The 251,418-nt window shown below is 42.2% G+C and overlaps 4 long non-coding RNA genes across 5 annotated transcripts; 2 read left to right on the top strand and 2 right to left on the bottom strand.

Moving 5' to 3' along the window:
• Positions 1-53,124: 53,124 nt before the first annotated feature.
• Positions 53,125-102,769, top strand: LOC129135683 (uncharacterized). Its single transcript, XR_008536678.2, has 5 exons — positions 53,125-53,265; positions 67,796-67,890; positions 71,816-71,953; positions 95,365-95,748; positions 101,429-102,769. It is a non-coding gene; the product is annotated as an uncharacterized LOC129135683 (long non-coding RNA).
• Positions 102,770-119,238: 16,469 nt separating this feature from the next.
• On the bottom strand, positions 119,239-169,381 carry LOC745398 (uncharacterized). Of its 2 annotated transcripts, none has more exons than XR_008536676.1 (4): positions 169,111-169,381; positions 127,271-127,386; positions 125,841-126,627; positions 119,239-120,893 (listed from the first exon to the last, which is right to left on the bottom strand). It is a non-coding gene; the product is annotated as an uncharacterized LOC745398 (long non-coding RNA). The 2 variants fall into 2 exon arrangements; XR_008536677.1 differs by having other exon boundaries at positions 126,340-126,627.
• Positions 169,382-182,061: 12,680 nt separating this feature from the next.
• On the top strand, positions 182,062-249,605 carry LOC104007559 (uncharacterized). Its single transcript, XR_681808.4, has 6 exons — positions 182,062-182,224; positions 197,027-197,296; positions 198,433-198,587; positions 243,821-244,098; positions 245,505-245,599; positions 249,083-249,605. It is a non-coding gene; the product is annotated as an uncharacterized LOC104007559 (long non-coding RNA).
• LOC107976276 (uncharacterized) lies at positions 183,871-185,556 on the bottom strand. Its single transcript, XR_001720122.3, has 3 exons — positions 185,286-185,556; positions 184,315-184,390; positions 183,871-184,213 (listed from the first exon to the last, which is right to left on the bottom strand). It is a non-coding gene; the product is annotated as an uncharacterized LOC107976276 (long non-coding RNA).
• Positions 249,606-251,418: the final 1,813 nt, after the last annotated feature.

Here is a 251,418-nt window from a genome sequence, read left to right as displayed (position 1 = left end):
TCTTTTTGATGTGCGGTTGCATTCAATTTGTTAGTATTTTGTTGAAAATTTTTGTGTCTATATTCATTAGAAATATTGGTCTATAGTTTTCTTTTTTTGTTGTGTCCTTATCTGGTTTTGGTATCAGGGCAATACTGTCTTCATAGAATAAGTTAGGTGAATTCCCTCCTCTTCAATTTTTTGAATAATTTCAAGGGGATTGGTATTAATTCTTTGTATGCTTGGTTGATTTTGGCTGTGAATCCATCTCATCCTGGGCCTTTTGGTTGTTGTTGTTGGGAGTTTTTTTTTTTATTATTACCAATTCAATCTTGCTGCTCATTATTTGTCTGTTCAGGGGTTTTATTTCTTCCTGGTTCAATCTCAGGAGGTTGTATGTTTCCGGGAATTTATCCATTTCATCTAGATTTTCTAGTTTGTGAGTGTATTGTTGTTCATAATAATCTCTGATAATATTTTGTATTTCTGTGGTATGTACATTTCTGTGGTATGTTGTAATGTCTCCTTTTTCATTTCTGATTGTGTTGAGATTTTTTCTTTTCTTGGTTAGTCTAGCTAGTGGTTTATCAATTTTGTTTATCTTTTTGAAGAATCAACTTTTGTTTCCTTGATTCTTTGTATTGTCTTTTGGTGTCTATTTAGTTCTGGTCTGATCTTTTTTTTTTTTTTTTTAACTTTGGGTTTGTTTTGTTTTTGTTTTCTAGTTCCTTGAGGTATGATATTAGATTGTTAATTTATAATATTTCTACTTTTATGATGTAGGTGTTAGTGCTATATATTTTTCTGTTAGCACTGCTTTTGCTGTATCTCAGAGGTTTAGGTATGTTGTGTTTTCATTTTCATTCATTTCAAAACATTTTAAAATTTTCATGTTAATTTCTTCACTGACCTAATGATCATTCAGGAGCATCCTCTTTAATTTCTGTGTATTTGTATAGTTTCCAAAGTTTCGGCTGTGAGTGGTGGCTCATGCCTGTAATCCCAGCACTTTGGGAGACCGAGGCAAGAGGATAGCCTGAGCTCAGGAATTCAAGACCAACCTGGGCAGCATGGCAAGACCCTGTCCCTATTAAAAAAAATTAGCTGAGCATGGTGGTGAGCATCTGTAGCCCCAGCTGCTACTTGGGAGGCTGAGTTGGGAGGATCATTTGATCCTGGGAGGTTAAGGCTGCAGTGAGCCATGATTGTGTCACTGCACTCCAGCCTAGGTGACAGAGTGAGAGCCTGTCTCATAAAAATGGTTCCTATTAGTATTGATTTATAGCTTTATTCCACTGTAGTCTGAGAAGATGCTTAATATGATTTTGATTTTATTTAATTAATTAATTTATTATTTAATTTTTGTTTTTCTTTATTTCTTCTAAAAATAAAATGGGATACATGTGCAGAATATGCAGGTTTGTTACATAGGTATACGTGTGTCATGTTACATAGGTATACATGTGTCATGTTACATAGGTATACATAGGTATATGTGTGCCATGGTGGTTTGCTGCACCTCTTGACCTGTCTTCTAAGGTCCCTTCCCTCACCCCCTACCCCCAACAGGCCCTGGTGTGTTGTTCCCCTCTCTGTGTCCATGTGTTTTCTTTGTTCAACTTCCATTTGTGAGTGAGAACATGCAGTGTTTGGTTTTTCTGTTCCTGTGTTAGTTTGCTGAGGATGATGGCTCCCAGCTTCATCCACGTTCCTGCAAAGGACATGATCTCATTCATTTTTATGGCTGCATAGTATTCCATGGTATATATGTACCACATTTTCTTTATCCAGTCTATCATTGATGGGCATTTGGGTTGGTTCCATGTCTTTGTTATTGTAAATAGTGCTGCAGTAAATATATGTGTGCATGTGTCTTTATAGTGGAATGATTTATACTCCTTTGGGTATATACCCAGTAATGGGATTGCTGGATCAAATGGTATTTCTGGTTCTAGATCCTTGAGGAATCACCATACTGTCTTCCACAATGGTTGAACTAATTTACATTCCCACCAGCAGTGTAAAAGCATTCTTATTTCTCTACAGCCTTGACAGCATCTATTGCTTTCTGACTTTTTAATAATCACTATTCTGACTGGTGTGAGATGGTATCTAATTGTGGTTTTGATTTGCATTTCTCTGATGATCAATGATGTTGAGCTTTCTTCATGTTTGTTGGCTGCATGAATGTTTTCTTTGAGAAGTGTCTGTTCATATTTTTTACCCACTTTTTGATGGAGTTTTTTTTTTTTCTTGTAAACTTGTTTAAGTTCCTTGTAAATTCTGGATATTAGACCTTTGTCAGATGGATAGATTGCAAAAATTTTCTCCCATTCCATAGGTTGCCTGTTCACTCTGATGATAGTTTCTTTTGCTGTGCAGAAGCTCTTTAGTTTAATTAGATCCCATTTGTCAATTTTGGCTTTTGTTGCAATTGCTTTCAACATTTTTGTCATGAAGTCTTTGCCCATGCCTATGTTCTGAATGGTATTGCCTCGGTTTTCTTTTAGGGTTTTTATGATTTTGGGTTTTACATTTAAATCTTTAATCCATCTTGAGTTAATTTTTGTATAGGGTGTGGGAAGGAGTCCAGTTTCAGTTTTCTGCATATGGCTAGCTAGTTTTCTCAGCAGCATTTACTGAATAGGAGATCGTTTCACCATTGCTTGTTTTTGTCAAGTTTGTCAAAGATTAGTTGGTTATAGATGTGTGGTGTTATTTCTGAGGTCTCTTTCTGTTCCATTGGTCTATATATCTGTTTTGGTACTAATACCATTCTGTCGTAGTATAGTTTGAAGTCAGGTAGTGTGATGCCTCCAGCTTTGTTCTTTTTGCTTAGGATTGTCTTGGCTCTATGGGGTCTTCTTTGATTCCATATGAAACTTAAAATCATTTTTCCAAATTCTGTGAAGCTTGTCAATGGTAATTTTATGAGAATAGCATTGAATCTATAAATTACTTTGGGCAGTATGGCCATTTTCATGATATTGATTCTTCCTATCCATGAGGATGGAATGTTTTTCCATTTGTTTGTATCCTCTCTTATTTCCTTGAGCAGTGGTTTGTAGTTCTCCTTGAAGAGGTCTTTCACATCTCTTCTTACCTGTGTTGCTAGGTATTTTATTCTCTTTGTAGCAATGGCAAATGGGAGTTTATTCATGATTTGGCTCTCTGCTTGTTTATTGTTGGAGTAAAGGAGTACTTGTGATTTTTGCACATTGCTTTTGCATCCTTAGACTTTATTGAAGTTGCTTATCAGTTTAAGGAGTTTGGGCTGAGATGATGGGGTTTTCTAGATATAGAACCATGTCATCTGCAAACAAAGACAATTTGACTTCATCTCTTCCTAATTAAATACTCTTCATTTCTTTCTCTTGCCTGATTGCCCTGGCCAGAACTTCCAATACTATATTGAACAGTCGTGTTGAGAGAGGGCCTCCTTGTCTTGTTCTAGTTTTCAAAGGGAATGTTTCCAGCTCTTGCCCATTCAATATGATATTGGCTGTGGGTTTGTCATGAATAGCTCTTATTATTTTGAGATGTGTTCCATAAATACCTAGTTTATTGAGAGTTTTTAACATTAAGGGATGTTGAATTTTATCCAAGGCCTTTTCTGTATCTCTTGAGATAATCATGTGGTTTTTGTCATTGGTTTTGTTTATGTGATGGATTACATTTATTGAATTGCATATGTTGAACCAGCCTTGCATCCCATGGATGAAGCCAACTTGATCACGGTGGATAAGTTTTTTGATGTGCTACTGGATACGGTTTGCCAGTATTTTATTGAGGATTTTTGCGTTGATGTTCATCAGGGATATTGGCCTGAAGATTTCTTTTTTTGTAGTGTCTCTTCCCAGTTTTGGTATCAGAATGATGTTGGCTTCATAAAATGAGTTGGGATGGAGTCTCTCCTTTTCAATTTTTTGGAATGGTTTCAGAAGGAATGGTACCAGCTCCTCTTTGTACTTCTGGTAGCATTCAGCTGTGAATCCATTTGGTCCTGGGCTTTTTTTGGTTGATAGGCTATTAATTACTGCCTCAATTTCAGAGCTTGTTATATGTCTATTCAGGGATTTGACTTCTTCCCAGTTTAGTCTTGGGAGTGTGTATGTGTTCAGGAATTTATCTATTTCTTCTAGATTTTCTAGTTTATTTGTGTTGAGGTGTTTGTAGTATTCTCTGATAGTAGGTTGTATTTCTATGGGGTCAGTAGTGATGTCTCCTTTATAATTTTTTATTGTGTCTTTTTGATTCTTCTTTCTTTTCTTCTTTATAAGTCTAGCTAGTGGTCTATCTATTTTGTTATTTTTTTCCCAAAAAAGCGGCTCCTGGGTTCATGGATTTTTTTGGGGGGCTTTTCATGTCTTTATCTCCTTCAATTCTTCTCTGATCTTAGTTATTTCTTGTCTTCTGCTAGCTTTTGGATTAGTTTGCTCTTGCCTCTCCAGCTCTTTTCATTGTGATGTTAGGGTGTCGATTTGAGATCTTTCTAGCTTTCTGATGTGGGCATTTAGTGCTATAAATTTCACTCTTAACATTGCTTTATCTGTGTCCCAGAGATTCTGGTACATTGTCTCTTTGTTCTCATTGGTTACAAAGAACTTCTTGATTTCTGCCTTAATTTCCGTATTTACCCAAGAGTCATTCAGGAGCAGGTTGTTCATTTCTATGTTATTGTGTGGTTTTGAGTGAGTTTCTTAATCCTGAGTTCTAATTTGATTGCACTGTGGTCTGAGAGACTGTTTGCTATGATTTCTCCCATAACCGAAGTTCTGTTGTGTTGCCATTTGATTCCTTTCTCTTCCTCCCTTGTGTGATTGCTTTATAAAAACTGTGAGTTTTATATCTCTATATGTTTTTGTGATGGTGAATATCAACCTTTTGTTTCCATGCTTAAGACACCTTTGAACATTTCCTGTAGGGCTGGTCTAGTAGTAAAAAATTCCCTCAGCATTTGTTTGTCTGGGAAATAGTTTATTTCTTCTTCGTTGGTGAAACTTACCTTGATAGGATATAAAATTCTTGGCCGACAGTTTTTTTTTTTCTTCCAGCATTTTGAAAATGCCATCTCATTCTCTTCTGTTCTGTAAGATTTCTGCTGAAAAGGTCTGCTGCCAATGTGATGGGGTTTACTTTATAGATTACTAGAAGCTTTTCTCTTGGCTAATTTTAAAATCTTTCTTTCATGTTGACTTTAGATAGTCTGAATATAATATATAGTGCTGAAGTCCTTTTTGCAATGTATCTGTCTGGAATTAGCTGGGGCTCCTAGATCTGAATGTCTGACTCTTTTGCTAGACTTGGGAAGTTTTCATTGATTATTTTCTTAAATGGGTTTTCTAAACTTTTTGTTTTATCTTCCCCCTTGGGAATACAATAATTTATAAGTTTGGTTGGCTTAGGTAGTCCCAGACATCTCAAAGGCTTTGTTGATTCTTTTATTTTTTTTTCCTTATTTTTGTCCGACTGTTTGATATCAAAAAACCTGTCTTTAAGTTCTAAGATTCTTTCTTCTGCTTGGTCTAGTCTGTTATTGAAGTTTTTGAATGTATTTTGTATTTTCTTCACTGGATTTTTTAGTTCCAAAAAATGTTTTTAAAGATATCTTCTTGGTAAATTTCTCATTATATCCTGAATTGGTTTTCTGGTTTCTTTGTATTGTATTGTATTTTCAGATTTCTATTGCATCTCACTTAGCTTCTTAATAATCAATATTTTAAATTCTTTATCTGGATTTTTGAGGAATTATTTTTTATTGGAATTTGTTGCTGAAAAGCTGTTGTGATCCTTTGTTGGTATCAGATTTCCCTGCTTTTTCATGTTTTCTGTGTCCTTTCATTGGTATCTGCACATCTAATGTAGGAGTTCCTTGTTCCAGTTTTTTGAAGTTGTTTTTGTAGGGGAGAATTTCTCCTAAAGATGTATGTGTGCTGTTGGTTGAGTAGGATATTTTGGCTTTGATTTTGGGTACCTACAATAGTGTGATTTTTAAAACTGACTTCTTTGGCAGTGCATAGGGTGAGTGATATCTGTTATTTCCTTGGTGGCTTAGGATATAGTTATCAGCTTAGGTTGTGGCGAAGTTTCGTTGGAACCTTAGATGCTAACTGAACCAGTCTTTAGGCCCCAGTGGTTGCAGCAGTGGAGTGAATGTTCCTGTTTTAAGCTCCAGAGCAGCATAAACTGGCTTTGTTGTTAGTGGATCTTGAAGGGCTAATCCTTGGGCCTCTATGTGGCTTGCTTAGAAGCTAGTAGTGGGAGTGGTGTTTCATGTGTGTGGGTGAATTCTCAGGCCCCTGGGCATCTGGTACAGTATGGGTGATGGCAGTAGTGGTGGTGGAGCAACCCACTGGTACTCAAGTAGTCCATGTTGGTGTTCCTACCAGCTGTGATGGGTGGGGTGGGCTAGTTCCTGGTTCCACAGCCACTCATAGTAGGGTGGTGTGTATTGTGCTAAGTGTGTTTAGGAAAGCTTGGTCTTCTCTGTCCTTCCCATGGCTGGGTGTTGGCTGCAGCCACATCTCCTTGAACTCAGCCTGAAGGTGCGTCACAACCCACAGTTAAACCCTCAAAATTATGCCAGTTCTGGGCTTGTGACCAGAGAGGGTGGGGCCCTCAGCCCTCCCTCAGGTAACCAGTATAGAAAAGAAGCTGTGGGGAGTGTGGTCCACTTAGTCTTAATCTCACAGCAGTGTGTAGCAGGATGGTGAGTATTGTCCTATGTATGCATGCATAGGATAGCCTTTTCCCCTGTTCATTCTTGGCTAGTTGGCAGCTGCAGTGATTCAGCCTGAATTCAGCCTGAACTCAGCCTGAGGTCAGGGCACAGCCCAGTGTTAAACTCTCAAAATGGTGCCTTGGGGCTGAGACCAGAAAGGGCAAGCTCCCTTCAAGCAAGCAGCATGGGCAAGAAGCTGTGGGGAGTGCAATCCACTCACGTCTCAGTCTCAACAGCAGCCTGCAGCAGGGCAGTAGGGACCTTTCCAGGGGTGCATGGAAGTGCCTGGTCTCCCCTGTCTCTCCTTGGAGCAATGCAATGGCAGCAGCCATGTCTGTAGATCTCTGGTATCTAGGTCTCAAAATGGCACCAAGCTGAGGCTGTGTGGATGCCTGTGAGATTCCATGTGGGTTCCCTTTATGGAGCAACATCTCTGTGCAATTGTTAGGCAGCTCTATATGTCAAACACAAGGGCTTAGTGGGTCAAGGGTTTTCTCCATAGCCAAGATTGTAAAAGCCAAGACCTGGGAGTTTCCCTTTTACTGTTTCCCTGAATCCAGGAGCCTCTCCTGACTCTCAATCAGTCCCCAGTTGGGAAAGGTGTCTCAAACCCTCTCCTTACTTACTTCTGGTGCTTCTTGTCTCTTCTCTGGTGAACCCTAGATGATCTCTTCGAAATGTCAGTATCTTCTGGTTCCTCTCCATGGAAGAGGCACATGCTACCTGTTAATAGTGAGCCATTTGGATATCTCTCTCTACTTCACCTTGCTGAGACTTGTAACAGGGAGAAAAATAATAAGGGCTACCTGAACAAAACATGTAAAACAAATAGCAAAGTAAATCCTCTCTGGGTTAATGCCATGGAAAACTGGGAAAATATTTCAGACTCTCTCCACTACATCTCAAAGCCTGTAGGCATTATTGGGCAGCACTGAAAAAACAGAATGAGAAATTTCATTTAGTAAGAAACCAGTGTGCCCTTCCTAGAGTGCTGGTGGGATGGTCTCCTATGGAGGCCACTGGCAGCTTTCCCTCAGCTTTAAGAACTGTGAGAAGCTAGGTAAATGAACACCTTGAATAGAAAGCAGGCAGGCATCTTGCATATTGTTTTAATTTGCCATTCAACAATGTTCCTGGACAGAATTGTTTGTTCCCTTCTGGATTCAGGGGTGGGTGTTTGATTTCACTGTGTCTGTGTTTCATGACAGATTCTGAGTCCCCAGAACCAGCATCTAAACTGGACTCTGGACTCTGCAGACTTTGGATCTGCTGGCCTCCACAACTGTGTGATCCAATTCCTTAAAATCAATCTTTCTTTCTTTCTTCCTTCCTTCCTTCCTTTCTTTCTTCCTTTCTTTCTTTCTTTTTCTTTCTTTCTTTCTCTCTCTCTTTTCTTTTCCTTGCTTCCTTCCTTCCTTCCTTCCTGTCTCTCTCTCTCCCTCCCTCCCTTCTCTCTCTTCCCTCTCTCTCTTTCTTTTCTTTCTTTTCTTTTCTTTCTTTCTTTTTCTTTCTGTCTTTTCCTTCTTTTTCTTTCTGTCTTTTCCTTCTTTCCTTCCTTCCTTCTTTCCTTCCCGAAGCAGGAGAATTGCTTGAACCCAGGAGGCAGAGGTTGCAGTGAGCCGAGGTTGCGTCACTGTACTCCAGCCTGGCAACAGAGCGAGACTCCGTCTCAAAAAACAAAACAAAACAAAACAAAACAAAAACTTCAGAATTAACTTTCCAGAGACAGGATTGTAGTAGAAAGAGGGCATATGTAAGTGGTAAAAATCTTGATGGCTTTTATGATGGTGATAATAATTGTATTACTTAGGCAAAAAAAGTAAGAATTTTGGGATGTACCATGCTTTAATAAGAGTCTTTGAGACAGACCTACGTGAATCTTTCTGAGCAAAGAATTACAATAAAATAAAACAAACATCCCTATTTTCTGAGTGAAAGGAAAAGAGAAAAGGCTGAATTAGCTTCTCATTCCATCCAAGTACCCCTTAAGCAGTTTTTGTCAAGCATCTGCAAGTTGACATAAGGTTGATCCGTTCAATCTGGTTCTAAATTGTTCTGTTAAATGCTAGACAACTTTTGTCACAGAAGCTGCCCCCACCTCCTTCAGGATGATTGTCTATAATTAAGGAGGAAACCAGAAAATAATGATAGGGTTCTCTTTTGCCTTTCTAATGGCTTTCTTATTAAGCATGTCTGAAAAAGCTACTGAGATGTTGATTTCCTACATAACCAAAAGAAGTCAGCCATTATATAATTACTTCTTTTTAGAAACTACAAAGGGAAATGTGTCACAAATGCTTTCAATGGGCTAAAGACACCATGAAGCACAATGAAAAAAAATTCTCCCCAAGAACAAAAAAGCAGTGAATAAATTAGTCATTAAAGAAATGTTTTTGGGAACTCTTCTGAGGTGCCAGTTGCATATCACCCATGGGGTGATCTTTGAGATTTGATTGTGGCAGGAAAAGCAAAACAGGAAGCAGGGAATGTGGAAGAGGGCAGTGGGGCTGTGGGTGGTATAATGCTATTTGTGCCTTTTAATGGTAAAAATAGTCCTCACATTTTCTTTATTGGAGGAGATCAAGTTGCTCATATACTGAGACTTGATGTGGATCCCTGGTGTCATTGCTTGGAAAGTGGCAAGGTCCATGTTCCCAGTGCCCCTTGACTACCAGCTTAATTCCTACACTGAGCGCTCAAGGGACAGTGACAAATACCTGGTAGGAGGGATTCTCTTCTCCCTTTGCTGCCTTCTTTGCTCTCCCTTTTTCTTCCCCCCAGACAGAATAAAGAGAGCGACTGTTAGGATAATTACCCATCAAAGTCGCTCAGTGAAAGCGGGCCAATATTAGAAGAACATGGTTTGTCTGTCTTATGGAAGTTTATTCTGTAGGGTGGAGAGGCCTATAGAATCCACAGGTTATTTTAGGCCAACGCCACACACTATAAATGGCTGGGGATTCATTTCCAAATTCTGCTGTAATTTCCTCTCTGGTGACCTGGGCTTCTCTTCAAGTCTTCTTTCTCTAGAATCCCACTGAGTGCTTTCAGGTTGGGGCTGACTCCATGCTAAGTAAAGGAGAGGTGATCAAGAACAGCTTTTGTGCTGACACAATATACACATCACCCTTTTATATAGCAGCTCCATTTTGTTCTTGGAGTTCGTTTTATGCTTTACTTGTAATGAGCTGCTCCTCTTTGAAGGTGGGCTGATGAACAGGGTGGAAATAAGCTTGGAATGGTATCAAGAAGTGAGAGTGTGTGGCTAGTGATTGTCTTGAAACATCTTGTTAGCATCTCAGATCACACTGTCTTGGAAAGAGCCTGGACTGAGAGACCTGGATTTTAGTCCTAGGACAAGCCATTAAACCCCCTCGAATCTCAATTTCTTCATCCATAAAACGAGAGGGGGGAGGATTAAATTTTTTAATATTTTAAATTTCTTGCAATTAAAAGTAGTTTGCATGAATTACCTGTGTCAATTTTATAATAATAGGATATTAGAATCAGAGGAACATGTAGAGGTCACTAGAGATCCTAATGTCCTGTGCAATAAAGTTATTTTCTTTGCAATATTCCTAATAGGTGATCATCCAACATTAATTTGAATATTCCTGATACAAGGAGCACATTGCCTCAGAAGTGAGCCATTTCAATTTTTTAAACAACCCAATTATATGGCAAAATATGCATCCTTGTCATATTTAGTCATTGGTCTAATTCTTGCTGTTCTAGGGGCCCTGTTTGTGATGGTTAATTTTATGTATGAACTTGACTAGGCCAGGTACCCAGATATTTGGTCAAACACCACTCTAGATGTTGCTGTGAAGGTATTTTTAGAAGAGATCAACACTTACATCAGTAGATTTTGAGTAATGCAGGTTACCCCCTCATAATGTGGGTGGGCCTCATCCAATCAGTTGAAGGCCTTAGGAAAATACAGACAGATCCCTCAAGGAACAGGGAACTCTGCCTTAAGACAGTCCTCAGACTCTAGCTGTAAAATTAACTCTTCCCTGGGTCTCCAGCTCACTGGCCTACCCTGAAAACTTTTGACTTTTGGCCTCTATAATTGTGTGATTCAATTCCTGAAAAATAAATCTGTATGTATGTATGTATGTATGTATCTATCTCTCTATAACTATCATCTCCTATTGGCTGTGTTTCTCTGGAAAACCCTGATTAAAGCACCTACTACAATACTACAATACTACCTACTGCAATACAATACTATGATACATCAGGCCTTCAAATATTTGAAGAAAGTATTCATATCAGCCCATGTGAAGTTGGGTCCTGAGAATAGGTGGTTTAATGGAGCTTTTTCTAGGCAAAGAAAAGCAAACTTACCTCTGGATTCGTGGGTCGTGGGGATACGGGCAACAACAAAATGCCAAGAGATAAATGAGAAAATAAAGAATGCAAGGTGCTGAAGGTGTTAGCAGAAAGCTTTGCACCTACCAGATCCTCATTTAATGAGAGCTGTTACAATGAATAAAGACATGCCAAGGCCAGGACAGAAAAACAGTCATCCCCACCAGTGTCCTCTAACATTTATAGAGTTTGTTGGGCTATCACAATATTTGCTTTCACGCTTGGGAGATAATTGGCACTTAGCTGTTACAGCAGCAGCAGTAGGGGGAAAAAACACACACACACATGGGGAAGGGGGTAGGTCTGGTTTTCATCTGCTGGATCCGGCACATGCCTATGTGAATGAAAAATAACAGCTATGGATGGCTCAGTGCCTGGACATCTGTCGTCACCCTGTCTGGTAGCTGCGCTTTCTTCCTTAACCATGAATGAGGTGACTGGGGGGGGAATGGAAAATCTTTGCAATGTGGGAGCCAAGGACAGTGTTCCTGAGGCAGCGCTGAAATTTGCTGCAGTCTGATTCTTTGCGTGGGAGCTTACTGTTGAATGCTTGTACTAGGAAGGGGAGCTGTGGCTGCTTTTCCTCGGGCTCCCGTGATGGGCTTCTCTGGCCCCAGTTGAATCTGCGGTACCAACACTCTGAGAATCTTACAGAAACAAAATGGAAATAAACATCTTACAGGCCCACCACCCAAGCATAACTGTTTTTAGTTTTTTCTTTTTTCAGTTTTCACCCACCTGCCAACATCCTTCAGCGTAATTATAATCAGTGTGTGAATAGAATTTTGTATAATATATATTGTTTTCACTTAAAATTTTATGATAAACATGTTCTTACATTGTTTCTCTTCATCAGCACTATTTTATAGTTGTGGTATTATTTCAGAGCGGATGTACTGTGGTTAAGTTCACCCTCCCTCATTGTTAAACATTTCCAATACTTGTTATAAAAAACCCAACAATGAATAACTTTTTGGGTATAGCTTCTTTCCTCTTTTGAATAACTTCCTTCAGCATTTCCAGAGAATGAGTCAAGGGATGTGAGTATTTTTATGTCTTGATATAGATCACTGTATTGTTTCCCAAAAGGGTTTATATTGGTATTAATTACCAAAAACAAGGTGCAAATAAGTCACTCTGCCAGAATGTTCCCAGATTGGGTATTAATTATAGTGAATATAAAATGATATGATAGTGTAGTTTTATTTTCATTTTTAAAAAAATTAACAAGGGTAATCTTTTTTTGTGTATTACTTCCCAATTACATTTCTTCTTGTGTGTATTGTTTGTGCCTGCTATGGTCTATTGGGGTACTGATTTTTACAAATTAATTTGAATGAGCTCTTCCCATGTTAGAATCAATAGAAATATTTTTCAAATCTATTATTTTAATTTTTAGTTTTATTATTTCTTTTTGTGTAAAGGGTGAATTTTTTATCTTAATGGGCTTTCCAATTGTTTTCATTGTCTTACTAAGAAAAACCCTTTAATCAACCCTGTGTTATCTTGTTTTTTGTTTTCATCTGTGACTTGAACTTGGTAGAATATTGCCTAATTTCTGAGAACATTTTGATATTCAAGTTTAGTTCTGGTTCAAAATGGTTCTGGTTCCTCCAAACACAGTCAACCAACAACAAAAAATTCAAAAATAAGCTTTGGCTCATTTTATTATTCAGAATATGCAATTAATAGTTCCATTTCTGCATGGAAGTATGGTTCATTCCTATTTTTTGTTAAAGTCCTTGAACAGCTTTAGTATCTTTCATATGTGCTCCATATGTATTCTCTACTAGGGGGAAAAAGCCTTTGAAGGCAGGGTTTATGTACTCAATTTACTTGGTGTGGTGCCCTCTCCTCAGTCGGAGTAATTTTTAGCTTGTATGTCTTCCTGGCTGTGTTGCCTGGGATGCCCTTTACCCTGGTTACCATCTGGATCAAGGCCTGTCATGAGCAACCATTGGTGTAAGGCTTATATTCTGACCAGTTGGTTTGTGGCTTGCCTGCCTCCCTCCCACATAGCAGCTGTGAGGTTGGACAGGAACTCTGTCGTCATTTGGTGGGCTTGCATATGGCTCTCCTCTGCTCTCTCTTCTGGGTTAAGGCCAAGACCCTGCCATTCATAGGAGAGGCTGTGGTTAATTTGCAAGTGGGATCCAGAACGGGAGGCTGAGAAACACTCTCCTATGGTGAATTGGCTCACCATAGCTCTTTAATAAGTGGTGTTTGATCATTTATTGACAATCTGGAGATTCTTTTATGGCTTAGCCTGGAGGCTGCCTGAGAATGGAAGCCATCCTCATGGGGTTAACAGGAATTCTGGACAGACATAGAATTATAATTAAGCATTAATTAGTCTGCATTTTGACCCACTTCCTTGTAACCAAAAGTCACTAGATACTGACTGTTTGCATCCCCATTGTTCCTATAGATAGGATTGCTGATGTTAGCATCATAAGACTTTGGTTTAAGAATTGATTAAGATGTTTCTCAGTTCTTGAATTCCAGGGAGACAACTGATGTCAATCAATTTGAAGACCACCACAGGGGAACGAATGGAATCAGCATGAGAATACAGTTTCTTCTTTTCTCTGTCTTGACTTCACCATGCACTCTTTGACCAATCAATGATCTCCATGCTTCAGCCCACTCCAGACCCCTTATAAACCCTAGCCCAAAACTCCTCAGGGAGATGAATTTGAGGTTCCCTGCCATATCCTCATTTGGTGGTCCTGTGAGTAAACCTTTTCCTCTGCTGTCCCAGTGTCTCAACGTATTGACTTGCTGCAGACATTGGGCAACAGACATCTTAGCGTAACAGAACCCAGCAGTACAAGGATAGAGCAAGGCAGAAGGAGCTGTAGCTCAGACTGAGAACAGGTTCCCCAGATAGTTCAGCAGGTCAGGTTAAAGTGTCCAGAGACTGTAGCCAGCAAGGGCCCAGCCCAGGCTGGAGGTTGTACCCAACACCTGGTGGGTGAAGACAAAGTCTCTGGGTTCTTTGGTGTAAAATTACATCTTTGACAGATAAGTTACTGACTTATGGTTCTTGGCTCTGGGAAATGAGGACAAAGAACATCTAGATGGAGGATGATTCAAGGTACTGTAATCGTCTGACAGGGTTGATTTTCTCATGGAGTATCTTAATGGTGTTCTCTGTATTTCCTGCATTTCCATGTTGGCCTGTCTTGCTAGGTTGGGGAAGTTCTCCTGGATAATATCCTGAAGTGTGTTTTCCATCTTATTTCCACTTTTCCCGTCGCCTTCTACTCCAATCAATCATAGGTTCGGTCTTTTTATGAAGTCCTGTATTTCTTGGAGGCTTTGTTTATTCCTTTTCATTCTTTTTTTCTCTATTCTTGTCCGCATGTCTTATTTCAGTAAGGTGGTCTTCAGACTCTGATATCCTTCTGCTTGGTCGATTTGGCTGTTGATACTTGTGTATGCAAGTTCTTGTGCTGTGTTTTTCAGCTCCATCAGGTCATTTATATTCCTCTCTAAACCGGCTACTGTAGTTAGCAATTCCTCTAATCTTTTATCAAGGTTCGTAGCTTCTTTGCATTGGGTTAGAACATGCTCCTTTAGCTCATCGTAGTTTTTTTATTACCCATCTTCTGAAGCCTACCTCTGTCAGTTCATCCATCTGATCCTCTGTCCAGTCCTGTAACCTTGATGGAGAGACGTTGTGATCATTTGGAGGAGAAGAGGCACACTAGCCTTTTGGGTTTTCAGCATTTTTTCACTGATTCTTTCTCATCTTCGTGAGTTGGTCTAGTTTGGGTCTTTGAGGCTGCTGACCTTTGGATGGGGTTTTTGTGGGGGCTTTGTTGTTGTTGTTGATGCTGTTGTTGTCACTTTCTGATTGTTTTTCTTTCAATAGTCAGGTCCCTCTTCTGTAGGGATGCTGCAGTTTGCTGGGGCTTTACTTCAGGCCCTATTCATCTGTTTCGCTCTCATGCCTTGAGATGTCATTTAAGGAGTCACCTCCCTTGGCTGTGGGGAGGGGCTTCCCCTTCCCTGCGTGGCTCTCAGGTGGGCCACCGCACCACACTGTTCTTCCTTCTGGGTCATGCCAGCCTTCTAGTCAATTTTGATGACAGAACCTGGATAACTTGGTTGCTGGTGAATGATTTACACACTTATTGTGGTTTTTTGATGGGAACCTCCAATCACTGCTGCTTCTTGTTGGCCATCTTGGTCTCGCCCCCTACAGTATTTGTTTTATAGTAGCAGGAACAGAATGAGATGGGGTCTTGCCCTGCTTCTCTGCCATGGAGTCTGTCTTGCTCATCTGCTCAGTAGAACTTTTTTTTTTTTTTAGCAGAGACTGTGACTCACTCCTGGGGAAACATTTCAGCTCTGGGCTTCCTAGAGGAGGCTTCAAGACCTGCTCTTTTTCTTAGACTGGATTTTATGTACCTTCTATTACTCACACAATATTCTGCATATTTTTTGCTTTCTTTCTTTCTTTTTTTTTTTGTTTTTAGACAGAGTCCTGCTATGTCACTCATGCTGGGGTGCAGGGGCACAGTCTTGGCTCACTGCAACCTTTGCCTCCCAGGCTCAAGCGATTCTCCCACCTCAACCTCTTGAGTAGCTGGGACCACAGATGTGTGCCACCATGTCTGGCTAATGTTTTTGTATTTTTGGTAGAGATGAGGTTTCACCATGTTGTCCAGGTTGGTCTCGAACTCCTGAGCACAAGTGATCCACCTGCCTCAGCCTCCCAAAGTGCTGGGATTACAGGTGTGAGCCACTATGCCCAGCCCTTTGCAGATTTCTAACATCATTCTTAACACAGTTCTTATCATCATCATGATCATCATCATGATCTAGTTTTCAGAGCAATGTTTATATACTATTTCTAATATACAAGAAAAGCAGAAAAATAATATATCATATACCAATGTACTTGCCATTTAGATTTTCCAAATGTTACTATTCTTTTTATTCGGATTTATAAAGGAATAAAACATTACGAATACAGCTGAAGTCCCGCCTTTCCATCACATTCTCCTCCCTCTGTCTTTGGGCAGAAGTAAGCTAATAATAATTCAGGATGTTAATCTCTGGAGTGTATGTTCTTGGAGTGCAGCACTATATCTTATTCATCTGGAATTTTTAGCTAATAGCAGTGCCTGACCCTAGAAGAGATAAATAAATATTCAAACAATTAAAGAATAAATGAATGAAAGGGATTGTTTTTATAATAATAATAAAATTTTTTATCCTTTGCCATATCTAATAGGGGCTCTGTAAATGTTTGATGAGTTTGGGAATTAATAAAAAAGTTTTGGTCTCTTACTGAGAATAATTTGCCCTTAGCTCTTAAAAAAAACTCATGTTTTGGCATCTTTAGACTTTGTGTACAATGTGATTTTTAGGCTTCATATGCAAAATATGCAATGTAGAAACATGATCTACCTTAAGAAACTTACAATGCATGTAGAATTAATTTCAGACGCAAGAAAGAAAAGATGTGTGATTGCATGAGATGTATTAAGAAAGAAGTCAACTAAATTAATGTCACTAGAAACTCTTCACATTTGATTTGGGTGGAAAATATTCTAGATCACCAGTTCACAGAAGCTGTTGTCAAGAAATGCCAGCCCCAATAACCTGATGCACATGGAGGTAACAAACACACAGACACACACACACACACATACCCTCTGTTCATTTGTGTCTCTTCTTCATTGTGCAGGTCCATGAAATCTCCTGGGGACTGTGAAGAACTGGGATGGCTAGTGTGAAAAACAGCAGTCCCCAACAATTTTGGTACCAGGGACTGGTTTCATGGAAGACAATTTTTCCATGGACCTAGGCAGGGGGTGGGGGTGTGGGGATGGATTGGGGATGATTCAAGCGCATTACATTTATTGTGCACTTTATTTCTATTATTGCATTGTAATATATGATGAAATAATTATACAACTCACCATAATGTAGAATCAGTGGAAGCCCTGAGCTTGTTTTCCTGCAACTAGACGGTCCCATCTGAGGGTGATGAGAGATAGTGATAGATTATCAGGCATTAGATTCTCATAAGGAGTGCACAGTCTAGATCCCTCACATACACAGTTCACAATAGGGTTTGTGCTCCTATGAGAATTTAATGCAACCATTGATCTGACAGGAGGTAGAGCTCAGGTGATAAAGCAAGTGATGGGAGCAGCTGTAAATACAGATAAAGTTTTGCTCCCTTTCCTGCCATTCACCTCCTGCTGTGCTGCCTAGTTCCTAACAGGCCACAGACTGGTACTGGTTTGTGGCCTGGGGGTTGCAGACCCCTGGTGTAGAAGAACTAGAATTTTAGCTCTTGTTATAAGAAGCTTCTCATGGTAAGTTAATACAACCAACTACCCAGCAGGCACATTTTTTTTTTTTCCTGTGGGACACTAGCAATCTCTTCCATGTTTCCATGTCTTCTTAACCACCTGTTTCCTTGATGGAAGGATATTGATGTTTCCACACAGATTTGGAGTAAAAAGCTTGGTTTTATTCATTTTCCCCTCTGAATTAGGGAAGCTTTTCAAAATGAACATACTGAACAGCAAATTATCATCCCATTAAGCGCTTAAAATTATAGGCAGCTGAGCCAAACCTGCTACCAGCCCCCGCCACCCCTTCCCTGGATACAGTCTAACAAGCCAGCTACAAATTCCAGATGATCAATTTGCTTAGCTGTGATGGTAATTTAGAAACCCAGTGTTTTGCTTCAAAGTCATTGAGAGGCAATCTCGAATGATAGGCTGTGCTTCATGCACTCTTTGGCAAGAAATTTACTTGGGCTCTCGTGTGTTTCTTGGTTGGGTGTCCAGCGGTTCTGGGCATCAGAAAGGAGCTCTGCACCATTGGTTACTGCTGCACCATGGAATGACTTTCTGGTTCTCCTGCTGCTTGCACCACCACCACATTTTCCCTAGATATAGTTTCTCCATATGAACTGCAATTGTTTTCCAGTACTTTTTTCCACAAGTCAAGTGGCCCTGACAAGTAGGGTACGTGCTCATATCTGTTAACTCCTTAATTTAATTAATCCATTCAACGTTTACTGAGCACCTTCTATGTTTTGGGCATTGTGCTGAGTGCTGAGGATTAAAAGTTGAGTCACAAACAGTCACTGCCCGCATGGAGCCCACAGTCTAGCAAGAAAGAGAGACATATAATGAAAGGATGGCAATGCACTGGCCTATCCTGGAAACAGAGACAAGGTGCCACCATGAGATCTGTATTGATCAAGTATGTTCTAAAGAACATAAGGCACTTTTCCAAGAGTCATATTTCTTCTATCCTCCCCAGTTGGTAGGGCTGTGTAATTGTTGTCTGCAAAGGTTAAATGAAAGCCCATTGATATAGTTTCGCTGTGTCCCCACCCAAATCTCATCTTGAATTGTAGTTCCCACAATTCCCACATGCCATGGGAGGGACCTAGTGGGAGGTAATTGAATCATGGGAGCAGGTCTTTCCCATGCTGTTCTCATGATGGTGAATAAGTCTCATAGATCTGATGGTTTTATAAAGGGGAGTTCCCCTGCACAAGCTGTCTCTTGCCTGCTGCCATGTAAGACATGCCTTTTGCCTTCCACCATGATTGTGAGACCTTCCCAGCCACGTGGAACTATGATTCCATTAAACCTTTTATTCTTTATAAATTACCCAGTCTCAGTTATGTCTTTATCAGCAGCGTGAGAATGGACTAATACAGCCATTCATGATAGAATGAGTCTCCAGAAATTCCAATTTCCCAGTATTCTCTATATGCTCCCCTACATAGTAGACTCCAAATGAATTGGATTCACTCACCATCCCCCAAAGACACATTGCCCTGCCTTTCTTCTGTTCATGCTCTTGTCTCTGCCTGGAATGCCTCCTTCCTGTTGCTGTGTTTAGAAATCTTGGCAGTACTTCAAGGCCAGGCCCACTTTGCTCCAAGTTCCTGGAGTACTTGGTGCTATTTAGAGTAAGGAGCATGGTGCACGTGGCCGTGCCTGAGTGCTTTAGGTTCAGCTGAGTCCCCGTTGTGGACTGTGAACATCACAGGGGCTCACAGTCCCTTGGAGAACATAAAGTGCCCCCATACAATTTTCAGTAACCAGTTGTTCACTGAATAGGAACGTTTCAATACCAAGGATAGAAAACTCAGCTTTGATTTTCCTGGCTGAGCTGTTACCAGGAAATTCCCTAGACTAACAGTTTGAATCTCATCACCCCTAAAGTGAGGAGTATTTACAAGCCTAATGACAGAGTTTCATTATCTGGAGACAAGACCTGGAGGGAGATAAAAAAGCTTTGTTTCTATGTTCTGTTTTCTTAGGGTAGAAACCTTCCAAATAATTTTATGCCAGGCCAGAAAAGAAAGCTTTGTATTAAATATGGAGGACCTGCCTCCAAACAGAGGTGTTGACTCTGATCTAAAGTCACAGACATTGCTGTGGAAATTTTCTTGTTACCAGCTTTGTGCAGCCGTGGTTGGAGGGTCATTCTATCAGCCCAAGGGGGTTCCAGTCCCGCAGCTTGTCAGGAGATGCTGGTGAGTGGAAACAGAATCCTTCATCCTACAAATCACAGATGTGATCTTGACGGTCATGTTGGTTGGAGTCTTGAGATGCAGGTCCTTAATACCTATTAACCTCACCAGGATATGGTAACCTTTGTCTTCTTTGTCATTTTCATAGTTAACATGGTAACAATGTTTGATAAATGACAATGAGGAGTTAATTCCATTGTGGCATTGAAAGGGAATACACATGGTTTTTAGCTTGAGAGTCCTACAACTTAACAGAAAAAGACAAGAAAAGCCCACATTCCAAAGGCATGAAGACAAAGAACAGACACCCCTAATTCCATATGGTTTGGATGCTCTGCATTTTGCTCCTGACTATGCCAGGTAGTCACTCAGGTTGGTGGGGTCTCGGTGCCTGGGACACCCACCAATAACCATTTCTGTCTGGTCCTATGATGGTGTTAGATTCTGCAGATAGTCCTGGTTCTGAGAATACCAAAGGGATCAAAACACAGTAAGTAGTCCAAGCCAGTATTGTTGATTCCAAGAAATCACTTGGTTAATTGTATTGGCATTTATAGGACATATCGAAGAGCTGGAAGTAATGTAAGTGACGTGGATATCTGGGTGATGGCAAGTATGATGGGTGGGGATATTGACTATGTTAGGTTGGATGATCTCATAGCCTGATTTTAGGATGATGGTCCTGGTTCATGTGGAAGATATATGAAAGGTTAGAGCAAAAGTCTACTGAAGGCCAGGGGCAGTAGCTCATGCCTGTAATCCCAGCACTTTGGGAGGCCGAGGTGGGTGGATCACCTGAGGTCAGGATTTCGAGACCAGCCTGGCCAACATGGTGAAACCCATCTCTACTAAAAATACAAAAATTGGCCAGGCATGGTGGTTGGCGCCTGTAATCCCAGCTACTCAGGAGGCTGAGGCAGGAGAGTCGCTTGAACTCGGGAGGCAGAGGTTGCAGTGAGCAGAGATCATGCCATTGCACTCCACCCTGGGCAATAGAGCAAAACTCCATCTCAAAAAAAAAAAAAAAAAAAAAAGTCCTCTGATGTGAGGCTCAAAGCATGAGGTCCAGGATTCTAGGCAAGGAGGTTAGGAGTCAGCTTCTGGGTCGATGACTAGAGAGATTCTTCTCAGGTTTCACTGAGACAGTGAACTTCAGCAGGGTTTTGGAAGAGAAAGGAGCACTTCTTTATTGAGAAGATGAATGTATGTGAAACAAGGGAAGATGGTGAATGATTTCTATCTGCTAACTGAGCAGACTGGTCCAGGACGCTACTCTGTCCTTCTGGGGAAAATCTGAAACATCACCCTTGGTGTCTTACAAACCCTGGAGAAGTCAATGTGTGGGGTGGCACTGTCAACCTAAGAAATGGGCACTTGCCTCTCATTTTAAAACCACCATCAGGATTATTTATTTGGCTTCCTTGGCAGTCAGAGAGAGTTGGCAGCTAACTCCCTTGGCATGGCAGAGTCATGAGGCAGTCTTGAAAATCTGTTGCATTTTAAAAATTGTATTGGAAATTCTGAGATATTTTAATCAGTTTAGAATCAATCCACCTCAGAAAAAGAGGATGCAAGTTTGAAAACCATGCCAGTGTAGCTTTTTAATAGCTAATTATGCTATAGGCAGGGAAATGGTCAGGCAGTGACTCTTAGAATGAATAATGACATTAGATGAAATACAAAACAAATCCATACAGGTTTTATTGGATTGGAAATAAGAGACAGAGAGAGGCTGAAAATTTACCCAAATCTGATTAGGGAAATAAAACCTCAGACAGAAAAATGATGGATGGTGTGAGCTGTTTAACTTGAGTCCCTTAGAGAGGTAATGTCCTCAGAGAATGCACCACAGAATTTCAGAGCTGAAGGGAGTTCAGGCATTTAATCCAGATGCTCATTTTTACAGAAGAGAAAACTGAGGCTTAAAGGAACAAACAATGTGACCAAGGTCTTACCAGCTGATAAGGGACAGAGTTTAATTTTTTTTCTTTTTCTTTTTTTGAGACAGGGTTACACTCTGTCACCCAGGCTGGAGTGCAGTGGTGCCATCTCGGCTCACTACAACCTCTGCCTCCCGGTTTCAAGTGATTCTCATGCCTCAGCCTCCCGAGCAGCTGGGATTACAGGTGCCTGTCACCAAACCCGGCTAATTTTTGTATTTTTAGTGGAGACAGCGTTTCACCGTGTTGGTCAGGCTGGTCTTGAATTCCTGACCTCAAATGATCCACCCACGTCAGCCTCCCAAAGTGCTGGGATTATGGGTGTGAGCCACCATGCTTGGCCAGAGTTTAAATTTGAATCCAGATCTTTTTTTTTTGAGACAGGCTCTCACTCTGAGGCTCAGGCTAGAGTACAGTGGCATGATCATTGCTTACTGCAGCCTCGACCTCTTAGGCTCAAGTGATCCTCCCCCCTCAGCCTCCTGAGTAGTTGGGAGAATAAGCATGCACCACCATGCCTGGATAATGTTTTTTATCTTTTATTTTTTTTTAGAGAGAGGGTCTCACTATGTTGCCCAGGCTGACCTTGAACTCCTGGGCTCAAGCGATCCTCCCACCTTGGTCTCCCAAAGTGCTAGGATTACAGGTGTGAGCCGCTGCTCCCGGCTGAATCTAGATCTTCTGACTATTGAAAAGTTTGAGGCCATTTGATGAATCACAGTGCTCAGCCCATTGACAGACCTACCGGTGAAACATGCTCAATAAATATTTATCAGGGTCCATGAGTCAGTTTTCTTTGTCATCCAAGCCCCTGTGTCACCTGTCAGGCACTCAGGGATCCCAGTAGCCGAGTAGCTAATACCATGCAATGTACCATCTTGTGTCTTTTAGTCTTTTCAGTGGACAGCAGGACGCTGGTCTGGATCCTGGTTCCCTTGGTTCTCAGATGAGGCTCTCAATGTCTAGGTTGACTGATTTGACTCTGTTCCACGTGCGTCTCCCTTGCAGACCCCTTAGCGCACCCGAAATGCTGTCAGCTCAGCTCCACCGATCAGCGTCATCACTTTCCCACAGCCACAAGCCAGAGAGCCTGCAGAAATGTTTGTCTTCCTGTGCCCTTTATTTCGAACATGGAATCAGTCCTAAATTCAGGCTCGTCTTAAACTGTGCATTCAGCGTTGTCTTTACTATTTTTGAGGTCACGGTCATAGACCAGGAATTCATTGTTTTTCCAGCTACCTCTTTTACACTCTTTTTTCTCTGCTATGGATCTGACCAGAGCATATTTTTTCATTAGGTCTGAATGTGAGTTTCCATTCCCTTTTGGATCAAGTCTAAGATTTCATTGTGCACCTTTTCTTATCTTTTCATCTTTTATATTGTATTTCAATATCTTTCCACCTCAAAGAATAATAGTCTATGGAGGCATCTTGGATACCCAGGGAGTAAAATGTGGTGTGTTTATATACAAACTGGTCCTACCACAGTGACTGGCAGATTTCTTGTCTAGTTCAAGAGACAATCATATATCTTTCCTGACATTTCTCAAAGGGGACCTTTAGAAAATGACAAGCAGTTAACCTTCCATTTATGGTACTTTATCGTCTTTGTTTTGATAAAAATGACTTATTTTAAAAAGGTTCAAAGTAGCATTCTATTTTCCATGCAGTCTGTTTTTGTGGTTGAAGATGGTTTTAGATTTTTGAAAGCTTTTAAGTCCTCATAAAGGTATGTTGGAATGTAACATGGCCATAGTTTTCCCAAGATGCCACTCCTTTAATCATAATGATCAAACAAGAATTCTGAGGTCTTGGCTTCTGGTTGAAGAACAAGGAATGGATGAAGATCTGTTAGAAGTTGGGCATGTAGAAGGTGGGCAGTGACTGGAGGTGAGGAAACCCACAATACTGTGTATGACATGCTCAGGGGAGATCTGGGATGCCACAAAGCCCTGACCTGAATTTTGCTTTCCCTTCTCAAATCGCTCAAATGCTTTGTCATTATTTAATTAGGACAATATTGATTAAGGATTAACTGAATTTCAGGTGCTATATTAGGTGCTAGGGATTCAAACTTGAATAACATCCTATTTATATTGCAAGCACAAATCAATTCCAGATGGATTTCAACTTTAATTATAAAAGGTAAATGAATAAAACTTTTAGAATATAGGTGACCATTTTATGAACTTGGAATAGGCAAATATTTTTTATTTTAAAAAAGCAGGACCTGGCTGGGCATGGTGGCTCACCCTTGTAATCCCAGATTTTTGGGAAGCTGAGGTGGACAGATCACTTGAAGACAGGAGTTTGAGACCAGCCTGGCCAACTGAGCGAAACCTGTCTCTAATAAAAACACAAAAAATTAGCCAGGTGTGATGTCACGCACCTGTAATCCCAGCTACTTGGGAGGCTGAGGCAGGAGAAATGCGTGAACCCAGGAGGCAGAGGTTGCGGTGAGCTGAGATTGCCCACTGCACTCCAGCCTGGATGACAGAGTGAGACTCTGACTCAAAAAAAAAAAAAAAAAAAAGAATTAAAAATTTTTTAAAAGAGCAGGATCTAAAAAGGAATGGATAAAGGAAAAAAATTGACTACATTAAATTTAAGTTTTTTGTTTATCAAAAGATATCATAGAGAGTGAAGATACAGGTGAAGAAAACAGGAAAAGATTTGCCATACGTATGAATCCTTTCCACAAAGCACTCATGTTCAGAACATATAAAGAACTCTTACAAATCAATAAGAAAAAGAAACACAATAGAAAAATGGGCAAAATACTTGAATAGGCACTTCTCAAAAGCACTTATCTAAGTGGCCAATAAATGTGAAAATTTGCTCAACTTCGTACTCAGGGAAATGCCAATTAAAACCACAGTGAAATGCTAGTACCTATACACCAGAAGTGCTAAAAGGAAACAGACCAAAAATACCAAAGTTTGGTGAGGATGCAGAGCAACTAGTTCTCTCATGCAGTGTTCATGGGATTATACATTTGTAATTTGGAAACCACTTTGGAAAACTGTTTGGCCTTATATACTAAAGTGGAAAAAATGCTGAATTCTGACCAATAAATGTCAGTCCTAGGCAGATATACATGCCCAAGTAGAAGTGTACATATGATCCATTGCAGTGGGTTGAATGGAGAGTAACTAGGGAGAAAAGAAATAGAGACACAAGGTATGCATTATTCTTTTGAGACATTTGGCTGTCCAGGGTGGGAGAGATGGGGATGCAAGAGGGAAACTCTAGGTTGAAGGAGGGCTTTTGTAAGAGAGATATGCTCAAAAGATAAAGGTTCAAAATATAGGAGAGGCCAGGTGTGGTGGCTCACACCTGTAATCCCAGCACTTTGGGAGGCTGAGGCTGGCAGATCACTTGAGCTCAGGAGTTCAAGACCAGCCTGGGTAACATGGTGAAACCCTGTCTCTACTAAAAATACAAAAATTAGCTGGTCGTGATGGTGCATACTTGTAATCCCAGCTACTCAGGAGGCTGAGGTAGGAGGAAGCCCTGAGCCTGGGAGGTTGCAATGAGCCAAGATCGCGTCATTGTACTCCAGCCTGAGTGATGGGAGTGAAACCCTGTCTCAAAAAAAAAAAAAAAAAAACAAAAAAAAGGAGGGACTAGAATTGACTTATGGGATAAATTCCCAGATGAGAAGAGGTTCTAAGTTAAAAAACAAAGGTGTTTAAGTGAATTGATGGAAGAACATGTCACCCGGCAGATTAGGAAGAAAGGAGAATTAATATAGGTATGCAAACGTTCTATGTGTAGAGGGAATTTTCTGTGGATAGCATCTATTTTGGTGAAGTAAGATGTCAGCTGATTTGCAAAGTGAAATAGATAAATATTATGTTAGGGACTGGAAAAAGTGGTGATGTTTTGGAATAGCCATTATGTGAGAATGGGAGAGATAAGTGATCTAGGAAGGTAAGATAGTTGAGTGTCCTACAGGATACAGTTGCGGTGGGAGAGCCTGTGTTTGCAGTGGCACCAACTTAGACTCTGACATGCTTTCCTTTAGGAAACATGCCAAGAACATGCTGAAGCACTGCACTGCCAACTGTGGGGGATCCACAGAAGGTGGAAAGTTGTGTCGGTCCAAGGTTAAGGGTTTGTAGTGAGGGTGCTACAGAAGGTCGGGGGGAGTTCATGTGAGTTGAATATTTTGGGAAAAGAAAGAGATGCTTTTGGTAATTGGGTTGGATAAGAAAGGATCCAGTGAACAGGCAACCTACAGGGTGGGAGAAAATTTTTGCAATTTATCCATTTGACAAAGGTCTAATATCCAGGTCTATAAGGAACTTAAAACAAATTTACAAGAAAAAGAAAAACCATTAAAAAGTGGGCAAAGGGACATGAACAGACACTTCTCAAAAGAAGACATTTGTGCAGCCAACAAACATACAAAAAAAAAGCTCAACATCACTGATCATTAGAGAAATGCAAATCAAAACCACAATGAGATACCATCTCATACCAGTCAGAAAGGTGATTATTGAAAAGTAAAGAAAAAACAGATGCTGGTGAAGTTGCAGAGAAATAGGAATGTTTTACACTGTTGGTGGGAATGTAAATCAGTTCAATCATTGTGGAAGATGGTGGGGCAATTCCTCAAAGACCTAGAACCAGAAATACCATTTGACCTAGCAATCCCATTACTGGGTATATACCCAAAGGAATATAAATCATTCTATTACAAAGATACATGTATATGTATGTTCATTTCAGCGCTATTCACAATAGCAAAGACATGAATTCAACCCAAATGCCCATCAGTGATAGACTGGATAAAGAAAATGAAGTAAAATTCCACATTGGAAAAAATTCCACATTGGAAAAAAAAAATTCCACATATACCATGGAATACTATGCAGCCATAAAAAGGAAAACAATCATGTCCTTTACAGTAACATGGATGGAGCTGGAAGCTATTATCCTCAGCAAACTAACACAGGAACAGAAAGCCAAACACCACATGTTCTCACTTATAAGTGGGAACTGAACAATGAGAACACATGGGCACAGGGAGGGGAACAACACACACTAGGGCCTGTTGGGGGATTGGGGACCTAATGCAGGGAGAGCATTAGGAAGGATAGCTAATGCATGCTGGGCCTAGTACCTAGGTGATGGGTTGATAGGTGCAGCAAACCACCATGGCACATGTTTACCTATGTAACAAACCTGCACATCCTGCACATGTACCCTGGAACTTAAAATGAAAATAAAAATAAATAATAAAAAAAAGATTCATAGTAATGCAAAAGACGATGAATAAATGGCAAAGAGACCAGCTGTAAAACTGAAGGTTTGATGGGATGTCATGACAAGAAAGTAGACTGGACCTGAGGGAATGAGCTGATCAGAAGGAATAGGGGCTTTGGTCAGAAGTGGGCATTTTGGCCTTTGCTTTCACATGATAATAAGGTCCAGGGTATGGCTGTGAGAACGGGTGAGAGTGGTGATTCTCCTTGAGCTCAAGAGGTTAAGGAGCTTTGCAGCCACTGTTGGCCAGGTCATCTTTTGGACACGGAGGCTGGCAGGATGATGACGGGAGCAGGACAGGAGAGAAAGACCAGGAGAACGAGACTGAACTTCTCAGTTGAGTTAGGGGCAGTGACCAGGTGCTCGGTGACAAGAGTGCAAGGAAAATCAAAAGTGACAGGACTGGGACGCGGGAGTTTCAGAGGAAGGAGTGTTTTCACCTGCAGGTACCAGGGGCGAGGGCTTGAAGAGCTGTAGGCAAGAGGAGTGATGTACGGCCTAATGCCAGATCATGTGGAATGAAGGGGTTCAGAAGAAAGGAGAGTTTCTGAACTTAAGAGGGTCCTTGTGCCCAGGATTTCTCCAAGGCTAGTCCATAATCATGCTGACATTCAGCACAAGAAGAAGGCATGTGACTTCTGAGAACAGGTGACTGCTGTGCAGTTCACACAGCAGTAGGCAAGAAAAAAAGTATTCCAGAGAAGAATCACACTTGGGGTAAGATCCTGGAACATCACCACTTTTTTCAGTCCCCAACCTAATCTTTGTCCATTTCACTTTGCAAATCAACTGACATCTTACTTCACCAAAATAGATGCTATTTTCCACATATAGAATGTATGCATATCTGCATTAATTCTCATTTCTTCCTAAATCTGCCAGGGTGACATGTTCTTCCATCAATTCAGTCAAACATCTCTGTTTTTTTGTTTTGTTTTTTGTTTGTTTGTTTGTTTTTGACGGAATCTCACTGTGTCGCACAGGCTGGAGTGCAATGGTGTAACCCCGGCTCACTGCAACCTCCGCCTCCCAGGTTCAAGTGATTATCCTGCCTCAGCCTCCCGAGTAGCTGGGATTACAGGTGCCCGCCACCACACCTGGCTGATTTTTATATTTTTAGTAGAGACAGAGTTACACCGTGTTGGCCAGGCTGGCCTTGAACTCCTGACCTCAAGCGATCTTCCTGCCTTGTCCTCCCAAAGTGGTGGGATTACAGGCATGAGCCACTGTGCCTGGCTCGTCTCTGTTTTTTAGCTTAGAATTTCTTCTCATCTTGTGCCTTAGCTGCTGTGCTCTACTGCAGCGCTTAGCACCCACCATTCTTCCAAAGGCCTTCTTCTCCTTCTTATTCTAATGAAATGTACTGTATGTACAGTACAGTAATGTAATGTATGTACAGGGTGCACATCAACGTGTGTGTGTGCATCTGTGTGTATGTATATACATATGTGTGTATACATGCATGTATTTTCACACATGTATTGGTATTATATATGTATGTATATATACACATATATATGATCTCATTGAGTTTCTTAACATAACATAAGTCAACCAAGTATTGTACCCACTTTAGAGGTATGGAAGATGAGGCTTAACTAGGTATCTTGTATGAGAGTGGAGTGGGTGATGGGGCCAGGGTTTGCACCTGGGCCTTCTGGTTCATCCGGGCTAAGTCACTAAAAAACATTAAATGCATGTATGTTGCTTCAGTGGGTTATATTTTATGTGAAACAGAGCCTTGATTGTTATGACCATGCACTGCAATATATGTTAAAGTAGTCCTAAAATGAAAAGAACAAACCAACACAAAACCAAATCCATTGGCCCATGTCTTTTTCTCTTTCTGGTATCTCTGGATATCTGCACTTGACTGGGAGGAAGCGAGAGAAATCAGTTTTCCCTCTGATCAGCAATAATTTATTGACCTGAAGATGCAGTGAACTGGTGTGAACACTTAATCCATACTATGCATCATTACACATTAATAGGGCCAACTTTGCCACTTTCTGACATGCAAAAGTGGCTCGATTTGAATGAATTACAGTGATTTTAAAAGCAAAGGTTCTGCAGGGTGGCCTCTTTTGAACGTATCCTACATAAATGGCTTCGGTTTTAAGGGAAATAAAATCCAGCTTGAGAACCTGGAGTAGTATGGTCGTTCAGTTCTGAATATATTGTGAAATGGTTTACAAGCTGACGGAGCAGGGATACCTGGAGCTGTGTTCACTTACATTCCAATTCAATCCCTTTCCTGAATCTGCTGGAGATTTTATTACCACTTAGAAACCCTGACATTCTGCAAATTGCATGGTGGACCCTTAATGATTTCTCAAACAAGAGTGAGGTAATCTTCACAGTAATTTTAAATATTTCAGACGTCAAGGGGGGCATTTATGGTTTCCTTTATCATGGAGCAAAATGACTTTTTCAGTCAATCATTTAAGCCACGAGTTATGTACACTATGCATATTATCACATAGGAATCTGCTCTTTGTGCTCCTTTTTGTAGGTGCTTTGGGTATTTGTCAGGAAGACAGGAAAGTCAGACCAGATGGCATGGGTTATTATTGGAAACAGATCTACTGATTCATGTGTGCCTTTCTTCTTTTTTCCTTCCTCCACTCTGTTTTTGGTTCTATCTGTGAAAACAGTAATTGGCTATCTGGAAAAAAAAAAAAAAGGAGGAAATTGATTCTCTTGGAATGGCTGACTGAGTAAATGAAAAGGTGCTTCTCCTCTGTGAGATGACCAGATGTGCGCTTTGTTCTAGGTTCATATTGAACGTATTAGCTTTTGTGCATATTGTGATGGGGTGCTGATACCGAGAAGGGAAATTTGAATGCACTTTGGTGACTTAGAATTTCCATGTAAGTGTCTCCAAGGGGGAGGCTTAGAGAGATTAGGTGTCTTCTTTTTTCCCTTTTTCCTTTTTTTGGAAAACCTCTTTATGAATAGAAAGTGTTCATTAGGTCATTTTGTAAAATTTTGGAAAGCACAAGTAAGGTACATGTTTGTACCTTACTCATCCAGTGCCTCCATGTGATAAGATGCTTTTGGATAATAATGATATTGATAAAACAATCATTTGTAGCACCTTTTGAGCACTAATATGATTGTGAGAGGGGCTTGGATTCTTCAGATCATTGTCAAGACAAGAAAGTGGCGTTGCTCCATGAGGCAGAATTCCATTGTCCACCTACGCCAGATGGTGGCTGAATTTGTAGCTTTAGGAGTTGCTCTCAGAATCCTATCTCCACACACTTCCAACATCTTTATTTACAATAGTCATAAGGGGAGGGTCAGAGCAAGGCCAGCAAAGTTGGGGACCTGAGCTTGCCTGCAGTTACAAAAGCTACTACCTTAGGGTATTTCTTGCCAAGGTTTTTTGGCCAGAGCCAGGAAGGAGGAGTGTGGTGGGATGGCTTCTTAATGCCATCTAAACATTTCCTAAATACTTTCTCTGCCAGGAAACATTCAAGAAATCAGACCCCCATTTCCCTGGGGTCTGAATATAATTTGAATAAGAGAGGAGAGGGAATTGAGGTAGCGTAGTTGGGGGAGGACAATATTGTAGAAAAATACCTCTGCAATTGTTTTATCTCTGTCTATCTTAACAGAAAGCTGACCTGTGAGGGCTTCTTTAGGGTCCTCTCTGATTTGGATCCCATCTCCCCTCCCCAGCCCCAGGTTCTTTTTGAACTTTGAACCATCTATGTGTATACAAGCTACTGTGTCATCTTGAGTCAGTGGTGGCAAACCAAGCTTCCCTGCCTTCAATCAGAAGACACTTCCTATTTGAACAACTCCGCAGGATCTCACGCTATTTTCCTCCCTGGGTGGTACCATTTGCTATAATGGGGGCAGGCACACAATGGATCTCGGCCACTCTCAGTAGAATCGGGCAACTCCCCGTATTAGAATGAGGTTTTATCTCCCTGGAGAATCTGCCTATGTTGAGGCAGCCATATGTGTGTTTTTGAATCGAGGAGACCTGAGCCACTCATTCACATTTGTTTAATCCAAATGCAGGCCTCTCTGAGTAGGCGGTGGCTGCGGGGGAGATATTTGCATTTCTGACCTGCTGCATGCCTTTGCTGAATGAAATTCATATAATTACTACACACCATGACTTCCTCTAGAGTTGTATCCGTTCTGGTTGGCTTTTTTTCTTCCTCCACTTCATCATCATCCAATTAATTAACAGTTGCCAAGGTGACTGTTGCCATGGCAGCATACAATTCTCCCAAAGGGCTTCTCATTCATATTCTAATGAAATACATGCACATGGCTGGGTGGCTGGAAAAAGTGGTCAGGAGAATTCAAGAAGAATGGAAGAAGAAATAAAAGAGGGTTGCTTTGTTCTTTTGCCCTGCCCTATCTAGCTTTGTCTTTAGCCTACTTTATCTTAGGAAGAGGATGCTTTTCTTTATTGTTTTTCATATAGAAATGCCTGGCTGTTCTCAGGGTGCGTCATATTTTTAGTAAAGTAGTCTTTTTCTGCCTTAGGGCCGTGCTCTTCTCTCATTTTTTTTTCTTCCTTCATAAGGTGAGGGGCATATTGATTTTCCTCTGCTGTTCAGTCTGACAGGCTTGCTGGTGAGATTTCTAATGGATTCTCTGTAGGCCAAGTAAAGGAACCAAAGCTTTGTCATTTACAACAATTGGCAGCTTCCACCTCTCAAAGGAAGATCATATCTGTCACCTGTCCACATGTAACTTCCCAGGAAGCAATGGTTCTAATAAGATTCTTAACTACCCTTACAAATCTGTTCATGGATTGTGTTATAGAGCCGAACCAGGTGTCCACTCACCCGGTGCAGCAAGGCCAAACACTGACATCGGGATTGCAGTAAGAAAAAGTGAAGCATTTAGTTGCCAGTTGCCAAGCAAGGAGGACCAGGCAGCTAATGCCTAAGTCCTGACCTCGTTGATAGCTTGCAGATAAGGGATTTTAAAGGCAGGGCTAAATTTCAGAAAAGCAGAAGTTACAGGCAAAGTCATGAATCAATACACGGAGGTTATATATTGGTTTTGGCCTAAAAGGGCCGGATATCTTAAGCAGGAGAGCTTATAGATCATAGATAGATTTCAAAGATTCTGATTTGATTGAGGAAGAGAAGATTTGTTTAAAAATTTGGGGTCAGCAGAAAAGAATGTTAGCTCTGGCTCCTGGGTGTGACTTTCTCCAGGACCCTCAGGAAGAAATTTTGAACCAAGAACTGTGGTCAAAGTTTACTTTTTAGTTCCCCATTATCTGAGGTCTACTTGCCAGCAGATCTCCTTGCTGGGGGTCCGGGTTTCCGAAAAACAATTCAGGGATATATATTAAGATGTTATCTTTAGTTTCCATAGAGAATCAAACCTCCCGTGATTCTAGCTTCCTTGGGTATTGTTTTAAGCTACTATTACCTTCTTGCTTATCAAGCTGCTTATTTAGTTCTCAAGGCCAGCTAGGTGCCTGGAATTTCCCTTGAAGGAACTCAAGATTTTCTTTTATTTTCATGCTTGGAGGCCCAGCAGGCCCCTAAGAAGGGGTACTGGTTTTGTCTCAATTACTTATGCATGTGAGACAGCCAAGTGGAAAGGGGTCCCCAGGGAATCTCCAGCCGGCCCGCGCACTGCGGTGGAGTCGCAGAAGTTTGCGCCATTTGCAGTGGGGAGGAGCTTGGCCCTCGCTCTTCCTGGGTGGAACCTGGAATTTAATCTGTGAGGCAGGAAGCACACTATCAGGACTCTGGCTTTGTGGAGAGTCCCTGTTTTCCCCCTTTTTTTTTTCTCCTTTTTGTCCAATAAGTACCATTTTTATCACCCTTCAAAGTATCTGTGAGCCTAATATTTCATGGCCATGCGACAAAGACCTCATCCTTAGCTGAACTAAGGGAAAAGTCCTACAACACTTGTTTAATGTCTTGCCATACTCATTCGCTTTCTCAGTTCCTCCAGAAAGAATGAAAAATTTCCAGGACTCTTCTTGCATCCACATATCCCTGGCATGTGGACCTGACTAAGGTGACCTTAGCCCAGGACCGCTGTTAGATTGGAATGCCTTCATTTTGGCCCGCCTCCCCGCTTCGACTCTCTGCTGCAGTTCCGTTCTGGTCTGCTTCCCTCTGCTTCTCTGCCTGCCTCCAGGCCCTACCCCTGTGCAGGCATCTTCCACAAAGCTGACAGAAGTTGACAATTCAACATGAGATTTGGGTGGGGACAAACATCCAAACTATATCAGCTTCTTTCCAAAAGAAATGCAATTGTCTTAAATGCCCTCCTTAGATAGCTCATCAAATAACCAGGAAAGATCAACCACCAAAAAAGAGAAGAGACTGGGAGTTGTCCTGTCCACGGACAGAATTTTTATCTATTCTTCTGAGGGCGACTCCAGGAGATTGTTTGGGGGACTTTATTTGCATCATAACACAACTTTTGTTCCTGTGTAGCTCTGCCCTTCCTCTGCTGGCTGCCTCTTGCCTCTTGGACCTATGCACCTCTCCCCTGAAGAGAGTTGTAAGCATCAACCATCTGGCCCCTCTCTGAGTTCATGTTTTCTATGACTCTCTATTTTTTCTCCTATTAATCTGGCTTTTGTCATTTGATTTTCAGTGAACCTTCAGAGGGCAAAAGGAAAGTTTTCTCCCTCAGTCCCTATGTAGATAATCCAGGGGCTCCATTTTGGGAAATACTGGCTCAAAAGGAAGCCCAAATTCTTAGCATGGTCTGCAAAGTCCATTACAATCTGATTCCAATCTGTTTTTGCCTTTTTAACTTCTAGTAATGATTCCTCCTCAGATTTTTCACCTCAGTGCCTGCCTTGTGTTCTAATTCTACCAAATTTTTCATTATTCCTCTCACCATACTGCACACAACTCAAACTCCAAGCCTTTGCTCAAACTCTTCTTTTGTCTGAATGACCCCACTCTCTCTGATCCTGGTCAGACTTCTCAGTTCAATGCCACCTCCTTCCTGAAGCCTCCCAATCTTTCTCAGGTAGGACCATTCCTTCCCTGTGTCCCATAGCACTTTTAAGGCCGATGCTTGTCCTTACCACATTTTATTTCAATTCTCTCTTTTAGGATCTGTATTCCTTGCCCTTTGAAGATTCAGGGCTGGGGAAAGAAAAGTAGCAATTATTTAGCACCTACTAAGTGTTGTTTATGGTGACAATGAACTGTTCTCCTCATCATAAACTTCTTTTTTATTAACAGCAACAATAATGACAACAAAATAACTGAAATGAGTCCTTTATTCCAGGTAGTGTGCCAAGAAATTTACATGCATATTCTCAATATTCATAGCAATCTTATAAAACTGCCATTATAATATACCTTTCCTTACAGAAAATGAAGGAGCTTAATGTACTCAAAGTTGATACTTAGTAAATGGTGCAGTTGGAATTTATCCAAAATTGTCTGACTCTAGAGCCTGCTTGGGTGATCCTGCCTCTCATTGTTACTGAATTTTAAGGTGGAGAAACTTGCTTGAGGGTACCCAGCAACAGACAGCTAGGGCTGCTGGATTCCCAGGCCTGGGGAAAGATACTCTTCAAACTTAGAACCTGCAGCTCCTCCTGTAATTCCTGACATATGGTTCATTGAATTGAAGTAGACCTGTTGAGTATTAACATGACTCTCATTTTGATTCAGAGAAGTGACTTATCCAAGGTAATGTAGTTAGAAAGAGTCTTGGTTGAGACTCCAACACAGATGTTTTTACGATCAAGTAAAATTCTCACCTTGTCAAAGATGCCTCCTCAATGCTATGGACAATTGGATATGTATTTGGGATTCTGGCCACCATTTACAGCATTGTTTCAAGGGAAAAAATGTATCCTGAAGTAGTTTTCAAGACTGTTAGAGTCAACCCTTAGAACTTGGGCTAAGTCAGAGACTGTGAAGTAGGCATGCCATAGCTCTGTTCTCACCAGCAGTAGCATTTGTATCCAGATCCACGTAGGTATCTGCAAAATATTTATGGTCTTAGAATGGAGTCTCAGTTACATGTTTGGTACTTTGTCCAAAAGACAATATTTGGAAGTGGATTCTATAGCACCAGGCAGCTGATGAAGGAAGGAGATATTTTCTCATCTAATTTTCACAAATGGTTTCTGGAACCTCACCTTCAAACCCCTTGACAAACACAGTTCTGCCTGCACTCTCAGAGGACCTGAAAAAAAAAATCATGCAATTAACCCCATATGTTCAGCTTTGGAGAGCACCTGGGTAACAGCTCCTAGCCAGAGCTTAGTATGCCAGGCACTCTCTGATGAGGGGTCTGACCATTTTCTTTTCCTAGGAATTGAATAAGTCGGTGATCCATCTGTCTATCAAGTGTCTGAAGTCAGCAGAACCCCTGATAGTTAGTGCCCAAGCCTTCTTTTTACCCTCTGTCCCATTGCAAAGCAACTAACCCCATCCTGGGATAGCTGTGAGCTGTGGCTGCAGCTTTGCTGTGTCTGGTCTTCTGGGGGATGAATGGCTGGTGGCTCTGTCCCAGGGTGAAGCTTGTGCTGGGGGCGGGTCACAGGGTGCTGAGGAGAGAGAAACCCCCTGTGTGTATAGTGGAGTTCCATTGATTTCCACCTCATCCATCACTCCAGTGCGCCTGCCACTGGCTGCAACGTGAAAGTGTACCCTGCTCAGGTGCGAGGGGACAGTGTTGTGAAAAATTCATCTCTCGGGTTATGCATTGGACCCCTGCTTGCTGATCCACTCCTGCACTCCTCACCCCACACGTTTATCGGCAGGAATATCAAGGTATCAGGTTTTAAAGAGGTGGAAGTCAGAGAGCAAAATTATTAACCTCCATGTCAATTCTAATTAATGCAGCAAGCCACCTGGATATTTAGGGACTGGAAATGAAATCAATTTGAGTTTTCAAATTTAATTTACATACAGCTGGTATGATAAATCAGTAACACATTGCTAGGTAATTCACTTCTCTGTAGTTCAGGGGAAGGATTTCTGTCCTCATTGCTATCTGGGTATTTTACAAATCCTGACATTAATCCAGAGCTTTGGCCTTCCAAGGAAGGGCATGCTGGTTGTAACAGCTTTGAAAAATTTAACTTCTGCTGCAGCTTGGCCACAAAGAGAAAATGTCATTTCTATATTTTTTTAATTGCCATTTTAGTTTAATTTATGATTTCCCATTCCCATCCCCACCCCCACCCCTACCACCAGTGAAAAGAAAAAGCTAAATTTCTAGTTTGGTTTGAGTGAATGTCTGACCTGATCATTTAGACGGGGTCTTCGAGGGATGCTCAGTCTTTTTAGGAAAAAATGGTTTCACTCTTAGATTACCTGCACCCTGTGACTGCTTCTTTTCATAAAATGGCATCTAGAGTATGGAGACAACTGGTTTGGAAGGGAGTGAGGGCTGTGGCTCCTGGACTTCATGTGGAGGGGAGGAGTGTCCTCTCGTGTGGGGACCGTGGCTTCAGGTCCATGTCTCTTTGTACTGGTTCCTGCCCCAAGACCGTGGCTGGTGTCACTTGGGCCTGGTCAGGGGCTTCTCCTCTGGCTGACCTCCAGACCCTATGGCCACTGCCCATCCCAGCAGGCCCCTGGCTCTCACCATCAGTGCCCAGCAGTCAGAAGGTGGCTTTGGCAAAGTGAAACCTCAGAGCCTCCCTCTGTCCCTCCTGCTGCCTTGCCAACTCGATGCGGCCTGGCTCTAGGCTGGTGTAAGGCAGTCAGAGAGAGTTCTTTTTGCAGAAGTCCATGCAGGGAGCAGAGGCTGTGCCTCCTCCTACTCTCTTAGGTTCACTTATTCCATGCCAAACACAGACAGGGGACATGGGGACATGCCTCGAAGAGCCTTGCTCTCCTCTCTTCAGCTCTTCCACCATCCTTCAGGCTGGAAAACGATGGGTCTTTCTTTTACCCTCCTGTGTAATAGTGTCCTTCTTCTACAGGAGTGGCAAACATTCTGGCCTTCCTGCCCTGGTGGAGAGTGCATATATTCTAAGTGGCAGTGGTATTTTTATGCATTAGTGTCATCTAGCCTTGGTCCTTAATGATCTAAAGCAGGGTGGGTGTGTCTTGAGGGAGTGAAGGTAGAAGTGGGAAAAACTGTTTTCAGGACAATACCCTGGCTTCAGGGTGAATGCTTTGCTGTTTAAGCCAGTTTCTGAATGCAGTAAATTGAAAATTACTCTTGCTGTTCTTTCTGCATTCTTTTGGTAAAAATCCTCCTTTTCTAACAGATGGGAGTTTCTGGGTGCCTTTAGCAATCTGGGGTGATGGCGACATACTCAGAAATCCAGAAGAAAAACACATGAACAATTCTCAATACAATTTTACCTTCATTAAATCAATAATGTGTGAGGCTTTGCCACACGTTCTCTGTCCAGACACACCTGGCTGTAGTTCACAGGATGTGATCCCTTAGTCAACAACTTATTTTTTATTTTTTTTTTAAGATGGAGTTTCACTCTTGTTGCCCAGGCTGGAGTGCAATGGCGCGATCTCAGCTCGCTGCAACCTCCGCCTCCTGGGTTCAAGCGATTCTCCTGCCTCAAGTAGCTGGGATTACAGGCATGCACCACCACACCCGGCTAATTTTTGCATTTTTAGTAGAGATGGGGTTTCACCATGTTGGCCAGGCTGGATGGTCTAGAACTCCTGACCTCGAGTGATCCACCTACCTCGGCCTCCCAAAGTGCCGTGATTACAGGCATGAGTCACTGGGCCTGGCCTAGTCAACTTTTAAGAAGTGACAGTAGCAACTTGCGCGTGTGCGTGTGTATTTGTGTGTGTGTGTGTGTCTGAGGGAGAGGGAGAAAGAGAGGGAATGGAGTGTGTTAGATTATGGGCTGAGTAGTGTGGAGAAGGATATCAAAGGTGTGAAAAATTTGGGATTAAACCTGTAGCTTGAACCCAAAAATTAGAATGTTTGAAGGCCACAAATTAGTGAGTGCAACTAATATAGCCCCAACTTACTACAGGATTTCTGAGGGACCACAGAACAAAGAAGTGATTATAATTAGACATTTTTAACCAGAAAAGACTTCCTAAAAGAGGTGATTTTGGGATTAGACTTGCAGGCAAGATTATTTGTACCTATACAAATCAAAAGGAACAGGAGCAGATGGATTAGCTGACAGGAGCTGAGGCTGGCTGTGAAGGAAATAGGGTTGGCGAGATAGGAGGGGACCACCGTGAGTAACGGGCATGGTTTTGTGGGACTGGTTTTTGCTTAGAAATCAAGAGATGCTCTAAGCTGTTACTGGTGAGCTATGTGACCTGGTAAGCCCCCTGGCCTCAGGTTCCTCATTGGTTAGAAGAGGGATGAGGAGGTCTCTCAGGCCCCTTCCAGTTGCAGCCAGCTCTGATTCAATGGCAAGAGGAATCCTGGTCAAGGTTTTGAGAGTGGAGGGGTGTGGTGAAAATGACATGGACATGGGATTCTTCCAGCCATGCTATAGTATAAATTGGAGCCCAGGAGAGCAGAGGCACAGGCATGAAATGATGCAGGGATAATGTCCTGGGGGTGAATAGTGGCCTCCAAAATGATATGTATAAGTTCTAATCCTTGGAACCGATGAATGGTACTTTAAATGGCAAAAGGGGACTTTGCAGATATGATTAAGTTAAGGGTTCTGAGATGAAGAGATTATCCTCGATTATCTGGGTTGGCCCTAAATGCCATCACAAGTATCCCTCTAAAAGACAGACAGAAGGAGTTTTGAGACAGACAAGGGGGAGACAGTGTGGTCACAGAGATTGGAGTGAGGTGGCCACAAGCTAAGGGATGCCTGGAGCCCCCAGAAGCTGGAAGAGGCAAGGAAGGAGGCTAGTGCCTCCCGAGGGAGTGTGACCCTGCTGATACCTTGATTTTGAACTTTCCATCCCCAGAACTGTGAGGAAATAAATTTCTGTTATCTGAAGTGCCCGGTTTGTGGTAATTTGTTACAGCAGTCACAAGAAATTAATACAATTATAGCTGAAATAGGGAAAGAAAGTGAAGGTTTATGAGATACTGGTCTTTCTCTCAGTTACCTTCTCAGGGAGCAACTGTGGGAGAGAAGGAAAGCAATTAAAAATGGCTCTAACATGAGCCATGAGACTGTGGTGTTCCTAAGAATGCATATTTTTGACAGGGATTGCTTTGTAGACATATTCTCCTTTCATCACCTATGTGGCACATCTTTTTGTCTCCAATTTTAAAAGTAAATAATGTGTCTCAAAGTCACACACACATATGGAGGAAAACAGTCATAGAATTAAAAAGCTTAGGATGAAAAACTTCAGTTCCCTCCCCTCCCCTTCCAGCCTCCAGTTTCACTTCAGAGACAGTGGCTTTCATCTCTGGGACTTGTTTTTCTTGGCATTTACCTTCATCTATGATGATTTCTTGATTTATCAATCTTAGACCATGTCTATTAATTTCCTCTTCTGACCATTATAGATTTCCTTCTCTTCTGACCTCTCCTCTGTTGGCTTCCCCTCCCTCCAGCCTTCAGTATAGTTTAGGTGATGGAATGTTACCTTCGATGTTTGGATCAAGTCACCATGATGTAGTAGCCTTTCAAAGGAAATGACTGAACACTGGATAGTTGATTCTGAAGCCCATAAAAAGACAGAATAAAAAGGACAGAAAGTTGAGAGTGTGAAGATGATATGGTTTGTCTCTGTGTCCCCACCCAAATCTCATGTTGAATTGTGATCTTCAGTGTTGGAGGAGGGGCCTCGTGAGAGGTGATTTGATCATGGAAGTGAATTTCCCCCTTGCTGTTCTCATGGTAGTTGAGTTCTCATGAGATCTGGTTGTTTAAAGTATGTAGCACCTCCCCCTTCACTCTTTCTTTCCTGTCACCATGTGAATATGTGCCTGCTTCCCCTTCGCCTTCTGCCATAATTGTAAGTTTCCTAAGTCCTTCCCAGCCATGCTTCTGGGCAGCCTGCAGAATTGTGAGTTGATTAAACCTCTTTTCTTCATAAATTACCCAGTCTCAGGTAGTTCTTTATAGCTGTGTGAGAATGGACTAATACAGAGAACATCTTGTGAGGAGATTTGCTTCAGGGAAAGCTGTGCTGAGTCCCTGTCAGGGCTGTCTACCCGTCACTTCAAGCCTGTGAGGGTTTCTGCCAGGATTACAAGGAAGGCATACCCTTCAATGAGGACCTGTTGTGACTTCCCCAGGATATCGGAAGGGTGAGAAACAGGCTCACTGCTTTGGTGGTAGAGGCAGGAGGACTGCTTCTGTTTGGGAGGGGCCTGCCCCCTTGGAGTCTGCCAGGAACAAAGACAAACAGTGTCATCTCGCCGGTCATGGGAGCAGCTGTCTGAAGGGCCCAGTAGGGAGGTCTCCGAAGAACATATGAAAACACCATTGAGAAAGAGGAGGAACCTTCAGAAAATCATCCCATCAAGTGTGAACTTTCTGCATTTTTTTTCCCCTGTCCTTTTTCCCATTTGCAAAGAGGAGGAGGTGAGTGAAAGGTGTGGCTGAACACACCTCCCACCTGAGTGTAAAGTGGCCGTCGTCAACTGGCCCTACCTGAGGAAAGAGAGAATATTCAGCTCTAAATTAGTTTTGGAGACTTGATTGTTATTAATACATAGGAATGGGCATTCTAATGATTAAATCGAGGCTCTGTCTCCTGAAATAATGACTCTAGGACTAAAGCGGGAAAATCTTGGGACCTACCAGGGTTTTAATCTAGCCAAAAGGTGAACATTTCCTCATTGAATACATTTTTCAAACTTAAAAAAAATCAAAACTTTTATTTCAAGATAATCATAGATTTCCATGCAATTGTAAGAAATCATATAGGGAGACCCTGTGTGTTTCCCCAAGAGTAATATCTTGCAAAATGATGGCATGTTATCACTACCAGGATGTCCACATCAATACAGTCAAGATGCAGAACACTCCATTAACACAAGGGTCCCTCCTGCTGACCTTTTTAACCATAGCCCCCCACCTCCCTCCTTAACCATTGGCAACCACTAATCTCCTCTCCATTTCTATAATGTTGCCTTCTTAATAATTCTATATAAATGGAAGTATATGTATGGTATATAATTTTGGAGGATTAACCTTTTTCTTTCTACTCAGCCTAATTCTGGAGATTCATCCAAGTTGTTGTGTGTATTAATAGTTTTTTGTATGTTTGTTTGTTTGTTTGTTTGAGACAGAGTCTCCTTTTGTCACCCAGTGGTGTGCAGTGACATGATCATGGCTGACTGCAGCCTTGATCTCCTGGGCTCAAGCAATCCTCCAACCTCAGCCTCCGGGTAGTTGGACTTACAGGCACATACCACCATGCCTGCTAAATTTTGGTTTTTGTAGTAGTCGGGGTTTCTTACGTTGCCCAGGCTGGTCTCGAACTCCTGGGCTCAAGCAATCCTCCTGCCTTGGCTTGCCAAAGTGCTGGGATTACAGGCATGAGCCACAGTAGCTGGTCCATTTTCTTTTTTATTATTCAGTAGTATTCCATGGTATGGATAAGCCAGTTTGTTTAACCATTCACCCATTTAAGGACTGGGCTATTTCCTTTTTTTTTTTTTTTTTTGCTATTATGAGTAAAGCAGCTGTGAATGTTTGTGTTCATGTTTTTGTGTGAGCTCATCTACATTTCTCTGGGAATAAATGCCCAGGGGGCGTGTAATGGCTAAGAGGTATAATAGTTGTAAGTTTATTTTTTTAAGATGCTGCCAAGCTTTTCCCAGAGTGGCTGTACCATTTTACACTTGCATCAACAATATACCAGTGATCCAGTTTCTCTATGAATGTATTTTAAAGGCATCATCGGAGATAAAAATAAAGTTACAGATGACATCCCCTAGGTGGTACCACTCTGGCCTCTGTAAATAGCAAGTTTGATCTGCCTGACCCATTCAAAAGTGGCAGGGTCTGCAGAGCTGGGAGCGGGCCTGGCTTGGTCTCTGGGCAGTGGTGCAGTACCGGGAACTGTCCAGAGAGGCACCCTAAGGCTTGACAACCGCTTACTGAGAGGCCTTTTAGTTAGCCCTGTCAGGGCTCTTCCACATTCATTGGTCAGGGCTATGGCAGCGTCCTTGGATTGGAGCTACTTTTCCCGTTACGGAAACAACAATCTTTTTCATCAGAGCACAGTAGTTACTATTAAAAGCTGCAGTCGCATGGCAGGCTGGAAGTGGCGATTTAGAGAAACTTTTGTCTTCCCACTTCCCAGAGTGGTGCCAGATGGAGGGGTTTTGCTGGGACTGGAGAGGGAAGAGTGGGGCTAGGATCAAAGCCAGAAAGGGGAATGCTTCCTAAAGAAAGCCGCATGCAGAGGCCAGTGTAACTCCTCAGTTGCAGAGGGGGCTGTGGTGCCTTCTCTCAGAGCTCAGAGGCTACTAAAAGCTCAGCTCTGAGTCTGAAAGGCTTATATGATCCGGCTCTGGAGCTAAATGCCTCCAGAAATCCCAGCTCGATCACTTACTGCCTGTGTAGCGACAGTCAAGTTATTTTAACCTCTTTAAGTCTCAGATGTCTGATCCATAATATAAGGATATGAATAGCACCTCTTGGGTTTATTATGAGGACTATATGGGACAATATTTATATAAAGTCCATAGGACAGTCATTTCAACTTGACTGCACATTAGAATTACCCAGAGATCTTTAAGGAACACTGATGACTGGGTCCCATTGCCAGATTCTGGGATCATTACAACTGTCCTGGCGTGTGAGTTCTAAAAACTCCTTAAGTGGGCCAGGCGCGGTGGTTCACGCCTGTAATCCCAGCACTTTGGGAAGCTGAGGCGGTTGGATTACCTGAGGTTGGGAGTTCGAGACCAGCCTGACCAACATGGAGAAACCCCATCTCTACTAAAAATACAAAAATTAGCTGGGCGTGGTGGAGCATGCCTGTAATCCTAGCTATGCGGGAGGCTGAGACAGGAAAATTGCTTGAACTCGGGAGGCAGAGGTTGTGGTGAGCCGAGATCATGCCATTGCACTTTAGCCTGGGCAACAAGAGCAAAACTCCATCTAAATAAATAAATAAATAAATAAAAACTCCTTAAATGATGTGCTATGTTTAATTGCCCCCACTGTGATCTCCCCCACCAAGTTCATGTCCTTTCTGGAACTTCAGAATGTGGTTTTATTTGGAAATAGATTCATTGTGGGTGTAGTTAGTTAAGATGAGGTCTTATTGGAATAGGGTGGGCCTTTAATCCGATAGGACCGGTGTCCCTATTAGGAGAGGAGAAGAGACACAAAACAGACAGGTACAGAGACAAAACAATGTGAAGAGACACAAGGAGAATGCTGTGCAACAGAGGAGGCAAAGATTGGAACGATGCATCTATAAGCCAAGGAATGCCAGAAATGACCAACAACTCCCAGGAGCTAGGAGAGAGGCAGGGAATGAGCTTTCCTGCAGAACCTTTCAGAAGGACACCTTGATTTTGGACTTCAGGCCTCCAGAGCTGTGAGAAAATACATTTCTCTTGTTTTTAGCCACCCAGTTCCTGGTATTTTGTGACAGCAGCCCTAGAAAGCTAGTGTGGATTATCATAACATACAGCCAACGTTGTCAGTCACAGCCATAGATGGTAGAATGTGGCAGAACATGGCTCAGAGAGCATCAGCTATTTTCATTATCTCAAAGAAGATAGCTTTAGCCATATTTAAGTGTCTACTGAGTCTCAGAAAAGCATATTGGATAGTAGTTGGTGCTGTTTGAGAGGAAAGAGTCCTAAGGAGCCCTGTTCTCTGAGGATGGGCCACCCTAGTCAATCACGGGGAAGCAGTAGGTGTGATCACTGTCACGGGAATCCAGCCCATTCATAATAGTCTGAGAAAGCAGGTGCTCCATGTCAGTCTGGGTCTCAGAAGTTTGGGACACGCTGCATTCCATATTCCCTCTGTATTAGTCCGTTCTCATGCTGCTATGAAGAAATATCCAAGACTAGGTAATTTATAAAGGAAAGAGGTTTAATTGACTCACAGTTCTGCATGGCTAGGAAGGCCTCAGGAAACTTACAATCATGGTGGAAGGCTCCTCTTCACAAGGTGGCAGGGAAGACAATGACTGCCGAGCAAAGGAGGAAGCCCCTTATAAAACCATCAGATCTCATGAGAACTCACTCACTATCATGAGAACAGCATTGGGAAAACTGCCACCATGGTTCAGTTATCTCTACCTGGTCCCACCCTTGATACCTGGGGATTATTACAATTCAAGGTGAGATTTGGGTGGGGTCACAGAGCCAAACCATATCACCCTTCTTTGAAGAAAACAGCATACGTTAGCATGTTTAAGGTTCTCCTGGAGTAAAGAAACCCCTTTGATTTTACTTATACCAGAATTTCCCAAGCCAGTCTGACTATGTCAAGCTCAACTTTTTCCATAACATGTATTATCCCAGCAGAACCAGTGCTCTGGAACCTGAATTAGGAAATCCTGACTAAAGTCACACCACCACAGGTGGGTACACACCTATCCAGAGGGAAAACTTAAAGGAAAAGGCTGGGCACGGTGGGTCACACCTGTAATCCCAGCACTTTGGGAGGCTGAGGCGGGTGGATCACTTGAGGTCAAGAGTTCAAGACCAGCCTGGCCAACATGGCGAAATCCTGTCTCTACTAAAGAATACAAAAATTAGCCGGGCGTGGTAGCATGCACCTGTAATCCCAGCTACTCAGGAGGCTGGGGCAGGAGAATTGCTTGAACCCGGGAGGCGGAGGTTGCAGTGAACTGAGATCATGCCACTGCACTCCAGCCTGGGCAACAGAGATAGATGCTATCTAAACAACAACAACAAAAACAACAACAACAAAAACAACAACAACGAAAGACCAAAAAACCAAAAAACAAAACCTTAAAGGAAAGTGATTCCCTTGTTTTGTCATCAGGAGGAGCTCAGCATGGGCAGCACTGAGAGATTTGGAAACTCAAAGATGTTTTCCAGTTGAACAGCACAGAGCAGGTTGCACATGGAAGTTAGCTATGTACACTGCATAGATTCTCTAGAATAAAAAAAAAAGCTTCCTGGACATGAAAATGTTCTGGGTCAAGTTTTAGAGCAGGGATGCCAGTGTCCATTGAGTTTGTCACCCTTGAATGCACTGGACAAATGCAAGCTTGGTGGTGAAGGGTGGTTTTTAAAGAGCAGCATTGTTTGGTCTTCAGAAGTTTGAGGGAAGATGTAACAGCTGTTGGAGGGTGTAGGGGGTCATAACAGCTGTTCTTCCTCTTCATGGAGAGTGGAATGAGAGAAAATGAAGCAGAGAAGTCTTATGAGCTGTGAGAGAGCATTTCCCAATAATTCACAAAACTTTAGAGTGATAGAGTCAGAACTCAAAGCCAAGTCTCAGATTCTGAATCCTGTGTTTTTTTCACACCAAGGAATGCTGCGTAGAGGGTGAATCTGAGTTTATAGACTCACTTATGCAAAGAATGAAACTGTCTTTCTCTATAACGTAACAACTGTTTCAGACCTCCATTGTGACAGAGTGGCAGAAACGTAATTTTAGTCAATTACTTTTGGGGTTGCTATTACCTTTGGGATGGTACCCAGTTCCAGGGGCTTACTCTCATATGGGGACCATATGAGAGGGAGTGGGTAGTGCTGTGGTCCCTGATGTCTTGCCTCTGCAGGTGTCCTCTGGAGTATCCACTTCTTGTCTGGTTCTTGGCCATCTGTTCATGAAGACTGTCTCTGTCTCTGTCACCACAGCTACTTTGGTTCTGGTGGCTCTACTTGTGAGCCAGGTTAAGGCATGGAGGGCTCCGACAGGCTGTCTGTGCTCTTGTTGGTCTAGGTAACCTATATAGTCATTTTCTCTCTGGCATCTGGCTGCCCCCCTGAGACTCAGCACGAGTCAGGGTACAGGGCTTTGCTTTCTTTTTCCTCTGAGGCATCAGCTTTTTGAAAAACAAATGAGGAAGATCACTTTACTTCCTTGTGTTCCATTCAATCATATCATCTCCTCTTCAAATGAAACAGAAGAACCAGGGGAGGATGATGATGAGAAAAAACCACAAGACCCTCAGAACTTCTGAACTACTGAAAAGAAAAAAAAAAACTGTCACCTAATGTAATACTTCAGTAGTAGTATTATTCCAGAAACTTCTCCCATTGCAGTGGGCCCTGGAGGAAGGGTGTAGTCTTTTCTTCCCCTGACTCATGTAGATGGATAAGTTCTGGGCTCTGAGGCTCTACAGTATGTATGTATTGGGGCTGGCCTGTTGCCTAATATCTTGACCTCCAGCTCTTAGTGTGACAGAACCAGCCCAAGCTAGGAAGATCAATGTTCCGGGTTTGCCTGAGTCTAAGAGGTTTCACAGGACGTGTGACTTTCATTGCTAAAACTGGTACAGCCCAAGGCAAACTGGATGGATTGGTCACTTGGTGAAGATCCTTTGACTGTTTTCCTCTGGGGCTAACTTTCTGAGCCTCTGTGTAGACTCACCCCCAAACTTCTCCAGTCCTGCATGTGTCTTCTCTTCGCTGGGTTAAAGGAGTAGAGACTCATGCATGCATCAAGAGCCTGCTAACAGTCAGGCATTTTATTTTCCAGATGAATCTCCAAGGATTATTCACCTTGGAGGGTGAGTATCATGGTTCTCGAGCCTGTCTGCTGAGAGCCTTGGAGGTCCCCGCTTTATCATGGCTCCATCTGACCAGCTTGCTATCAGCACCTCATTTGCTTTTTCTCAGATAATTATGAATTTCTGCATCTTATACTCATGCTAGTGGATGCCTTTTCAATTAACCACTGACGATGGGAAAGAGACAGATTTCTGTATCCATGAATTAACTGTCAGTACTGACAGGTAGCGGGGAACTTGTGAAGAGTACAGTGTGAGTGTGTGTGCGCGCTCACAAGCAAGTGCACAATTGGATAGGTGGGCGGTGAGTGTAGGAAAGAGAGAAAGGAAGGTGGGAGTGCAGCAGAGAAGACCATCTGTTCTTTGCAGCCAATTTTAACTCTTTCCCCCCTTCTCCTAGTCTTTCGCTACTTCCCTAGTTACCATTATCTGAAGACAAACTTTCAGTGCTAGATATTTTTGATTTACTGAGCTATCAGAAATGAAAGGTGACTTCTGTTCCCAGTCCTTCACTCTTCAAGATACCCAAGCAACAGCTGGAACAGTAGAAGCCCCATCATTGAAGGAAATCTGGATTCTGTTTCATCTTTACACTAATTTCCTATGCTCCATTCCCATTGATTTGCTCCCTAGCTTTGAGAAAATCAGTTAACCTCTCTGGTCATCTCTTGCTTTGTAATAAAATGAAAGTGAAGGCTCAGAGTCCCAGATATAGTGACATATTTTTAAAATGTGATATTGGTGATGCTGACTGTGGAATCTTTTTATTATACCGTTTCTCTGCCCAAAGGCCTAAAACATGGGCTAAGAAAGCCCCACAGCCTATAGAATAAAATCTAAACTCCTAAATATGCCAGTCCTTGACCTCCACAATCTGGATTCCAAAAGCTTGAGCTGTTAATCATCTGTTGCTTCATTTGGCCCTCAAGCATATATTAAAGTGTACTTTAGTTACTTTTAATAATTATCTGTCTTATTTTTAAATTTATTTAAAAGTTCCTTGACAAGCAGACTGCTTTTTATCCTTTAAAAAAAATCCCCAACACCTCACAGCTGTTTTGCACCTAGTAAGTGCACAATAAATGTTATTCAATTCAATTAATAAATTAATAAATTAATGAAACTTTTTTGGGTGGGATACACAGATCCTTTTTAAAACACAAGCAGCTTATGAATCTTTAAATTTATTCTGTACTTATTCCCAACCGTAAAAGGAACATTCAATATTTAATCAGTAACTATGATTTTGGCTGTGAGTTTTTCATAGATGCCCTTGATCAGAATAAGAAAGTTCCTCCTACTCTCAGTTTGCTGACAGTCTTTATTGGGAATGAATATTGGATTTTATCAAGTGCTTTTTCTGGACTGATTGAGATAATCATATAATTTCCTCCTTTATTCTGTTAATGTAGTGAATTAACTACATTGATTTTCGATTGTTGAACCAGTCTTGCATTTCTAGGATTGTATTTTATCATTTTTCTATTATCCTTAGGTATATACATTTCTATGGATAATGAATGGGATTCGCCTGTAAATTTTCTTTTCTGTAATGTCCTTTTCAGGTTTTGGGATTAGGCTTATCCTAGCTTCATACAATGAATTGGAAAGGATAGCTTTAGATTTATATGAAAGTTGCAAGGATGTAACAGAGAATACCCGTATACTCTTGTACCCAGTTTCCTCTATTGTAAAGAACTTACTTTCCTATGGTACCTTTGTCACAACTAATGAATCAATATATGTACATTATTATTTATTTGTTTATTTTTGAGACATAGTTTCACTCTTGTTACCCAGGCTGGAGTGCAGTGGCGCGATCTCAGCTCACAGCAACCTCCGCCACCCAGGTTCAAGAAATTCTCCTGCCTCAGCCTCCCAAGTAGCTGGGATTATAGGCATATGCCACCGTGCCCAGCTAATTTTGTATTTTTAGTATAGACGAGGGTTCTTCACGTTGGTCAGGCTGGTCTCGATCTCCTGACCTCAGGTGATCCACCTGCCTTGGCCTCCTAAAGTGCTGGGATTACAGGCATGAGCCACTGTGACCGGCTGTGTATGTTATTATTTTTAACTAATGTCCATACTTTATTCACATTTGCTAGTATATAAGAAAGCAATAGACTTTTGCATATTAACTTTGTGTCTTGCAACTTTGCTGTAATCACTTATTAGTTCCATGAGTTTTTTTGGTTTGGAGATTTTCTATATAGATGATCATGTCATCTGTGAACAAAGATGGTCTTATTTCTTACTTCCCAATATGTCATATATTGGGAAGTAAATGTCTTTTATTTATTTTCCTAGTCTTCTTGAATTAGCTAGGATTTTTTTTTTTTTTTTTTTGCGCAGAAGATAGGCTCTTAATCTATCACTCAGGCTGGAGTGCAGTGGCATGATCATAGTTCACTGTAACCTCAGCATCCCGGGTTCAGGCGATCCTCTTGCCAGCCTCCTAAGTAGCTAAGATTGCAGGCATGCACCACCATGCCTGGCTAATTTTTAAAATTTTTTGTGGAGATGAGGTCTTGCTATGTTGCCCAGGCTGGTCTTGAAGTCCTGGCCTCAAGCAATCCTCCTGCTTCAGCCTTCCAAAGTGCTGGGATTACAGGTGTGAGCCACTGCACCCAGTCTTTATTTTGATATTGACTAGGTGAGAGTGGACATTCTTGCCTTGTTCTTGATCTTAGAAAAGCATCTATTTCTCGCCATTAAGTATGATGTTATTTGTAGTTTTCTTATGGATGTTCTTTATCAAGTTGAGGGAGTTTTTATCTACTTCTAGTTTGTTGAGAGTTTTTATGATGAATGGGAGTTGGATATTGTCAAATGCTTTTTCTGCATGTATTTATATGATTATGTGATTATTGTTCTTCAGACTAATGATGTGACAGTTTGCATCAATTGACTTTGGAATGAGGAGCCAGCCTTGCATATCTGAAATAAATCCCACTTGGTCATTGTATGTAATTATTTGTATACATTGTTGGATTCAATATGCTAAAATTTTGTTGAGGATTTTTGCATTTATGCTCATAAGAGATATTGGTTTATAGTTTTTCTTTCTTGTAATGTCTTCAGTTTTGGTATTAGGCGTAGTACTAACCTCATAGAATGAATTAGCAAGTATTTCCTCTGCTTCTATGTTCTGGAGGTGATTGTAGAGAATTGATATAATTTCTTCCTTAATTATTATCATTAAATGTTTGATAAAATTCACCAGGGAACTCATCTGGGTCTTGTAATTTCTGTTTTGAAGGATTATTAGTTATTAATTCTACTTTTTAATAGATATGTGCCTATTCAGATTATCTACTTATCATTGTGTGAGTTTTGGTAGATTTGGCTTTTAAGGTTCACCTCACTGAGGTTACTAAATCTGTCAGCATAGAGTTGTTAAAAATATTTATTGTCTTTCTTAGTGTCCAGGAGATCTGTAGTGATGGCTCCTCTTTCAACTTTGAAATTAGTTATTTGTGCCTGCTCTTTTTTTTTCTTAGTAAACCTGGCTAGAAGCTTATCAATATAATTGATACATTCAAGGAAAGTGTTTTGGTTTTGGTGATTTTCTCTAATGACTTATTGTTTTCAATTTCATAGACTTCTGCTCTAATTTTTATTTTTTTCTTGCTTACTTTGAATTTAATAGGCTCTTTTTTCTAGTTTCTTTTTTGCATTTATATTCTTTATTATTTTATGAAGTACATTTACTTGCTTTTCCAGTTTCGTAAGGTGGAAGTTTAGATGATTGATTTTAGATGTTTTAAATCTTTCTTTTTTAATATATGCATTTGATGCTATACATTTCTCTAAGCCATGCTTTCACTGCGTTTGCCCTAATTTTGATAAGTTGTATTTTCATTTTTATTTACTTCAAAATATTTTCAAATTTATTTTGATACTCCCCTTTGGTGCATGTGTTATTTGGAAGTATATTGTTTCATTACCAAGTGCTTTGGGATTTTCCAAAGTTTGTGGTCTGAGGGCATTCTTTGCGTAATTTTTATTCTTTTAAATTTGTGAGAGTGTGTTTTATGGCTCAGAATGTGGCTTTCCTTGATGACTGTTTTTTGTGAGCTTCAGAAGAAGGTGTATTCTGTTGTTAGATGAAGTTTTGTGTAGGTGTCAATCATATTTAGTTGATTGATGATGCTACTGAGTTCAGTTATGTCCTTACTGATTTTCTGCCTGCTGAATCTATAAATTTCCAATAATGGGGTGTTGAAGTCCAACTAGAATAGTGGTTTCATCTATTTCTCCTTGCAGTTCTATGGGTTTTTGCCTCACACATTTTGATTCTCTGTTCTTAGGTGCATGCATTGAAGATTATTATGTTTTCTTGGATAATTGACCATTTTATCATTAATATAATGCCTCTCTTTATCTCTGATAATTTCCCTTGCTCTGAAGTCTTCTCTATCTGAAATTAATATAGTAAGTACTCCATCCTTCTTTTGAATACTATTAGCATGCTATGCCTTTCTCCGTTTCTTTACCTTTGATCGGTGTCTTTACATTTAAAGTGAGTTTCTCATAGACCACATAAATATTTGGGTCTTGTTTTGTGTTTCACTCTGGCAACTTCTGTCTTTTAATTGGTTTATCCAGATCATTGACGTTTAAAGTGATTATTGATATAGTTTGATTAATATATATCATGTCTGTTGTTGTTTTCTAGTTATTTCTCTTGACATTTTTGTTAAATCTTCTCCTTTTCTGTCTTCCCTCATTTTTATTAAACATTTCATGTGATTCTATTTCTCTTCTCTTCCAATTATATTTTGTTTTGAATATGAAAAAAATCTAGGGGTAGTTTTTTTTTTTTTTTTTTTTTTTTCTATTTATACTGCTTGTTCTCCGAGTTCATGGATCTGTGGTCGGGTGTCTATCATTAATTTTAAGAAATTCTTGGTCATTATTGCTTCAAATATTTCTTCTATTTCTTTCTTTTTTCCCCCCTGGCATTTAAAATATGCATATATTACATCTCTTGTAATTGTCCCACAATTCTTGGATATTTTGTATTTTGTTCTGTTCTTTTCAGTTTTTTAATTTTTGCATTTCAGTTTTGGAAGTTTCTATTGACATTTCTTCCAGCTCACTGTTTCTTTCCTCGGTTGTGTCCAGTCTATTGATGAGCCTTACAAAGGCCTTCTTCATTTCTTTTAGTGTCTTTGATTGCTAGCATTTTCTTTTGATTCTTTCTTAGATTTTCAGTTTCTGTGCTTATATTATTCACTCATGCTTGCATGTTGTCCACTTTTTCCATTAGAACCTTTAGAATATTAATCATAGTAGTTTTAAATTCACAATCATAATTCTAACATCTCCTGTTTTATCTGAGTCTGGATCCTGATGTTTGCATTTTCTCTTCTTTCTATGTTTTTTGCTTTTAGTATGTCCTGTAATTTTTTCTTGATAGCCAGATCTGATATATTGGGTAAAATGAATGGAAGCAAATAGGCTTTTATGCAAGTTTTTATGTTTTTCTGGCTAGAAGTTAGGCTGTATTTACTGTCTGCCACAGCTGTAGGTGTCAGAGGCTAAAGTTCTTGTTTTCGCTCTCCCTTTGTCTTTGTTTGCCCTGGAAACTTCTTAAATAAGGTCTGAGTTGTGCAGTTTAGTTATATTCTCCTGTTACTATACAGGAGCCCTATTGATGTTGTGCTAAGGAGTCAGGAGGGAGGAAGCATTCCATATTCCTATGATTAGGTTTTAATTTTTCAGTGAGCATGTGCCCCTGAGCTGTAACCTTCACAGGTGCTTCTTAGTTTTGTGGCCTTTCCTTTAGGTGAGGCAGGAAGGCTAAAGTGAGCTAGAGTTGGGTATTTCTCTTCTACCTCATGGAAGTCTAGAGCTGGCTGAAGTTGGGTATTTTTCCCCCCATTGGTTGGTTAGGTTTCAGCGGAACTTCTGTTGGCTAGGCTCTGGTAAAATAATTTTTGTTGAGGGCAGGCCTTATTAAGAATAACAGAGTGCCCTGAGCATATTTCAGTAAAAGGGGGCTACTTTCCCCCCTACCCTCTGCCAAAAACATGAAGGGATTGAATTTTTCTCTAATGTTCATTGTGAGATCCTAGTAGGGCTCCAGGAGATAAAATGCACACAAGTGCAGTGACCCCCACTAAGACTGTCTGCACCTACCTCCCAGAGTTTTTAACTCTCAGATTTGTCCACACTGAGCCTCCAGCAATTTGTCAATTACATTTTAGAATTTCTTTCTTCAGTACTGGTTCCCATGGAGACTTCTGTTTCCTGGCTTCTGCTTCATTGAGTTCTGATTCTATGTATCTACCTGTCTGTCTTTTCAATTTTGCGGGGAATCAGTGACTTCAGTTTCCTGGTGGATATGGAAAGAGTTGTTGATTTACAGTTTGGTCAGACTTTTTCTTGTGTGAGAATGGGAGTGATAACTTCTGAGCTCCTTACATGCTGGACAAGACTTCAAACAGCAATCTTTTGAAACAAAATTTTGCCTCAGAGTTTCTAATTGTTTTTGGTACAATGATTAGTTGATTCAAGGTATTACATCATTACCAGTAACAAATTGCTTTCAGTATTATTTTTTAATGATAGAATTTCATCATAATGTTCCATTAGTTATTTTAATCAGTGTCTTGTTATTGAACATTCTGGTTGGCTCCATTTTTACTGTTATAAATACTGCTTAATATCTTTATATATAATGTTTAATTTAACAAATCGTTTCTTAGGATAAATTCCTGAAAGAGGAATTGCTAGGCTAAATAATAGATATATTTTAAGGCTTCTGGAATGTTGCAAATGAGACAGAGCATGGACCCCTCCTAGGGATCTGTTGGACAACCCCCACAAACATGGAAATAAAGGAAAATCTTGAGTTCCTTAAAGGGAAATTACAGCTAGCCCTGAGAAGTAAAGGAACAACTTGATAAGCAAGAAGGTAATAGTAGCTTAAAGCAATAGCCAAGGAAGTTAGAGTCACAAGATGTTTGGTTTTCTATGTAAACTAAAGACAACGTCTTAACATATATCCCTGAATTGTTTTTTAAAAAACCCAGACCCCCATCAAATGGGTTTGCTGGCACATAGACCATAGATAAGGGGGAACCAGGAGTGATCTCTGACTGCCCACTATTCTTTATCTAAATTTGTTCATAAGGGGTCTGGAGGAGGTCATGCCCATGAGCCAGAGCTAACATTCTTTTTTTTTTTTTTTTTTTTTTTTTTTTAATAGACAGAGTCTCACTCTGTTGCCCAGGCTGGAGTGCAGTGGTGTGATCTTGGCTCACTGCAACCTCCGTCTCCCAGATTCAAGTGATTCCTGTGCCTCAGCCACTGGAGTAGCAAGGATTACAGGCACACACCACCATGCCTGGCTAATTTTTTTTGTATTAATATTTTGTAGTACAGATGGGATTTCAGCATGTTAGCTAGGTTGGTCTCAAACTCCTGTCCTCAAGTGATCTGCCCGCTTCAGCCTCCCAAAGTGCTGGGATTACAGGCGTGAGTTGCTGTGCCTGGCTGAGCTAACATTCTTTTCTGCTGATCTCAAATTTTTAGACAAAGCTTTGCTTTCTTAACCAGTTGCAAATCAGAAAATCTTTAAATTCACCTATGACCTGTAAGCCCCCACTTCAAGATGTCCCAGCTTTTTAGATCAAACCAATGTATAGCCTCCATGAATTGATTTATAACTTCTGCCTTTAAAAACCCTTACCTATAAGCCATGGGGACTCAGGTGTTAAGCATGAGCTACCTGATTCTCCTTGCTGGTGCCCTGCAATAAGTGCCTCACTTTCTCTCACTGCAATCCCAATGTCAGTGCTTGCTTTGCTGCACTGGGTGGGTGGACCCAAATTCAGTTTGGTAACACTAATTCTCTTCCCAAAAGCTTATACCAACTTACATTCCCAAAAGCAGTAAATGAAAATGCCTACTTTCCCATACTTTGGCCAATAGTAGATTTTTTTAAATATTTGATAGTTAAGAAAATACCATATCATATGTGCATTCCTTGATTACTATTGAGGGTAAATATATGTATCTATATTTGGTGTGTGTGTAACTTTTCCTTTTTTTAATTTAAGATCATTTGTTGAAATGTACACTTTGCTTGTTTCTTCACTAAGTTGTTCAATTGAAATTATTTTAACTAAAAATTCAAATCTAATTAATTGGGTTTTATCTGAAGACTTCTTACTTAGGCTAGGGAGAAAAAGATATGCAACAATGCAGTTTGGATGCAGACCTGTAGGCTGCTTTGCCTGGTGGGTAGTTAATTAATCTCTGCTGGATCTCATGCAGTTTGACTTTGGAAACTCATGCTCCATGAAGAGTAGCGATGGAATATAAAATTTTGGCTGAAGTGTTGCTTCTCCTGAGCCAAATAATCAGGCTATGAAGTTCCTTCAAGTTCTCTGCATCCTTCCTGTGATAAGATTAACACTTCAGATCTTCTGCGAAGGAAGAATCTGGAATATTCACTTCCAAACAACCCCTTTTGTTGTGTCAGCCTGAGGCCCATCACTTGCCCTTTTCAGCAAAGCGTTTAAATATTTTAATGAATTCCAGGGCGGTTAACTTTGTAAGACTGTGGCAGGAAACCTACCTATGGGGTGAGCATAATTTTGGGGATAGTCCTGGCAACATAAGGATTGTTACCCCTCAGATTTATTTTCGGTGCACTACAAGGAACAAATTCACCTGGCTCAGTCAATCTTAGATGTTGACACTGATAAATGACAGTGAGAAATGTCTCATCCTCAAAGATGAATTTAAAAGATGCTTCTTCCAGAAAATGCACTGAAGCTTGCTGCCTTGTTTGAGTGACTGTGAACGAGGAAGGACTCATCACTCCCTCTAGGGTAGAAGGAGGTATAATCCTGAGAAACAAGCAAACAGGAAGAAGTTACAGATTAAAGGTTCTACGGGCAGGGAAAGCTTAAGAACAAAAAATATGAGTGACGCTGGCATATGCATGGGGATCTCCAGAGAAATCTTCCTTTTTGGTTGAACTTCCCACATTGGTACAAATATGTAACTCAAGAGTTGTGATCAATGTAGGGAGACTTTGTACGCCCACATGTTCTTCAGATCAGTCCTCCCTCCCAACTTCCCCTTCCGCATCCCAGGCCCCATGCCCAAATGATTCCCCCAGAAACCTTTCTGTGGAGTTCCTGGGTCAGGCCTCATTGTCAGGGAGAAGCCTGTGACCCACCCTAGGTTTCGAAGTTCTTCTTACCCCAATAGGTTACTGAGAACTCTTAAGACCAGTTCCCATCTCAGGTTAATAAATGTAATCTCAGACTCCCAGGAGGTCAAAGGCAAGCCAGCTGAGGTGGCCTGAATTAACAGTATTCCAAGGTGGATATAAATCATTTTGGCATCATGATTCATTTGACATTTTAAGGCTGAGTCAATTCTGTTTGGCTTTGCCCTGAAGCTACTATGATGGAGAGGGAGGCTGCTGGTTGATCAGTCATTTACCTTCAAAGATGGTAAAGGATGTGCAGGGAACTCTAGACTTGATGAGTTATAAATGAAGGTGAAGACATGATACCTTCTCCTTAGTCGTTTATAATCCACTGGATGAGTAGGACAAAGATAAATAATAACAGCAAAAATAAAACCAACAACAGTATTAGCTGACCTTTACTGTATGTATACTTGCTATGAAGCAGTCATTCTATTTAGGTGTCTTTTCTTTATTATGGTAGATGCCTTGCCATAGATTAAACCGTGGGTCCCACTTCTTTAGTGAAAGAGATGCCAAAGAGTCACCTTTTTCACCCAAAGTTCTGGGCCTGAGACAGAAGGCAGAGAAAGAACACACACAGAGTCTGGTCTATAGGTTGCTAGTGTTCAAAGCATCCTCATCCCATGGGCCTAGCAGTCTGTGGTCTGAAGCAGTGCTGCCCAATAGAAATAGAATGCACAGAACTAGAACATGAGCTGCAAATATAAGCCAAGTATATGCTTTAAAATATTCGTGTAGCCACATCAAGTAAAGGAAAAATAAGCGGGTACAATTAATTTTAATAAAATATTTTATTTAACCCATGTATCTAAAATATTATTTCAAAACATAATATAAAAATTATTTATGAGATATTTTACATTCCTTTCTTTCAGCTAAGACTAAATCTGGTGTATATATGTATTTTTTTTTTTTTTTGTATTTTTAGTAGAGACAGGGTTTCACCGTGTTAGCCAGGATGGTCTTGATCTCCTGACCTCGTGATCCACCTGCCTCGGCCTCCCAAAGTGCTGGGATTACAGGCAATCTGGTGTATATTTTACACTTACAGCACAATCCAATTTGGACTGGCACCATTTTATTTTTTTCTTTTTTTCTTTTCTAAGTTCTGCCTCAGGATCTAAAGGACTGGCACCATTTTAAGTGCTTGAGAGCCATATGTGACCACTGGCTACCAAATTGGATGGCAGACCTAGAAAGTGTTTGTGCCTATTCATTTGCATATCTATGCATATTCATTTGACATCCATTTCACAGATGTTTATTCGGCGACTACTTTGCCAACTACTGTTCTAGGTATTTGGATACATTGGTTCAATCCCAGAATTTATATTTTACTGGGGGAGTGAGAGAGACAAAAATCATAAACAAATAAGATATCAAAGAGTGATAATGATACAAAGAGAATAAAGCAGGGTAAGAGGAAGTCAGTGATGGGATGGGAAGGCTGCTATTCCAGATGGAGTGGTCATAGTGGACTTCTTGGAAGAGGTGACATTTGGGGTGAGAACTGAATATCATGAAGAAGTGTGTCATGCAGCAATGGAGGGCAATACACTCTAAGCTGATGGGAGAGTATATGGACATATACTATAGTATATATATGTGTATATATGTACATTTATACACATGCATACATCCAGGGGATGGAGATGAGCTCAGCATTTCAAGGACAAGAATGAAGACCAGTGAGATGGGAGAGGAGAAAAGTGCAGGGCCTGACTTGGGTAAGGTCTTCTAGGCCACAATACAGAGCTTGGATTTTATTCTAAGAGCCTCCAGTGGACCGGCAAAGATTTCTTCTTTTTTTTCTTGTTGTGCAATGGCCTGATCTCGGCTCACCACAATCTCTGCCTTCCAGGTTCAAGCGATTCTCCTGCCTCAGCCTCCCGAGTAGCTGGGATTACAGGCATGCGCCATCAGGCAAAGATTTTAAGCAGGCAAAGACATGACTTGATGAGTCAGTTCCCCCAAAACTGGGAGAATGGTCAGGAGGTGACTGCTGCAGTGCAAAGAGATTCCTTGCAGGGACAGGGCAGCAGAGGTGGAAGTGGTGAGAATCTGTTAGTCCTGCAGGGACAACAGAACCAGGACTGTAAATGGGCTGTGGGGGAAAGGGAAGAATCAGGGACGGCTCCAGTGCTGGGAACTGAGCATCTGGATGAATGAAGCCATCACCTGAGACAGGGAAGAAAGTGTATCCTGGTTTTAGGGGGAACATCAGAAGTGGGAGTGATCAGGGTGAGAATTGCTGAGAAAGACACCAACCAGGGGTTAAATGAAAAAGAGAGTAGAAACCAGCACAGAAGTTCAGGCCAGGACTTGTTTTTGGCCAGGCCTCTCCCAGGTAGAGTTGCCACATGAAATACAGGATGCTCAGTTACATTTGAATGTCAGATAAACAGTGAATCATTTTTTAGTATATATCCCATGCAATATTTGGGGCATACTTCACACTAAAAATTACTTATCTGAAATTTAGATGTAACTAGGCATCCTGTATTTCTACTTGCTAAATCTGGTAACTCTACTCCCAGGCCTGTTTTGCTAAATGCTTTGGAGTCTGGGGTGTGGTGAGAGTAGGCACCTTTTGTACTGGGGCATATCTGTGCACCATGAGCTGAGGACAGTGGGAGAGACCAATCCTGTGTGTCTCTTTTGTACAGAACTTACAGTTTAAAAAGTGCTTTTATTTTCACCACCTCTTTTGATCCTTCTGTGGGCAGACATCACTCTACTTTTTAAATTTCAATGCAAAAGTCAAAGGGGTCAAATGACTTGCTCAAGATCATGTAACTAGCAAGGTACAGAGCCAGGACTAGCACGCTGGAAACTTTATGTACCCAATGTTCATGATACAATTTCTCTTTCCTATCAGAACCTTAGCTTAGCGAGCTCTACTCATGAACTACTCTCAGCTCAAAAGGAGAAAAGTGAGAAGTCTAAGCCAATCTCATAAGGTATTGCCCTGGTGACTGTTACTGGTCAAGGTGGACTCGTGACCTAAATCAGCTCAGTCAGCCTGAAAGGAAGGATGTAGCCCATCGTCAGTGGAGACATTTCCCTGTTGTACTCTCCATCCAGACCTAAGTGAGGACATATGTAAAACTCATTTGGACTGGTAACTATTACAATCAATCAAGAAACCAGCCTAGGGTGAAGTTGACTCTGAGGAAAGCTCAGCAGAGAAATGAAAAGAATTTGGGTCCATGATAATCTCTTTGTTTTTTTTTTTTTTTTTTTTTTTTGAGACAGAGTCTCGCTCTGTCACCCAGGCTGGAGTGCAGTGGCGCGATCTTGGGTTGCTGCAACCTCCGCCTCCTGGGTTAAAGTGATTCGCCTGCCTCAGCCTCCTGCCTGAGTGGCTTGGATTATAGGTGCACATGGCACCATCACGCATGGCTAAATTTTTGCATTTTTAGTGAAGATGGGGTTTCAACATGTTGACCAGGCTGGTCTTGAACTCCTGACCTTAGGTGATCAGCCAGCCACCTCTGCCTCTCAAAGTGCTGGGATTACAGGCATGAGCCACTGCGCCTAGCCCATGATAATATCTTAAAATTTTTATTTTATTTTATTTTATTTTTTAAAGGTAACAGAGTCTTACTCTGTTACCTAGGCTGGAATGTAGTGGGGCAGTCATAGCTCACTGCAGCCTTGAACTCCTGGGCTCAAACAATCCTCTTGCCTCAGCCTCCCAAGTAGCTAGGACTACAGACACATACCACCATACCCAGTTAATTATTATATTTTGTTTTTGTAGAGACAGGGTCTTGCCATATTGCCCAGGCTGGTCTTGAACCCCTGACCTCAAGTGAGGCTCCTGCTTCGGCCTCCCAAGGAACTGGGATTACAGGCATGGGTCACTGTGCCTGGCTTCCATGATGACATCTTGAGCAGCTGATTTTTACCTGGCTTGCCGCCACTCACTTCTGAGCTCCCGGTTGTGTGAGCTAATACATTGCTTAGTGGTTAAGCCATTTTGACCCAGAATTTTCTGTTCTTTGCCGCCCAAATCATCTTGACTGCTGCAATGAACACCTAGCTCTCTTGCCTCCAGGATTTTCCCCATTGTAGTCCATGGCCACTATACCCAGAGACAAAGGCTGAGGTTTTGCCACAGAGCTATTCAGAACAGGTTTCAAATACCAGCACCCTTTAAAGAAGAGTTTTTGAGGTAGGAGGAGACAGTGGCAATATGTGGGCTGATGAGCCTTTGTAGCTGCTCACAGGCAACAGCCAGGAGTGGCAGGAGGGTGACATTCATGTGATTGCACAGCCTCCTGCTTAGGAGTTGAAATTGACTTGAGGCCACCAGGGAACCTGGAGAAAAGATGTGATAGGATAGAAAAAAGGTGCAGGAAATGATCCTGGCTCATATATTTCAGGAAGAGCAAACTTGCTTTATCCTTTCAGATGTGTATGAATGAAGCTTTTGAAAAGCAAATAGAGAGTGGGTGTTCTTGAGATCATTCCTTTTTTTTTTTTTTTTTTTTTTTTTTTTTAGTGAGACAGAGTCTCACTCTGTCACCCAGGCTGGAGAGCAGTGGTGTGATCATAGCTCATTGTGGCCTCAACCTCCTGGGCTCAAGCTCTCCTCCCACCTCAGCCTCCCAAGTATCTAGGACTATAGGCACACGCCACCACACCCAGCTAATTACTGTTTTTTGTTTTCTGTTGAAATGGAGTCTTGCTGTGTTGCTCAGGTCGGTTTCGAACTCTTGGCCTCAAGTGACCCTCCCACCTTGGTCTCCCAAAGTGTTGGGATTGCAGGTATGAGCCACCGTACCCAACCTTGAGATCATTACTTAATAGTTGGTGTTTGCTCAAGTGATTGCCTGGAAGGAATCAGTCCTCTCTCAATTTGCAGTGAGCTATGCTCTGCGGCTCTCCCCGTTTGTGCAGAGGAATGGTTTGATTATGTCAAACATCCATGCAGACTCTTTGTCTCTTTCAGGGGCCCTTGAACTTTTGCTCAGCCTACAATTTGGGCTGATCTCTCTCAGAAAAGCCAATGGTTTTTGTTTGTTGGGTTTCACTTGCTCATGGGGAAGGTAAGGCAGATGAGGCTGAGGTCTAAGGCCTTGACCCTATTCCTTTCTAAAGCTACTGTGGTCCTGATGTCATGGTATGGGATCGTATAGTTTATCATTATAAGCAACAGAGCTGGATTTCAAGGCTCTCATATTGATTTTCTAGGGCTACTGTAACAAATTACCGTAAAGTTGGTGGCTTGAAATTACAGAAAAGCATTCTCTCACAGTCCTGGAGGCCAGAAGTGTGAAATCAAGGTGTTGGCAGGGCCGTGCTCCCTCTGAAGGCTCTGGGAGATTCTGTCTGTCTTGCCTCTTCCAGCTTCTGGTGGCTCCAGGTGTCCCTTGACTTATGGCCACATCACTCTAGTCTCTGCCTCCTTCTTCACACAGCCTTTTCTTTTGTCTGCATAATCTCCCTCTGCCTCACTCTTATAAGGGCCTCATCACTGGATTTAGGGCCCACCTGCATAACTCAGAATGCTCTCACCATGAGATCCTTAATTTAATTACATCTGCAAAGACACGTCTTCCAAAAAAAGCCACATTCACAGGTTCTGAGACAGGGACGTATGTATTTTGGGAGACCACCATTTACTCACTACACAGCTCTCTTTTGCAACTATCAAGTTATGCCATTGAAACTGTTTGAGTCTCACTGCTGTCATCTACATTTTCATGGGTATATAGCAACTGACTTTCTAATTTCACAGCTTGTGGAGATCCACACCTTCCCCTAAGTGGCTGAAGAGGCATGGGAGGGTGGGGAGGGCTGGAGCTGGGGAGTGGTCTCTGTTATTTGGGTAGGCATGTGGGGAGGCAAGAGGCGTGGGGGAAGGGAGAATGTGCTGTGTACTCTGCCCCACTGAGGGAAGGGAAACCATGGAAGAAGTAGCTGAAGCAGGAAGTGTGGGTGGATGTGAGCAGCCCCCACATAGACACACACTACATGTGTTTGCCTGGGTCCTCAACTGGGAACACCAGCCCTGTTCATTTCAAAGCAGATGAAAAATCAAGAAAAACTGATGAGTCAGGGAGGAGGGCAAGGAGGATGAGAAAGGGAAAACAAGAAATAAAATACTGTTAGGTTCTGTCTTAGTCCATTTGTGTTGCTATAAAGGAATACCTAAGGCTGGGTAATTTATAAAGAAAAGAGGTTTATTTGGTTCACAGTTCTGCAGGCTATAGGAAGCATGGTGCTGACATCTGTATCTGGTTAAGGCTTCAGGCTGCTTCCACTCATGGTGGAAGGTGGAGGGAGCTGGCATATGCAGAGATCACATAGAGAGAGTAAGCAAGAGAGAGATGGTGGGGAGGGGCCAGGCTCTTTTTAACAACCAGCTCTCACTGGAACTAATTGAGCGAGAACTCACTTATGACCATAGGACATCACCAAGCTATTCATGAGGAATCTGCTTCCATGACCCAAACACCCCCATCAGGCCTTACCTCCAACATTGGGGATCAGAATTCACTATGAGGTTTGGAGACATCAAATACTCAAACCATAGCAAGTCTTTCTCTGGTTATGTGTGAAGATAAAACAGAAAACCTCTGTTCTTCTTTAGAATTGTTTTTTTTAAACCCACAAGAAGAAAAAGAGGAGCCAGGACCCTGAGAGCTGCAGTGATCTGAGAGGAGAGTGTTCAGGGACACTCAGATGTCCTGGGCAGGAGGAGCCTCAGCAAGGAGTCCTTGGATAGGATGCTCTGCAGTTTAAAGTGTAGAAGGATTGCACCAGGGACAAAGTCCGGGGGAGCCCAAATTCTGGGTTCTTCTGAGATTTCCCTTCTGGTGTGGTTTGGCTGTGTTTCCACCCAAATTTCATCTTGAATTGTACTTCCCATAATCCCCATGTGTCGTGGGAGGGACCTGGTGGGAGGTCATTGAACCATCGGGGCAGTTACCCTCATGCTGTTCTCGTGATAGTGAGTGAGTTCTCACAAGATCTGACGGTTTTATAAAGGGCTTTTCCCCCTTTTGCTTGGCACTTCTTCCTGCCGTCAAAGGATATGTTTGCTTCCCCTTCTGCCATGATTGTAAGCTTCCTGAGGCCTCCCGAGCCATGCGGAACTGTGAGTCAATTAAACCTCTTTCCTTTATAAATCATCCAGTCTTGGGCAGTCCTTTATAGCAGCATGAGAACAGGCTAATACACTTTCCCTCAGTGGGGCAGAGCACACTGCACATTTTCCCTTTCCCCCAAGCTTCTTGCCTCCCCCCATGCCTATGCAAATAACAGTGACCACTCCCTCACCCTAGTCCATTTGAATTCCAAGAAAGAAGGGAAAGCACTGTTGATGAATTGTTCACCCTGTGTGAGGACATGTGATCTTGCCTTGTGATGACCCCAGAAAAGGATTATTTAAATAGATGAGGAAACTTCGGCTCAGAGAAATCCAGTGATTTGCCTGAGGTCACGCGGAGAAATTGATCTGCTTCAGGATTGAAACTCTAGTCTGTCTGGCTTCAAAGTTTCTGTTCTGTCTGCTCTCACTGGCTGCCCTTGAGGCTTCAAAGGAAGTAGCCCCCAACTGGTGCTTACATACGGCAGTTCTTTACTTCTGGTCTCAACTTTTGTTATTTCTCATTTAAAAAGCAAGTGGTTATCATTTGTGTTTCATAAAAGTATGTTATTTAATTGTAATCCTGTATTTCATTGCAAAAGGGTGACTGGTGCACTGTGTGTGCTCACATTCATATTACGACAAGTGTGTAAAATCACTGTGGGTGGCTTCCCAGACATGGTGCCTTTGGGGTTATGTAGCTTGATGGAAGAGCACGCCTTGAAGATTCAACTCCATTACACATTTGCAAATCTCATAACTAGGGAAACTCTAGCCTAGTTTTCTATCTCTTTGAAATTTTGTCATTGAGGGTAGGGCCAAGATCAAAACACACAATTTTGCATCAAGGATGAATAGTAGCACTGTAGAAACACTGCTGCCAAATAGAGATGTCAAGAATGATTTTCTTCAAACCCACTTTTCCACACCAGTGACGTGTTTCAAGGAAGTGAGTTATCTACCTGAGGGAAGGACAAAAATGTCTTTTCCTTCAGGCCCAGGAAGATCAGATGGCTGAGTCACACTGACAGACAGTCTGTCAAAGTGCAGGCCCTTAAGTGGTTTCACATTTTAATCTTCTCATTGGAATTTCAAAGGTTTAGTTCTTTCAGAACCTCAGCCTCCCTGCTCTTTAAGTTTGTATCAGAGCAAAGGGAGGAGTTCTGCAATTAGGCGCAAGTAACACATCTGGAATTTGAATGGATAGGTCCTGATTCCAGCCTCCGAAAGGTTTGAGATGAGAGCAAAGTAAGCCAATGAGGAGAGATCCCCCAGGGATGAGGTTATGCCCCTGCCATTAACATTTACCGAACTGGAGAAGAAAAATAGCAATAGCAGCAGTAATGGTGACAGATTCCATGTTTGTTGAGGTGCCAGGCTGTGGCATATCCTGTATGTGAGTCACCTCAGTCCTTTCCTAAAACTCAACATTCAGGTGATATGGGACCTGAAGGGGTTAGGAGCAGCCCCAGGAGACAGACTGCTGGGCTCAAACCCAAGCTTGGAAGAAGAGGGTACGTAGGGTCACGTATGTGAAGCACTTATAGGGCGTCTGGTACATTCTAAGTCCTGTACAAGTATTGGTTCTTATTATCCTCCTTCCTGTTTCTGAGGCTGGTGGAGCCTTAATGACCTCTCCAGGTTGAGAACTGACAGGAACTTTCCCACAGGGTTCCATCTCTCCACCTACAGTTTCTCCTGGCCACGGGCAATTCTTCATTTTGAGGAAGTGACCAGAGAAGGAAGGTTCTGGGAAAACAACTTGATTTTTATTCAGTGGTCTCAGAGGAGGACATTTATTCTGCCTACTAAATATGACACGATTCTGAGCTAGTCTCTCCCAGGCCCTCAGGCTTTTCTGGCCTGAACAGCCCTTGCAGTTGCCCAGCAAGAGTTGAGCTGCCCACCTGAGATCAGGCCCTTCTCTGGCTCACAGAAGCCAAAGTCTCTTAATTAATTCACTCATTCTCCCTGAGTCTCTTCAGGAACTCTGTGATGTTTAACTACATCATCAATAAGCTCCCTTGTAGCTCTAAAATGCCGTAATTCTAATACCAATTAATATTTGGATGAACTCTGGGACTCCATATAAATCGCCAGCATTTTACTTCTGCTGGGACTCTGTCAAGCTCAGCAAAGTACTTGTCTCTGAGGTTCCTGCCTTATTGGTTAAGTGTGAGTGAGGCCTGGGGCTTGTGTGTTTGTCTGGTGGGGGCACCATTCTGATGAGTCCAGAGCAGAGGGATCCGTCTCTGCTGTTAATGGTCACAGACTTAACTTCTAACACTGCAGAGAAAGTGTTACAAACAGAACAGGGAGAGAGTGTGGACAGATTAGAGAGAACCCCGTCCAATTGATTCATGAATCACTCAGAGAGTTGTGGGCAGTCAGGCCATTTCCTATTTTAAGCATGAATTAATTTACACTTCTGACTAGTAATGAGAATGTTGGAGGCAAAAAAAGCCATAGCCTTTTACATCTGGATGTGAACTCGACTAAAAACAAACATGGTCTTACTGAAGAACCCCAGGATTTTTTGGATTGCATTTTGTTTAAGGGATAAGTAAAGATGAAACAGGCCTGGATGTTTGTGTAGCAGTGACAGTGACCTAGAGGCAGACATCAATGTGGTCACGGACTCCCTGCAACATCATGAAGGAAGTCTCTAGAAGAAATATTATCCAGAACTTGCCCTGTTCCTTTGAAATGCATACCTACCAAGATACAGGGTTAACCATGGGCTGTTGCTTTGTCAGATGTTATTTCCAAACTCTATGCCAAAATCCTTCTTGATAAATTGGATAGGACAAAATGTTATGGTTATTTATATGTTACCTTGGCTTTTTTTTTTTTCATTCCCAGCTAATTTTTAAATTATTTTTAAAGAGATAAGGTCTTGCTGTACGGCCAAGGCTGGTCTCAAACTCCTGGCCTCAAATAATCCTCCTGTCTCAGCCTCCTGAGTAGCTGATATTATAGGCATTATAGGCATGAGGCACTGTACTTAGCAAGTTTCTGCTTCTCGAAATGAGCAGATCCTGCAACTGGGATCTTTGTTATGTGAGTCTGGACAAGGAGTTATGTGAGTTTGTAGGATGCAATTGAAAAAAAGCGTGAGATAGGAGGCCCAGAAGAGGATTTTTGGAGCTGAAACACTGGAATCTTGAGGATGAGAGCTGCAAGAGAAAATGAGAGACCCCTTGATGAAAGGCTGGGGAGAAATCAAATATTACATGAAGATTCAGAGCATTCACTGTGGTATACGTGATGGAAAAAAAAAGTTTCTCTAACTTTCTTATGAAATTTTCATCGATGTAAGTTGACTATTGTTTAGATGGGAATAGATTCTTTCCAGAAAGTGGGAAGTTTTGCTGAGCCTTGCATTAAGGCAGGCAGAGAAAGCCAATGTGGGAATTATGGGTAGATCCCTGTGGGTCACAATTGCTACTCAACCTGGTGGATCTTCTTCAGTGTGCATGTACACACACACACATATACACACACACACAGAGCTACATACTACAGGGTGTAGTGTGAGTGCATTTGGGATACTAACCTCAGTTAATGCACATACACAATTGCGTGGGCCCCTACGGTCATGTGTTTGCTGTGCTCACTTTGCTCTCTGGCCTTGTCCCATAGTGTTTACCTTTATTGTGCTCTCTTCCCTATTTTATTATTTATCTGGAAGTTCTTATTATTTATCTGGAAGTTCTTATTATTTATCTGGAAGTTCACAGTGCATTTTAGAACCTGTCTCTAATCTTATTTGGATGGAGCTTGCATAACTAAGTGCATACTATTCAATTTCAATCATATTCTGCAGATGCAAGAACCAATGTCATCGTGGACGATTACCCTGTCAACATGGTTACTCAGACTGCTAAAATCACTCTCCTTTCAGCTTTATTGTAATTGGGAAAAGAGGGGGATTAAAAATACACATTAGCCAAAGGACTGTGATAATGACCATGTCCTGACGTCCTGGCTGCATGATGCTGGATGCCCCTTTATGTCTATGTTCCGCTGTCATGAGGGGTGTTCCCCATGGGCAATGCTGTCTGTGGTCTTAAGCATCCTGAAGCCAGGGCCTCCCTAATTTCCTTTAATTGCAACTCAGGCACCTTGATCAGAGAAAAGCTATTTTTTGCCCCAGCTCTACTGAGCTAGATTCCATCTCAGATTATATTAAGGGAACTGCCTTTATCTGTGGTTGCTAAGGAATAGCTTTTCCTCTCCAATTAATTGTTTTTCCTTCAAGAAGCCCCAACCTACACAACACTTGGTAGTAATTTAAAATGAGCCAAAGAGCTGCAGCTTCTATTAGAGGCATAAAGGAACCCGCTAAGAGTTATTAGGGGTCACCAGGGCATGTCTTTTAACTAAACACCGAATTGCTATTTTAGAACAAAGGAGACTTCTCTTTGGAAAACACTGATCTACTGCTTGATTTTTCCAATTATAGGCTGAACTCCCCCCTGCCCACGAGCCTGCTAGTCAGACTTTCATTAATCTTGCTATCTCATGCGCAGGGCTCCTGGCTGAATGCAGGCGTCACAGAGAGAGGAGGGCATGCTTTCAGTGGAAGTCCGCTTCCCACCCTGATCTATGAGTCAAGAATTAGATTGCGCTGCTCACCTGCTGTGGAACAAAATGCATTAAGCACCTGCCCCTCCAGATCTGGGGTGTGTGTGTGTGTGTGTGTGTGTGTGTGTGTGTGTGCGCGTGCGCGCAGCGTTCCCAGACCTAGATGGGCAGGTCTGTGGCAGGAAGCTGGGTTGCAGAACCAGTGTGGAGCAGGTAACCCGGGCTGCAAATGCTGCTCTCACACTGGCTGTCAGTGGGTTGTTCCTGCCCTACTTCTCCCAGGAAGGCTGGATTCCACACCTACGGCTGTCATCATCTTGTGTGGTTCTGGGGATCAGAGTGGGGCTAGTTTTGGTACAAATCTAATTCACAAAATTCTAGTGTCACTAAAAGAGCTTGTTAAATGTGAGCTGGGATTTAGGAAGTGGCATGTTGGTAGACATGCATCTCTTTTTGGTAGGGCACATTGCCTGGTACTTAATGATCAGGCACTAACGAAACTTTTTCTGATCTCTCCATTTTGTATAGGCTCCTCCTGTCCTGTCTGTTGTCTTAGCAAGCTCTGCTTCCCTTGTTCACAGCATCCCCATCACAATGGTGGTCACTGGACCCCTATGGTCTGGGTAAGTTTTCAGGAGCAAAGGTCAGATCTCAATCATCTCCACATCCCCTGGCTCTCAGGAAGGAGTTACCCAAGCTTTGCTGGATGTTTGGTGAAGACGGGGAGAGAATGAAAGATGTCAAAACTAATATTCCAATTAAGCTATTGAGACAAGTTTATTCAAATATTTACGTACTTTCTGATGTTTTATTTCTCCCATAAATAACCTAGTTCTTTCTTCACGGACTCCAGGACTTTCTTCTTCTTTGTCCAGAACCCTGGGAGGAGCCCTGGGGTTCCCTACCCTGTCCCCTCCAAAGCTCACTCTTGCTCCCAGGGCTCTGGGCACGTATAGGGAAAGTCCAGCTTCCATAGATGGGGCATCAGGACCCTGGTGGGGGGGAGGGGCTGGGAGATGTGCTAAGGTATCTCAAACTGGAAATGGGATTCCAACTGGAGGGAGCTCTTCCGTGGAGCTACCTACAAATGGTGCCTAGCAGGTTGCATGACTAAGTTACATATATATATTTTTAACTGAGTCAGTTTTGATTCAAAACACATATTTTTAATCAATTCTTTTCTCCTATATCGTATAAGAAACTGGCATTTGCCAAAGAATTAAAACATAGGAAACATCTCGAGAGTGCTTCAACTTGCGGAAAATACTAGATCCTTCCAGTTATTTTCCAAAGACCAGCTAAGCTGGAGTTTTTACAAAAATAAAAATAAAAATAAGAGATTTTCTTTACAGTATCCTGAACATTATAGTGGCACATTATATTGACTAACTTCAGCTGACGCAAGGAAAGAAAGAAAAAAAGAAGTGGTGATGGGTGACTCATCGGCTCTCAGCAGAGCAATTACGCAGGGCACAAAGCGTGCGAGAACAGCCCTGCCACCGAGGAGGGAGTGAAAGGATGGAAACAAAGAACAGGACGCTTCAGTGCAGAGGGTTTGTGTCTATGTGGCCAAATGGCCCTGCATAGGACACTCATCGTGAAAGAATGGAAACAAAGAACAGGACGCTTCAGTGCAGAGGGTTTGTGTCTATGTGGCCAAATGGCCCTGCATAGGACACTCATCGTGAAAGCTCGGCTGATGGAAACCTGAGTCCTTTGCAGTTTCTTTTTTTTAGAAGTGATTTCAGTGATAGAGCAGCTCCTATTTTAACAGTGTCCTTGGTGCAACCAGCTCTAAGATTTTGAAATCCTGATAAGTAGGAACTAGAAAAATGGTTTAAAAGCTGCTAGCCATTTTTGTGAATGCATCAATTTACTTTTGGGGGAGACATCATTGTTTTCTAAAAGCCTCTGGGTGGGCTCTTGGATTAAACCTGTGTGGAGGCAGGTAGCCCGGGTCTGAGGGTCGAACTGGGAGGCAATTTAACTTGGAGGCAGATGTCTTAGACTGAGACATGGTGATCTGCTGGGTGATGTTTATTTTGGGTTAGGATTGAGGGACATCTGGGTCTCTGAGTGTGGCTTTTTGGTAGGGGATGAAGGGAGAGGAAGCATAGCTCACCCTCTGTCTTTGGGGGACCATAGAAGACTGGAAACTGAGCAGGAAGGCTGGTCTGACCCCCTCTCGTTGCAGTTGTATTCCAAGTGTCTATGTTATATTTCTCTCCTGTTAGCCCCAATAGCATCAGTCAAGTCTTGTCCACAATTTCAAAATCTGGTCTCAGCAATTGCTGCAGGGAGTTAAGGGAAGGGTCTTGGTCCATTTACAAGACAGTGAGTGAAGGGAGGAGCTTAGCTGCTATAGGATGAGGTGACCTGCAGCAGAAGGCTGGTGTCCCAGGGCCAGAGAGGAGGTGGCTTCTGAAGCTGGGCAGCCCACCTTGGGGACCAGCCACACCAAGACTCATTGGCAGGCTATCTGAGAACTCTTGCTGGAGATGGAGGGTGTTCCAGAAACATGTGGGAAGGGAAGCCTGAGTGGATTTTGGGACCCAGTGAAGGGTGTGGTATCCACAGCTCAATTGACCATGACCGTCCCAAGGATTCTGGGGCCCAAGATTGGTTAACTAAGACCATCACAGTCACAGAGCGAGGTAACTCCATTCTTTTCTCACCTTTTGAACTTGCTCTGAGTCTGCTAGCCTTGGGCTTTGCATCAGGATTTGGTCTGGCTGTCTTGATGTATGGAAGCATTTCTCCTAGGTCTATTCAAACCAGTGACTGACAGAATAGAGTGTGACCACTGCATGGCATGGCAATTCTTTAGCTCAGTGGCACATGATGTATTCTATGCCTCCTACCCCTAAGAAGCTCCGCACAGGCTTAGCATTACAACGTGACTGTTTTGGTCCCTGAGTCATCCTGGAGAGCGAAGTTCCTAACCATGGAGACTCATTCCCAGCCATTGCCTCTGCCAAAATCACCACATCAGAGTGGGAAGGTGGACTGTTACAGATGCTATATAACCACCTAATATAAAATCATCCTGTGAAAAACAGCACATGTATATTGAACTACTTCAGGGTGGGATTTGGGCCAAGCAACTTAAAAAGCTTGCTCTCGCTTAGTCCTTACGAAACTCCTATTGGATTGAGACTATGTTATCATGGAAAAACAATGAGGCTAAGGAGATTTGGGTACTTTTGCTCAAGATCACATAGGTCATAGGTGGCAGAGCTGGGACTCAAGCCTGGGGTTGCTGAATGCTGGACTTGAGAATAATGGGAGGTCCTTGTGTCTTGCCAGTGGCAAGTGGGAAGGACGTAGCATTGGCTCAGCATCTGGGAAGTCAGCAGAGGATGTTAGAAATCACACAGCCACCCTGGAAGCTGGAGAGGCGGCCAACGGCAGCAGCACAATTAGAAAGACTACAAAGGAAGAGACACAGAACTTGCTAAAATACAGGTCTGAGTCAGCCACTGCATTTCTGCCATGTTCAGATGGAATTACAGTCTGATCCACACCTCGCAAGCACAGGATGTGACAAAGTTGGAACATGACACAAGTTCACAAATTTCACTGTTTTTGGCTGGTTGCTTCCTTTCAATGAGCCCCTCACCTTTTTCAAATCCAACAGTTCAGGGTCTCCATGTCCTCATTGTGAATCCCAGGAGTCTCTTTTCCATTCTACCTTGGCCTCTGCCCCATTTTCCAGTAGAAGGTACCTACCTGCAGCACTTCTCAGGAACGAGGTGCACCCCCAAGGGACTTGGTGAGGAGGAGGGATTCAGAAGTTCAGGACCACTATCCAGGTTCTTAGAGTGAGGGGGAGAGGAACATTCCAGGATGAGCAAAACATTCTCCATCCAAGGCCAAGGCCCCCCGTCATGTACTGGCAAGTTCAGGGACCTGAGACTGAAGCATCTCACGTCATTGCTTTGTATTTTCCCAGAAAGGGGTAGAAGATGAATATTATATATCAACCATATGGGAAGGTACAAATGACTCTGCAACATGTTGTTTGTTAAAAAATATTAATGTTTAGCACCCAAATACTTACTGCAGGAGTCCCAGAGAAGAAAGTGACAGAGAAGTGTGATATAAGTGTAAACAACAAAAGCATTAACTTCTTAGCATTCTGTTGGGTTATGGGACACTAGATTTTTTAGGGCTCTCAGGGACTGGAAAAATGAAGTGTAAAAACCAGACCCGGGATGGAAATTACTCATATTGATTACACGTACACACTTGTGTGCACACGCATATGCACACTTATACATCTCAATTTAATTCTTGGGGAGTATATTGATAATGAATGATACTTGTAACTGTAACTGCAATGTTTGGGACTCATGGGCTGATTTAATTTTACCCATCATCATTGGTCCTGTAGAGTCCTCCTGGGATGTTCTCTCAAAAGCCACAGGAACTGGAGGGTTGAAAATTTCTTACCTTCAGAGACCAGGGCCCTACAGAGTCTGATAGGAAGTCAGTTTTAAAAGTCTGTGGTTTCAGAGACGTCTAGTGACATTCATATTTACCTTCCAGGGCTGTAGTGGCACCTGCTATATGAGGCTGAGAGGAGAGGCTGCTCAGACGCAGAGAGCCCAGTTGAAATCTACCCACACTTGCTATTAAATCACAAGCCGTCCACACAAAGAACAAAATCCAACCAAGAGCTACGGGGTAAGTAGAAAAGTTAAATGATCAGTACTTTGATCAATTCAAAGTAGCAGGAGATTCACACATCCCAATGTGGCCTGATCAAAAGGATCAACGAGTGATTCTTGTTTCCTCACCTGCTTTTGAAAATATTTTCAATTTTTTAAAAGTATTTTCAGCCTACATCGTGTTTCGATCCTCTCCTGCTTTCGCGGTTGTCGTTGGCCCTAGCCAGCTTTGTGTCACTCTCAGCTTGTGCTGGACCTCATGGTTGACAGGTTTTGTTTTGTTTTGTTTTGTTTTGTTTTTAGGTCTATTCTCATTTCAGAAAGAAAAATGCCCTCTGTGATTAGCTTCACCCCCACGTTCACTAGGAAACCTTTTTGGCCTTTTGGGCAATCAGTGCTGTCCTCTCAGAAGTCTCCCTTATGGGGAGTTTTCATTATTTAGCTCTGAGTCTCCCTCAATCTCTCCTGGACTGTGGGCTCCTCAAGGGCAAGGCTAAGTTTCACCTTTGAATCCCCAGCACACAGCACTTGATCTGGAACATAAGAGCCTTTTAGGAAACATTTCTGGAAAAAATAATGGGTAATAATGAATAATGAATATCTCTGCCTCTGTTAAAATTATACAAAACTAACAGGCTTTTGAAAGGGTTCTATTTTGGGCCAGGTGTGATGGCTCACACCTGTAATCCCAGCACTTTCAGAGGCCAAGGCGGGAAGACTGCTTCAGCCCAGGAGTTCAAGACCAGCCTTGGCAACATAGTGAGACCCTGACTCTACAAAATAAAAAATTTTTTTAATGTAAAAAAATTTTTAAAAAGAAAGTGCTATATTTCTTTTATTCTGAACCTGCTACATTCTATCTGTCTAAAGACACCACAAATATTTAGCAGGTATGTTCTGCTACAGAGTCATTTCCAGAATCAGCCTTAGGCCCTGTTCAGTTAGAATGGATGTGACCTTCCTCTGAGACAGAAACAACTGAATTTATTTCAACTGGTGTGGGAGTAGGAAGAGGAGAATGAATCTATGCAGTGTAAACCAATGAATTAAAATAAAAGATGGATTTACACCTACTCTTACGGCCCTTTAGAAGAAAGTTTCAATGCTGATTCAAGTTGCTTTTGGCATTAACTAAAAAGCACTGAAATTGACCTTTGTAAGCTTGAGTTGTCACTTTGTTCTCTGTCAGCAGCATCCTTTGGAACATCCTTCGATTATAGATTCACTTTACAGACCTCAGTTTAACGAACCACCTGAGATAATTGGTCTGAAACCAAATCTTTAGACTCCTTCCTTAAATTTTACTTAGTGGGAAACAAAACCCAAGACAAAAAAAGAATAAACACTTAGGGATTCTCAGTGAGAGAAAAACATCGAGTCAGAATTTACAATGACAGAGGTTAGAAATACCTCACGTCTAAACTGTCAGGATCTAGCTAACAAGTTTAGAAATAATCCCTGCTTCGTGCTTCACTTTTTCATATTCACAGAGGAGGGAAAGGAGACATAGATGTACCCGGATGGTTTATGTTTGTTTTCAACCTCTGCCTGCTCACACCCTACATGGAGACTCTGCACTCCTTGAGCTGCATATTTGCAGATCTCATCCCTTCACGTGGGCAGAGCTAGAAGCAGTATGCAACCCCTCAGCTTGATGTCTGGAGGAAGCTATGGGTGGCTGCCCCTATCCTCCTATTGGATTCCTGCCCTGGTTCCTGGCATCTCAGTCTTGCCTTAATTGTGGAGTCACGCCGGGCACAGTGGCTCACGCCTGTAATCCCAGCACTTTGGGAGGCTAAGGCAGGTGGATCACCTGAGGTCAGGAGTTCAAGACAAGCCTGACCAACGTGGAGAAACCCCGTCTCTACTAAAAACACAAAAAATTAGCTGGGCGTGGTGGCGCATGCCTGTAATCCCAGCTACTCAGGAGGCTGAGGCAGGAGAATCACTTGAACCCAGGAGACGGAGGTTGTGGTGAGCCAAGGTCGTGCCATTGCACTCCAGCCTGTGCAACAAGAGCAACACTCTGTCTCAAAATAAAAAAATTGTGGAGTCAAGTGTAATGCACTTGCCAAGACCTTGCCATTCTGCTCATCCTAGAGGTCTAGACCTGACTCTGTACCTCTTTCCACTGCTTGGGGTCCTGCCTCAAAAGGGATGGACCCCCAACTTGGTACCCAGAACTTGCTGTCAATTTGGCAGCAAGATCTTTTTCTTTTTTTTTTTTTTGAGGGGGGACAGAGCTTGCTCTGTCACCCAGGCTACAGTGTAGTGGTGCTATCTTGGCTTACTGCAACCTCTACCTCCCAGGTACAAGCGGTTCTCATGCCTCAGCCTCCCAAGTAGCTGGGATTACAGGTGTGAGCCACCACGCCTGGCTAATTTTGGTAGTTTTAGTAGAGACAGGGTTTCACCATGTTGGCCAGGCTGGTCTCGAACTCCTTACCTCAAGTGATCCGCCCACCTTGGCCTCCCAAAGTGCTGGAATTATAGGTGTGAGCCACCACACCCAACCAATTTGGCAGCAAGTTCTGTGTACCAAGCTTAGACACCAAGCTCTGGGTACCCAAGAAGAGAGTTTGGGTAGTAGCACTGCCCAGAATCTCCAATCACAGGGAGAATTTCTATTTGCCTGGATGATATCCAAGTTGTCCCATTACCTTGAATGTTGTAACTAGGTTTGAGGGGGAGGATCACCCTTCTCAGGGGTCAGCCACAACTTTGGGTCAGACCCTTATGCAAGCCCACACAATTGTGTTTCTTCTGGGTCTGTTTTCCCAGTGGGCCCTGAAGTCATGTCAGTGTGTGTCATGATAATTGTTCTCTGAGTTGGGAGAAACTAGCGATTAAATGAGATATTTTGATTATGTACTTAGTGAGCTATACCCTTTACATCTCATTTTTCTTGTCAGTATGGAGAACTTTTGTTGTTGTTGTTAATTGTTTTGCTCAAGATGCTGCAAAGAAGGGCAAAGGAATCTGCTGTTCTGCTCTCAAATTGCCTGGAACGTGAAATCAAAGTCAAGTTTGCTGGTCTTTTCTTGGTAAAGTTTAATTCTTGTGCTTTTGTCATGGCCCCAAACAAAGGATCCACCTGAAACAAAGAACGGCTGGAAGTCCAGGACGCAGGAGGGGAGTGGGGGATGGAGGTCAAACGTGTTGCCAATACTAGACTTAATTTGCCCCACAGGAGAGCCGTGGCTGTGGGTGATGTGGGTTGGATGATTTTTTAAAAGGAAGCAAACAATTGGAGCCACACAATTTGGGAGATTGAATTGTGTTTTGTTTGTTTTGTGTGCAAAATGAGATTGTGGGGGAAACAGAGACATTATGCATGAAGAATGTTCAGGCAATTTCTATTGCTTCCTTCCATCAATTACCTTCTGTGAACTCGGGGTGGAATTGAATTCCATTGAGTTACAGTCTATGCACTGCCAGTCTCCGTAGGGATAACTCTCTGGAGTAATTTCATAACCTGAACTGATGAAGATATAATTCATACTGTGCTGCCTTTTATAGGGGCCTTAAAAAAATCATGTACCATTTCACAGTTGTGGTTGTATTTTTTAAAAGTTTGATGAAAAAAAAAAAAAAGGAAACATACTTTTTTTCTTCTTACTAAATTGTAAAACCAATAGACTTAAGGGGAAAAGGCAAAATCAGGCATCCTAGTCTTGCAGAAAAAAATCTTGAACCATGGATATCATAGTTTTCTCATCTGGAAAATGGCAGGACTGAACTCAATCATTTCCAAGTTCCATTTCCACATCCGGAAAGTCTCAGAATCTCTGGCTCTAGGTTTTTTTTTTTTTTTCCTAGAAATGTGACTGTTGAAGGAAAATAAAGTTCCTCCAGAGGCTTTTCTTTAGATGAGAATTCCTCCATTGAGGATGGCTTCCATTGTGCCTGGCTGGCTGACTTCCTCTGTGTGGCTGGCAGGAGAGAGGGAGGTGAGGTTGAAGGAAAGGTACCACTGAAGGAAGGCTTGGGCTTAGCAAAGGACTCCCCTGGCAGCAGGGAGGAGGCGAGAAGGTCAAGAGTCAGAGAAGAGCTAACAGTTTTACGTGACTGACAGCTGAGGCCAGAGTGCGGGCATCAGTGAGATCAAACAACAGGAAAACATCCCCAAATAATAGAGAGGTGGAAGGGTCAGCCTAGCTGGCAGAAATCAGATCCTATGGGCAAGGAGGCCGACAGGGCAGGCTGGGCCCAGACACTGAACTGCCTGGAAATAACGTTGATAAGGGAGGCAGCATGCTGGTCGGCCTTGGCTGCACCAAGTCTGCATGACACAACCAACGGCCAACCAGGAGGTTGTGCATGAAATTGGTTACTTGTTTAGTTTACAATTGGCCATGATTTCTCGGTAATCAGCTGGCAGACTTGGGAATTCTTATGCAGTGAGATAATTAAATCTAACACACAAATTATTTTCAGAGGTCATAACACGTTATGGATTATAAATGTAATAATAAAGGAAATTGAGATAGTGTTATTTTACTTAATATTTACCAATTTGTTTTCTAAAGAAATAGTATTTCTTTAGTATTCTGGGGTCAATTTTTTTTTGCAGGCTGCAGAGCTTATCAATGTTCTTTACCCGAAGCCCTCCAGGAACACATCTGTATTTAAAGTAGTTGGATTTATTACTTGTTTCAGCAAGGGATAATATATACCATGGAAACCATGGGGCATCTCAGTAAGAGGGTGTGATAGAAGACCTGTCATGGCGTTTGGGCTTGTGTTGGGTGTCAGGTGATTTGAGAGAGAGTTTGGAGAAGTGAGGCTTTGCTCTGGATTGGATGCTGTCAGGAAGTGATTAGGTATCTCCACAAACCTTATCTGGAAAGAGAGTATACTAATGGAGGCTAAACCTGTGATTGATAAAGCAGCCCTCTTCACTGACTTTAGTGAGAATAAGGGGTGGTGGGCGTGTTTGGTATGTTTCAGCTTGGACAAGTTCATGCTTTGTTTGTGTTTTGCCATGATTACCAAGGGGTCTTGTCTTGATCCAATGTTGTTACGCAATGGACAATATCTGAAGTTGGTTTTCTGTGAAATTGTGTTCAGCAAGAGAACACCAAGGCTTAGCTGATAGCACCAGGCCGGCTCCTGGATGTCAAGGGTGCATTTTTCTTTTTCAAGTGAAAAACTTTTTGCAGATCTCAAGTGTTTCTGTGGGTCTCTGGAAAGTTTCTAGGCTATAGGAATTGAGCTCTTCATGTCTATGGAATAAAACAACTTTGTCTCCAGCACAGCTTTAAGAAGGCCCTTCCTGTTGAAGCCATCCGTCACTCATGCCTCCCGTCACCCTTTGCGCGGGTGAGGAGGATACAGATCCAGTGGGGAGAAGTGGGAGGCCCAGGGATGCCCTGCTTTGGCTCACCCAGAAGCGGGCAGGAAGAAGTAAGAGTTGATGGTATTTTGCGTGCAGAGGGAGAGGTGTGGGCCCGGTACATCTGGTGGCAGTAGGAGGTAGTTTAATGAAAGCTAGGATACAGCTAAGCTCTTTATAACACCAGGACAAACTTTTTCCCGTGTAACTCTCTTTTATTTTTAAAGAGCGCGAAGTGCACCACAAAGCAAGGCAAGAACAGCATTAAAAGCCTGATCTCCAGTTCTCAGTTTTCATTCATTTCCCCCCCACTTAAGAACTCCTAGAAACTTTATTGTTTACACTTTTTCTCATTTTTTTCTCCTCTCCTTTGCTGTTTATTTGGAAACTTTTTAAGCCTCCAGAATGGTTGAAAGAATGAACCCAGCATACTCTTCACCCAGATTTCATCAAGTGCTAACGTTTTGCTACCTTCTCTTTCTCTCTGTCAAATCATTTGAAGTAAATTTTAGACATCATATTTTGCCCCTAAATACTTCAGCATGTAATCTCCCAAGAGCACAGTTATATTTTCCTACATAATCATAATACTATGTATGTAGGGGTGTGTGTGTGTGTGTGTGTGTATGTGTGTACAGTACAAAGACATTTCTTCTGAGCCACTTGAAAATAAGTTGTCAACATGATGCCCTACACACCTGTAATCCTCGCACTTTGGGAGGCCGAGGCGGGTGGATTGCCTGAAGTCAGGAGTTGGAGACCAGCCTGAGCAACATGGTGAAACCCCATCTCTACTAAAATAGAAAAAAACTAGCCAGGCATGGTGGTGTGCGCATGTAGTCCCAGCTACTCAGGAGGCTGAGGCAGGGGAATTGCTTGAACCTAAGAGGTGGAGGTTACAATGAACCAAGATCACACCACTGCACTCCAGCCTGGGCGACAGAGCGAGATTCTGTCTTAAAAACAAACAAACAAAAAACATGATGTCCTATACTCCTGGATATTTTAGTGTGAATTTCCTACAGATAAGTGTCTACTACAGAACCACAATTCAATCAAGATGAGGAAATTAACAGTGATGTATTGCTACCATCTGATATTCAGATTTCCTTCAAATTTTGCTAGTTGTCCCAAGTATGTGCTTATAGTAAAATGACCTAGTCTAGAACTACCTTTACATTCAGTTTTCACATATTTTCAGTTTCTTTCAATGTGCAAAAGTTCCTTATGCTTTCCTTCACTTTCATAACTTTGACACATTGAAGATTACAGGCAGGTAATTTCATAGAATGTCCCTCAATGGGATTGTCTGCTGTTCCCTCACAATAAGATTTGGGTTATGTCTTTGGCAGTAACATCACAGAGGTGATGTAGGACTTGTCTCATTGGATGCTGTGAGATGGGGCATCATTTCAATTTATTTCATTACTGATGACATTTACTTTGATCATTTGATTAGATGAGTGTTTGCCAGGCTTCTCAAATTAGGTGTACTATTTTCTTCTTTGTAATATTTCTCTCTCTATATATATTTGTAGGGAGATACGAGATACTTTGAGGCCATTTAAATATCCTATTCTTTATCAAAATTTCCATTTCTTCACTTCTTTATTTGTTCATTTTTATCAGTATGAACTTATGGATTCTTATTTTGTTGAATAGGATATAATCCGTTGCTATTCTCACTTATTTGATGCACAAATTGCCCAATATGTGGCCAGTGGATGCCCCTTAAAGCTGTTTTCTGGACCTTTTTGAAGTGTCCCAATCATTCTTTCAGCCCTTCTTGTCACTCTGGCACAGCAAGCTGTCCATGTGCTACATTACCTGCCCTAGCCCTGGAATCAGCCATTTTTTCCCAGAGCCCTTGCTGCTTTTTGGCAAATAATGGCATTTAGAAATCACAATCTGGGTGCTCTGTGTGCTAAATGCTCTTGGTAAGTCCCTGCTTCTAGGCCCTCTCAGTGGGCAGAGCTGGGAATACAACTATGCATGTATAATGTATAAAAATACACACATTCATATTACTGTATTTCTATATCTACATGTATATATATGTGTGTGTGTATATATGTGTATATACAGTGTGTGTATGTATACAGAAATATATACATGCACACATATATATTTAAATCATACATATACATATAATACATAAATATACATATATTTATATATAAATACATATACATATATTTATATATAAATACATATATGTATGTGTATATGTGTGCATATGTATATACACACATATCTACACATACACACACACATATATTTAAAAAACACAAATTCACACAGTTATCTCACTCAACCCAAAACCACATGATTCATTCTTGTTTTCTTTTTTACCGTAATTGTAAGTCTCTTTACTGACCATGAGAAACTTGCTCTAATTAAAAAACAAAAGTTTCCTATTTTATGCAGCCACATTGTAACTAATCTGCTATACTGCTATTGCCATTTGCCCCTTTTGGGATGCCCTCTTCACCCAGATTAGGCTCTGGCACCTCGTGTTGAGCTGCTCTACCACTGGGATGCCTCTTCCCTTTGCTTGTGGACCATGCAGAAGCCATGATGTGCCCGTTCCTATGTGGATGACCTCACCCTGCCCAGACCGTCTCCCTGCACTGGGCTGTCCCTAGCCTCAGATGCCCTTCTCACCTTGCTTGGGTGCAGATACCTTGTGCCAGAATATCCTCCCCACCTTCCTTGGGCTCCTGCATCAAGTCTTACCCACACCTCTTGGATGCCTTCCTCATTCTGCTTGGCTTCTGAACCCTGCACCAGGCTTCCCTCTGCAAAAATGCCTTCCTCCTCATACTTAGACTCCAGCACCTCCTGCCTGACTCCCTGTTCACTCTGATTAGGCTCCAACACCCTGCTCTGTGCCGCCCTCCCACTGGTAATCTCTCCTTACCCTTTTTGGTCTCCCATCCCCTGGCCTGGGATACTCCCTTCACCCTACTTGGGGTCTGCCCATGCTGGGCAGCTGGAGGTATAGTCTCTTGATAGTTTCTTCCTGCACAGACAAAGTCAATCCACCAAGACCACAGCATTGTAGTAAAGTAAATTGACATGAGGTTGGCCACGCAGGACACAGAATTATTACTCAGATCAGTCTCCCAAGGCTTGGAGATAAGGATTTTTATGGAAATTTGGTGGGCAGGGGCCTAGGGAATGAGTGCTGCTGACTGATTGAGGATGAAATCGTAGGGTGTGGAAACCAGTCCTTGTAGGCTGAATCCACCTCTGGGTGGGGCCACAGAACCAGTTGAATCAGGAGTCAGGAGACTGGGTCGGGTCAGTTGGAAAAAACCTCAAAAAACCAATCTTAGGTTCTACAGTAGTGCTGTTATCTATAGGAGCAATTGGGAAAGTCACAGATCTTGTGACCTCTGGCCACATAACTGCTGAGTAGTAAGGGGTTATAGAAGGCATGCTTATGTTGTAGCAGAACTCAAGCCACTCCCCATAATCCTAATCTTGTGGCCTTTCATTCATCTTACAAAGGCAGTTTCAGCCCCCAAACAAGGAGGGAGCAGTTTTAAGGAGGGACTATTATTATCCTTGCTTCGAAGTTAAACTATAAACTAAATTCTTCCCATGTTTAGCTTGACCTATGGTGAGGAATGATCAGAGAGAGCCAGCCTGTGAGGCTAGAGGCAGGATGGAGTCAGCCATGCAAGACTTCTCTCACTGTCATAATCTTTGCAAAGGCAGCTTCAGAGGGAGTAGAGGGGAGACACACTATGGCACAGCATATTAATGGGCTGAAGTCAATGCGATTAAAAAAAAAATCAGTGACTGGATACTGTCCAACACACTAATGGTACAGCCCAGAATTTGTAGTGAAAACTGAACAGGACAGCAGTAATGGGGCGCAGTGACACTCTGCATCTTCTGATATGATGCCATGGGAAGTGCCCAGCATCACCTGGTGGTACTCATGCCAAAAAAGCGCTAACCCAGACTGAATCATGGGGAAACAATCAGAAAAACCCAGGTTATGGACTTTATACCTGACTACTGGTTTCTACTTTTAAAAAATGTTAAGGTCATGAATGACAAAGGCAGGGAAGGGGACTGTCCTAGTCTAAAGGAGGCTGAAGAGCTATGACTACCAACTCAATGTGGGGTTCTTGATTGGATCTTGGATTGGAAAAACAAAAACAAAACAGCTAAGCAAGACATTTTGAGGATAATTGGGGAATTTCAAATATGAGTGGAATATTTAGGTAATATTATGGTATTGTAAGCTATAATTGCTTTCTTGGTGTGAAAATTGTATTGTGTTATGTTTTCTCATTTCCTTCTTGAACAGCTCAGTCCAAAAGCCACTGGGTGGGGCCTGGGAAGTTAGCATCCCAGATAGGGGAGCCATGTGACTCAGAGTGAGGTGATGGGCCCTGGGCTAAGTGAAGAGGACACACGTGTAGCGGAACAGCCCAGCCTGGCACAGGGGATGGTGTGGGGAAGAGGGCAGGTAGGTCTGGGTTATTAGGGCCTGAGAAGAGTGAGGATAATGTCTATGTGGGGGGCAAGCTGACATGGGGTGTGCTCTTCCAGGTTTGAGAAATAAGGGTCATTGCCTGGCCCTGGGGTGTTGGGGAGCCTGGTTGTGCCTTCTTGGCTGGAGTGGGAGAGGGTGGCTAAACTGCATTCCATTGAAAGTCAAAAGACCTTCCAAATCTGGCCCCCATCTCCCTCTACTGTAACATGGCTCTCTCCCCTCTTTTCAGCCAACTCCTGCCCAGTTTACATCTCATGTTCTTGAACAATCTACTGGCTGCCTAGATTAGGGATCATCCAACTGTAGCCTAGATTGCAGTGTTGTCCCCTGGTTTTGTAAATAAAGGTTCATTGGAACATAGCCATGCCTATTGTTAATTGTCTATGGCTGTTTCTGCATTGCAACAGCAGAATTGAGCGGCTACAACAGAGAAGAAGTGGTCTGCAAAGCCTGAAATATTTATTTGTTGGCCCTTTATAGAAAAAGTTTATGCGCACCTGGCATAGATGAAAGGTTATGCCTTCTTAATCTGTGCTGTTCTCATTGTAGCCTGTTGCCTATTGTAACAATGCATCTGCCCTCATTACAGTATAGGCTCCGTGAGGCAGTGGACACCAGTGTTGCAACCCTGGTGCCCAGAAATGCACCTGACATATGGTAGGTACTCAAAAAATATTTATTTAATGAATGGGACTTCTGCCTTATGCCCACTAGGGGATTTTGGTGAGGAACTCATGACAGTGACCTCTGGAAGGCATTCCAAGGAGGCCACTAAGCACAGGGGTCAGGGGTATGTCACCTCCTCATGTTGAGGCCTTGGGAAGCTAGCTGTTCCCTTGGTTTTACTTAAATCCTCTTTTCAGAAATGAATCATCAATCATCTGCTGCTCAGTCAGCTATTAAGAGTAGAAGATTTTTTTTTTAAACTATAAGGTAAGAATAATTCCAGATCATAGAATTATTCCAGCACTATTCACAATAGCAAAGACCTGAAACCAACCCAAATGCCCATCAATGATAGATTGGATAAAGAAAATGTGGTACATATATACTGTGGAATACTATGCAGCCATAAAAATGAATATCATGTCCTTTGCAGGGACATGGATGGAGCTGGAAGCCACGATCCTCAGCAAACTAACACAGGAATACAAAACAAAACACCACATGTTCTCATAAGTGGGAGCTGAATAATAAGAACACATGGACACAGGGAGGGGAACAACACACAGGGGAACAGGGCCTGTTGAGGGGGTGGGAAGAGGGAGAGCATCAGGACAAATAGCTAATGCGCACAGGGCTTAATACCTAGGTGATGGATTGATAGGTGCAGCAAACCACCATGGCACACGTTTACCTATGTACAAACCTGCACGTTCTGTACACGTATTCCAGAACCTAAAACAAAATTAAATAAAAAAAAAAGAATTAGAATTGGAAGGAAACAAAGTTCATCTAAAACAACCTCTTAGTTTATCAACTAAGAAATTGAAGCTTGGAATAGCGGAAAGCAATTGTGTGCTGGTAAATGTATAGCAATTAGCTCTTCAGGAAAAACATAAATTTTATTGATGTAACGGCTATATAGCACACAACTTAACAAATCAAAATAAAATATGTAATACACTTTATTTGAAATTCCTTACAGCTATTGATTTTCGTAGAACACTTTTGTTGATTTTTACCAAATTCCTGTGTTCATACCTAACTTCTGGTTGCAAATGATGAACTAGTAGAGTTCCAACATGAAGATATTTTTGTTTACATTAGGAGTAAACAAAAGTGAAACAAGCAAGACCTCTATGGGACCTTGTTCATTAATGATGCAAGTGACTTATTGGCTGTATCAGATAATAGTTTTTAAATACTAGAAGAATGCTTTGTCATTTTTTGGTGCTGTTCATGATGTAATGGTTATAGATCTTTTTGTACAAGCTTTTAAGTTTTATCTGCAGTATTAATATTTTTTTCCATCTTATCTTGATTTATGGTCTTTGCTGATTTCCATGGTCTAAATATATTCACTTCAAGTCACCAGTATGACTTGCGAACATGTCATTAGAAAGGGATGCCTGGTAGTTAGATGCCTAAATACACTATATAAGTGTTTCCATCATCCAGACACGATAGATGTAAATAGCTTCAAGAGTGTAGGCAGTGGTAAGATGTAGTAAAATAATTTAATTATAATAAAATAATAAAATAAGTTGACAGTACCAAGTTTTGAGCACTTACTAAATTTGTTTGAATATAACTAATTTAATTGCTAGTTTATATGATTCAATTTTTCAAAATGGCTATGTTTAACATCCAGCTCATGACATTCCTGGAAATTTAACAACAGGCTCTCATAAGCCAAGTCTAGCCCACCACTGGTACAAAATTAACCAACCATCAAATCATGGGAAATGGCTGAGGCAGAGTGCCTAGAGCTGAGTTATTTCATGGGAGGTTTCAGTACAAAGTGATCCCAGGGCAAATTGAGAAAGCAGACAGACAAAGGGAGCAGGGAGGAAACACCCAAGAGTTAGGAGTTGTGGGATCCATCCAGTTCCCCATTTTGTGCCCAAGGATGCTGACCTCATTGTTTACTGTAAGGGCTGCATTAGTGTGTGCTTGAATTAGGCTGAAGTTCCTTGAAGTCTTGCTAGCATCTTAGTGCATAAATAAATATCACAGCCCCCTAAATATGTAATATTATAGAACAGCGAAGAGGCTCCTTTGATGAAATTTTGTTCTTCAGAGGCTTATGGACTGGAGAGTAAAAACACACATGTATTAGCCATGTGTTTTTAATGCTGTGGCATCTGCTGACCCTGGAGAAACTGCCCCTGCTTGCTGGTCAATTCCTAGAGGTAGTGAAGGACTGGCCTGTGGCGTGCATTTCATATGCAAACCAGCCAACCCAAAGACCACACCCCACCACCTCCTCTACAGGCTTTCACACTTAGGGCAAGGATTCCCTTGCTCTAATCACCCAGGACCAGGTAACAGGCAACCAGGGACAGTTTGTATTCCCTAAAACCTGCTAAAGTTACTCAAACTAGCCGATTCTAAGCCTGCTTGCCTTGCCTTTCCCATTCTTTCCAGTGGAAACCACAATAAAGGGTGTTGCCTGCATTTTCCTCATCATTCCCTCTGCCTCCTGACTGACCCTGGTGCGTGACCAGTGGAAACCCCCACTCCTGGCACTTTATGCCGCCCCAGTCTTGGGAACTGTGAGTAACAAACTCTCATCAATGGCATTACCTTCTCATCTGTTGACCTCACCATACCTGAATAATAAAACCTGCATTTTAAAACAACATGCCCTCCATCAAACCCATGAAGGAAATGATATGAAAAAGAAATACATCTATAAACAGATATTCATTTAAATTGGGTATTTCAGCAATTTCAGAAAACTGTCCTAACTGGTTGCTATACAACAATTTTGTTTTTAGTTTTGTTTTGTTTTAAATGAGAATATTCATCAACTTTGACAAGCATGCATGCAAATAAATGAACATTTATATCTTGCCTGACTCACTTGTTGATGGGACTGTTGAGCTCACATACTACTGTGGTGGGCTGACTCCTATGACACTTTCTCTGAAACAGGTATCATCTGTCATGGTGTTATTTCATTAATAAGCAATGAAACACATAAATGTCTCTGTTGTTTGACATGGTACCATGACTGACCTACATTTATCACTCTGTGAAACTTATACCAAGATTGGAAATTCAGATAAAAGGGGAATATAGAAAAGTAGACATATAGAAGAGAGATTTTACAATGAATTTAGCTAAGCAATTGCTAAAATTCTATGTATAGCCTGTGATTCCTTGTCTAAGCCAGCCTGGGATAAGCCCAAGATTACAATAATCACCAGCAAACAGGCTTTCTTTGACTTTGCTCACTCCTATTCTACCTGAAAGATTCCCTCAAGGTCCTACTCCTTTTTTCTGGCATTTCATGAGGCTTGGAGGACCTAGTTACCCATAGCATCTGCCATCTTCTCTGTCTTTGCTCTGCTTGGAGATTTCTCCTGCATCTGCTGTGAACTGCAAGGGTCCTACCTCTGGGGATCCTGACACCTGAGGATTTCATCTCATGTCAATGTTAAAGTTGCTGCGAAAGTTGTTGGCAATAGTGATGCTGTTCCCTTGTACTCTTGAAGTCTGAGAGAGATGGTAGCATGAGAAAGATTTCACTTTGCTCCTCTTTTACTGTAGTTCCCTTCTCTTGAGGGCTGCCCAGGAAGACAATCTGTGGGACAGACACTGGGAATGCTGGATCATCTTTTCCTTCTGAGGCTGCTCCACTGTCCTTGAATCAAACTCTGGGGTCAAACTCTTTATTCCCTTGGATGAGTTGTTTCCAAGAGCTCATTTTTAGGTAATGTGGAAGTAAATGAAGATCAATCAAATGAAAACAAGCACAGACTATTTATTTAGAGCTTACTATATCAAGAGAATCAACCATCATCATTTGCTTTTGACAGAGACTCAAAGGCAGGCCACAGAGTGGGAAATCATTTATAGTGGATAAAAGGCAAGGCTTCAGGTGTGCCCTGATTGGAGGCTGTTAGCATGGAAAAGCTGTGGACAGGCCATCTCATAGTGTGACAATCTATGTAATTGGTTAGGGGAGCATACTGGGCTCTCTGGTTGGTCCTGAGTTGGAAGTGGGGACAATTATTAGGGAAGCTGTCAGATATAAACCAAGTCTTGGCTGTTTGGGGCCAGTTGTTACAGTCTGGCTTCCTGGGATGGTTTCTAGAGATAGTGGTCTAATCTGTTACAATCTGACTTATAGATAGCAAGCTGTCTTCCTGGGCTGGTTATTGTAGATAATGGATTAGGTTTCTGGAATAGTTGCTGTAGACTGGGTTAGGGTTCTATTTTGATATATAGTCTGGCTGTTGTCTATTTGTATATTCAGTTTCTCAGCAAATTGACAGCCAGTGAGTCTATCATTCACTCTCCCTCTGCCTCCATATTAGGGCTCTCCAAGAAACAGAACCAATAGGAAATTGGTTCTGTTATATGTGTAGAAAGAGATTTATTATAAGGAATTGGATCACATGATTATGGAGGCTGGCAAGTCCAAATTCTGCTGGGTGCAGATATAGGAGAGCCAACATTCCAGTTCCAGTCTGAAGGCAGTCTACTATAGAATCAGGAAGAACTCATATTGCAGATGGAGTCTGAAGGCAGTCTGCTGGAAAATTCCCTCTTGCTTGGGGACACTAGTGTTTTTGTTCTATTCAGGCATTCAGCTGATTGGATGAGGCCCACCCACAACTGCTTTACTCAAAGTCCACCAATTTACATGGGAATCTCATCTAAAATACCCTCACAGAAACACCCACTGTAATGTTTGACCTGACATCTGGGCACCACCTGGCCCAGCAAGTTGATCCATAAAATTAACTATCACATCCCCAAACCCTCACTCATGAATCTCAAGGTGAGCCAGTGACTTTTACTTCCTCTCAAGTTGGACCCTTGCTCCATGGTTACACATCAAGGTGGTAGAAAGTCTCTATTCTCCTTAGCATCTCTAGAAGCTAATGCAGAGCCATCTCTGTGTTTATGGCAGGACTTGTGAGTAGAAATGCCTTCTGGAGCACCCTCATTCCAATTGGATGTGAGAAGAGGAAAACTCATTCAGGCATACAGAAGGACAAAGCTCTCAAATTGAAGGGGCTGTGGCATTCCACATGCCACCCCTTGAAAAGAGTTTTAGTATGGTCTTCCAAACCACTCTATTGCCTCATTTCATCTCTCCAGGAGGTTCTGGGCCCATCTTGACAGTAGTGAGGTAGGTGTTTGGAAACGTGTCAGGATCCCTCAGATTCCTTCAATAGGGGAGTCTCCCAGCACCCCGAGGGATCAAAGTGGTGAGCAAAATTGCACAGTTCTTTTCTATCCTGCTTCACTGGAACAGACAAGCAAAGGACTGAGAATCTTCAAGCAGGCAGGCAGCTAAGGTTGCAGGGTAGCATATTATCTACAACAAGATCATCTCGTTTTAAATTCGTTCTTTGACTCTTTTACCAGGTTTTTAAATTTTTCTTGTCAGTAAAGCCCATAAAATGTAGAGTCTTATCAATAGTATTCAAAGCAGATTTAAAATGTAATTACCCTTTTCTCCCTGCTAGTACAACCCAGCCTGAATCATCTCATCTGATTTAAGAAATAATCTTGTTGACTTGAAAAATGAAACTCTCCCAGTTTTTTCCTCCTCCCTTCGTCCCTTTTTTCATTTTTCCTTCCCTTTTCTATTTATTCACTCTGAGCTCTCTATCCAAAAGGCATTTGTTAAGCACTATGCCAATAATTGGTGGTATAAAGATGAATGAGAACCATCCTTGCTTTTGAGATGATCACTGTCTAGTGGGGGAGGTAGAAATAAAAACAAATCTTTATAAAGCATCATGGTAAAAATGGATTCAAACTAAATAGTTCTGGGGAAATTGAGGCAGGGATCTCAAGAAAGGTCACATTCTGCAGGTTCTTGAAAGATGAGTTGGAGTCTTCTAAGCATACACAGGGCTCTAGGTGGGGAAAGTGTCCAGGGAGTGAGACAACATGAGGATGATAAGAATAGGACTTCGAGGTGAATCCAAGACAATGTCTACCCAGGTCCATACTGTTGGACTCCTTTATTGCATCCATTTCCTGCACAATCAAGCAAGAATTTTTATTCTCTTTTTCTATATTCTCAGAAATCCACCCCCACTGCCTTCCATTGCTTGCCCAACACTTGGGCTGATGTCTTTGTCCTCTGAAGCATCTTTCCGATGCACGGCAGCCTCTCTCCTTGGGCATGGCTGACCTTGGCCTCATCCAGCTCTCCATCCTAGCTCGGGGCTGAGGGCCATGAGCAATTCTCTGATGAATTCGTATGACCCAGAAAGAGCTGCAGCAGGAGCCAGCTCTGTGTCTGAGGTTTAAGTGAAATATCGAGCTGTGATTCACCATTACTCAGAACCTTGTCAGTTCATAAATTTAAAGCAACTCCATTTCCTTTGCTTTTGAACAATCCAAACTGGATGGTGGATATACATTGGAACAATCAGGTAGGATAGTAAGCTTAGACCTGGGCAGGTTTGTTTCCCATTAGGCTGATAAAGGAAAGCTTATGCTTTTGTATACCTATGTAAAATAGGCATGCTGACATCCTTTGGGAGAAGTAGGAGTGAAAATGTGACTGCACTGCCAATAATATGGGAGGAGGATGAAAATAGCAGATGTAAATTGTGATTATGGCCAACAGAAATAGGAAACTGCAGCTAGGTCATCTGCCTGTTAACCAGGACTGGCCTATTAGCTGTCATTAGCCCTTCTCCAGGAAACAATTTGCATCCTTTGAAATCCTTTTAAAATTGGATTTCTGCCCACAGCCCTATCACGCTGCTTTTTCTCATGGATTAAAGAGAGAGTGGCCTGTGAACTAGTTCTCTTTGTGGGCAGAGAGTGCTATGGCCTGGGTGACAATGAGCAGGGTCACTTGTCCTAGCAACAGTATGGCAATGGGCTCATATTATCACAGGGTTGAAGTCTCAAGAGGGCATCCTGTCCTGTATGCCCCGCAGCAGATTTCACCATCCCTCAAAGCCGTAGACTTCCTACCAGAATTAGACAATCTCCCAAAGAATTCCTTTCCAGGGACGGAGTAATCTTCAAGTGTAGAATTTCTTTGTATGATTCCTTTGATTGTTTTCAGTCTTGAAGATGGCTCTGAGGCATATATAATTGGACATCCTGAGGACTAAGCTTCAAGACCTGAGCCTCCTAGCCAAGGAGTACTAGCCATTAGAGGCAGGTCACCATGCTGGGTGTCCCTGTCCTAAAGCCCCTGGCTTCTGTCTGCTGGGTCACTCTGAATCCACTTCCTTCTGCTCAGATTGTGTGAATTTATTTATTTATTTATTTTAGAGACAGGTTCTTACTCTGTCACCCGGGTTAGATTGCAGTGGCGCAATCATAGCTCCCTGCAGCCTTGAATTCCTAGGTTCAAGTGATCCTCCTGCCTCAGCCTCCTGAATAGCTGGGGCTACAGGTGTGCACCACCTTGCCCAGCTAATTCTTATTTTTATTTTTTGTAGGGACAGGCGTCTTGCTTTATTTCCTAGGCTGGTCTCAAGCTTTTGGCCTCAAGCGATCTTCCTGCCTTGGCCTCTCAAAGTGTGGGATTACAAGTGTGAGCTACCAAGCCCAGCTTGAATTTTGATTTTTTCCTTTTTCAAGAGTAGTCAGGCCCATTGCAAGAAACACAAGATCTGAGGCCAGAATGCCTGAGTCAGGGCTGTGCTCTTAGGGAAGGTGTGCCCAGGCCAGCTTCCCTAACATCTCTGAGCTCCAGGTTCTCTCTCCTTTCTTCCCTTCCTTATGGGGTTATTATGAACCTATAAAAACAATGTTATAAGGAATGCTGAGAACTTTTACAAGTGGACCATGAAAGACATTTAAAGAGCTTTACTTGACCTTCTGCAGTAAGGGTTAAAACTCAAGAAGGTGTCTCTTTTCTTCAACTCTGTCTGACATAGGAATCTCCAGATGCCTTCATTTAAACATTTCAGACAAAATCTTTATGATGATTTACCACCTTCCCCTTCCACCACTGCATTTCTGCTCAGCTTTTAAGGTCGACTCCCTCAAATAAGGCCTGCCTTTCATGTTGAACCTGCAGAAATCTTTCTCCTTCCTGATCAACACTACTAGAATGCCATCATCCTTAGCACATATTTTAGGACCTGGTTGTTTCTGCTTGTGTTACTCAATAGTTCTCTCAGATTTTTAGTTTTCTCTCCTCTATCAGAGAGTGCAGCACCAGAGTTCACCTTTACAAAAGCACTTATGCTGTGATGGGGAACTATCATATTTGGGCTCTATTTCCTCACTAGCATACAGGTGCCTTGAGGGAAGGCATGGATAGGTCATATTCATTTTTGTGTTTCTGGTGCCTGGTACACAGTAGGTGCCAACAAATATTTGTTGAAATTAACTTGTAAACTTCATTTTGATCTTGCAAATTACTTTACAACCCTGAAGACAGATGTGAGAATGATTTCATTGCAAGATATCCTGTTGCCTTTGCATTGTGTAAATGAGCTGGGGTGGGCAGTTTGGATGAAAATTCACGAACTAGCACAGCCATAGAAAACACTGCCCCAAATGCCATATATTTTGGTAGCATCCAGATTAAGAGTCAGCCAGCTGGGAGTGCAGGAATGCATTACCCAGGAAGACAATCTGTATACAGGTGGTAGAAGCTAAATGTGTATGTTGATTTAAATAAAATTATGCACAAGCCTGATAAGGTGGCCCATGCCTGTTATCCAACCACTTTGGGAGGCTGAGATAGGAGGACCACTTGAGCCCAGGAGTTTGAGGCTGCAGGGAGCTATGATCACACCACTGCATTTCAGCCTGAGCAACAGAGTGAGACCCTGTCTCTGCAAAAACATTAGGCACATTCTCTTTTGAACTTTGAATTATCTTGCACATGCAAGTGTGGCAGTTGCAGTCACTGTCCCTGGAGACTCCTACAGTGTCTGCTTCTGCTGTGATTCTCATGTCCCCTGCCCCACCCTCACCCATGATCTCATAGACTCAGAATGGTACAACTGAGAAGGTCTGTGGCCAACAATCCTAGGTGGCCCCAGTATTCAATCTCTTCTTCTTATTTGGTAATAGAGTTTTTATCTGGTCACATAGTCTCCCAGACACCTGGGAGGCAATTGTGGCCATGTGTCCAAGTTCCGAGGCACTAGTATAATTTCCCTAAAAAGACAGAGTGTGGCTTCTGCTTCCTTTTTCCCCATTCCAGAGGACAAGACCAAACCTCTTGGTCTCGGATGACAATTCCCCACTCCAGAGGACAAGACCAAACCTCTAGGATGACAGAGCAAAATAACAGGTGCCTGATACCTGAGCCCCACCGAGACATCATGGAGCAGAGCCATTAAACCCAGCTTCAGCTTTTGTGTGTGAGACAATGGTCAAGCATTGTCGTCTTGGGTCTATTTCAGCAGCCAGACTTATTTTTAACCTAATGCAGGGGCCATGGAGATGGTTTAGGCTTATCTGTTGCTTTAAAGATGAAGAACTGAGATCCTAAGTGGCCAGCCTGTTTTCACAGTGCGGTGGGGGGGTACCTGAGACTAAAAGTCCAGGTCCAGGGTCCAATCATAGCTGTGAGCAGCTCACACTCAGGTGTGAACCACACGGTTTCTCCACCAGTGAGGATAAGGGAAGAAGGGGCTCTAAGATTTTGCAAAGTACTTTACAACCCCAAAGACAGATGTAAGAATGATTTCATTGCACGATATCCTGTTGCCTTTGCATTGTGTAAATGAGCTGGGGTAGGCAGTTTGGATGGAAATCCAGGAACTCGTATAGCCATAGAAAACACAGCCCCAAATGCTATGTATTTTGATAGGGTCCAGATTAAAAGCCAGCCAGCTGGGAGTGCAGGAATGCATTACCCAGGAAGACAATCTGTATACAGGCCAAACATTCTTAGAGAGAAGGGAAATAGATAATACGTCTTCTCCTAAGAGGAAAATAGGATTTTGAATGGCATTTAAGTTTGGGAGGTAATTTAGCACAGAGGCCACATGGGCCAGAGTTTTTGCTATTAAAGAGAGGGTGGTGGAGAGGGTAAGAGAGAAGGAATCTACTTAGGATGAGGTCTAGCACCCGGGTGAGGCCAGGCCCACCAGTAGCTCCATCCTACAAAGACTCTTCTCCTGTTATACAATTGTTATACAATTATGCCAGAGGTGAGTGTTTTCACAAGAGTATGTTTCTATGGAGGATCTTGTAATTAGGCTGTTTTGTAAATTACAGATTCTGTATACGAGCTAGAGAGATGTCCCATCACAAAATTATGTAATGATAGCAGGCTCCGTGTTAATAAGACTGAAAATACTTGAGGTGAGCCAACCAGGTGGGCAGAAAAAAGGCAATGTGGTCTATGGGAGAAGCTGTGATATCTGAATCAGTTTGAGGACTCAGCTGAGGTCACACGACCTCTCTGTGCCTGGAACCTTCTCTGTGGCTCTTGCCTTGCCCTGACACTGTTTGTTGTGCCTGCTGCGCACCTGAAACAGAGGGGCTTCCACAACAGGGAAAATCTAGGATTTGCTTTGACCATATAAAAAGCTCCTAGAACTGCAAAGAACCTAATCACTCACCAATTCAAATCCCACTTCCTTCTTTTTTTTTTTTTTTTTTTAACACGGAAGAATTTCAGGCTTAGAGAAATAATACATTCAATTCCCAAAGCAGGTCAGTAGAAAATCAAGAAAGTCAAGGGCTCCTGATGCCAAAGGTGGTTTTCATATAACCCTAAATTCAAATAAGGACTTGGCCATCACCAACACAGTTTAGAGTTTAATTCTCTTTAAAAGAAGCAAACATATATGGTAATCTAGATTGGGACTGAAACAAAGGGGGTAAGATTCACTTACACACATGGAGAATACTCCCTTAAAGGGTTATGATAATACACTGGCTGGATGTAAACCTTGTAGAATTGAAACCAGGTTGTCTTGGGCCATGGTCCTGAGCAAAGTGATGTAGTGAAGAGCAGCTATACAAAAGTGTATGTCAAAGGATAGTAGCTTTGCTTTATTGGGATAATGAACTATGTGGGCTGGGGTGAGCGCTCTCTGTCTCTCTCTCTCTCTCTCTCTCACACACACACACACACACACACACATACACTGTGACTTGGCTCATTAATGAACTATGGCAGTTCCTCTATGTGTAGGCCAATGGCTTTGGAAATGAGAACATAGTAGTCTAAAGAGGAAGGTAAATGTCTATATGGGAGGCTGAATATTAGTCAAAAAAAAAAAAAAAAAAAAACCACAAGGGTTTCAGTCTTAGAAACCCAGGGATCGAAATGTTCTCGGGAAGCCACTCATGCTGGACTAGGGATTGAGGCAGATTAGAAACAGGTAAACGGTGTGGGGCCTAAGTAGGGTGTACTAAAGAGAAAAGGAGGCTCAGTTTCCTAGAAAAGAAGTTTTGAATCAGGGAAGGAAAGCTTACTCTGGGCGTTGGTTAGATTTGAGGACTAGGATGGAAGAATAAACACCATCATCTCAGTAGGATTTTTCCCTACAGCTGGTTGAGATGGGACTCTGTCTCTCTCTCTGGAGACATGTACTTGGTAACCTGTATGTACTGTATGTCCTCAGTCTATACACATTGGCTACTTATAATAAAATGGGCTGAATATACCCAGGTGACGTCTAGAATTCTGCTGCCGCCACAATGGATTTTTTAAACACGCATTTTTTATTGTGGTAAAATAAACATAACATAAAATTTACCACTTTAACCTGTTTTAAGTGCACAATTCAGTGGCATTAAGTACATTCACAATGTTGTACAACCCTTACCACTATATTTCTCCAAAACTTTTTCATCATCTCAAATAGAAACTCTGTCCCCAGTAAAAACACTCTATTCTCCCCTCCCCCAGACCCTAGTACCGTTTAATCTACTTCTTGTCTCTATGAATTTGCCTATTCTGGATATTTCATGTAAGTGGAATCATATAATATTTTCCCCTTTGTGTCTGGTTTCTCTCACTCAACATAATGTCTTCAAGGTTCACCCATGTTGCAGCATGTATCAGAATTCCATTCCTTTTAATGGCTGAATAAAGTCCTCTGTATGTACGTGCAACATTTTATTTATCTATTTATCTGTGGAAGGACACTTGGGTTGTTTCCACCTATTGTGAATGGTACTGCTGTGAACATTGGCATACAAGTATTCGTTTGAGTTCCTGCTTTTAATTCTTTGGGGTATATACCTATAAGTGGAATGTTGGATCATATGGTAAATCTATGTTTAACTTTTTCAGGAATCATCAAAGTGTTTTTCACAGTGGCTGTGCCATTTTACATTCCCACCATCAGTGTACAAGGGTATGGTAGCTTATTTTTATGACTTATGTAGGTATCAGACAGGATTTGGTGAGGAACACAGAAGCCACTGTATGTTCTGCACGTAAAGGGTTTAAAAGTCAAGCAGGAGCTTATACACAAGTTAGAAGACTTAGGAGACTGCAGATGAGAGAAGCTGCTGCCAGCATTTGGGGAATTGTCCCTGAAAGTCAAAGGAGTTACCCTGAAATCTCAGCCTGCAGCCCCAAAGCAGCTGGTTTTCAAAAGCTTGCCTAGAATTCTTGAGATTCCCGAGGAGCCCCCAACACCAATCGTCTCAGCCTGCAATGATGAGGGGCTTGCCAGGAAGCCGCGGGGAATCTCTCATCTGTCCACACATCCAGCTGCAACCATCTCTGAAGACTGATGGCTTCCACTTCCTTTCAGCCTTCCAAATATCATACAAGTTCCTCTCTTAAAAAAAAAAACAAACATATACAGAAGGGGGTCTTGGGAAGTACAGTTCCCATTCTTAGAAGGGAGAGGTAGTGGTGCCTGCTGACAACAGCACACATTATACTCTTCTTTATTCTAGAAGGCATTCCAGGGATCTTATAATGATGCATCAAATTTGACCAACAGAAATTTGACAGCATACATTATACTCTTCTTTATTCCAGAAAGCATTCCAGACAGCTTATTACGATGCATAACATTTGACCAACATAAATTCAAAGTCGAGCAAATGAAGGCAAAAAGGCAGAAGGGAAGAGTGAAAGTGGACCCAGAAATAGGGCGAAGCATGTCTGCCACACTCATCTACCTGCTGACCATGGTGAACCTCATGGTGAGCTGTTGACCACAGGATTCACCACAGAATTCACTCTCCAGAAGACAAAAACTGCTGTGGAGATTGGAAAATTTATCTTAAAATATTAAGGTCAGACAAGAACCTCTGTCAAGGAACAGGAAGTCATGCCCTGAAGAGACAAGTAGAGGCTGTAGCCATGGGTGGCTTTGGGGTAGTAGCTGTTGGCTGTGCCTAGAAGGACATCATGAAAGTTGTAAGTGCTGCTAATTGACGTCCCCCAATTCATATGCGGAAGCCCTGGCCCCTAGTACCTCAAGATGTGCTTGGTTTTGGAGCTGGGGTCTTTAAAGAGGTAATTCAGTTAAAACGTGGTAGTTATTATGGGCCCCAATCCAATATGACTGTTGTTTTTATAAGAAGAGCTGATTAGGACACAGACATGTAGAGGAAAGACCATGGGAAGATTCAGGGAGAAGGTGGCCATCTTCCAACCAAGGAGAGAGGTGCCCGAAGAGCCCAGCCCTGCTGACACCTCGATCTTGGACTTCCCGGCCTTCAGAACTGTGAGGAAATAAATTTCTGTTGTTTAAGCTACCCAGCCTGTAGTACTACATCATGGCAGCCCTAGCAAACTAATGTCCCTCCCACATCTAAAATTGGCATCATTTATGGAGATGGAGTTGAGCCCAGATTTCTCTTGGGGGAACATTGTCTTTGGTTTCTAATTTGACAAATGTTTACTGAGTGTAGAACTATGCAGGCCTCTGCAAGGCTCACAAGGAATACAAACAGGAGAAAGTCCAGGTCCCAGCCCTCAGGGAGCTTATAGCCATCTCAGATATTCTCAGGAGAATAGCAAGCTTAGGTATAAAGGAAGTGTTATAGGAGCGAAGGTGAGGAAGAGACTTACGGCACTGAGAGGGACAGGCAAGGCTGCAGAGGAGCAGCAAGCATCTGACTCGGGTCTTGAAGGAGAATGAAAAGAAGGCCTTTCTTCTGTGAGTGTGTGTGTGCATGTGTGTGGAGTGTGATGTGAGTGGTGTGTGGTGTGTGTATCTCTGTGTATGAAGTGTGTGTGGGGGGATGTGGTATGTAGTATTGTGGCATGTGTGTTGTGTGTGTGTAGGATGTATGGTGTGTATGGTACGTGTGGTGTGTATGGTACATGTGGTGTGTTGTGCATAATGTGTGTGTGGTGTGTGTATTGTGTGTTTTGTGTGTGTGGTATGTGGTGTTGTGTATAATATGTGTGTGGTATGTGTATGGTGTGTTTTGTGTGTGTGGTATGTGCTGTGTGTGGTGTATGTGTGGTATGTTTGGTGTGTATGTGGTGTGTTTTGTGTTTGTGGTGTGTTTTATGTATGGTTTGTGTGTAGTGTGTATGTGGTGTGTTTTGTGTGTGTGGTATGTGTGGTATATATAGTGTGTGTGGTACATGTGTAATGTGTGGTGTTTGTGGTATGGTGTATGTGGTACGTGTAGTGTGCATATGTGGTATGTGGTGGGTATGGTGTGTGTGGTTGTGTGGTGTGTGGTATGTATGTAATGTGTAGTGTGTGGTGTGTGTGTGGTATGTGGTGTGGAGTGTGTAAGTGGTGGTGTGGTGTGTGTGCTGTGCTGTGTGTATGTGGTATGGTGTGCATGTGTGTGATATGGGTGCGTGGTGTGTTGTGTGGGTGGTGTGGGTGATATGTGTCGTGTTTGTGGTGTGTGTGTGTGGTGTGGTGTGTGTGGTGGTGTGGTGTGTGTGGTGTGTTGTGTGTATGTGGTGTATGCGTGTGATGTGGGTGTGTGTTGTGTGTGGTATGTGTGTGTGTTGTGTGTGGTGAGTGGTGCAGTGTGTGTGTAGTTGTGATGTAGGTGTTGGTGTGTGGTTGTGTGTGATGTAGGTGTGTGGTGTGTGGTTGTGTGCTGTGTGTGGTGTGTGGTACAATTAGTGTATGTAGTGTATGTGTGTGTTGTGTGTGGTGCAGTGTCTATATGTGGTGTAAGTGTATGATGTGGTGTGTAGTGTGTTTGTTGTGTGGGTGGTGTGGGTAGTGTGTGTTGTGTGTGCATGGTGTGCAGTATATGTAGTGTGTGTGGTGCGTGTGGTGTGTTGTGGGGTATGTGTATGTGGTGTATATGTGTGATATGGGTGTGTGGTGTGTTGTGTGGGTGGTGTGGATGGTATGCGTTGTGTGTGCATGGTGTGTGTGCAGTGTGTGTGTTTGTGTGGTGTGGGTGTGTGGAGTGTGTAAGTGGTGGTGAGGTGGGAGGATTTCCAGGACCTTATTCTCTGTGGTTGCACTCCCAGAGCCAACTGGCAGGACCTGAGGCTGCAGCCCTGGCACAGCAGGAGAGAGCGGAGCACAGCCTGGGTGTGGGTGGAGGGCTGCCCAACCCAGATCAGCTCAGCATGCCATGCTCTGATGAGCGCTTTCAGCCCTGGCATTTACAGTGCCGAGTTTCTCAGGAGCTACCAACAGCCTTTGGACATGCACAGCCCCTTGCCCACCATCCTGGCGTGGTATGAGGAGAAGAACACAGGCCACTGGAAGAGGGGGAGGGCAGAGAGGGCACAGGGTGAAGGAGGGACCTCTATGGGGCCCACAGGGGCTGGGGGAGCTGCTCACGGCCCTGCACCCAGGACGAGTCAAAAGATGTTGGTTTAGGCCATCACTGCTGGTCAGGCAGACTAGCCTTGGCTCTGATGACCTTTTAGGGACCTCATGCTTCTTTTGGGATGGTGCATACGTGTCCCTGCCTGATGGAACCCTCCAGCACCACAGGCATGTGTGAGAGTTGTCAGAGGGGGCAGCAGGCTGATGGATGGCCACACCAGCTGCTCACACAGCGGTAGCGCTGACTTCCTGCCCCTGGGGTAGGCCAGAATTCAATGAGGCTTGGAGAGAAAATCTGCCAGAATGGCTTCCCTTGCCCTTTTGTGGGATGATGAGGCCAGGTAAGATTCAGCCGTCTCTCCAGGTGTCTGGTGAAGGGTCTGCTCGGTCTCTTGATTTTAGTAGAAATAGCTGCTGTGTTTCTTACTCTGGGCACAAAGACATGATGACCAGTCTTTGGCTGGGCTGACAAAGGATTTTGTGTGTGCGTGTGCACACATGTTGGGGTACAGTGAGTGTCTGTGTGGGATTAAACCTCTTAATTTCTAGAGGATCCCTCTCCAAACAGATGCTGCAGGCAGGTAGTGTGGAGGGTTTGGCTGGAGTGTAAATGCTCTGGCTGGGTGAGAGTGAGTTGAAGATCAGAAATATGTACTTGTTTCAAGTTTAATTTTAAAATGCGGTCTTGCTTTGGGTGACAGGATGATGTCCTCTATGTCTTGAAACAGGGGTGGTAGAGGAGACAGAGAAACTGGCAGGAGAAATTTCCAAAATATTTAGTCATGTACCTCCTTCTGGAAGCCTCCCTCTGCTCCTCAGTGACTGTTGGAATTCCATTTGGCCTCTCTTGCCAAGACCAAGTGATGAACAGAGGCGTCTGGTTGGGAGTTTATGGGCAAAGCTGGGATAGTCAGATGCACAAGCATGGTAATTGAGAGCTTCTTTGAGCATTTCAAAAGGCTGTTGGGTAATTTGAGCCCCAGCACACAGCTGTGTGGGCCCTGAGCTGGGGCTGGCCCCCCGACCAGGCTAGCCACTTTGCTTGCAGGTCAGACCAAGGCAGTGAGCGGGCACAGGGATCTGGAGGCCAGGTGTCCAGCCCTCCCGTCAGTCTCCTGAACAGGGCCTCCTGGAAGTCCCCACCTCCCTGCATCTCACCACAGGGATGGGCACCAATTCACCCCATGACTAGGTGACTCTCGTGAACCAACAACATTTTAGAAACTAGTGAAAGAGAGATGGCTGAAGACACAATGGATTTAGGTGTTGACTATAGTGCCTTTGGGGGCAAAAGAAAGCACAGATAAGTTCAAATGTATCCCCAAGTATTTTTTTGTTTGTTTGTTTTTGAGATGGACTCTTGCTGTCACCCAGGCTGGAGTGCAGTGACATGATCTCGGCTCACTGCAACCTCCACCTTGTCAGTTCAAGCGATTCTCCTGCCTCAGCCTCTCAAGTAGCTGGGACTACAAGCATGTGCTACCATGCCTGGCTAATTTTTGTATTTTTAGTAGAGATGGAGTTTCATCATGTTGGCCAGGCTGGTCTTAAACTCTGACCTCAGGTAATCCACCTGCTTCGGCCTCCCAAAGTGCTGGGATTACAGGCATGAGCCACTGCGCCTGACCATTTACAGGGGGAAAAAGCATCTCAAGCAAAGCATCTCAAGCCCTAGGAAAAGCAGCAGTTAAGGACTGACAGGTGCAGCAGTGACCCAGGGGTGGGTTGTCACCATTGAGCTGCAGGACGGCCGGAGAGTCTGGCCTCAGGAGGAGGCTGGGCTTGTAACTCACCTCCACCCCCCACACCTGTGCAGCTTTGGGCAGGTTTCTCCACCTCTCCAGATTAATCTGAGAAAGGAAATGAGACCTTTCCCTCCTGAGGACAAAGGGCTGGGTAGTGTCTCTGATGCACCTCCCAGCTCTGAGGAATTTGTGTCGGTGAATTGTACTCACTTTTCTTCTGAGCAACTGACTCTTGTTTCACTCCTGTTTGGCTCCTGAGGGTTGGGGATTATTCAGAACCATGAGAGGTGCCATGCTTTCCTTATGGAAAATGGAAACAAATTTGTTTCAGTCTGTTTGGACTGCTGTAACAGAATGCCACAGACTGGGTACCTTATAAAGAGCAGAAATGGATTTCTCACAGCTCTGGAGGCTGGGAAGTCCAAGACTGAGGCAGATTCAGTGTCTGGGGAAAGCCCACTTTTTGGTTCATGGATGGCACCTTTTTGCTGTGTCCTCAACATGGTAGAAGGGCAAGAGCTCTCTTTCAGGCTTCTTTTATAAGGGCACTAATCCTATTTATGAGGGCTCTATCCATGACCTGATCATTCCCCCGGAAGACTCCGCCTCCCAGTGTCATCACATTGGGGATTAGGCTTTTAACCTATGCATTTTGGTGGGATGCAAATATTCAGACTACAGCAGAATCTAAGGGTATGCCACATGACCAGGCAGGGGGGAGGAGAGAGGAGGGGGTGAGGAGAATTTAGGTGATAGGTGAGAATGAGAAGGGAGAGGAGAGGAAAGAAAGAAGAGGGAAAGAGGAGGGGGAGGAGGAAAGAGAGAGGAAGCATCCAGCATCCCTAACAGGGTTTGTTTGGATTGGGTAGTTTGATTGATGGAGTCCTGGGCTGATCAGTATTGGCATCTTATTCAATCTCTACCAATTGCTGATTTTTCTCTGATCAGAGAAAACTATTTGCAGATATGCACAATAGATCCCAAGGAGACACCAAGGAGAAAGCTCAGATGACTCTATATGAATTCATATCTAGCACCAGAGAAGCAGCTCAAAGTGTGTCTCTGCATAGTCCTGAATCAGCAGCATGATCTTAATACTAGTGATAGCTTCTATTTAATTGAACACACATAATGCATGATATTCTCTGCAGCCCCTTAGCTAGCATTACCTCATTTAATCCTCACAACAACCCTATGAGGTAGGTATACTTATTGTCCCCATTTTAGATCTGGCTTGTGTGAGTAACATATCCAAAGTCACTTAGCCAATAAGTAGCGACACCTGGATACACGTTTGTCTAACTCCAGAGCCCAAACTATTATTTATGACACACTATGGGCTCCCTAAGCAAGGATCGTTGTCTCCCCAAGGCCAAGCCCAGGCCTGACATAGCGTAAATGCTTATTGAATGAATGAATGAATTATGAAAGGGCAATGAGGTCAACGATTGTAAGGCTGGTAAGAAAATTTATATCCTGTCCCAGGAATCAAATTGCTTCAATAGATTTCCAAGGCAAGCCCTGAAAACAGAGGGGGTTTGTTTTTCAGCAATGTCCATGCATAAATGCAATTTTTTATTTTTAGTTTTCCAACCACAAAGGGCCCAGAGTTTCCCTTGTGAATGAGCTCAGCATCCTCACGTTTCCAAGAGGAATCAACACCGCAATTCCTCGGACCACGGTGGCTCTCTTCCCAGCACACCCTTGCTGTGACCTGCACCCCTGCATTGTCCTCAAAGACACACTAAGAAAACACAGTTCAGAAGGAAGGACGTAACGGAGCTCATGATCCAGTTCTGCATTTGGCGTGGCCCCAAAGACACTGTGTGCAGAGTCAGAAATATGCTCCCCAGTTGGACTCCATGGGATACTGTTTCAAAAGAGCTATCATTCTTGTCTGTTTACCACATATCTTGTTGTAATAGGCTCTTCTTTTCCAGAATTTTTAATTTTCCCTGGCATTTTGTGTTTTGGTAATTGCCTACAAGAATAGTTCTATAACATAAATCAACAATGAAAACCAAATTACCCCTGCCCACATCCTTTCATTCCTTTTTCATCTCTAATGATATTTTCTGTATGATGACTAACCCAGACTGACGTAATTTATCAATTGATCTTGACGATGTACATTAGAAAATACATTCTGCAGGCCCCAGCAGGCCATCCTCCATGTGCGCCACGTAGCTTTAGAAAACCTATTAGTGCAACAGAAATATCTAAAGCCCAGCCTTTTTGCTAAGAATATTAGAACTGGTGCTAATTACTTTATTAATCATAAAGTGAAACAGCCGTGCTATGTCACCACAGCCGTAAAATAAGTGGTTTTATGGCAAAAGTAGTTAAAGAGAAAGGACAGATTGGATTTATAATACTCAGCTGGTTAAAAAAAAGAAATTATGCATACCAGCAATTTTCTTTCTTTGGTTAAATGTTCATTAAATGTGTACCACTAAAAACCATTTGTAACTAATTCCCTAGTGGGTCCATGCCTTAAAATAATTTATTTTAAAATACAAATTAAGGCTTAAATTTGCCTTTTTATTAAAAATAGGTATAATGAGTCAACATATCTCCTAAGAGAAAGGAGCGTTGCAGACATGCTGATGAGAGGAATCTTGTCGCCAAAACCTGGAGGCCATGCTGGTGTTGGGGACTTAGGCTATCCTGCAGGTGCCTGTCACCATTAAGGGCGGCAGAATTCAGAGGCTTTGGTCCAGGTTAAAGCACAGAGGCGGCCACTGTCTGAAGACAGGGACACCACAATGACCATCATTGAGGGCAATGTTTATGCTTCCATTGTTAGTTTAGATATTTTGTTTTCTTTAAAGTCAGTATTGTCTCTGAGTAAATAAAACAATCTCCAGTTTCTACAAGTATGCTTGGCTTTCACACACTTTGCAATTAAAAAAAACTAGGATTCATCAACATTTCACTTTCTGTTACTGATTAAAGCCACTTGTGTCTGTGTGTATGTGTGTGTGTGTGTGCGTGGGCATGTGTGCATGTGATTAGATGGAAGAGAGAGCATTAATGTTTGTTAAGTGCTAATACATTTCAGACACTTTATACATTAATCTATTAATGGCTATCTCATTTAATATTCAAAACAGATGTGTTATAGGTGGCCTATCTCCTGTTTACAGAAAACCAAGGTGCAATAATCTCTCTCTGAAGGTAACTCTGTTGTGGCAGATATGGAATCCTGACTCAAGACTGCCAGATCCCAAAATCCATGCTCTTTATCCTGTACCAGGGCATTTCCAATTAAAATGCAAGACAAAATTACTAAATGCTGAGTGCAGGCCAATTTCACAAATCAAAATGATGAAGTAGATAATATTGTCTCCATTTTAGCACTGGACACTAAAAAGAGGGTAAGTTGTCAGGGTCACATAGTTAGTGAGTGAATTCCAACCCAAATCCATTTATGGGAGTCTAGGACCCCTTGTCTATGGTCTCAGTATCCTCTTCCATCAGATAATTTCCAGCCCTAGGAATTTTCTTCTTGTATTAAATATCTCCTGGCTCAAAGTTAAATTCATTTTCTTTTGCTTTGCCTTTTATTTATTTATTTATTTATTTATTTGAGACAAAAATCTCTGTTGCCCAGGCTGGAGTGCAGTGGCACAATCTCAGCTCACTGAAACCCCCACCTTCTGGGTTCAAGTGATTCCCCTACCTCAGTCTCCCAAGTAGCTGGGATTACAGGCATGTGCCATCATACCCAGCTAATTTTTGTATTTTTAGTAAAGACAGGGTTTCACCATACTGGCCATGCTGGTCTTGAACTCCTGACCTCAGATGGTCCACCCACCTCAGCCTCCCAAAGTGCTGGGATTACAGGCATGAGCCGCCATGCTCAGCCTGCTTTGCCTTTTGTGATCAAAAGAAAAAATACCACCATCCTTCAGGTAATCCTATCCACATAGTGTAAACTCTTCAAATTACCCTTCAATGGGTTAAACAATCCCAAATTACTAAGTTTTCTCTTGGTGAAGACAGTATTCCTAGTTACTTCTGACCACACAGAATCAATACAAAGAAACCAGACCAAAAAAACTGCCTCTTAAAATAGAACATGCCATCTTTTTATGTCACAGCTGGGACTAGTATTGTTTCAAACGAACAGAGTGTGGAATTGAGGACTCAACTTAGATGAAGCTCTGCTACGGAGTAGGCACCTATCAGACGTTGGCTCTTTCCTCTCTCCTTGATGGGCCCACTGGCCGAGGATATGAGGCCTGAGAGATTCCTATAGGAGGAGAGGATGAATATTTTGGCAAGCAGGTAACTTTAGAAAGATGTAGGTAGCAGATCTTAGGGATTGGTGTTCTAGAACAGGGGTCTCCAGCCTTTTTGGCACTAGGGACCCATTTCGTGGAAGACAATTTTTCCATGGATGGGAGCAGGGATGGTTTCGTGATGAAACTGTTCCACCTCGGGTCATAAGGCATTAGTCAGATTCTCACAAGGAGTGCTCAACCTAGATCCCTCGCAGGCACAGTTCACAATAGGGTTCATGCTCCTATGAGAATCTATAGCTGATGCTGATCTGACAGGAGGCGGAGCTCAGGTGGTAATGCTCACTCGCCCGCTACTCACCTCCTGCTCTGTGACCCGGTTCCTAGCAGACCACGGACCAGCATGGTTCCATGGCCCAGAGGATGGGGACCCCTGTTCTAGAGCAAAACTCCAATTGGAAAGTAAGGCAAAGAGACCAAGACATGAATGTAGCAATAACTCTGGAGTACAAGGTAGGGCAGAAATTAAAGTACACATTCAAGCAAGGATTACTTTCTTATTCCATGCATTACCAAGTCATTTGGATCCTTAACGTCCTATATGGATGTGATAGGTCCCAGGGCCTGGGTTAAGCTTGAGGCAGGACCAGCTGCTTAATTTGTGGGGTGTAGTGCAAAATGAAATTGCAGGCTCCTTATTCAAAAGCTAGACAAAAGTGCTGTTAAAGGTTCCAAAATATTAAACTCTTTCTTTTCTTTCTGGTTTCTTTCCCTATTATGCTTTTAAAATTTTTGCTATTTGATACTGCACTCCCTCAGGCATGGGGATATTTGCAAGGGCCAGTATGGACTGTCACAAGTGCCTGGGGACCCCTATTTGTGACTTTGCAGTGTTACCCACTAGCTTCCAGGACAGGACATTCTCTGTCAGCCCCCAGATTGATGTTCTCTGCCCAGCCAGGTTATGGGAGTCAGCCCTAACTCACAGAGGACTGGAGACTCTCAAGGGATCGCAACCTCAACACTGAGAAGTGGTTGGGACCTGGGTTGGGTAGGCAGAGGCTCACACCTGCCTGGATGTGTACTGAACAGCCATGGTACTGCCAGCTGGAGATGAGGACAGCTGCCAGCCAGGGATGGGGACAGTGACCACCATGCCCTGCCCTGAGACACCCCTGAACCTTCCAGCATCCTTGTCTGTGCACAGGTTCTCATTGGAGGCAGAGAGTGATGAGAGAATGACAGCTTGCACCCCGCCCCATCCCCAGCCTAAGTGATCTCACTGATGCCCCAGGCAGTGGGCAGGATCCACTGCGGGGTGGGGTGGGGGAGGTGGGGCAAGGGCAGGGCACCAGGACCGGGAGGCAGTGAAGAACTCTTCCCAGGGAACAGGGAGATTGTGGTGGTGGGGCCTGAGTGTGAAACAAGCCTCCCACATCCTAGTGCATTCTTCACTTTCCCGTCAGAACTAGGAATTCCAAGATAAAATTAAGAATTTCAGGATGGTGATCTTAGGAGCATCCCTTGCCAAGCCGGGAGTTCTGGACACCTGCACTGATTTGTGACCTCAGCCAGCCTTGATTTGAGGTGCAGCCTCAGTGGCTCTGGCATAGATATTGGAAAACCACTGAGCTGGAACACCAGGCAGGTCACAGGGGTTTGAATTTGTAATTCAACATTTCTATTTATACGTGCCTTTTATAAATGCTCCATGGCCTTTTAATAACTTGGTTTGTTATCTTGCCCAGAGTTTTCGTTCACTATTAATACTGATTCTGTCACTGTTGAGATATCTGACTCTGGACAGACTCTGCTCCTTGGCTTCCTCTTCTCTTTTAGTTCTTATTCTTTGTGATTCTGCAAACTTAGTTTTAAAGCCTCATATTGGATATTAAGACAAACGACATCATACAGGGTAGTTCACCCTATCCATTGATCTGTCTGGCTTCTGTGTTTAAACAAAAGGGGCTGGCAGTCTTGCCAAATCCCTCACTCACCCTATGTTGTATTTTAGATCATGTTTCAAGAAAGGGAGGCCCCTGTGTCCAGTTATTGATTAGCTGGGGAGGAAAAAAATGGCTTTGCCTCATTTCTTGTTAGGTAGCAATCCACGTATCTTTCCAGTAAGCAGCATGACACTTCAGGGGGCTCTGGAAGACATTTGACACTCTGGCGTCAGAGAGCCAAGGCCTGGGAGGTGTGTCCAGCAGTGTGTGTACCCAGGAAGCAGCAGAGGAACACAGCATCTGACAGTTCTGTCACTCCTGGCTGTGTGACTGCAGGCTAGTCACTTTCTGTCTCTGGGCTTCAGTTTTTCCATCTTAAAATAAAGAGATTGGACTAGGTCATCTCCAGGGTTTCATCTGGCTCCAAAATCTAAGATTTTATGACTGTGAATCAACAACTTCCATCTTCTCAGGGGCCTCCAGTCAAGTCATTCTGGGGATCACAGTCTTTCATAATCTCTGAAGCTTCATTTCTCAAAACAGCTCAGAGCGGGCCTGGCATGGTGGCTCACGCCTATAATCCCAGCACTTTGGAAGGGTGAGGTGGGTGGATCACCTGAGGTCAGGAGTTAGAGACCAGCCTGGCCACCATGGTGAAACCCCATCTCTACTACAAATACAAAAAATTATCTGGGTGTGGTGGCGGGCGCCTGTAATCCCAGCTACTTGGGAGGCTGAGGCAGGAGAATCACTTGAACCCTGGGAGGCAGAGGTTGCAGTGAACTGAGATGGCGCCGTTGCACTCCAGCCTGGAAAACGAGCAAAACTCTGTCTCAAAACAAACAACAAAACAGCTTACAGCACAGTTCCCAGCCTGTTAGAAAGAGGAGAGGCATTGAGGTACATGTCAGGCTCCATCGTAAATGCATGTGAATGGGAAATGGACCCAGTGACTCAGAGCTCGCCAAAGACCCCAGCCCATAAGCAGTCTTCCGACAAGACTGGCATTGCTATTCTTGCCCCTTCAGGCAAGGGTGTTCTGCAGCTCATTGCTGAGTTCATTACTGGAACAATACAAAGAAGCCAACAGTTAATTATACACTGAAGAAGCTCCTTCACATCAGCCTCTACTCAGCTCTCTTTTTCATGCCCTCTGAAAAGACGTAATCATCCATTATAGTCATCACCAGCTTTGTTACTTTGTGTGCCTCTAATTGGCACTTTTCTTTTAGACAGTGAGGTATAGTGGAAAATATGCTCATCGAAGAGACAGCAGCCTGGGGTTGTGATTCTGGGCCTATTAATACTCCATTGTGTAACCCTGAGTGAGTTCCCTTCACCTTTTCGGGTCTTGGCCGTCCAATCAAAAGGAGGGGGTTGGAGCAGATCTAGCTAAGCTTTGCTTCTGCCAGACATTCTGTTACTGTCTCCCCAGATGTGCCCAGTAGCATGCCAGTTATCATGGGAGACATGGAAAAGTAAACATGTGCTCTAGTCCTGGCCCTCAGAAAGTGCTCAACACTGGGGACCAGGTGGAAACAGAGAAGTGTATCATTGTGCAACTCTTCAAGGGCTACAGGAGTTTCCAGCAGGAAAATTTAATTTGCTAGCTGGAACAAGAGGGAAGAGGCCATCCTGGCTCCACTGGAGAGTCTCATGTTGGGAACAGGGGTGGTAATGCTGAAAGGAAGGGAGAAGTCAGACTAACAATAAAGGCAAACAAGTTTGGACTTCATCAGCAATAAGGCACCAGTGTCAACATTTGACTAGTGGAGTTACAGCATGAGATAGACTCCTTAGAAAATGTGTCAGTTAGGAATGCATTTGGCTGCACCAACCTCTGTGGTCTAAACACACCTGGGTAGATTTTTTTCTTGTCTATAACAAGACATCAGTAGGTGGCAGGTACTGGTGTTGGCTTAGCAGTCGGGGTTACTGTGACATTAGAATGCAGACATACTGGTGCCAGGGTTATTTCTGCAATTTCCTTAGCCTTTTACTCATGGTTGCAAGACAGCTGCTATGGTGCCTGCTCACATCTCTATGTAAGCCAAAAAGAGAAAAGATAGAAAAAAAAAAAAAAAAAAAGAGTGACTGCAAGGGGGGGTTTACAGCAGTTAAGTCATTCCTTTTAAATCACAAAAAACTTTCAAAGAAGCCCCCAATCCCAGACCCCCTAAAGCAAAACTAAATTTCTGACTTTGTCTTAAGGGCCATAGCTTGGCTACATGGCTATCTTTGATGCAAAGAGGATTTCCAGCCTCTTACAGAAGTCATTCCCAAGCCTGCTTTCCCTCACAGCCTCCTATTACACATCGTGCATTGATTGAAAAAAAAAAATTTTTTTTTGTGCTAGTTAACTGTGAGCATCTTAAGAAACTTCCCACCTTTGTGTCTGGAGCATTAGACGCAATGCTGGGTTCACAGTGATCCTTCATGCACGACTGTGGGTGTGAATGCAGTGAAGACAGCTCGGATGGGGAACTCCCTGCCTCTATTACTTCTCTTAAATAACCAAACGTCTGAAGTGTTGGCCAGAATGTGTGTTAATATTCTGGCCCTATTCCAGCATATTTCATAGCAGCCATTAAAGAATATATTCTTAGGTTTGCACTTATAAAACTTTATTGGCTTAATCCATTTATTATCATACATTTGCAGTTGAAGTCTTGAAGAGTAGCTTAGCTACATAGCTGCACCTACCCATTGGTACAAGCCACAGCATGCAAGTTGGTGAGCTTCTGGCAACAGTTTTTGTTTGTTTGTTTGTTTGTTTGTTGAGATGGAGTCTCGCTCTATCGCCCAGGCTGATACAATCAAGGCGAAACTGTAACTTTCGCCTCCTGGGTTCAAATGATTCTTATGCCTCAGCCTCCAGAGTAGCTGGGACTATAGGCATGCACCAACAAGCTCAGCTAATTTTTGTATTTTCGTAGAGGTGGAGTTTCACCATGCTGGCGAGGCTGGTCTCAAACTCCTGACCTTGGGTGATCTGCCCACCTCAGCCTCCTAAAATGCTGGCATTACAGACATGAGCCACCGTGCCTGGTGACTGGTGACAGATTTAATTAATTTACCAGCTCTGAACAACCTCTATCCATGGTAGATAACTGTAGTGGTTTTTGCTCTTTCCTGAATGACTATTAAAAAAAATTTCTTAGTTTGATCAAATAATTTGCCTTGCTTCATCCATAATTCCACTTCATCTCAATTGAGCTTATTTTATTAAAGGGCAGGAAGTCCTCTGAATTTCTATTTCTGGACAGGTTTCTGTGGGAGTCTTTTTAATGTTTTTCCTGCTGCCTTTTCTCCTTTATCTTTACAAGTTCCTGTTCTATAAAACCGGTCATTTTTACTGACCATTACTGCAGGCTGAATTTTTCCCTATAAACCCTAATTTTGTAATCTGGGAGCAATATACATTGCTAATATGATTTTTATTCCCTTCTCTCCTTCTGAGTCTGGAAGAGTAGCCTTTCTTTTGTAGATTTATGGTGAGGTCTTGTACTCAGCACTCTCACAATGCAGATGAGTTTTCTGACTATAATGGACCATTTTACAGCCTTATGGTTTGCCTATTTCTCAATGAATTTAATATTTTCTTCAATTTGTGAGCTAAATGTTAACTCCTGGGTTTTTTTTATTGATCCAGTACTATTATAAAATGCATGTTTCTTTATGTCTAGAGCCTATGACTGCAATTACTGCGTGTGAAGATTATGTACAGATTCTAATATGCATATTAATCTCACTATGCTATGGAACTGGCCCTTGCAGAGTTGTGCCTCGTGAAGGGACACTGTAACCTCAAATGCTTTCTAAATGGATGGCCCCAAAACAGCAATGTCTCCCCTACACATACCCTCCCCTACTGGTGGCTGTCTTCATGGTAGAAGGGGAAGACAGCAAACATCCTACAGTTGTAGATTTTGGAAGTGGAGCATGAAAAAAATAAAACTGACCCTTGTGAGATTCATTTGTTTACAGAACAGGATTTTGTGGTCCAAACCATGCCTCTGGATGCCCTGGGGGGCGGCAGTAAATGGAAGCCTCTTGCTGGAGGGAGAAGCGTAGCTGCCCAGCTACTCACATATTCATATATTCTCTCTCGCTTGAGGCTGAATATATTTCTACCTAGCAAGGAAGCCGTGCTGACACACAGCCCGAGCACAGAATTCCACATTCCTTTGTGTTCAGGGAACAATGATTTAGGTTAGCTGGGATTAACCCACAGTTGAACCTCGGCGAGATGGGTTCCGAGTCTCTCAATGAATTCAGCCGTCACTGACAGCTTCGTGAATGGGATTCGCTGCCTGATGCGTGAGCTGAGTTGTCACAGGCAGGGCGGGGAAGGGCAGGCTGGAAAATCCCCATGCCTGGCTGCCTCCCGATGTGTTCCCCAAGATTGTGCTCTGGGGGTTTCTGTGAAGGGGAGCCCTCCCATTGCCAGCCTGCTCAGATCACACAGGCACGCACAGCCCTGCCTCACGGAAGCATCTGACAATTTTTAAAAAGTCCTTTCTGCAGAGAGCCCAGAGCCTGCATGTTTTAACCCCCAAGTGGTAGCAGGCTTGTTTTGATAGTTGGAGCCAGACATTCATATCTGTATAAAATAATACTGGACAATGAGGAATATGCATGAGATCACGAAAATAAGCAGTAAAGGCAGATTTTGATAGCCTCTCTCTAGAATTGTTAAGCCTTTCTTTTTTTTTCTTTTGAAAAGGGGATAGAAGGAAGAGCTGCACATCTGATATAATCAGTCCTTTTTGGAGAAATGTGTGAATGGGCTACTGTCAGTCCAAACAGGTGTCATTTAGTGTCCATCCATCTTATTTCTCTCACTAACATACCAGTCTCCCTTGTCTTCCACTCACATCATTCAAGGTGAAAAACACTGAATAGGTTCTTGTTGTTCTTTGTATTTTTTTCATTGTTCTAGGGCTGTGCTGATGCCGACACATCAAGTCTATGATTTGGAGGAAAAAGGAGGTAAGGAGGAGAGAACCAACATGCATTGAGCACCTGTCATGTGCTAGGCTTCATACCCATCATCTTATTTAATCTGCCCACATTTAAGATGTGGTGATGTCATCCCCACTTCCTGACTGAAGACACCACAGTTGAGACAGCTCCAGAAAGGGTCCCCACGTCTTGCAGAGGTTAGAGACAGAGGTTAGAGTCTGCCTCAACACACCCCTGAAAACCCCATGTGGCCTAAAAAGCAAAGCATTTAAAGTAGTATTCATAGTTATCTGTTTCATTTGTATATGCTGACTTACATATGTCAATTGCTATATCTTAGACAATGACATTTTATTTCAGTAGTTTATAAGCCTCATCCTTCAAATACTGAAAAAGAAAAAAAGAAATGCTCAAACAAGCTTTGAAAGTGTATTCATGGTCTTTAGCTTCCTAGATCTTTCTGTGACTTCTAGCTCACTCCATTTCTTAATGTGGCAGGGAGCTTCCACATTTGGGTGGAAACAGGGTCACCATGGGCCCTATTGATTTCAGGTCACACAAACGTGTCCCTACTTCCTCAGAGGATAGGCTTAAGAACAAAACACTTCCCTGGGTTTACCTAGATGGTGGCATTCAGGGAAGGGGAGAGGGGATGGCAGTAGAATGCCCAGGCTCTTTTGGGACAAAACTACCATGCTAGAGAGGATGGATAAGGTGGCACATGTGCTCGTCTTCAGGTTCCCTCCCCAAACTCATGACTGTCTCAGATGCTTGGGCTCCATCTGCTTCTCTATCTGGTGCATGTGCCCATTCACTCGGGCTTACCCCTACCCACTCTCCAGCACATAAGTAGATTATCTCTAGATCAAATGACATCCTTGACTCTCAGCTGCCATCAGTTGATGCAATCGGTGATTAATTAGGCATCAACAGTCTGGTGAATGACAACAGTGGGTTAACATTTAGAACAGACCTTTCTTCTGTCCTGTTTTGGTCCTTAATTGCCTGTTTTGGTTCATCTTAGCAAGCACCAAGCCGAGGCTGGGCGTGGTGGCTCAGGCCTGTAATCTTAGCACTTTGGGAGGCTGAGGCAGGTAGATCACCTGAGGTCAGGGGTTCAAGACCAGCCTGGCCAACATGGTGAAACCCCGTCTCTACTAAAATACAAAAATTAGCCGGGCATGGTGGCATGTGCCTGTAATCCCAGCTACTTGGGAGACTGAGGCAGGAGAATTGCTTGAACCTGGGAGGCGGAGGCTGCAGTGAGCTGATATCATGCCACTGCACTCCAGCCTGGGCAACAGAGTGAGACTGTCTCAAAACAAACAAACAAACACCAGTTAAAAAAAAAAAAAAGCACCAAGCCCAGACAAAGCTGTAACACATCTAGCTTCATCCATAGACACGTGTAAGTATTCTCAATGGAGTACAGTGGATGGGCACACCCATAGGACAGCTCTGGGTGCAGCTGAGTTTGACTGCCAGAGAAGTGTGGGGTAAATACTATTAAGATGAGCTTGATGCTGCTTGATGGAGCTGAGTGAGTGGTGCCATATGGCAAGGCTGTCATCACGAATAGCAGCAGCTGGGCTAGGAATAAAAAGGTGTCTCTGTGTGCAGCAGCACAGGGGAGGGGAATTCGAAAGACATCACAAAATCCTCTGGGGAAAAGAAACAGAAATGGAGTCAAAATGTGGCTGACCCTTTTCTTTCTCACCCTTGGCCCTGCTGGGAGCAGAAACAGAGTCCTTGAGGTCAAAACACAGCTGGCTTTGTCTTTCCCTTACGATTGTGGCCACACTGCTCTTCCAAAAACAGGTGTAGACTCCAACACCTGTGGTTTGCATGTCAGCTTTGGTGGGTGACATAGATTGGAGGGCAGGTTGCCATGAGGAGGTCCTCAGGCTGTAATATGGTCGATGAATCGGGAAGGTCTGAACACGCGGCTATGAAGGAAGGCAGGGGAGCAGAGGGGAGGCTGCAATGCAAGAGTTGAAGTGCTGGGTATCTCTGAGTTTCGAAGAACAGGGGCTTGAGGTGGGCTTGTCTCTAAGGGATAGGTCAAAGCTCAGAGAAAATCACACTGTGGGCTCTTCCATGCTCTCAGAATATTGCAACCTAGCTGGCATCTGGATAAAATAAGCCGCCTTCTGCAGGAGGAGTAGCTGAAGCAAAGCTGTCTTAAAAAGCCACATGTAGCCAGGGCAAATGTGTGTAGAGGGAGGAGGTGGGGATTTTCCTGCCTGAGAGCCGGCTCCGGGCCCACCTGCATTGCCTTGGCAACGGTGATGGGGGAGGAATTTATAGGCTCATTCCTACGTGAGTACCTTAGGTCTTTTTAAATTCCTGCTGGCTTCTCTAGCCACCCACCGCTTCTGTGAATCACTGCATGGGGCTCTGGGAGATGCTCTGTCACAGTCTGAGGCTTGACACAGCTCAGGGGATGCGGAGAGGTTCCGAGGGACTCGGGGAGCAGCTTTTCAACATTTTGCTTTGGTCTCTGGAATGTCAGTTCAAGGGCCTAGATGGAAAAAGCAACTTTGAAGTGTGATTGCTCAAATCCATTCATTCACCCAAAATGTGAAGGGCCTTCTAAACAGCTCAGTGAGGTGTAAAGCAATCAGAAGGTCGGAGTTTCTGCTGTGAACTGTTTATCGGTGCCACCTTGGGTGAGCTGCAGGTCAGATTCCTATCCGTAGTCTGGTCTCCTCTTTAAACATGAGTACTGGACGACCTGGCCACAGTGGGCCTATATACTCCAGCATTTTGTGCACCCTGATTGGACTTCTCTTTGATTAACCACAGCTGGCTTAAGAGCGCAGCACCTTTCCTGATTACCGTCGCCAAGAACTTACGAAACCAAGCCAAGCTAGTTGCCTTGTCAGCACCAGCCAACAGGAGTCGAGAGTCAGGGCTCAAAAACCGAATTTGGTGCCAAAAATCCAAATACACCGAACCAAGTGCTCACCTCCCAAATTGCATTAAAAAAAAAAAAACCCAACACCCCCAGTGCTTGTCCTAAATGCAGGTGATGCTTGTGTCATCCCCACTAGAATGAACCCGGAGACAGGCAAAGCTGGGTCTGAATGTTCACTGCTGCATCTCAGGGCCTAGCATGGAGTGTGGCAGACAGGAGGTGCTCTCTGAGGATCTGGGCTCTAGAAAGCTCCGTCATGAGGTTGTTATATGGAGAGGCATGGAGTCTGTTGTCACTGGCCCATTTTAAAGATGGTAACATTCCATGGTTAATAAGAATAGCTCATGTTTATTGACCTCTAAATTGTGTATAGCATCATCATAGGTGCATAATTTTAAAAAAGATTTTTCTTCTATCAAAGTTACACATGCACATAATTTAAAAAATCAGATTGTAAAAACTCCAGTCCCTACTCTCCTCAAAGTTTCTGTTCCCCAGAGGCAGCCATTTTTAACTCTTTCAGTGCATTTTTTTGGCATTAACTTTCATATCTTTATATAATGTGCTTGTCTTGCTATTAGGATTTCTTGCTCTGTAAAGTGAGGATCTAGTTCCCTTTTACTTCTTTGCCACCAAGACACAGACATATGCACACACAACACACTCCTCACAAACTCCACAAACACACCCCATGAATACACCCCCTAGCACACACCATGAAAACACACACAGCCCCCCCACACACCCCAAACACACTACACACACACCAAACATACATACACACCCGCACACTTTCTGGACCTCCCATTATTGCAATATGGTTATATTGTAATTTTGGATACAATAGTCATTGTTTGCATTTTACAGATATGTAGATGTTCTATACACTGACATGTAGTAAACTATGATTACTTTCTTTTGCTGCATAATTTCTCTGTTTCTCTTGAGTTAATTATTACCTTGGGTGTTTCATCTGTGCTTGTGTGTTTATGCTTCCTACTCTCTGATTTATCACTAAGTTCACTTCAGACTCTCCTCCAGTTGCAAATCTCTCAATATTTTTCAAGCAATTAGATATTCCGGTAAATTTCACCATTAAAAAGTATTCAATCTCCTTTCTTGGTTTCATTTTGTAAGGTGGGGAATAAGAACAATTTTAGCTTTTATCTAAGCATCCCACGAGGACAAATCAATTTGTAAGGTCCCCAGACCTGTAATTCTGAATGAGAGTTGGTCTACGTTCACATATTATTCTGTTTAATGTTGAAATTTTTTTTGTCCACCTGCCTCTAACACCTCCTAGAACTTTCTACTGTAAGACCTAGCTGCAAAAATACTTATGTCTTACAAGCTATAAGTATAAAAGCATATGTATCCTGCCCACTTCATCCTCCTATCAGCCCACATATACTGTGTCTTTTCAGTCTAAATAAGTCGGAGCTAAATTGAAAATTCCAATCTGGCTGGGCATAGTGGCTCACGCCTGGAATCCTAGCATTTTGGGAGGCCAAGGTGGGAAGATCACTTGAGCCCAGGAGGTTGAGACCAGACTGGGGAACACAGTAAGGACCCTGTCTCAATAAAAATAAAATAATTTTTTAAAAGAAAATAAAATCTTTAATATACATATCACATTTGAGGTACTTGCTACCACTGTCAAGGACTGACATTCTGGCATGGGGTTTGATTCTAGAATGTAAAATGGCTTGTGCTCTACCTTAAATGCTATTGGCTATCTAAAATGTATAAGATCACCCTTGGAACCATAGGATTTAGTACCTTTCCCACAATCCTCTCAAAGGTAAGAATTAAACGCACTTTGGATTAGGACATCAGAAGGCAGGGCAGCATTCTGGATGAGACTTAACCCAGTGGCATCCTAAAGGCTAGAACCCTGGCTGGAGAGAATACAAGAAGGAATACAAGACAACTGTATTCCTTCAAATACAAGTTTTGACAGCCTCCAGTCAAAGTCTGTCTGTCTTTGACATTCAGGTCCTTCTCTTTATTCTCAAACCACCCATGCCGATAGGGGGCCAGATATGTACTTCTTACTTTCAAATTAGCCAGATCATTGCCTCGCTAAGACAAGCAATTTAGATTTCAAGACGGGATTCTGGCTTTATTTTCACCCTACCCCAATTTTTCCCTCCCTATTTCCTTTCCTTTTCTTCTTCCTTTCTCTTTCCCCATTTCTGCCTCCTCTGCCTCCTCTGCCTCCCCTCCCTCCCTTCATCCCTCCCTCCCTTCCCTCCCTCCCTCCCTCCTTTTTTCTTCTTCTTCTTCCTCTCCTCTACCTCCTCCTCCTCCTCCTCCTCTTCCTTTCTCTCTTTCACCTACGAGGGCATGGATGTGAGAGTAAGATCATACTCTTGGGCTAAAATCTGTGTTTGGTTGGCTGTATGACCTTGAGAAGTCTACACAGGCTTGCTAAGCATTTCTTCATCTATAATATGGGGCTAATAAGACAAACTGTCAACTATGAGAATTCAACAAAGTTACACATGATAAGTACCGGGTACAGGGCTTGCTATATACTAATTGCAGAATAAATGGCTTCATAATAATATCTTAAAACATTCACCTCCAAATTCAATGCTGCTTGAAAGCAATATCCCCATTCTAGGAAATTTTGGCAGTGTTTACCATATGACTCCATCTTTCAGCTCTTTGGAATATTTGAATAGAACAAAATGTTGGTTTGGTTCAGAGAATATATTTTGGTCCATTTTATTCTGGCTTAATTATTTTAATAAATCTATAGATGTTGCTTGGGTTCATATTATGAAAATGTAAAATTGGGGCTGGGTTTGAGGCTTTTTCTTCTGGTGTTTTAGATATTAAAATCTTGGATTCATAGGATGTCATGGGACTCCTACCCTTCTACTGAAGCCCAGAAAAGAACATCCAGGGACTTGTGAAATAACAGACCTCTCGCTGCTGGAACAAGATACTGCCCAGGCTAAGTGGCATAGAAAGGATTTGATGAGTCTGTTACCTAATCGCACAATGTCATAGTTATCTGGAACAAACAATTCATGGGCCCATTGCCAAAGAGCCTCTTAATGTGGCTTCTCTTTGGCAGAATTGCATCTAGTGCTCACCTGTCAGTGGGAATGGCTGCGGTAGCTGACAGGAAAGGTGATGGAAAGGAAGTGTTTCAGGACTTTTATCTACAGCAGCACATCCCAGGTTAGCCTCTCAGCTGCTGTGCGTCATCAGAGGTCCTGAGTCTGGGTGCTCTGCGGGCTTTTATCTCAATGAAGCACTTGAGGCTGTTCAGGGTGCTTGACGAGAGAGAGGTGAATGGTTGTCAAGGCAACCTTCTTTGGATTCATTCACAGAATGGAAGTTGGAGTATGTAAGAAAGCCCCAGGAATAACGGTCACATTGGAACTACCCACATCTAGCCAGTTCAGGAAATCTGGGCATTTAAAAGGAGAAAATAAGATGAGAATATACACAACCAGGCTTACCTGGTATCTGCATTTTTCTTCTGTGGGTTTGATTTGAAGAAATTGTTTGGCTCAGAGAATAATGTCCCACTTCACTCCATGATGTCACAAATGGCTGCTGTTGTTATGACAGTTTGCAGAAAACACTTTGTGTAAGTCTCTTTTCTGAGTAAAATCCTAAAGATGTGATAGCTGACTTTCCCCGGAATATTTTAATGGCCTCTGCTGGGTGCAGTACCCAGTGTGTTCTGTGCCTGCATTTTAGTTACTTATTCATCCAGCCATTTATTCAACAAATACTGGCTGAGTATCTACTATGTGCCAAACTTTGTGCCCACATGAAGCTTATGTTGAACAAATATTTGTTGTTGAATATGGTGCTGGTATCATGTGCTGTGAACACAGGCAGGAAGGATGCCTGGGTACTTGGGGAGCCCTAGAGAATGCATGTCAGGGAGGCAGCTTCCCAGGCACCTTCATTCCGATAGCCCAACAGAAATGAAGCCCTGTTATTCTTCCATGAAACACTCTCACGCCACCCATTCTCTCAATCCAGGGCTTCTGTCCTGGGCAGAGTTGTTATCAATTTATGGGAAGATTGTTGAAAGAAGTTCCGAATGGTTCTTCCTGACTCCCATCACTAACCCATGTAATTCATCCTCTGCTGTCCTGACCAACACATTTTCCTTAGACACAATTTCCCTGAGAACCATCTTGATGGACCATCAAGGCTCATTATCTGTCTGACTCCAGTGAACATCTCTGGTTTTATTCCTTACTTCAGCTTCCATTTCTGATATGTTCATTTCTTCTCTGTGCCTAGGATGGACCTCCCATTTCTTTATCATGTAGTCCAGCCTGCTTGGGATGCCCTCTGTTCCCCTCCTGACCCCCAAATCACTGGCTCTGTGCCACTACCCCTACTCCCACCCATTGCTCAAGGCTCAGCTGAGCCTCATGTATATGGCCAAGATTGCTGGTTATTCTCCAATATTCATTCTGTCTTCTTTCACGGTGATAGAATTTTAGCTGGGAATATGATTGGCCAGAACAAAGACCACAAGTCCCAGTTTCTCTAGTAACAAAACAAGATCATTCATGAGCAAGTTTGTGCAACTTCTGGATCATATTCTTAAAGGGAGGGGCATCCTCTTTCCTTGCCGCTTTCTGGGATGGGAATGTGGACAGGGTGTGGACTCACTGAACTATGTGGATGCACATCTGTACACTAGGAAGGCAGAGAACCACAGGAAGGGATGGAGTCTCCAACAGCATGGAGCTGCCCTAGAAGGTCCACACTGTATCATCCCTAGGTGCTTACTCTTAGACACATGGGACGAATCACTTCTGTTGTGTTTAAGCTTTTTAGAATTTGGGTTTCTGCTACAGCAGCAGAATTTCACATCTCCTCCAGGAAGCCTTCCTGGCTCTTCCCTTCTTGAAACTCTCTACCATGACCATAAAATCTGGTGTGTATTCATTTTCACTTTATTGCTTCCTTACTCATCTTAAAATCTTTTCACTTTATTGCTTCCTAATTCATCTTCTTTTACCAGCTAGGCTTTAGGAGATGGACCGAAAATTATACCATGTAATTTATAAGTGCCAATAAATACACTTTGGTGATGATCTGACAGGAGGGGTAGCTCAGTCTGTAATGTGAGCAATGGGAAGCGTCTGTAAATACAGATGAAGCTTTGCTTGCTTGCCCTCTGCTCAACTCATGCTGTGTGGCCTGGTTCCTAATAGGTCATGGACCCATAACGCTCTATGGCCTGGGGGCTGGGGACCCCTCTTGTGGAGCACCCTACATAGCTACACAGATATATGCAGGGAAGAAGAGTGGGTTTACAGAGAACACACACGTGTGCATGTTTATCTACCATTTATTAAGTATCTTAATCATATCTCCTCCACAGAGAAGCAAACATCCCCCTATTCAAGGTTAAAAGAAGCGTTCGTCTTTGAAGCCCCACTAGAGCAGTTATCTCTAGTGAACTAGGGTTTTTAATGGCCTTTCACAATAATTACAAATTTAATTAACCTCTCTGCTTTGATCAGTCAGGGCTGTTTCTCATTACCTTCCCCAATGCCTGTTTCTGAGTCAAGAGCTATTCCTGGGCCTTCCCTTTCCAGCTATAAAGTACTGTTTAGGTTTAATTTAGTCTGGCACAGCTGTAAAGAAAGCAACTCTCCTGCTCAACAGCCTCCAATGACTCCCCGTTGACCACTGAATTAAGTACAAACTCCTTAGCCCGGCATTTGGGCCTTCCACAGTCTGGCCCCAGACCCTCTTCTAATCTCATCCCAACTCTTCCTGCACTTGCACTTTGTAGCTCGTGTTTCTCAGCAGGCCCTTGTCTTCCTGACTTGGGGTCTTACTTCTGCAGCTCCTTCTGCCCAGTCACTTGGCCACCCACATCCTACACCTGCCCCTTGTTGAACTCTCATCTTCCAGGAAGCCTTCCCTGCCAGCTCCCTCTCCAGTTGAATCCAGACCCCCACCCCCTGCCAATCACCTGGGATCATATTACTCCCTGTTCTGATTTTTCACAGAAATTCACACCTCATAATCCTGTTCTGAATGATAGTTATTGTGCATTCATCTTGTTCTCTCTCATTAGACTGTAGATTTTAACAGAAGGAATATCTTACCCATCTTTGTGCTCATCAGCACTTAAAACATCACCTTAACGGCACTACCATAACCATTTCAGAGGTCCTATTTTGGTCCAAGCACTTTGCTAGACACTTTAAATAAACTGTTTTTCTTATCTTCGCCAGGCCAGATTAGGAAGTGGAACCTCAGGCAGGTCAAGTGACTTTCCCAAGTTTGCAGCAAGGAAGCACCTACTGGGTTGTGTTGGGGGAAGGGCTGGGGACAGTGACATTGTGCTTGGCAAGCACAATTGCTTTCTGTTGCTACTACTGACCACACTTTTCAGAATGTGGGCCAACATCTCCAGGGAGAACGATGATAAGTTTGCTTCTGAACCTCTGGCAGGGTGTAAGCACCGATCTTCAGTAATAAACCATAGCCTGTGATGTTAGTATCAGGTCTTCTGCTTTGATGATGGTTTGCCAGGCAGTCCTCTATCGCCCTGGAGTTGGAACTTTCTCAGCTACTAGAGTGTCCCAGAGTATTTGAGCTCTGTCCCTATCATTGGTCATTTCCCAGGTTCTCCAGCAGCTCATGAAGCTTCTTTAGCGGTTAATGCTGGAAGTTTGAGACCTCTCTCTGGAGCTCCCTTCAACCTCTGAGATGAGGTCTTCATCCTCTACTCTGGGTAGGAGAGAAGATGCTTACCATCCTGAGTGAGTCACACCTGGAAATGGCCAGGAACCAAAACTGCCTGGAGGCAAAGGAGATGTGAAAGGGATCCCAGCAGAGCAGAAGGCAGACTTCACACCTCTTCTTCTTCTTCCCTGATGCTTCCTGTGGGAGCAGCTGGGCATTCTCCAGATTCTGTTTCCTGAAGCTTACCATCCTGGTCCAGCATCCCATGGTCATGACCGCCTAAAACTTACCAGAAATGGGGAGGAAGAGGGCTGGGCTCAGCTCAGGGCTACTTGCTCAGGGAGTGTCTATGTGAAAGCTAGTGTGTGGGGGGAGCTAATGAAGGGAACTGTGGCGCACACAGTCCAGGTGCGGTGCCCCAGTGGGCAGAGGAAGGTCGGGGATTGTGTTGGGGCATAGAGGTGTGGAAGCAGGGAATGATGCATCAAGCTTGCTTGACTGACAGTCACATTCGCTTGCTCCATACCACCTGCCTTTACTAGGTAAAAATGTGCTTTTTTGGCACGGAGGGAAACAGAAAAAATGAGATGGCTATTTGGGGGTGTCCTATGTTTCCCCACTCTTATGCCCCAGCTTTATCATTTACACTCCCCACCCACCCATTTATTTACTCCCCTCACCTCTGTTAACAGGAGTGGATCACAATGGGCTTTGGTGCTGCAAAGTGACCTGTAAGCCTCTGGCATCTCTGCATTTTTGTTCTCGTTTTTGTAAAACTTCTATTTTAAATTCAGTGGTGCACGTGCAATGTATTGTATATTTCAAAATAGAAGAGAGGACTTGAAATGTTCCCACATAGAAGTGATAAATACTGAAGATGATGGACACGCAGATACCCTGACTTGATCATGACACATTCTATGCATAATTGATACATAATACTTTTACGTATTGATGGGGTACATGTGATACTTTGTACCTCATAAATATGTAAAAGTATTATGTATCGATCAAAAAAGTAAAAAACATAAGAAATTTCTAAAAATCCACCATGATTCATGTCATGATCCTTCTATTATTGACTGATAAGATTTTTTTCTAAATTTGTGTTATTATGAATAACATTGTAAGAAACTTTTTGATATGTAATTTCTTGCCTCCAACGCTGATTTCTTCTTTGGGAAGGATTTCTAGAAGGGAAATTAGTGGACCAATGATGTAAAGGTATAAAGATGTAAAGGCATTTGATTGCTTTCCCAAGAGGATGAATCTCTACATATCTCCACCCACAGTCTGTGAGATTACCCGTGCCAGACAAAGAGAATTACTGCCATCATGAGTATTATAATTCTTTAAAACATTTGCCAATTTGAAAGGAGATGGAATACCTCTCTGTAACATTAATTCCTAATTCTTTGATTACAAACAAGAGCACCTATATTTCTTTTTCTAACCATTGATTTTTTATGAAATGTCATTTGTGTATTGTTTTTATTTATTAAAGAAAAATGTAATATTTTATTAAATAATTTAGGAATTATTTATAAATTTTTATGTTGAGATTTTTAATTTGTTCCTTTATCCCTTTGTTCATTTATGAATAATCAACAGGTGCCTACCATGTGCCAGACACTGCTCTGACTAGACCCTGGGAATACTGCTGTGAATAAAATAAAGTCCCTGTCCTGTAGTGGGGTGGTGGGAAGAGAATGGATAAATGATGATTGGTGCTAAATAGAAAAGTAAATCAAAGAAGGGGCTACTGAGTACTGGGAAATGCAGTTTACAGTCAGATGGTTAGATAACTTCTCACTGAGATGACTTTCTTAAAGAAAGGGAAATCACAGGGAAATTAACAAATAAGCCATGCAGGAATTTGGAGGAAGTGTTCTATGCAGGAGAAACAGCAAGTGCAAAGTCCCAAGGCAGAAACACATCTGGCATGTTAGAGGAGGAAGAAGGAGGATGGTGTATTTGGAGCAGAGTAAGAAGGGAAAAAAGTAGTTGAAGATGAAGTCAGAGAGGTAAATGGAGCCAGAATATCAGGATTCTTTTGAATCACTCTGAAAACTTTGACTTTCTACTCAGAATGAGCTGAAAGACATTGGAAGTGTATTAGTCAACTATTATTGCCTAATGCTGCATAACAAGCAATCCCAATTTTCAATGGTTTACAAGAACCAACTTTATTTTTCACTTATGGTTCTGTGGGTCAATTGTGGAGGCTCTGCTTCAAGCTGAAGATTGGGTTCCTGATGGCTTCAACTGCCTCTGCATTCTGAGATGGAAGCTGCCAGAGCATGCTCTGCTAATGGCAGATAGCAGAAAGACAAGAGGGAAAGCCGCCAAACCAGCAAGCACGCTGAAAACCTCTGCTCACATCCGTTGGTCTAAGCAAGTCATTTGACCAAGCCCAATATCCATGGGGCAAAGATGTCATACAATCTTCCACAGAAGGTAGCGGAGTAGAGAGGTGAACTGATTTTTATGTTAAAAAATTACTTCTAGACCCACAAACCATCACTAGTCTAAACCATGTTTAGTCGATAGTCTTTTTCAGATGCAATATCCCACATTCTTAAATATTTTAAAAATTGTTAATGAGGTAGAAATAGCATAAGTCCTATCACAATTAATATCCTCTCCCACTACTCCCTATCTATAAAAGCAGAACCCTGGAAGCAGGAAGAGAGAATCATTGCAAGCACAAGTTTTCACCTAGCAGAAGTGCTGTGCTGTGGAGATAAATAATGCTTTCCCACTAAAAACCACATTAAAAAATTAGGGATCCCAGCATCCCACTTGGATATTTATGCAGTAGGTTTGCTGATTTGCCCCTTCTGCTAATTTGGGGAGTAGAAAAATTTAACAATTGGCATTATGTTTGGCCAAAAGTAACAAAATCTCAACTATAAAGGGCTTAAACAATAAAGTATCTATTCGTCTCAGGCAAAACATATCTAAATAGGCAGTCCAGAGTTCACAATGTCATCCATATCCCAGCCTCTTTCTCTCTTTGCACTCTGCTATCCTTGGCTTGTGGCTTTCATCCTCAGAGTCACAAGACGGACATTACATCCACATTCTAGGCAAGATGAATGGAGAAAGGGCAACAGGCTAAAGGGGGTCTACCAGTTCAGTCTGTGGCCTTTAAAAACATTCCCCAAATCCCTTCCCAATAGCCCTTATTAAAGCAAGCGGGAAGGGGTTATGAGTAGCTCTTGGGTAGCCAATCCAAAGTGTTTTCAACAGAACAGAGGATAAGTGGAGCGAGATGATAGAACAGGGGGCCATGCATGAAACAACCAGCACTCCTACTATTGGGCATGGCAAAGATTATCAAATCTCTAGGGATCGATTGGCACCAGAGCTAGTGATCTGGCTTGAAACTTCCTGCCTAGGGAAGGGCATAGGGCTGGTCTTGCTACCTGTGCCATAGTCAGGAATGATCCAATTTCATTTCCTTTTTTAAAACCAATTTAATTTAAAAATATTTTAATGGACTTTAATTTTTAGAGAAGTTTTAGATCCATAGCAGAATTGAGCAGAAAATACAGAGTTCTGTTCTGTTATCCTGACCGCACACCTGCAGAGTCTCCTTCACTATTGACATTCTGCACCAGAGTGGGACATTTGTTACAATTGATGACCCTACATTGACATGTCATTCTCACCCAAAATCCATAGTTTACATTACAGCTCACTCTGGGTGTTACACTGACAAAGACTCCTGATCCTTGACCAAGCTGTTGTTATGCTCCTCTGAGTCCTCTTCTTGACTAGGCCTCGACCTGGGCCTCCGGCCTGTCCTTGCTGGGCTTGCATCACTCAGTAAGTATCTTGTGGCTGGGCGCGGTGGCTCACGCCTGTAATCCCAGCATTTTGGGAGGCCAAGGCAGGAGGATTGCCTGAGCTCAGGAGTTTGCAACCACCCTGGGCCACATGGTGAAACCCCATCTCTACTAAAATACAAAAAAATTAGCCAGGCATGGTGGTGCATACCTGTAATCCCAGCTATTTGAAGGCTGAGGAAGGACAGTCGCTTGAACCCGGGAGGCAGAGGTTGCAGTGAGCTGAGATCACACCACTGCACTTCCACCTGGGTGACAGAGGGAGACTCTGTCTAAAAAAAATCTTGCTCAGTCAGTTTAGTGAGAAATGCTACACCTTTGAAATCTGATCACTCTGGATGTATGATCAATTTCTGCTTCCCCCACTCTTGATATCTGGTCACCCTGGCTTGCCTTTAGCAAGAACCCTAAGTTGGTTTAACAAGAATCTCTCTGCTCTTGATTTCTCCTCTTAGGAATTTTCCACCCACTGATTCCCTCATTCTATTCATGGGCTATGAGTCCTCAGCTGTCTTTGTTATATTGGAATTGAGCCTGAATTCTCTAGCCTGTTGTAGTAAGTTTCGACACCCATCGTAATAGTCCTGAATAAAATCTTCATTATTGTTTTAACAAGTGGCAGAATAATTTCTTCTTTAACAATATAATCTATGGGTTTGGACTATGTAAAATGTCATATAGTCACCGTTATAGTATCATACAGGGTAGTTTCACTGCCCTAAAATTCCTCTATGCTCTGCTTATTCATCCCTCCCTCCCCACTAACCTCTGGCGACCACTGACTATAATAAAGACGTCCCAGATACTTGCAGATTTCCTGATCTCGGGTGTTCTATGGGAGTTATGGAGGCCTGTGACCACACTTTGACGTAAGAAGCTCATGGGAGGGTGGAGTTTTCCTTGCCCAAGAGTGATGCTGGCAGTAGAGGGTAATGGTGCCCATGGGAGCTGTGATCTCAGGAAGATTGGGGGCTGCAGAGACAATGGTGGGAGACCAGGATGGAGAGGACCAGAGCTTCCTGAGCTCTGATGTCATATAGCTGGGAAGCTCAGAGAGCTGAGGGACACTTGGGGTGGGTGAGTGTCTCAGAGCAACTGGGTAAGAGCTGACCCAGTTTATGAAAAGTTAATCAATTGCACCAAAACCATTTTTTAAGCAATCCTATCTTTCCTTACCATCTTTCAAATTTATTAAATTCTTACATACATCAAGACTTACTTCTAACTTGTCTATTCTCTTCAGTTGAACTGTCAGTTTCAGTGCCAGTCCCATGCTGTTTTACATATTATAACTTTATAATATATTTTAATGCCTGGTGAGGCTAATGCTAGTATCTCCTCATTACTTTTATTTTGCCAAAATATTTGTCAATATACTTACCCATTTATTTTTTTCAGATGAACTTTAGATCTCCTTTGTTATGTTTCAAAAGAATATCTCTTGATATCTTAGTTATGATTGGGGAAGAACTGGCATCTTCCTTTGTACAAACCCCTGGACTATATGAATGAAATGAAGATGAGTAATCTGCCAGGAAGATTTGGAGATCAAATCCTAGACTTCTAACTCTTGGAGGTCTACGTGACAAGGAAGGTAAACAAATGGAAAACTTTAGTAGGAATATTTTTCTCCTCACTCTTTTTCTTACATGTCACTGATCTCTAAGACTTCATGACTTGCCTTTTCTTGATGCTTCCCGCACAGCTGTTTTCTTTTTCCTCACCACCAGACCCCGAGCACGCACAGTGGAGGAATGAGAGAAGCTTACATAAAAATAACTCTTGTTAATTAAAAAATATCACTGAGTTCCATTAGGCAAGTGAGGGATGCCACACTTAATTTGTCATGGTTTGCAGCACTAGGTCCCCCAGACTGATACCTTTCTTTGAAAGAAGAAGCTTGTCATCAAGCTGGTGGGTCTCTTAGGTCTGTTGTGGTTGTGATTCCAGATGTCAAGTCTCATCCCATTGTTGGTGGAAGTCTGGGATGCAGCCCTGCCTTCCAGCTGCTCTGGCTGTTGTTCTGTTATGGAAAATGGAAGCTGTGCTCCTGTGTTGGAAGATGGGAATTATCGCTGGCGCATCTGTCAGCATCCAGCTCTTTGATGGGGATTTTGCACCTTTCGCTTTTGCATTGTTTCACATTATGCATTTTGTAGGTCACTCCCCTGCAAGGCAGAGGGAAAAGGCCATTATTGGAGTACTTCTTTTTTTTTGAAGATTTACACTTTTTGCTTTTATTACAAAGTATTGTGAAATCTTCTGCTCCATCAGTTGTGAGAGTAGGAAATTTAAGTCAATCACTTCAGTAATATTTTGGCTCTTAGTTTAGGGTTCATCCTTTCCCTAGGGACTGCATTGAGATAAGTTAGATTGAGTGAAAGGTAAAGACTAACACTTTGAACTGATGTCATTTCCATGGTGAAGAACTAACTGCTAAGAGCAAGTTAACAGGCAGCAGTTTTGAGAGACAGAAAAGTCATCCAGACAGGAAGATTGGGAACTTCCTCAATGAGTTTGTCTTCCTCATTTATTACACTCAGTTTGTCAACAATCTTGTTAAATATACGTTTTAAAGGCAATTTTTTCACAAGCTCTAGGACACATTCAAAATATTACATGCAAGTGTATGTTATAAATAATCCTAAAGTAAACATACATGTAACTACCACCATCTGGACATTTCACATCAAGTTATAAAACGCTTTCATCATCTGGATGACTTCTTGCTTCCCCCCTCGCCCCTCTCTCTCGGCTGTTTCCCCTCCTCCAGCCCCTAAGGACTGGTGTCTTTTATTTCCCCAGACTTACTCAAAGCCTTGACTTGGTTTTATGCTTTGCTCTTTATTGCACAGATCTGAACAAGGACGGCAGCTGGGGTGACATTTCATTTATCCAGAGATGCAAGGGTGCTGAAGCTTGACATCCTTATTTGCCATCATGAAAAGCATTTGAAAGGGGGAAAGAAGAAAATTGATTGCAGAAAACCTTAGATTGATGAGCATGAGTAAGGGCTGCAGGGGGCACTGGAAAATTCAGGTGCTGTCTCTTTTCTATGAATTCTGCCTTTCCTCCCTGATCTTGAAGACTCTTCAGTAAATAGAACACATCCACTTTACATATTAAGTGACAGAAAAACAATTTTCCATGACATGAGGACCTCCAGTCTATATTTTATTTATTGTGGTAAAATATACATAACTTTATCATTTTAAACACTTTTAAGTGTACAGTTCAATGACATTGAGTACATTTACATTTTTGTGCAAACATCATAGTCATCTATCTCCAGAACTTTTAATCATCCCAAACAGAAACTCTGCACCTATTGAACATTAACCCCCATTCCTTCCTCCCTCCAGCCCCTGGTAACCTCTATTCTACCCTCTGTCTATATGGATTCGCCCGTTCTAGGTACCTCATGTAAGTAGATTCATATAATATTTGTCCTTTTATATCTGGCTTATTTCACTTAGCATAATGTTTGTGGTTCATTCATGTAGTAGCGTGTCAGAACTTTATTCCTTTTTAGGCTTGAATAATATTCCATTCTATGTATATACCATATTCTGTTTATTCAGTCATCTGTTGGTGGACATCTGAGTTGTTTCCACATTTTGGCTATGGTGAATAATACTGCTATGAATATTGGCGTCTGTTTGATTCTCTCTCTTCAGTTCTTTTGGATATATACCTACGAGTGAGACTGCTGGATCATATAGTAATTCTGTTTAATTTTTTGAGGAACTACCAAAGTGTTTTCACAGTGACTGCACCATTTTACCTTCCCATCAGAAATGTACAAAGCTTCCAATGTCTTTACATCCTTACCAATATGTTTTTTTTTTAATTTTTTGTTTTTTGATAATGGCAATCCTATAAGTGTGAAATCGTATCTTGTTGTGGTTTTGATTTGCATGTCCCTAGTGGCTAGTGACATTGCACATCTTTTGGTACTTATTAGCCATTTGTATATCTTCTTTGGAGAAATGTCTATTCAGAGCCTTTGACCAGGTTTGCATTGGGCTGCTCATTTGTTTTAATTATAGGACCTCTTTATATATCCTAGATATTAATTCCTTACCAGATAAATTTATTTGCAAATACTTTCTCCCATTCTTTGGGTTGCCTTTTCATTCTCTTGCAAGGGTCCTTTAGGGCACAAAGTCTTCAATTTCAGTGAAGTTCAGTTTATCTATTTTTTCTTTTGTTGCTTGTGCTTTTGGTGTCATATCCAAGAAATCATTGACAAATGCAATGTTATAAAGCTCTTGCCCTATGTTTTCTTCTAGGAGCTTTATAGTTTTATGTCTTTATTCCATTTGAATTGATTTGTACATATAGTATAAGGTAAGGTAAGATAGGGTAAGGACCCAGTTGGTTCTTTAGCAGGTAGATATCCAGTTTTCTCAGCACCATTCATTGAAGATGCTGTCCGTTCCCCATTGATGGTCTTGGCACCGTTACTGAAAATCAATCGACATTATACGTAAGGATTTTCATTCTACTGACCACAAGCTGGTTCGGAGAAATTGGTCTCAGATAGTGCTAAAAAAAAGTTATTACTGAACCACAGCAACAAGTACATTTTCTTGGGTAAATACTATTGTTTTTCAGTCTACATAATACATTGAATTAGAATATCTTGAACATGCTTTTATCCATTTGTTATTGATGTTTACTTGTTGATGATGCTATCATTTTTCTAAATATGACAGTCTCAATCCTTTCTCATCCTGCAAGGTGAACAGTGATTTCTTCACTAAATAGTCCTGAAATTCTCAGAGGATCACTTAGAGGGGGATAGGGTTTTTGGAATGCTGTGACCTTGGTCTGTGGAGAAGGAGGCACCTAGGAGTTGGCACCAAATGACTGCTGGAAGTGTAATTTACATGATATTGGCATTATTGTGACTCTATGTGCCTTTTTTCCTTGAGACATCTTTCGGGCATTTGAAAGCCCATGTTTACGGCATCCTAATGTTTTCAGATTGTTTTCTTAAATGCTGTCCTATATGGTTCTCATGACCTCTCTGTGAAGTAACCCAGTTAGATATATATTTTATTAGTTAAAGACCTGAGACTCACAGAAGTTGAGTGGCCATGTCCAAAGCTCATAGCCAGGAAGTGGAGGACCTGGGACACGCGTCCTGGCTCCTGACCCTGAGGCTCTCCTTTTACAGTGCACACCAGAATACAGCACCTGCTATTCTGACTTACATCATTTCTAGAAATGGGTTATTGGCAGATGAGACACCGTCTTCTCCCTCCTCATCATGGAAGGCTGAGTATTAGGCAGAATGATAAAGGTGAAGTCTACAGAGACTAAGTGCAGTTTTTCTTGGTACATTCCCATTGTAAGTAGCAGATTAAGAACTACCAGAAAAAAATATAGCCATGGAGAAGGAAAAGCTTTGCTCTGAAAGACCTTCTCCCCACAGTGAGAATTCTGGTTTCACATGGAAATGGCAGGCAGTAGGATGGCCATTCTCATAAATCATGTCACGTGGTGAAGGCAGAGGCCTCCTCATTTAGAACAAGGCTTTAATTTCCCAGATGAACAAACCAAGGACCAGGGAAGGAAGTGATTTCCTCATGGTCAAGCTGCTGAATAAAGACAGATCAGGCACTGGCACCCTGCCCTCCTACTTTCAGCTAACAAACCTTGCTAGGGAGCATTCCTATTTCACAGCTACCTTCTCTAGCATCCTCATTTTTGCACATGTGCTGTCATTTTTTTAGATATCAGGATGAAGCCTCAATCATCTTGAATAAAAAATACAAACATAGACTTGTTCACCAAATTGTCCTGAAATTCTTTTCATAAAAGGAAACAATTTGAATCTTGGATGGAGTAAACTGAGTGCAAAAAGAAGGAAAAACTGCTTCAGACAACAGGTCACTGTATTAGGCCATTCCTGCATCGCTGTAAAGAAACACCTGAGACTGGGTCATTTATTAAAAAAGAAGAGGTTTAATTGGCTCACGGTTCTGCAGGCTTTATTGGAAGTATGATGCCAGCATCTGTTCAGCTTCTAGTGAAGCCTCAGGGAGTTTTTAATCATGGTGGAAGGCAAAACAGGAATAGGCACATCACATAACAAAAGCAAGAACAAGCGAGAGAGAGTTGGGAGGGAGGTGTCACACACCTTTAAACAACCAGATCTCACAATAACCCACTAACAGAAAGACAGCACCAAGCCGTGAGGGATCTGTGCCTATGATACGAACACCTCCCACCAAGCCCCACCTCCAGCACTGGGGATTATGATTCAACATGAGATTTGGCAGGGACAAATATCTAAACTATATCAGTCATTTAATATGCTCTCTATATATATGAATATTAAAACAGGAAGAAATCTAAGAAAACATAATTTATTGATTGCCTAATTGATAGAATTACAATGAATGATAATTCATTGGACACATTTTTATTGCATATTAGTATGTGCTAGGCACAGTGATTAGTACTATGAATATAATGGTGAGCAAAAATGAGCATGGTCCCATCTTCATGAAGCATATAGTCTGGTGGCAAAGATAGGCATCAAACAGATAAACATATAAATACATGTAACATTAATGCTTTAATATGTTTTATGATGAAGAAGTATGTGGTGCTGTGAGGGAATTTAACAGAAGAGAGATCCCTGGATTTGTAATTCAGTCTTTCCTGTAGTTGGATGGAACTTGGAATAGCCAAGGAGTTGAAAGAAGACCAGTGCAGTTGGAATTCAGAGAACAGTAGGAGCATGACGTGAATAGAGGATGTAGGATGGGTAGGAGCTGCAGGGTGCAGGATATTTTATGGAGGATAAGGATTTGATCTTTCTCCAAAGAGCACTGAGAAACCATTAAATGACTTGGATGGGGCACAGAGAAGATGTGGTGGGAGCTGTTATCATATTAATCCTTTGAAAATATATATTTTTTTGACTGCAGGATAATAGGCTGGAAGATGGCAAGAACAGGTGCAGGGAGATCTGTTAAGTGCTTGTTGAAGTAGCCTACGCAGGACACAATGGTGGTTTGACTTTGTGATATGGGAATAGGGAAGAAGAGAAATGGATATATTTGAGAGGTATTTAGAGGTTAAGTGGACTGGATTCGGTAATGCATAAAATCTGGAGGGGGAGGGAGAGGAAAGCACCAACAATGACTCCAGGTCTCTTAAATTGCACTACTGAATTGACGGCAGTGCCATTCATTGGGATAGACGTTGGAAGGGGAGTGGCTCTAATGCAGGGAGAGAATGCTTGGGCTTAGACTGCAAGGTAAATTTGAGGCATCCGTAAGTAGAAATGGACATACAGTACAGGACCGGAACTCAGAAGATGGTGTTAGCTAGAGATATAAATTTGGAATTTGTGAATGACTGGCTATTGAAGCCATAAACATGGACAAGACAGACAGAAAGTACAGAGAGAGAAGATAAGAGGGCCCAGTGTGGAGTCTTTGGTATTATGAGTCTTGATGGCCTAAACTGAGAGGATGAGTAGGTGAAGGACACAGAGAAGGTGCAGCCAGAGAGTAGAAACCATGAGGTGCGATGTGATGGTGACCAAGGGAAAAAGATTGTGTTGAAGAAGAAAGCAGTGGTCTTCTAAGTCAAATCCTGCTTGGAGATTCTGTAAGGTGAGGACTAGAAAAGGTACATTGGACTTAATGGTGTGAAGATCATTGAAGAGGCTTAGCTACATCAGTGGATAGCTGTGAGGGGAAGTCTATTGGGAGTGAGATGAGGAATGAACAGGAGGAAAGCAAATGGCACTAAAGTGGTACTTATGGTCTTCCTTTGTGCATCTGCTCATGAAATGTGCCCCAGGCTGGGTGCAAGAACAGGTCCCAGAAAAACCTGTGATTTGCAGTATGACCATTGCTAAATCACCTAACCCTTCCCTGCCTCCATTTCCTTAATCAATTCTATGGACTATAACCAGGGCTCATGAGGGATAGAAGAGCTTTGGAAATCCAAGCTTAAATTAGTCCTTAAATTCACTAAGCGCCAAATGGCAATTATTTTAAAAACTATTTTCCTGTTAAAGATGTGTCCTCCCTCACACCTCAAGAAGATTTTTGGTTTATTTTTGTTTGTATTAGAAGGGATATTCCCCTTTTCCAAATCTGGTCAACAATAGAAAGTCCCTATCTATGTTCTCTTGTGATCTTGGTTTAGGAGATAATATCAAATCTCCCATGTATGTATTGGCTAGTAACGTATTTATTTACCCTTAAGACCTATATTGTTTTTATAATCCTAAGGCTGATGTGAAAGAGGAGAAAAACCTGTTTTTTATTTGTTTTCTAAATGATCACTAGGTACACCAGAGAGGATTATCCTTCAACAAATATGCCACAGAGTTGAAGGAGGTGATCATGAATCCCTTAGAGTCTTAGAAGCTCTCACAATGTGACTGATTCCATATGTTTAATGGTAAATATGATAAGCCCTTTAGATTTCTCTGTTAACTTAATTTCCCAGACTGCCACAATGGTGAGTAATTGAATATTAACCTAGATGAAAATGGAAGCTGTGGACACATGCCAGTTGTCTCATACCAATGGCTCCCTAACGTGAAAAGCTCTGCTGATACCCAAAACCTTACTATGGCCTTTCTTGAAGGAGCAGGTCTGTTGGAAAATACAGTTATTGTTGGCTAGATAATTGATATTTGGTTTTTGTTCTCTTGAAGATATTTATAGGGCCCAAATCAGTGGTATGGTAGACTGAGAGGCCTGTGAGAAGTACAGTCAGGGGATATGAGTGAAGATTTGTTGTCTTAGAGCAATGGCTGGAGATTGGGCCAGGCCTGGACCCTTAAAATCTCCTGCTCTATCCTCCGTATTCTTTTTTTGCTGTTTATGTGTTTGGGAGTAAAGGACTCCAGGGTCTTAAGATATAACAGAGTGATAAGATGGAATCACCCTGGATCCCTGAGTCACCACTTGGTGGTGAGCCTCCAGGAGGAACTTTCCCATTAGACTGCTGCCTGAGCAAGAAATAGACCTTTGTGGTGTCAAGCCATGAAAATTTTTGAGTTGTTTGACATAGCAGTTGGTTTACCTGGAGTAACACATCACAGATCTATAATGCAATGTGAGCTGTGCTATAAGCGAAGCTTATATAAAGTGTTATAAGAAGAGACAAAGGCCTGAGAAGGATAGAAAGATGAGATGATATTTAAGCTTGATAAACAGAGAAGAGTTTGCCAAATGAAACAGGTGTGGAGACAATTTAAACAAGTGGTCTAGTGTGGGCAAAGCCCATGGTGCATGGAAATATATTCTGAGTAAGAGTGAGTGACAAAGTTCCTTTATGGGACCTTTGTAGGGGGCAATTGGAGAAGATGCTGAGGCCAGAGCAAGCACTGAGGGCTATACCTCTTTAGTTTTATCCAGAAGACAGTAAGGAACTGCCAATATTTCCAAGAGAAAAGCACATGTTAGAAGGATCCTCTGGCATCTGTGTGCGGTATGGATGAAGAAGGTTGCACGTGGAGGCTGGAAGTACATTTAGAAAGTTGTTTCAGACCTGTGATCCCAGCACTTTGGGAGGCCAAGGTCAGATCACTTGAGGTGAAGAGTTTGAGGCCAGCCTGGCCAATATGGTGAAACCCTGCCTCTACTAAAAATACAACAGTTAATTGGCTGTGGTGGCAGGTGCCTGTAATCCCAGCTACTTGGGAGGCTGAGGCAGGAGAGTCGCTTGAATCCAGGGGGTGGAGGTTGCAGTGAGCTGAGATCACACCACTGCACTCTAGCCTGGGCGACAGAGTGAGAGAGAAAAACAAAAGAAAGTTGCTTCAGAAATCTAGCAGGAACTTACAAGAAAATATACATGCAGCACACAAAACACAGGACCGAACACTAAGAAATATTAGGGCCATTTTGTTTCTTTTCCCTGAATGAGGGAAATGACTGTGGGAATAAAGAGAAAGTGAGTGGATAAAAGAGGCTTTTGGAAGCTATAAATCCTTGATGAACAAGTATTGAATAAATGATGCAGTATCTTTTGGGGATGCTGAGTGGTCTGACTGTTAAACACCCTATGGTGGGGATGAGGGTTACTAAATAACTGTGTCCCATGTCCTCTCCTCTCACTAGAAGCTCTTAAAAATCCAGACATCCAACAAGAGACCAATAGGATACACTGATGTTTTATGAATGGGGCCAGGACCAGCCTGAGTGTGGAGCCTCGTGGGCTGAGTTTCCCCAGGATTCAGAGCCCTGAGGTTGAGTTTTCTACTGGTCAGCTGGATCAGATAATCAGTACCTGTGGGTTGGTGGCGGCAGGGAATTGGGGTCAGGCGAGAGGGATTGCATCTCTGGAAGCCTTTTGTGCTGTTGTGCTGTCCCATGAAGGGCCCCTTTAGGGAGGGTGGGTGATATGGACAACATGAATGAGGGACAGAGAGCCATATATTCTCAGTTATGCACAAGGCAGCCAGCTCAGCTGCAGGAGGAGATTGCCCACTTGTTCATCATATCCAGATTCTTGCTGTTAGGTCTCCCCTCCTACATGAGGCATGGATTGGTGGTGAAGTAGGTTGGTGGTGAGCACTAAACGGGAAAGAGTAAAGGTATAGTTGCCTAAAGTATGGACCTTTTCAGGCAATTATAGGAGAGTGGACAGTAATGATGAAATCGATGGAAATTTGGTGCAAGGGGGGAAGAGGGATCCTCTGACAGAGACCCTGCCATCATCAGTCTAGGCAGGGAAGGGACACTGAGATGTCAAGATGTCATCACATCTATTCCTGGAAATGCAGGGCTGCACTTCCAGCCATACCCGGGGGAAGCTGTCTGCTCTTTCTGAAAATACCTTGAGATTTCGTTAACACATTGTCCCTTTTAATATACACCACTGTCTTACCACCCTAGGGAACTTTTTTTCTCTCTCTCTCTCTTTTTTTTTCTTTCTTTCTTTTTCTTTTTCTGTGTGTGTGTGTGTGTGTGTGTGTGTGTGTCTAATCTAATTCCTTACAGCTGCAATATATTCTGTTTTTCCTTGCAGTTCAGCTGCTATAAAGAGACAGTGCCCGGCCACCCATACAGCATTCCATTGTGGCAGACAATGGACTGGTGAAATGCAACGTAGACAGTCTGAGGACCCTGTGCAATGGAAACTCCAATTGAAATTGTACATAGTCACTAACATTCTACCTATTCAAGGGGGCTGAAGACAGAGTCTAAGAAAAAGCTCTGAAGCCAGAGCACTGTTGCAGCCTCGGCCTCATTTTCCAACAGGCACTCTAGAGTTATAAATACACGCATGGGCCACAGGGATGGCAGAGGTAGACAGGAGCTGTGTGGGTGTGGGCCAGCTCCCGGGCTCATCTTTGGCAGTATGGAGTGCTGGCATGTTGTACTTGTTCCGTGAGAATCTGGGTCCACACTTCTATTCTGCATGCCTGGTTTCTCGAAGGGACAGTGACCTCTACCAAGAAAACAGCTAGTGGGGCTGTTTACATGGAACAATGAGGCTTGGTGTTGGTCTGGATCTGGTTAACTGGGGGAAAGGAAGGGAGTCGCTATGACTTTATCCCACTTTGCTTTGCAGAAGTCTTTCATATAATCAGAGGGCTAGAAAAGAAACAGAAATACATATGCCGGCTGCTACATTTTACAGAAGAGGAAACGGAGGCACCCAGAGATAAAGCCACTTATACAAAATCATGGTGAGATAAGGGTTCTCAGAGATTGGTTGTGTGTAAGAGAAACCCAGTTGAACAAGGTGAGGGTCAAGGTAAGCCCAAGACCTCAGGGCAAGAAGTGCCAAAAGGAATGGAACCAGGAGCTTAAAACCTTTGGAAACTAAGGTTTCTTATTCTCCTCTCTCTTTTCCGTGTGGTCTCTCGTATTTGTTTCTCTGCTCATCTCTTTCCATCTCGTTTTTCTCAATAGCCCAACCTCTTCATGAGCCAAATCTGTTCCCCGTGTTCTCTCCCCGATGGTGCCCCAGCAGAGATGAATGGTGGCCCTAGGCTGGAGCACCCCTGACCACGTTCCAGTGACAACTTTGGGGAAGTGTAGATCTGACTGGCCCATCCTGGTTCAGGGCTTCCACTCCACCTCTGCTTCCCAAACCCCTCACCCTCTCACAGGGACTACAGAGCAGGGGTTCTGAGAAGGACAGGGAAATTGGCTACCCTGTCTACTAAGTGATAGAACTAGAACGAGCTCTTGGACTCCTTTTCCTGTGCTTTTCCATTACACTGGGCTGTGTCCACATGAACACTCAGAAGTCAAGTACAAATTGAAATGGGAATATGGAACGGGGTTTAGGACGAGAGAGAATTATCTGTTTCTTAGATCTAAAACCTCATGCTTTGTTCTACGCCTTCCATCTGCCTCTGTTTTGTTTCGTTTCTCAGACTCTTTAGATGGATGAGGGTGGCCTGTTTATTGACTTCACCTGAGCTTCCAATGGCTAGCTTGGCATTATTCTAGAAACCTGGCTTCACTAAAATAAATAATAATGAAAAGAGTTTTTCGGCAATTCAGCAATCTTCTCAAATCGACTGTAGAATTTAGAGCTGGAATTGAAAAGACACATTTGGTCGGACCTTCCCCACCTTCATTTTACAGATGGGGAAACTGAGACTCTGCGAGATCAAAAGGACTAACGCAAGTGATCCTAAAATCTAGTGGCAGACATGAGGCTAATGAAGGCTCTGTTCCTGATCTGCTGCTGCCTGAAACAGCTGCTTACAACAGCTCCTTCCTCGGGCCTGGAAACCAGATGTGAGGACATTTGGGAAATGATAATCCACTTGAAAAGCTGACCAGTGGCCAGGCCTTCTTTGCATGTTTCTGAAGAGCCCAGAGAGTCATTGCCTTCCTCAAGGACAGACAACATAATCTGCCTAGCCCACAGAGCTGCCAGGAGAAGCCAGGTGTCAGAGGCTTTAGTCCCTGGCGTGGCTCCTGCACTCCAGAGAGGAGCTGAAGGCAATTCTCTCGGTGCCCCGTAGCAGCAGAGAAATCTTTCTCCAGCCCTCGTGTACATCCTTGGGACAGAAACACACAGCCATTCTCCCTGCTCACAGCCAGGACCCGTCAGCATAGAGAAGCACTTAGGGTTCCTTTGTGGGGTGCAAATCCAAACATGCAGTGATTTAATTTTTCTAACAACAGCATTTCTAGTCTTCCCACAGCACTAATCAGTTGCCACTAGAGCATCTCTTGCTTCCAAACATTTCCCTTTTTTTTTGCTTCTGGGAAAGCCCACAGTTCAGGAGCCTTATCCACATGGATGGCAATCCCATTCTTTGGCTTCTCTGGGGTAGATCAGATTAAAAAAAAAAACGAAAGCAAAAAAATCAAGCTTCCTTACCTATACCTATCTCTTCACAAATTCCTGTATCATGTTTGATTTATTTATCAGCCATGAGTGGATCCCACACTGCAGGACCCTAGGCAGTAATGGATCACCAGAGGGAAGAGATACCCTTTGCAGGCCACTCATGACTTTTCTCTGCAGCTAGTGGCCTTGGGGCAGAGTCATTTTCCTCTCAGCAGGGCAGGTATCTCACTTGTAAAAGCTGAAGAATAGAAATGTTGGGGCCATAGTGATAGTCATCAGTTGGTCTACTGTGCAGTTTCAGGGTGAGGGTGGCAGCCACATTAATTACGAAGTCAATGGCCTCTGGAACTGTGTAATACACACCTGCACACCCATGCAAAATGGCCCACTTGGTACCAGAACTCTAAATGCGAAGTTTTCCCAAGAGTTTGCACTGTGGCCAAGGAAACCCAGGATCCTGACTGGCCTGGCTTTTGGAATAATCGTCAAGAACCAGGGCTATGGGTCAGAGACTTTGAGTTTGAATTGCAGCTCTGCCACTTCCCAGCAGTGAGGCCATGAACAAGTTAAATTTAGTAAGTGTTCAAAAATCTTTGCTAATTCATCATTATTATTCCTACTGCTATAGTGATCCTGTCCTAACCAGAGGCTGGCCTACCTGTGTGGCTCTGTTTCTCCCTCTGGCTGAATTGCACACTTCTGCACTTGGTCTTAGCCAAGAGGCCAAGAAGCAACTACCATTGCACACTTCTGGCCCTGAGGTGCATCTCTAGGTTTTAGGGCCCTTTCCAACTCACCTTGTCCTTGGTTATCTGACACAGGAAATCTGAATTCCTCCTCCTAAGCCTCATCACCCACCTTTTCCATAGCTGCCTAATGTCTTTTCATGGAAAAGTGTTTTGGCAGCAATTTGAATGATGAACTAGCCATTGAGTATTCACGAATAAATGAAGCAAATCCAAAATATCTTGCAATGAACACATTCATTGCAGCAATTGACCAAGATGTCTGAGTCTTAAAATGAATCCAAGGTCTCCTGGAGATATTTTTTGCTTGTCTTTTGGTGAGATTTGCAGACAGAGCCTACTCCAAATATTTCTGAGTCTGTTGTTTAGTGCTATTTTGAGTTCTTTCACATGTGGAATTTATTCCTATACTTAGCTCTTACCCAGCACCCTGGGGTACTTGAAAATGTTTTCAATTGACCAACTGTAGTGTATTAACAAATCCTTGCATGTGCTTTGCAAAGCACTTAAATCCAGCTGACTTCCTATCTCAGCCTCCTTTTCCAGCATAATCTCCAGCTCAAGCTGTGCTGACCACACCTTTTGCAAAACTTTGACCAAAGAATGTGCCCAGCTGAGGATTGCCAGATCCCACAGACAGCATCAGGTCCCTATTATTGAGTGAGCTACAGAAATAAAATGCCATTGATGCCAGAAAGTGGGCTCTCAGAAAAATTTCAATTGGAGAAATACAACAGAAACATACACAATTAGGAGCATTGCCCAGTGTCTGGGCAATGTAGAATTTTTTACCCAAAGCTCTGTCCTTCTGTGTAGATAAGGGATATCTCTTGTCAAACAACACAGTGGTAATGTTCTGACTTTCTTATGCTTAAGCATGAACAAAAAACCTGGAGCTCATACCTCCACTCACCTTTCTTTTCTAATTGATCAAACTAAGCATTCTGACTCAGCGTTGTCCTGTGTCTAGGAAAAGAGAAACAGTTACCCACCCGGGAAACAGCGAAAGAGTGGTGCCTCGTAGTAAGGCTCTTTATATAACAAGAATGCAATCTGAAACTCCTAAGCCCTAGAAGATTTAGCCCAAGTTAAGGACCTTGTTAGCAGCTGATTCCCAAGCCCTTCCTCTCCTTTCATTTCTTTTGTCGACTTGCAGCAAGCCACACAAAAGGAACCTCTTTCTTCTTCTGCCCACAGATTCCTTTCTCAAAAGCCATTCTAAGAAATAATCCAATTCTGTCTCAAATATAAGGGCTTTCATTCTCAGTCCATTATACTGTTTATCTTGGGAATTTCTTTCCAGTTTTAGGTTTTTGTTTTTTTTTTTCTACCCAAAGTTAAGCACATGGCTTGCGCTGTGAGGAAGATTGTACTAGTGGTAGGAAATAGACCACCATCTTGGTATTGTGATCAAGCCACATGGGTTCTGGGCCCCGCGCTTTGTAAGCATACTTGGCAGAGGAAAATATATTTGTACTAAGAGGCAAATTATCCACAGTCAAAATGACTAATCATTGTTTAACTTAAATGTGAAAGATAATGGAGAGAGGAATGCAGCATTTGTAAGGAACTGAAAGACTGAATAATGTATTAGCAGGTGAGGTGTGGGCCTGTGAGTATGGACATATACCCATGGTGTGTTTGTGTGTGGGGTTTATGTAAAACATAGAAAGACATATCTACTTCTGCAAAAATAAATCAAGAAAATATGCTATCTACTGCTACACTAGCATCACTACAGCACCGCTATTAGCTGCTTTAACAAACAACCCAGGCAAGCTCAGTTTTTCTTAATTCCTTTAAAAATGTTTTATATATTTGAAATACTATATAATGGTATTTTGCTGACAAATCATAGAATCAAATGGCAAAATTTTTAAACACAGATAAAAAATTAAAACCATGATGCAACACATAACACTATAAAATCTCTACTTCTGACTACTTCACAATTTAAAGTGGTGGTTTGTTATGCGAATAAAACCTATTTTGAATTTGCCCTATGAAAAATGACACAGAGGTCAATAGTAAACTTTTTGGTGCTTCAAATGGGCTCAAATACATCTTTTTAGAATGGAGAATATCTTAGCATGGCTGATAACACAAAGGCAAATGATCCAGTAGTGTAGAGAAGGAAAATTGAAAGAGATTTTAAATTTGCTCATTCTGGTCTAGGGGAGGAGTATTTGCCGGCTAATTTGCTCAAGGGCTGACATTCATGGAGCAAATTTTTCATCTTCGTGTTTCTGTCTTAGGGAATCATTCTGGAGACTTCATATGCCTCCACCTCCACATCGAATTGGCCATCATATCCTGCAGAATTCACCTCTGAGGAGCTCTGGGACTCTCTCCTTTCCCCTTTGACTGCCATTGCCTTAAAACCAGCCTGTGGCATCTGCTTCTTAGGTTGCTATATTCTGTGCCTCTAACATCGTTCTCAACCCATTCTCCCTGCTCCAGCCAAAGAGAGCCTTCTGGAATAGAGAGCTACATGCCTTTTAACTGTTTAAAAACGCTCGGAGGGTTCTGGTTCTGGTCAAAATGCATGAAGCACATACCACTTTGTCTCTCCCACTGAATGCAGTGAAAATCCCTGGAGAAAATGCAGGGAGCAGCTACCGGCAGACACAGGAAAGTAAAACAATAACAGACAGATTGGGGAAGAACTCCAAGTACTGCAGAATGGGTAGCAGATGTAGTTGCAGGAAGAGCACAACGGAACAGAGAAATTAAAGCTCTGTATTTCTAGCCTGTGTACCCGGAAGGGGACCACCTACAAGCTGGAAAGTGTTAGGGAGATGCCAGAGAAGAGGGAGCTCAAGGAAGGGATCCTAGAAAGATGTAGATGAACTCCTGGGCTGCACATACCCCTGACTACTTAGTAAAAATCTCTGCTAAGGTGCCGGAACACCTGTGCACGTGGCTCCCACCTCAGGGGCGGCCTGCAAATGATTAGGCAGTTTCCAGAGCCCTTGGCATTGGTGCCAGATGAACCAGGGTTCAAATCTCTGTTTTGTGGGTCATCCTCCTCACCAGCTGTGTAACCCAGAGAGCCAACACCCTCATCACCCTCTCTAGGCACAAAAAGAATTAACAAGAATTTGGGGGCTGAGTGAGTAGTGACAGAAGAGATTAGAAAAGTGTTCTATGAAGGGTGCCTGCTTTGGTTGGGATATGGTTTGTTTCCCCCACCAAATCTCATGTTGGATTTGATCCCTAGTGTGGCTGTGTTGGAAGGTGGGACCTAATGGGAGATGTTTGGATCATGGGGGTGGATCCCTCATGGGTGAGTTGATGTCCTCCATTGGGAGTGAGTGGGTTCCAGGGGTTTGTAGAGGAAGTGGCTGGCACATTCCCTGGGGCTGGAGGACAAAGGAAGGGAGCAGAGGGAGGCTGAGACCCTGGCTTGCCCACAGGCCACCTACATGTTCAGGACACAACTGGGCTGGCTGGGAATGGGGATGAATGACCCGCGATGGCAGCAGCAGTACTCTACGGGTTCTTCCTGCACATGCACTCTGATCAGGGACACATGATGGCAGAACATACAGAGGGTCATATGGAGTTTTGTGTTCTCTTTCCAATTTCTGCATGTATCCTCAGTCTTAACAGTAGAGTCTCTGTTTCCTTAGCTGACATTCTAACTGCCCCCTAGACAGCCCCACCTGAGTCATCCTTCACATCTGTGCACCCAACAACCCATCTTCCCCTTTTTCCAAAGAGGCCCATTAAAGGTTACTGAAAGTCCAAGAGCAGCACTTCTTCCCATGTAGTGTGGCAGGAAATTCTTCTCTACATTCATGCACTCTTTTTCTCTCTCTCCTGTGAAACTTCATAAAAGCCTTACCCCTCTGGCCCCCTCATTTTCGTTCCCCTTTGACTCTCCCATCTTGAGTGTCTCTGCCAGTGCCATCTGGCTGCCTCAGGTTCTGTTGTCCTTTTTGTTCACTCTGGACCCTGCTCTCCTGTTCACCTCATTCCAACATGTGCTTCTAATTTTTTAATCATTCTTAGGTTGATGATCATGCCATGTATCCCCTGAACGAAGATGACAGCATTGATGAGCACGGCTTATTGTTGAAGTCAACACATGTCTATTTTTAATGATAGAAACTAATGAATTTGCAGAATTGTGTTTTTTGTGCACAGGACGGTTCATTGTAAGTGGCTCAGAAATAGTGAATAAGTTTCAGTTTCGTAGTCAGCTGTATACTTGCGGCGTCAGTAGGTCCTGGTGGTTGGAAGGACATAGAATGTGGAAGATGAAGTCATGTTTCTTCTCCCACTGGAAGGGACTCACCTCTGCTCTCATTTTCGCTGGCTTCCTGCCCACAGCTCTGGCCCCAGCCCTCTGATCTGCTCTTAGGAATGGTTTCTTCAAGTTCCCTTTATGCCAAGCTAATCCCAGGGCCCTCGGGCACTGATCCCACACAGTCCCAATGCCAGGAGAGCAAAAATCTCTGCTAAGATACTAGAACACCTGTGCACATGGCTCCCACCTCAGGGGCATCCTGTGAATGACTAAGCAGCTTCCAGAGCCCCTGGCATTGGTGTCAGATGAACCAGAGTTCAAATCTCTGTTCTGTGGCTCAACCTCCTCAGCAACTGTGTAACCCGGAGAGCCATCATCCTCATCACACTCTCTGGGCTCAGTTTCTTCATCTGTTAAATGGGGATAACCTGGGCTCAGTTTCTTCATCTGTTGAATGGGGCTAATCGGCCCAAACCATCCACCACAGAGCTTTGTGCATTACCGATGGATAAGAAAGGTTTTTAAATTTTTTGTCTGTGCTTCCAGCTGTAACCATGGCCCCTCCTCCTGCCCAGCTAACCCAATCCTGACAGTGCAGCCTGAGCCACTCACATTCCTTTCCCTCTCCTCTCGGGCGGGAGTGGGTTGGCAGTTAAGACTGTACAGTTCATTAGCAGGCAATTGGACAGGTGACTCTGCCTGCTGGCAAAATAAACAGCTCAAGAGAAAGCAAATGTCTGGGCTTAGCACCAGGGTGAGGCAGCTGAGTGGGACCTGTGGGCATTGGGGGAGGGAGGGGATCTTCAGTTTCAATATAACAAAAAACCAAGGGGTGCAGTTAACATCACCACCATCTGGCAGCTTCCTGAACACTGAGACCAAGGGAAGTTTCATGGGGATGAGGCCAGACCAGAAGGTATTTCTCAACCTTCTAGATAGTGCACAGTTTGGTTGGGGAGGGAACTTTAGAGATCAAGTGTAGATAGGTAGATGGTGGCATAAAAAGTGAGCATAGATCACAGAAAATGAATTTAAGAGACGGTTGTTGCAGGACCTTCTTTGTTTGTGGCTTTTTGACTGCCCACTCACTCTCCTTCCTCTCAAGCAACAGTCACTGAACTCCACCCCCTGAAACCCCTGAAGGCCCAGGGGTGATGTGAGGAGTGAGCCAGGGTGCAGCTCTACCCACTGTGATATGGGTGGGCTGGGTTCAGCTGGGAGCCCCTCTCCTCTAGTGCTGAGACCCTGGCTCCCACTCCCTCTCTCTGCCCCGGATCCCATCTTCCCGGGGCCACATGGCTGGCCCCATGTATCTGACCACCTGCTCTGCGGCTGCTCGCCGTGGAGAGGCCCACAGAAGCCTCTCTTCCATTTCCCAAGACAAACAGAGGAACAGATGGACGGGGCTGGCTGAGAGCCCAGAGCACAGCTGTCCCAGCTGCCTGCTCTCGTGCACTTTGCACCACCTGACATTGGCCTCTGTGAGCATTCGGCGGGGTGGGTGGTGGGGGGGTGGCCGGAGGACCCTGCAGTAACAGTAATCAGACTTCAAGTCTCGTCAACTGTCTCTCCTCCTTTCAGTTGAAGAAATGGACTTCCCTGTCTGCTGAAGCAGGAAATAGGGGTGCAACAAACAGGACAAGGAATGGGATAAGGAAAAATCTCAAACAGGAAGCCTAGTGCCCAGCCCGGCAATGGCGTGGGTGTTTATTTTTCTCACCACAATCCTATCAGGAATTTCCCAGGTTTTGTGGATATGTTGATCCTGCACACAATACTCAAGGCCCCCAGAGTTCAGCGTCTTCAACTTTTCCTTAAAGGGGCAGTCACCTGGAACAGGGGAGTGTTCAGATGAAACATTTGCTCTGCCCAACACTCTGTCCCCTGAAATCCTCCCAAAGTCTGGGCTTCTTGCTGATCATGGTCTCCTTGGTCTACGAGTGCTTTCTTAAGCTCCATTGCCCTAGGGTAGCAGGCAAGGAATCTGAGTCAAAGGAGGGGAAACTCAGCATCAGTGTCGCGCTTTGCTCCCAACAGCAAAATCTTGGCATTCCAGCCTCAGGCACACACATCCCTCCTTTCTCCTTGGAGATGTCTCCGTGGTGTTCTCTGTCTCTCATGGGCCCCAGCGGCAGTTCTCCTAGAGGTTTCTGTGGGTCACCAGCTCTTCATCACTTCCTGCAACCCCTTTTTCTGCCATGGGGCTGTAGGTGGGTTGGTCCCACTCCCCTGGCTCTCCTGGCTGGGAGTGGCCTTCCTGTTGCTTTCTGTTGGCAAGGTTGTAGCTGCCTTTGTGGCTTCTTCAATAGACGCAGTGCTGAGTGGAGGAGGGAGAAATGCCCTCTCCTTCCCTGATTACGCTCCAGCTCTAAGCCATAGAACTTAATGCCCATGGAGGAAGTGCTCTTTCCTCAGGGCTGTTTCTGTCCACTTTCCCCAGTCTTCCTGTCCTCCTCCCTTCCCTCTGCTGAGGTTTGTGGCAGAACGTCTGGGTGGATGGCCCAACGAGGACGTGGCAGACACCAGATTCTGCTCCCTCTTCATTGCTCCTTCCTCAGACCCACAGCCAGTGCCCTAGGACTGAGCTTACACTCACTGACTCGGTGCCTGCAAGTGAAGTGTCCTCCTATTTCGTCCCTTGCCCCAGGGCTTAAGGGACAGTGGTAGCTGACCAGCCTCGGTGGCTCTTTAGACTGTGGAAATAAAACCACGGCTGATCTATCCCTGTGGACCAAGTTCTCAGTCAAACTACAGAAAAACTCTTGAGAATATATGAAATAAAAAACTACGGAGAAGACGATGAGTAGATTCTTCTTGTTTGGGGAGGTTTCCTGACTCCTTTAGAACTTGGAAAATGCTTCCTTTATGAGTAAAAGAAAAATAATCATCAAATTTAGGGTTATGTTGTTGTACAGCTTTATCTTTATTATCTCTGCTTCTATTATGTGATGAAGAGGGATACAGACCCAGAAGGTTAAACAGAATAAGACTCTCTTTTAATTAGCTCTATCAACTGATAGGACATAGAGCCATCAAAGCGTACATGAGCCACATTTTCAAGAGGTGGGGACAGCTGGCCTAAAATCCCAGAGTCATCCTTGGAAGCCTTGGATGCCAGAAGTATTCAGGTGAGATAGAAAGGGCATTCTAATTAGGTCAGGGGAAAAATTAAGGTTAAAGAGGTTTAACTAAGTGCAAGCGTTGTTAAGTGTCTTCACCATTTTCTGTTTGTATAACAGACTACCATAGACTAGGTAATTTCTAAAGAAAAGAAATTTATTTTTTACAGTTCTGGAGGCTGAAGTCCAAGGTCAAGGTCAAAGAGCCACATCCGGTGAGGGCCTTCTTGCTGGTGGGGACTCTGCAGAACCCTGAAGCATTGCAGGGCATCACATGGTGGGGGAGCTTCAGCACACCAAACTGGCTTTTACTAGAGACCCACTCTCATGATAACTAACCCGCTCCTGTGATAACCCATTAATTAATTAACCCACTAATCCATTAGTCAATTAATAGATTAATCCATTGATGAGGGAAGAGCCTTCACGACCAAATCACCTCTTAAAGGCCCTACTTCTTAATACTGTTATAATTGGGATTAAATTTCAACATGAGTTTCAGAGGGGACAAACATTCAAGCCATAGCAATAAGAAAGCTATACAATTGTTCCCGTGTGCATATTTCTTTTCTCTTTTCTTTTCTTTCCTCTTTCTTTCTTTCTTTCTTTCTTTCTTTCTTTCTTTCTTTCTTTCTTTCTTTCTTTCTTTCTTTTCTCTCTTTCTCTCTTTCTTTCTGAGATGGAATTTTGCTCTGTCACCAGGCTGGAGTGCTGTCGCATGATCTCGGCTTACTGCAACCTCCACCTCCCGGGTTCAAGTGATTCTCCTGCCTCAGCCTCCTGAGTAGCTGGGATTATAGGCGTGTGCCACCATGCCCGGCAATTTTTTTGTATTTTTAGTAGAGACGAGGTTTCACCATGTTGGTCAGGCTGGTCTCAAACTCCTGACCTCGTGATCCGCCCCCGTCCACCTCCCGAAGTGCTGGGATTACAGGCGTGAGCCACTGCGCCCAGCCTGTGCATGTTTCTTTAAACTTTATTCTACTTGTATTGTTTCAATGTATTATTTGGTGAAACTATTAATCCCACCATTTTTAAGATCTCATGTTTAAATATCTCAATTTTGTTTGTAAAAGGATAATAGGATAGAAAAGCATGTGATTATTTTCTACTCTTAACCATACCAAAATGATTAGGAAAGCCACACAGACATCAGCAAGGCACTGTTGCTTGCATAATGCTGGCATGTCCCAACATGTCCCAAATGCAGGCAAAGTTCCAGAGAAGGCATTACCAGTTGCTAACAGATTCTGGCTATATGACTCATCTCCAGTGAACAGGATCAGTGTTATTTGATTTTGCACTATCAGAGTGGTGGGTAAATGAACATGATTTTCCTCTCCTGCTTGTCAATATGTCCAAATAATTAATATCTCATGAGAACAAAATGAATCCAATGATAGCTAGCATTTATCAAATACTCATTACGTACCTGGAACTGTTAGTTATTTTCATAAAGTAGATTATTTAATTCTTCACAAACCCTGTGAAGTAGGCATTATGGTCTCCATTTTGCTGAAGAGGAAAATGAGATGAAGAAAATGCGAAATCACTGCTCAAGGTCACAGAGCAGGTGAGTAGCAGGGAGGGGATTCTGCATCACATCTGGCCAGATTCCAGAACCTGGGTAGAATAACTCCTGGAAGTAAGGGAGAAATTTTAGGTTGTGCCTAAATTAAAAGTTGTCCTTTGCCTGCCAGAGTTACTAATAGCCTCTTCTTTAATCAATGTACCATTTTTTACCCTTTGATAAAGTAATAATTTTCACCCCCTGCAAATTTAAAAGTATATTGAATCAGGTTAGAACCATTTCTGTCCCAGGAATATCCAATAAAAGGTTTGGTTGTTTCCCCAAGGATTTAGTGTTCCTGTAAGAAGTGTTTTTCCTGATATTATCAAAGTGTATGTCTTATTTTTGCATTGCCTTGACTTCTTTAAGTCAAGATTTTGTAGTGTGGGAGATCGATGGATTGACTGTTATAAACAAACTTGTGTATGTGAAAATGTATGTACATCCACTTTCGTAGGGAACACAACATTTTTTATGGTTGTCAGATTATTTCAACCAAAAACTGAATGCTTTTTATTTAAAAAAATTTCAGCCACAAAATATGTACATTGTATAGGAAATGTATTGGTTACAATATATCTTATATTTTACACCAATTTTGCAGCTTTTGTCAATTTTACTATTTAAAAAATTTATTTGCTTCTGTGATGGTGAATTTTATGTGCCAACTTGGCTAGACCATGGCTTCAAGCTTTTGGTTAAACACTAGTCTACATATTGCTGTAAAGGTACTTTTTAGACATGATGAACTTTTGAATCAGTAGACTTTGAGAAAGCAGATTATTTTTCATTACATGAGTGGGCCTCATCCAGTCAATTGAAGATTTTAAGAAGTAAAAGACTGAGGTACCCCTAGGATGAAGAGATTCTGATCCAGTCTGCCTTCAGACTTGAGCTGCAACATCAACTCTTTCCTGGGTCTTCAGCCTGGCTGTTTGCTCTGTAGACTTTAGACTTGCCAGCCCGTATAACTATGTGAGCCAATTCCTTAAATCCCTCTCTCTTTCTCTCTCTCTCTATGTGTGTGTGTGTGTATATATATATATATATATATATATATATATACACATAGACACATACACACACACATTCTGTTGGTTCTATGAGTATTATTCCTTGCAATATGCATACCATGTTGTGTCCAATAGTCCATATATTATTGATGACACTGAAAGTTATTTTCACACTGGTAGTTGCCAAAGGAAATGAATAAAATTCAAATCATTTCAGCAAATTTGGAGTAGCACATTCTTTGTGAAAAATATATTTTCACTTTTCAAGAAATGTGTTCCTTCAAAAATCAGGCATAATATTTAAGGGAAAATTTGCAAGGAGCCCTGTTCTCCATGGTGACAACATGCAGAGTAGAACTACTTCATCGAAACAAGATTTCTAGTGATTAGCTAAAACCCAAAGTTCCAAATCACAGTGAAGTGGATTTTTAAAAGGAAACCCTGTCTCCCAGTGTTTGAGGACTATGTATGTATACAGGGTCTCAGAGTCAATGTGTTGAGTATATGAACTCTTAAATAGTCCTTCCACAATAGAAAGAGAAAGAAGTAGTGATGGAGCATCTGCAGGTGAGAGGATTCTAGGATGGGGATTCCAGGAGGGGAAGGGGAAGAGCCCAGAGTTGGTGATGTGGTATGGGTGTGTGGTCTATCAGGGCTTCCATAAATGCTCAGGCTGTCTATCCCTTTGGAGCAAGATTACTGTTAAGCCCTATACCACCAACTTGGAGCATAAACAATGTCATTCCAAAGTAGCATCTCAAAGCAAAACAATGAGAGGTCTAGACCTCACAGATTAGCAGGAGACACATCTTACTCCACCCCATCCTTCGAACTTCCTCCAATGGCATATTCTACAATTTTTGGGATGTGTGCCGTGTCAAAAGATTAGTTCTAATTATTCTCATTTCTTGGTTGGTGCCAGAACTCTGTTTCACCTTTGAAGGTGCTGCTGTCCTGCTCCTGGAGGCGATATGGCTTGTTTTGCTCTCTCCCTCTGGCAGCCATCCTGACTGGTCTCAGTGCTGCCTGCAGATATATAATGTCCTGTGTAATGCTCGGTCAAGGGGAGCCTCATGAGGGTGTAGATTTGCAGCGTTACAACTCTTTAGGGTTGTGGTTCTTCTTTCCTTTCACTCACTCAGCCATTTCCTTAGGGTGCAAGTCTGTTTCCATGATGGATCACCACTGGGGACAGAATCAGGTGCTGAGGGGGCCTTAAATCCTGGAACCACCATTCCCTCTTAATGCTTGGCCCTTATTGTACTGTCTGTTTCTCCATATGGTGAATTATTTATTTTTCAGAAACACATTGATGCGTAGTCAACAACCAGAAAATCTTGGTGACATATAATCCTGATGTTTATTTATTGCTCATAAGTCTACAAGCCAACTGTGGTTTGATTGATCTAGGTGTGGCTCAGCGGGGCCTGGGTGCAGGTTGCTTTTAGGTCTGCTCCACATGTCTCTCATCCCTTTGGAGTTGGCAAACCACCTGGAGCACAGTCTTCTCATGCAGAAGTGCAGGTGGGAGAACACGTTCCAGCTTTTGCTAACATTGCATCAACACTGCAAATCACATGGCCAAGCCCAAGAGCAATGGCAAGGGGAAGCATCTTACGAAATTTCACCCGAGAGGCAGTGAGGAGTGAATCTCCAAAATTCAAACCAGCACACCATCTAAGCAACTTTACACAGCCTTTCCCTAATTTCTACCTTGCCGACAGTTACCCCACTATGTCTAACAGCCTTAGTAATTTTGAATCCTAAAAGAAAGCATTTGGGTTCTCAGGCTTCTTCTCCCAAGTGTCCACTCTGCTCCCCCAAACAACTGTCTAATCACTTCTCAGCATATTCTAAGCTGCTTATACCAACGCCCCTGTGAGTTACAAGCTATGAATCACCAACTCCCTACCAAGCTGAAGCTCAGGCCCGGTTCAGGCAAAATGTTGTAATAAAGGAATATAGCTCAAAAGAGGTATTATATTGAGTCTCAGCTCTTCATTCCTTTTTATTTGTGCACAGACAAAATATCCACGTCATTCTGCTACTTTGCTGTTCACTTACTCAAATATCTTTGCTTGTTTGCCATTAATTAATATGGAGTTTATTAATGATAGAGAAATAAAAATTATGACAACCTAAGCATGTTCATTATCTGAATATTTGCCAGCCATTATGTATAGAGAGCTGACCAATGTAAAAGATTGTTTTTGAATTGCATAATGTTATTTTCTTTAATTGTCTGTGATCAAGTTAGAAATTAATAAACGCATATTTATTCCCTGTGGTCAACCAAGAATCTCTCATTGGTTTAATTTAAATTTGGAAAGGTTGAGTAGAGTAGGACACTACCTAGATGTATGACTGCAACAATTCATTTGGTTTAGTTAGTTTTGAAGGCTGATAGTTGCTAGCAAATAATTACACCATTTATACAAGTCTTTTTCCCCCTCATGGCAAGTTTGATAAGTGATCAGCCAGTAGGTTAATCATGTGTGATATATTTTCAATTTTAATCCCTTATCATTTGGAGTGAGTCTCCCCCATCACTGTGGATGGTTCTACTGAGAAAGGCTGAGGAGGATTGGATGGTAGGAAGTGGGGATTTGGGGGCAGTTCCACCTTAGTTCTCTCCTAACTGACAAAATAAACTTCAACGAGAGCTCAGGCTTTTACTCCCAGACAGGGGAGCGTGTGATGCAGTGTTCAAATCATAGCTCTGGTGTCAGAGACTGGGATGTTTATTTTCACAACACCAATTTTTATTTCTGTGCTTTAAGTGAGTTACACAACCTGGCCAGTCCTTGATTTTGCCTCGTAATATATTTGAAATAAAGTCATATATTTGAAAGAATTTTAGAAAAGTAAGTTACTACACAAATATTTATTTTGTCATTCTCCATATTGTTAACATCCACAGGAAGTTTTCCTTCAATTACAGTTTTCAAAGCAATAAATGCATTTACCTCTCTTTTGTTTCTTTTGTATTTAATGGTAATGTTACAATGGAAAACTTAGGAAACTTGTAGTAGTTTGTTAATATCAAAGCTTTTTTATTTTTCAACACTCCCTGCCTGTTTGTGTTAAAGATATTTTGGTCATGATTGACTTTTACTTTAGTCTTGGATTATATAGTTTCATTTCTTTGATAATAGGAACATAAACAATTTCGTGTATTAATGGAAGAGTACTGTGGGTTAGCCCTAAGTTTACTTTTTCCATCTTGGCTTCTCCAGCTCCCACAATGGGTGGCCCATTGTCAGGCTCAAGTTCTCAGCCCTCTCTTGCCTTCAACTCCTGGAGCAGGGGCTGTCTCGAGTGCCAAATTCCCCTAGGTTTCTCTGACCTGAACAAAGCTCTGATGCTGAAGGCTGGCTTGACAGTTGCACCTTCCACTCCCCCGCAGCAATACTTTCCTCAAACTGGCCCTTTCTTGTGCCTTGGTTTTCAAACCAAAGCCTGTGATTTGGTTTCTGCTTTGGTCTGAGAACTAAGTGAAGAGCTCCTCTCAGCGCTCCTCCCTGGGGCCTGAAGCCCTGCCCCTGGGCCGGTCTAGGTCACCTGTGAGTCAACCTGCTAAGAAGTATTGTCTCTATGTTTCTACACTACTAAGGGTGTTATTATTTTAAGAGGTGGTACTGGGTTTTCTCTTAGGGAGAGAAATGTCTTTGTTGAGGAAAATTCCTTGATAAATCACTTGAAGCAGAAGGCAGAAGGTGACAGAGGGAGACGAAAATGTCACCAGGATCTCAAGACACTTGAAATAAAGTAGGCAAACCGGTCTGTACAGGGAACAGGTGCAGGGGGAGGGAGAAGAAAGGAGCCCCTGCCAAGAAGAGGTATATGTGGATCAGGAGCCCCACAGGCAGGTGGTTTTGTGTTCTTTCTGTGCAATGTGTGAGGTCCCTTCTCAAGTCCACAACATTTATTACATGGGTAACTGTCTTGTGTGAGTGCATTTTTTTAAAACAAAAATCAAGAAAGGACTGAGTTACACAAAGGAGACAACACTGCTTGTATTCTTTAGGAGAAAACAGAGAGGTTTCCTCTCAGATGACCCACTGGAACTAGGAAATGGAAGAAAGTGTAACAAAGGGAATATTTTCATGGAGGTGGACAGAGTTAGGGGGAACAAATGCAGGAAGGCAAAGTACTTGGAGCCAGCAAAAGGGAGTTGTTTCCCCAGTGGGTGTGAAGGGGAAAGGGGAGGGAACAGTTCCTAAAACCAGAAGGTGGTTGCTGGAGCTGTCAGCTGGCAGCCATTGAGAGAGGGCTCCTAGGGGTGGAAGGAGGATGGCTGCCTTGACCTCATCCTCTCTCCCTCTCTGATCTCCTGCTAGTCCCTCTCATTGGTCAAACCCAAAGGGATGCCAAAAGGCAAGCGGGCTTGTGCCTGTTAACCACCTAGGACACGCACCAGGGTGGGGAAGGATGGGACACAAATCTGGAGGGCCAATAAAAAAATAGTATGCCCTGGAGGCAAGGACCCTAGGCAGTGGTTATCTGAGAGCATAACCCTTCCAGGAATGCTCTAAAATACTTGAGATGGCTTTGATGGTCCACAGAATAGTGTTCAAACTAAACATGTCTAGTTTTTGTGGGGTTGGAGCACCCCATGTGCGATGGAGTTATGAAAATGTTACTACCTCAATTGCCCATCTATTGGCTTTGCTTAATAAAACTCACGATTTCCTCTGGAAACACTTGGTTCTGGGAGTTCTTTTGAGCTGTGGCTAAGTTTGTTTTTTTTTTATTATTATTATACTTTAAGTTTCAGGGTACATGTGCACAATGTGCAGGTTAGTTACATATGTATACATGTGCCATGCTGGTGTGCTGCACCCATTAACTTGTCATTTAGCATTAGGTATACCTCCTAGTGCTAACCCTCCCCCCTCCCCCCCACCCCACAACAGTCCCCAGAGTGTGATGTTCCCCTTCCTGTGTCCATGTGTTCTCATTGTTCAGCTCCCATCTATGAGTGAGAACATGTGGTGTTTGGTTTTTTGTCCTTGTGATAGTTTACGGAGAATGATGATTTCCAATTTCATCCATGTCCCTACAAAGGACATGAACTCATAATTTTTTATGGCTGCATAGTATTCCATGGTGTATATGTGCCACATTTTCTTAATCCAGTCTATCATTGTTGGACATTTGAGTTGGTTCTAAGTCTTTGCTATTGTGAATAATGCCGCAATAAACATAGGTGTGCATGTGTCTTTATAGCAGCATGATTTATAGTCCTTTGGGTATATACCCAGTAATGGGATGGCTGGGTCAAATGGTATTTCTAGTTCTAGATCCCTGAGGAATCGCCACACTGACTTCCACAATGGTTGAACTAGTTTACAGTCCTGCCAACAGTGTAAAAGTGTTCCTATTTCTCCGCATCCTCTCTAGCACCTGCTGTTTCCTGACTTTAATGATTGCTATTCTAACTGGTGTGAGATGGTATCTCATTGTGGCTTTGATTTGCATTTCTCTGATGGCCAGTGATGATGAGCATTTTTTCATGTGTCTTTCGGCTGCATAAATGTCTTCTTTTGAGAAGTGTCTGTTCATATCCTTTGCCCACTTTTTGATGGGGTTGTTTGTTTTTTTCTTGTAAATTTGTTTGAGTTCATTGTAGATTCTGGATATTAGCCCTTTGTCAGATGAGTAGGTTGCAAAAATTTTCTCCCATTTTGTAGGTTGCCTGTTCACTCTGATGGTAGTTTCTTTTGCTGTGCAGAAGCTCTTTAGTCTAATTAGATCCCATTTGTCAATTTTGTCTTTTGTTGCCATTGCTTTTGGTGTTTTAGACATGAAGTCCTTGCCCGTGTCTATGTCCTGAATGCTAATGCCTAGGTTTTCTTCTAGGGTTTTTATCGTTTTAGGTCTAACGTTTAAGTCTTTAATCCATCTTGAATTAATTTTTGTATAAGGTGTAAGGAAGGGATCCAGTTTCAGCTTTCTACATATAGCTAGCCAGTTTTCCCAGCACCATTTATTAAATAGGGAATCCTTTCCCCGTTGCTTATTTTTCTCAGGTTTGTCAAAGATTAGATAGTTGTAGATATGTGGCATTATTTCTGAGGGCTCTGTTCTGTTCCATTGATCTACATCTCTGTTTTGGTACCAGTACCATGCTGTTTTGGTTACTGTAGCCTTGTAGTATAGTTTGAAGCCAGGTAGTGTGATGCCTCCAGCTTTGTTCTTTTGGCTTAGGATTGACTTGGTGATGTGGGCTCTTTTTTGGTTCCATATGAACTTTAAAGTAGTTTTTTCCAATTCTGTGAAGAAAGTCATTGGTAGCTTGATGGGGATGGCATTGAATCTATAAATTACCTTGGGCAGTATGGCCATTTTCACAATATTGATTCTTCCTACCCATGAGCATGGAATGTTCTTCCATTTGTTTGTATCCTCTTTTATTTCATTGAGCAGTGGTTTGTAGTTCTCCTTGAAGAGGTCCTTCACGTCCCTTGTAAGTTGGATTCCTAGGTATTTTATTCTCTTTGAAGCAATTGTGAATGGGAGTTCACTCATGATTTGGCTCTCTTTTTGTCTGTTGTTGGTGTATAAGAATGCTTGTGATTTTTGTACATTGATTTTGTATCCTGAGACTTTGCTGAAGTTGCTTATCAGCTTAAGGAGATTTTGGGCTGAGACAATGGGGTTTTCTAGATATACAATCATGTCGTCTGCAAACAGGGACAATTTGACTTCCTCCTTTCCTAATTGAATACCCTTTATTTCCTTCTCCTGCCTAATTGCCCTGGCCAGAACTTCCAACACTATGTTGAATAGGATTGGTGAGAGAGGGCATCCCTGTCTTGTGAGCTGTGGCTAAGTTTTATCTGCCCCTTGGTAGCCATGCCTTGTTGGATCTTCATGGTCAGTTGGGCCCATTTCCCAGTACTGGGCCTTGCATGGTGGTGTACCCAGTGCCCTGTCTTGGCTATTAGCCTCTGCACCTTGTTATGACTGAAGAGTCAAATGTTCCAGACAAGTCCTGAAGTACTACCTTCTGGGTCTCAAATTTTCAACATTCTTGGCCATCCATGGAGCAGACAGGCACTCATCATCCATTTAGGGGCCTCAGGATTTCTTTTTAGTTCTATAGCCTGTATTTGTTTCCTGAATAAATATGCCTGCACCTGTTCCATCCATGTTGATGAGAGGTACAGGTAAAATGTCTATATTGCTGGGCACAACGGTGCATTCATATAATCCCAGCTACTCAAGTGGCTGAGGCTGAAGGATTGCTTGAGCCCAGGAGCTTGAATCCATCCTAGGCAACATAATTAAGTTTCCATATCTAAATAAATAAATAATAAAATACCTATCTGACATCAACCTTTTCAGGCAAGTGAATATTTTGAAGTTGACTTTGTTAATTTCAGAGTTGCCATTGATATTTTCAAGGAACTCGAATATTCTCATCGCATAGCTGGTTTGCTCTGCAGGAAACCAAAGAGGAGATGCTTTTCTATTATCATGGGAAATATGTTATTTTGAATGGGAATTTAATCGTCGGCCAAAATTTGCTCATTGGGGTTCATTATTGAAGTTGCACATTTTCCCCTCTGCATACAAAAATCCTGTTCTAATCTTTTTTGCTTCTGTCTGAGCAAACTGAATGCTGTTTAATTCACCTTGGCCTTGTTGAGAAGAACCACAATGGTATTTTGCTTGAAGCTGTGTGTTCTGGCATCAGCTTACATAAGCAGAAAAACCTACATTTCAAAGACAGTACAAACACAAATGCATGCACCTGCTTCCAAAGGAGAGGCTATGAAAGAACTATCTGGGTGACAGGGGGAAAGTCAGCTGTAAAATGTGTGTATTGGTGGAGGCAGAGTAAGAGCTAGTTTGCAGGTTTGTGGTGGGACCTAACTGGTCCCGTATATGTGCATGTGCATGGCACATTGTAAGTGGATATTACGTGGTGGCTGCACAACCTTTATTTGTATATTATTCTATAAATATATGGTGCACCTTAGCCATTGTTGATTAATGAGCATCTTTAGAGCAAGTAAGTGAATAAATGCATCAACAATTCTTCCCCCAAGATTAACATAGAATGAAATCTGATTTCAATGAGGAAAGAAAAATGCATAGTTGAGGAAAATCCATATGGATTTCTGGGACCCATGAGTCTAAATAAAATAATGCATATGAAAATGCATAAAATAATACCAGCAACCAAACATGTACAAGGCAATCAGTTCATTTGCTTCCTATTATTACACCCCAGGAGACAAAAGATGTTTCAGTTAAATTTGGGAGCAGTTCAGACAGCCAGAAAACTAAATTTTCCCAGGTTCAAAGCCTATGTTTCCTAAAGAGAAATTATTTTTAAAAAATAGGAATATACTGTGGGTCTCTAGGATCTTAGACATCTGTCCCCACTCTGGAGGGAAAATGGAGTGCTTACTATGTGGTAGGCAGTGTAAATGTTATCTCATGTATACAGCAGCCCTCTGAGATAGATGTTACAGTGCCTACTTTACTTCAGTCACAGAGCTGGGTCTGTTAAACTACTAAGCCCAAGGTCTCTGCAGGCCACAATGCTGCCTCCAGGACATGTGTGGGCCCCCAGGTATGTGCTGGGAGAGATGGGGTTGGCTCTCATCAGATGGATCCTTTTATAGTATTGACATCGCTACAAATCAGTGTAGACACAGTCTTCCTCTTTTAGTGACTTAGAACGGCATGCTGCCTCTTATCTCTGTAATTAGTCCCTGCCACTCAATGAAAAGATGGTTCTGGGTAGTGAGAAAGCCCAAGGTTGGGAGGTTACCTGGTTCTAGCAGCTGCTAGGAGAGCAGCACAGATTACAGTAAATGGCTTGGCATATTCTTTTAGAAACTCCTAAACCCTCTTGATCTCTGCCGAAGGCCTTTTCGTATACACATGCACCCATGCGTGCACACGCACACAGGCACACACACACACACACACACACAGAGCTCCTGTGTCTGGCTGCTATCTGTCTGTGAATGCTCCTGCCTCCTATTTAAAATGAATCTGGGTTTATCTCTGCTGTTCATCTGGGCCTGAAGCAGATCATTCACATAGTACTTTTTCCCCTTGATATGGAGGAGAGGGTTAGCAGTCTGTGAGCTGGTTGAGAAGCATTTGGATCATTCAGGAATTGGTTGATGGAATTTTTTGATAGGTCTGTGCAGAGAGAATAGGTGTCTTTAGAAGTTAACTGATAGCATTACAGTGTGAGAACTGAGCAATTAATTTTCTTCCCACCTGGATTCCCAGCCTATATGCTCTCCTCCAGCTAATCTAGAAATTTTTCCTTCAGCCAGCACTAATCCACTACTATGTTTATAAGACTTCAGTCCCCCTTGTGAATCCCAAAGCCTGCCTGGCACAGAATACAGGAGCTAATCTTAAAGTCCCTTAGCAAAAATTGGTTTAATTTCTATATCCTATCAATGAACTATCTGAAGAAGAAATCAGGAAAACAATTCCTTTTACAATAGCACCAAAAAAATATTTAGGAGTAAATTTAACCAAGGAGTTGAAAGATCTGTATATTGAAAATGGTAAAACATTGATGAAAGAAATTGAAGACACAAATAAGTGGAAAGATATCCTGGGTTCACAGACTGCAATAATTAATATTGTCAAAATGTCCACACTACCCAAAGCAATTTACAGATTTAATGCAATCCCTTTTAAAATTCCAATGACATTTCTCACAGAACAACAACAAAACATCTTAAAATTAGTATGGAACCACAAAAGACTGAATAGCCAAAGACATTCTGAGCTAGAAGAACAAAGCTGGAGGAATCACATTACCTGATCTTAAAATATATTACAAAGTTACAGTAATCAAAATGGCATGATACTGATTTAAGCACAGACACATAGGCCTATGTAACAAAATAGAGAGCCCAGAAATAAACTCATGCATTTATGGCCAATTGATTTGTGACAAAGATGCCAGGAACACACAATAGGGAAGGGATAGTCTCTTCAGTAAGTGCTGTTGGGTCAACTGAATATCCACATGCAGAAGAACAAAATTGGACTTTCACATCATAGCATATACAACAATCAACTCAAAATTGATGGAAAATGTAAACGTAAGACCTGAAACTGTAAAACTACAAGAAGAAAACATAGGGGAAACGGTCCATGATCTGTGCATTGACTCCTTGGCTATGACTCAAAAAACACAGGCAACATAAGTAAAAATAGACACATGGGATTGCATCAAACTAAAAAGCTTCTACACAGCAAAGAAAATAGAATGAAGAGACAACCCGTAAATTGGGAGAAGTATTTGCAAACCATCCATAGATGAGGAGCATCTACCCAAAACATGTGAGAAATTCAATAGCAAGAAAATAAATAACCTGATTAAAAAATGAGCCAAGGACCTGAGCAGACATTTCTCAAATGAAGACATACAAATAGCCAACAGACATATAAAAAATGTTTAGTATCACAAATCATCAGGCAAAGGCAAGTTAATACCACAACGAGATGTAACTTTACACCTGTTAGAGTGGCCATTTTCAAAAATATGAAAGATAACAAATGTTGGTGAGGGTGTGGAGAAAAGAGAACCTTTGTATACTGCTGGTGAGAATGTAGATTAGTACAGCTAGTACGGAAAAGAGTATGGAGGTTCCTCAAAAAACTAAAAATAGAACCGTTATATAATCCAACAATCCCAATTCTAGGTGTATATCCAAAGGAACTGAAATCAGTGTGTTGAAGAGATATTTGCCCTCTCAGGCTCATTGTGGCACTATTCACAAGAACTAAGATATGAAATCAACCTAAGTGTCCATCTACAGATGAATGGATAAAGAAAGTATGGTACATATTCAAAATGGAACAACTATTCAGCCTTAACAAAGAAGGAACTTCTATCATTTGTGAGAACCTGGATGAACATGGAAGGCATTATGCTAAGACAGTAGACAATCTCTTCATTCTAAATTCTGTAAGTCTGTAAATAGAGCTTAGGACCGAATTTTTGGTTGGCACCCATGGTGGTACCTGAACTCCCTCAGAACTTTTCACAAGAACCACCATTTAGCCAGGTCCACCTCCTGCTGTGTTTGCACAATTGCTCTTTGGGCCCAAGGGCAAGGTCTAACATGTATTCCTATTAAATATCGTCTTGTTACATTCATCTTTTCACTTCAACCTGTCAAGAGGAGTTTAAAACATGATTCTGTCATTAAAATAGTAGCTATAATTTGCTCATAGATTGGATGAGCTTGCCTTTTCTGTTTTTGTCAATGTCAGCAATCCTTAACCTTTTTCTTCCGTAGCAACTGAGAGATATGATACACTTCCTTCAATAACACTGGCTGATTACTCAAGGCATTGGGGTGAGGGGATTGACAAGCAAGACTACCTAAATATTAGGTTGCAAGGCATGCATAAAGTGAAGCTCATCCCCTTCCTCCCCGGATTCGTGCTCATAGTTTTCTGATTAGCTTCTTAGAATGGCTGATTCATGCTATACTAATAATTATATTGAAAATACAATGGTACATTATGAATCACTTCACTCCAGGTTGGCCTCCACCTGATCATTTGAAAAATGATCTACTCACCATTTGAAAAATATGTGCGTGTGTGTGCGTGTATAGTGTATATATATATATATATGTATGTGTATATATATATGTATGTATGTGTGTATATGTATATGTATATATATATGTCTCTTTGTGTATGTATAATCATTCATAATTAATCTTCTTGGCTAGTAGGTTATCATGAGACAACTTGTTAAATGCCTTGTTAAGATCTACATACACACCCGGCTCCTGATCCAAAGTTCTTTCATGTACAAGTCGGAATTCAGAGCATTTGAAATTCGGTGCTTTTGAAATTTAGAATTCAAATACAGAGGATATTCAGACTTGGAAAGAGGCTAGACCTTAACATAGCACTCTGTCACAGCACTGTTCCGAGCTCTCTCACAACCAAAGCAGCATGTGTAGGCAATTTTGTAACTTCAACATCATGGCACAGATTTTCATATTGGAGGTATTTTACCTTAGATACACATTTCCTCAAGTCTTTTTCTGGCTTGGTTTATTACCTCTATTTCTTTTAGCCAATTATATGTTAGCGTTTTTCATTTCCTCTGAAAAGTCAATAAAAATGTAATTAGAGAAAAGTTCGGGTAGAAAAGGCTATCATCCATTTCATTGTGTGGGTTGCTTAAGAAATGTTTATTTGTGGACCAGGAATTTCTTATTTGCATTGGCCCTGCCTTTGTGTATATATCCACTGCTTAGCAAAATCCTCTTCCTGAGCTGGTGAGCCTGGAGGCCTGGAAATGAAGGCCCATGTCAGACTTGGAACAGGTGTCCTTAACTGCCCCAGATTAACCCTTTCAGGCAGTGGGTTTCTTCTCTGCTCTCACCAGGGCAGGCAGCAGTATTTATCAGATGTCCACATGAAAAACAGGTGTTAGATGATGATTCAATATCTTAAAATATTTCACATATGCTTTTGGAAAAACAACAACAATAATTTAAAAAACCCAAGAAGGAAGTTTGTTAATCAGATAAATATTTCTGTATTATCTACTGCATTTTTAAAAAACTACATTTAAAACAGGCTGGGCCCAAACCCTGGAAGGGAGTTGCAAAGCTGTGGATGATGTGTTCAGTTGTATAAAATGCCCCTGAGGAACTTAAAATCTAGTCAAGAAAATCATATTTTTTAAAAAAACGTGTTTTCTGTTTATAAAGATGACTTATGTTTGTTGTGAGAAATTTGGAAAATATATAAAAATGTAAGAAAGAAAATTCAAATCTCCCATATCCCACCACCAATAATCACCATTAACATTTGGTGTAACTTTTAAAAGAAATGTGTATATGTTTAAATTTCTTTTTGCAAAGCTGAGATTATATTATACACATTTAAATGTGCCTTTTCACCTACTATAGTTGTAACATTTCCCAAAGTCACTAAATATTATTTAAATCTGTCTTATGGGTAGGAAGTATTCCATCATTTGGATGCACAATAATTAATTTAACAAATCTTTTTTAGGAATTATGTTGATTGAAACCATTGGCTATTACAAATAATACTGAAGTATGTATCTTTGTAAATACATTTTTATGTACATCAATAAGTATTTCTCTAGGAGAATTTCCTAGATGTTGATTTAATGGTCTGAAAAATATAAATGTAATATAGGGTTTTAAAAAACAGTTGGATGCAGTGGCTCATGCCTATAATCCCAGCACTTTGGGAGGTGGAGGTGGGAAAATTGCTTGAGCCTAGGAGTTCCAGGCTTCAGAGGGCTGTGATGGTGCCACTGCACTCCAGCCTGTGCAACAGAGTGAGACATCATCTCAAAAAATAATAATAGTAATAATAATAATGATAATAATACACATGGCCAAATTCTGTTCAAACTGCTGTAGTAATTTACACACACACCAACGATGAATGAGGACACCCACTTGCTTTAACCTTGGACATTTTCATTTGTCAATTTGGTAGCTAAAAATAATATCTCATTTTAATTTTTGTCTCTTTGCTTCCTAGAGAAGTTGAACATGTTTTCTTGTTTATGGATCATCTCTGTTTCTTCTTTTGTAAATTGTGTTTTCATGTGTTTAGCCCCTTGTTCTTCTGGAGTTTCATAGTTTTCTTAATGATTTTAAAAGGTCTGTATATACTAATACTATTGTCCTTTGTGTGTCATGTATATTGCAAATATTTTACCTGATTTGTCTATATCTTTAAAATTTTTTAAGCTTACAGAATTTTGAATTTTTTGTAATTTGAATTTTTATGTAATCAGTACTATCAAGTTTTTTTCTATGGGATTCCTCTCCCCTTTTATGTTAGCAAAAACTTTGTCACAGCAAGATTAGCTGTTTGAATTTACATTTATATCTTGTTCTGTTATTGTTTCTCATTCTCTCTCAAACATGTAACTCTTTAGTCTATTTGCAATTTAGAGTATGATACATAGAGTAAAATTTGGCTTTGTCTTCATTCCAAGTGATTCACCCAGTTTGCCGTCATCATTCTTAATTTTCCCTCCAGCCAGTTTGAAATAGCATCTTAATCACATGTTAAATTATTGCATAGACTTAGGCATGTGTTTTTGTTTTCCTTTTCTGTTCCACTCATCTGCCAGTTTGCTAAAGTCATTCTGTTTTATTTTTTGCAGCCAAATAACATATTCTAATATCTGACCTTAGGAGCCCATTCTCTCACAATTCTTGCCTTTCAGAATTTCTTGTTTGGTCTTCCGTATGGTCTTCTAAATACACTTTTAAATCATTTTGTTAAAATATCCACCCCTCTTTTTTGAGACAACATTTTGCTCTCCTGCCCAGGCCGGAGTGCAGTAGTGTAATCATGGGCCACTTGCAGCCTCAACCTCCCAGGTTCAAGCAATTTTCCTGCCTCAGCCTCCCGAGTAGCTTGGACCACAGGTGCATGCCACCACGGCTGGCTAAATTTTTTGGATTTTTTGTAGAGACAGGGTTTTGCCATGTTGCCCAGGCTAATCTCAAACTCCTGGGCTCAAGTGATCTACCATCCTTTGCTTCCCAAAGTGCCGGGATGACAGGTATGAGCTACCGCACCCAGCCAAAATACCTCATTTGTAATGGCATTGAAACATCATTAATTACATCTTAAATTAACTTGGAAAAAATTGATCTCTTTAAAACTTTGAGAGCCTTCCAGAAGAAACTGACAGACAGAAGACACACATCTATTTTCATTTGTGATGCTCCCTTCACTGGGGCATTGCTGATGGTAAAGCACTAGAAAAGTTAGAGGCCACAGCAATTCAGATAACAGAAAGGGAATTCAAAGAATATGAAATTGCAACAAATCCCTGGAGGATGGACAAGAGGAGGAAGCTGCAGCCTGCACTTTGTGTCAGGGACGGCCCAGAGAACCCCTAGACTAGGAGAAGGCAGATGTCTCAGAGGGTGGAGTAACAGTGGGGCTGAAAACAGGGCATTCATTGAAATTCTGCATATGGAACAGATAACTCCTCTGTCCAAAAGCCCACAGGGAGAAAAGCCCAAGGCCAGACATCCATGCCCAAGAAAAATGGGAGATTCCTTCTTATATAATTGCATCAATTGTCTGGGAACACCAGTGTGGTCATATGGGTTCTAGAAACGTCTTTTTAAAATTTAAGTTCTGTTTTCCCGCAGTGAATCTTTTCCACAGGTTATCATCTTGATGTCTCTTTTGAGGGTTATATTCTACTTCTTAGTTGCAGAATCCTTTCCTTGGCTAAATATGTTTGGTTTTCCCCATGAACAGGGTGGGTGAATTCCCTCCATCGGCTTACTCTCAGAATTCCCCTCTCATATCTTCCTTATAAGAGATGGTTGATATAAATTTATATGATTATCAACTCTTACTTTTTCTAGTAAGAGTTTCTGTTAATGTCTCCTCCAAGGCTGCTCTCTGACTAATGTGGGGGAAGGTGGGAAGCAGTTTTTCTTCAGATTGGCTCTGTTGTCTACCAAATGTCTGGTACAGATGCCAATAACACAGTCCCTGTGGTTCTGTCATGTAGATAACATCTATGCCCAGATTAGAGTCCTGATTTTGTCATGTTGTGGGGGGGCATAGAAAGCAGACTGTGAGACATGTGGGTTTATCTCTTCTTACCTGGCAGTGTGAGTGAGATCGTCACTTTTTTATTTTTGGATATATGCAAATTATGTGAGAATTTCCGCCTGAGTGGGAAAGGTCACCATGAGTTGGAATGGTCACAGGAAATCACAGAATAAATTATATCTGAGTGAGGACTTGAAGGATCAATGGGATTCAAATTTTGGAGGAGGTTCCAGTCAGGCATAAGCACAGAGATACAATGCATAAGGTGTATTTGTCATGAAGAGAAGTGCCTTGCTCATATGGAGTATTCATGGTAGATTTGTTTTGAAAGATAGGTAGGGACCAGAGAGTCATGGGTCTTGGGCACCAAAAAAAGTGAGTTTGTGTTCTGTAAATCATAACAGGCAGGCCAGGCATGGTGGCTTATGCCTATAATCCCAGCACTTTGGGAGGCCGAGGTGGGCGGATCACCTGAGGTCAGGAGTTCAAGACCAGCCTGGCCAACGTGGTGAAACCCCGTCTCTACTAAAAATACAAAAATTAGCTGAGTGTGGTGGCACACACCTGTAGTCCCAGCTACTTAGGAGGCTGAGGCAGGAGAATTGCTTGAATCTGGAAGGCGGAGGTTGCAGTGAGCAGATATTGTGCCACTGCATTCGAGCCCAGGCAACAGAGTGAGACTCCGTCTTAAAAAAAAAAAAATTATAACAAGCAGAAATTTCATATGCTGAAGGATGTGTTCCACAAGGATTGAGGCAACCCCCAAAAAGAAGAATCTGTCTTCCCAGTGCTAAGGACAGTCAGCTTAGGGCACCAGGGAGGCACCCACCTGTCAAAGAGCTGGTCCCTGCACATTATGGTCTCCACGGTCAACTCCATCAGTAATTATCTAAGCCAGTGCCGCAAACACAGAGAGCAAGGCAAAGAAAAGCAAAGACCTTTTAGACAAAAGACAACACTAAAGAGTATACAATGGATGAAGGAGACTGCTGTGCCCTGGCACACAAGAACTCAATCACTGGTTTGCAGAAGCGGATATGGCTTAAAGAGCATCCTGTGGCATGTTAGAAGAAGGAGCAGGAAGAAGGGCAGATGCAAACATAGATATCTGCTCCAGAGGAGGAAGGAGAGGAAGCCATGGAAGAAAACGTGGCTGTGCCCAGGCACGTGATCCAATGTCACGAGATTTCTAAGATTCCACAGCTAGTTTTGAAGCCAGGAACAATTTCTCAAGGAAGTGATGCAGCAACCTGGTATCATGAGTCAATCAGGCCCACTTTAGCCCTCAGGCCTTGGCTTATGTTCAGTGTAAGTGGAAACATGAGAGCCTCATACTACGATTTCAGTTTGCCTTTTTTTAGTTTATTGAGTCCAACGTAAAAGCTGAAATCACAAAGTAAAAATAATAGTCACATTCAAAAGGATCATTTTCTTGTTTCCCTATACTAGAAAGCTGACCTTTAGTATGTGCCCAATTAAAACAAGGGCTTTTTCTTTTTTCTTTTTATTTATTTATTTATTGAGACAGAGTTTCGCTGTTGTTGCCCAGGCTGGAGTGCAATGGCGCAATCTCAGCTCACGACAATCTCTGCCTCCCGGGTTCAAGCGATTCTCCTGCCTCAACCTCCCGAGTAGCTGGGATTAGGCACATGCGCCACCACACCCGGCTAATTTTGCATTTTTAGTACAGATGGGGTTTCTCCATGTTGATCAGGCTGGTCTCGAACTCCTGACCTCAGGTGATCCACCCGCCTTGGCCTCCCAAAGTGCTGGGATTACAGGTGTGAGCCACCGCGCCCAGCCTTTCTTTTTTTTTAAAAAAAGAAGAATGATTGGTGTTCTTCATATCATATACATAATATACACTTACTATGGAAAAAACAGTTGAATAAAAATTATATTATTTTCGTCATACCCAAATATTAGCCTATTGTTATATTCTTTAATCTTTATACATATGTACACATGTACATTTATACATATAAACACTGTAAACATAGGATTCTACTGCCCATTCTGTTTGGTAACCTTAAGCAGTGTAAATTCAAAGATACCAAGATTTTATCTCTTTTTGCAACAATAATAAAAACAAACAGAATGTAATTTTCTAAAAACCCTTTTCTGCAGAGGTAATCATAGCTATTTGTTAAACTATATCAGTAACTGGGGGTGAGAGAGGTGAGTGAATACTAGTTGTTTGTAGGGAGTGGGCTTTACATTTCACCTTCACTGACTTGCCCAGCCTTACAGAAAGCCATGCAAGTGTTTCATAGGTCCACAGCTATGAGTTGGAAACCACTTGCCATCAGAACCGAGGAAGAAGAAAGAGGTGAACAGGGTGGGCCTGATACAGGTACTGTAGGAATTATCCATTCCCGGAAGGGGGAGGGCAACAAACTCATTTTCAGCTTCGGATACAGTCATGCATTGCCTCAGAGAAAATGCATCATTAGGTGATGTTGTGCAAACGTCATGGAGTGCACTTACACAAACCTAGATGGTATGACCTACGACACACGTAGGCTCTATGGTATAGCTTACTGCTCCTAGACTACAAACCCATACAGCCTGTGACTACTGAATACTGTAGGCAATTGTAACACAATGGTAAGCATTTGTGAATCTAAACATAGAAAAAATACAGTAAAAATATCACATTATACTCTTATGGAACCACCATCATATCTGCAGTCTGTTATTGACCAAAATGTCATTATGCAGCACATGACTGTTTTTAAGAACAAATGAGTCACTTAGGAAAGAACACATGAATCTTTTTTCGTAATTACTCCCCATCACGGGTTCATTTTCCAATTCACTAGCTGTACTTTGAGCATATTCATTCAACAAATGGCAGACATGATGCTATGGGTGCTGTTCTGGGTGCTGGTGACAGTGCAACAAAGCAGAAAAACTCCCACCTTCTTGGAGCTTACCTTCTAGTAAGCTAGAAGGGGGAGGCAAAGAAGAAATAAATACGTGGTATGTCAGATGGTAAGGAGAATAATGGGGAAAATAAAGTAGGGAAGGGGATTGGGGTTGTCTGTGATAAGGGGTGAGATTTTAAACACTAGAGGTCAGAAAAGGCCTCACTGAGAATGTGAGCTTGAGCAAAGACCCAAAGGAAGTGAGGGACTGGGTCATGTGGCTGACTGGCCAACGACATTGCAGGCAGCCAATAGCAAGTGCAGAAGGCCCAAGGCAGGGCGTGCTTGGAGTATCCAAGGGATGTAAGGGAGCATCCAGCTCAGAAAGGCTGCCAGTGTGTTAGTACCCGAGATAGAAGAGAGAGAATCAGAGAAGATGAGACTAGCAGAGAACAGGGGAGCCAGTCTTGGTAGGGTCTTGTAAGCTCCTGAGTGATTTGGGAAAACACTGAAAAGATTTTGGACAAGAGGGCACCATGATCTGATTAGGGTCACTCTGGGAGCTGTTTTCAGACTGCAGCGCCTGTAAACATAAATGTAAGGACCCCAGAAATAGGGGCGTCAAGGCTAGAGATGGCAATCATAATCAGGGAGAGGAGCCATTGGGGAAGCTGAATCTCCAGGGGCAAGAGCAGGACCCACGGAGTCCAGTCTCCTTTACCCACGCAGTAATTCTCCTACACCACCAACCTTGGAGGATGGGGTTTGGACTCTTGGCAGCTGCGCATAAGGTGGGCTCTCAGTAAGGCTTATGGATAAATGGAAGAAGAAAGAGAAAACAAAAAGGATCCTACTGATGGAGGCTGCTGGTCAGGACAGCGATGGGCAGGCCCAGGAGGGAGACAGGTTGCAAGCACAGGTTCCCTGTGCAGAGGGGAGAGCAGCCTGCAGAGCTTCCATGTAGGGGAGAGCAGAGCCCTTGACCCCACAGGGGTCCAGGTGCCTGTTCTGATCATCTCCCCAACATGCATGCTTCATTCTGTCATCTGGACGCCTGGGGACTTCCTCTTGGCTGCTCATTATGGTTTTACTTCTCTTTAATTCAGCTTTAGAGCTGTAAGGAGAGACATGGCATAATTAACGAGTTGAGCTTTTAGTTTTTGTCCCAGCTGCCAAGGCTACCGAGGTAAAGATGCTTTTGCAGTTTTTTTCTATTGTTAAATATTGGTTTACCCTTCAAATTTTCCCCCACTTTCCAATATCTATAGAATGTACTTATGTATGTCCTTTAGGGTTTGCCATCTGTCGAAAAGCAAGTACAGATGAGGAAGGAGAGGAAGCAAGGATCAGCTAGGGCACATTGTGGTTGGAAAATATGCCAGCTGTGATTCAATTCTAAATTTACTACAGATTCATTGCAGAATCCAAATCACCTTTTCATAAAATGGAGAAATATTATCTTCTAATCTAACACAGAGAGATCCCGTAAACACCCAGAGAGCAGTCGCTGCCTTCCTGTTATGAAGGCTTATGTTTTCTACACTATTGGTCATCTATCTCCAAGGGCTTCTGGCTGTCCAAGAAACTGTGATGGAGCCAAAAACACTTTCCACCAGAGTCCCCACTATGATGGTCACAACATTTACTTACTGGTTAAGACTGCGACTTCCAGATTGCAACTGACTGCTGGTCTGTGGAATGATTTATATACATACATATATATATATATATATATATATATATATATATATATATACTTTTTTTTTTTTTTTTTTTTGAGATGGAGTCTCACCCTGTCACCCACGCTGGAGTGCGGTGGTGCGATCTTGGCTCACTGCAACCTCCACCTCCCAGATTCAAGTGATTCTCCTGCCTCAGCCTCCCAAGTAGCTGGAATTACAGGCATCTGCCACCAGACCCAGGTAACTTTTTGTATTTTTAGTAGAGATGGGGCTCCACCATGTTGTCCAGGCTGGTCTCCAACTCCTGACCTCAGGTGATCCACCCACCTCAGCCTCCCAAAGTCCTGGGATTACAAGCATGAGCCACTGTGCCCAGCTGATGATTAGTATTTTTATGTGTTCTTAAACAGATCTGTATTAATTTGCTATGGCTGGCACAACAAAATTCCACAGACTGGGTGGCTTCAACAACAGAAAATGTATTTACTCACAGTTGCAGTGGCTGGAAGTCCAAGATCAAGGAGTCTGCAGGACTGGTTTCTGCTGAGGACTCTTTCCTTGTTTTGCAGATGGCTGCCTTCTCAGTGTGTCCTCGAAAGGTCTTTATTCTGCATGCAACCATGTCTGTGACCAAATCTCCTCTTCTTATAAGAACACCAGTCATATTGGATTAGGGCCCACTTTAAAGAGCTTATTTTAACTTAACTCTTTAAAGACTGATATGGTTTGGTTTTGTGTCATCTCCCAAATCTCATGTCGAATTATAATTCCCAGTGATGGAGGTGGGGCCTGGTGGGAGGTGATTGGATCATGGGGGTGGTTTCTAATGGTTTAGCACCATCCCCCTAGTGCTGTCTTGTGATAGAATTCTCATGAGATATGATTGTTTGAAAGTGTATAGCACCTCCCCTCTTCTCTCTCTCTCTCTGTCTCTCTCTCTTTCTCTTTCTCCTGCTCTGCCATGGGAAGATGTGCCTACTTCCCCTTTGCCTTCCACCGTGACTGTACATTTCCTGAGGACTCCCTACCCATGCTTTCTGTACAGCCTGCTGAACTGCGAGTCAATTAAATCTCTTTGTTTCATAAGTACCCAGTCTCAGGTAGTTCTTTATAGCAATGTGAGAACGGACTAATACCAAGACCTTATCTCCAAACACAACTATATTCTGAGGTACTGGAGGTTAGGACTTCAACACATGAATTTTGGGAGGACACAACTCAGCCCATGATGAGATCTAATTGTTTATTTGACAAGCACCTGCTGAGTACTTGATATGAGCTAGGCAGTTAGCCTAGCTGGTCAGGGCACAGTCAAAACTATACTGATTATGTTAATGAGACAGTTGGCATAACCCTCCCCAAGGACAGACAAGAGAGTATAGCAGAAGTGGGGTAATGCTTCCATCATTCTTGCTGAAGCAGCCCCAAGCACTTGTGGTAGGTGCACCAGAAGATCATCTTCAGGAATAAGAAAGACATGCTCAGGTTGGGAGACTGCTGTTAGACACAGTGGGCAAACCCAGGACTATGGTGTCCAGAGATGAAGGCTTCCTCTTTGAGCCACCGTAGGGGGCACACTCCACTGGTGTTGGACTCAGAATAGACTTGGGGAATATGGGCTTAAAGGTCTTAAAGTGAAAGGGCCATATGAATACTTTGAAGATGCTAAGTGATGACATGATTCAGTGCTTGGAATGACTCAGCCATGGCCATATGTGTAGCAGCTTTTGATCAAGTGTTATGGGAAGGTGAATGCGGGCAGGGGGACCAATGTCTGACAGTTGAGGGTAAAAGACAGGACAGCCCAGACATTCAGTGGTGGATAAGAGCAATACCTAACTCCAAAGCAGAAGCCCATGAACACATTGAAAGAACACTGGACACAGTCATGGGCTTTATTTTTATATGCCTTAAACCTTTCATATTTATTATGTGATCTTATCCTCCCAACAAACTTGTTGAGTAAGTAGGGCAGGTATTATTAATCCTATAAGTTAAACGAGGCAATAAGGCCCAAGTCAGTCAAATGAGTGGCTAAGACCACACACTACATTAAATCAAAAGCTGTTTCCTGACTCCCATTCCTGAGTTCATTCACCTTTCAGCACTGAGACTGGTTGTGGGATTTGTCAGTAGTGATTTTTAAAAAAGCTCATGCAGTTCTTTTTGGCTTTGTGACAGAAGATGTTTTGGCTGGGTCTGAGCCTTGCCCAGCTGCTTGTCATATGTCAAGAGTCATAATGCAGGAGTGAACCAAAGGCACCCCTTGTCCTTGAATATGCTGAGTGGTCATGAACTAGAATGGTTTTTGAAGGGAGACTTATGGTTGAGTCACGGCAAGGCAAAAGGAAGCCTTCTTCCCTTCCTCCCTTCCTTTCTTATCTAGAGCTTAAAGGCAATGTCAAGAAACCTACTGTCCCCCCGGGCCACCCCCTTGGCCTTCCTTGGCTCCTAGACTCAAAATCTCTCCCAAGCAAAAGATGCACCAGCATTTCCAATCTAACTCCAAAGTCCTGAGGCTACTTCCTCTGGGAAGCCCTTCTTGAGCCCCCAGACCTGAGGCAGGGGTCTATCCCTTCTACTCCGCAAACCCTAGCACTGTCATAGCACCAGAAGCTTTGATTGGCAATTGCCCATTGGCCTTTCTGGGTTCCCGATGAGATTGTGCTTCTCATGGACAGAGGCTAGTCCTTTTGGACTACAAATTTATTCCCAGGGTGACTACAGTTACCCAGGATACTCCCTTGAAGGAATGGAAAGAGGAAACAAAAGAGTGAGGTTTTACAAGATCTTCACTCCTGCCTCCCCCAAATTCCACTTCAGCTGTAGGTTGTCAGAAGAAAGAAGTAAGGAAGTGTTGATCATTCTTTGCTGAAGCTGGTCTATGGTGGTTCCATTATGGCCACAATTCCCAAGAAACTTGGACAGAAATGGTGGGTGGAGAGAGGAAAATAAGGGCCACCACAAAGGTCACTTTCTTGGAAGGAAACGCAGGTTGAAACCAGAGGGATCCTTTCTCTGACCTTGGAGGATAAATGGGGAAATGGAATTCCAGTGGAATGGTGGTAACAGCTATTGATCATGACAGAGGCTAAAAGGGTTGGGTCGTGTCTGCCATGGCTCATCTTGGCAGTTGCACTCAGATATGGCCTGCACTATTCAGAATCTGAGTTTGGACTCTGAACCATTATAAAAAGACTGGATAAACTAAATATAAACATGCAGAATGCAAATTCTAAGAAATAAAAAAAAATGTGATGATCTTTATTAAAACCCCAAGGCAAATAGTATTTAAAGAGGACACTGATATACATAGGACTGCTGTCACTTCCTCACTCTAAAATAGAGCCTGTTCCAGCCCATCTCACACATGACTATTATGTAGAACAAGCTGTAAAATATGACCGTAAAGCACTTTGCAGACATAAAATGCTACATGACAAATCCTTACTACTACTTCCCATCATTTAATGTCTGAAAATAAATGTCTACCAATTATAATAATTTTATGTGACTTCGATGGCTGCTGGCTCTTACCAAACATGGAAGTAGAAACTGGGCTATCTGTGGAAGGCACAGAGTGCCTTGTACGTAAAACTGCCTTGCTATAATACATTTGTTTGAGTCCTTCATATTGAAAAAAAATTGTTTGCCTGTCTGGAAGACTCTGAAGGTAGATAAAATGCTTTACTTGCCATTTCTCTCCCAGACCATATCACACGTAGGTAATTATTATAATATGTTCATTGAATGAATTAAAGATTGCATGAATTAATGATCCAAGATAAACTAAGGGTACAAGCTTCTAGGTAGAATGGGAGCCATCAAACACTTTCCCTAACCCGGACACACACATTGCTTTATGACTGGAGTAGGATCATTGGCATTGTCAGGGAACTGGTCCAAGTTATTTCTATATCATGCATTTCCTCAGAGGTTAGGACTGTCAGGTTTAAATCTTTTCCCCTCATGCACTATAAAAACTGTTTTTATTTTGCATTCATGATTCAGTTAGCCATTTTCTTGGAAAGTGTTAGCACTATTTCATTGTCCAGATTAGGATCCTCTTCACTTCGTTCCCCACCCCCAAACAAAAACAAAAACCACTGCAGTTCATACTCTGGACATCAAACTCCTCATCTCTAAAGCGTAGGGGCTGGTCCAAATGCTTCCTTTCAACTTAAGACTCCATGATTTTGTGAGGACACCTCAGTCTAGTGCCTGCCAATGGAATAGATTCATTTTAAGAAGAAAACAGGTTAGGGAAGGAGCTGCTGGGCAGCTTCAGCCATTTAATACCATGCTTGACAATACAATTCACCTTGTACTCCTTCCTGAATCACAGCCTCCAATATGCTGCGTGCCCCTGACAGCTGGGGCACCATTTGCTGAGTTGAGGCAAGATACGCATTTTGCAACCACTCTATTTCACCCACGCAGGAAACCATTCACCTTCTGGCTGACCTAGCAACCAAATCATAAGCTCAACAGAGAAGCTGGGGGTGATGTGGAAGCTTAAAGGGGGAAAGAATAAGATTGCTTTATGCAGGGTTATTGTCCAGATTTATTTATGGCCCCTAAGTTAGACCCCCTCCACATGCTGTTGGCTGAGAAAAAGAGGGCTGCTATTTAGCAGTAGGATGATTTTTTTAAAAAAAATAAAATCCTTGAAATGATTACATATTCCCAAAATTCAACTTGTAACTGTTTTACAAAACCAGAAGACTGTTCCACAATGCCTGTATGTGTGGTCATTAACTACAGTGGTCTGGGGCATGGAGCAGGATGTGGACACACCACACACTCCTACTGAGATTATAGCCAGGAGCTAGGCATTGCTCTTCATTTTGAGTTTAAAATAAAAAAGAAGACAAGACTGACAAATGAAATATTAATATGGAGCACCCGCCAACAGGTTCATAAAAATTAAGTACTCCTTTTGCCTCTTGCCTCCTCTGCATGGTTTCTCTTTTTGGAATCGAACCAGCTCTCCTTGTCATTATCCAATCGATATGGCCAATGGCAATCCTGGGCACTTGGAAATGACATTTATGTGCTCTCCAGCAGCTGCCATCCATCTCTCGCTTTTCCTGGGGAGCACAGTCCCTGAGATGACCGAGACTCAGGGCATTTATCTCCACTTTGATACTATTTCTACTTCATCCTGTGCCTCTAATGACAAAACAGTCAAGTAGACAGAGTCCTACTTGATCCAACCTCATGAGAAAAAGACTTCATTCTGCTTCAGATGTCTTCAGGACACATGTGTCAACTATCTGAGGTCCTTGGAAGAGGGTCTAAATTCAGGCATGGGATATATCATGGTGATCAAGTTAATCTGCCTCGTTTCTCTTCTCCACATGTCAGCAGATAGTAACAGGATATAAGTAAGGAAGACACTTGAAGGTTTTTAAGAGGACAGCATGTGTTTCAGACATGATTTCTCAGCTGTGGCAGGGGAGAGGTGTTAGATGGAGGATAAAGGACAAGGCTTGGGAAGGTACAGATGGAGATAGAGGGTCCTGAAACACACAATGTGAAGCCGGGCTGTTCCATTGCCCTTTTTACCCCTTCTCTGCTGGGGCACAGCTTCACAGGACAGGGCTTCCCATTTCCTGCTACAGTGCAATTCTGACACCAACTACCAGAGTTGGTGCAGACTTTCCTGGTTGAAAGAACAGGCCCCCCAAAAACTCCCCACCCTTCAGACCCCAGCCACAAGCCCTGGGGTTTCCAGGCCACCCACACATGATTGAAATACAGGCCACATGATTGATCTCATCTGCAGCCTTCCCCACTCCCCCAACCCCTCTAAGCATATGATTGGCATTTCTGGCCTGGATAGTCCCTATCCTGAAACTGTCAAGGGCATAGTCACCTCACCTCACCAGCATGAACTCAGGCCTGGCCTTAGGGGCCCAGCATGAGTACCAAAGACACTCCTATCGCTCAGAAGACTCCAAGGGTTTAGAAATTCCCACCCAGGAGCCTAGTCAAAGACCAGCCACATTCTTTATTGTAGAACGTCTGCCTTTCTCCTCTGGAATTGAGACTTAAAAACAGAGACCAAGTCACATTTTGTTTTACAAACTTGCTTTACCATGGGATTTCTTTTAGCTCAAACTCCCCAAGGCATTTAAAATCTAATAATAACTTCACTGCATTCGTGTGCTTGCCGAGAGACCGTTCTGCACATGGAGAGCATGGTTCCAGTCCCGGCTTATGGTTTCTTGGCAGGGGGACATTGTGTGGGCTGCCTTAGGGTGTGTGGCCCTGGGAAAATATTTTTACAGGGTCTCATCTCTATACAGAAATTTGAGTTACCTTAAAATCTTGGTGTCAGCACCATTCTAGTACCTCACACAATCTCATGAAAGGATACTCTGCCAGCCAGCAGGCATAATCTCTTGATGGGACACCCTCTTGGGTCTGGGCCCAACTGAGGACCCTGGGACAACCCCATAGGTGCAGGTCTTTAAGCTCCTTGGGTAGCTGGTCACCCCAGGGAAGTGGGGTAAATTGAGTATTGGAGACACATGAAGGCCAAGGCCCGTAGGGGTCCCACTGCCCCTCAGGGATTGGAGGGCCTAAGGCATGGAGCAGAGCAGCCCCACCCCCACAAGTCCCTTGAGTTTGCCAGGTTCTCAGGATGTTTCTGGACGTTGGACGAATGCCTTAATCTCTGTGTGTCTCTTTCCTCATCTGTAGAATGGAGGTTATAATAGCAATGACTCCTTAGGGTTAATGGAAGGATAGAACCGAAGTAGAGCCTGGCATAAAATAAGTGCTTTTTTAAGGTATTAATTCCATTTCATGGTTTTGTTTTTTTTTTTTTTTTTAGTCTTGCTCTGCCACCAGGCTAGAGTGCAGTGGCACGATCTCGGCTCACTGCAACCTCCGCCTCCCGGGTTCAGTGATTCCTCTGCCTCAGCCTCCCGAGTAGCTAGGACTACAGGTGCACGCCACCATGTTTTATGGGGTTTTATAAAAAATTAAATGTTAACCTTTAATCCACCCAACTCTTTAAATAACTTCCTATTTGAATTCACATTTCACTGATGAGGAAATTGGGATTTTTAGAAAATTAAAGTAATTTGTCCAAGGTCACATATATATCTGGTAAGTGTCTGAGTCAGAGTTTAAGCCCAGTTAAGTCTGACTCTACTGCCTGATTATTTTACTATATGCTCCACTATCCCTCAATTGCTTGAAACTCAAATTTATGTTATCTTTAAAAAAATCATGGCTAATGCATACAAAGGCACCTTTGTGTGGCCTGATATCAGCATGGGGGCATTCTTTCTGGGGTGCAAGCTGCAGATAACTTTGGCTGCTAGAGGACCTTCTAGAAGCAGGAGCTGCATGACAGAGTGGAGCCTATAATGCAAGCTTGCCAGCTTATTAGCAAGCATGTAAACACCAAGAAAGTGACACTACAATTATTTCTCAACCCAGCACCCAGTGCCACAACCTGCCTTCCTTTAGGGACTAACAGAACTTCATTCAACCTTCCCTGTAGGCTCCACCAAGCACTGGAGGTTCCTCTGTTCCTGCAATCCCTTGGGGGATATTTGAACATCCTATTCTTCACCCTTGGCTTTGGGAGGGTGGCATTTACAAAGGAGCTCCCAGCCAAGCTTAGGTATGGGGAGGAATCACTTAGCAGCCTGCCTATGAACAGAGTTGAAAAGGGAATAGATAATTCCAGGAGCAGCCTGAAGGCAGTTTCAGCAGAAGAAGGGCACATTAAGATATAGAAGAGAACAACAATTAGAAGTTAGAGGAATCCACAAAAGTGAAAGAAGTCATTGAAGTTGGGAAGAACCCATTAGGCTTGGGCCCTTGGGCACAGCTAAGAATATCTGTGCCAGGTACAAATTCCAAGCCTCATACTTAGAGATTTGGAGCAGAAAAGCTAAGAGGAAAGGCAGGGAAAAGAAGTCACTCCTACAGCAAGCAGAAGCGAGTTACCCAACCAGGGAACCTCCCTGTTAGAACTATTCCAGTTATACCAATGTCAAGGACATCACCAGTGAGTTCAGATATTTAGTAGCCAAGGAAATATGCCTCTAGAAAACTGAGGTTCTAGATCAGTGAAGCTGGAAGCACCTCAGTTATGATTCTGACATAGGTAGGAAGGGATGACAAAGACATATTTTTGTGACTTTGTGGGTCTGTGCAGAGCAAAACAGTTTCAAATGATTCCACGAAGCAAAATGATTCGTCTTCTGAAAACTGAATGTGAGAAAAATCACCAAAATCCACCTATTCAAACTTTCAGGTGATTGAGCCACGTCAGGATAAGTATAATTTGGCATTTTTATATTTGATTCAGAGGTGGTCATAAAGACCTTTTCAAAGAGGTAGGAAATGAGGCCAGTGAGAGCAACTGTGAATGGGAAATGTCAGGACACCAGAGATAGTGCAAATGAAACAGAATTGAGCCAAGAGCTGCAGCAGGTAATTTCAAAAGGCTAAGGTCATCCAATCTCCCTCCGTGGGGGTGTGAGCTTTTCAGCAACCAGAGACTTTGCAGCTAACACTTCCTGGGGAATTAGTCAAGGTCATATGGGCTGACTGGAGGTAAAAAGGAGGCTGATCACTAAATCTCCTTGCTGATGAGGAGCTGGATCTGAGAATGCAATCCAGCCATGAGTTCTGGAAGGTTTCCATGACTCTCTCCACTCAAAATTGGGTGCTGGCTATGGTGTCACTGACATTTGTCTTCATGGTTCTTTGCCCTTTCTCTTTCAGCTCCTAACAGGACCCACTTCTACCCGCAAACACTGGCCTCTCTCGCCATGCAAGGCCTCCATTCATGGAGTTGACTGAGAAGGCAAATAATTTATGCTCAAGATTTGGTCATTTAAAGCATTTCTTTCCTATCCCCAGAACTATCTTTGTTGCTACTGTTGTTTTTGTTAATAATAGTAATTAGATACAAAAGACAATGAATGTATCAGGAAGGGATGTGAAGGAGCCTTCCCTCTTCCTTCAACCCCCACTGCGTTCTAGTGCTAATCACTCTGGGTTTAAAGCCAGGAAGCTCAACTTCTAGCCTCTGCCACTTAGGACACTGTGTGATCTTCAACAAGTCATGACACCTCTTGGGAGGCTTATTTTTCTCATCTAGAATGAGGAGGAAAGGATGATTTCTAAAAATCTGCTTCAAAAATCTTCTAAATTCTATGAGCTCCGTGTGAGTGAAAGCCAGGCCTGTTAGCATGTCTTGGATCTAACTCCACAGAACACCCCAGGGGGTGTGCAGTGCCTTTGCCAATGTCTATTATGTCTACAACCCATTCTCCCTGAGAGTGAGACAGGAAAGCCAATGGGAAACGTTACAGAGCCCACCACGCTGGCCTGGATTGCATGAGACTGTGGCCAGAAGCGAGGATTTCAGACATCATGGTCATTGATGTGAGCAAACTTTTGCCTTCTCTACTAATTGAGATGAAGGCAACAGGAAAAGAATGGCCATGCACCCTGGGAGGCAGCCCAGCTCCACATGGGCCCAGTGGAATATTTGCTGGCCTATTTGGAAGTTAGAGAGAAAAGATTATGAAAGTAAATACTATTTAAAATTTTTTTTTTTTTTTTTTTGAGACTGAATCTTGTTCTGTCACCCAGGCTGGAATACAGTGGCACAATCTCTGCTCACTGCAAGCTCCGCCTCCTGGGTTCACGCCATTCTCCTACCTCAGCCTTCTGAGTAGCTGGGACTACAGGTGCCCACCACCACGCCCAGCTAATTTTTTGAATTTTTAATAGAGATGGGGTTTCACCATGTTAGCCAAGATGGTCTCGATCTCCTGACCTTGTGATCTGCCCACCTCGGCCTCCCAAAGTGCTGGGATTACAGGCATGAACTACCCTGCCCAGCCTAAAAATTTTTCTTTCATACAAAGCCTAGTCCTCTCCCCAGCACTTATTTTTTTATTATTATTATTTTTAACAGCTCTAGTGACCACAGATTCCATACCAGGAGTCATTTTGCTCAAGAAGTACTTTTCCTGGTCTATGTTAGGCTTTTCATAACAGTCGATGATGAAAAGTCTTGACAGCTGCTGTTTGCATTGTAGGTGGGGACAGGTGAGTTGACATGGAATTGTTTGTGCTTCTTTTGTGCAAACATTGAATAACAGTTACCTTCAGTTGAACTTTACCAGGTCAAGAAATTCCACTTTAATAAAACCTAACTCAGGCTTCCTATTAAAACAGGGGTGAAGAACCAGAGGCACCTTGAGCTAAGGAGGAGAGAGGCCTAAAGTTGGTTTTACTGGCACCCAAGAAACCATCATTCTTTGTTTCTTGAGCTCAAAGCACTTGTTTTTGCCTACGAATTAATTACTAGGAGGTGATTTGAACCCGTGGTCATGCCTACTAGGTATAAGGCTTCTGACAGAAGACAGATTCAGTAATCACTGCCTGGCATTTCCAGTTGAAAAGGGTCCACCCCAAAATTAGTTATGGGATGCCTCTCAAGGCTTCCATGAGAGATCCAGGCAGCATCTCCGAGGAGAGTGTTCAATCTAATCTCAGGACAGGGGAATGGCCTTATTTTGTGATATTGTGCTTTGTCCCCATGACGGGTCGTCTCTTTTTCTCTGCTGATTTATTTCTGCTCTAGGTGAAATCCTCCAGTATGTGGCCCTGGCCCTTCCGGGAGGACCTTCCTGTTTGGCATGCACAGCCAATGAGCTGTGAAGCACTTGCAGAGCTCAAAATAGAAAGTCTGCAAGCACACTGCTCCCCAGGGCCTAGTCTGTGCCTGCTTGCTCAGATGCTAGGGGAGTGGGGCTAGGAGGGCCGGCTTCTCTGAGAAGGCCAGGCACCTTTCAGGGGTGGGCCTCAGTGCAGAGAGAATATGATTGCTAAGTCACCACCCTCATAGTTTTAGAAATCATTTCAGATCTCTGCCAATTGCAACATTATAACTAAGCCCTGGATTCCCTCCCCAACCTAATATCAAGAAAAAGTTGATTGCTTTCTAAGATTAAACGAGCTAAACACACAAATTTTAGGATTTCTGAGGGTATGAAAGGTACTTGGCTATTATCAGCATCAGAGAGAGCTATTAAGAGGAAAGAAGGGGAAGAGCTTTGAACAAACAAAAGCCTTTCTCCTGCTCTGCTAATCCACCTTGAGATATGATGACTCATGTCGAGTTGCCTTGGTAACCATGACGTCAGAAGAGGGAGTGTGTGTGTATGTGTGTGTTGGTGGGGAATCCTTTCACACGTCCATCCTGTGCCTCATCCTGTGAGTGCCATGAGCTGACCCTGCATGCACAGACATCACCCTTTTGCACCTGGAGTCATTTTGCTGTTGCAGGGTCTGACCACGGGCTGCTTGTCATTGATCATTTTCTTGGGGTGAGCAGTTTTGATGGACAGGGTGTCTGTCAGTGGCCCAAGGGCACCCAGGGTATGATCAGAGACTCTGCTAGCCTCCTTCTCCATCCCCTCCCCAGCTTTCCTGCTGGGGTCTGTGGTTTGTCTTCATCAAACGAAGACCTGCAGCCCCAGGGTGGTTTTAGTTTTTGGGAAGTCTGGTCTGTCCTCCCAGGCTGTAAGTCTGGCCCTGTATAATGACAACCAGGTGGGCACATTGAATCAGAATTAGAAAAGGCATCACCAGCTGGGGAAGGGGGTGTAGACGGTGTGGGTCCCTAGCTTGCCTTTTTTATCTCTAAGTCCAAAGAGAAACTCCTCTAATCCCTGGTTTGCTCTGGAATGCCAGCTGCAGAGAAACAGCCACAACAGTCACTTGTAAAGAGAGGCCCTTTCTTTGAAGCAGAATTTGCAGCCATGGCTAAACATTCAGGTGAAATCACACTACTTCAAATCCTTTCAGGCCGAAGTGGCTCAGCAGAGCTATTCTATATCCTGGGAAGACTTCGGGATTCAGCGAATCCTCTGCGATGAATGATCCTGTGCAGTGACTATTTTATGTGGTTCTAGTCCAGTAACTGTTACCCATACTGTGAAAAGCTCTGTAAAATGAGATCTGTCTGAGAATAACTTGTATCCAAGAAGCAGTGGTGTTATTAAGAGGCAACATGGGGGCCGGGTGCGGTGGCTCATGCCTGTAATCCCAGCACTTTGGAAGGCCGAGGCGGGCAGATCACAAGGTCAGGAGATCCAGACCATACTGGCTAACATGGTGAAACCCTGTCTCTACTAAAAATACACAAAATTAGCCGAGCGTGGTGGCGGGTGCCTATAGTCACAGCTACTCAGGAGGCTGAGGCAGGAGAATGGCGTGAACCCAGGCAGCTGAGCTTGCAGTGAGCTGAGATCGCGCCACTGCACTCCAGCCTGGGCGACAGAGTGAGACTCCGTCTCAAAAAAAAAAAAAAAAAAGCAACATGGAGCAGTTAAAAAATTGACCAGTTACAAGTAATGTGACCTTAGACAAGTCTCTTTAATTCTGTGACTTCAGTTTATTTATTTTTAATAAGTGTATTTATTGTTAATGATGAGGCTAGTAGCACTTTTCAGGGTCTTGGTGAGAATTCAGGGAGAGAGTGTGGGAAAGTGCTTTGTGGTCTGGGATGGAACATTCCAACAGAGGCTATTACCATTGCTTCAGATGAGACTTGAATCTCAGCCAATACAAGTACATCAAAATGCTGGACGTTGACATTGTCTTGTCATGAGAATTGTAATGTCTTCCATTATTCCATGAATGCTATCAGTAGAAAATTTGGATTTTTTTTCTAGCTTTATTGAGGTATGACTGACAAATAAAAATTGTATGTGTCTAACATGTACAGTGTAATGATTATATTTATATATGTATAGAATTCTTACCATAATCAAGTTAATTAGCATTAATCTCAGTTACCCTTTAATTTTTTTTTTGCAGTGAGAACACTTAAGATCTACTCTCTTAGCAAATTTCAAGCATACAATGCATTATTATTAACTATAGTCATCATACTGTACATTAGATTTCCAGAACGTATTCATCTTGTAACTGAAAGTTTGTACCTGTTGATCAACATCTCCTCACTTCTCCCACTTAAAATTTGTAATTTTATTTTATTTATTTAGTTTTTTTGAGATGGACTCTTGCTCTGTTGCCCAGGTTGGAGTGCAGTGGCGTGATCTCAGCTCACTGCAATCTCTGCCTCCCTGGTTCAAGCAATTCCCCTGCCTTGGCCTCCCAAGTAGCTGGGAGTACAGGCATGTACCACCATGCCCGGCTAATTTTTGTATTGTTTTAGTAGAGATGGGGTTTCACCATATTGGTCAGGCTGGCCTCGAACTCCTGACCTCAGGTGAGCCACCCGCCTCGGCCTCTCAAAGTGCTGGGTGTGAGCCACCGTGCCTGGCCCAAAATGTGGAATTTTAAATAAGAATCTCACACATTATACTTAAGGTATGTGCTTTCTAGATCCCTTGCTGTCATGCAACCAGGAGCATGAAGTCATAAATGGGGTGGGGTTGGGGGAGGGAGAGGGAGGGAGGCACTCCCTGACACTTCCTGCAAGTTGTTGTTACTAAGGCAGCAGAGTAGAAAGATGAAGTGCAAGGACCTGGAAATCAGACACACCTGGGTTCCTGGTGCGCTTCACTGCTTCCTGGTCTCTGATATCAGGCAAGTCACTTAACCTCTTTAATCTTCAGTTTTGTCTTTTATAAATGAGCCATAATAATGATTTATGAGTTTCTTGTGACATTTCAATAAACCAATGTATGTAAATGCTTAATCCACTGACTGGTACACAGTAAGTGCTCAAAAATGTTGGTTATTAATAATTCCCATAATCAATTGATGTTTCCTCATCATTGAATGTTTCTTTTAAATATGGAACTTAGAAAAAATCATTCAGCTCTGAGTTCATTTTGCTGAAGGTTGAAAATATTAGAGGACACCCATATCTGTCACCATTTCCACTGATGACTTCAAAGTTGCAGTGCTTAGCGCACATGTCATAATGCAAAAGCAGCTGGCACAGTACCCAGCATGGCACGTGGTGAGTGTTCTGGAAACTTACAAGAATGGGATGAGAACATGTAAGCATCTGCAATGCCAGGCTCAGGAATTTGGAATGACTTTGATAACCAACATGGTGCCATCAATGGTTTCTGAGCCATAGAGGTGCAAGATCATATCCAGGCTTTAGGAAGACAACTCTGAGAAGAGGTTGCAGAATGAGTTGAGGGGGAAGATGTCTGGATGCTGGGAGATTATGGCTGTGCTGCCAGAGATAAGATTATGGCAGTATAAGAACAGAGAGAATGGGATACACTGAGAAGCATGGCAAGTGTAGGACCTACAGAAGGAACTTGGAGCTGGGGGTCAGGGTAGAGAAAGGAGTGATGGTGAGTGGAAGGTTTCTAGGTCAGGCAGGGTGAAGATGGGCAGTCAAGGAAGGACTGTTGGGGTGGGGAGGCCCCCGTTCATCTGCACTGTTGGGTTTGAGGAGGGGCTGGTGAAGGGGCATGAATGTAGAGATACAGTTTAGAGCAAAGAAGAGAGGGCGGGGCTTGAGCTAAAGTAGAGGGGTCCTTAGAGTAAACCTAAGGATTACTGCTGAGGCCATGGGATTCTCTGCCCATATCCAGGCTAGGAGGGAGGAGCAACCCCAGGGGAAGAGTGGTCAGAGAGACCACTTTCTGTGAAGAGGGGACAGTGGAGTATCACAGACATCAAAGGGATAGAGCATTAAGACTTGTCCAACCAGACTTGTTGCAAGAGTCAAGGGAGGCTCCAGAGTCAAGGAGGCTGGATTTGTAATGAGGATGCCCCTCAGAACCCTAAGCCATCCCCTTTAAAGAAATGGAAGGAATGAAATCATGTCCTTTGCAGCAACATGGATGCAGCTAGGGCCATAATCCTAAGCAAATTAATGCAGGAACAGAAAACCTAACACCACATGTTCTCACTTATAAGTGGGAGTTAAGCATTGAGTATACATGGACATAACTGTGGGAACAATAGATGGGACCAACAGAGGGTGAAGGGAGAGGGAAGTGGTTTACAAAACTACCTCACGGGTACTGTGCTCACTACCAGGGTGACGGGATCCATACTCCAAACTGCAGCATCACACAATATTCCACGGTAACAAATCTGCGCATCTACGCACTGAATCTAAAATAAAAGTTGAAATGTAAAAACAAAACGAACAAAAAACAGCAATTAATGGGATCACAAAAATATAAGAAAACAAGATAGAGGGGGTAGCGAATACAGTAGCACAGTTTTACACGTATGAAATGCTTAGGATATGCATGAATATGATGATAAATATGGTACTTTTTTTTAATACACAGATGTGCAGTTAAGTAGTTGGGGAGGGGGCTGAGTCCAGAAGTCAGTCAGCTGCCCAGATACGACCAGGCATACCTTGGCTATAGATACCAACTGCTTTAGTTTCGAGCCTTGCCAAGAATGATACCCTCCCTTCTGGAAGCTGCGTGTAAAGGCTCATGTTTCAGGAGAGGAGCAGGAGTCGGGAGACTTGGTGGGAACCAGCTGTGCGACCTGGGGCAGGTTTCCTTTTCCTTTCAGGTCCTTATCTCTAAAATGAAGTGATTGATCCAGGTTATCTCCAGAGTGTCTCAATACACTCACTTCTCCCTGTGGTAGGAGAAATAAACAAAATATAGTTAATTTGGTAAAAAAGATACCAAAGACAAAACCCCATCAAATCTCAATTGTTTTCCTCTCTGCTTTCCCACCTACATCCAAGGGAATGTCCTCTCCTGCTTCAGTGTCTGGTCTTGGCTAGGACATCACGATGCTTTGCTTCCAAATCTAGAAGACAGAGGAGAGGGGAAAAGAGGAAAGATAATACGTCACTTTTCTTGCCTGCCAGTGATTATATTTGGAGGGAAGGTGAGGGGCAGACGATAAATCTTATTGGATCCTCATCTCACAATAATTCTGTAGAACATATAGAGCAGGGACGATTTTCCATATTTTGTGGTCGATAGAACTGAAACCAGAGAGGTTCAGTAGCCTCCTGAAACTCCTGCAGATAACTAATTAAACATTTACTGGATACCTCCTATGCTTGACTTCAGGGAAACAAAGATGAATAAGGCACTAGCTGTGTGATCTGAAGCAAATGACTTAACATTTCTGGCTTTAGTGTTATCCCCTATAAAAAAGAGGGGACTCCATTCTATGATTTGCTAGGTCCTTATGTTTCACACATTATGGTTTGGTCTCTGCATCCTCCTGTTCCATCACAGGAAAAGGCTGAAGCCTTTGCCTGGGCTCTAACTGGGTCTAGGTTGTGTGAACCTGTAGATGCAGACATCGGGGGCAAGAGGTGAGTCGCTGGTTGCCTTCAAGGCAGATGTAGTTAGAGAGTTGGCTGCAGAAAATGATTTCGCTCTGTGTCTCCAAGATCATAGGCAGGTGGGAGCCCAGAGGGAGGCTATCAGGATTCACATCAGATTGTTAGTTGAGGGGAGTTATTATTTTTAAGCCAGCACCAACTTAAGCACTGCCTTGCTTGCTTGCTGTCTGGGACATTCTTTATCGTTTTTTCAGCCCGCAGCTCCCATGGGCAATACAGGTCACTCTTCAATCAGTTCCCCTGATCTGTCCTTGCTATTTCAATCCCTATACTTGCGGAGGATCAGTAGCAAAGGAGAAACCAGACTAAAGAAAGATAAAATTATCAATGTCAATATGAACATACCTATTTGTATGCAAGTTCATGAACACACTTCACTGTGAGCCCACGAGAATGTTCAGCATAACCACCTGCCAGGGTTGTGGTGGGGTGAGGAGCAGGGCTGACTGTCTGGCTCTCACTTTCTTTTCTTTTTGATATGGTTTGGATCTCTGTCCCCACCAAATCTCATATCGAACTGTAATCACCAGTGTTGGAGGTGGTGCCTGGTGGGAGATGATTAGATCATGGGCGTGGAGTTCTCATGAATGGGTTAGCACCATCCCATTGTTCTCATAATGGTCAGTGACTGAGTTATTGTGAGATCTGGTTGTTTAAAAGTGTGTGGCACCTCCCCACTCTCTCTCTTTCTCCTGCTTCAACCTTGTGTAGTGCTGGCTCTTCACTGTAAGTTTCCTGAGGCCTCCCCAGAAGCAGATGCTGCCATGCTTCCTGTACAGCCTGCAGAATCATGAGCCAATTAAACCTCATTTCTTAATAAATTACTCAGTCTCAGGTATTTCTTTATAGCAATGTGAAAATGGACTAATACATTTTATTTTATTTTATGTTTTTATTTTATTTGGAGACAGGGTCTTGCTGTCACCCAGACTGGAGTACAGTGGTGTGATCATAGCTCAATGCAGCTGGGCCCAAGGGATCCTCCTGCCTCAGCCTCCTGAGTAGCTGGGACTATAGGCTCATGCCACCACACCCGTTTATTTTTTTTGTTTTGGAGACAGGATCTTGCTGTGTTGCCCAGGCTGGTCTTGAACTCCTGCCTCAGCCTCCCAAAGTGTTGGGATTACAAGTGTGAGCCACCACCTCTGGCCAGGCTCTCACTTTCTAGGTGGTATTGTGGGTGAAGTATCAACCTCTGTGCTTTGGTTTCCTTGCTGTAGAGTAGAGATAATAATAGTACCTACCTGAAAGAGTAGTTTTGAAGACACAGTGTCCTAATTCATGTGAGGTGCTTGGAGCAGTGCCTGGCACACAGTAAAAACTTAAACTATGAACTGCTCATCAGTTCTTATTATCTATAGGCCGTTAGTTCACAGGCTCACACAATGTCTCTTCACAGCTCTTTGAGGATCCACAATTCTAATCATAATTCAGCCTTTCTTCTTAGAGTAGCTTCAGATCCTGACATTAATTTCCTCAGACATTTAAGGAATCACGAGGTAATGGGTTATTATCTCATTTTTTTTCAAAGTGAAAGCAAGTTTATTAAGAAAGTAAAGGAATAAAAGAATGGCTACTCCATAGACAGAGCAGCCTATTATCTCATTTTATCGATGAAAAGATTTGAATAAAAAATTAAGTATCAGTTTGTGCCCAGTCTCCTTGGGCATCCATAACAGATATGGTAGAAGTATCTAGAATCTTGCCTGGCCTGGCTCATCTTACTGTCACCCCTGCCAGCTGTAAGGGTGCACAGTATTCTCATCATGCTGGAAGGATCCTGTCCTACCCCTGGAAACACGGCTGGCCTTTTCAGCCAAAGCACCATCCCCAGAGACTCCAGTCCTGGAGCCCTCATGACACCCACGTCCTGAGGGACCCTTACCCTCAGTCCCCAAGTTGAAAGTTTGCTAGGTTACAGATGACCCTCAGGAGGCCTAGAGCAAAGGAAGGGAACATGTCCTTCCTCTCTGTGGCCAGGGAGGGTCCCTGCACATCCAATCAGCCAAAGTGCTGCTGTCCTTGGAAGGCTAGGGTGCGAGTGGCGAGAGGGGTTTGTTAGGACCTGTATTATTTTTTTCTTCAATCAAAATAAATGTTCATTATAAGGAAATAAGTTTAGATTATTCAAATAAACAAAAATAAACCAAATATAACTTATATGTCCTATAATATAAAATATTCACCTATAACTTTATTTATCTCTCATAAATGCCCAAAGGAGTAGAGTAGCACCAATGGAAGTATGCTATACAAATAGATTTCAGCATTTTTAAAGTAGAAATTTTTAGTGGCATAAAATCTGGAAGAACGGATGGGCTGCCTTTAGAGGAAATAAGGTCCTAGTTTCTGGGGAGGCTTCACAACATGCAGGGTAACCATTTCACATGGAAGCGGGTTCCATTTTAATGGCCATCCAAGAATTAAGATGAGAATTTTGCAGTAATGAAATAGGCTCCTTCCAAAATAGCACCGAACACTCTCTCTGCAGTGTGTTCAATCAAAATAGCTGTCATAATTTTTTTAAATTGCCCAAACACCTGGTTCACGATAAAACTCCTTGGGAATCTTTAAGATGAAGGAAGGGTCTATGTTAGCTGGGAGTGAATCCTGTGTGAGCAGATCACATCAAAAGGTCATGCTCAAGTATGTTGTATGTTCCAAGCACAGCTCTGGATGCTCAGGGAAATAAAGTGTCATAAGACAGGGGTCCTCATCCCCTGGGCCATGGACCAAGACTAAGCCACACAGGAGGTGAACGGCAGGCAAGCCAGGAAAGCTTGTCTGTATTTTCGGCTCCTCCCTATCACTCGCATTACTGCTTGAGCTCTGCCTCCTGTCAGATCAGCAGTGGCATTAGATTCTCATAGGAGCACGAACCCTATTGTGAATTGCGCATGTGAGGGAACTGGGTTGCATGCTTCTTATGAGAATCTAAGGCCTGATGATCTGTCACTGTCTCCCATCACCCCCAGAGGGCACCAGCTAGTTTCAGGAAAACAAGCTCAAGGTTCTCATTGATTCTACATTATGGTGAGTTGCATAATTATTTCATTATGTATTACAATGTAATAATAATAGAAATACAGTGCACAATAAATGTAATGGGCTTGAATCACCCCAAAACCATCCCCCCGCCCACCAGTCCATAGAAAAGTTGTCTTCCATGAAACTTGTCCCTGGTGCCAAAAAGGTTGGGGACCACTCATATAAGACACAACCAGCACCCCAAAGGAGCTTATAGCTATTTGGGATATAGGGAATTGAGAGGTCAAACCCATTCTGCTTTTCTCTAATATGGTAATACTGAAAAATTACTTGCCCAGGTCGCAGGGAGTTAGAGGAAGAGCTGGGAGGAGAATCTGGAATTGAACATGAGGAGACAGAAAAGGGAGAGTCCCAGGGAGCACAGGGGGTGCTGGGAGTGAAAACTGACACTGGTGGCTCTGGTTCATAGAAAGAGATGCCCTCCGGATCATTTAAGGTCAGGAGTTTGAAACCAGCCTGGCCAACATGGTGAAACCCCGTCTCTACTAAAAATACAAAAATTAGCCTGGCTTGGTTGTGGGCACCTGTAGTCCCAGCTATTCAGGAGGCCGAGGCAGGAGAATCTCTTGAACCCGGGAGGCAGAGGTTGCAGTGAGCCAAGATTACGCAACTGCATTCCACTCCAGCCTAGGCAACAGAGTGAGACTCTTAAAAAAAAAAAAAAAAAGACGTCTTCTGCACCCTCTACTACTCCTGGTTCTAGTTCTAACTTTGAGTGGAAAACATCTCATGTTCACTGTCTTTCCTGCTGGCACCAAGACCTTGGCTCTTTTGGGCAGTGGTAGACATGGGATTTCTCTCTCTCCTCCCACACTCCCACCCTCCCTTCCAGAAAGCTGAGGCCCCAAGGAGGGAGGGCCTCTGCCTGCAGCCTGACTGGTACCCCAGTCCTTGCCTTTTCTGTGCTGGAGCTGCACAAGGCCATTTCGTGTCCCATTTAGCAAGTGTGGAGAGCTCTTTGATTTGGTAGATGATAGCACAAGTCATCCTGTCTCTGATGGTGGGTGAAATACCATCTGATTCAGAGCTTCTTTCGTGACTTCCTCCAGAACTGACTGCCTCATTTGTGTCTCCAAAAATAAAAATAGCAAGGGTTAGATCCTATGCCTCTCCTATTCCCTGGGGATGCTGTGATTGAGTGATGACTTTACCAGCAAAATATCGAGGCTGTCGGTCTGTTCCCTTTTGATCAGAATCTAGAAAAAGCAAGTGGAGCAAGTGATGTTGTTCTCTGAACTTCGCTGCAGTCCTCCCCAGGGGTTAAGGGCTCAGGACCCTGTTTGGCCCAGCGTTTTCAGCTTGTTCATTTCATGTTGAGCTTTGCTTTCTACAAATCAGTGTGTGGACAAGATCAGTCTTTTAGCAAAGCAGTAGTTAAGGCAGTGCTATGGGGGAAGTGTCAGGGGGGACTACAGTGCCTGGATTTCACCATCAAAGATCCCTTCCATTGGTTACTTCTCACTAAGATCCTTTCAAAAGGTCCTTTAAAAAGAATACAAAGCTTTGGAAAGAGCCATACAAATGTAAACTAAGGTGTGGCAAGGTTATGTTACTCTAGGTCAGAGGTATGGGTGTCAGGAGGCTCAGGGAAGCCATTAGGTCCTAGAGACATTAGGTCTGAGACAAGAAGCTTCCAGAGTCTAGGAACTCAGTGGGTAACAGCAAAGACATCAACCCCAGGACAAGGCAATACCTGTAACCCTGCTGTTATTGCCCATTTGCGCCAGGACACCATCCTCCCTCACCGAGGCTTAGTATTAGGGTTAGAATGGGTGCTCATGATAGAGTAAGTATTAAGTTCCTGTCCAGGCTCAGTGGCTCACACCTGTAATCCTAGCACTTTGGGAGGCCAAGGTGGGCAGATCATTTGAGGTCAGGAATTTGAGATCAGCCTGGCCAACATGGTGAAACCCTGTCTCCACTGAAAACAAAAAAAATTTAGCTGGGCGTGGTGGTGCATGCCTGTAATCCTGGCTACTTAGGATGCTGAGGCAGGAGAATCGCTTGAACCTGGGAGGTGGAGGTTGTAGTGAGCTGAGATCACGCCACTGCACTACAGCCTGAATGACAGAGCGAGACTCCATCTCAAAAAAAAAAAAAAGTTCCCTTCTTTTCCATTAAAAAGAACTCGGGAGGGAGGAGCCAAGATGGCCGAATAGGAACAGCTCTGGTCTACAGCTCCCAGCGTGAGCGACGCAGAAGACGGTGATTTCTGCATTTCCATCTGAGGTACCGGGTTCATCTCACTAGGGAGTGCCAGACAGTGGGCGCAGGCCAGTGGGTGCGCGCACCGGGCGCGAGCCGAAGCAGGGCGAGGCATTGCCTCACCTGGGAAGCGCAAGCGGTCAGGGAGTTCCCTTTCCGAGTCAAAGAAAGAGGTGACGGACTCACCTGGAAAATCGGGTCACTCCCACCCGAATGTTGCGCTTTTCAGACCGGCTTAAAAAACGGCGCACCACGAGACTATATCCCACACCTGGCTTGAAGGGTTCTACACCCACGGAATCTCGCTGATTGCTAGCACAGCAGTCTGAGATCAAACTGCAAGGCGGCAGCGAGGCTCGGGGAGGGGCGCCCGCCATTGCCCAGGCTTGCTTAGGTAAACAAAGCAGCCGGGAAGCTCGAACTGGGTGGAGCCCACCACAGCTCAAGGAGGCCTGCCTGCCTCTGTAGGCTCCACCTCTGGGGGCAGGGCACAGACAAACAAAAAGACAGCAGTAACCTCTGCAGACTTAAATGTCCCTGTCTGACAGCTTTGAAGAGAGCAGTGGTTCTCCCAGCACGCAGCTGGAGATCTGAGAACGGGCAGACTGCCTCCTCAAGTGGGTCCCTGACCCCTGACCCCCGAGCAGCCTAATTGGGAGGCACCCCCCAGCAGGGGCACACTGACACCTCACACGGCAGGGTATTCCAACAGACCTGCAGCTGAGGGTCCTGTCTGTTAGAAGGAAAACTAACAAACAGAAAGGACATCCACACCGAAAACCCATCTGTACATCACCATCATCAAAGACCAAAAGTAGATAAAACCATAAAGATGGGGAAAAAACAGAACAGAAAAACAGGAAACTCTAAAATGCAGAGCACCTCTCCTCCTCCAAAGGAACGCAGTTCCTCACCAGCAACGGAACAAAGCTGGATGGAGAATGATTTTGACGAGCTGAGAGAAGAAGGCTTCAGACGATCAAATTACTCTGAGCTACGGGAGGACATTCAAACCAAAGGCAAAGAAGTTGAAAACTTTGAAAAAAATTTAGAAGAATGTATAACTAGAATAACCAATACAGAGAAGTGCTTAGAGGAGCTGATGGAGCTGAAAACCAAGGCTCGAGAACTACGTGAAGAATGCAGAAGACTCAGGAGCCGATGCGATCAACTGGAAGAAAGGGTATCAGCAATGGAAGATGAAATGAATGAAATGAAGCAAGAAGGGAAGTCTAGAGAAAAAAGAATAAAAAGAAATGAGCAAAGCCTCCAAGAAATATGGGACTATGTGAAAAGACCAAATCTACGTCTGATTGGTGTACCTGAAAGTGATGCGGAGAATGAAACCAAGTTGGAAAACACTCTGCAGGATATTATCCGGGAGAACTTCCCCAATCTAGCAAGGCAGGCCAACGTTCAGATTCAGGAAATACAGAGAACGCCACAAAGATACTCCTCAAGAAGAGCAACTCCAAGACACATAATTGTCAGATTCACCAAAGTTGAAATGAAGGAAAAAATGTTAAGGGCAGCCAGACAGAAAGGTCGGGTTACCCTCAAAGGGAAGCCCATCAGACTAACAGCGGATCTCTCGGCAGAAACCCTACAAGCCAGAAGAGAGTGGGGGCCAATATTCAACATTCTTAAAGAAAAGAATTTTCAACCCAGAATTTCATATCCAGCCAAACTAAGCTTCATAAGTGAAGGAGAAATAAAATACTTTACAGACAAGCAAATGCTGACCGATTTTGTCACCACCAGGCCTGCCCTAAAAGAGCTCCTGAAGGAAGCGCTAAACATGGAAAGGAACAACCGGTACCAGCCGCTGCAAAATCATGCCAAAATGTAAAGACCATCAAGACTAGGAAGAAACTGCATCAACTAACGAGCAAAATCACCAGCTAACATCATAATGACAGGATCAAATTCACACATAACAATATTAACTTTAAATGTAAATGGACTAAATTCTCCAATTAAAAGACACAGACTGGCAAGTTGGATAAAGAGTCAAGACCCATCAGTGTGCTGTATTCAGGAAACCCATCTCACGTGCAGAGACACACATAGGCTCAAAATAAAAGGATGGAGGAAGATCTACCAAGCAAATGGAAAACAAAAAAAGGCAGGGGTTGCAATCCTAGTCTCTGATAAAACAGACTTTAAACCAACAAAGATCAAAAGAGACAAAGAAGGCCATTACATAATGGTAAAGGGATCAATTCAACAAGAGGAGCTAACTATCCTAAATATATATGCACCCAATACAGGAGCACCCAGATTCATAAAGCAAGTCCTGAGTGACCTACAAAGAGACTTAGACTCCCACACATTAATAATGGGAGACTTTAACACCCCACTGTCAACATTAGACAGATCAACGAGACAGAAAGTCAACAAGGATACCCAGGAATTGAACTCAGCTCTGCACCAAGCGGACCTAATAGACATCTACAGAACTCTCCACCCCAAATCAACAGAATATACATTTTTTTCAGCACCACACCACACCTATTCCAAAATTGACCACATAGTTGGAAGTAAAGCTCTCCTCAGCAAATGTAAAAGAACAGAAATTATAACAAACTATCTCTCAGACCACAGTGCAATCAAACTAGAACTCAGGATTAAGAATCTCACTCAAAGCCGCTCAACTACATGGAAACTGAACAACCTGCTCCTGAATGACTACTGGGTACATAACGAAATGAAGGCAGAAATAAAGATGTTCTTTGAAACCAACGAGAACAAAGACACAACATACCAGAATCTCTGGGATGCATTCAAAGCAGTGTGTAGAGGGAAATTTATAGCACTAAATGCCCACAAGAGAAAGCAGGAAAGATCCAAAATTGACACCCTAATATCACAATTAAAAGAACTAGAAAAGCAAGAGCAAACACATTCAAAAGCTAGCAGAAGGCAAGAAATAACTAAAATCAGAGCAGAACTGAAGGAAATAGAGACACAAAAAACCCTTCAAAAAATCAATGAATCCAGGAGCTGGTTTTTTGAAAGGATCAACAAAATTGATAGACCGCTAGCAAGACTAATAAAGAAAAAAAGAGAGAAGAATCAAATAGACGCAATAAAAAATGATAAAGGGGATATCACCACCGATCCCACAGAAATACAAACTACCATCAGAGAATACTACAAACACCTCTACGCAAATAAACTAGAAAATCTAGAAGAAATGGATACATTCCTCGACACATACACTTTCCCAAGACTAAACCAGGAAGAAGTTGAATCTCTGAATAGACCAATAACAGGAGCTGAAATTGTGGCAATAATCAATAGTTTACCAACCAAAAAGAGTCCAGGACCAGATGGATTCACAGCCAAATTCTACCAGAGGTACAAGGAGGAACTGGTACCATTCCTTCTGAAACTATTCCAATCAATAGAAAAAGAGGGAATCCTCCCTAACTCATTTTATGAGGCCAGCATCATTCTGATACCAAAGCCGGGCAGAGACACAACCAAAAAAGAGAATTTTAGACCAATATCCTTGATGAACATTGATGCAAAAATCCTCAATAAAATACTGGCAAACCAAATCCAGCAGCACATCAAAAAGCTTATCCACCATGATCAAGTGGGCTTCATCCCTGGGATGCAAGGCTGGTTCAATATACACAAATCAATAAATGTAATCCAGCATATAAACAGAGCCAAAGACAAAAACCACATGATTATCTCAATAGATGCAGAAAAAGCCTTTGACAAAATTCAACAACCCTTCATGCTAAAAACTCTCAATAAATTAGGTATTGATGGGACGTATTTCAAAATAATAAGAGCTATCTATGACAAACCCACAGCCAATATCATACTGAATGGGCAAAAACTGGAAGCATTCCCTTTGAAAACTGGCACAAGACAGGGATGCCCTCTCTCACCACTCCTATTCAACATAGTGTTGGAAGTTCTGGCCAGGGCAATCAGGCAGGAGAAGGAAATAAAGGGTATTCAATTAGGAAAAGAGGAAGTCAAATTGTCCCTGTTTGCAGACGACATGATTGTTTATCTAGAAAACCCCATTGTCTCAGCCCAAAATCTCCTTAAGCTGATAAGCAACTTCAGCAAAGTCTCAGGATACAAAATCAATGTACAAAAATCACAAGCATTCCTATACACCAACAACAGACAAACAGAGAGCCAAATCATGAGTGAACTCCCATTCACAATTGCTTCAAAGAGAATAAAATACCTAGGAATCCAACTTACAAGGGATGTGAAGCACCTCTTCAAGGAGAACTACAAACCACTGCTCAAGGAAATAAAAGAGGATACAAACAAATGGAAGAACATTCCATGCTCATGGGTAGGAAGAATCAATATCGTGAAAATGGCCATACTGCCCAAGGTAATTTACAGATTCAATGCCATCCCCATCAAGCTACCAATGACTTTCTTCACAGAATTGGAAAAAACTACTTTAAAGTTCATATGGAACCAAAAGACAGCCCGCATCGCCAAGTCAATCCTAAGCCAAAAGAACAAAGCTGGAGGCGTCACACTACCTGACTTCAAACTGTACTACAAGGCTACAGTAACCAAAACAGCATGGTACTGGTACCAAAACAGAAATATAGATCAATGGAACAGAACAGAGCCCTCAGAAATAACACCGCTTACCTGCAACTATCTGATCTTTGACAAACCTGAGAAAAACAAGCAATGGGGAAAGGATTCCCTATTTAATAAATGGTGCTGGGAAAACTGGCTAGCCATATGTAGAAAGCTGAAACTGGATCCCTTCCTTACACCTTATACAAAAATCAATTCAAGATGGATTAAAGATTTAAACGTTAGACCTAAAACCATAAAAACACTAGAAGAAAACCTAGGCCTTACCATTCAGGACATAGGCGTTGGCAAGGACTTCATGTCTAAAACACCAAAAGCAATGGCAACAAAAGCCAAAATTGACAAATGGGATCTAATTAAACTAAAGAGCTTCTGCACAGCAAAACAAACTACCATCAGAGTCAATAGGCAACCTACAACATGGGAGAAAATTTTCGCAACCTACTCATCTGACAAAGGGCTAATATCCAGAATCTACAGTGAACTCAAACAAATTTACAAGAAAAAAACAAACAACCCCATCAAAAAGTGGGCAAAGGACATGAACAGACACTTCTCAAAAGAAGACATTTATGCAGCCAAAAAACACATGAAAAAATGCTCATCATCACTGGCCATCAGAGAAATGCAAATCAAAACCACTATGAGATATCATCTCACACCAGTTAGAATGGCAATCATTAAAAAGTCAGGAAACAACAGGTGCTGGAGAGGATGTGGAGAAATAGGAACACTTTTACACTGTTGGTGGGACTGTAAACTAGTTCAACCATTGTGGAAGTCAGTGTGGCGATTCCTCAGGGATCTAGAACTAGAAATACCATTTGACCCAGCCATCCCATTACTGGGTATATACCCAAGTGACTATAAATCATGCTGCTATAAAGGCACATGCACACGTATGTTTATTGCGGCATTATTCACAATAGCAAAGACTTGGAACCAACCCAAATGTCCAACAATGATAGACTGGATTAAGAAAATGTGGCACATATACACCATGGAATACTATGCAGCCATAAAAAATGATGAGTTCATATCCTTTGTAGGGACATGGATGAAATTGGAAACCATCATTCTCAGTAAACTATCGCAAGAACAAAAAACCAAACACCACATATTCTCACTCCTAGGTGGGAATTGAACAATGAGATCACATGGACACAGGAAGGGGAATATCACACTCTGGGGACTGTGGTGGGGAGGGGGGAGGGGGGAGGGATAGCATTGGGAGATATACCTAATGCTAGATGACGAGTTAGTGGGTGCAGCGTACCAGCATGGCACATGTATACATATGTAACTAACCTGCACAATGTGCACATGTACCCTAAAACTTAAAGTATAATTTAAAAAAAAAAAAAAAGAAAAAAAAAAAAAAGAACTCATCTCATCTATGTGTCCAACTATATATAGATCCCAGATCACATTTGAAGATAAAATATCAGGGATCTCCCAGGCCCCTGACAATGTGGAAAGGAAACAGATTACATACAGGGGCCGTGTGAGTCTCCTTCTTAAGCTCCCCTCCCACCCCCAGAGCAGCAGCCACCTGCCTTTGGAAGAAGTGGATCATGGCTGGCACTCCACGCTTGGACCCGTCTCTGAAAGCACAGCTTGGCTTCCATCATTCTTGTGATCCCTTTTAATCACAAACAGCAGCCTTCCAGAGCAATAAGCTCAGCCTCTTCCATTGTTCCCACAGCCACAGACACAGGCATGCCTGTGCCCTCTCGTTGGTTCTTGCCATGGACAATCCTAGGGACAAAAAAAGTAGTGTTTCATGGCAACCTTGAGATGGCATGCACCTAGAGGTAAGTCTACAGACAGGGTCAGTATTAGCTATAAATTGCAGAGAGACTTGTCTATGGCACCCTCCATTGGCACCTTTCTGCCTTTTACACCTTTCCTGTCCTTTCTCTCCTGCACTTAGTGCTTTGATACGCATAGTACAAGGATGGCAAATACATTCCATTTTCAGTGCCAACTGTGATTAATCAGTAGGGATCACTGTATTGAGAAAGAAAAAACAGTGGTATGTGAATTCTGGAATCAATTGCTAATGTCTGCCGTGGAGACATTATTTGCATCTTCTCATTCATCCATGACCCTTAGAAGGCAAGACTGTGTGTTATTCAACTCCAGATCTCTAATTATTGGTGCCCAATTATGTATTATATTTGAACAGTATCTGTAACAACTGTGGAATCTTTTATGTCTAACTTGCTTGTTTTCAGCTCTGCCCAAATTTCAGCTGTCACAGAATGAGTGATCCTCATAGTATAATGGAAATGCATCATCTCAGTTTCCCCATGGCCTGAATGTCCACACAAAATGAGAGCCAGTAGAGAAAAACAGAGGACGTGAGGAGTTTTTAAAAATTGAGGAAAAGTGGAAGGAAAAGTAAGGATAAAGGTGAAGATGAAGGAATATGTCAGAGATGCTAGCACGGGCATCCCCAACCACACAGTACCATGTCCTGCTAAAGAACTCTATAGAACATACAGGTAAGTGCTATGCTGCAGCAAACTTAAACAAACTTGCAAGAGCTGCTTGTTAAATTTTCAGGAATTTTGTGAGTCAGTTGACATCATGTTTGTAGATTGAAATTAGCTATGAGGACAGTATTTATACCATAGGAATTGGCAAAGGCTAAAACATTTACTAGTACCACTTTGCATATATGCCCCCAAACTCTGGGTGTAGATAGGAATGAAATCATTAGTACCAGTCGATAGCATCCAAAATAGGCTAAGCTGTCTTCAGTTTTGAGTCTTGGTGGGGAAGTAGGACTGGCACTATGGCTACTCTTCATGCCCAGTGGGGATCAGTGATTGCTGTTCTTTTCAGTGTTCTAGGATTTGATTGGCCCTCTCATATGATTTGGATGTTTCGTCCCCTCCAAATCTTACATTGAAATGTGACATCCAATGTAGGAGATGGTCTTACTGGGAAGTCATGGAGGTGCATCCCTCATGAATGACTTGGTGCCCTGTCCTCATCGTAATGAATGAGTTCTCACTCTATGAGTTCACTAGAAAGCTGTTGTTTAAAAAAAGCCCGGCACCTCCCTCCTCTCCCTCTTGCTCCTACTCTTGCTATGTGACTGCTGGCTCCTGCTATGCCATGATTGGAAGCATCCTGAGGCCCTCCCCAGAAGCAGATACTGACACTATGCTTCCTATACATCCTGCAGAACTGTGAGCCAAATAAACCTCTTTTCTGTATAATTACCCAGTCTGAGGTATTCCTTTATAGCAACACAAACAGAGTAATACACTCTCTTATCAGAGGCTCACCTTGACATCAGAGTGGAAGAGTGGTGGCATGTCAAACATGGACGATGGGAAGGGCAGCTGCACAGAGGGGGCTCTTGGTGATTATACGATACTGTAAATTAGTTATCACATTGCATTCCTGCAATGGCAATTTGAAGAGAAAACAACACAAGAACTCCTAGGTCATGTCATTGACTGAGGAATGCTTTTTCACTCCATTAAAATGAGCCCTGGAGGACAGGTCCAAGCCTACACGGGCAGGGTCCTTTCGGGAAGGCTCACCTGAGGTCTCTGGGAAGAAAGGAGTTTCTCATTGAGGCTCAGAGAATTTCTTAATGTAACTATTTCCTTCTCTGACTAACAAGGGTGTAGACGGCAGTCTTCTTGGGGAATCCATCTGAGAAAAAGAGGCTTCAGGATTGCAAGATTTCAGCTACTGTCTCTCCTCGGAGCAGGATTCCATCTTTTCCATGGCTGGGGCCCTTGACACATGTCACTGTGCACTGCTCTTCTCGCTGGGGTAAGAAGGAGTGGGGAGTGCTGGTGGAGAGGGTGGGAAGGTCCTGGGAAAATGGCTGATTTGGAGGCCATTCCTTCATTATACAATGCTGGGGGCAATCTAGAGACCCCTCCTTTGCTAGATCGCGAATTTGGAGCCATGGCTGAATGGGACCACAGAAGGACTGTCCTGCCCATTGACATTGTCTTTGATTCAGAGCAGTAGGAATGTGTTCGGTGAAGACAGGACCACAGGGCAAACTAGAGAAGCACAATAGATAAAATGAATGCAAGAAGGACCAGTCTCAAGAGAGGGGAGAGAATGATAGAAAGATAACCCTTGAATAACCTCTGCTCACTTCCTGAAGTGTTTTCTGAGCTTCGGTGATATTCAGCGTTCTCTCATAATTTCCGCCACCTCTCCTTCCTTTCCACGTACTTTACTATTTATTTAATATTGTCTTTAAAATTGCTCACTTAAAAACCTACTCAGCCTCATGTTAAAAATAGAACTCTTAAAATCATAGGTTTGATAGGTGAGTTTTAGTTTCTCTAACACATATGACTATAAAGGCATAACTGTTAAAATGGAAAACTCTTTATGCATCCACCCCCAAAGTCATGGCGGGTCCCCGTGCTGCACCTGGATGGGAGGAATGGTCTCCGTGGACACAGACAGATGTCACTTAGAACAAAACTGCAGAAAGCACCTGAATTTGTCTGTCTGTAATTCATCAATGCCTCCCCATCTCCTGCCCAACTCACACGTCAATTTAACAGTAGTGGCCGTAGTTGTTGTGGCATTCATTCATTGAAGCTCTCATTTGGCATCAGACACATTTTTTTTTTCCCTTTTGAAAGGCCTCAAGCAGGTGAACAAGAGTGAGAGGTGCTTGCTCTCTGTCCAATCAGGTGTTGAGTTGTGGTGGTTTGTTTCATTGTCAAGAATGGAGTCGTTGCCTGTCTAATGTACTACAGGGTGTTCCACTTAAAAACAGGGTCTCTGGAGGGCATTATTCTAGAATAAGCTATTTCCCTCCATCTAAAATGAAGGAAGAAAAATACCAAGAAGAAATCCATATTTTCATGTCATTCTTTTTCCTGTGTCTGCTCTGTCCTGTCTCCTCCTTTTCATGCCACTTCTCTTGTCTGTTCCTAATTTTCTTAATCCTTTTCTCGCTCTGTCTGTTGTCTCCTTATCATAACCCAAAACTACCAATGTAGGCCGGGTGCGGTGACTCACATCTGTAATCCCAGCATTTTGGGAGGCCGAGATGGGCGGATAACGAGGTCAGGAGATCGAGACCATCATGGTCAACATGGTGAAACCCCGTCTCTACTAAAAATACAAAAATAAGCTGGATGTGGTAGTGCATGCTTGGAATCCCAGCTACTCGGGAGGCTGAGGCAGGAGAATCGCTTGAACCGGGGAGTCGGAGGTTGCAGTCAGCCGAGATCGCACCACTGCACTCCAGCCTGGTGACAGAGCGAGACTCCTTCTCAAAAAAAAAGAAAGAAAAAAGGAATCTAACTTATTTTTGTTTGTAACAGGGTGTATTTTCTTGGTAGATGCTTAAGCCTGATGTGCACTTTCTTGGTGGCATAAATCACTTCTGGAAGGGGACTGTAAGACAGGTCTCCCAAACATGAACGTTACCCATCAGCTTTTAATGGTGGTCTTGGCTGTCGGCTTGGATTATACTTCCACTAGGGGGCGCTCTTCCCTTTAAATGTCAAAAACTATCTTCACTGGAAGTCAATATTGCAACAGGAACAATGGAAACGTTTATTTCCTTTCGGAAATAGCTGCTACTGAGCACAGCTCTGGAAGGAGATTATTAAGGATATGCGAGTTGCAAAGAAAATACTTGGTTGTAGCAGCAAATTCACCTACTATTGAAGACATAATGTCAATGAACAGCGGTGGCTGTAGTTGCTGTGGGATTCCTGATGTAGTGACTTCTAGGAGATCCTTTCCTACTCCACGTGGCAGCTAGCAAATTTCTCTCTCTAAATTCAACCTGAAGTCAAGGGATCCTTCTCAATAATTTCACAAACTTTTGGGCCTGTAATCTTTCTAGGTTGAATTCTAGGTTTGATCTGGTGACTTTAAATCTTGTGAGATCTCAGCCATTTCCAAGTCCTAACCCTTCACTGCACAAATAAGGAAACAGGCACAAAGAGGTAGAACAGTGTGTCTAGACCACACAGCACAAAGGGGCAGATCTTCTGATGCCGTGTTTCAAATTACTTCAGTCCTTAGATGTCTGTGTCTTCATTACGAATACCTTCTTCCAGCTTTCCACAGTGTCTTTTGTCGATAAGATTTATTTAAAGTCTTTTCAGACTTGACAGGGTTCACTGTAGCTCTGACCTTGTAATATTTTACTATAGACATTAGGTTATGGTAGTTTTTATATACTCGGGGCTACTGCAGTTTTTTCAAATAATTCACACGTATTGAATTCTAAGTGAATGACGTTCATTGGGCCCTTAGCACATGAACGATCGTGTCCAGGAGATAATAAAAGAGAACAAAAGAGCACTGACTTTCTCAGCACCCACGGACTGATTTTTGAGTTCCGGCCACATCTTAAAGAACAAGTTACTTTGGGCAAAATTACTTAATCTTCTTTGGGCTTTCATCTTCTTTTCTGAAGAGAGACTTTCTGTGCATTCTTTTGTTTACTCCTCGAAACAGCCCTCAGAGGTCAATATAATTCTCATTGTCCCCATTTTACAGAAAAGGAAACTGAGGCTCAGAGAGGGCAAGTGAATTTCCCAAGAGTGTCCAGATGATACGGAGCTGAGCTGGAAAGTGAGCCTGGATCTCTCTGGTTCTGAAAGCTTTGCTCGAAAGCACAGGATGACACCTCCATTCAATCAATAAGCACTGAGACCCTTCCATGGACTCAGCAGGTCCTGCTGTCCCTGAAGGTTGACACTCTCATTTCAAACCACAGCGAGAACCCCAAAAGGAAACAGTGCAAGGAAAATAATGTGATATTTGAGAGGCAGCATGGGTTATTGGGGACAGGGTTCATGTCCCTTCTCTCCCACACATGTGGCATGATGTTAAGCGGGTCACCTCACCTCTCCAGGGTTGTTTCCTCAACTGAGAAAATGAGGGGGTTGAGATGAACGCCAGCCCTGGGGTGCTCAATGCTGCAGTCTAAGGTGGTGTGGACTGGAATCAGAATTCTTTCTCCTCCGCTCTGGGTGCTGACACATGATCTCTGGCTCTCACTCCCCACCCCTAATCTTGCCCATCTGAGTTTCAGGTTATTTTTTCCTTCCTCCTGCTCTTCAATTTCCTTATTGAGGAAGCTCTTTCCTGCTGCCTCTGTCCCCGCTGGAGCTGTTTGATCCAGTAGAGCCAGTCGAAGCCAAGGGGACCCTGACTTGAATCTTGCTTTCTGACATGCTGGCTGTGGCTTGCTTGGGACCTGAATAAGAGCTTGCTTACTCCCGGTGTTCACCACAGCGGAACCATGGGTGCAGAAATGTAATTCTCAACCAGCCCAGTTTAATCAGCGAAAGACAATAGAGCTTGCAGGCGGTGTCATGCTGAGTATCTGAACACACCATGGCTGCTGTCGCCCTTTTCATTAAAATGATTGAAAATGTATTTCTAAACAGAAGTGAGGGTCCCTGTCTAAATCAAGCCGCTGTATTGGGCTTATTGTCCCGATCTGAAGTGCTTCAGCTTCTAGTGCTTCTCAATAGAAGTTCATTATTACAACGATAATAACAACTGTATAGATACACAGAAAAGAAGTTCCCATTTCATAAGGAAAAAAGAAACTCATTCAAACCAAGAGAGAATGAAAATTGCTCTTGTTCAGCAGCTCTACAATTCCTGCTTTCCCTTTCTGCTGGAAAGGAAGTTGAATTTAAAAGCTTATCTTGGTTCGATTTTCTTTTTCCCTAAACCAAAATAGAATAGCTATTTAGCTTGAAAATTTGTAATAGCTCAAATCAATTGGTTAACCAAACACACACACACACACACACACACACACACACACTTACATGCACATCTTAATATCCTCATTATATAAAATCTCAATCACCAAAAATGACCCCCAAAATTATAAGACTCCAATATATGATTGAGCAAAGGACATAAACAGATGGTTCATAAGGAGGAAAGACACATGATAAAAAATATGAAAAAATTTTCAACACACAGATAATAAAAGAAATTCAAATGATAACGAGATATTGTAGGTGCTAATCAAAGTATCAAAGATTTTAAAAATTATAGCAAAAGAGGTCCTTGCTTTTGTGTAATGAGTTCCCAGAAAATACGTGAAATTCACTCATCCTCTTCCAAATCAACATTACTGTCTGTGAAAGGAACAATACAACCAAGCACACAGATCCTAGCCTCTGCTGGGAAAATCCCGTGTAAATCCACCATCCTTTTTGTTTCTTAAGTTCCTCCTTGGTAAGAAGTTGTTTGGCTCATGCCTGTAATCCCAGCACTTTGGGAGGCCGAGGCAGGCAGATCGCCTGAAGTCAGGAGCTCGAGACCAGCCTGGCCAACAGGGTGAAACCCCATCTTTACTAAAAATACAAAAATCAGTTGGGCATGGTGGCGAATGCTTGTGATCCCAGCTACTTGGGAGGCTGAAGCAGGAGAATCACTTGAACCCGGGAGGCAGAGGTTGCAGTGAGCTGAGATCGCGCCACTGCACTCCAGCCTGGGCAGAAGAGTGACACTCCATCTCAAAAAAAAAAAAAAAAAATGTTGTTTGTATTCAGATTCTGAAATTTCACAATTCTCCCCAGGTACTGTTTTTCTTTGCCCCAAAGCCTCTAAGTCTTCGCTGATGGATATGTAGACACCTAATAAATATTTGACCTGAAAGTGTCCTTCAAAGCATAGAATTCAGATGGTGATTTTACAAATGAAGAGAGTGAGGCTCACACATTCTGAAGGGGGGAGTCAGGCTTTTTACCATAAAAGTTTTTCCTTGGGGTAATGGTCAATATCCACCAAAATCCAGGTGGCACATGCTTGATACCCTTCTGAAAAGACTTAGTCTACTTCACTACTGGTTTTAGCAGGGTAGAGCCAGGGTCTCCGAACACAATGAGCTGCTCAGGTGAAAGAAGATCATACTAGGATTTCTGCTTTCTAATGCACCATCCTTTTTAAATTTTCATTTTTCTTACTGTTATAATGTATAGGTTAGTAGAGCACTTTACTTCTTGGGGATACATAATTAAAGTTGTTTTGCTGGTAGGATACTGTTATCAAAAATTTGCAGGCAGCTGGAATAGTGAGGGATGTGAATGTGTCTGATCTCGTGCAATTCAGGAAGCAGGGCCTTCAGAGTGAAGGGAGGAAGGAAAGCTGGCTGTGGTCAGAGGAGATGACCAGCAGAGCTCCTAATAGAGGGCAAGAGTCACCTCCTCACCCCACAGGCTGCATTGAGACTAAGGCAACTGGAAAGTTCAACTGAATCACAAGGGCGTGCTGACATGCTGGGGAAAAGCCAAAATTTTTAAAGGTCATCTTGCCAGAAAAGTGGCTGCTGCTTAGGTCCTGTCCTGGCACCCTGGGCCCAGGATCCCAGGACTCAGCTCATGGGGAGCAGAGGGCTGTGGCATGCCAAGTCAAAGGTCTCATGGAGATGGTTCCAATTGGGAATCAACGGCAGAGATGCCAAGACAAGCTAAGGGGCATGGCAATCTGAGGATCCAAGCCACCTAGCACAGACACAGGGACAGGCAAGCGAACTAGAGACCTTAGCAGGCTTGTCAGAGGGGAAGCGGAAGGCAGCAGGGGCCCAGAAGCAAACTCCCTATGTCAGATAGAGGTGTGTGCAGTGAAAATGAAGGGGGAACCAGAACCCCTTGCAGGAAATGTCCAGTGGAACTCCATGAAGTCCCTCGAGTCATCTTTGCACCGCTGAGCCAGGTATTAGAGGACCCACAGCACACTTCTGAGCCTCGTTTCTGTCTCTCTTACCTACCACAAACTCTGGACAATCAGCTCGCACATTTGTTCCTTTATTCCCAAGGAGAACATGAGGAAAAGACGTAGATATCACCCAAATGTATAATTTACCAGGTAAGAAAAGCCCAATGGCTTTCTAATTATTTCTGGATGTCCCAGCAGCCTCTGTCAGGAGTGCAGGTGTAAGTAACCTCATGTGCCTTTGCTCCGGCCTCCTTGTGGGAGTCCAGTACCCCAACCCCATCTTGGGAGATGCCGCTGTCCAACCTCAGGATCTCCTAATGGAGTCAAGAGGTAAGGCTGATTTGAATTCACCCTTCTTCTCCTTAAAGCTAAAAATTGAGAGCCAAATGGGAAACAAACTGTCAGTTTTCATAACGGGTAGGCAGGTGTGTCTTAACCCCCAAGGCTTTCTGGGGGAGCCAGAGAGGAGAAAGTGACTTAGACCTGAGGACAAAGGAGATCCACCTGCTTCTCTAATTGTAGACCTTAAGCCTGCCTGTCACATGGACTGTAGCGTACTGAGCACAGGGGTGGTGCCGGGCAGGTACAGCTCCCAGCACTCTGCTGTGGACATCCTAACTCGCTAGAAGTTGACTCAGTCACAAACTATCTAAGTTTATAGCTGAAGCTCTAGCACCTGTTCTAGAACAGGAGAATCTGAAGGAGGAGATGAACTGAATTTAGCACTGATTTTCTTTAAAAATGTTTATAGAAACTATAACATTTCTGAGTTATCTAGAAATGTTATTTTTGTTTAGTTTGGCTTTCTTTTTTTTTTGCTTTCATCTCAAAATTAAACATTTTGAGATAATTGTAGATTCACATGCACTTGTAAGAAATAATACAGGGAGATCCCTCTATCTTTCACCCAGTTCCTCCAACTTGGTAGTATCTTGCCAAACCATTGTACTATTTCATACCAGGACATTGACATTGATACCATCAAAATACAGACAATTTCCTTGGCTACAAGAGTCCTCCACATCCACTTCCCTCCTGCACCCACCCCTTCCTTAATCCTTGGCAACCACTGTTCTCCATATCTATAATTTTGTCTTTGCAGGAATGTTATATAAATGGGATTATACAGTATGTAATCTTTTGGGATTGCACTGTTTTTTTATTTGCAGCATAATCCTCTGAAAGTTGTTGCATGTATCAATAGCTTTTTAGTCTTTATTGCTGAATGGTATTCCAGGGTATGGCGTACTACAGTTTGTTTAACCATCCACCTGTTGAAGGATATCTGGGCCACTTCCAGTCTGGGCAATTGCAAGATGCTACAGACATTGATATACAGGTATTTTTGAGAACAGAAGATTTTACTTTATTTCTCTGAGATAAATGCCCAGAAGAGCATTTGCTGGGTCTTATGATAAACGCATATTGAATTTTTTTTTTCTTTTGAGATGGAGTCTCATTCTGTCACCCAGGCTGGAGTGCAGTGGCGTGATCTTGGCTCACTGGAATCTTCGTCTCCAGGGTTCAAGCGATTCTCCTGCCTCAGTCTCCTGAGTAGTTGGGATTACAGGCACGTGCCACCATGCCCGGCTAATTTCTTATATTTTTAGTAGAGATGGGTTTTCACCATGTTGGCCAGGCTGGTCTCAAAATCCTGAACTCAGGTGATCTGCCTGTTTCGGTCTCCCAGTTTTGGGATTACAGGCATGAGCCACCATGCCCAGCCAGTTTGGTTTTTTTAAAGGTTGAGTTTTGAGAGTTCTTTATGTATATTCTAGATGCTAGTTCTTTGTCAAATACGTGATTTGAAAATATTTTCTCTCAGTCTGTAGCTTGTCTTTTCATCCTCTTCACAGTGTCTTTCACAGAGCAAAAATTTTTAGTTGTGATTTATCAAGATTTTCTTTTAAGGATCACACTTTTGGTGTCAACTCTATGAACATTTTGTCTAGCCCTAGATCCCCAGGATTTTTTACTATGTTTTCTTGTAAATGTTTTAGTTTTATATTTTACATTTAAGTCTCTTTACATTTTGAGTTAATTTTTTAAAAATTAGGTGTGAGAATTAGGTTGAGCTGGGTTTTTGTTTGTTTGTTTTGTTTTGTTTTGTTTTTTGCCTGTGAATGTCCAATTTCTCCAGCACAATTTGCTGGAAAGGCTATTTTTCTTCCATTGAATTGCTTTTGTAACTTCATTGAAAATCACTTGGGCATACTTGTGTGGGTCTATTTTTGGGTTCGTTCCTCTGTTCTATTGATCGTTGTGTGTATTCTTCCACCAGCATCAAACAGTCCCAATTACTGTAGCTATATAATAAGTTGAAAATCAGGTAGACCGATTCCTCTCATTTTGTTCTTCCCTTTCAAAATGGTTTCAGCTATTCTAGTTCATTTGCCTGTCCATATAAATTTTAGAGTAGTCTTGTCTATATCTACAAAGAAATCTTGCTAGGATTTTAATAGGAATTTCATTAAACCTGTGTATCAATTTGGCAGTGAATTAACCCTTTGCTGTGCTGAGTCTTATGACATGGTTTGTCTCTCCACTTACTTAGATCTTTGATTTCTTGCAATATTTTGTGTTTTCAGCATACAAGTCCTGCTTATATATTAGATTTGCATCTGTATTAGTTTGTGATGGCTTCTGTAACAAAATACTACAAACCGAATAGCTTAAACAACAGAAATTTACTTTCTCACAGTTCCAGATGCTAGAAATCTGAAATCAAGATGTCAGCAGGGTTGGTTCCTTCCTAGAGCTGTGAGGGAGGATCTGTTCCAGGGCCCTCTCCTTGGCTTGTAGATGGCTGTCTTCTCCCCGTGTCTCCTCACATCACCTTCCCTCTGTGCTCGTCTGTCTCCATGTCCAAATTTCTCCATTTTATAATGGTGTTGTCAGATTGGATTAGAGCCTACCCTAATAACCATATTTTAACTTTACCCCGGTAAAGAGTCTATCTCTAAATAAGACCATATTTTGAGGTATGAGGTTTAAGATTCCAGCATATCTTTTTGGGATGAGAGGGGCAAAGCATAATTCAACCTGTAGCAATACCTAAGTGATTTGTTTATTTATTTATAGTACAATTTTGAGTGGTATTGAATTTTCAATCATGGCATCCGTATATTGAATATGAAAGATACTCAACAATATTAGTCATCAGGGAAATGCAAATTAAAATCATGATATGATATAATTTAACACCTCATATGTTAGCTAACGTTTTTTAAAATGATAATAGCAATTATTGGTGAGAATGTGGAGCAACTGGATTGCTCACATATTGCTGAAAAGAATTTAAAATCTTACAACCACTTTGAAACAGATTGGAAAATTCTTATACATTTTAACACATACACTTACTACACGACCCAGCAATTCCATTCTTAGATATTTACCTAAGAGTAGTAAAGACGTGTGTTCACATCCAAAGACCTTTAAACATATGTTCACAGCAACTTTATTAATAATAGCCAAGGACTGGAAACAACTCAAATATCCATCTTCTAATGAATGGATTAACAAACTGTGGTCTGTCCATATAATGGAATCCTATTCAACAGTAAAGCGTGGTGAACTACTGATACATGAAACAAATGGATGGAAATGAAAATTATTATGTTAAGTGAAAGAAGCCAGACACAACTGCCTGTATGACTATGATTCAATTTATATGACATCCTAGAAAAGGCAAAACTAGGGAGAGAAATGTTCAGTGCTTGCCAGGGATTCAGGGTAGAGACAGGGCATCAGCTACAAAGGTCCATGCATGAACATTGGGAGTGATACATATGTTCTATATCTTGACTGTAGCGGTGGTTGCATAGCTATATGCATTTGTCAAGACTCATCTAATATAGTACCCTTTGAACAGGTGAATGTTTTTGTAGGCATATTTTAAAAGCATTTTAAAAAATCACATCAGAAAATTTTGTTAAACATGGTGGATTGAATAGATGTGTTATATTTGCTTCTTTCTGAAATCCTGTGGAAATGATTGCAGATGAGGGATGGGAGAACATTTTGGATGACTGAAAGTGGATGGACCATTGGTAACTTAGCAAAGTAGAGAAAGCTAATGTTTAATTGCCAGTCAATAAGAATGTCGATAAAAACCAAGATGATATTCTCATTAGAACCCAAGAGAGCCTAAGGACTAGAGGTGCTGGTGAGCTTTGAAAGGCAAGACAAGAGGTGGGGTGGATATGAAGATGATGAACTTAGAGTTAGACTTCCAGATTCCCTCACTCACCTGCATACTCAGGTAGCATCTCCTCCCCCAACCTAGCAGGCAATAGAGATTTATCTTCCTGAGCAACGAATCCGGAGAGACTCTGGACTTTGGGTTATCAGAGACAGTTGAGTAGGGAAGTGAGGAAAGAGGCAAAACAAAGGGTGAGCTAAAAGTCTCTCTACTGAATGGTGAGACACTCAGCCCCAATCTCCTGGCTCAAGTGATCCTCCCACCTCAGTCTCCCAAGTAGCTAGGACCACAGGCACACACCACCACTATCCACATCCCTTAATCAGTTCCCAGATTTTAGCAGCCAGGTCTATATTTATACCAGGCAGCAGATTAGGTATTTCTTTTCTGGGCCAACAGAAAGAAAGTACACAGAGATACTGACATGTCTACATCCCCCTAAGAAGTGGGTAGGGATGCCCTACAGTGAGGCCTGCTAGTCAGCAAGCCCCACCCATGTGGTGTTTTTATGCCTTATTCCAATCACAGATGAATTGCTAGGAATAAACCAGACATCGGAGGAAATCCTCTATGTGAAAGAAGGAGACCAAACAATTTTAACCGGAAAAACAGGACTTAGAATAAATAGTGGTAATTTTAAAAGACCAAAAAAAAGAAAAAAAGAAAAAAAGAAAAGCAGAGTAAAAAGGAATTTTTAAAGACTCTAAAATATTATCAGAGAAATGAAAGAAAATTTCACACTCATTAAACAAGAAAATATTATTTAAAAGATCATTTATTTTTATATTAAAAATGACAGCAGGCCAGGCACAGTGGCTCACATCTGTAATTCCAGCACTTCAGGAGGCCGAGGTGGGTGGATCACGAGGTCAAGAGATTGAGACCATCTTTGGCCAACATGGTGACACTCCGTCTTTACTAAAAATACAAAAAAAAAATTAGCTGGGCGTGGTGGCGCGTGCCTATAGTCCCAGCTACTGGGGAGGCTGAGGCAGGAGAATCGCTTGAACCCCAGAGGCGGAGGTTGCAGTGAGCTAAGATCACGGCACTGCACTCCAGCCTGGAGACAGAGTGTGACAGACAATTCAAGATTTCGCTTTTAGGTTTTCACTAGAATTTAAGGTTACTAAGAGTTAAAAATTATAATATATGTAATTCTTTATACAAACTGTACAAAATGATGTGTTTTTAATTTAAAAATTATAAGAAAGGCAAAATAAATAAAACAATAACACTGACAGAAAACTAGGAAAGGAGGTGGACTTCCTCAATACATTCAAGGGAATCTACAAAGCCCTACAATTAACATTATGCTTCATAGTGGAAGAACGAATGCTTTACTTCTAAGATCAAGAATAAGGCAAAGTCCTTTCAACGTCTTACAGGAAATCCTAGCCAGTTGAAATAAGCCACAAATAAGAGATTAAAGGTGTAAAGATTGTAAAGAAAGAAGTAAATCCACCTTTATTGCAATTCAAGAATTAATATATAAAATGAAAAAAATTAAAACACTGTAAGTATACTACTTAGAAGTACAGTTAGAAATTCAAAAAGAAAAAAATAAGACATTAAATGATTCAGGAATAGGGAGTAGTGGCATAATAAACTGCTTTTTGCTTTATAAGCTTTGTAGTGGCTTTTGATTTTTTTTTAAAAAAACTCCATTTTACTTTGATAAAAACATAAATTAAAAAGAAAAAGAGAAAAAGTCCTCAGCAGGCATTTAATATATTATTGAACTCCAACTATTTCTTCAAAGACAGTTTCTTTATTTAATAAAGCCTTTCCCTTGACTATTCGCTGAGTAAATTAAAATGTTGTTGAAGTTTTGCTGTCTTTGAAAACAAAACTTGGGAAATTCAGAAGTACTTAAAAATGCAAGCACATTTTCATTTATTAATAGACTGTAATCAAGGCTTGGAATAAAAATAAAAATGTAAATTTTTGGCATAATTAATGAGTTTTAAAATTGTTTTTCCCATGGCAAGAATTAATAGTTTTTGGCTGTTAGCCCCAAGGGCAAGCTACTGTGCTAACACAAATGGTTTGTCAATAAATAGTTCCTATGTACACGCAGACATATCTTTTTATGGTTCTTTGCGTAAATATCTATATATATGCATATGTTTATGTCCTTTGCCTAAATATTTAGCAAAAGATGATTTTATAGGTATTTTTAGTTTTGTGGTTTGTTTTAAAAACTTAAACCAGAAAAATTCTACATTGGCGTTAGATTTATGTGACTTACCTTCACTTTTAGTATCAGTTATACATGCTATATAGGCGGGCATAGTTCAAGCATCTTTCTGAGTATGGGCATTCAGTTCATTCAATCTCAGGCCAAAAGAAAAATCAAGGAAAGGAAAGGAATAGCATGTTTTGACTGGGGACCCAATACCCCTTAGATCTGCTTCCTCACTTCTTTTGACTTGCCACAGTGCTTATATTATGAATAAATATATTGCTGCACTTAGTGGATATAGTCCATGGTCTGTGCATTCTTCTTTGTATTTTCATAGATTAAACGGTTGCCCCCAAATTAACTTATAATTAACATTTTATATAAAGTCAATAGATGGCAGTTACTCAATAACTACCAAGCAAAGCTGCTCATTAATGGGGACAGAATCATCCCTCCAAGGGAGTGCGTGTAAAACTCATGAACTGCTTATCAAGGGAAAGGGGCAGAAATGCTGTCATGAAGAGTAGATCTCTTTTGGAAGGGCAACACCCTCTGCAGAGTCTTAACTATTGTCCAGGGGGACCATTGTGAGTGGAAGACCTATAACGTTAAGTTCAGCAAGAGACACTGAAGCAGAACTTTGAAAGGCGAAACAGGATGTCCCCTTTGACCCATCTAATAATGGAGCTTTTCAGCTTAAATGTCTTCTCCTCAGAGGCCAGTCAATTGTAGTCTCTTATTATCTTGGATTCCAGTACTGTGTTTGCTTCTTTCCCAGCATTCATCACAATGTGCTATTATTGTATTTCCTTTCTTTGGGTTTGTCTCTCTGGCTAGAATATAAGTTCCCTGAGGGCAGAGCATTGTTGATCTTTCCCATCACTCCATGTGCAGTGCCTGGTACAGGGCCTGCCACATACCTGGCTTGGCCTCATCCAGAATATGTGATTTATAAACTATGGCTCAAAATTGATATTTAGAATTCATTATTATTGTTGTTGTTGTTTTATGTTCAGGATATAGCCCTATTCTTTTGTTTGTTTGTTTGAGATAGAGTCTCAGTCTGTCACCCAGGCTGGAGTGCAATGGTGCAATCTCGGCTCACTGCAACCTCTGCCTCCTGGGTTCAAGTGATCCTCCTGCCTCAGCCTCCTTGAGTAGCTGGGACTACAGGTGGGCACCACCACACCCGGCTAATTTTTGTATTTTTAGTATTTGTAGGAGAGTCGGAGGTTTTGCCATATTGGCCAGGCTGGTCTTGAACTCCTGACCTCAGGTAATCCGCCTGCCTTGGCCTCCCAAAGTGCTGGGATCACAGGCATGAGCCACCGCACCCGGCATAGACCTATTCTTTAGAGGAAACTGTCAGTGATAGTTTCACAAAGAAGCCAATTGTCTATAAAAATGCAGTGCACACTGCCTGGCAGGGAATAGATGCCCAGTTATCACTTGCTTGTTTAGTAATCTCCTCTTAATCCAACAAGTACCCTCTGAACCTGAAATGATTTGTCTTTAAACACAGAAATCAAAAGTTATGATAGGCAGATACATACAACATGTGATTCATTTTCTTAGCCATTGCTTCATTTATACACTTATTTGTTCATTTATTGATTCATATATTCATGTTATTTATTTCTTCATTTTACATTTACCGAATATTTACAAGTGCTTAGTGCTATGCTGCAGTTCAGACAGAAATTTCTCAAGAGAAAGATTTGATGGAAATCAGCGTGATTGATTAGAATAGTTCAATAGTCCCCAAAAAACTTTTTGGAGATACGTGCTCTCTAAATTATCTTTTCCATAAGTTAGAATTTTAAAGCATTGGATTTCCCTAAAATAAAACTAGCTTTAAAAGAAATACTTTATTAGCTATCAGGATTTTTCAGGCTTACAGCATATTATTGATTCCACCTGGGCTGCCTCTCCAATCCTCCAATGAAAAATGAAGAGTGCCCTGGTTTGGAGCAGATTGAGGCCTTGGGTACCTTAAATGCACCCTGACTGGCTGAGAGTCAGTAACACACTCTGCTGAAATGTTATTTTAAAATCTATGCTCTAATATACGATAGGGATCTAATTGGAAGAAGGTGATGCCGATCAGTAAACCATTATGACATTTGCAGAAACGTGGGGCATCCACAAATGATGGGAGAGTACTATCACACGTAAGCTTCAAGGGGCAACTAACAGCTGAAAATACCCACTTAGAGGGAGACTATTCACTCTGTAAGAAGAGAAAAATGAATGTTCTCTCCAACTGGGAGAAGCCAGGGAGATGCACATTCAGCCTGAGAGGCCTGAAGCCTGAAAGCCACAGCCATCCATGCTGCCTCCTGAGACCACATAATTAGAAGATCCATGAAAGTAGGAGGAAGAGAAAAAAGACTGGGAGTGGGAGCTAAGGCTTCTTCTCGAATCTAGAGTTCCATTCTTAGGCTGTTGAACTCAGAAGATCTTTTGAGTTGGAGGAGATGGTCTAGAGCCATGAAGGAAATTAACAGCTTTGAGTTCTGAATGAAGCTGAAGATAGCTGTGTACAAGCCTAGAGTGAGTTGGATAAGAAATTGGTGTTTTTTGTCTTTGAGACTGTGAAGAGAAAGTGTAGAAAAGATCAAGAATCTTTATAAGAATGATAATTACTAAAGAATAGTATATTAAAATATTTATTTAAAACCATGCAACCATATTGCATGCATTATGCAGACATTTCTATACCCAAAAGAATATAAATCATTCTGCCATAAAGACACATGCACATATATGTTCATCACAGCACTACTCACAATACCAAAGTTATGGAATCATCCTAAATGCCCATCAGTGGTAGACTGGATAAAGAAAATGTGGTACATATACACTATGGAATACTATGCAGCCATAACAAAGAATGAGATCATGTCCTTTGCGGCAACATGGATAAAGGTGGAGGCCATTATCCCAAGCAAACTAATGCAGGGACAGAAAACCAAATACTGCACGTTGTCACTTGTAAGTAGGAGCTAAACATTGAAAACACAACACGTGGACACAAAGAAGGAACCGCAGCCATCAGGGCATACTTGAGAGTGCAGAATGGGAGGAGAGAGAGGACTGAAAAACTATCTTTTGTGTACTATGCTTATTACCTGAGTGATAAAATAATCTGTACACCAAACCCCCGTGACATGCAATTTACCTACATAATAAGCCTGCATATGTACCCTTGAACCTAAAATAAAAGTTAAAAAATATAAAAGAATGCACTACAAGATTGTACACTCTTCAAATGAATTTCAATTCAACGCAGACATAGGCACAGAGAGAACCTACAATAGCTCACCTACAATGGCTAATCTGACAGACATTGTTCCTGCCCTCATGGACTTTTCAGTTCACTGGGAGAAGGATATTAAACAATCTGTGAAGAGGAAGGCAAATCTCATCAATGAAATATGTCAGGTAAAGAACTGCACCAGCCATTAGATTTTCTGTGTTGCCATAGGTGGTAAGTGGTTACTGGTGCCTTTAGGTGGGCTATGTTCTTGTGAACTTGTCCTGATCCCCACCAGGAGATCAAAACCTAGCAGGTTGCTTGTACCTCATGGGAAATCGTTGGGATAATCTTTGGGAGGCCGTTCACATATCTCTCATTTTTGCTTTGCTCTACATCCAAGCCCCACCAACCTCTTTATTTTGTTTTTTCATTGAAATAAATTATTTTAAAATTATTTTAAATTTAATACTTTTAAAATTGTTTCCAGGGGCCGGGTGCGGTGGCCCATGCCTGTAATCCCAGCACTTTGGGAGGCCAAGGTGGGTGGATCTCCTGAGGTCAGAAGTTCAAGTCCAGCCTGGTCAACATGGTGAAACCCTGTCTCTACTAAAAATACAAAAATCATCTGGGCGTGGTGGTGCATGCCTGTAATCCCAGCTATTAGGGAGGCTGAGGCAGGCGAATCGCTTGAACCCGGGAGGCGGAGGTTGCAGTGAGCCGAGATTGCGCCAATGCGCTCCAGCCTGGGCAACAGAGGGAGATTCTATCTCAAAAAAAAAAAGAAAAAAAAAAATGTTTCCTGGGTCTTCCGTTTGTGAGAAAATAAAGTAGACACACATTTCCTCATTCTTCCCACTAAGTGCAACTATAAAGCCTGGATCTTGTATATAAACATACAAACATAAGAAGACTAAAAGGTATAGAGAAGAAGGCAGACCAGCTAAGAACTTGAGACCCTAGGTATGCTAAGGTGGTAGGTTCTCAGTTTGCTTTTGGTTTTGTTGTTGCTGTTATTTATTTGTTTGCCTCACATATCCCAAACTTGGAGCTAAAGATACTATCAATTCAGAAACAATAACAGGTTCAGACTAAAAGCCCCCAGCAAAAACTTGCTCTCTCTGGCCAAAGGACCAGGATAGAGGGGCAGCCTAGCAGGACAGAAAACTTCTAGATAATAACCACTCTAATCCAGCCATTCACCACAGAAAGGACTGTGGCCCTTCCAACATCCATGTCAGCAAAGGTCAAGTGCAGAGCCTGGAGTTCCACCCTGGCAAGGGTGTAATGAGACCTCTCAAACCCACAGCAGGTAGTATTACAAAGGCCAGGTAGGAAGCTGGGACTTTCATCTCTGCCACAAACAGATAACCTCCCTCCCCCAGCTGTATCAAGGGAGACCACATGGGGAGTGGAGCCTGGACTGTCATCCCTACCTGGCAGTAATGAGGCAACTCCCAACTTGCTGGAGTGGTGTCGGAGGAGGCCTGGAGGAGGGTCAGAACTTTTACCACTACCCAGCAGAAAAGAGACCATCCTGCTCTGGTGGTGTCAATAGAGGCCACATGGGGAAGAGTTACCATGCACTGCCGCTCCTTCCAGCCAGAGAAGGCTCAGTGGAGGCCTAGTAGGGAGCTGGAAATCCCGCCCCTGCCCAGCAGTACAGAGGGAGCTCCCCATCTCCATGGGTGTTGACAAAGTGGAGAATTCGACTTCTTGGCCCACCTGGCAGTAATAAGGCAGTACCCCTTGTTCTGCTGATGGAGCAGTGTCAGCAAAAGGCGGCTAAAACAGAAAGTTTAAATAAGATCTAGGGTCTCATGACATAACGCCCCAACTTTGTGGGGCATTTTCAATAGAAAAGTCACTCGTCATACCAAGAACCAGGATGATCTCAAACTAAGTGACAAAAGATAACGAACAGATGTCAACACTGAGATGACAGAAATGTTAGAGTTACCTAATAGAGACTGATTTTCTTTTCCATATAGTCTCTCATTTTGTCTGAAATGGAAAATGTTTTGTTTTCTAAACACTTGCCACTAATTCACCCCATCTTAACCTCAGTTGTGTAAATCTCCTAATTGTATGTTTAGAACGTTCGACATCTTATCGCTTTTCATTTTGGGGAGAAAACACCTCTCTGGAGCCATTTGATCTGCCTCAATCTCAACTGGTTGCTCTCTGAGCTTACTGCATAACTGCTGCTTGAAATCTTTTCACCACTATCTTAGAAATTTTCTCCAGGTTTTTTGTGCTGCCTCCCCTTTTACCTGGATTCCATTGCTTCTGCCTCACTGTTTTATTCCTTTATTTTGGTGGAGTACTACTTTCTAGGAGGTTTTTGTTTTCATTTTTATCTTCCAAAGTTTTTATTAGGTTGGACTTTTTTCTATTTTTAACTTACAAGAGTTTTTTTTCAATCCTTTGATATATCTTTTTGTTAAAGAAAAACAATTCCAGCCTGATTGTTTAAAAGATGCTTTTCTCTGTGAAGACATTAATGATAGTTTTTGAGATTTTCTCCTGTCTGCATTTTCCGTTTATTTGGGTCTTCAAATTCCTATTAGAGCCAAACTATATCATTCTGCCTCTGGCCCCTCCCAAATCTCACATCCTTCTCACATTTCAAAACACAATCATACCTTCCCAACAGTCCCCCAAAGTCTTAACTCATTCCAGCATTAACTTAAAAGTCCAAATCTAAAGTCTCACCTGAGACAAGGCAAGTCCCTTCCATCTATGAGTCTGTAAAATCAAAGACAAGTTAGTTACTGCCAAGATACAAGGAGGGTACAGGTATTGGGTAAATGCTCTGGTTCCAAAAGGAAGAAATTGGCCAAAACAAAGGGACTTTTCTTTAAGTGCTTGGGATTTTCTTTAAGTGCTTGGGAAATTGTTATCTGCTCACTCAACACTGAAAGCTGACTGGAAACTCCATGAGTGTGGATGGGCTTGTCAAACTGTACTATTCCTTTTAGGATCTGCTGGTCCATTGCACTGGTGCTATGGTGTGAATTTTTGTGCCTCTCCAACTTCATATGTCGAAACCTAGTCACCAAGGTGATGGTATTAGAAGCTGTGGTCTTTGGGAGGTGATTAGGTCATGGGTGCTCAGCTCTTGTGAATGAAATTCATGCCCTTATAAAAGAGGCTCAAGTAAACAGACAACCCACAGAGTGGGAGAAAATATTCACAAACTATGCATCTGACAAAGGACAAAGAATCTACAAGGAACTCAAACAAAAAAAAACAAATAATCCCATCAAAAACAAATAATCCAATCAAAAAGTCAGCAAAGGACATAAATAGACATTTCTCAAAAGAAGATATACAAACAGCCAACACACATATGAAAAAATGCTCAACATCACTAATTATCAGGGAAATGCAAATTAAAACCACAATGAGACTGGGCGCAGTGGCTCATACCTGTAATACCAGCACTTTCTCGGAGACTGAGACAGGCAGATTGCCTGAGGTCAGGAGTTTGAGACCAGCCTGGCCAACATGGTGAAACTCTATCTCTACTAAAAATACAAAAATTAGTTGGTATGGTGGCAGGTGCCTGTAATCTCAGCTACTTGGGAGGCTGAGGCTGGAGAATCACTTGAACCTGGGAGGCAGAGGTTGCAGTGAGCCAAGACCATGCCACTGTACCCTAGCCTAGGTGACCAAGACTCCATCTCCAAAAAAAAAAAAAAAGCCACAACGAGATACCTACCAACTTTTTTTTTTTTTTTTTTGAGACAGAGTCTCACTCAGTCACGCAGGCTGGAGTGCAGTGGCTCAATCTCTGCTCACTGCAAGATCTGCCTCCTGGGTTCATGCCATTCTCCTGCCTCAGCCTCCCAAGTAGCTGGGACTATAGGCGCCTGCCACCACGCCCAGCTAATTTTTTTGTATTTTTTTAGTAGAGATGGGGCTTCACCATGTTAGCCAGGATGGTCTCGATCTCCTGACCTCGTGATCCACCCACCTTGGCCTCCTAAAGTGCTGGGATTACAGGCGTGAGCCACTGCGCCTGGCCCCTACCATCTTATTCCTGCAAAAATGGTCACAATTTAAAAATTAAAAAATGATAGCTATTGATGTGGATGTGATGAAAAGAGAACACTTTTACACTGCTGGTGGGAATGTAAACTAGTACAACCACTAAGGAAAACAATACGGAGAATCCTTAAATCCTACTACTAGGTATCTACCCAGAGGAAAATAAGTCATTATACGAAAAAGACAGCTGCACATGCATGTCTATAGCAGCACGATTACCAATTGCAAAAATATGGAACCAACCAATGCACATCAACTAATAAGTGGATAAAGAAAATGTGGTATATGTACACCATGAAGTACTACTCAGCCATAAAACAGAATGAAATAATGGCCTTTGCAGCAACTTGGATGGAGCTAGAGGCCATTATTCTAAGTGAAGTAACTCAGGAATGGAAACCCAAATATTACATTTTCTTACTTACAAGTAGGAGCTAAGCCATGAGGATGCAAAGGCATAAGAATGTTGTAATGGACTTTGGGAACTCAGGGAGAAAAGTGGGAGGGGGGTGGCGGATAAAAGACTACACATTGGATATGGTGTACACTGCTCAGGTGATGGGTGCCCCCATATCTCAGAAATCACTACTGAAGAACTTATCCATGTAACCAAAAACTACCTGCACCCCCAAAACTATTGAAATAAAAATGAATAAATAAAAATAAAAGAGGCCTGAGAGAGCTGCCTTGCCCTTTTGCCATGTGAGGACACATACAAGGCACCATCTGTGAGGAGTGGGTCCTCACCAGACACTGAATCTGCCAGTGCCTTGATCTTGGACTTCTCAGCCTCCAGAACTGTAAGCAATACATTTCTGTTCTTTATAAATTACCCAGTTTAAGGTATTTTGATATAGCAGCCTGAACAAACTAAGACAATTGGAGAATCTCAAATGTCAGAGTCTTTCAGTCTCTTTTTATGGGGTTAGTCAGCTCCCTTAGAGAAGCTCTTACAACTTGATATGGTTTGGGTCTGTGTCCCTGCCCAAATCTTACGTCAAACTGTAATCCCCAGTGTTGGAGGAGGGGCCTGGTGAGAGGTGACTTGATCATGGGAGCAGATTTCCCCCTTGCTTTTCTTATGATAGTGACTAAGTTCTCATGAGATCTGGTTGTTTAAAAGTGTGTAGCATCTCTCCCCTCTCTGTCTTCCACCTTCTCAAGCCATATGAAGTGTCAGCTTCCCCTTCACCTTCCACAATGAGTGAGGCTGAGCAGATGCTGCTGTGCTTCCTTTACAGCCTGCAGAACCATGAGCCAATTAAGCGTCTTTTCTTTATAAACTACCCAGCATCAGTGTTTCTTCAGAGTAATGCAAGAACAGATTAACACACAGCCTCATCCCTGGAGGTTAAGAGTCTCGGCAGGGGCTGTCAATTTTAGTATTTAAGCTTTGATTAATCTCCCTATTGTATTAAGTTACCCATGCCTTCACCTGTAGCTGATAACCCTAGTTCATAGGCTTCTTGTGACCTACCTCTTCACAGAATAAACAGCTGGTCTTCTGCCAGAGGTAGAGGACTTTTATTCACCTTTAGAGAATGAGAAATGATCTAAACGTCTAAGTGCCATATAAGTCCATTCTCGCACTGCTATAAAGAACTACCTGAGACTGGGTAATTTATGAAGAAAAGAGGTTTAATTGACTCATAGTTCCACAGGCTGTACAGGAGGCATGGCTGGGGAGACCTCAGGAAACTTAAAATCATGGTGGAAGGTGAAGGGGAAGCAAGCACATCTTCACATGGCCAGTGATTGAGAGAGAGAGAGAGAGCAAAGAGGGAAGTACTACACACTTTCAAACAACCAGACCTCATGAGAACTCACTCGCTATTACAAGAACAGCAAGGGGAAAGTCTGCCCCCATGATTCAATCACTTCCTACCAGGCTCCTCCTCCAACACATGGGGATTATGATTCAACATGAGATTTGGTTTTAGAAACAGAGCCAAACTATACCATTCTGCCTCTGGCCCCTCCCAAATCTCACATCCTTTTCACATTTCAAAACAAAATCATACCTTCCCAACAGTCCCCCAAAGTCTTAACTCATTCCAGCATTAACTCAAAAGTCCAAGTCTAAAGTCTCACCAGAGACAAGGCAAGTCCCTTCCATCTATGAGTCTGTAAAATCAAAGACAAGTTAGTTATTGCCAAGATACAAGGGGGGTACAGGTGTTGGGTAAATGCTCTGGTTCCAAAAGGAAGAAATTGGCCAAAACAAAGGGACTACAGCCCTATGCAAGTTCAAAATACAGCAGGGCAGTCGTTAAACCTTAAAGCTCCAAAACCTCCTTTGACTCCATGTCTCACATCTGGGCCATGCTGATGCAAAGACTGAACCCTCAAGGCTTTGGGCAGCTCTTCCCCTGTGGCTTTGCAGGGTACATCCCCTGTGGCTGCTTTCATAAGCTGGCGGTGAGTGCATGCAACTTTTCTAGGTGCATGGTGCAAGGTGTTGGGTGGATCTACAATTCTGGGGTCTGGAGGACAGTGGCCCTCTTCTCAGAGCTCCAATAGGCACTGCCCCAGTGGGGACTCTGTGTGGGGGCTGCAGCCCCACATTTTCCCTCTGCACATTTTCCCTCCGTGCTGCCTTAGTAGAGGTTCTCCATGAGGGCTCTGCTCCTGTAGCAGACTTCTGCCTGGATATCAGGCATTTCTATACATCCTCTGAAATCTAGGTGGAGGCTCCCAAACCTCAACTCTCACACTCTGTGCACCTGTAGGCTTAACACCACATGGAAACTGCCAAGGCTTGGGTCTTGCACCCTCTGAAGCACCCTCTGAAGCACCCTCTGAAGAAATGGCTTGAGCTGTACCTTGGCCACTTTTAGCCACTGCTGGAGCTAGAGTGGCAGGGATGTAGCGTGCCATGTTCTGAAGCTGCACAGAACTGTGAGGCCCTAGGCCTAGACCATGAAACCATTTTTTTTTCCTTCTAGGTCTCCAGGTCTATGATGGGAGGGGCTGCTGCAAAGGTCTCTGAAATGCCTTTGAGGCATTTTTGCCATTGTCTTGGCTATTAACATTTGGTCCCTGTTTACTTATGCAAATTTCTGCAGCTGGCTTGAGCTTGAATTCTTCCCCAGAAAATGGATTTTTCTTTTCTACCACATGGTCAGGCTGCAAATTTTCCAAACTTTTATGTTCTTCTTCTCTTTTAAATGTAAGTTCCAGTTTTAGATTATCTCTTTGCTTATGCAGATGAGCATAGGCTTTTAGAAGCAGCCAGATCACACCTTGAACACTTTGCTGCTTAGAAATTTCTTTTGCCAGATACACTAAATCGTCTTTCTCAAGTTCAAAGTTCAATAGATCCCTAAAGCAGGGGCACAATGCTGCCAGTCTCTTTGCTAAAGCATGGCAAGTGATTTTTACTCCAGTTCCCAATAAGTTTCTCATCTCCATCTGAGACCACCACAGCCTGGACATCATTGTCCATATCACTATCAGCATTTTGGTCACAACAATTTAGCCAGTCTTTAGGAAGTTCCAAACTTTCCCTCATCTTCCTGTCTTCTTCTGAGTCCTCCAAACTGTTTAAACCTCTGCCCATTACCCAGTTCCAAAGTCGCTTCCACATTTTCAGGTATCTTTAAAGCAATGCCCCACTTCTCTGGTGCCAATTTTCTGTATTAGTCCATTCTCACATTGCTCTAAAGAACTATCTGAGACTGGGTAATTTATGAGGAAAGGAGGTTTAATAGACTCACAGTTCTGCAGACTGTACAGGAGGCATGGCTGGGGATGTCTCAGGAAACTTAAAATCATAGCAGAAGGTGAAGGGCAAGCAAGCAAATCTTCACATGGCCAGCGAGAGAGAGACAGAGTGAAAGGGGAAGTGCTACACACTTTCAAATAACCAGGTCTCATGAGAACTCACTCACTATCATGAGAACAGCAAGGGGGAAGTCTGCCCCCATGATTCAATCACCTCCCACCAGGCTCCTTCTCCAATAGGTGGGGATTACATTTTGACATGAGATTTGGGTGGGGACACAGAACCAAACTATATCAGTGCTTCTTAAAGATAATTTTGAATTAATTCTTCTATTATTTTTCCCCATTGTCACCCCAACTATCACTGCCAATTCTTGAGCCTTTACAGGTAAAGTTTCAGTGTCTTTAGTGTAAATTCAGTGTAAATTAAGTTGCTTCTCAGCTTTTCCCATCATCTGCTTAGGTTCAGGTTTTTTGTTTGTTTGTTTGTTTGGTTTTGTTTGTTTTGTTTTGTTTCTTGGTTTCCTGAGCTACTAGCTCTTATACTTTTTTTTCTGTGCTTATAGGCTTATTATGTTTTAAATATATTTTTAAATGCTGCTTTAATGGGACTTTGACAGGAAATGGATGTAATAGAATATATAATTTTTAAAACTACAATTATATGTTGTTATAACTAAAATTCAACAACTGGATAAAAGTTCATGTAAGTGAAAACACCCCAAAATAAGTAGCTTATCTAGTGCCTATTATGCTCTAGGAACTGTGCTAAAAAATTTAGTATTCAGTTAGCTTATTTGATTCTCAAAATAGTCCTGTGAGCGAGGTACTGAAGTAGTCAGATTGTCATTAGCATGACTTTGGCATCATAACTGAAGGACCAGATGAAGGTATGGGAGATATGCAGCATCTGACCAAAGGAGTTGTGCCCTGTCAGATAAGACAGATAAAATAAAATTTAAACAATAAAAATCAAAGCAGGATTCAAAGAGACAGTAAAGACATTATTGAAAGAAATTGTACTCAAACAGTGTAGATAAGTGTAGATGAAATAATTAGGTAATAGTGTACCTTGCCTCAGAAGACATCAGTAAAACCAACTTCACTTGAATAGTAATGACTTTCAATCTTCTATTACTGCAACAACACAAAAATTAATCCATGTATCTATCAGTGGGTGGAGAGAACTTTCCTAGGTGTACAAAGCCCCCAGGTTTCTTTTACTGGTCTTGAATCTGTAGTCATTACGTTTCTTTTACTTGCTTCATTTCTCTTGGGACAATTGCTACAATTCACTGGGAACATGAAGCTAAGAGTCTTTTAACTCCAGGAAGGTTTAAAATTGAAGTTAGAGGAGATAAAGTAAATGAAATCCACAGTATTATTACCTTCATGTTAGGTTTAAGAAAATTGAAATAATCTTTGTGTGTTTATTGTTTAAGATAATTTAAAATGTATTATATTTATAAACTTCACTCATTAAATTTATAATAATTGAGTTTATGGAAACTCAATTCTTTCAATTTTGGCTAAAAGGTAGATATTTGAAGAGCCTATAAAGGAGATTGAATATATTAAATTTATATAGAGTTTAGGTACCAATTATTTGAATAAGTTTTACCTGTTCAACTTGGGTTGATCAAACATTAATCAAAGGCCATATTGAAAGTGACTGTTGAAATTTGCTATATTTAGATATAGAATGGTAATAATTTTAAATTAAATTCAAGGACTAAAGAAGACTAGGGTTGTGAATATATATCTTAAATAAATTAAATGTTAAGTTAAAATCTCATGTAGCAAAAGTAGTCTTTTCTGAACTTGGGAAGTTGACTTTATATGAAAAACAAACAAACAACAACAATAAAAAAAAACAAAAACAAAACCCTCACTTTGACCCAGAGAAGAAAATCCAGACACAAAGAAGTTAATAGACACTTTAACCAATGAAATTATATCACATCTAAATATACTTCTTGGACATATATACTTTAAAAAATACCTCTTGAGATGGGAACAATTTAGTGTATCAGTGCAATTTGGTAAATCTCAATTGTGAAAAGAACAGTACAAGCAGTCCCAGGGTGACTTTGTGTTTATCTTAAACTGAACTTTAGATGCTCTTTAGGGGTGGCATTTAACCACGGGTAGTTATTGTTGGAAATTAGCTTATTATTGAAATAAGAAGCAACATCTGTAAAGTGTAAGGATAGCACTTGGGGGAACATGGCTCAACTAAAAATTCAGCGCAGGTTAATGCAAGTGGGGACAGAAGGACAATTAGAATATTTATTAATTGTTTCTATTTATGCTACTATCCCCAAATCTCAATATTTAAGTAAAAGCCTCCTCTTTGATTATAGCAGCAATAAATGAAAGTGTGTTTGCAATTCCCAACTAGGTTTAAATTTATAAGTCTTGAATCTTACACCAGGGAGCCTGAGTCAACAGCCCTGTTTATGAATTAAAAATACTTAGGAGAGAGCCTGGTTAGGAAAAGAAAATGGGCTTCCAGTTCCTGCAGATCTAGGTTCCAGAACTGCCTTTTTTTTTTTTTTTTTTTCTTAAAGCTGTGTGACCCTGAGTGAGATATGAACCTCTCTGGCACTCAGGATTTGTGAAATGAGGATAATGGTGTCTATCCCTTAGAACCACAAGGCTGGGGATGATCCACTAAATCATCTAACCCAGGGCCTGGAAGGGACAATGAAAATGATAGCTATTGTTAGGCTGGTGTAAAAGTAATTGCGGTTTTTGCTATTGTCTTCAAGAATAAGGACTTCAGCTAAGGTAATTAGACAACCAGAAGAAAATACAAAACTAAAACAATGCATTTATTGTATAATTTTCTTTCCAGTATTGGATATTTGTTTGTTGCAAAATGCCTTATTAATGTGGAAAATAACTGTCTTTTATTTGAGATGCATATTTGGCGGGAAGGTCAGTTACCAAAAAATTAAATAAAGTGGAAAAACTTCAGATTGGCATTTTGCATAATGGGAGTCAGATTCTGACAGACACAGGAAAAGATTTTCTCCCATGATAATTTCTTTAGTACAAAATGTTTTTATTTGAATAACATCCTTGATAAAAATCCCTGAAGGCTTCATCTCTGTCTCAGATGGGTGACCAAGCTTTTGTTGTTGTTGTTGTTGTTGTTGTTGAGAGTAATTGGTTTTGGGTTTCTTTGTTTTCTTTTGTTTTGGTTTGGTCTTTCTTTGAGGATATCTGTCCACTCTTGCATTTCAGCCCTTACAGCCAGGTTATCGTTGAAAAGTAAGGTAGGTCCTCCAGGTCCTCACTTAAAATCATGGATAGGCTCTTGGAAACTGTGACTTTAAGTGAAATGACGTATGCTGAAACCAATTTTCCCATGGACTGATATAAACATGAGTGAAGTTCCTATGGTATATTTCTGGTCACAAAAACATCACCAAAATTCTAAATAAAGATGAAAACACTGCTAATAGTAAACATTTAAATAAATGTGAGCTATACATACATTTCAGGAAGATTAATAAAACAAGTAAAATCACTACTTACTCCAATATTCTAGTTTACTGTTGTGAGTGGCTGGAGTCTGTTGCAGAAGCTTAGAATGCAAGGCAGGAACCACCCCTGGCCAGGATGCCTTTCCATCTTAATCATATCCATCCACACTCACTCATACTGGGACTGAACAGGCACACCAATTCACCTAATGTGCACAGCTTTGGGATGAGGGAGCAGGCCACAGTACAAAGAGAAAACCCAAGCAGACATGGGGAGAATGTGCAAACTCCACAGAGACTTTGGCCCCAGCTGGAAATTTATTTATGTTTTCTCATCAATGTTACAAATAAACAACATTGAGCAAACGACCTTATTCAAGGAGCTGCTGTAATGTCTTGGCTTTATGGCATTACTTTGAAAGGTTTTGTAATAGTGCAACATGTGGATAATATCATTGAGAAGTATAATTATAAGGGAAATGCCTTACTGTGTTGCTGCAGAGGCTAACAAGTCATGTTAGGGCAGGAAAGAAGCAGAGACATGTGTGTAAGCATGTGGCACTTCTCTTGATCTCACTGTTAGCTCACCAGTTATTTCCTCTGCCTACCCCACCCTTCCTTGACTTTAGGATGGGCATGATATTATTTCTCCAGCAACCTCTAAAGACAAAATAACTAAAGAGAGTCAATTGATTAATGAGACAATATTTTCTTAAAAGCCTTTGAAATCTTTAAATAAATGATACTACTAGGTTGGTGCAAAAGCAATTGCATTTTTGGCCATTACTTTCAATGGCAAAGACCGGAATTATTTTTGCACCAATCTAATATATAGCTGTCTATATACTATGGCGTGTGTGTGTGTAAGTGTGTGTGTGTATTTATAGTATTGTTATCACTGATTAGTGAAAAAGAAATCTACTCAGCCCATTAACTTTCTAAAGGAGCAAATATACATGTGGGTGAGGGTGTAGGATCCAATAAGTCAGTTCGTGAGTGTAGACCTGCATTCATTCCATCGTAACTGACCACATGCTATGTTTCAGACACTTTCCTTCATTCATTCAATTGTAACTGACCACATGCTGTTTCAGACACATTTCTTCATTCATTCCATTGTAACTGACCACATGCTACATTTCAGACATGTTCCTTCATTCATTCAAGTGTAACTGACCACATGCTATGTTTCAGACACATTCCTTCATTCATTCAAGTGTAACTGACCACATGCTATGTTTCAGACACTTTGCTAACCATTTTGGTTACAAAAACAATAAGACGCAAGTACTAGCCTTGGTTCCTGGAGGAATTTACAATCTAGGGGAGAAAACAGGTATATAACTAAAGCAATTGTATACAATGTGGCGTATGCAATGATGAAAGTGGTGTGAAACAGTTGCAAGGAGGATTTGACACCTGAACTGAGTAATAAAGAATGAATAGAGGTTGATTGAGCAGAGAGGGGTGAAGAGGCCATTCAGGCCCAACAAGAACAAAGAGAGGCACAGAGTAAGGGAAGGCATGGTATAGATGCAGGAAGCATCAAGCAATTTCTGTCACTGGAGAGTAGGGCAGAAAGCCAGGAGTGGTCAAAAATGGGGATGGTGGTATTGTCTCCCCTTTGAAGAAATATGAATTTTATCTTGGAAATACTAGGGAGATTTTTTTTTTGTATGAAGATGCCTGTTATAGCATTCTTTGTAAGAACAAAATATGAAGAATAATCTGCCTGTTGGTAAGAAATAGATAATCCGTGTAACATTCAGAGTATTAAATATCAGGCAACCACGGAAAAAACAAAGTACCTTCATAAGGAAGGAAATGAAAAGATCTCTAAGAATACATTGTTAAGTGGGAACAAAAATGAAAGAGCAATGCTATGGTTTGAATATGTCCCCAAAATGCTTATGTGTTGGAAACAGTCCCCAGTGCAACAGTGTTGGGAGGTAGGGCCTAAAAAGAGATGATTGTTTCATGAGGGCAGAGCCCTCACAATTTGATTGATGTCATTATCACCACAGCAGGTTAGTTATGTTTGGAGTGGATTGTAATAAAATGGGTGCAGCCTCTGGTGCTTTTCTTTTGTGCTCTCTCACCATGTTATGCCTTCTGCAAGGGGTGATCCTCACCAGGTGCTGCTGCCATGCTCTTGAAATTGCCAGCCTCTAGGACTGTAAAAAATAAGTTTATTTTCTTTAGTAGTTTTTTTTTTCTTGAGACTATAACAGTGTATGGTATTCTATTATACCAACAGGAAATGAACTAGGACAACCAACTTGTATGATATGATCTTATTTGTGTAGGAAAAAAACAACATAGGGTTCTTTCTCTCTACTTTGTTTATCTCTGTTTCTCTGTGCATGTCAACTTTATTCTTTCTTCCTTTTATGCTGACTGGCTGCCTCAGCTTCTCCACTCATCAGGGTAAGAAGTCTGGCCACCAAGCTTATGAAATTTTGTGTCTGACATCTCTATCCATGGAGAGAAGTCAACTGGATTCTTTAAGCTCAAGTTCCAACACCACAGGAAAGAACTCTCAATATAAACCATGTAACTGTGGCCCGAAAAGAGACCAGAGAAGAAAATGACAGCTTCTAGGGGGCACTTTATGGAGTTTAAAAAGGTCCATTTCTTAGAAGGAAGGAAAAGGGAGGAGGTATTGGATAGAAAGGGGGCAAAATGACAGAGGCTTCTTTTTATTACTGTATATGCCCTTGTATTATTTGACTTTCTATGGACAGCATGTATTATTGTGTAATATTTTTAATGGAAAAATTAAGGACAAAAAGAACTATTGTTGGCTCTGTATTTCAAGTGCATCACTCTCAAGTCTATATAGAGAAAGCATTTGGAGAAAACAAAAGTGGTAGAAGGCAGACAAATGAAGCATTTTCCTCCAGCCTAAGAGAGCGATGAAGGAGGCTGATATTACCACCACACTGGCAAAGATAGAGAGGAAGGGGAATTCTAAGAAACACTCAGAGGTAAAACTGATAGATCATGGAGCTTGATGTAGACAGGAGGTAAGAGAGAGAGAAGCCAAGGATGACACCAAAGTGACACCAAGGTTCTGGCTGGGATGGTTGTGTCAGTGATGATGGAGAAAGGAGAAGAAGGAAATGTACATGTTTATTTTTTGGACATATTGAGGTTGAGACATCTGCGACTTCTAAGTAGAGTGTAAACTGGTGTCCCAGATGACAATTTAAGGGCGAGGACTGGGTTAGAGAATAACATATGTTTAATGGAATCGGAGCATGCTCATGTACCCAAACTGAATGTGCGTGACTCCCAGAAACACTCAGGCACTTGGCTACTGGAAAGGGAAGTCATCTTCCTTTTTATTTCATATATAGTAGGCTTGACTAGGAGAAGGGTAAAACCCTAATACTCCTTCCTTTTGGTTATTACAGTTAGTACCTAAAACTAATCAGCTCAGGGCCATCCTAGGTCCAAGAGCTGGTTTGAGTGTGAAGCAGCCCCAAGCTGGAACACTGTCATTGTGCTGCCAAAGATCATGCATGGTGAGCCCTCACATAGGCACTAGTCCAGGCTTTGTGGGCAGAGCCCAACCCAGGGAGGCCTGAGCCCTTGAGTTCCTCTTCTCTCCGTGGAACACAGCACATTAGGAACTGAATGAGTACTTACCTTTCCTAGAACCACCCCTGGAAACAACTATCTGGGGTCACATTTCCTGGAAACAGACAGAGATTTCTGTGCAGGAATTTTATTAGGGCATCGTTGCATAATAATAAAGAATTTTTCTGGTTTTTGTTCAGGATTCCTGACATAGAGCTTCAAAAACGTGCAATATCCTGAGTGATAGAAGTGTCTTTGTTTAGCTAATGAGATGACTCAAGATGGACACCTAATAGCTTTAGAATGGGAGCCTTATAGCTTCAGGATGAGGGCTGGTCATCAGAAAGGCTAACCACCTGATTCGATGATTGGAATTTTGCACTAGCCCAAACTTCAGGGAGAAGAAGGGGACTAGAAATTGAGTTTAATCACGTGCTCAACCAGTCATGCCTACATAACGAAACTCCCACCAAAAACTCTGGTCTCAAAGCTCTCAGTGGAGCTTTTGGTTGTTGGTTATACATCCATGTGCTTGGAGGACGGGGCACCCTGATTTCATGCAAAGAGGGCACAGGAGCTCTGTGTTCCCTCTCATACCTCACTCAATGCATCTCTTCATTTGACTGGTCATCCCTGTGTATCCTTTATGATAAAACTGTAATAATAAGTACAGTGAGTCTCTGAGTTCTGTGAGTCATCCTAGTATACTATATATCAAGCCTGAGGGGGGTTGCGGGAACCCGCAAATTTGTAACGAGTTGGTCAGAAGTGCAGGTGGTGTGAAGACTTGCAGCTGGCCTCTGAGGGGAGTCTTTGGAGGACTTTGCCTTTAACTTGTTGGGGTCTGAGCTCACTCCAGGTGGTTAGTGCCAGAATTAAATTGTATACCATCCAGTTGGTGTTAGGGAGTTGGAGTCTTAAGAGAGTAGCCATACTCTACACCATACTTGTAAGAGAATGAGAGAAGCAGCATTGGGTATACAGGGAAGTTGAATTGCAGTGCTATAGCAAGAGGGACCTCAGTTGATCCCATAAGGAGCTTTGAAACTTGAATGGTCCTTTAGAGACATCCTGAAGTGAGGCAAGACGACTGGCCTTTTGTACTCCCACATTGACTTCCCAGAGAGAGGACATAACTTTGGCAGAGGACATTTCCTCAGGAGGAACTCAGCTATAAGTCATTAGCATTCCATATTCCTGGCAGCTGGGGAAATAAGTGACTTGACCCTGAAGGAGGTTTTGGGGAGGTACACTACAGCATCCACTACAGTGGCCTATGTAGTGTATATGCAGCATCATATATAAGTGTCCTATGTATGGTGAATTCATGCTTGGATTATTAAGCATCTGGGCACATATAGCTGATTCCCAAGGTCTGAAATAAGCCAGCACTTAAACTTGCTCTCCTTATTAAAGGAGAAATTATCTCCAGAAGCAATGTGTATGATTGTTGCGGGTTTTTTTTTCATTTGCAAGCCAGCCACAATTGTGTGTCATTAAGACTCATCAAGTTATTATTGTTGGGGCACAGGAGAAGGTTGTAATAGCAGGTAGAAGTATGTGCAGGGACTTTCTGTAAGGTGGGACTTTTCAAAATGAAGTCTAGAAGTAAAATGCATTGCCATTTTCAGTTTCCATCCTCATTATTTTATACATAGATCATATCTTTCTGTTCCAATCTCATTTATTTTCCACAGTGTTTAAATTCTGAGTAATTATTTTATTTTATCCACTCTGATAATCTTTGTCTTATAACTGGAGCGTTTATTCATTTACACTTATTGATCTACTTAGGTTTATATCTATGTTTGATATAATATTCTTCCTTCTTGTTATATTTTATTTTTCATCCTTTCTTGTTTGATTCTCTTTTCATCATACTACTTCCCCCCTCCCCCCACCCAGTTGGGAAGATATATACTCTGGTTCTGTCCTTACAGAACTCTAACTTTGCTGACTCTAGGGGTCCACTCTTGGACCCTTAGCCTGTGTTTTAATTTAATTTTTCTTTCGTGGACCTTAGCTATACAAAATTGGATTAAACCCTAATCTTTGGTTCATGGCATCCTCTCAGTATTGCTCTGTTCATTACCCTCTTATTTGGTTAGTTGGTTTTAATAATCTAAAAAGCCCCTGCAAACTCAGTTCCTAAGACACACACCAGGATCTTAACAATAATTTCATTTAAGCCCATTAGTTTTCCCCATCCCATCTTCCTGTCTCCCCCACCCAGGTAGCCATCATCCTGAATCCCAGGTTTATCATTCCAAAACTTTTCTTTTTATGTAGTTGTAGTGCTTCTATTTGTATTCCTAAGATACATACATATATATATATATAAAATTCCAGTTGCTTTTAGCTGCACATGATGTCATTCTGCATATAACCTTTTGAGACAACTTTCCAATTGGCTGCATATGATCATTTTTTTAACTGCTGCATAGTATGCCTGCATAAACCACAGTTTAGTAATCTGTTCTCCTATTGATAGCATTTGGAATTATTTCCATGTTTTTGCTAAATCATACTGTTACGAACATTGTTTATATATGTCTCCTGTACATGTGCAAGAATTTGCCTTCAGTGCAAACCTAGGATGAATTGTTGGACTATAAACAGGTTAACATTCAACTTAGAAGAAAATGCCAACCCACCTTCCAGTTTATAGACCCATAAGCACCATAAAAGAAAGCCTCTGGATTCACATACCTTCCAACACTTGGTATTGTTCATTTTCTAATTTTTGATGATTGAATGGGGAGAAAATGTTATCTCACTGTGGTCTTGAGTTTCATTTCCCTGATCTCTAATGATGTTGAATAGCTTCTTATATCTTTATTGGCTACAGTTCTTCTGAGAAATGTATTTATGTCTCTTGTTTACATTTCATTCCTTCCTATATCTTAGATCTTCCAATTATGATCACTTTCTGTCTGAACTTCCTCTTTTAGTATTTCCTTTAGAGAGATACTGCTGGTAGCAAACTGTTTCCACTATGTTTTTAGAAATGTCTTCATTTTGCTCTCATCCTTAAAAGATAATTCTACCGTGTATACAATTCTAGATTGGCAGTTACTGTCTTTTAGTGCACTGAAGATATTATTCCATTGTTTACTGACTTCATTTATTGCAGTTAACAAGTTTGCTGTTAGTTTAATTATTGCTCCTTCAAGAACAATAAATTTTATTTCATTTGATATTTTTTCTTCACCTTTGCTCTTGTGCACTTTTACTATGACATTTCTAAGTGTGATTGGTTTTATTTTGTTTTTTGTTTTTATCTAACTTGCTTGGGGAGTCTTTGGAATTCTTGATTCTGTAGTTTGTTCTCTTGCATTGGTCCTGGAAATGCATGAAAATTTACCACCACCTCTTCAAATATGGTCTTGACCTTCATTCTTTCTCTTGTTCTGGAACTCTGATTGTATATAGATGAAGCTCTTTCATTCTATCCTTCATACCCACTCTTCTATCCTTCACTCTTCCATATATTTTTACATCTTTTTGTCTTTCTGGCCTGCATTCTGGATAATTTTCTTCTCCTCTGTCTTCCAGTTTGGTAATTTTCTCTTCAGCTGAATCTAATCTGCTCTTAATTCTCTCCATTAAACTTTCTATCTCAATTATTACATTTTCATGTCTAAGAGTTCTATTTGGTTAATTTTTAAGTCTTCTTGGCTAGTATTTATAGTTTTTGTTCCCTGCAGATATGTATAAGTTTGTCTTTTACTTTCTAAATATACCAAGCATAATTTTTCTCTATAGTGTCTAATAATTAAAACATCTAAAGACCTTGATAGTCTATTAGTGTAATTAGTTATATGTATAATTTCTTGACTCCTGGTATACATGGTAATCTTTCTCTTTGAAATGCTCATTTTCCTTGGAAAATTATAAGAATTATTTGAAGCCTAAGATGAAGGTGAATTTTTTCAGAAACAAAATAGGTAAAGTTTATATTTGAAAATCAATAGCCTTTATATAAACAAACAAAGCAGTGTGAAGATAGGGCTATCAGATTGCCAATAGGTGATAATGGGAGAGAAGTTAATCATTTATGATAGTAACAAGAACCAAAAAAGGAAAAAATACTTAAGGGGTAAACTTAATAAGAATTATGTAAGCACTATAGGAAGAAACATTTTTAAATGCTTTTGAGAGGAAATAAAGAAGACTGGAACAACAAAAACACATATGTGTTGAGTAGGAAGATTTAGTATCATAGAGGTAGCACCCAAAGTCAGTAGGGAAGAGATGAATTATTCAATACATGGTGTTGAGACAATTAGATAGGCATTTGGGGAAAAAAATAAGTTGGCTACATGCCTCACACTTTGGACTAAAATAAATTCTATATAAATGAAAGCCTTAAAGTAACAAATGAAATCATAAAATACTGTAAAATACTAATTGATTTTTTTCCTCAGAGTGGAGAATTTATTATAAAAATGATATGAAAACCTGACACTGGTGAATTTGAGTACATAAAAACAAAGAGTTTTCTGCCTGGAAAAATTATTTTAAATAAAGTAGGAAGACAAATGATTAAGTGGCAAAAAATATTTGCAACTCATATGAGTCAGAGGAATAAATTCTTGCATACAGAAAAGCTCCCATATATCAATATAGGAGCTAAATTAAAAAGAAAATGAACAGAAGGATTTAAATACATAGTTCTCAGAAAAGGAAATAAAGATGACACCTGAACATAAGAATGAGTGATCAGTTTCATTCATAAAAAAGACAATGAAAATAAAACCACACTGAAAAAACACTTTTACCTTACTAGGTGGAAAAAATTTAAAAATTGGAAGGGTTAGTAAGAGTAGAATAAATAGGCAAACCATGGATTGCTGGTGGGAGTGCAAATTAGTACATCTTTGTGTGGCAGTTTAGCAATATCAATCAAAATATAAACAACCTCACTTTTTGATCTAGAGATTCTGACACTAGGAATTTATCCCATAGATAAACTCACACATATATGAAATTATGTTTACACAATTTTATTCATTGTACCCTTGTTAATTACAGAAAAATATTGGAAGGAACCTAAGTGCCCATCAATAGGGAACTCTTTAAATACATGACAGTACATGCATGCAACAGAATACTTGCTGCTAGAAAAAAGTAAAGAATAAGAAAAATATGCCGGGCTTGGTGGCTCAAGCCTGTAATCCCAGCACTTTGGGAGGCCGAGGCGGGAGGATCACCTGAGGTCAGGAGTTCAAGACAAGCCTGGCAAACATGGTGAAACCCCGTCTCTACTAAAAATACAAAATTAGCCAGGCATGGTGATGCAAGCCTGTAATTCCAGCTATTCAGGAGGCTGAGGCAAGAGAATCGCTTGAATCTGGAAAGTGGAACTTGCAGTGAGCCGAGACTGCACCATTGCACTCCAGCTTGGGTGACAGAGAAATACTCAATCTCAAAAAAGGAAAAAATTATGTATTGATGTATAAAAATGTTTAAGATTATTACATAAGAAAAACAAGATGCAGAGTAGGATGTAGAGTGTGAATACATTTGTGTCAAAAACTGGAAACAGAATATGTATGCATATTTGCTTATATGTACACATATTTCTGGAAGAAGAAATATGGAATGTCTCTGGAAGAAAACAAGAAACTGATGTTGGAGGGAATCTGCATATGTGAGAGACAGGGTTATGGAGGGGAAATTTGTTACTCTCTCTTTTTTGAACATATTAAATTTTGACCATGACTATGCGACTATTTTACTTCTAAAAATACGTTAACTTAAAACAAAAATCCTCTCTATGGCTTTGAGAGAGTTAAAAATATTTCCTAAGGTGACAGAAAAGATTTCTGGCCACCATTACTGTGTTGTGATTTTTCAAGTGGGAGAAGGTAGGGTACAATGTGGCCTATCTCAAAATCTAAAATTAAACATCAGCTGATTGAAATCCAATTCGGAGAAATGTTCTGATATTTCTATGGCTACCATCTGTTGGCATGGGCCTCCAAGCCTAGGAGAAAACTAACCCTTCAGGAAGCTTTTAGAGAGAGAGTTCCTGTAGTGGGGATGGTAACAAGTTGAGCAGGTAGGACCAGGGAGAGAATATTTTGTTGAGAATCTTGGTTTCCCAAGCTGACTCAGTCCTTGACTGTGGTGATACCATATTGCCAATTTGGTTTCTTACTTGCCTTGCCATAGAATGTTGCTTAAAAGCCTCTCAAGTATATTAGGAGAGCATTAACTCATCAAAGAGAATCTTCATAGGAAGAAACTTTAGAGGATGAGATGGAGTCCTGTCTGAAGTTTTCCTATTGTGGTAGCTAGCTTTCAAACAATGGCCCCCACAAACTGCACTTCCCAGTATTCGCACCTCACTGCAGTTCCTCCCACATGGGATCTGAGCTGAGCCTGTGACTCACTCGAAACTATAGAACTTGGCAGAAGTGACAATGTGCTGGGCCTTAACGATGCCTGGCAGCTTCCTTCCTTGCATTTTTGGAGCTAAACTGTCAAGCAAGATGTTTGGCTATCCTGCTGGAGAGACCACATAAACAGACCACCTGGAGAGGCCTTGTGGAAAGGAGAAGCCCTGAAGCTATGTGGAGAGTGAGAGAACCAACCAGCTCCAGCTGCCATCTGCCTGAAACTGCATGAGAGACCTCGAGAGAGACCAGAAGAACCGCCCAGCTCAACAGTCCACCCGCAGAACATGAAAAACCATCAAATTAAAGCCCCTAAGGTTTGAGGTGGTTGTCATGACATGATAGATAGTAAAACACCCACTTTTTTTGTTTGTTTGTTTGTTTTTTTGAGAGAGAGTCTCACTCTGTTGCCAGGCTGGAGTGCAGTGGCACGATCTCTGCTCACTGCAACCTCCACCTCCTGGGTTCAAACTATTCTCTTGCCTCAGCTTCCCAAGTAGCTGGGACTACAGGTACCCGCCACCACGCCCAGCTAATTTTTGTATTTTTAGTAGAGATGGGGTTTCACCATGTTGGCCAGGATGGTCTTAATCTCTTTACCTCATGACCCGCCTGCCTCAGCCTCCCAAAGTGCTGAGATTACAGGCGTGAGCCACTGCGCCCGGCCATAAAACATCCACTTTTACAGAAGCATAACCAGAAATGAGAAAGCACTCTTTCTGATGTAGGCATTTGCTGATGGGGTCACAGAAGCCTTCAGAAGCCCCCTTCTATCTGTCCTGCAACTTGCCCAACCAATCCTAAACACAGGGCAGGCTAGCAAACAGCTTGGGAAGAAAAAATGCAGACAAATCTGATATGATTTTTAAAGGGAAGGCAAATGAAATGCCAAGTAGGAAATTGAATCTACATGTCAAAAAAAAAAAAAAAAAAGAAAGAAATGAGAAAAACATAAAAGCCCTGTGATTGGGAGAACAGATTGAGGGAGGAGGTTGAATTGTGTCTCATCTCTGTCAGTTACTGGCTGTGTGACCTTAGGAAAGTGACTTAATGTCTCTGAACTTTAATTTTCCTTTTGGTAAAATGAGGCAAGTGTACATACCTGCAAGGTTTACTATCAGGGCTGAATGAGATAATATATATCTGTAAGTTGTAAGCAAGGACCCTAGTATATAGTAGAAACTTAATTATTATAAAAACAATAACCACTGTTTTATACTTGAGTGAAAACAGCAAGTCATTGAAAGGTGGGCGTAGTATAGTACCATTTATGTAAAAGCAGTAAATGCATATAACAACATCATTAATTTTAATTTTTTAGGCATACATAAGTATGTAGTAAAAGTATAAAAGCATTCATGGGAACATTACATGCTGACCAGTTATTGATGGAATGGAACGGAGAATGGTATATTATTAACAACTGCACCTCTGGTTCTACAGTGTTTTATTTCTGAAAATAGAACAACAACAAAAAATGATATTTGCAGTGAACAAGACAAAATGTTAACATCTGTTAAATATGGATATGTGGGTGTCATACAGCATTCTGTACTTTTATTTGTTTGAAGTATCTTACAATTTAAAAATCTTAAAAAGTAAAATAATTTTGCAATCATCTTGAATGGCTGCACAATATCCCATTTTACATGTATTTATGTGTGCATATAACTATATATTGCATAGGATTTATATTATACTTTATTTGATATATTTTCTATATTTCCTATCTGCAATCTGCATAGTAGATAGATCATTTTATAGTAGAAGAAATAGAAGCTCAGAATGGTTTGGTGTCTTGTCCCAAATTTCAGCTAACATAGCCTCTCTACTATCGTAGTGCTGTAAAAATTGCTCTCCCATGAGGGGTAGATAAGAGACTGTTACTGAAAGGAGGAGAGTCCATGAGGGCAGGAGCCTGACCTTGGAGTCAAGAGGCCTGGGTCCCTCTCTCAGTTTTGCCAAACACTAGCTGTGTGACGGTAGGGAGGCTACTTGATCTCTCTGAGCTTCCATTTCCTTATCTGCCCTCTAGGTGTTCTTATATCTGCTCTCTGTGTCTCTTAACATTTTGAAGATTAAATGAGATCATGTAAGTAGAGTGCCTGACACTTCTTATACACTCAGTAATTGACAACTGGTGTGTACTTTCTAAGGTAAGACACTTTGTGTGCAAATAACACAGTAATTATAATGCAAAAGACACATATCACCTCAAGATTTTGTCTTGAGAAGATGTCTAAACCTTTGAAGGTTAAGAGAATTGGCCCTGAGGTAGGCCAACCACCCCCTACGTGGTTATATACATGCATTTATTTTCTTCTTCAGAGCTAACCTCACCTCTAAACTCAGACATGCTTATCCAGCTGTCTATCTGACATCTCAGTTTATGACTCACAGCCATCTAACATCAATATGAGTTCCTGATTTTCCCTGTATACCAATTTTCAAAGCTGGTGTTTCTGCACATCTTCCCCACCTTGGAAAATGGCACCAGCTGGCTGTGCATCTAGAAGCCCAGAAGTCATTCTTAATTTTTTCTTTCCTTTAAGCTCACATCTAACCCAAAGCAGACTTTGTCAATTCTATTTCCAAAATATATCTCACATCCATCCACTTCACTCCATCTTTATCCAGACCATTATTATTGCTTGTTAGACAACTGGTACAGCATGTACATGGTTTACCCATTTCCAACTTGACTCCGCAGCCATCAAAAGTCTCTTTGTTAAATATAAATTGAATCAGAGCACTCATTTGCTTTGAACTCTTCAGTGGCTCCCCATTTCCTTTAGAATGAACTCCAAGGTCCTGCATGATCTTCTTCCGGCCTGTCAATTCAACCACATGTCATGACACCTTCTCTAAGTTCCAGGCACACTCTCTTCTGTTTCCTTTCATCCTTTAAACTGGCCAAGTCTTCCTCCTACCCAAGGCCGTGTGCGTGATATTCACGCTGCCTGGAATTCTCTTGTGCATCATCTGGCTCTTTAACAGTGAGCTTGTTTCAACTCAAAGCTACCTCTGAGAGAGGCCTTCCCAGCCTCTCCATCTAAAGCAGTACCTCCCAACTTCTCTCCCCACTCTGTTCTCTCAACACACAATCTCAGCTACTTGGCTGCTGCCTTCACAGCACGTATCATAATTTGCAACTTTAAAAATTACTTGTCTATTTGTACATTGTCTATCTTCTTTACTAGAATAACATTTGATAGCAGTAAAGATTATTGTCACCTAGTTCCCAGTTATAGCGTCAGGATCAAGCTAAGTAGTGGATGCTCAGTAAATACTGAATTAATGAAAAAAATGAGGATTTACAAAAATGTTCAAATTGTACTTGTGAATCACAAGCTTGGAGTCAATGTTTTTCCAACCCTGTGAGCTTCAGTTGTTGAACCGTGTGATTTCGTGAGAGTGGCTCATCTGTCCCGGACATGTGGGATGGTGGAATTGACTTCTATAGATGTGCTCCTAGTCATTCGTGTACTTGTTAGAATTTTCCTACCTCCCAACTCTTTTTAAATACATGTGGGCAGCTTGCTTTATAAAAGAATATTCTATTATGAATTTTTTTTCTAAATGGGATGATTCATTCCCTAATTTCTTTTGGACTAGTTTAAAGACAGATATATTGCATAATTTTTATTAGAAAAACTTTAAAATTAGTTTAACTTGGAATATTTGGAGATCCCCCAGGGGTTGAGACTTGATGCCTTGGGCGATATATTTTTGCCTTGTTTAGCAGGGCCCAACAGGGTTCGGCAGGGCTTTACCATCCAGTTCCAAGCACACATGACTATCCTAGTACAAGAATAACATTAGGTTCTCCCCTATAGATGTATCTCTCTGATACCTGGAATACCACAAAAGGCAGAAAGGCCATAGCACAAATGAAAAATAAGTATTTGTGATAATATAAGAAGTGCTACTGATCACTCATGGTTCAGTGCCACGACTCACTCTGGACCCTCTAAAGGAATCCACTAACTCACCCTTGCACCCCCTGCACCCCTGCTAGCTCTCAAATGAAATGTCAGGGCCATATGGTAGCAGCATCTGAGGCTAACCCTTCATGATGCCACCTCCCTCTGCCCTAATGATGCTCAGCCTCATCTCCCTCTCTCCCTCCAATCTCTAGGCGCCTACTGGACTCTGATGCCTGACTCTGGCTTCCACCAGGTTTCATGCAGGACCTGGTTCTCCAATTAGCATTTTGGGCTTTGCCCTCCTGAGCAGCTTCTACCTTTGCTCATTCCGAGTCCTGGCATCCCCCACTGATAGAGATAAATAGTGACCACTCCAGCTTGTACCATCCATTCCACTCGTCCACACTCTGGAAGCCCACCTGGGACTCCAGTAAAACAGCCTCCCCCATTCTATAGAGAGTGAGGAACTAGAAAGATTTATCAGAATCTTTCTTAATATGGGGAAAAGATAAAAAGGGCATGCACTTTCTAAGTGCTTCAGGACTGAACAGAAAAGAAAGGAAAGCATACCTTAGTATTGATGGGCAAAACTTATTTAACTATAACTATGCATGTCTCAGACTCATCAAATTTTCCTCCAGCTACTGAAGGGCCTTTCTATTCCAGCAGGAGAGAGGAATGGCAACATCAATGCCACCAAAAGCCAAACAGCGTGGCACAGCCAAATCATCATTTCAGTCATTCAACAGGCATTTATTGAGTAACAACGTGGTGCCAGGCACTGTGTTGGTTTCAACCATGTTAGAACACAGTCTCTGCCCTTAAAGAGCTCAAAATCTGGAGAGGGTCAACTGCAAGAAAGCAAACAATGGCATTACAATGATAGCTATTAGGAGAGAGATTTCTACGAAGAGTTACTGTAACATGAAAAAAGGAGTTGTTCGCTTTGCCTGGGGTAGGGCAGTGGGGATCAGGGAAGACTTCAGAGAGCAAATGATATCTGAGCTGAATCTGAAAGAATGAGCAGGAGTCTTTCAGGAAGAAGAAAGCTGAGCAAATAGCATTACTGAGGCCTGGAAGCTGGAAGGTACCAGTGGGCTTATGGGAAAGCGAGTGGTTCAGTGTTGCCCTAGCCACCAGGAAAGGAGGTTGTAGAAATAGAAGAAGCTAAAGGATTTATGGCTAGACCACAAAGGCACAGGCAACAAAACCAAAACAAAATAAGGACTATGTTAAAATAAAAGGCTTCTGCACAGCAAATGAAACAATCAACAGAGTGGAATCTGCAGAATGTGAGAAAATGCTGGCAAGCTATTCATCTGACAAGGGACTAATATCCAGAATATACAAGGAATTCAAACAACTCAACAGTTAAAAAAAAATCCCATTAAAAAGTAGGCAAAAGATATGAATAGATAGTTCTCAAAAGAAGACATACAAATGGCCAATAGGTATATGAAAACATGCTCTGCTGGGCACGATGGCTCATGCCTGTGCTCAGCTGGGCACTTTGGGAGGCCGAGGCAGGCAGATCATAAGGTCAGGAGATCGAGACCATCTTGGCTAACACGGTGAAACCCCGTTTCTACTAAAAATGCAAAAAATTTACCGGGCGTGGCGGCAGGCGCCTGTAGTCCCAGCTACTCAGGAGGCTGAGGCAGGAGAATGGTGTGAACCTAGGCGGTGGAGTTGCAGTAAGCCGAGATCGTGCCACTGCACTCCAGCCTGGGCAACAGAGCGAGACTCCATCTCAAAAAAAAAAAAAAAGAAAAGAAAAGAAAAGAAAAGAAAAAATGCTCAACATCACTAATCACCAGGAAAATGAAATCAAAACCGCAATGACATATTGTCTTATCCCAGTTAGACAGGCTATAAATAAAAAGACAGAAAATAACAGATGCTAGCAAGGATGTAGAGAAAACTTTTATACACTATTAATGGGAATGTAAATTAGTATAGCCATCATGGAAAAAAGTATGGAGACTTCTCAAAATACTTCAAATAGAACCACCATTTGATCCTGCAATCCACTAGAGTATTTAGGCAAAGGAAAATAAATCATGGATACCTGTACTTCCATGTTCATTGCAGCATTATTCTCAGTAGCCAAGATATGGATTCAACCTGAGAGTCCTTTAGTGGATGAAAAGATAAGGAAAATGTGGTATATATACACAATGGAATACTATTCAACCACGAAAAAGAATGAAATCCTGTCATTTGCAACAACATTAATGGAAATTGAGGAAATTATGTTAAGTGAAATAAGCCAGACACAGAAAGACAAATTTTGTGTGTTCTCACTCATATACGAGGGAGCTAAAAAAAGTTGATCTCATTGAAGTGGAGAGTGAAATGATAGATACTTGACACTGGGAATAGTGTGTGGATGGGTGAGGAATGAAGATAAAATGGTTAATGGGTACATACAGTTATATAAAAGGAAAAAGTTCTAATGTTCAATACTAGAGTAGGGTGACTACAGTTAACAACAATGAATTGTATATTTCAAATAGCTAGAAGAGAGGATTTTTAGTGGCCCCAACACATGCAAAAAGAGATAAGTTCTCAAGGTGATGGACATCCTAGATACCATGACTTGGAGATTGCAAACACTATGCATCTAACAAAATACATATGTACCCTCATAAATGTGTACACATATTTGTATCAATAAAAAAAGATAAACAAAGAACAAAAAAGAAGTAGCTGAAGGACAGGCTACTACCAGAATATGAGATGTTTAAGGAGTTGGGACTTCATTATGGGCATTGGGGAGACTAGGCTTAAGGACTTTAAGCAGGACAGTGACATGACCAGATGTGGGTTTTAGAAAAGTCACTCGGCCAACAGTATGGGGAGAAGGCCAGGTGGTTGGGGGCAGGGTGGAAGAGACAGAAGGAGAAGATGACACTAAAGGCAGAAGGAAGAGCTTGGAGGCTGTTGTCTTGGCTTTGTTGAGTGACTGTGAGAACCTAAACCAAGGGATGATATTGAAAGGGATAAAGGAGTCAGAACACAGACACAATCTGAAAGTAGAAGTGGAAGGGTGTGGTGATGGCTTCACACAGAGCAAACAGCAGATGGAAGAGCAGGGGATGACGTCATCCCATCTGTCCTTTGTAAATTGTTTTGTATCTCTTAGGACACCTAGATGTGCATCATTGTTTGGGTTTTTTTCTTTTTTTGGAAGCATCTCAAACTTACAGATAAATTACAAATACAGAACAAGGAATCTTTTTCCCCAGACCACTTATGAGTAAGTTGTCAACATGATTTCTCATCAACCCTGAGCACTAGTATTTCCTACAAACAAGGATATTCTCCTACATAACCACAATATAACCACCAAAGTCTAGAAATCAACATTGATACATTACCACCATCTAATCCTCAGACCTCATTCAAGGTTTTCCAATCTTCCCATAATGTCATTTATAGTGAAAAGATACAGTAGTCCAGGATCACACATGGCAGTTAATTATCATGTCTCCTGAATCTTCTTCAGTCTGGAAGAGCTCCTTGGACTTTCCTTCATGACCTTGACACTTCTGGAGATTTCAGATCAGTTATTTTGCAGAATGTTCTTTCACAAGCTCTCACTGTTGGAGAAGAGGGTTATTTCTTTGCGGATAGATTCATGTGATGCATCTTTGAGTAGGATATCCCAGCAGTGATGCTGTGATCTTCTCAGTGCACACTATTTGATGGCACGTCATTTCAATTTACTCCGTTTTGGATGCTATTCATTAGGATAAGTTGATTAGGGTGGTGTCTGCCAGGCTTCTCCACTGTAGTCTTACTCTTTTTGTCCTTATAATTCTTAAATATTTTGTAGAGGGGACATTTGAGACAATGTAACTACCCATTTCTCATCAAACCAGTATTCATGGATTCATATCTTTCTTGACTCATGGTTTCTTCTTTTAGTCAATAGGTTATAATTTGCTACTACCATTATTCATGGTCAAATTGCCTCAAATATGGTCAGTGTGGGGTTTCTTCAAGCTGGTGCCAGTATTGTCATCATTCTTAGAACACACCCTTAATTTCTGGTACAGCAGGGCACATCTTGTACTCTCTCTGCCCCAGCTATGGAATCATCTATTTATCCAAGGAGCACTGAATTCCTTTAATGAAACATGGTATTTGGGCATCAACATGGGGTGTTAAGTGTTCTCAGTGCTACTGGGGGGTTGCTGATCCTAGGATCTCTCAGTGGACAGAGGTGGAGAACACACACACACACACACACACACACCCTTGCGTTTACATCTATATTTGTTTCTACGTCTATCTAAAAACAACTCTAATTTAACATTACTGGATCTATTCTAATTTTCTCTCTTTCCATGTTGGTAATTCCCTTCTTCAACAGTGAAGGCCTGGCTCCCATTGTCTTTAATATATTTATTTGACCCATCTCCCTCTATGTAGCCAATTTCCTGTGGTTGGGACCACAGCCAACCTACATTGTATGTGGGTTTCCTCCTCACCTTTCTCAGGCTTTTTCAGACACTCTGATCCAGACCACTCCACTGCTAGGAGAGTCTCCTGGTGGGGGACTCTATTACTTTGCATGAGACTACCTTCTCACATGGCTGCCCTGCTGACACCCCATTGACTCCAGGGAAGGAAATGGAAGGCTGAGACAGGAGAAGACAAAGGAAAGAGAGAGGGAAGGATGGCGGTGGAGAGAAGAGAAAGGGAAAAGACATTCTTGCTTGGATCCCTACAGCATTCCTGTCTGATGGTTGAAGCTGGTATTATTCTCCTTGTCCAGGTGAGAAAATTGGTGTTGAAGGGTTAATGTCTTAACCGGAGCCTCACATGCAGAGGAGTGTAGAGCTGAGGACCACTCCTTGGTCTTTTGAGTCTAAGTCCAATTCTCTGACCTCAACACCATATTACCTATGTCCTGAAGGTCTCCCAGGGACATGTAGATATGCCAAGAAATGAAAATTACTATTTGAGTTAAAATGTGTCTGCAAGAAATGTAGTTGTAACAGTAAAAATGTGTTTTGGCTGCTGATGGTTTCGCTGTGTCCCCACCCAAATCTCATCTTGAATTATAGCTCCCATAATCTCCACATGTCATGGGAGAGACCCAGTGGGAGGTAATAGAATCATGAGGGCAGGCTTTTTCCATGCTGTTCTCATGATGGTGAATAAGTCTCATGAGACCTGATGGTTTTATAAAGGGCAGTTCCCCTACACATACTGTCTTGCCTGCCACCATGTAAGAGGCCTTTCCTACTCCTTTGCCTTCCACCATGATTGTGAGGCCTCCCCAGACATGTGGAACTGTGAGTCCATTAAAGCTCTTTTTCTTTATAAATTACCCAGTTTTGGGTATATCTTTATTAGCAGTATAAGAACCCACTAATGCAGCTTCTAATTCACAGATGTTCCTAATAGTCCCTGGAAGACCCCTGAAAAAAAAAAAGCACTAACTGTGTATCCTTGGGCGGTCAGCAGGGTGTAGACTCCCTCTCTCCAGCTCTTCCTTACTCTCTCCTTCAGAGAAAACAAGTTGAGAGCATCTTTTTTCCTCCCAGCAAAGGATCTTTCCTTAACATTTACCCCAGTCGGGACAACCTTTCAAGGTCTTTTCTGGAATATTCTGAGTTTGATCTCTGGGGACATAGAATGGCATTACTCAAAGGATGGTGGCAGCAGAAACATCTCCTGGGAACTTGTTAGAAATGCAAATTTTTTAGCTCAACCCAAGGCAACTGAAGCAGCATCTTTTGGGATGGAGCCCAGATCTTCCAGGTGATTCAAGTGCTCACCTGTTCTAGAGCTCTAGGCTGGGCTCTGAGATTCTACATTTCTACCAAGCTTCCAGTTGATGCTGATGCATAAGTCTGAGATCTACCAAATCAGAACCTGCATTTTAAGTACATCCAACAGTATTCAAATGTCCACTAAAGCACTGCTGTAAAATTCTCTCTTTTTAGTTGCATACATAGCCCTTGAGGCAAGTCAGAGACAAAATGCCTTCTGAGTTGTATTGCTTATTGACTGAAGTGAAATTAATAGGCATCTAAAGTAAATATCTTTTCCAAGTTGGTCCAATGTCATAAATTACTTTGGGATTAAAACTTTTTAAATGTCATACCCAATTGGGACCTTTGCATATGCTATTATCTCAACCTGGAATGATTTTTCTCTCCCTTCTTTTCCTAGATTTCCAAAAGACCTTGGCTCAGGTGTCACTTTTTCAGAAAAGTATTTACTGACTGTTGACTTGGCCAAATCCCTGTGCTGTGTTTCCTAGCATGGTGAGTTGCATTTTCACATGAACTCATGCCTACCTTCTCTTGTTTTATAAGCTTCATGAGGCAGGTACCATGTCTCATTTTTAAAAACTTTTATTTGGTGAACCACTTAGAACAATGCCTGGAAAGCAGTAGACTACTGATAAGCATCTGTTGAATGCAGGAGTGTGGTAGGCAGCTTCTAAGATAGCCCCTAGGGATCCCTTTCTCTTGGTATTCATGCCCTTGTATAAATCCCCTCATCTTGAATGTGGGTTGAATATTGTGACGTTCATCTAATGAATAGAGTATGACAAAAGTAATGAACTATGCTTTCAAGGCTAGGTTACAAAAAGTCTGTGCCTTCATTGTGCGTGCCTTCTCTTTCTCCTTTATTCAGCATTCTGAAGGAAGCCAGCTTCCATGTTGTGAACTTCCCTATAGAGAGGCCCACATGACAAGGAACTAATTGCGCTCATCAATAGACAGTGAGGAAATGAGGCCATCTAGCAATCATGTGAGTGAGCTTAAAAGGAGATCCTCCTTCAGTTGAGCCTTCAGATGAGACTCCAGCCTTGGCCAATACCTTCATTGCAGTCTTGGGAAAGACCCTGAGCTGTCTTTAGTGAGGGTCTTTTTGCTGATAGAGGTTGTCTGCAGAGTCCCAAGACCCAGCTACATTGTACCCAGGTTCCTGACCCAAAGATAATAAATGTTTGTTGTTGGAACCCACTATGTCTTAAGGGTACACGGAAATAGATAACTAATGAAAAGTAAATGCTGTGGTTTGAATGTGTCCTCCAAAGCTTATGTACTGGAAACTTAATTACCAATGCAGCAGTGTTGAGAGATGAGAACTTCAAGAGGTGATTAGGTCATGAATGGATTAATGTTGTATCATGGAAGTGGGTTATGCAGCATTTCCTACCTGTGGCCCACTGGCCACATGCAGCCCAACACAAATTCATATGCTTTCTAAAAACATGAGTTTTTTTGTGATTTTTTTTTTTTAGCTCACCAGCTGTCGTTAGTGTTAGTGTATTTTTTGTGTGGCCCAAAACAATTCTTCTTCTAATATGACTCAAGGAAGCCAAAAGATTGGACACCCCTGGTTAGTTATTGAAGGAGTGGGCTCCTAACAAAAGGATGAGTTCCCCAGTTTCCTAACTCTGTCTCGTGTGCTTATTTGCCTTTCTGTCATGAGATGACCTTTGCCAGATTTGGCACCATGCTTTTGGATTTCCCAGTCTTTAGAACTGGGAGCCAAATAAATCTCTGTTCTTTACAAATTACCCAGACTGTGGGATTCTGTTACAGCACAAGAAAATGGGCTAAAACAGTAAATTAATGAATATTATAGGTGTGATGGTTCATCAGTCCTGGCTTTAACCCCTCACCTAAAGATAGTATGTTATCCTTGCCTTGCAAACGAGCATATGGATGATCAGAGAGATTAAGTAATTTTCCCTGGTTATAGGTAGCAAGTGACAGGAGCAGGATTTAAACTCAAGACATATTTTTCACTTTCCACATTCATTAGTCTCTTAGTCCATTTTCTATTGATTACCACCGAATGCCTGAAACTGGATAATTTATAAAGAAAAGAATTTATTTCTTACAGTTATGGAGACAGAAAAGACCAAGGTGCTAGGGGCCACTCGAGTGAGGGCCTTCTTGCTGGTAGGACCCTCTGCAGAGTCCCAAGGCAGCCCAGGGCATCACATGGTGAAGGGCTGAGCATGCTAGCTCAGGTCTCTCTTCCTTTTCCTATAATGCTACAAGTCCCACTTCTATGATAACCTATTAATCCATTAACCTCATAAATGGATTAACCCATTCATGACGGCAGACCCCTCATGACCCAATCACCTCTTAAATGCCCCACCTCTCAATACTACCACATTAGGAATTAAATTTCAACCTGAATTTTGGAGTGTACAAATATTCAAACCATACCAGTTATCAAGGCTAAAGAGGGGAAGAAAACTTTCCAGTTCTTTACCTTAGGCAATGTAAATCATATCCAACTTTTCCAAGTACTTTTAGTTCAACCTTTTTATGATTCATTCACAAAGATGCTACAAATTGAATTTTGATCTTTTCCCAATTCTCACCACCACCAGCTTAGGATCTATTCTCCAGATTTCTCCAGTCTCATCTTGGGCTGGGTCATCATCATTTCTCAGACCCACCACCCATGACTCACTCCAGAGGATGCAGTCCTTTGGGGAGTGGCATAAAATGTGGGAGAATGGGAGAAGGAATGAGTCATGTACCACACGTTTGATTTTATTGCTTGTTTGATTAACTTTCTCTGAAGACCAGCAGAGTCACAGGCTTGGAAAATTAGCCAGAAAAAAGAAACAGTGAAAAAAAAAAAAAAAAAGTAAGGCAGGACTCAAGTAATGATGCCTTTGAAATTCCACAGTAGAACTTGTAATTACAGAGAGTGAGGATTTCAAAGTCAGTCTCTCGACCATGTACAAATGCATATGCAGAGGCTTCTTTTCTCTCTCTGTCAAAAACAGAGGGGACCCTCAGGGTGGAGGAAAAAAGGGATCTGCTGATAGGAAGCAGCTGCCACCTAGTGTGACAATTTTGTGACATCTCATGTTTATCTTTGAAATTCATGCCAAAAATGCCCATTATATTACATGATGAATCGATGTTGGTTTAATTTTTAAATTATGTCTTCTCCAGATTTTCAAGGAAATCTGTGTTTGAAGAAATTTCCTGGCTGGGTGCGTGGCTCACATCTGTAATCCCAGCACTTTGGGAGGCCGAGGCGGGTGGATTACCTGAGGTCAGGAGTTCGAGACCAGCCTGACCAACATGGTGAAACCCTGTCTCTACTAAAAATACAAAAATTTGCTAGGTGTAGTGGCATGAGCCTGTAATCCCAGCTACTGGGGAGGCTGAGGAAGGAGAATTGCTTGAAACCAGAAGGAGGTTGCAGTGAGCTGAGATGGCACCATTGCACTCCAGCCCGGGCAATGAAAGCAAAACTCTGTCTAAAAAAAAAAAAAAAAAAAAAAAAAAGAAGGAAAGAAAAAAAATTCCCATGTTCTGTAGTTTTATATGCACCTTCACCTTCAACACTCCACTGCACCCGTACTCTGTATACAATCGTATGAGAGGAATTAAGAAGATGAGTTTTCTATAGCTTCCAAAGTCAGAAAGAATGACTTTGCCAATAGAAACAGCCTTTCAGGGATGCCCTGAACAAATTATAAACAAAACCCATTAAACTTTGTCTACCTATTAAATTACCTAAAATAGAAAATCAATTGCCAAGCTTCTGATAAAATTCCAGATTTATGAAGCATAGCAATCGTCCCTGAAAGAGTTTTTTGTTGTTGTTGTTGTTTTTTCCTCTCTCTGCTTATCCTGCTTCTGCAGATAGCTCTACTATTTAATACCCTCTTGGCACTTGGTCTATTTTCCTCCCTTGGTTGCCTCTGAATGTACTGTAATCCTCTTTTCTGGTCACTGTCCCTTTTACTACAGGTAAATCAACTGTATCCAGTAGTGGGACAGATGCAGCATGAAAGAAGAAAGTTACAATTGCTTTATCTGATGCTGTCACTCATGCCTGGTGTTGAAAGGCGCACATTTTAAAAAGTCTAATAGCTCCGACATATCTAGGAAACAGATGGGAAACAAATGAAGCATTGATGGATTCGCAAATTCCAGTTCTTTGATATTTGTCTGCCCAGGAGTGGGTGGGACAGAGAAATGTAAGGGAATAATGAGGATACGGGTGGGGAAAGGCTTGCAATTTTTCCCATTCTTCTTTGGATATGGACTGAAGGAAGGATGTGGGGAGGAGGCGTTTATCTTTTGCTTGTACTCTGAACTTTTCCAAAGTTGCTGCATTCCTTGGGATATAAAACTGTAATCAAGAGTCTCTAATGGATAACTGCAATTATGCATTGAGTCATTCAACAAATACACATTAATACTGACTAAATTAAGCTTGAATGGAACTTCAGGGCAAAAGAACAGAGAAAATAAAATACCACTAGAGAAGGGATCTGTGCTCTTTCCTGGACTTAAATCTCCTACAGCCAGCACGTTTGACAGTTAAACTAGTCAAGCAAATTAGCACAGGCCCAGAGGATGAAATCAAGGTGGGGGCAGGTAAGGTTCACATAATAAACACTCTCCCTAGACCCTGGACCTAGGGACAATACTTCAGGAAGAATTTTTTTTATTAATCTCATTTATTCATTCATGTATTCACCAAGTAGTTATTGAATACCTCCATGTGCCAGGCACCTTCATAGGCTCTGGGAACACAGAGACAAATGGGGTGCAGCTTTTGCCTTCGAGGACCCCCTGATAATGGAGGAGCATGCTTGTTGTACTGTCCCCACACTTCTTTTTTTTAAATTTTACTTTATGTTCCCGGATACATGTGCAGAACTTGCAGGTTTGTTACATGGTATATGTGTGCCATGGTGGTTTGCTGCACCTTTTAACCTGTCATCTAAGTTCTCTCCCCTCATCTCCCACCCCCCAACAGGCCCCGGTGTGTTTTTGTTCTTCTCCCTGTGTCCATGTGTTCTCATTGTTCAAGCCCCAACTTATGAGTGAGAACATGTGGTGTTTGGTTTTCTGTTCCTGTATTAGTTTGCTGAGGATGACGGCTTTCAGCTCCATCCATGTGCCTGCAAAGGACATGATCTTGTCCCTTTTTATGGCTGCATAGTATGCCCCCTGCACTTCTAATAAAGATGGCGCCAGGAAGCAAAGCCCAGTTTGCCTCATTCCAGAATGCCCCAACTTCTGCCAAAGAGGAGGTTTCCTCCATTCACCTGTCCATTTGGAACACAATGAAAATACAGAATATGCAGAATATGCAGAAAATACAGAATATACAGAAATAGATGTTATGAATATACATCTATTTAAGAAAAATTCACATGGCCCCAAACTACTCTAGCTTTCCTAGGAAGTAGAGAAGACCCCCTCAAAAAAAAACATTGGCAAACTGAGCCTGCTATTGGGGAAGGAAATTCATGACCAGGAAGGTCAGGACATGTATTCATTAAATGGCTGTAACACCTCAATCCAAATGCAGAGAAATCTGACATACATGCTCCAAGATAAGCATCTCTAAGGTACAGTCAGTGGTCAATTTTTCAACATTTATTTAATATCTTGCTATATTTATGGCATCGTGAAATAGATGCTGTATTCCTTCTCTGAAAATTTTCAATTGAGGTGGGGACATGAATAAATGTATTAACCCATTTATGCCGGAGGTTGCAATTTTTGTTTTCTGAAAAATCAGACCTTGGTGATGACCTTGAGCGGTAAGATATAAATAACTCCCAAAAGCTTAGCGTTTTAATAATGGAACACTAGGCATAAATAGCTTAAAACAGCATAGAAAAGTCATGTAAACTATACATCAGTCATGTAGATATGGTGCATATGGAGACACAGGGTTCCTGGGAAGGGCAAACCATGGTACAGAGTTTACCAGGGAAGAGTTCCTAGGAGAAATGAGCTTGGAACTGGATGTTGGAAGATCATCACCATGTGTGGGGGGGCAAGTCTTCAGCCAAACTTCCCTGGGGCTTTTTTTACTCATCAAAAAATGAGTACAATGCACACAGATTACATGAATTTTGTAAGGATAAAATGTGACAACATTAGTATGGCATCCATGCACATAGGAGGCACTAATGAATATCACATTCCTTTCCCTTTTCTATTTTATGCTTTCCATACTTGATATTATTTAATGATAGAAATGTTGATGAAAATAAGGAATAGTACACCTCTCACACTTTCTATATTGAGCATGCATTACTCTTAACACAGAAAAAATAAAG

This window comes from Pan troglodytes, chromosome 7 (genome assembly GCF_028858775.2).
Source record: "Pan troglodytes isolate AG18354 chromosome 7, NHGRI_mPanTro3-v2.0_pri, whole genome shotgun sequence".
Lineage (NCBI taxonomy): Eukaryota > Metazoa > Chordata > Mammalia > Primates > Hominidae > Pan > Pan troglodytes.
The sequence above is the reverse complement of the archived record's forward strand: the minus strand, read 5'-3'. Positions and strand labels throughout refer to the sequence as shown.